The 288,358-nt window shown below is 43.2% G+C and overlaps 1 protein-coding gene and 3 long non-coding RNA genes across 12 annotated transcripts; 1 reads left to right on the top strand and 3 right to left on the bottom strand.

The window, feature by feature from the left end:
• Positions 1–49,290: 49,290 nt before the first annotated feature.
• On the top strand, positions 49,291–54,447 carry LOC143834552 (uncharacterized). The gene is made up of 3 exons (XR_013229816.1): positions 49,291–49,486; positions 53,985–54,052; positions 54,250–54,447. It is a non-coding gene; the product is annotated as an uncharacterized LOC143834552 (long non-coding RNA).
• A 23,239-nt stretch (positions 54,448–77,686) lies between these two features.
• Positions 77,687–84,140, bottom strand: LOC143834551 (uncharacterized). Its single transcript, XR_013229815.1, has 4 exons — positions 84,013–84,140; positions 81,658–81,766; positions 79,153–79,225; positions 77,687–77,815 (listed from the first exon to the last, which is right to left on the bottom strand). It is a non-coding gene; the product is annotated as an uncharacterized LOC143834551 (long non-coding RNA).
• Positions 84,141–122,889: 38,749 nt separating this feature from the next.
• MITF (melanocyte inducing transcription factor) lies at positions 122,890–286,882 on the bottom strand. 9 transcript variants are annotated; one of them, XM_077325152.1, is made up of 11 exons: positions 286,621–286,701; positions 204,202–204,453; positions 178,013–178,259; positions 146,042–146,269; positions 141,827–141,913; positions 139,197–139,292; positions 136,423–136,540; positions 132,420–132,494; positions 131,078–131,153; positions 129,533–129,680; positions 122,890–126,928 (listed from the first exon to the last, which is right to left on the bottom strand). In XM_077325152.1, the coding sequence occupies exons 2-11, from the start codon at positions 204,255–204,257 to the stop codon at positions 126,524–126,526; spliced, it is 1,536 nt and encodes a 511-aa protein (XP_077181267.1). In that variant the 5' UTR covers positions 204,258–204,453; positions 286,621–286,701; the 3' UTR covers positions 122,890–126,523. The 9 variants fall into 9 exon arrangements, with proteins under 9 accessions (XP_077181267.1, XP_077181268.1, XP_077181266.1 ...); XM_077325153.1 differs by having other exon boundaries at positions 178,013–178,256; XM_077325151.1 differs by lacking the exon at positions 204,202–204,453 and having other exon boundaries at positions 132,420–132,476; positions 286,621–286,882.
• LOC143831765 (uncharacterized) lies at positions 261,886–267,356 on the bottom strand. The gene is made up of 3 exons (XR_013228957.1): positions 267,173–267,356; positions 263,549–263,667; positions 261,886–262,427 (listed from the first exon to the last, which is right to left on the bottom strand). It is a non-coding gene; the product is annotated as an uncharacterized LOC143831765 (long non-coding RNA).
• Positions 286,883–288,358: the final 1,476 nt, after the last annotated feature.

Raw genomic sequence — 288,358 nt, 5'->3', positions numbered from 1 at the left:
CTGTACCACTTCAGATGGTGGATGAAGTTCCCATGACTGAGAGCCACATACACATACAATCCCCCCCCCCCAGTTAATTAAAATTTAGCTATAAGAATCTGCTCCAGAGAAGTAAAACTAGCCTCAACCAGGGCCAGTGCTTTTTTAGCTGTGGCCTCAGCCTGCTGGAATCCTCTCCCTGGTGAGATCAGGGCCCTCCAGGACTTTAAAGAGGGGGGCCTGCAAGATGAAGCAGTTCCATCAGACTCTTACAAAATCTCATGAAATCAACAACACCTGCCGCTTAACTAGACAAACTTGTCCTGATCTGAATGGCCCAATCTCTTCAGATCTTGGAAGTTAAGTAAGGTTGGCTAGTGGTTACTACTTGAGAGAACCAAGGTTGCCAGGAAGGCAATGGCAAGCCATCTCTGAACATCTCTGGCCTTGAAAACTCTATGGGGTCATCATAAGACAGTGACTTCACTGCACTTCCACCACCACAAAGCCTTACCTTTCGATCCCAGCTAATACTTCTCACCCCTTCTCAGCTGGAGCTTCCCCGTTTGCTTACCTCCTTAAAGTTCTTGTCACTATTAGCTATATGTCCTCGCAGTCTCTGGAGCCCACTAGGGTTGATAATAGAGGTGCCAGTCCTGAAGTGTCTTCCACACTTGCATCAAATTATCCCAGTCATGATAATAATTTTGATTGATATTTCCCTTGTCTGTCCAGCATGTCACACTAGATCATCTCAGATTTTCCTTGAGATAATCCACTGCCATGAAGATTTGCTGAAATCATTAGCCCGTATTAAGAAACCTTCCATAGTGCTGCTGTTTGGAAACTAATTCCTGAGCCATTGCCTCTCCCCCATACAACAAAGCCTACTCTATTTCAATCAAAATAACCCCTGTCCTTACTGAGCAGAGTTTTTTCCTTATAAAACAAAGCTTAAAGACCTCCTGCTCTCCGCTGGCTGCTATCATAGGCAGCTGCATTAAGCATGTCTATTGGCAGACACTACAAGCTATATAGGCTCGCAAAGACTATTAACTATACAGTTTTTTAAAAACAGAAAAAAGGAAAAGCTAACAATGAAATCTGCCAGACAATTGTGATATAGAACATTTACTGGTGTGGTCCCCCCAATTGAAGTCTACGGACATGACATCCGTAGTCCCTCCCCACGGACTGCGCCTGTTAGATGGGCAGTGGCACCAGAGCACTGAGGCGCATTCAGTGCTCTTGCATCACTGCCGCCAGTCTTCCAAGGCTGCTCCCACCCTCAGGAGAGTGGAGGGGGCTTCTCTGCCCCCACTATGCCTCCCAGGCTGCTCTCGGAGGGAGCAGAACCAGCCGCCGGAGAATGGTGGGGGTGGGGTCAGCCCAGCGCGACCCGCCACCAGGTAAGGAGAAGGGGTGGGGTGGGGGGAGGAGGGAGGGGGCAGGGAACAAGGATTCTCACCCCTTATGCGGATGTTCCACATTAGGGGCAAGAATCCTTGTCAATAGATTTATTTTTTCTGTTTACATATACTGAAACCAGATTACAAGAGAATTTTCTTTCAGAGTTTTGACTGACATCATTGAAAATGTTCATCTGCCTCATGCTACAGGAATTAGATGATCTCACCTGTATGAGCATCTCCCCAGATTGATAGCTATTCATTCCATTGGGGGCCTGCACAAGAAGCCACACCAAGGATTGTTCCCAAGCTTATTTCAGCTAAACATATTTCAAGTGTTTTAAAGGCAACTTTCAATGCACTCTTTTTGTGGCTGACGATGGAGAACAAACGTGCCAGCTCGACCACCTTTCTGACCTGTTTGAAATATATTGACGTGCAGTGTTGACACCTCTCTGCATTGTCAAAACATCATGGGCCCTGCCAACACCTTAGTAACATATTCCAGATCCTCAAAACATTCATCTTACAAAAAGCAACAACATGTCAATGCTGCGTCAACTTCTGGCCATAGTGGCTTTGACGTATTAGTCTGTTTTCCACTGATTGTTATAACATAAGTCAGTTGGTAGATTTATGCTGATATTGCAACAGTGGGAAAACCTGAAGCTCACTGGAATCTTTCTGATGCAAGCAGCTAGGAGTATGTCTTGTGAAGGGTGTTTCCAGGAAAACGAGGAAGCGGTGATCAGAAATCAGCACACATTTTGCTGTGGCCATTCTTCTGGACAGAAGATGCATCCCATCACAATCAGTCCAGTACCTGTTCTTAGTTCTGTGACTTTTTAACAATTCTTTCCTAACTATTATATTAAAATGCACATATCACACACAAGATTGCCACCTCAAGGATGTTCAATCTTCAAATGAAAAATGCCATCCCTTATTTCAATAGAAGAAATACTGCAGGTCAACCGAATAGTGTGGTGTACTGTTGACATGCAATGTGGAGGTTAGTGATTTTCATGAATCTTAACATGATGGACGATAGAGATTCGTGTGGCTTTTCTCTTTCAAAAGAACAGTTCTTTCCAAATAATGGAGTGAGTGGATGGCTAAGGTAACCCTTGAGTAGTAGAGTTTTCTCAGATGAGCCAACCATTCTTCTCAGCAAAGTTTGGCACTTTCCTCTTGCTTAGGAGCTTCCCTCCAATGTCACAGTATTATGTTAAGTGGAATTATGCTCTTATAAGCCCTTTAAGGTCAACTGTTTTAGAAGGGCGTAATGCTTTTGGAGCAATAAGTGGCACTTCCTCAAATGGAAGAGCCACTTAACTTGGCTTCCTAGGATCAACCCTAGCAGAATGTAGGGCTTGCAGAATTACAGCGTATCTCCAGACTACATAAATCATCTCTAGCAGAGAAAATGGCAGTTTTGGAAGATGGACTATAGGACATCACATCTTCTCTGAGTTCTTTCCCTTCTCCAAACTCTACCCTTCCCAGGATGATGATGATGTTATCCGTTCAGTTGTGTCCAACCCTCGGCGATTCTATAGGAAAGTTTTCTCCATTCATCTCTGTCAATGACCACTGTCAACACGTATCCTTTTGCCACTGACCATGCCGAGCATTAATGATTTTTCTAATGAGCCTGATCCCATGATGTGTCCAAAGGAAGTGAGCCTTAGCCGTAATATCTTCCCTTCTAATGACATAGTTGGTTTGCTCCTCTCTAAAACTATCTTGTTGGTAACTTTGGCTGTCCATGGGATTCGCAGCATTCGTCTCCAACACCATAACCATATCCCTCCCCAGGAACCCCAGGAATGCACCAAACTAGAGTTGGCAACCCAAGCAGAGTGGCTTAGCCCACCCCACTGAGTCTTGAGTTGGGGCCACTTCAACGGTCACTGCACGGAGAAGACAAAAAACATATCCATGTGGCACTTGATCTGGTATGCGAAGGTTCAAAAGGATGTCACATATAGTTGGAAAAGATGTGCAATAAAATGCCTTTGAACCCACCAACAGAAAATAATATATTCCCAGAAATAGAAATTAAATTTTCAATCATTATTACTTGGTGCTTTAAATAATATAAAATGCATAAAAGAAACATGCAAAGATTAATAAAGTGATTCAAATGCAACCTCCCTCTCCTCAAACATTCAGAGGACGAAATTCTAAACATAGCTTCAGTTTTTTAACAAAGCTGCCTGGTGGTATGGTAGCAATTTGGTTTTGACTGCAAGTTAGAGTTGCCCTTTGGTGAGAGAGAAAGCTGTACTTCATTGGTAAATAGGGCTTTTCAAAGCAACCATTGGGCATTCTATATATCGCTATCTATCTACCATAAATACGATAACCATGTGTCTAGGGTGGATCCTATATGGGGCAAGCAGAGTTGTGCGAATGGATTTTCCCTCCTCCCTCTCCAACTGAAATCTGTAGCATCCCTTGAAACTGAACCTCATGATGTCAGCAGGTTCTTGGAAACAGCATTGGGAGACAGTGGCATCTGAAACAGGAGAAAGAATCGAACAGCTTCTCTAGAGAAACGGCATGGAAGTTTTCAAAATAATTAAATCACTGAAAATCACTTTTCCCTCTTCAGCTTGCTTGAAATTTGTGTCAGTTTTGTACTTCACGGCAAGAATGCAAAAAGTTGTTATGTGTTCCACAGGGAGCTGCCACCAGGTAGAACAACGTGCGACAAACCCGTAGTAATTGCTAAAACTCATCAAAATCTGCCAAAAGGAAAAGAAGTATTAAAAAGTATACACTACGGCTTGAAACTTAAAACTTTTAATTATGCCACAATATACTGCGTCTAGAGTTGCCAACTCTAGATTGGAAATTTCCTGGAGATTTGGGGGCGAAGCCTTAAGAAGATAGGGCTCAGGGATGGGTGGGAACTGTGGTTGCCAACTCTAGGTTGGAAAATACCTGGAGACTTTGAGGGCAGATCCAGGAGTGGATGGGATTTGGGGTGGGGCGGGTTCTCAGGGGAATATAATGATAGGGAGCCCACCTTCCATAGCAGCAATTTTCTCCAGAAGAACAGATCTCTGTCTCCTGGAGATGAGCTAGAATCCCCAGGTCCCCTCGTAGAACCTCAGTGGAATATAATGCCACAATGTCTTCAGACATTTTCTTCAGAGAGGAACTATACCTGTTGTCAGGAGATCAGTTGTAATTCCAGATCTCCAGGCCCCACCTGGAAGTTGGCAACTCCACTGCATAGAGATCCTGGGCTACGTGTGCTGGAACAAACAGAGAGCATCTCTTAAGGACAGCACTTTATTTACTTCCATATAAGGACATGCTTGTCGGTGTAATGAAAGGACCTTCCGGAGGTAAATGTTCCCGATCTCAGTACCACCTCCACAGGGCTCTGTGAGAGCCAATAAAACCTGGAATTGCTATAAAATAAGCTTGGAGAAATAATCAGACTCTAGGATGGCAGCTGAGCTCTTTTTTTTTTTCCTTCATGGAATGAGCAGCGTATGATTACGGTTAAAAATAAAGTTCGGTTTCCCCTCCCCTTTCCTTCAAATGGATGCAGGTGGGACTGTAAAACCTCTCTCGTATGAGTCAGAGAACCAAGCTTGGCAGAGCTAATGGTGCAACTTTAAAAATAGAGCTGCAATTAAACGAAACAACAACCAGAGAAAAAAGGCTGTTCTTTTTCCAGTAACTAATCCACTGGTTATTGCTTGAAATTAATTAAAAATATTTTACCTGGATCCCTATCATAAATGCACTAAAGGGGGGGGGGCGGGGGAAATCATTTGGCAGAAAGGAATCTGAAACTACTCCAGAACTACCAGAGAGCCTCTTCCCCTGAATTAGGCAGGAATAAAGAGAGTTACTGCAAGAGTTCTTTCAGAGGGGCAGAACTGGTGTGAGGCTTGTGCCAATGGCGGTAGCAAACAAAAAAGAGGAAAATCATAGCTCTGTGTTTTATTTGGAGACTCTCTCTCTCTCTCTCTCTCTCTCTCTCTCTCTCTCTCTCTCTCTCTCTCTCCTCTCCGAGCCTGGGTTTGGTTCCTTGATCCTCCACATGCAGCCAGCTGGGTGACCTCAGAGCTCTTTCAGCCCCATCTACTTCACAGGGTGTCTGTTGTGGGGAGAGGAAAGGGAAGGCGACTGTAAGCCGCTTTGAGCCTCCTTCGGGTAGGGAAAAGCGGCATATAAGAACCAACTCTTCTTCTTCTTCTTCTTTTGATATAGCAGCCCCATCCCTTCGGGTCTCAGGGTAACATACATAGTTCTCCCCTCCTTCATCATTACAAAATTAAATTGACACAATCATTCAGTTTTGGCTGTATGTTTTTAGCTTGCAAGTGTTTTTCTCTTATCCCTCCTCCACAGAGCTCTGGGTTCTCCCTTCTCCATTTTATGTTCACAATAGCCTTGTGAGGTAGGTGAGAGGAACTGATTGGTTTGAGTCAATCCAGAAGCTTGGTAGAAGGAATTGGAAACTTGAATTAACTTCCAAAGTGCTAAAAGTCAGGGAGTATAGAGTTTGGGAGGCACAGAGAGCTCATATTCCTCCAAATGTGCACTGCATATACAGATAGAACTGGAATTGGGGTCATTGTGGGTGAGCAGGGTGTTGTGAATATCTTGTATTCTGCAGGGGGCTGGACTAGATGACCCTGGAGATCCTTTCCAACTCTGTAATTCTAGATAGGCAGGCACAGGAAGCTGAGTTAAGCCTATTGAAATAACCCATATGTAGTCAATTTGTCTAAAGTTTTGGTCCTGTTCATTTTTCTATTATTATTGTAATAATTTAAAATGATAAGGGAGCAATTTGGCTTAGTCGCCATAATTTTTAGGAATGTTTCTGATTGTCAAACACTATAAAGAAGGTACGGTAAATATTGAAACAAAGTCCGATGAGTAAGTTGTGTGGAATGGCCCTTTAAGAGGTTTTTGATAACTACAGTTTAATTAACAAGGCGTTTTGTGAACAGGATGACGGCAGACTGTTCCTAACCTTCACATTCACTAAATTATTTTGATCAAAATCACCTGCCAACATTCAAGTCCTGTTTACATTCCAGTCTGCCATTCTGTCCACAAAGAAACAGCAAGTAGGTTTTGTCCTGGATCCTTTTCCAACAGTTGTGTTGTAACAGATACAACTCACATGAGGCCAATCACTCCCAAAATACATTTGCTCCAGCAGACTTCAGAAAAACTCGGTATTGCCATGCTTCTGACTGATCAATTCAAACACCATGGCATTTATTCTCGTTCTCTGTACATAGGAACTTTGCTTTTTCCTGTTAGATTATTCTATTACGGTCTGGCACTCAGTTTCCTATAACCCATGCCTGGACTGTACCACTTCAAATTTCAACAAGTGGCCCACTAAGATGAAAAATCCATCAACTTAGACATCTAGCTGCCAATAAAAATTCTAGCCTAAAGTTTTCCCTGATGAGCTAGATATATACTTGCAGGAATTATTTTGTAAATGGAGGATGAATCAATCCTGTGAATCCCACCTGCAGTCTGAAGTGGTACCACATGGACACAGATTTAGTACCTCATTGGAAACTATTCCTGTCAATACATATGTCCATGTCTTCACTCTGACTAGGATTTTCTAAAAGCATATGAAGGACTGCATTTCCTGATTTAAAAACACGTTCCAGTCATTGCCCCTGTTCTACAGACTGGAAAGGAGAACATGAAAAACAAACTCTGTCATTATCTCAACTTCCTTTTGCTCATTTTGTTGATTCACAATTAGCTTTCAGGGCTGGGGGGTGAGCTTTTGAGAGCCAAAGGTCCCTTCAACTGATATGTCAGTCAAAATGGAGCGCTGGTGCTGAAAAGCTAATGCCCACAACATCTTTTTGATCTCTAAGATGCCACTGGACTGGAATCCAGCTGTTACACTGCAGACCCACCCAGTTCCTTGCTTAAAATTGATTCACAATGTTTATTCTGGATAACATTTTTATATAAGAACATCCGATATCCAAATCTATTCCAATACACCCAAACTAAAAGTGAACCTGGTTGTCTGTGTTTATGGTGGTCTGCCGTCATGGTATATGAATTTGAGGTCACCTATTTGTACGGTTCTGACCTGCCTGCCTCTTTCTCCTACTACTTCCCCACAACAACACCTAATAAGTACATGGACCTCATTTTCCTTTCAGTATAATAGCCAGGCATTGTGCTGCACCCAGAAATACCCTGTTCACACCACCATTGCTGCCTCATCAACCAATAAACTTCAATTTGACAATGTGGCGCAGAGTGGTAAGGCAGCCATCTGAAAGCTTTGCCCATGAGGCTGGGAGTTCAATCCCAGCAGCCGGCTCAAGGTTGACTCAGCCTTCCATCCTTCCGAGGTTGGTAAAATGAGTACCCAGCTTGCTGGGGGGTAAACGGTCATGATTGGGGAAGGCACTGGCAAACCACCCCATGAGTCTGCCATGAAAACGCTGGAGGGAGTCACCCCAAGGGTCAGACATGACTCGGTGCTTGCACAGGGGATACCTTTACCTTTACCTTTAATCAGCTACCAAAAAGAGTGTTAATAAACGCATTTGGGGTCATGGATGCTGTTTTCTCAAACCCTTTATGAGTTACAGAACATTACTGACTGGGCAACAGATTGCTAGCCTATGGTAAGGAGTAAGCCATATAAGCCATTCAAAAGCCTTCCCACCCTTTCCAGGCAGGCATTTGCCTACATGGGACTTCCTGAATAAGAATTTGTGGGGTATCTTCTCAGATTGGGTTGATAAAGGACTGTTGTTGCTGGGAAGAGACAATTAGGCCTGATCTTTGGACTGGTTAGTCCATGAGGAGTTTGTCAGAATAGGGTAGATTCATCATGATTGGTAGGGTAGACTAGCAAGCCCACTGAGCATCAGCCCATCATGAATGCGAGCAGTGGTGTTGGTTGAAAGGAGATGTCCTTGGTGTTGACCAGTATCAACCAAGCCTTCCTTTTCTTCATGGCATGCTAGGTGAGTGCAAAGAACCCTAGATACTCACTACAAAAACATGTGTAAGTGAGGGCAAACAAAGTCAGCAATAAATTGATGGCAGTGCTTGGAACCACTGGACTGGTGGAATTGCCTGAGTTATTGCAGACCTGAAAGGGCTACCGAGCACAGCCCACTATTCACTAGTTAAATCCCAAATCTTATCCAGAAGCCTGAATAACCTGAGTTCATCAGAGCTTGGGAGCTAACCAGAGTCCGCCATGATTAGTACTTGGATTGGAGACCATCAAGGAAAACCTGGGTGGAACGAGCTCCCAGAAGAGATCAGGACCCTTCCTGAACTCCCACAATTTTGCAGGGCATTTGTCTGAGACCAACCAAACCCAATAACATCCACAGGTCCCCCTCAGACATCCCCTCCATGGCCAGAACCAGTATGACCTCCTTGGGGGCCTTATCTTAGTTGTCATTCCTGTTATATTGTTGTTGATCAAGACCTTTGAAATTGTGAAATTGAAATTTAGAACTAATGTTTGATTATTGTTGACTAGGCTTCAAATCCCGTCCATAAGGATGGGCTTTGAAGGGGCTGGGGCACTCCCCGCCCACCCTCATCTCTGTCAACTCCCCGGCCTTCCCTGCAGGTCTGCTCTGAGGCCTGCAGGGAAGGCTCTGGCAGCTGCCCCGTCCCCACTGACTCCCTCGCTTGCCTGTGGGCCACGACAGAGACGCGCCGGGCCTGCTCCGAGCGCCACATGGAAGCCTCCCCCAGCCCGCTGCCTAAGTGCCAACTCCCCGGGGCTGCGACAAACTCCAAGTAGTTGGGTAATGGGCCCCTCACCCTACTGGCCGGATTTCTCACCCGATTGGTTGTGCCTTCTGATTGGCATGTTAGCGTATCCCAGACTCGGCCCACCCCCCCTAGCAAATTATTTATACCACTCCCCGAGCAGTTTACAGATGTTACTCCTGACTATGTTATATGTTTATGTTGTTCCATGTATCACCCTGCAACGTTATATGTAGACTGTCCTGAGCTGTACGGGAGAGCAGTATAAAAATCTAATAAATAAATAAATATGGGAAAAAAGGCAATGGCTGTTGTGTCTGTAGTTCTGCCAAGGATCAAACCTGAGGTCCGAGGCAGTATTGTAAGTTTGCAGTGTAATCAACCAATGTGTGGCTGGATCCTTTCTGCCAGATCTGATCAGTTTAAAATGAAACTGACCAATAGCATGCACTGGCAGGAAGATCTGTTGTGGGGAGTTTGTATATAAGTTGGGGTTGGTTGTAGGTTTACTTTGGTTCAGGTTTGACTCTTATACCATTATGCTGGGGTGACAATAAAGAGCTGAAATGAACTCCCAGTGCCCTGGCTTCCTAGAATTCCTGAATGTAACAACGATAAACCCCTTCCACACATCTTCTGTCTAGAAAACTCCATGAGGGGGTCACCATGACTCAGTTATGACTTGACAACACTTAATTATTGTTAACCCCCAAATATGGTTGTCCCGTGTCTTTATTTAGGGAGGTGTGTTGTGACAATTTCTAGACATGACCTCTGATGCAGTACTTTTCAGTCGTGGCTACACACTGTGAAACCCTGATGGCTGTTTGTGGGTTTGTGGACTGCCCAGATAGTAAAACGAATGCTTTGACTTTACCTTTTAAGTCCCATGACAAAGGATGTAATTTGTTGCAAAGCATTCCTTTCAATCCCCTTTAATAAGGTGAATGCTACATGGGATTTTATTTACGCTGGTTTACCGCTTGGGGTAATGAGGGGTGAAATAAAAATCTATTGACTGCAGCTCATGAACAATATGAGCGCAGCCATTTTTACTGTCAGATTTACTACAGATGAAAAACTCATTGATTATCACTTTATTGTATATCATTTGCGCTTGTACTTAAGGAGCCCAGATCCTTGCTCAGGACTGCCATAAACAATAACGTTGCTCTGGTGCACCCAGGATATAATGTGGTCCATAATGTTTTGTGTGTTTTCTAAAATACTGCGGAGGTTATGGGGGTAGGGAGGAAAGGGGGAGCCCTGCCCTGGAAAATGAGATGTTTCTTACAGCAAGATTTCAAGGGCAGTTACAAATTGAGAGGCCAGGCGATTTAATAGCAAAGAAAACCAGCCTAGTTTAATCATTGTCATCGTAAGCTTTGTTAGCAATTTATCATAAAATAACTTTAGCTCTAGATGAACAACACTGTCAATTTGAAACTAAAATGAGGGAAGGATTGGGGTGGTGGCTATTTCAGAAGATGAATTCATTTTGGATGTAAAACTGAACTCCCTTTTAAGGCTGTCATTCAAATAAAGCAATTCTGAGATGTTCCAGCAATGGTATCTGATCCAATATATTTTTATTCTGCCTTTCCTCAGACAAGTCATAATGGTTATTCCCACTTTTGTTTTCACAACAACTTTGTGAGGCAGGCACAGTTCTAGAATGTAACTTTCCTAAGATATGAGCTTCTTGGCTAAATGGAAATTTGAACCTTGGTCTCAGGAGCCTTTCTCTATACTTTACTGGCTTTCCATTTGTTTAAAATTTTACATGATCTGTGATGGATGTATATGCATTAAAAGATCATTTCCTTCCCAGTGTGATGAGACATCGTGTAACATGAATATTTTTGAAGGAGGTAACAAGAATGCATAATTTGGGACATTTTTATTTTTAAAATCAAAACTGCAACATATATATAACTCCCAGGGACTCTGACTAGCCCAAGGTCACCCGGCAGGCTTCGTGTGAAGTGGGAATCAAACCTGGTTCTCCAAATGACAGTCCACCACTCTTAAGCACTATCCAGGGGTGGCCAAACTGTGGTTCTCAATATGTCTATGGATTACAGTTCCCATGAGCCCCTACCAGAACATGCTGGCAAAGGTTCATGGGAATTGTAGTCCATGGGCATCTAAAGATCCTCAGTTTGGCCACCTCTGCACTATACCAACTGGACCCTTAAAACGTTCTGTATATAGCTTGCTGCATCTTTCACACAAATATAAAAGAAAATTTTTCCCCTCTTTCCCTTGGTTCAGCTCCTTCTTTGATCTTTAGGAAACTGTTATTCTTTCATCTTCTTTCAAGTTCTGGACCTTCATACTTTGGACAACAGCTCCCAGAATAATTTAAAACATACCCAGATGGTTGCTTTATTAGTCACAAAGCAAACCTGCATGCCATTGGGCAGGAAGAGCAGAGCAGAAGAGCCTCTGTTTCACACGAAGAAAGTACCAGGTTCAATCTCCAGCGTCTCCAGTTTAAAAGACAAGGCAATAGGTGACATGAAAGACTTCAGATTGAGACCACGCAGACCAGCTGAGTAGACAATATTAATGTTGATGAACCAATCGTCTGATTCAATATAAGACTGTTGTGTAGGTGTATATTCACCCATGTACTACTTAGGCTTGGCTTTCATCTCTGCTGGGAATTGAAAATCAGGGGGGCAGGTATCAAGTTTGATGTCACAGCAGGTGGCTGGTAAGCTATGTTCTTTTTGTTGGACATGAGGTTTCAGGTGTGACACAACAATGGCACATTGATCTGAACTGCATCACCAAATGTTATCATGAGATCCAGAAACATTATGGTAGGTACTGTAAGTCATGCAAGACATTATAGACCGACAGAAAGATATATTAATTATCTGCCTTTCCATTCCAACAGCTGGTGCATATTTCAGACAAAGGCAAGCATTTATACATTCCATGCACTGAACTGTCCCATTTAAATGGATAGACTGGATCATGCCCCCTTTGTGCAAAAGCATCAGTTTTTTATTTTCACAATCTGTTACGTTTTTAGACATGCCACTGGATTTTAAGGGGAATTTTTTTTTAAACATTGCTTTTTCATCCAACATGGTCTACCAGAGACTTTGGGAAGGGACAGCACATGAGTTCTACTCAAGGACAGTGCAGGCTTTATAATATCAGGACAATGACTACCACAGTGGCACATAGGCAATGAGATGTGGCTCTTCATATCATATAATGCTTCCTTCCCTCCTTTCTAAAGGAAGAATATTTGTATCTTATTTCATGGATTTCTTAATCCAATGTGGAAAAATATGTTTTTCAGGGATTTGGGTTTGTTTGTTTGTTTGCAAAACGCCCCATCCCCATTTCAGTGCATTCTTTAACTGAAAGGCTACTCATGAGTCTGTCTGTTTCTCCAGTGCTACAAAGCATTATCCACTGATGTTACAGTCCAATCAATGAGCATTATGCACTCTTACCATGGTTTATTACTTCATTGTCAATCCTGACACATTCTCTTGATAACCGTCCCGCAATCTCTGCCCCTACAACCAGAATGTACAATATTTAAATGAGCATATAGAGGATACATGGGTTTCTTTGTGAATGAACACATGCCAACCTCCTCCCCATCCTAACCAAGTTTACAAGCTCCAAAACAACTTTTCTTTTTTTGGGAAAAGTCATTTGTCGGGTCCTCATATAAACACAGCATGGAACTTACTTAGCTTCCCCCCCCCCCCCCAAGCTAGTCCTGTTTACCTCAGTTCATATTTTGCCTTGTTAGGGTGCCCGGTTGTTTCTTTTAAAAAGAGACCTTTCTTTGAATGTGTTCTTTTCTAAGCTCCCGCATTGTATATTCATGATCTCAGAGTCCAAAAATCAATAGCTTCTGTGGCTCCTACTAACTGAAGTGATTCTTCAAACCCAGGAATAAGCACGATATTAGCAGATTCTTAAATGAATTCCACCTCTGGAACATCCAGATTTGGCAGATCAAAGAGCGACACGGCAGGGGTGAAGCCTTGACTCATTCCTAGGGGGTGGATTTCTCTTTCTTTGACTGCTAATTTCTGTTTATCTGAAAGAATGGCTGATGGGCTACAGTAGGAAGCTTATTACCAGTAAATAAAATTAGTCTGTTTCTATTGGAAATGTTTCAGTCCTTGGTAAATAAAGGCATTCTTAACTGTATAACAAATCACTCATCTAATTCCTGATGCAATGGCCATATCTGCATTATTGAGATTTAGATTAGAAGGATTGCCAACCTGCAGATGGGAGCTGGAGAAGCCCTGGAATTACAATAGATCTGCAGACTTCTCCTGGAGAAAACTACTACTTTGTAGAGTGGACTGCATGGCATTATACCCTACTAAGGTCCCTCCCTTCCCTAAATTCCCCTCTCTCATGCTCTACCCTCAAATCTCCAGGTATTTCCAATTTTGGCTATAAAATTACATGCAAAATTTCCATTTTGTATGCCTCTGGAGAAAAGAAATCCGACTCTCCAAAGCTTATGCTGGAATAAAACTTGAGTCTTGAAGGTACTTTTTGATTTCTGTTTTGCACTGCTGTGACAGACTAACACGGCTACCCTTTTGAATTGCTACAGGAATTAGAGCACTGCAAAAGAAATCAGCATGGCACAAATTAGAATGGATATACTTATTTATTTGCCACTTTTGAATCTTACAGAGTGTCCACTGTATCAGATTACTTCTGACAAGTTTTCTCTATCATGCTACAAGATATTGATACGAAATACTGGCATATCTCTTACCTGCAGGTGGTGGCCGTATTCACCTAAACTCTAAGCAACAGAACAAAATTGGAATCCAGTGGCACCTTTAAGACCAACAAAGAATTAAATTGACCCTGGGTGTCCCTTCCAACTCTATGATTCTATGAAATTTTGATTGTCTTAAAGGTGGACTCAAACTTTGTTCTATCTATGGCACAGGTCTTGTGTGGCTTCTTTTAAGTAATATTATTGGTGAATTCAGACTCTGACTGATTGACTCTTTTTGGACCCCTAAACGTCAGTATTCCTGATCACAACCTTTCCTTTCCTTTTCAGAGTTCTTCTGATCAATAGATCTGGGGCAATGACTAGAAGAACTCGAAATTAGTTTCAAAAGGAGCACAGCATTGGGTTGCATCCCGCAATTTGTAAGAAGAAGCACTAGTTCCATTCACCCAAGTCAAAGCACTAGATACAGATCAAGATGGAGCAGCATTTCTGCACAAGCAGAAGTACAAGTCAAAATACAGCAATCGTAATAGTGCAGGTTCTCAGTCCAGTTTTCTTAGTAAGCTGCTGCTTGTGGATGGGTTGCTGCATGTGCATAAATCTTCCACTGAATCCAACCCATTCAGTTGTAATGCCCCCCCCCCCATACCTGCTGCCTGGCTGAACAGGATAATGTCTAAATGAGAAGCAGAGAAGCAAGGTTTTAAGCTACTCATTAAGAATCCACAGAACTAACACAGATGGTGAAAGAGCTCCACATGACTTTCCTCCACAGGCCCCAGAGACACAAGTATAGACAGAAAAGCAGTGTGCAAGCCAGGCTCTCCAGCACTGCAGCTGAACTTACATGCAGAAGCACCCACAATTGCAGTGACATTTTCAGACACCCAAATTGCTAAATTTGCCACTGAAAGACTCAGTTTGAACTTGGGGCTTTACTAAGCATTCCCCTCTGGATCACTTCTGAATGGCTCGCTTGAATAAAACTCTTAAAACCAGATGTATGCTTTTAAGACCATGCATTAATGGGGTTGTTACTTTACACTTTTTTTTTACTGTCTTATGCAGAGCCTTAAAGTTTAATGGTTTTTTTGTATGTAATAGATACGATAGATCCAATTTTTAAAAATACAGTACCCATTTTCTCATTGTAAATCATTCATGTAGATGTACCAGATTTACATCTAATGGAACATATTGTCTAAATATACCCTGCTCACTGATATCAAATCTAATGATAGAGCTATTGGCCACTATGGTGATAGTGTATTTAAATTTCCAGTGATGTGTTATTCTCTCCTTTAATGGGGCCCAAGGCTTTGTTGACATGGTTGGTGATTCTCTTGTATTTCTATGTGGAAACGTGTGGGGCTGCCTATCAATTTGTGGAGCACCAAGCATCATTCAAGACTACCATTTATATGAACCAGTACCTCAAGGAGGGTGGGCTTGGGTGGGGGAAGCTGTCATGAATACATGAATGACAATTGCACATGTAAAACTGGGCATAGAAGCCCTGGATTTTACCATCACCACCTCCACATGATTTCTGCAAGCCAGCTGTTCCATGTAGTCTTGGAGATGGAGACTTCCAAACTCGTGAATGGTGCCTAACTCTGGGCCAATGTGCCAAAGTAGTGTGCTGGCTAGAGGACCGGACTAGGATCAGATGTACTCAGGCTTGGGAGCAAATGAGGTGTAGTAATTAAGAGTGATAGACTCTGTTCTCAAGAACTGGGTTTGATTCCCCACTCTTCCACATGATACCTACAAGGTGACTTTGGGCCAATCCCAGTTCTCTCAGAACTCCCTCAACCCCACCTACCTCACAAGGTGCCCCTTGTGGGGAGGGGAAGGGAATGAAATTATAAGCCACAGGGGAGAGAAAAGCAGGCTATAAAAATGGAAGCTTGCTGGGTGACCTTGGACCAGGGTGGAGAACAATCTGGCAACAACCCACCTGACAGAGCAGGACATATCAGGGAACATACCCTAGCAATAGGGTAGTTTAGGCACAGAGAGGCTCAGAAGGCATGGAGACTAATAAGCAAGTTTGTATGGTGGAGAAATGGCTCTCTGAACAGTGAGGCAACAAGGAAATTGTGGATATGGGGGAAAACCCAATAGCATGCATTTCCTCTAGGGCTGGGTGCTTTGGCGTCCAAAGCAGCCATTCGCACCCGAAAGAGCCAGCGCCATGGCACAGGGAGGGAGGGGAGGCATGGGCGGTGGTGCACACATGCAGGCGCAGGCGCAGTGTGCACCAACTGGCGTGCCAGCACCCTTGCCTCCCTCCCCCCTCCGGGTTGCGGCACTGGCCGCTTCAGTTGCGAACGGCCATTTCAGACACCGAAACGCCCAATCCTAATTTCTACATTGGGCAGCCCCAAATTAGACCCCAGATGAAAAGATGAAATCTGGTTTTCTGGGGCTTCTTTTGTTGTGGGGCAAGTGAGGGGCCAATTTGGGACTGTGCCTGAAGAAGTACCTTTTATTGCGGAAACGGATGAAAAAAGTCAACCATTTAAAAAATGCAAACCTGAATGATACTAATAGTGCGGAAACAGCCTTAGTCTGATCTACCTTGTAGGATTATTACTGTGAGAAGCCAGTAAAATAAAAACCATATTATTAGCCATTTTAGATTTCTACTGGGTAGAAAAGTAGAGAATAAATATATCTATATCTATAACTGCAAGTATGTATTACTGTGCCTCCTTTAATCCCATATGTGCTAGATAGTATATATTCTCAATTGCTGATCATACAAAGACAAGAGGCAAGTCCTCCAGAGGCTGGTGGCAAAATACATTCAGATATTCAATGATTCATATTCATACCTGGGGAAAAACCTGATTTGTTTCCATTGCCTAACTATAGAAGTCAGTCCACATTACGGCAGTGGAGGTTTCTGTTCTCCCGGGCTATAGTACAAAGTCAGTGTCTTGGTTCTGTGATGCATGCACTTTTCTTATATCAGAACCCTTAAGATGCATGTTCAGGGTTGCCACTGCCATTTATCATGTATCTTGTGGTTAAACATATGTAAGCTGAACATAACAGCAAGCAGACACTGATACAGAATCATCTACTGAAAGCATTGCTCTTGAACTGTCTACAGGTCTCAAGATTAAGTGTGAAATCTGACAAGGAGAACACACATTAAGAATACATGCTGACAGAGTGATTTGGGTGATATTTTTCAAAGTAAAGCATCGATTACATTTCCATATCAGGCTGCTTCACAGCATAAAGGAAAACAGAGTTAGGGAGTTGGAAAAACCAGCAGTGTGTGTGTGTGTGTGTGTGTGCTGTACCTGCCCAATTTCTTACCCAACCAGGAAAATACGGTTTGGTTTGTGATTCATGGCATGTCCCATTAGCAAACATACAAAAATTAAAAGTATTTATTTCACAATGCATAAAAAACCAAATATTTGCCCATACAAGAGCCTCATCATTAATTATCTACAATAACACCCAAAAGTGACATATATTAACCCTGACCAGACACATTTCAGCTCAATTGGCCTTCCTCAGTGGTACTTATTCCACTGAGGCTTCTAGCTTTACTGAACTTTTCTGACCATGTGAGAAAGATACTATTGGCTTCTAGCTTTACTGAACTTTTCTGACCATGTGAGAAAGGTACACAATTGATTGGACCATCCCTGTAAGGATACATGTATCTGACCATGGCTAAGAATTTTTAAGAACTAGGTTTTTAGGATCAATATTCTTTCCCTTGGTCATAGATAATAATAATTAGAATAACTTCATCTTGGTCAGATTCAAGTTGGTAGCTGTGTTGGTCTGAAGCATCACAATAAAACAAAACCAGAGTCCAGTGGCACCTTTAATACCAACAAAGATTTATTCAAGGCGTGAGCTTTTGAGTGTAAGCGCTCTTACTTAGACTATGAACTCCCTTCATGACAGTGGGAATATATAGCCAAGATTAATTCTGTTAAATTAGTAAACTGTGTCACACAGTATCCTATGACTGTATCTGGATGTGTGACACAGTTTACTAATTTAACAGAATTGATCTTGGCTATATATTCCCACTGTCATGCAGGGAGTTCATAGTCTGAGGAAGAGTGCTTGCACTTGAAAGCTCACGCCTTGAGTAAATCTTTGTTGGTCTTAAAGGTGCCACTGGACTTTGATGTTGTTTCATCTCGGTCAGTTTATGATGAATGAATGTTGTATCATTATGTCACAAGCCACGTTGCAATGTTATGAGACTGACCACTGCAGAAGATCAATTGGGCCCAAACACATCTGGTCAGGGTCAATTTGTCACTTTAGGTGTTATTGTAAATCATCGATGATAATTGTGGGTATTGTAATGACCCGTATCTGTTTCTTTATCTATTGTGAAATGCATACATGTATTTTTGTATGTTGGTTAATAGGTTAATTTTTTAAACTGACTAAACAGTATTATTTGTCCTGTATATGTTTTCTTAACCTCTCAGCAAGTGAGATCATGACAGAGGGGACAAGTAGGGAAAGTTTAGTAAGTGAAAACTTTCCTGTTTATGTTTTAAGTAAATGAAAACTTTTTATGTTTTCTCAACCTTTTGGCAGGGAACCATGTCTGTTGCCTTGACTTCTTTGGCTTGGATCCCAGCACAAACGAAGGATTTCCCTCATCTAAGTGTACTTTCTCTGTCTTCACCCCCTCCCTGCAGCCCAAAATGACCCCTGAAACACTGCTACGGGGGACCCCCAAAAAACATAAAGGGGCAAGATGCTTCCAATGATTACTGTTCCAACCAATTAATTTGACCTGAAAATTGAACCTGGTGGGTATTTTGTAAAGCCACTGTTTCAGCACTAACGAAGAAGAATTGCCAAGATAAAAACTTGTTTAGCTGTATCAACAATTTAGCGCTTGTTTTTATGAATGAAATGCTGCATTCATTGCCATTGGGCCATTTCCCTGCAAGTCATTATATATGAAAATAGAGAGTTAATGGGGCAAGTTTTATCTTCTATTATCTCTTTTTAAAAGATAAAGGTCTTAAATGTTAAACCCTCAGCCAAATACCTGTCTCTTATTCAAAGGAATTTGCTGCTCCAGCTTGGTTTTATGTTCTTCAGAAGGATTCCAGATTGCTTGTTTCTTTTATAGACTACCTACATAACCGCCTCCTACAGTATTTAAATTCTGTAATTTTCTGCTCCTAATGCTATCTAAATGCACACAGAACGCTTTACATTTATCCATTTAATATCATAGTTACATCTCATTTAAATGTCTCTTTCTCAGCAGCTTATACTAGTAAATGTTTTTAAAACAGAGAAGTATTTAAATTTCATTTGATGCCGCGTTGGGGGGGGTGGGGGTGGGCGGGCGGTTGTTTGAATATTTTTACAGAGGGAAAAATGACTAATGGTCCAGGAAGATGTATTTATACAATCTGTTTATCTACATCACCCAGATATATCAGTGTTTTGAAAACTAAAGTACTCGCATGCCATTGCTTTTTATAGATGTTGCATTTTTAAGGCTTTAACAATATTGTTCATGTGAAACAAATCCTCTCTTTATTGCTAGTGATAAAACAAACATGACATAAAAGATATGCATCATGTACTAAGTATGCATCTTTTCCCCCTGAAACAGTGTATGTCACACACACACATAACAAAGCAAAGAGACAAGCTGGCAGCTCCATTTGCCGAGCGGGAAATAAGGGATGGGGAGAAGCAACAACTTTCACAAAGCTGTCAATTCACACGAGCATCCCTGGAGTTTTGACTTGCAGGCGTGGAGTTGGGCTAAAGATGACGCTCACACCAAACTTCAATTGGCAAACGGGCCACAGCTTTATTTTAAATTTACATTACATAACAGAGTGCTGGCCAGCAAGGGGAGAGGGAGCCTAAACCAAATTTCATGGGTCATCAGACCCATAATACCCACACAGTGCCCTGGGCATCTCGTCCTGTACCCCTGCCAGGCTACAAGATCCCTTGCTGTGGCGGTATGTACCCCAAGTGGGGCTGAAACGCTTTGTCAGGCGTAGATCTCCTTCCGCCTTCTTCCGCCCACTTTTCTTTAGTTATCTAGAACTACCCAGCTGGGTCGGTCCCATTTCCATTGCTGCCTCTCACTGAGGCCTCCCTTTCAAGGGAGTCCAAACATTCCATGATGTTTTCCATTCCTTATTTAGGCTCCATCCCATTGTGCCCCGCTATCTGTGACAATTAGATATGTATAACAAACTCATGCTCTGTAAAACCATTCATCATAATCATGCTCCCCCAAACCTTCCAATGAATGGGTGGCGGGTGGGAGCTGGTCACTGCGCTGACCGAGGGAGAAGAGGCCTTGAGCGAGCACATGGTGCCTTTTATAGCGCCACGCACTCGCTCCTGTACCCCCTCCTTTCTCTGACGTGACATGCCCCAGCCCTCCTACTGTGCTCTAACTAGAATGCCATCTCTCGCCGCCCAGCCATGCTGCCTCTTCAAAGGCAGCCCCAGTAAATCATGGGCTGCTCTTTATAGGGGAGCTATCATCCAAAGACTTGGCTATGGATTCCACTTCCTGTTAGCATGCCACTGGAACTAATTCATGAAGACCAGTACCCGATATCTGCAGATGGTGCCATTTCAGTCTCTAGCAACTCCAGTTTGATTTTCTCAGGTAGGATTGACAGGGGGAAATCCTTTTCCCCCCACCATAGGCCATGAAGAGATATACGGACCACTGGTCCATCTAGCTTTGTATGGTCATTTTATCCTTGCAGGAACCCTGAAGGGTTGTCAAGCTGACCAGTTCAAGAGCACCCAGTGATTTTTGTGATTGAGCAGCAATATGAAGCCAAGTCTCTATGCTCCTAGTTATGACATTCTAACCACTACACCACACTGTTGCTTTATTTGCAGGTCAGAAATAATGCCTGTTAGCTACACATATGCCCGATGGTGAAGGATACAAGAATTATGTGTCAGATCACACATCTCTCACAAGGCATTCATATCCGGCACCTCAGAATTAATGAACGAAGCCCAGGTGTTTGGTGTCCCAAATAGTATTATGAAACTTCTAGATATCCCTTGTCAGTCTTTAAGAGGGGTAAAATGTTGGTTTTGTGCATAACCTTTAACGTAAAATACTGTCTCATGCAGTCAGCCACCAAGAAATATGCATCTTCTTGCATGTGATGCCTACAATTAAGAGAGGAGAGAGGAATGCTTGATTGGAAGATAGGTTTCACCAGCTACCGTACAAGCCAATTTGACTAAAGCAGAGCTAATTAAGGATGTCTCCTGTATATAAAATATATCATCTCCAGATAACAGCATATGGCTAAATTTTTCATCTTATTAAAAGCTTGCATTAAAGGTTTTCCAACATAAATTTTGACCACCGACAGGTGCTATTTTGAAGAGCCTGACAATGGGGATGACTTAGATTAGGTTGACACTTCCAAGAGATGTATCACCTATGGCTGTCTTAAGGGGAAGAAGGATGAGGAATCCATTCTCCGTTATTGCCTAATGCTGATGGGCTGGCATTATCTTCAGCAAGCTGCTCTTCCTTTTGCTCTTCTCTTTCAGGCAATTGTGCACACCACTCTAGGAGCTATTTCCACTTTAGATTTACTGAAGGGGGTTGTAGAATCACCTCTCTGTCTTAAGTAGTTAGGCAGGCTAATGTCAGAAGGCTGAACACAACATCCAGATTCAAGTGTAGAAGTCAGGTGTTAAAACAATTTAACAGAACAACAGTATGGCTCTTTCTCCCTGAGAGTTCACCTGTAACATCTAAGCACTTCATATGCCTCCCCAGGCAGAAATTTGTAAGAAGAGACAACTATGGGGCTTTTAATTTTCATTTGGACTAGCTGAATTTTAAATCCAGATTTTAAATTTGAAACCTATATTATATCACTTACTTTCTATCCAGTAAATCACCCTGAGCCCTTCTGGGGAATGGCAGGGTAGAACTCAAATAATTAATAAATAAAATAAATAAATACTTGTTGCTTCTTGAGTAATTAGAATTGGGATGTGGAACAGCACACACAATTTTCAATTGGATTTCTTTCTATTTTCACTGTGCTTTTATTCATATGCACACGCTATCTTTCCTCCTAAAAACAACCCTTCATGGTGTGCTTACATTACAAAATGTATAACAGCTGTATAAAACAGCAAGGTTAACCTCTACAGTCATTGGGGTACCATGGCTCAATACTTGAGCATCTGCTTTGCATGCAGAAAATCCCAGGTTCAGCCCCCAACAGCTCCCATTAAAAGGCTCAAACAATATGAAAAACCTCGTCTTGGCACTCTGTAGAACTGCTGCCAACCAGAAAACAAACCTGGCCAAAGGTCTGACTCAGCATAAGGGAGTGTCCTGTGCCCAGCACCCAAAAAGCACAAACTAAACAAAAGGAATACTGCTTTATTCATAACACAGTTCACAACCCAACTTGTCCATTGTGCATAGTAATGGGAAAGTTCTCTGAAATAATAATAATCTTGCAGGATCTTCTGAGTCAGCATAGAGTGATGGCTCTCCATCCTCCCTCTGACCCATTATGCACGGGGGTTTTAGCGTGCGTTCGGGGTGGAATGGCGGCGACTAAAATCACCGATAACGCACGGAGACGGCTGCAACCAGCCGCAGATTCGGTGCATGCCGCTGAAAAAGCCGCGTTAGTGGAACGCGGAAGAAAGCGCAGCTTCCCGGGCGACCAGGGCGCAACCGGAGGCGCCGCCGAATTGACCACATGCATAATCGGGGAGGCCGGAGGGTCGGAGGCGGCGCGACCTCTCAAGCGGCTGCCGGAACGAAGGGCGGCGCAGGCCAGGGGGAACCCAAGGGAACACGGACGGAAAGGTGGCTGGAGAGCTCACAGTGGGGGGGGGCGAGGGGATCGCCGCGGCTAAGGACGGCAGAGAGGCCAGCCACCCACCTCCCACCCATTCCCAAACACACACCCCAACCACAAACGAGAACGGAGGTGAGGTCTCTAAGAAAATACAAAAACTTTATAAAACAGTGCGAATGAACAAAGCACAAATATACAATACAAAGCTTAAAGTAGGGGAAACAATTTAAAGGAGAAACCTATGGGGCAGAGGAACCAGGGCAGCAAAGAAGGGGAGAGGCGAACTGGGAGTTTATTGGGGGTAGGTGTGTGTGGGGGGGGGGGGTTGTGTCTGCAACTTACATAGAACTCTGAATCCATTAAAATTTAAAACTGATAGAACTTTAGTCCCCCCTCTATAACACCACCCCGAGACATCACACTGAGGGGCAGTATATAAGCCAAATGAATAAATATGAATAAAAATAAAACATTGTTACTTAATAGTAACAATAGCCACAATATATCCCTCCTTTCCACCCACCAATACAGCATCCCCAAGCACTGTATTGCTCTTATCAGTGCCATTACCCTTGGGATGTCAAGGGGAATTTTAAGAGAAAGGAAAAAACAATTCCGAAGAAGCTGTTATAAGTCAAGAAAAGAACTTAATGCAGCTGCGCTGACATTGTCTGCTTTGAATGAGCCATCACCATGTCAATCAAATGTCTAATATTCAGAAACCTCACAATGTCATGAAAGTGTTGAAGTCAATGAAAGACTTCCTGTTAATATATAGGATTCTTTTTCCAGGTGCCCCGAAGTATTTCACTCTTCTTAGCATCGCAGCTGGACTAACCACACCACTGTCATTGAGGAATAGGGTCATGGTATCCGAAGAGCATTTAGCCTCTTGAAATGACAGACATTCAAAGTAAAATAAAAAAATAGGGTAAGAAGTGTTACAGCTTTCCAACAGAGAATTTGGGAAGGTTCTATTATTCTGGGATTTGACTGACTCAATGATAGTTTTCACAATATCAAGAAGAAACCTGCTATGTACTTCTACCTCAAGAATCTCTGCTTCCTAGAAATCAGCACTTTGTATTGCGAAACAAAAAAAGAAAAACAAAAAATATTTTAGCAGTTCAGCCCTGGGCATTGATGCATTTTTGTATGGCATTACCAATCTGGAAACTCGGTTGTTTAATCACAGACTTTCTTACAACTACTGCAAAGGACTTCACTTCCATGTTTCCCCCAGAAATGATGTTTTATCGTCACCAACAGCACCCCCATTTTCCCAACCTTTGACTCCCCTAAATCTTATTCAGGTTTAAACAATGCAGTTTATTCCCAGGAAAATGTTCTTTGGATTCTACTGTTAAAAAAAATAATCCAATGTTCTATCCTATTTCCTATATTTTTAAAATCATGAACCACTGAAATGCATTCCTAAAACATACAAGATTAAATGTCTGTAACAGTGCAATCATAAGAAGTACATTCTAAGACACAGGCCTAGAAGGATGTGAGTCTGTTTAAGATGCCACTGAAAATGTATCAGATCTTGAACACTGGAGTTGGATTCTGTAATTCCTTGAGAATAATGAAACAAGTTCATGGAAACAATAATTATCACCTTCTCTTGGGAGCCCCCTGCCTCCCCACTCAGTCATATTCTGAACCATGTGGCATGGGGCCTTACTTCAAGAAGGGCACTCAGATGAATTTCATATAATTACTAGCTTCAAAGCCCATTCCTAAGAACGGGCCTTGAAAGGGTCCCCTCCCCTGGCCCTGGCCAGGCAGCTTCAGGTGGCTTTGGGCTGCAACTCGCAGCCAAATCAACTGGGGCAGGCAGGGGCTGGGCAGCTCATTAGCAGGACCGAGCTCCTTAGCAGTCAGCTAGTCAGCTCCTTAGCAGTCCTTAACGAGCAGTCAGCAGGCCAGGAGGCCCTCTCAGCATACCCAGCCTAGCAGGCCAAGAGGCCCTCGTTAGGAGGCTCTCTGCCACAATCCTTTGCCCAGGGTCTCTCCCCTTACCTGCTTCTGGCTCCAGGCACTGAGGCGTGTGAGAGCAAAGAGGCTAGAGTCTAGGGACGGAGGGTGGGAGCTGCAGGGGCAGGGCCAATCATGGCAAAGCTGGCTGCACCCTGATTGGCCCTATTCTAACTTGGACAGCTGGACACGTCCCATCCCCTACACTGTTTCAGAAATATATAGAGGAACAACAATAGATAAGGATATATGTGAACACAGACCTTAAGTTTGAGGAGTTCAGTCCAAAGGAAAGAAAGGGTGGTTGATTTCCTCTTCTTCTAGTATCTCTCTCCCTATTGCACGGTGAGTTCTTACATCGCCACATGTAACATATCTGGAAATGTTGAAACAATTGAAAAAAGAAGGTGTAGGAAGCAACCCAACATTTGGAGGGGGGCTGTATGCAATACTTAACTTCCCTATCAAACCTTAAACTTATTATCCAACTTTAGCGACACAAAATGTATCACTTATAACTAAGCTGTGCATATAAAAGTTGTACTATTTGATATATTTATGGGATTTTAAAATATAAACACCTTAGCTCTCTACAAGCAAAATTCTTAATATTTCCAATACCTGAGACAAAACTGCACACTGCTGCACAGCATGAAGAAGAAGAAGAAGAAGAAGAAGAAGAAGAAGAAGAAGAAGAAGAAGAAGAAGAAGAAGAAGAAGAAGAAGAGTTGGTTCTTATATGCTGCTTTTCTCTATCTGAAGGAATCTCAAAGTGGCTTACAGTCGTCTTCCCTTTCCTCTCCCCACAACAGACACCCTGTGGGGTGGGTGAAGCTGAGAGCCCTGATATTACTGCTCGGTCAGAACAGCTTTATCAGTGCCATGGCGAGCCCAAGGTCACCCAGCTGGCTGCATGTGGGGGAGTGCAGAATCGAATCCAGCATGCCAGATTAGAAGTCCGCACTCCTAACCACTACACCAAACTGACCTTAGCACATGCACTTCTCATAGAGCACTACTGTTAGAGCTCTCTTAGCCCCACCTACATCTCAAGGTGTCTATTGTGAGGAGAAGAAGGGAAAGGTGTTTGTAAGCCACTTTGGGACTCCTTCGGGCAGTGAGAAGCAGGGTATAAAAACTCAGCTCTTCTTCTATACTAAAGGAAATAATCTTTTAAAATCCTTCTTATAAGCAGGAATTCAGAGATATCATTGCTGTTTCAATAGAGAACTAGCTCTTTGTTCTTTACCTGCGACACCTAGTCAATGTTATGTGAACTAACAGATATTCAAGCAGGGGACTTGAGATTTTCTAGTGATCAGTGCTAATGACCTCAAGCATGTTTGCATGGAATCACCCTCATTTTCAGCCCAGTATGGTAAATAGATTTCCAGTGGTGGATGAAACTCAGCATTATATGATTCACTAAATTACCCAGGACTTCCCTGGAACAAAATATATCATTTTTTTCAAGCACGCTCTCATGTAGCGAACAATTAACTAATTAACCTTTGAAGAACAGAATGCACACTGTGAAGAATGTTAAGTACATTGGGCGCAATCCAGCTTTATTAAAAGCAATGGGAGCTTTGCCATTGATTTTAATGAGAAGTGCATTACTCCCTTTGTTTTCAATACAAGGAGGACAATGTTCTTCTCTCAGGCAAGTATAAAATCTGTTCGTTATCCACCTGCCGGTTTAGGTAGCAATCAAAGGCCCACAAGCCTGGCAACCTGTCAAGAAATGTCCACATGTATGTATGTATGTATGTATGTATGTATGTATGTATTTCCCATCTTTGCCTTCTGCCTCAAAGGGGCTCACAAATAAGGATGAGCATGAACTGGATAACGAATGAAAGTTCATCATGCATTTGGGCCAGTTCATGGTTCACAAATTGATGTTTGTTGGCAAACTGAAGATCTGCCCCCCAAATTCCATGAATTTTGGTGCAGTTTGTGAAAAGCAGAAAGGAGGGTTTTACCTTTGCTTTTTGCTCTTCGTGGAAAAACAGCTCAGCTGTTTGGAAACTCTTGTATCTTCTCCCTGTGAAACACTGCAGGGAACAGAAAGCAAGGGTTTCGCAAATAGATGAGTGGTAACCGGTGACTCACCTATTCATGCATCTCCTGTGGATGGATGCCTGCACTCATACTCTTCCAAGGCTTCCCTGCCTATGAGTGCTTTGTGACAGAGCTCCTTAGGAGTCAGTTAGTCAGCTCCTTAGCAGTCCTTAACGAGCAGTCAGCAGGCCAGGAGGCCCTCTCAGGAAGAAGAAGAAGAAGAAGAAGAAGAAGAAATAGAAGAAGAAGAAGAAGAAGAAGAAATAGAAGAAGAAGAAGAAGAAGAAATAGAAGAAGAAGAAGAAGAAATAGAAGAAGAAGAAGAAGAAGAAGAAGAAGAAGAAGAAGAAGAGTTGGTTCTTCTATCCGGCTTTTCTCTACCTGAAGTAGTCTCAAAGCGGCCTTTGCTTTCCTCTCCCCACAACAGCTGAGAGAGCCCTGATATCACTGCTCAGTCAGAACAGCTTTATCAGTGCTGTGGCGAGCCCAAGGTCACCCAGCTGGTTGCATGTGGGGGACCGTGGAATTAAACCCGGCTCACCAGATTAGAAGTCCATGCTCCTAACCACTACACCAAGCTGGCTTTCTCATGACCTATTACTACCCAGCACCATCAGGGAAAGGGTGTGCAGACAGTGTAAGCAGCTGTGATTGTAGGTAGTAGGGCAGCTCATGAATGGGCCAAGAAAGTATACACAGGCAGGTGAGGGCAAGAAGGTTGGCCAAAAGGGAAACCTAGTAGTGGGTATATGGGGTCCCTGGGCACTTTCTGTCCAAGGCCCTCCAAAACTTAGAACTGGCCCTGGTACTATCAATCCCCTCCCTGATCAATAGACTATCTGTGCACCTGATCAATAGACAATCTAATTGATGTTATCCCTGTGTGAGTTTGAGTTGGGATAACAGGTTAAACCATAAAGGAATAGTATTTCCTCTTGTGCCGCAATTGTCCATCATAATATTCACGAATATCTGCAGGAAAAAGTATCAAAGCAACATGCTCTGCCTGCTAAACAGACAATGTGTAACAGATACCCATTTTAAAATTAGCTTGGCAAGCACAATGAAAGCTTAATATAAATGAACAAACTTAAGGAATGCCAAAGGTAATCATCATATTGAGGAAGGAAGGAAAACTCCAGCTTCATCCATTTCAAAGCAGCTTCTATTGAACAAGCATTATGTCAAGTATGTTGGCTGGGTGCTATGCAGTCTTTAAAGGGCAGTTAAATTGCATTTCTCATTGACCTTCAACAACTTTGCCCCTTTCCTGAATTAGAAGATATGTTTCTGCTGATGACATTGTCCTAACTAGAACAGCAGGTGAAAAAGGACAAGTTCTTAAGCACAGCATAGCTGTTAGAGAGCAGGAAGAGCTGGATTTTTGTACCCCGCTTTTCAGTACCCAGGCGGTTCACATGGAACATAAACATAAACAGTACTTGGAACTTTGTTTTGTCATAACATATAAGTGAACTGCAACAATAACAGTTCAAACAGGTCCATGGTCCAGGTGTATGGGTTCTTGGGAGGGAGGTTCAGGGGATGTTACTGATTCTGGTCGACCTCAATCCAATGCCTGATGGAAGAGATCCCTTTTGCAGGCCCTGAGGAACTCCTTTAGATCTGTCAGGGCCCTGATCTCTGGGACCTCGTTCCATCGGGTGGGGGGCAGGACAGAGAAGGCCTCTGGTTGAGGCCAAGCAAGCTTCTTTTGGCCCAGGAATCCTTAGCCGGTTGTTGGTTGCAGAGCGTAGAGCTCTTTGGGGAGCATAAGCAGAGGGCCCAGTAAGACATACTGGGCCCTGACCTTTAAGGTAATTACAAGAATCTTTAGTCTGGTCTAGAATTCAACTGGTAGCCACTGCAGTTGATGGAGGATGAGCCGAATGTGAGACCTCCACGGTGTTTTGGACCAGCTGTAGTTTCTGGATCAAGGTTAAGGGCAGGCCTGTGTGTAGCGAGTTGCAGAAGTCCAATCTAGAGGTGACTATCACATGGATCACTGTGGCTAGGTGTTCCGGGGCCAAGTAGGATGCTAGTAGTTTGGCTTGGTGGAGATGGTAAACTGCCAGCCACACTACCTTTGTGACCTGGGCTTCTAGGACCCCGCCCATGTTCTCTTCTCTACACTATCACACCATTTGACCGCTGGAGGTGCCTAAGGTTGCCAGGAATATCTTATAGAATCATAGAATAATAGAGTTGGAAGGGACCTCATGGGTCATCTAGTCCCATGAGTCATCTAGTATCTGGCAATGGGTCATCTAGTATCTGGCAATAAAGGGTTAATATCTAAAGAGAGATGATTGGATCTTTGCATGACATTGAACTAAATAGCATCACCTGATAACTGCTGTGGGCCAAACAGCTGTCAAAGGAACTGCTAGAGGGACACATATAAAAGCTGACAAACCCAGAGGTGCCAGCTTTCTTCCTCAGCTCACCCTGAATGTGATCATTTTAACTGCCCCATATAATTGTAATTGGTGCCTGTCCTCTGTCTGCCTCAGTTTCAGCAAAGATGATCCCTTTAAACCTTCCATATTTGATGGAATGCCAGGAAGTCACAACTGGAAATGTGTTTCCCATTGAAAATAATGAAAAGCACAATCAAAAATGAATGCATGTCAAAATAAACGAAATGACAACTTAAGACATCCTAGAAAAGAAAGTTAAAGAAAAGAAAACGATTGAACATCTTTACCAGATAAGTATTGCAGATGTCACTGAATAACTGAGGCCAGTACATGGAGCCCACTGTATACATCTTTGAAGCATTATTCCAACATCTTGAATATATGTGCCATCAGAGAACTTGCTGTAGGTCTCACAGATAAAAACATGATAAAATCAAGAAACAGCATAAAAATAATTGAAATTAACCATTAAAAACTCAGCCAGCAAACACCCAGATGAAGCATGAAAATAGCCCCAACCAATTAAGTGAGCAGTCACTGCACACCCATTCTAGAAAGTTGAACCCCTAATTTAAAAGCCTGGGACATAGCACATAAAATACAGTATGGTAAGATTCAGACCAGCTTCAAAGAACATTTCATAAATATTTTTCTTTTCTATTATCTTTTCCGTTTGCGTTTTTTTTTAATCATTAGATTGAGTTTTGGATACAACCAGAGTCACTTTAAGAGTCAGAGATGCTTCACAAGCCAGATATCCTGTTGTTCAAATATCTACCTGATATCCTTAGTTAGTTACTTCACCCATGGTTACTGCTGCCCTCACCAATTCCTAAATTACAAGACTAGTTATTGAAAATAATAAAGGTGATCTATAACCTTGTGAAATTAACTGCATACCAGAAAAACAGAGACACACTCAGATTAGACCTGCTTGGCCAGGGGAATACAAACTAAAATGGAACCAATAAATAGAACTGACTGAATTAATACTGCAATTGTCCTTTGCTGATAAAGGAAGTCTACGTCCATGGTTGTACAGGGAAAGGGATGGTTATGCATTTTATATCTCTTTGTATTTTATGTTTTCTTTCATTGTCCATTTGTTTTATATTTTTTAAAAATAGAATTAGAGATGCTTCTCTGCATTGCTTTCCTTCCCCTTTCCTTTTGCTTGGTATTTCTATGGGGAGAAATTGTTCTGCATGCTCATTGATACTGAGAGAAAATAACCAGAACATCTTAACATGGGCAAATCCGAGTGCTGACTCTGAGGTGATTTTCCCGCCAATTCCGGGCACCGAGATCACTCCCCCTCCTCATCCAAAAATGGACACACAGTGGAGTGTTAGAACAGAGACATATGGAGCTGGGAGCAGAAAGGATGCTAATCACTGAAATGCCACTTGTTCCAGATCTAGTAGCTTCATTGTCACTATATGTCACTCTATAGGTTTTCATCAGGGGAACAAAGTGGCAGGTTATTCATTAACATTCTAGCATAATGGGCCAATTTGCTGTCCATCAAGGTGTGGGCAGCCTAATAATCAATACAATACATTGTGTAATGATAATGAAGGCTAAGGTACAAATGCTATAATATTTTAATGGGATGGTTTAGAGGAAAGTGCTTGTCATGCTGGATGAGCTAAGAGGTATTGGTGGGGGGAGGCTTTTGTGATGGTTCCAGCCTTAGGCATGCTTTTTACCACTAAGGTAAACTTCTTGTTAATTTGTTGTGGGGTCATCCTGTTGGCCAGTGCCTTAAAATACTTCGAGTGTTTTACCTATTTGTCTTGATTAGAATCCTGGCCCATCAGAAGGCCTTGGAGTGAACAACAAAAGAAAAACCACACACACTTAAATCAAGATTCAATGAAGTTCGCTCACCATTTTTTTAATCAACCTGAAGTGATTCATCTGACACTGTTGCCAAGATGCTCCCATTTAGACTGGTTTGTTTGATATTTTTGTATGCCCGTTTCTGCCATGGCATTCAAGGCAGTTCACAAAGTCCACCTATGTTGCAATGCATTTTATTTATTGATTTACGAAATGTTTAAGTCACCTATCCAGAATCCTGTTTGAGACAGCTTACAAGCAAAACCAATGCCACCAAATCATAATAAATTGTCACAATACAGCAAAACAAGCAAAAAAAAAAAAGCCTTCATTGATTTATTGAGGAAAACAATCAAATTCAGGCACTAACATTTAACTTCTCAGAGCAACTTCAAAATAATTTGCCATATGTGGTTGGAATTTCCATTTGGTAAGACAATGTATTGTTGGGTTTACGTAGGAGACAAATAGAAAGTTCTCTGTTGAAACTTAAGCAGGGTTGCCTGAAACTCACCCCCTCCAAGATGGATGTCCTGTGGCTAAGTAGGAAAGGACTGAGCAAGATAGCCAGGAACTGGTCTGGTTTCACTGATTTTAAGAGTTTTAATCCCTATGTTTAGATGAGAGGATATTGTATAGTTTTGCATTGTTTTTTGGAATTATTGTATGATCTTGTTCTGAAACATGTTGGAAACTGCCCCAAGCTAGCAGTCAAGAAACTGAATAATAAAATAAATAAAATAAGTAGTGAGCTGCAAGTCAAAAAAGATGAAGGGAGTTTTAACTCTATCCTTACGGAGCACTTTCAGTGCATGCCTAAATTTTAGCATTTCTTGATTTTTTTTCTACATGGATTTCAAAGTTTCTGGATTTGAAAAACTGTATCAGCCGTTAGAAACATCAGAAACATAAAAATGTCTGTTGAATATCCAAAACTCTGGTTTTCATCTGTAACTGTTATGGCACTGATTGTCTATATAGCATTGTTTTTTGGGACCACAAGAAAAGACAAGAGTGCTATAATAAAAGAATCCCACAATACCCCTAAGCTACAAAATGATGCTATGATCAGGTTATAGGCCTGATTTGGGGGAGGGGGGAATAATATGAAAATTCATATTTCTCTGAAAATTTACAGAATGATGCATGGTTATCATATCTGGTCCCACTGTGCAAATTTAGCTATCTACACAGAGGCCTATTAGATATAGTGATAAATATGACATGAGGATTACAGAACAGAGAATACAGATGCAATCACAGCTTGCTCCCATTTAGTACATGGATGTGACTCCTTTATCATGTATTCATGTTCCCTTGGCTTCCCCTTCTTCCTCAAGCTAGAGAGCCAGCTTGGTGGAGTAGTTAGGAGTGCAGACTTCTAATCTGGCAAATTGGGTTTGATTCCCCACTCCCTCACATGCAACCAGCTGGGTGACCTTGGGCTCACCACAGCACTGATAAAACTGTTCTGACTGAACAGTACACTGTATGCCAATAAAGGTTTTTTTAGTCTGACTGAGCAGTAATATCAGGGCTCTCTCAACCTCACCAGCCTCACAGTTTGTCTATTGTGGGGAAAGGAAACAGGAGGCGACTGTAAGCCATTTTCCTTCTGGTAGAGAAAAGCAGCATAGAAGAACCAACTCTTCTTCTCCTCGTGATTTTCTGATAAAGAATGTGGTTAAGGATTTCTAGTGGACAATATACTTCAGTGTCCTTTGATGTGTAAGTGCAGGTGCCCAAGTGAACTGGAGATCTTCCTTGCTTTCCCTTCCCATCCGTAGGGATTTCCACTTCTGGATAAGTTGACTTTCAGGGATGCAGGACCCATGTAGAATATTAACCGTGCAAGTAAGTTTGCCATATACCCTGCTGGAGCTTCCTGTCCCCCATAGATGTTCAGTGGAATGGTGGTACGGAAATGGGGGGGTGGGCATGACATCACATGACAACATGACATCACATTCAGGTAGAAACTATAAAAGGGCACTGCAACATCAAACTGCCCTCTAAGAATGTTCCCATTCTTTATGGTCTTTACCATAGTGATCAGAGGAAATCCTACAGCATCATGCAACACGGTGATGATGTCTGAATTTCCACGGAAAAACTTGGCCACACGGAAAACAGGAAATGAAAAAACAATCCCATGCAAGGCAGAACTGTATCCAATTTTGGTGCTTTTATTAAGCTCACAGATTCTTGAAGTGGTGAAAAACATTCTTGTTGAAATAGTAACAAAGGTCTTGTAGTAGCAACAAAGGTTACTATGATTTCTTGAAATACTAACCAAGTTCACTCTTGAAGCAATACCTGCATTCCTGGCAGAAGTGACATGATGCCATTTTGCCAGGCTCCACCTCCCATTGCTCCCACTGCTGCTGGTTGTCTTCTAGCTGATTATCTTTGTGCTGAATTATTACACTCAATAAACAGATCATATCATTAGTGGTTTTCTGAAATCAAAATTCAAAAACACTATTTCATATAATCACTAATGCCTTTGCTTACTAGGGGCAATGCCTACTATGGTTTACACACACAGAGAGAGACAGACAGAGAGAGAGAGAGAGACCCATATTTTGTGCTTCGGTCAGATATTGGAAACGTCTTTAAAAATGTTGTTTGTATGCACAACATATCCCCCACATGCAGCCAGCTGGGCAACCTTGGGCTCCCCACAGCACTGATAAAGCTGTTCTGACCGGGCAGTGATATCAGGGCTCTCTCAGTCGCACCGACTTCACAGGGTGTCTGTTGTGGGGAGAGGAAAGGGAAGGCAAATGTAAGCCACTTTGAGACTCCTTCAGATCGAGAAAAGTGGCATATAAGAACCAACTCTTCTCCTTCTCCTCCTCCTCCTCCTCCTCGCTACTCTGCCCCATCTAAGTCTTCAGATGTTTAATGGGCAAATGTGTATGTATGTAGACTTAATGTTGAGCTGCAGTTTCAGCATTTCCTTAATAAATATCAGTAGAACAGAATAGAATTTACAGCATTTATCCAGAACGTAAATACCACTGGTAAATTTTTTGCAGTATGTGCTGCTGATTGTGTCTATTTATGCTATTCCCTGGTCAGTCAAAAGAAAATCCCATGATTCTTCGGGGAGAAACACAACACTTCTTGAATCTAATGAGTTTTAAAAGATACCAGAATGGGGGTGGGGGGATCCGTAGATCCTTTTCTTCAACTGAATGAGCTCTGTCTTGGACTCAGCATGTTTCTTGTCATCTGCCTTCTCTGTCATCCCTTCTCCTGCAGGATCTTTCCACACAATGCTAAGCAGCCCTTCTGCCATTTTTCAGAAGCAGAAACTCATAGGTAAATATAGTACTTAAACCGGACAGGCTGCCTCCTCTCTGGTCTTTTGCTACACGTGTGATTCCCTCACACAGCCGAGCAAACAGTGTGTTGTTTAAAACTGCATGTATCGCAAGTCCGGCTTGATTAACAGCTAATGGGACACCGTCTTTCTTTCTTTTTATTCCCATTGAGGTCTAAGGGAATGGGTTAGGCTCTTTCTGGTCCATAAAATATAGATTGCTACTTTCAAACTGCAGCCATACTGTTAATGGCCATTCCCATTAGTCAGTCATATAATACCATTAGAGCACTACAAAATATTGACGGAACAAATAGTGTGACCATAAGGCTGCTGTTAACACATGCAGCATTATTGACAAACAAATGCACACTAGAAAAGTGGTTCTGTAGCTGTGTTTTTAGCTCCGATGCCAACCCGTTAAAAATTAGGGCAAGCAAAAAAACGTTGTAGCAGGGAGGCAGCATGGTATAGCCCCATCTCATCAGGTCTCAGAAGCTAAGCAGGGTCAGTACATGGAAAGGAGATCTCCAAGAAAGATTCTACAGAGGAAGAGCCTGGGATATCTATCTATCTATCTATCTATCTATCTATCTGTCTGTCTGTCTGTCTGTCTGTCTGTCTGTCTGTCTGTCTGTCTGTCTGACTGTCTGTCTGTCCTTTCTTTCTTTCTTTCTTTCTTTCTTTCTTTCTTTCTTTCGATTGATCGATAGATAGATAGATAGATAGATAGATAGATAGATAGATAGACAGACAGACAGACAGACAGACAGACAGACAGATAGATAGAGATAATTCTGGTTCTCACTTGCCTTGGAAGCCCTTTGCTGTGGTCTCCATAAGTCAACTACAACTTGACAGCACTTCACACACAGACCCAAGAAGCTCTGTTGACTGGTACATTCCTCCTGATTCAAATGCTAATACTTTCCATACACATTTAAGATAGCCAAGACCCACACTCCCAGTCTGACATGTTTGTCTGCATGTGTTTTTCCCCGTCTTTTCTCTTCTTTTCTTTCTCTCCTCCTTGGTGCCGGGCTTAGTGATCCTGTTATTTGTAATGTGCTTTATGTGATTGTTTTTGTCCTGTCTTAAAATAATAATTTAATTTTTAAAAAATAAAGCAAACACCTTGCTGGAATGATTGGTTCTTTCTCCCTAAAAATATCAGAGCTCCATGAACAAAAGAAGAAGGAGCAATCCAGGAGCAGTTGGAGGAGTGCTTCTAAATCTTGCTCCCATATGATCCCCAAGCCCAGAAAACAAATTGGTTTGAGAGTGTGCATACTAAATGGTTAAGTTATCAAATTTGGAAATCATGTCAAACTACTTATGATGGTGATACATTTATTACTGGCACTGGTCAGACCACACCTGGAGTACTGTGTACAGTTCTGGAGGCCTCACTTCAAGAAGGACGTAGATAAAATTGAAAGGGTACAGAGGAGAGCAACGAAGATGATCTGGGGCCAAAGGACCAAGCCCTATGAAGATAGGTTGAGGGACTGGGGAATGTTCAGCCTGGAAAAAAGGAGGTTGAGAGGGGACATGATAGCCCTCTTTAAGTATTTGAAAGGTTGTCACTTAGAGGAGGGCAGGATGCTGTTTCTGTTGGCTGCAGAGGAGAGGACACACAGTAATGGGTTTAAACTTCAAGTACAACGATATAGGCTAGATATCAGGAAAAAAATGTTCACAGTCAGAGTAGTTCAGCAGTGGAATAGGCTGCCTAAGGAGGTAGCCACCTAGGCCACCTAAGGAGGTGGTGATAGCCCTCACTGGCAGTCTTCAAGCAAAGGTTGGATACACACTTTTCTTGGATGCTTTAGGATGCTTAGGGCTGATCCTGCGTTGAGCAGGGGGTTGGACTAGATGGCCTGTATGGCCCCTTCCAACTCTATGATTCTATGATTCTATGTTTAGGAGACTATATAGAGTGACCTGGTTTAATATTATGTAACAAACGTTGGCTCTTGCATTAAAGGACTTACAGACTGCCAGACATGCTAGTCTCCACCACTCCGAAATACAAGGTGTCCCCTAGGCTACAGATCCTTCCTCCAACTCAAGTGATTCTCCTCCCACTGGAAGAGGCACTTAAATTGTAGGAAGTGTCCTTAGCCTTGTGGAGTGCTCTTTAGGCCAGGGGGAAAAAAATGCCATCGGGCTTCTTTCCTTTTGTAGCTTTGGGAACTGTGTTGTTTGCATGTGTTCACTCAAAATTGTTTGCACTTCAAGCAAAGGTTGGACACACACTTTTCTTGGATGCTTTAGGATGCTTTGGGCTGATCCTGCGTTGAGCAGGGGGTTGGACTAGATGGCCTGTATGCCCCTTCCAACTCTATGATTCTATGATTCTATGATATTGTTGCAATGAGGTTACTATTGTGGTAATTACAGAGCCTAAAACCTGAATAGACCAGGAATGGCCACCTTCATCTGCTTGAGACCTGGATCTTCACAGATAGATGTCGCCACTACTAGATGGATGGATGGGTGAGTGGGTAGATGGATGGATAGATGGCTGTGGTACATCTGTCCACACCTGGAAAATGTTTCTGCTCTTGCTCTCCTTGTGAAGGAATCTGACTACAATCCTGGGTTTCTGACTCCCCTTGCTGTATTTATATAATTTGTATCTTTCTCTCCAATGGGAACAGAAAGCCACTTATATTGTATATATCTTATATATCTCCTCTTCTTCACTTTTTTTATCCTCAAAATCTTGTGAAATGCATTAGGCTGAATGTACATGATTGGCCAAAGATCACCCAAAAACTTCCAGGTTAGACTAGGGTTTCAAACCTGTGTCTCCCAGGTCTACTCCAAAACTCTAATCACAATATTACAGCAGGCCACCAGTTGAACATGAAGAAGAAGTTTAGGGAATAGCAGTAGAAATACAGAAGCAGTAGCCTAGAAAATGAAGGTTAAAAAATGGCTGAAGTCCCAAGGAAGGAGGAAAAGGGTAACAAACTGAAAAAGGAAGTCTGAAATGAAAAATGGTTAGATTTGATTCTAAGAGCATCTTAGAGACCTACAATAGTTTCAGGATGTAAGACTTCAAGAGTTAAAGCCCTGAAAGTTTATGCTCTGAAGCTCTGGTTGGTCTCCAAGGTGTTCCTGGACTCAAATCTAATTGTTCTACTGTGGACCAACGTAGCTACCCTCTGAAATGAAAAGAAACAGAGATAGAATGGGCACAGAGGGCTTTTATCCTCTTTGACTATACTTTCTCTCAGGTTCTTTTTCTATGCCACATTATGGGTCTAACAAGGCAGATGCAAGGCAATGTGATATAGTGGATGAGAGTGAGACTAGGATTGGCAAGACTTGGGTTCAAACTTTTACTCAGCCATGAAGTTCACGACAGGACTATTTGATGGTTATTTTCTCTTAGCCTAACTTGGCTCACGGAATTGATGTGAGGCGAAAATGCACATAGGCCACACTACAATCTTCAAAGAGGAAGGGCAGGATTTTAAAAAGAAGACAAATGTGAAGGAGACTCAGGAGTGGATCTTACACTCCACTCAACTAAATGTGGTGCCTTCACGCAGTGCAAGGAACTGGAGGAAGACTCCTTTTACTGGAAGAAGGCTTCACAGCTGAATGGAGTGGTAGGACCCAGCCCATTGTCACCAATTAAAATAACATGTCAAACATTTAGCTTCAGGCCTTCTACATATGTTGATCCTGACACAGAGAAGCTAGGGAAAGTCTGGATGGATGGGTGGGTGGGTGGGTGGATGGATGGATGGATGGATGGATGGATGGATGGATGGATGGATGGATGGATGAATGGATGGATGGATGGATGGATGGATGGGTGGGTGGATGGATGGATGGATGGATGGGTGGGTGGGTGGGTGGGTGGATGGATGGATGGATGGATGGATGGGTGGATGGATGGGTGGGTGGATGGGTGGGTGGATGGGTGGGTGGGTGGAAGGATAGAGAGAGAGAGAGAGGACATCTTCAGTGGCATGACATTCCACCTAGTACGACACCCAATAATTAAATGCAGTTTGATTTTTCCCAACTACCAGCATCATTTCACCCATCTCAGACCAATTTTCTGCTCTGAATCAAGTATATTTCTTTCCCCCAATCTGAGGGCCTGGTTGTTAAGACCTGAGCATTTCATATCACTTAATGATATCATTTAGCTGAGAAGAAAGCTAATTTTGGACAGTAAGTGGATTGACTGACCAATTTGTGTTTTAAGATGATAATTCCCCTTGTGCAACACTTCAGAGCGCTCCGTGCCAAGCCGCTTAACACCTTCTGACACTCTGTGCAGCCGCTCTGCCTTCTGTGATGAGTGTGGCAGAGATGCAGGGAAGAGTTAAAAGTGAAGCTTCTGCCTATTTGAACTGTTTTCTCGGCACGGCGTGTACACAGATACACTTTTGATGTGTTAACTAGAAAATCTGACGGAAGAAGAACAAAGCAGCTGTCACTGAAAGGAAGACACTGATGAAGAACCACACAGCCTTTTATTGAAGAACTGTCAAGATTGATCCTGCAGCACTCAGTTTGTCTGTAGTATTTATCAAAGACCCAGATCAGATGAAGGAAATTAAAAAAAAATCTCTATCCACTGGACAGTTATTAATGGTATCACAGATTGCATTGCATTTCAGATTCCTGGGGAAGGTGTTTTTGTGGGCTAGACTATAGACACAAATGATAAACAAACACCTTTTCATAACTAATCTAATGAACTTGAGGCTACGGTCCTGCAGCGGCTTTTTAATGCAGGATTAACAACACCGGCAACCAATCCCATGTTAATCGTGACACCAGCTAATTCATGCAAATAGCAAGGACTCCTGTGATTGGGATTAACTTGCTCCCCGTTATTCCTGCTTGAACCGATGCCTTTGCTTACATTCTGTCAGTGCTGCTAACCTCATTTTCCTTGACTCCTTGTATGAAAAGGCCCTCTTCCAAGCCAGACCTTGGTGGGTTTAGCTCAGTATAGCCAATTCTCACTGACAGTGGATCTCCAGGGATTTGGACCGAGGGAAGTCCTTCCTAGCCAGAGGCTCTGCATGCAAAGCAGGTGCACTGACACTGAATGCGCTGCCTCTCAGATGAAGCAGGAGGACATCTCAACTTTGGCAATGTTTCTTTTCCTTACAGGGATATAAGGGGAAAGGTGCTCAGATCCTACTAAGCCAGCCATGTTCTAATACAGGAAAATGACTGAATGCTCTTCAGCAAAACAGTGATTCTGTCTAGCCACACTCCATTTAGCTTTCCTCTAGCCCGGGGGGTAGTCAAACTGCGGCCCTCCAGATGTCCATGGACTACAATTCCCATGAGCCCCTGCCAGAAAATGCTGGTGGGGGCTCATGGGAATTGTAGTCCTTGGATATTTGGAGGGCCGCAGTTTGACTACCCCTGCTCTAGCCTAAGCAGATTTCCTTCAACTGAAGTGGCTCTTCCTCTAATTGAACAAATGAGAGGGGTATTATTATAAATGCATGGCAAGAAAAATATCATTATAATTTTGGATCTATGTGAGGAGGGCAGTTTTTATCATGATTATGAATTTTCTGGTAAGATATTGCCAGTTTGGGATACAGTTCTATGAGGTTTTTGGGGTTCTGGAGTTCATTATTTTCAGAGGGGAAAGTCTGGGGCAGCTGTTTATAAAGATAATGGCATCAAATCTGTACTGAACACAGTCCTTCCTGTAATATAAAGACCCCTTCTATTTCAAGCAGATTGAACAAAGCAGTTCAATTTTATAGACCCCTCAAGTAGGGAACTATCTGTACCATTACCCTTCTCACTACTGATTTCTTAAAACCGTAGTGATGCAGAAGCCTGGCAGTAGAGCTTTGCCTGGCCACAGCATTTTTTTAAGCACACAAACCTTGCCCGTATTCATTTCATTTTCCTACTCTTACAGTCACTGACTGGCAATAAGCCATGTTTTCCTTGCCACTCAGAACTCTGCGTTTCCCGCCCTTCCTTGCTGTGGCCTGTTTAGTTGTTTTCACAAAGTGGAAGTGGTTTACATGGCAGAACACCCCCTTCCCTAGTCCATAATCATCAGTCTGCAGTTATGTCCTGGGGGGACATTTTGGATGGGCTAAAGTGGCTGTTTTCCAATCGTGTACTGGACCAACGGGATAAATTCCATGGGCCCCTGAACAGTGGTCAGGAAATGAGTGAAGTAAAACATGCCACTTTTCTGGTGAGCACTCAAAGTTTAAAAGAATGATGTTTTGGATTTCATCATATCAACGCAGTTAGATTTGTATTACTGCATTGCTGTTCCAGGAAATCATTGTACTCATCTGAACCAGCAATTTCTATCTATTCCTTCTGCTCAACAATTTCGTTATGAGCCTCCTTAGTGAATGAAGGATTTGGGGGGGTTAATCCCTTGAAGCAGACTAGTGTCACAGTTTAAATATTTATCTAGCATCCTTAAGAGAGAGAGAGAGAAAAGAATCATGTGAACTGCTGTATCAAGAATCATACTGAACTGCTGTATCAAGCCAAACATAGCTAGGAACCAAGGAAAGGTTCTTCTCCTCACCTTGTATATCCCAGGACATTGCAGTTGCTTTCATTTTTGGCCCTGGATCGCATGATCAACCTGAAGATAGCGTCCAGTTTTGAGATTCCTAGTGTTATTTTCTGAGGCAAGCTTGGACAAGTAGATAGACAAGTGGATCCTTTTATTATTATAAATGCATGGCAACAGCCAGTCAAGTGATATGTTTTGTCATGGCATATGGTTTGGATCAGAATCATATGGGAGCTGCAGATAAAATCTTTGTCCAGAGGCCCATGGTGGCTCTCAGCAGCCCTGCTTAGAACAGCACAGGGATTGTATTTCAGCACTAGAAAATGGTGGATTTACCCTTAAACTTATGGGAAACTTTCCCATTAGACTGTTGGAGGGCAGCTGGAGGCCAAGAGCAACAAGCCCCAGCATGTTGCTACAGGTACTACACAGTGTAGACCTGCAGTAGCAGCAGCAAAGTTGTTTCTCTACCAGAAGGAGTCTCAAAGTGGCTTACTATTGCTCTCCTATTCCTCTCGCCGCAACTGGTGAGGGAGGTGAGGCTGAGAGAGCCCTGATATTACTGCTGGCTCAGAACAGCCTTATCAGTGCTGTAGCAAACTCAAGGTCACCACAAGGAAATGAAGGTCTGAGTGAAGTCGCCTCTGCTGAACTGCCTGCATCACTTGACCCACTTTAATGTCCAAGTCTTTTCCCTGGCTCTAGATCCATTTGGTGCTTGTAGATCTCACTGCCGTGAATGTTATAATCTCACTTCAGTTTTGTTTGGCATGTTGTAGGAGCAGTGAGGAAAGAAGCCAGCCATTCTCTGTAATCTGAACTGGTCTTGATGTCTCTTGTTGATCAACTCCACAAGCTCTTCCACTAGGTTAGTCCCTGAATCCGTGACTTCATCTGCCTTTATAGGAAAGTGAATCCCCCACTTTTTAGCTATTGCTGTTTAATGCATGGCACTGTTTGTAAAGAGTGATGTTTGTTCATCTATTGATGAAACTCTGCAAATCACACTTATTGATGATAGGTTTGTCTTCAAGGTGAACTTTATACAGCAGAAGCAGTGCTGAGAAACAATTATCCCTAATAGCTTGTTTCACCTCTTCTGGAAGAAGCATTATTGGTGTGAATTGGCTTTACACCAAATTAGTGCTGGATATGAGTTAGAAATTCCTGGGGTTAAAATCTTAGCTCACCCATGAACTCATGGTCTTCGGTAAGCAACTGTCAGCCCATAATTGTTTCTGTGGCAGACACTGACAATAATCATTTTCAGACTTCTCATAAATGTTTCTGAATATGATATGTTTCAAAAACTCAGGGAAAGTTCTCAAGTCACAATTCTTAAAAAAATTCCAAACATTTTAACTTACCAGTTTAGAAAACATTATTCAGTGAGACCACAGACCTTTAAAAAAATGATGTGCAATTTCTACTGACTGAGATCCTTTGGCATAAAGTGCATTTTTTCCTACTGAAGGCATTTTCAATACTTGCTTATGTTGCTTTTCTTCTTTCTGTGTTCAGTTTCTACCTTCTTAATATGCTTTTTAAGCAAAATACAAATGGTCATTCAAATGGGCCTATTCAGGTAAAGTTCTCATTCACTGACTCACAACCAGAAATAAGTCATCCCCTCTCTTTCTGTTTCAGAAAACCAATCTGGGAGCTAAATATGAAAAGGCCATCGGCTTTCAAGGGAAGTTTAGTGGGTGCAGGAAGTATTCTTTTCTTTCATGTAAATAAATAGATTACTTTACAGCAGCTTTTAAAATGGAGAAATGAATGGAGACCAGTGCAGGGCTTTTTAATTCAGCTCTGGTCAAAAGCAAACATGGCCAAATGTTCTTTTTCAAATAAGGATTCATACACAGGAGGCAAATTTACATATAAATACTTATTTTAAAGGGGGAAAATGCTATACCTGTATAACATGCAAAATAGAAATAATTGTAATAACCTCCAGGCAAATCTTGTGGTTTTTCTGCAAAGTTCACATTCTACATGCACGGAGAAGAAAGACTGTGGTACAAAACACTGCCAGAAAATGTCCATTTTGTCCAGGTTGGCATAATGATTTTTCTTTATAGACCCAGTCACAATACAAATCACATACTTCCTCATATATTTCATTAATTATTATAATTATTGTGAAAATGAGCTGTTCTGTAATTATGGTAATTAATATGAAAACAAAACAAATTCCCCATATAACCAGCCTATAATTTTAAAAATCCTTAGTTTAACTTTATTCCGTTTTCTTTGGTCATTGCAGTCTCTTCCCATATTGGTTTGACTTTGACAAGACAACCAACACTTTCCTAATAAAAGACAAAGAGAGAGCATGTGACCTCTAAGGGGAGAGGGAGAAAGAGAGAGAGAGAGAGTTCCTAGGCTCTCCTAATGGGCTAAAAGCCGTAGCCACTAGGATTACATACATGTATGAAGTATTCCAGAGCTGAATAATATGGAATGGAATTTTGTCTACCTCTCTCCTCCCAATGCCTGCCCGGCTGTGCCAAATATTCCCTCACAGATGGCACTCTCCTGCTTGTCTGCTGCCCTCTAAATCTTATCTCCCACCCAAGAAAATCTATCCCAGGGTACTCCAACTGTGGCCTGCTTACCCAGATACCTTACTTTCCTTGTGCCACCAAATGCCCTTGCCTTGCTAGTAAGCCTATTCCTTGTTCTACAGTTCTTCCAGCTAAGTGGCTGCAGTGCTGTCCATGTTGCTCTTTTATATCAGTTTCCCCACAGAATGTAATGTTAAATACAGGTGGCTTTCATTGCTATCTGTCTGAAATCTGGCAGCGTGGGTGTCCTCAGGCTAATTCTAAAATTCCCCTGAGGTTTGTCTAGTTTGGATGGAAAACTATGAAGATTCATCTCAGAGGAAGGTGGAGGGGGTCTTCTAATGAAGCAAATGAGAAATAATAGTGAGATAGAACTAGGAAAATTAAATAATTATACTGAAAGAAACAATAGAACAAAACCTGTCAATAATCAAACAGAATTAATAACAAAACCAAATAATAACAAAAATAAAAGAAACAAAAGAAACTCATATAATTAAGCATATGAAATAGGGGTGAAATAGTGTGTTCAGCACTGTCTAAAATAATGTGTGGCATTAAAAAAAACAGAGCACATTTTTAGAAATCAAATTTCAAATAGAAGATTTTGAAGTTTCACATTTTGCTCTTAAGATTTTATTCTGAAGAATACATTAGACCCAAAATCTTGAGTCCTGTTGCTAAGTTTTGAAGCAACACTATCAAAAATGCACTCCAAAATTCAACATTTAATAAACTCTGATCAAGATGTTGAACCATAGAACCATAGACTTGCAGCTTTATCCAGCAAAGCTTAAAGGGCAACAGGGTATACTTTCAATGGATTGTCTGAATGTATCCAAAGTTAACACCCACAGCCATCCTGTGTACTGCATGAAAGTGACAGTACCCATAAGTTATATACATAGGAGTTGCAAGAATCCCAAGATTCTGCTCACAAAATTTCTCATCTACTAATGGAGACTTAGAGGAATTAACATAAGCACGAGGGGCAACCTCAATCCATAATGGCCATTCTGAGTTCTGTCCTGGGATTTGGCAAGGTGCATACACAACCAGTATGGCACCTCCAGGAATGATGCTCAGTATACTTTTGAAGTGTTTCCTTCAAGAGCAGGTCTAAATGTGCTTGTTGCATGTTTCTGAATTGATTGGTAGCCATGCAGGAAGCTGCATTTCACATTTACTTTGCTTTACGATGCATGTATGATTTTCTTCTAAAAGTAACAAGTACCCCCGATTTGGACTAGAGGGACTAGAGTGAAGTGTGTAATTTCAGGATTAACTACGTAATTCACACAAGTTATTAATTAGAATATGAAAATGTATCCAAAGATACAGCAGGTGTGGAGTGGCCAAATTTAACTTACAGAGAAATGTTCTGGTGGGCCAGTGCCCTAGAGCAGGGATCCTCAACCTGTGGTCCTCCAGATGTTCATGGACTACAGTTCCCATGAGCCCCTGCCAGAAAATACAATGGGAATTGTAGTCCATGAACATCTGGCGGACCACAGGTTGACTACCCCTGCCCTAGAGGGCAAGTGGTGATCAAGAACAAGCCTAACCTAACTCCAGCAATTCTTCCAGATCTTCAGAAGTTATGGCACATCAACAATAGTCGATTCAGATGGGTAGCCATGTGGGGCTGAAGCAGAAAAACAAAGTTTGAGTCCAGTGGCAACTTTAAGACCAACAAAGTTTTATTCAAGGTATAAGCTTCCATGGGCATCTAAAGAAGTGTGCATGTACAGAAAAATTTAGAACTCAATTAAAACTTTGTTAGTCTTGAGGTGCCACTGGACTCCAAATTTGAGCAACAATAGTAGTTAATTACTTCTTGTTTTCCTCTCTGCTGCCACTTTTGAGGAGGAGACAAACAATGGGTATGTTCATATCAATGGCTTGTAGTGCTGAGTCAAATGATCCTTGCAGCACTGGCTTGTAGCAGCATAGGAATTACTCAGCTTGGCTTCTTCCAGGTTCACTTTTTCTTCCCAGAGAAGCAGCATAGAAAGTACCAGTCTGGTCTTCCTCCAAATGGTATTGATTTAATCAAAAGTGTAATTAAAGAGCTTATTCATTCCAAACCTTCCATGTAAATAATTTCACATTAACAGTCTTTCTTTCTTTCTTTCTTTCTTTCTTTCTTTCTTTCTTTCTTTCTTTCTTTCTTTCTTTCTTTCTTTTTCATTTGTTCGTTAGTTCGTTTGTTCGTTTGTTCGTTTGTTCGTTCGTTCGTTCGTTTGTTCGTTTGTTCTTAACCACCCACCCACCTAATTCTGCATTGCCTCAAAATCGAGACACTGTTGGCTTAAAAATACAATTTGGGAATTATTATTACTGTGTAGAGGTATTGCAAATATACAAGTTAAACAGCTAGAAAATATTACATCAACGTAATGTTTTTCTTCTGAACTAATGAGGCTTGCTAAAGTAACAAGGCAGATAAGTTAAACAAATTCAACAGCAATTGTATGTTTGGGATCTTTAGGTAAAAATGAAGACAATAAGAAGTAGAAGATTTTCTCTAAGAAATCTGTAAGAGCATGGACACTGGGGTTCAACTTTCCAGGTCCAAACCCATAATTCATTCTTGGCCCAATATACCTCCGGGACCAGAATTATATACTTCCGTGGGCTAAATGGCCCTTGACCTTACTGGGGATTTTGCAAGTAGCAGCTGCCCTGGGGGACTACTGGTAGTCAGGAGCAAACAGCCACAATTTGTGATCCGAGGGGGGCTGGTGGAGCTGTAATAGTTGCTTACATTGGATCTTGGTTGAGCCAAGCAACTCCTGCAGCATCACAGGTCTAAGGGGGGGGGGGCACACATGACTCAGCTTTCTCAAAAGCTTTTTCAAGGGCCTGATCCTATTTGTGTCTTCCATGTGTTTTATTATGTGATGTCCTTAATATTTCAAGCAGTGAGGATCCAGGTAAGGACCAGAGGATCCATTCAGTTTAACAGTTCATCCCCAAGCAACAGGGATCAGAGATCAGAAAATGGCTGCTTTGGAGAGTGGACTCCTTAGCATTATTCTCCATTGAGGTCCCTCTCTGCACCAAATCCCTCCCACTCCTGGCTCCACCCACAAAGTCTTCAGGTATTTCCTAAACCAGATCTGGCAAATCTTTTTCCAGGGCCATATGTAATAGAGCCTCTTGTGGCACAGAGTGGTAAGGCAGCAGAAATGCAGTCTGAAGCTCTGCCCATGAGGCTGGGAGTTCAATTCCAGCAGCCGGCTCAAGTTTGACTCAACCTTCCATCCTTCCGAGGTCGGTAAAATGAGTGCCCAGCTTACTGGGGGGGTAAACGGTAGTGACTGAGGAAAGCACTGGCAAACCACCCCGTGTTGAGTCTGCCATGAAAACGCTAGAGGGCGTCACCCCAAGGGTCAGACATGACCCGGTGCTTACACAGGGGATACCTTTACCTTTACCTTCATGTAATAGAGGCATAACATATCCTTAACCCCCCTCCACCATGCTTGGTTGACTCTGATAAAATGAGATGAATATACCAATTTTGTGCATTTTATTTTATTATTTTTATTATTTATTGATTTACTATGGAATAAAACACAACTAGTGAAGATGTCCTCTACATCCACTCTGGCAGGCCACACCAGAGGAATGGACCTACCACAAATAAAGCTAATCATAACCTCACTGTCAAATGGACAACCTTAGGTAAGGGTACCATCAGGAGAAGGCTATTTGAAGAGCATGACTGAAGTTTGGGAATATAACTGGGAAATGCAATTTAAGATATGTTACACTCTTCCTCTAAGACTCCAGAGAGCCACTGGTGTACCAATGGTCTGACTCAGTATAAGATACGTGTGTTTATGTATGTTTAAGAAGGGAATATTTTGCCCACAAGACTAGCATCTGATGCAGCAGTGGAAGTATTTGTGTTAGAGTGATAAAGGAGTTTGACAAAACATGCTTTTTATATATAATGCGCTGGTGGAAGTTTTGAACAAATGCCTGGAGAAGAAGACATGCTGGATGAGGACCAATGAACTGAAGATCAGTCCAGAGAAGACCAAGTTACTCTTCAACAAAAGTTGAGTCCAATAGCACCTTTAAGACTATATATGTATGTACTTTTATGAATCTTGTTCCATTTTGTCTGAGGAAGTGTGCCTGCACACGAAAGCTCATGTCTTGAATAAATCTTTGTTGGTCTTAAAGGTGCTATTGGACTCAATTTTTGTTGTGCTACTTCAGACCAGCACGGCTACCCACTTGAATCCAAGTTACTGTTGTTTGTCAGTAACAAAGAACAAGAACTGGAGTATCACCATCTCCTGGAGGGGGCAGGTTCATAGTTTTGGGGTGCTGCTAGGACCTGGGCAACAGCTGAAGGGTCAGGTTTCCTCTGTGGCATGCCGCACCTTTTATCATCTTTGGCTGACACACTCGCTATGGCTTTTCCTTGAAAATAGGAAATTTAACCACAGTGATCAAGAAGTGATCACACTCAGGTTAGATTGCTGTAATGACCTGTGATGCATTTAGTGCTACTTTTGAAAACTGTTCAGAAGTCTCACTTGAGCCAAACACCCCTGTGCTGAGAGATCTGCATTGGCTGCCCATCTGTTTCCATGCACAATTTAAGGTGTTGGTTGTTACCTTTAAAGCAGGGGTAGTCAAACTGCGTCCCTCCAGAATGCTGGCAGGGGCTCATGGGAATTGTAGTCCATGGACATCTGGAGATACTTGGATGACTGTCCCCTCCCAGATTGGCCAGCCTGCCACTTAAGATCCTCTCCCAAATCCCTGCTCTTTGTTGCCCCTGCCTTCAGAGGAGAGGGGGGTGGCAACCAGAGATCTAGTTTAATGGTGGGGCTTCACTCTTGAACTGCAATCCCACATAATTACTTTTGTTTAGGTGTCAGGCTAAAATATGCCTTTTTACCTGGGCTTTTGATTAAGGGAGTTATCTATTACACCTTTTTTATCTCCCCTGTCTCCAGGTTCATTTTTTTTTTTTTGACTGCTGAGTGCAGCCTTTCTCAATGTGGGCTTCGTGAAACTGTGGGGTTTCATGAATGTGTGGGAGTTATTGGGCTATTGTTTATTGGGCTATATGACCACATATGGTCATGTCGACTTGCCTCCCCCTCCCAAAATGGCCAATGATAGTCCTGGATAGGGGAGGAGTGCCAGGTGGGCATGTACACAGTTATGCTTCCCAACCGCATTCTGCATGATCACATGACTTCTGGGGGTTCTTGAAGCCTGAAGAATGTTTCAGGGGTTTCTCAACAGTAAAAAAGTTGATAAAGGCTAGCCCAGAGTGTAATAATGGCTGTTTTCATGGCACCGGTTTATTTTTAGTGGCCCTGTTTATGACTTGTCTGCTTCTAATGGCTTTGTTTTGCTGTCTTAATTGTCGGCTGACCCAAGAACCTTATTGGAAAGGCAACATAAAAATGTTGTGAATGAATTCATTGCGTCTTCTGCAAAGTAACACGGCTACTTCTCCATGCTGATCTTAGTTAATCTCTTCTCTGCAGATTTTATACTCCCAGAACAAACTAAAAGAGAAAAGAGGACTTCATCCATTCTAAACACCGGCATGGCTTGGCCTGCATCCCCCACCCCAGCACTGCATAATCACCCCTAGCTTTGCACACCTGCATGGCATACTCACATATATTCATCACAGTGCTAATTTGCATGACTGACAGGAGTCCTGGGTCACCAGCCGTTGTCCAGGATGCCAGTTGAAATCTAGGATGATTGCTCAGCTCTGGTTTTGAATGTGGCCGTTGATGGATGGATGATCTGGGAATACAGCATATATTCTCCTTTATCTCTCAGGCAGGGTTATAACCAAACCCTAGTTTCATGTCAAGTTTATGGATACAGCTTTCAATGTATACAATGGAGCTGACTTCCCCGCCCACCCGAAATCTAATATTATGCTTCTAGATTCAGAATTTACCTAAGTAAATAATTATTTTTAAACTTAAGATTTAGGCAGCATTAGGATTTGATGTTATGCTAATGTTTGACAATTGCTAAATGTGGGTATCAGCCAGCAGTTTTTTTAAAGTTTAATTTAAAGCAATTTGACATGGAAAGGTTATTACTTTAGTTGCCAATAAAAACTGTACTTTTAACATAAGTGTACACTAGACCCTAGGGTATGTGACTATTATCTTTTCTGCAATTATGTGGTGTTCTACATAAATGCTAAAAAAAATGAGAAATATCAAAAAGTACGAACTTAGATGCAATATATATATTAAAAAGTTGAATTGATAAAACTGAAAAATCTGGTTGACAGGAACATAAAGACAGGTTGAGGTTTCCCCCTAGAGGGTATATTTGGAACTCCATCTATTATTTAGGAATTCTGGATTTATGAAGTTAACAAAAACACAAACTCTGGCTAAATGGAGTGGACAGCTTTATGTTTGTGTAACAATGAGACACAGATCACTGGGTTATGTCAACCTGCTGATATCTGTTATAAGGTTCCTTTCTTTCTCCAGTTAGCCTAGTTTAAAGGAACTTTTATCCCTTTCTATCTTAAAATGTCTTTTATCCTTTTTTTGCCTTACAACCATCTTGGATTTGGAAGTCAGGCTCATAAAGATAAATCATATTCTGAACCTTTTCTAGTTCTGCTTATGCATCCTGTCCTTCCTCCAAGGAGCATACAGTGGTATACATTATTCTCCATTTTACCCTCACTACAACCCTGTGAAACAGGTTATGATTGAAGACAGAGACTTCTCCCTAGGTCACTGAGCAAGCTTTTATGGTAGAGTGGGGATTTAAACCTGGGTCTCTTGGATCCTAGTCTGATACTCTAAGCCCAAATGAAACTGCTTGATACTCAATTAGGCCATTGGCCTATCAAGGTCAGTATTGTCTACTCATATTTTCTGGAGCCTCTTTCAGACCAGTTGCCACATGATCCTTTTAGTTGGACGTACCAGAGGTTGAACCTGGGATCTTCTGCACACAGAGCAGGGACTCTAATACAGAGGCTCACTCCAACACCACATTATCTTTCAATTTACTTGCCTGTCTTACTGTCAAAGAAGAGATGGGCAGTCAGAGGTGAACACATTTGACAAGTAAACATATTGCTTCCAACAGCCATTGGCACTTGAAAGCCAAGCCTTGCTCCTTGCTACCAGCTAAGGCAGCTGCTGTACGACTTTGCAACTGTGCATGTTGTGTAGTTTCAGTTGTGCCTTTTGTTCTTCCTTTTGTTCAAGTGCATTAAAAGAAACGGTCTTTCCCCAGGATCAACGGTTGTAGGATCAGTTAATTAACTGGCGGATGATATGACTTCCATAAGGCTACATGAAAACACACACGTGCTAAATAATTATGATAGTGCAGACTTGTGGCCAAATTAACTGTTGTTTTTAACATGTTGAGTCCACGTCACCCAAAATGGTGCTGAGGAGAATTATTTCACATTTTGCTGCTCCAGATGGAACATTCCGTGCCAATGGAAGAGCAAAAATGGGGACATAATTCTCCCGAGTGGTGTTTCAGCATTAGAAAATGGCTGGAGAGGTACAGGAACCCTTCCTCTCAACCCCCCCTCCCCCCGGCAGTATTCCTAGCCCAGACCGGCTCTTCCTTATTTTTAACAGACAGTCCCCACAGCTTTGATGTGGCTGAGGTGAAACAATGTGTCTGGTCTGGCCTTTTGATGAACATCTTAGTAAAACTTAAAAAAAAAAACACAGCATGTAACAATGATAGATCTGTGACCTTTGAATTTCCTTTGAAATGATACTTATAGCTCTGTATTGTTCTATTATATGGACCATAACTCACTAAACAGGCCAAAGCTGCTCATAAACTGCTAAACTGCTCAATCAAAAATCTGTTCCCTGCACATAACCAGCAAGCAGAACACGAGCCAAACCTGTGGACATTTGAGAAATCCCAGCAAGATGCCAAGGAAGAGACCAAGTTCTCCCATTTTCTTCCTATGTGATTGACCATGTCACTGAAGTAGCAGAGACAGGATTACTGAGAACCAAACACCTGTAAGGTGTTTATCTCGAGGATGAGACCCTCAATCATGTACATTGCAGCTATGTTTTAAAAATAATGATAAGAAAAGTTGGTTTTTATACCCCACTTTTTACTACCTGGAGGACTATCAAAGCAGCTTATAATCGCCTTCCCTTCCTCTCCCAACAACAGACACCCTGACCATTTCTGCATTAGGAGACATATCTTGTTTTAGCCTCACTTTGGATGCTGTGAGTCAACTCTAGCATTTCTGCATTTATTGGGCTTTCCTCTCCTTATTTCACAGGCTGGAATTTGCCACATGTTTTCCACATTGAGTCTGAGGGAGGCAGCCTCCCCTCATGTTATGCTCCCTCCCCCTTTTCAAAAAAAAATTATTATTATTATTTTGCAAAATGGTGCCTGCTTGCGCCTTTGTTTTCATTGCGCACCTTAATCCCACCATTCTGTACCCTTGATCCCCCCTTCCCCCCAAATTTCCTGACATGTTTTAACCCTGAGTTATAACATTATAATGATGCTGTATAAGACTGAAAAAATGCTTTTTTAAAACTTAGAAATGGTTTGTAATGTGAATACCCCTTTATTTAAAAAGAAGGGAGATTTTTCAGAATGGAAGGAGAAGGAGGAAGGAAGGGGGAGGGAGGACGGTGACAAGGAAAGGGTGGACATGGGGGGAAAAACAATTACACACATTTCCATATTGGGCAGCACCAAATTAGACCCTGTTAGACCCCACTTGAAAAGATGAAATCCAGTTTTCTGGGGATTCCTTTGTTATGAGGCAAGTGAGGGGCCAATTCAGGACTGTGCCTGAAGAAACAAATTTTAATGCTAAAACAGACAAAAAAGTTGTTGACCCTTAAAAAATGCAAATCTGAACAATATTGCTAGTGCAGAAACGGTCCCTATGTAGTAGGTTGGGTAGAGAAAGCTCTGACAGGACTGCTCTGTGAGAACAACTCTGTCAGGACTGTGATGAGCCCAAGGTCACCCAGCTAGCTTCATGTGGAGGAGTGGGGAATCAAACCCAGTTTACCAGAATATAACTTGTTGCTCTTAAGCACTGTATCAAGCTTCTTATTGATAATTCTTAAACTGATTTTTAACATTATTTTGTCATAATTTTTGAATAAATGTAATATATTATAACAAACCAAAACTGAAAATTTTAACAATAGGGCATAATATTCAGCTTTTGGAATACTTTTTTAAAATTATTCTGGTGCCTGATTTGGGAGAAGACTCACAAGGGGTAATAATAAAGTGATGCAGCAGGTAGAATATTTACCAACTGGTAGATAGCCTAGGCTGGCCTGATCTCTTCATACTTTGGAAACTAAACAGGGTTGACCTTGGCCAGTATTTTGATGAGAGACTACCAAAGATTACCAGGGTCACTGCACAGAGACAGGCAATGGCAAACCACCTCTTGCCTTGAAAACCCCACAGGGTCACCATAAGTTGGCTGCAAATTGATAACAATTTTTAAAGAGTTACCGAGAGGTCATGCTACCAACAAGGATTATTCTGATAGAATTTATACTTTCCAAAGAGTTGTTCAAACCAGTTACTTGTTTGTGGGGAGAGGCTTTGATTTGATTCGGCCTAAATGCAATTGTTTCTGATTGCTTCTATTCTGTTCTTTCTGGTACTATCTGATAAACACAGGAGTAAATGCTTTTTTTCCCATATACTGATATACAAGAAGACAGATTTGCAGATGGGAAAGGATGGTGACAAATACCATATTCAGTCCCAGTTTATCCATGTAGTACATGTAGCATGTACTATGGGCCCCATACTTCCAGGTGCCCTGTGTGTTGCCTCCCCCCCTTCCCCATGGATCAGGGCTGTAGTCTCTCTCCTCCCTCCATCTCCACTGTGGGGGTCCCTCTGCCCCCATCTGGCTGCTCCCACTGCAGTTGTTCTCTACTTGGGCCCTACTCATCTTTAAACTGGCTCCGGTGCTCTGGACCCTGCAAATACTTAAACCATTGCTGACCTTACTTGCTGCCTTCCCAGTGACAGGTAATTCTTCCACTAGCCAGAGAGAGGCGATCGTTTTGCTCACATATGCTGGAAGACAGGCAGCTGGTGTCACAGACAGGGAAACAAGGTGGAAGGGATTCCTCCTCCCCCTTCTGTCAACACTGGTCATGCGATTTAAATATGTGTGGCTGTGTCTAATGCACACAAAGAAAGAGTCAGAGGCAGGCCAGATGAGGCACAAAATTAGTGACGTAGATTGATATCTGCTTTTATTATTCCATTAAAATACCAGCAGAGGGCAATTTGGTACATCAACCCATTCTTTCATGTGTAGGGAGATACAAGCACTGAAAACAGAGGAGTCCATTTTTAAACAAATAAACTTGGAAGGCTAAACTGTCTCAAGTTCCCTGGCCTTATCTTGCTGTGTTCTATTTCTTTCAGCCCATTTCACTGCTGAAGCCAGAGGCAAATATTTCAGCTATGGGAGAAATGCATGAGAGCTAAGCAAGGTAAGGTGTGGTATGGAGCAGAATTTGTTTCCTCTCAGCCTAAGGTCCTCAACACCGGCTTGGGCAATTTCCGTGGACTTCAGGACAATGCCTGACAAAGATGGAATCTGGGGAGGGATCTTTAGGGTCTTCGCATTCAGCCTTGCCCAATTCCATCATCAACACAGCCTCCGTCCTTCATCCTTTTGTCAATCCAGGTCTCATGATCTCCAGCACAGAATTTTTGACCGGCAAAGATGACTCCTCGTTCTCTTTTTATGCCAGCTGAAAATCAAGCTGGATACCACCCTGAAAACTTTGGAACATAAATTTAAAGGATATGTTTATTGTTTTTATGACATATGTGTGATAATAGCATGTCGGCGGAGTCAATGTTTTCAGTATGATTTCATTTAAAAGAGTATTTCAATATGCTGTTTTTATAATGCAGTCTTATACCCCTAAGTAAATTCCCTCTAACAGAAGGAGGACAAGTCTCCAGTCTCATCAAAATGGCTACTGATTTAATCCATTTCTACCCCCCCCCTCCACTTTCTCGCCAGTGGAAACCCAAAGTTGCTCACATCTTTCTCCTCTCCTCCATTTTATCCTCACACACACAAAGCTCTGTGAGGAAAATTAGGCTAAGTGTGTGACTGCCACAAGTTCACCCATGAAGCTTCCATGGCATAAGTAGGGATTCGAACCTGGGTCTCTGAGGTACTAGTCCAACATTCTTAACCAGTACACCACACTGATTTCTGGGGCTTACAATAAAATTAGTGTTTTTGGTATTCAACTATAATTTTTTCTGTGGCTATTAAAAACTAAGATACATGGGTTGAGGTAGCACAGCGCGCAGCAGTTTGCAGCTTGACTTCTTTGGATAAATGCAGAAGTCCAGCATTTAAATTCCATAAGGAGAGAAGAGCTGACTTTCTATACCCCACTTTTCACTACCTGAAGGAGTCCCAAAGCTTTTCCTTTCTGCTGCCGACAGGGGAAGTCCTAACTTCTCTCAGCAGAGATTTGCGTCTTGGATTTATTCCCCCTCCTCTGCTGTCTCCAATCCTCTCCCCCCCCCTTCACGAAAAGAAAAAGGCTCCTGCCACGCTTGCCTCGCTCCCCCACCCCTTCCGAGCTTCCACTTTTCTGTTTCAATTGGGATGATGGTGGAGATAGAGGAAGACCAGAGTTCAAATCGATCTGAATTCAGCAGGATCCACAATGGAATAAACAAAGTAAGTGCAGATTCAGCCCCTGTGAGATGGGTGGGGCTGAGAGAGCTCTAAGATACCTATTACGTGAGAACAGTTCTAAGAGAACCATGACTAACCCAAGGCCATCCAACTGAGAAACCCAATTCTCCAGATTTGAATCTGCTGCTCTTGACCACTACACCATGTTTGCTCTCCAGATATATCAAAGGGTATAATTGTATAGCCTTACTAATTTACAAATGGCTTCTTTTATGCTGCTAAAGCAGTAAAATAAATCCAGGCTTAACAGGAAAGTAATTATTGCAGATATTTTAAGTCCTCCCTCCTCCAGTTTTCCATGTTTTCATAATTTGAAGACATTTTACATCAGTAGCACTGCCTATCATTCTTAAGCACTGTAGACTTAAGTCAGTGGACTCATGGGGTTGGGCAGTGGTCAGTAAATGCTGGCAGGGGCTCATGGAAACTGTAGCCCATGGACATCTGGAGGGCCGCAGTTTGACTACCCCTGGTTTAGAAGAACCCGGAGCTGAATTTGGTCATCTGTGTATTTGTTGATTTTAGATTGGCTGCTTGGTCTTATTGATAGCTTTGTCTGTGGGCTTTTGTGATTTTAATTCTGTTTATATTATACTAGAAATTAAGCTGTAGATAAAATACAGCTGGTGCTAGTGGATTGGGAGGAAGAAGGTAGGAAAGGAAGGTAGAAGAGGGAAGGAGGGATGGGAACAAAAAAGGAGGGTAAGGGGTGGGTGAAGGAATTGATAGAAGGGATAAAGAAAGGAAGGGAGTCAGAAAGAAAGTCAGAAAGGCCTAAAGAGAGCAAGTGAGAGGGAGAGGAAGAAGGAGAGAGAGAGAGGCAGGAAGGAGAGAAACAAAGGAAGGCAGTAAGGAAGGGAAGCAGGAAGAAGGAAGGAAGGAAGGGAGGGAGGGAGGGAGGGAGGGAGGGAGGTGGAATGGGATGGGAGAGGGGAGGAAGGATGGTGGTGCATGAAGGGTCCGCAGTGTGGTTGGGGGGAGTTGCGAGGGGGGCCAGTTGGGAGGGGGGGTAGCAGGGAAAGATCATGGGACAGAGAGGGGTGGGTACGTGGGTGTCTGGGGTGGGGGAAGCAGCCATGGTTTGTGGGGGCGACTCATGGGGTTGGGCGGTGGAAGAGTACAGTGTGTGGGTGGCTGGGTGTGTGGGGTGCGGGAATGTGGGGGAAGAGCAGGGGCGACTCATGGGGGTGGGCAGCGGAAGCGCACGGTGGGTGGGTGGCTCAGTGAGGGGGGAGCGGAGAAGCTGCGGTGGAACGGCAGCGGATCGCGGGGGCGGTTGGGGTACGGCCGGCAGCAGCCCTGCTCCTTTCCCGGCGGTGGAGCATCTTCTCCCAGCCCCCACATCCTCCAGTCTAGGACGGGGCAAGCTTCCACAGTCGAAGGCAATCAGGCTAGCCTGGGCCATCCAAGTCAGAGCTGACATCAGTTTCTGCTCCAATATCTCAGACTTCTTGCAAGGGATGCTAGCTTAAACACATTTTGCTTAGCTTGATCCACGTTATTTAGGGCTCTGGATAGTAACAGATATCCTTGTAAAGCTCATTCATTGTCTAGAACAGTAGTTGGCCAAGAAAAGTACAGGGAGCTATATACTTGTCTGGCATATTTATCAACAGCTCATCCAAAAGCCACTAACAAATACCACTATATCCATCCTTAGGTTGAAAAACTTTCCTTTAACCATGTGGAAATGTTTGAATTACGATTGATTATTAGAGAGCAGCATGAAAACTGTGATCCATGTATACAATGTGATACACAACAGAATTCAAATGTACCCATCATGCCTTGCCCCAGATGTTTTCACTTTTAAGCTGGAAGGTCATTATTTGACACAAAGGATCGATTCAGTCATCGCAGTCTGTTTATTCCATACTCTTTTCACTAGGTCTGAAAAAGAAAATGAGGTTTTCAGTTATTATAATGGCGATTGCAAACGGTGGGTTATGTTTCAAATTAGCTACAGTTTGTTATTTTTCCCTCTCAGGTTGGGGCTCAAACAAGCTGTTCACAAGAGGTCCAACTAGAGTATACAAGTCCCCCTAGAATTAGCTGGAAGAACTCCTGATGAGTTCACTCCTGCTTGTACATTAACCTTGGGATGAAAGGCCAGTTAACAGTCATGTGAGAATCGAACGAAGTTTTCCAAAGCATGACACAATATGATGCAAGTGTATGGGACTCACAGAACGAGGTTATGCGAGCCCAGAAAAATAGTTTTTAAAAAGCTTTCCATTCTTAATGGTTCCACTTGAAGATTTAACTAAGAGAAATTGATTCCAGAGGCCAAACTGTAATTCTTGGAGGAAGGAGAAGTTCAGAGCCCAGCAGAGCTTGGGATGGGACAGTGAAATTATAGTGAGGGGCAGAAAATCTGGCTAAGGTGTAAGAAGGAGCGCTGGAGTAGATGCTTAGAAAATGACCCTGTGTTCCAGGAAGCCACAGCTCAGTTGTCACCATCTTGAACTCAGCACGTGGCTTTATGCACTCTCAGCTTCCTCACCCCTCATTGCTATGTCTGTGTGGGGGAATGAAATTCTATATAGATGTTAAGAATTACTACTGTGAATAACCATTGTCCATCTTGCTCCCACCCTATGTCAGAATTGCCTGGGGGTATAGGGGGTGTTGCCTTACACTGTTCATCCTTCTACCTCAATCCTGAGAACATCTAATTGCTGCCTCTCCAGAAACTGATTCTATAGTTCGATAAGGATAAAATCATAAAAAACAACTGGGAGGAAGGTATTAACAAATGCTTGTTTGGTGTAGTGGTTAGGAGTGCGGACTTCTAATCTGGCATGCTGGGTTCATAGAATCATAGAATCATAGAGTTGGAAGGGGCCATACAGGCCATCTTGAATAAAGCTTTGTTGGTCTTAAAGGTGGCACTGGACTCAAGTTGTGCTCTGCTGTTTTGTGTATGTGTGGCAAGCTCTTTAATTTAGATTCAAGTTGGTAGCCATGTTGGTCTGAAGAAGCAGAACAAATTTTGAGTCCAGTAGCACCTTTAAGACCAACAAAGGTTTATTCAGTAATAATAAATAAATCTTTGTCTTAAAGGTGCTACTGGGCTCAAAACAAGCTCTCTAATGTCCTTTGTGAGACTGTGTGAGAGAGGGTAGCATGTTGGCACTGAAAAAAGTTGGAGCTTGTGTTGATTGGAAACCCCTAGCTGGGGGGAAACTTCAGGTTGTCCATGCTTCCAGCTTCTCTGCCACCACATTGGGCGGCAAAAAGCCGCGACAAGATGGGGGGGGGGGATAATGTGGGAGGGGGTATCCCATCAGGAAGCATGCAAATGTGTGGTTTACTGTCATATGTTTGCAAGCCAGAGGCAGCGCATGTTTTACGCCTCCATGCGGAAATGGTCTGGGACTCTCCCTTCTTCCCTTGTAGGTTCCAGTGTTCATTAAAAGTCACATTTACAGCCTTATAGGTTCCAGTGTTCATTAAAAGTCACATTTACAGCCTTACGTTATACATGGTTATCCAGAAACAAGTTCCAGTGAGCTCAAGAGAGTTTTTCCTAAGTATTTTTGCATAAGATTAAAGCGGCACTCAGCTCTCTCCTCATTTCAGGTTACAGTGACCAGCCCCACAAGTGACTCACAATTGTGTATGAGCTGCAGCCAAATCCCTGCCAAGCCAAACGTAACCTTCACCCCTGCACACCTTCTTCTCTTAACTTGGGGCAACAGAAAATGGTGTGATGTACCGCAAACTAAAACTGGATATGAAGAAACCCAGGACACAAGACATAAAATACTCACATTATTGTTTCATGATGAAGTAGAACTGCTTTTGTGCGGGAATGATGCAATGTGTTTCTGAAACTTTATCCCTTTAGAGAAGTTACTGAAATATTTTCACTTTAAACACTAAGAAAAACCACAGACTGCAAAGTGTGAGAAACAATGGGGGTGAAACTTCCCATCAACCTATTCAAAACAAAATCTTGCTAAAGGGAGAAAAATATATATTTATTTTATTTATTTATTCGATTATATTTGATTATATATCAGTGTAGTTTTAGGATTTCAAGCTTGCTGAACTCCTTTTTAGTTTGTTGTTTATAGCATGGCTGAATTCTATCTTTAAATAAAAAATTCCTGATGCGTCAGATCTTGAGGCAAGGAGAATGATAGCGGTGTGCCACTAAAAACATAGACACGCCCAGTCCTCCTGATTTCATTCAAATGTAGTGCATGCAATATCAATGAAATCCAACCCAAAAAAACAGAATGCAGTTTAGAAAAACCAAAGTAGGAATGCAACAGATCTTCCTTCGGCTTTGTTGTTTCCTACCTTCCTTGACAATAAGGCAATTAAACCAAAATTCCCCTGGCATTTCTGTTTAAGCATTATTTAAAAGCCTGTACATTTGTTTCATGCACTGACTATATACTTCATTTCTTTCCACGGTGGTGATATTATTTACCATAACACCCCATTTGAAATATTTGTCACAAAAAATAATCTTGTCATCTAAATTGGAAGTGACTTAACGCCATTACCTACGGATAGATTTTTGGAATCAGAATTGGACGTGGCAATCATTTTATTCATCAGTAGAGACAGCACGTAATTCTGCAGTGCTTTCCTCCTACATAGCAAATCCATGACTGGCACTTCCAGAGAAACTAAAATCCAGGTCCCCTTTTATTAAAAAAAAAAAAACTGAACTGGAATTTCAAGTTCATGTCAACCATGACTTTCCAAGGAATCAATGTTTCATTCAATGCGATATATTGCTCCAAATGTCTATTTGCCATTTTTCCTGTAATACAATAAGCTAGAAAACTGATGGGATGGGCGGGCGTGGAAGTAATTCCTTAAAATGAGTGTGAACCAGAGAATTCACTACACTGGGAACACATTTGGGTGGGCTCCTATGACTTTAACCATAACCAATTTGCCTCCCTCCTCCCTTACAATATATTTGTATTTTGTGAAATGTAGAATTTTTTTCTCTACCCCCCCTCCTCCATATACATATATTTACATAACTGTGCCTAACAAGAAATTACATTTAACTTCTCAGAAATGACAATAACTAAAACCTGAACGGCCAATTCCACTTCATTAGTGTGGTAGAAATGCATTCCAAATGTTAATAAAAATTCCAACATGCTGATAAATTAGTGCTTCTAAGGAGCATGTGACACCTTGGTTAACATATTCAACCTCAATTATATTTCTCTTCAGCACCCTGTTATCTGGAACCTTTGCTGGCAATCAGAGGTGCTGTTTTTCAGCGGCCAATTTTCTAGATAATGTAGCTTATCAACACTGTGGGTAAACTTGCCAATGAAATCAGGCTGCACTGAACCACACACGCGCTAATTGCATCTCTTTTTTATGCATATTTACAGACTGTCACTTCAAAGAAATCAGTGGCCCATTGAGGCACCCAGTTAGCTGGAAGAATTGCCTCTTGCAAATGAAAATTAGCAAACAAGCTAGTGATAAATATGAAATGAACAAAGTCTCCAAATGCCGTTTTGTTCTCAAACTTCGTCCTCATCCCAATTTATACTTTCAAAGAAATAGGTTTTAGAAACGCAATGAATTCTGGGAATGAGCCCCCCCCCCTCAATTTTGTTTTAAAAAGAAAGTCTGTTTACGGTATTACTTAATGGATGTGATTTAGACATTGCCCTCTGCCGCATTTACATTTTTTTCCCTCTGGCTGGGATAGTATTTAAATTGCAGTCCTCTTTATTCCGGAGACCGAACCTGACAGTAAACAGCCTAGCTTTTCATAAATAATACCGTACAAGGGCAAGGCGGTTGACCTCTGGCAGTATCCTACATTCCGAAGCAATATTATAATCACAATACTATTTCTTCCAAGCAGGTCCTCTCCCCCCAGTCTTCTCGACCCCTTGCTCCAGGAGATGTTTGCGTGGAGACACAAGACAACTTTTGTTTGCAAGCAGAGGGATCATCCCGTCTCTCTTCGTAAAGTCTTTTGTCTCCTGATTTTCTCTTCATTTCTGTACTGATTCTTTTCTTCTTCTGTCGCTCCCAGCCATATAATTTTATTCGTTAATATAAAACGATATTTAAATCGTTTTTCTACTTCAGCACTAAGAATGGAATGACATAGAGTCTTGCTTGTGTCCACTCCCTCACACAGAGAGTGGTATGCAAACATTCATTTCCACATGTGCTATTCTGTTGTTGTTGTTGTTGTTGTTGTTCCTTTTTAAAAAAAAAAAGTCGAGCACAATATTTTATAAAACTTAGCTGAGCAGAAGCGTTTGTAGGCCATTCCCTGTGTTATTAGGCTGTAGTAGAACTTCGAACTACATGCTGAAAAATGAGTTGTGTGACTGTGTGAACACCAACAATCACTAGGAGGGATTACATGTGGCTGAGTCAATAGTCCCACCTCCTGCTTTTAAGGTGTGAAGAGAAACTGTAATCCCCATTTGGGCCTTGATTCATTTTTTGTTACGTTCTGGCTTGTCTGCCTTGCGGCCCATACAGCTCTTTGAGAGCGGGTTTCTAGAAGTCCCTGGTGGAAGGATAAGAAAAACTGAAATGTTGGATCCACAGGCTTTTAAAAGAATTTTGTTTTTTATGTGAGAATTAACGTTTCTCTCAAACCCATCCCTGCCTGTTCAACACAGACTGCAAAAAGGATTTTGTTTTCTGCAAAACACAGCATATGCAACATGTGTAAGCACCTTGGGTGGCTCAGATTGTGGCGTTTGACTGACATTGATGAATGGGCATAGTTAGCACTTTGTTCTCTTGTACGGCCATCTACGGGGGACGGAGTATCTCCCTCTCCGTGGAGAAAGGGAAGCAAATTTATCAGATGCAGTGTCACAGTGGGGAGTACATTACGGTGCACACGGCTGCCTTTTCCTTCAGCAATGCTCTCCTCTGTAGCTCTGCATGTTTTGTAGCATTATAAACAGAGCATAATATGATGCACACACGTTCACGAGATGATTCAAGGTTAGGCTGATTATGTAAATATGGGGGGGGGGAGGAATTGGCATATAGGGGTTTCAAAGTACCAATAGGAGGTGGAAACTGAGAACAAGAATGCAATCAACAAGCTGCTTTTGTTGTGGCACCATTGGTTTCAGGTATATGCTATCTGGACACAGGATCTGGACACATATGCTAATAAAAAATCACATATGCTAAATCAAAAGAGGGGGGCCTTGCTATTTCGCTAGACTTTTCCAACTGTGGATAGTGCAGCCGTTCCAGTATTCCCAGCACTTGTTGTGAATGACCAGTTACACAATTGGCTCAGCTCTACTTATTAGTGCCTTTCGCTGCTGATTTTCTGGTTTATTTACAGCATTTATGTCCTGCCTTTCTGCCCGATGGGCATCCCCCAGGTGGCTAACAAGAATAAAAATCCACCACAACACTGGTTTAAAGAGAGAGGTGAAATACATATTTAAAACAGAGGATGGCAAATTAAAACATGAGGCAGGAAGGAGGGAACACAAAATGCAACCTAAAAGTTTTCATGAGCTAGTGGAAGAAGGTGGAAGAAGGGTTAGAAATATGATAGTAGCAATTTCTGACTGTTTGCAACAGTATTTTATTTTCATGTGTTTTATAAATGAGGTATTGGCCTTTCCCTCGGGAATTTCAATTTGATCTCCGTTAAAATCAGAATAAATATATACATGTGCATATAGAAGAAGAAGAAGAAGAAGAAGAAGAAGAAGAAGAAGAAGAAGAAGAAGAAGAAGAAGAAGGAGGAGGAGGAGGAGGAGGAGGAGGAGGAGGAGGAGGAGGAGGAGGAGTTGTTTTTATAGCCTGCTAGCTTGCTAGCTTTTCACTACCCAAAGGAATCTTAAAGTAGCTTCCAATTGCCTTCCCTTCCTTTTTCCACAACAGACAACCTGTGAGGTACGTGGAGTGGAGAAAGTTCTGACAGAACTGTTGTGTGAGAACAGGACTGTGACTAGCCCAAGCTGACTGCAAGTGGAGGAATGGGGAATCAAACCCAGTTTACCAGATTAGAAGCTAATGCTCTTAACCACAATACCAAGCTGGATCAATATACAATTATCCTACATTATAATTGTAAAAACCATACAACCATTATTTAAATATTTTATACTCTGTTTTATAGAAATTAATTACTTCCTTGTTCCAGTGGTAGAAATTCATCCCAGTAAGGGTGCTACAAGGAAGATGTTCTAAATTAATGCCTGGCAACCTACCTAACTCAGCTTTCAAACTCCCCAGCAGGTTAATAAAATCAGGAGGAGAGTTTGTGGCAAGAATATCTGCTCCCCAAGAGGATGTGAGGAAAGAGAGAAGGGGAGTTCCCTGAAGGAACGTCCAAGTTCTGCCTTTTCACCCAGGAGATGAAGCAAGTCAGAAGGGGGGCCTTCAGAAATCTCCTGAGCACACAGAAATCCTCCCTTCAGCTACTTTGGAACGACAGTAACCAAATTAATGTAGTGTGTGTGTGTGTGTGTGTGTTAAGGCAAGTAAGGAAAACTGATATATTTGGAATTAATTATAATTTTCTCACATTATAGATCATGGAACCACATTAAGCCTGGAAAAGCCTGAAAAGTTCTTGGCATGGTTTCTTTCCTTTTTTTTTTTAAAAAAAGAGCAAAAATAAAAGCACAATGTCAAGAGCTGCAAACACGCTTTCAGATGGTTCTATAAATATGAGACATGTCCCGATACTGCACATCTTCCGAGCGGGGCTTCATGCCCAGATGGGCAATTTAATGATGGAAATGAAGGGGGGTGTGGAGGAAACCCTTTTAGGCAAATTTTAGTTGGCTGTCTACCACTCAGAACAGGAACAAGTGCCGCTGCATGAATTCAGAGCCGCCGGTGGAATGGCGAGGAGGACTTCTTCACACCCAGTGAATTCCTTAACTGGAGTGGGCTAACCCTGGGTTGTTGACACAAGGGCCGAGTGGAGATTCAAGGAGCCTTGAACATTCTTCACTTGATGCCCATCTTGAGAAAGGGGGGGGCGGAAATACTCCCCTTGCAGTTTACTCTACTCAAATTGTAATATATGTGTTTATCCCCCAGTGTGTGGGGAAGGGGGCAGGGGGGGGGGAGAGGATTCCATCTGCGTGCAAGCTGATTTCTTACAGATGAGTTATTAATTTGAATGATTTAAGTACACTTCATTTACTCAGGAAGTGTTTAATCAGTAAAATCCACTTAATTGGGACATCTCCCATGAAACTAGAGATAAGCCCAGAGATATTTAAGAGCAACGGAGGCTGCATAACGGGGATCGTAATGCTGGTTAATTGGGATGCCTTCAAGTGACAGAGTGGTGCTCAGCTCTTCCCTCTGGTGCACTTTTAAGCCCGTTTCATCCACATGGTTGTCCTCCTCTCCAATAATGTAGCCAACCCTGAGAGCTTTTGCAATGCCAGGTGTCCTGTTGTTCTAGATTAGCACTGGATAGAAAGAGATAACTGAGTTCCAAAGTTATGCATTTTTTAAAAATAGGGTAGTCATGGTGGGCAACAGGAATTAGACATTTTGAACGATGGAATTAAAAAGTCTTCCCACAAATTCTTCCCACACACACAGCAATGGCTTTGCTTATAGAACTAGCAGGATATCTTAGTGATTTAACTGTAACCACTATGCACCTTGCCAGAATGTTTCTATCACTGGGGCAAATTAGGCAGCTCAGTTGGCCCTGTAAGGCAGCTAGGGTTGCCCCCTAGTGCCCCCTGGCCACAGGAGGAGAATGAGGGGCTAGGGGAGTCAGATCCAGGCTGGGGAACTCCTGGAGATTTGGCGATGAGCCTGGGGAGGACAGAGACCTCAGTGGAGCACAATGGCATAGAGTCCAAAACATCCATTCTCTCAAGGGGAACTGATTTCTGTTCTCAAGATGAGCTGTAATTTTGGGGGATCTTCAGGTCCTATCTGGAGGCCAGCATCGCTAAAGAGAGCATATAGCAGCTCTTTTCCCTCCTTCCACATCAGGGGAGGCTCTGTAGCCAAGGAAGGAAGACTGGCCAGCTCCTGGTGAGGGCCATTGGCCCTTCTTGATGCTGCTGAAGAACCAGATAGATGGGAAGGAGATGCATTTCTCAGATCAGATAACATTATACCAACAATTCTGCATGGGCAGAAAGACACAGAGATGTCCCTGCATGACCACCAGAGACAAAGTCCCCTGTGTTCCTCTAGAAGTACTCTGTCCCTAGGAAATATGCAAGTGTGTTTGTGTTTCCATTGTACAAATGTGGCAGCAGAGCAGCAGTCCAGGGAAGTGAAGCTGGACCCAGCACAGCAGCCAAGAGGCCTACTATGTTGACTGGCCAGGGAAGCAGTCATCTGGCTGGCTGAAGAAGTTGGCAGCAACAAGAGAGCCAAGGGATGTGGCACAGTATACCAGCTGCCAAGGATGGCCTATACAGCCATGGCACTCAGGCACTCAGCCTAAACCATACCAGCAGGAGGGGCAGGGGGAGGAGCAAGCAATAGAATCGTTCCTAGACTTGCTGTTTGACATAGTCCAGGATTATGGGGCAAGAGAAGTGCTTTGGCCTCGGTCCAGCATTTTCCCAGGACCTATCCTCAATCCAGGAGGGAATTGGTGAACCTGGTGAGGTCTTGCCCCTGGAAGATACTTAAAAAGACAGTTCAGGATGGAGTCAGGGAGGAAGTGCCAGACCCCTCCCATGATGCTTTGGGAGAGGCAGCCAGCATGAGAGGAGAAGTGATCAGGGACCTGAGAGGAAGAGGCATCTGAGACTCATCCATTATTCATCGCACAGCATGTATAGTGTAGTGTTGTGTAGTGTAGTACAGTGTAGTGTAGGCTGGAGATCCCTAAGATTGTCAGGAAGCCAGGCAAAGGATGTTCAGAAGTGTTTTATCATTGCCTGCCTCTACCTTATGACTCCCAGTGTGCCATCCAAATCCTAGCTAAGTTTGACCCTGCTTAGCTTCCACAATTTGGTTTGGATAAGCCAAAAAGTACCTGACTTATCCAACCGAATCACTCATCTCTGCAATTTAAATAGGCCAAATAAGCAGTGGCCGATTCATGCACTGTTGCTTCTAATTTGATCTGGCCATATATGTGTGGATAAAACAGTGGCTACCAAGAAGCCTTACCTTTTGGTACTCTTCTTATCCGAAGGCAACAGCACCCCGAGACTGGAAAGTGGAAATTGCTCATCAGCCCATGTGCTTCTGAACTATACGCCACATAGCATGTGGCGAGGAGCGCCAAGCAGAGGAAAAAACAAATCCAGTGCACAAGACCGTGCACAAGGGGGGAGAGGCATAAGCCCCCTCAAAAAAAAAAAAGATTAAATAAAAGAAATGGTTAAATAAAAGAAAAATGGTTAAATCAAAGCTACTAACTGAATCAATGAAAACCTAACAGCAATGGTACAAGATAGAAAAACAACAACAGAAAAAGTTTAAAAGGGAGAAAGAACTAATTGAGAGGTTTGACAAAGGTTCTGGAATTTATTGTATCCCCCCCCCCCAACTTTTTTTTTTAATCCCGTACACAGGCCTGCCAAGATTCAAAGCTATCCTTCCCTGGCCAAAGGCTTGTAGCACATTGATGTTTTCTATTTGATACAGACTAGTCTTGGTGCAAAGTGATAGATAGACTGGCTGCAGCTTTCCAGGGTCTCTGGCCTGGTCTTTCACATCATCTACTGTCTGGTCCTTTTAATTGGAGATGCCACAGGTTGACCCTAGGACCGTCTGCATGCCAAGCAGAGGCTCTATCACTTATCCAGATCCCACCCCCCTCCCCAATCTATTGCTTTCCAAATCCCAACCTCCCAAGAGGACACAATCCATATGGAAATTTCCCTTTTGAAGCTCTATAGAAATTAAAGGGAGTGGTACTAGAGGGAAACACACATATACGCAAGACACTTTCTGTTATATTTATTCTTTCTAAAAACTCCTACCTTGAAGCCTTCAAAAATTAGGCAAAATGTAATTTGTAATGAATATATTTTTTTAAACAAAATTATATCTAGATATCCAGTAATTGCTACTGCTGAACAGCAACTCAATTATAGCGGTATAATGTAGCTTTTAAAGTGCCTATATATTTGTCTGAGGTAAAAAGGTGGGGGAATTGCAGAGAGGGAGAAAGCATTGTCTATTAAGTGTCAAAAGCCTTTTCTTTCACCACCGAAGAATTGGACAGTAGTAAGGAAATATTTCATCTGGAAAAGAAATGTTAAAAACCACCCTTCAGGCGGTTGGAAAACCTGTTATCAAACGGTAGAATCTTTTCAAAAATCCCAAAGTGTATACAGCAATAGAGATGACTTTGTGATAAGTGATTATAGTTTTGTTATGCTGACAGAATAAAAGAACAAAAGTTCTGCTAATTAACAACTAATCTCCCTACATTTGCTTGGTTTGAGGAATTTATTTGGATCGCCTTATTTGCCCCTCCCTGCTAAATGTGTCGCTTGTTTAATGGGAAATACTATTGATTCTCCTCTAAAAATCCATTCAGTTCTCTAAGGCTAAGCTAACTTTCCAGTCCCAGCCCAGTCCGAAACTCTGTACATCAATAACTTATGTGGGTGAAACATTAGACAAAAAGTTCCACATGTTTATTGATCACCCATGGATGGAGAATTAGTAAATACAAGAGAAGTCAGTCATATATGCAGAGAGAGTTTTGTACAGAGAACAGCCTGAATCAAACAAGCCACAAGACATCAACTGTATATATCTAAGGCATCACACCTAAGTTTCTGAATTTAACATGTTGAGAACTGATATAAGGGATGGTTTCAGATTTCTCATCCATGCTGTTCTAACCAGAGATCTCAATTTCAAATTTGCTTCTCCTTTGCACAAATCAAATCCATACACCTGTATTCAGATGTCGTTTTCTGTTTTGTCACCCTTTTTCTGTCTACATTTCTGCTTCGAGCACTCCTCACTAGGCACCATGATAAGTATATTGCCAGTGTATCCAATATACATGGTCTGTATACCTTTGTGCCTGGAAACTGGGCAACATGCATACATGGCACCAATGAATCTACAAAACCAACTGCAAAAAGGATGGGACCAGAACTGCCAACAGCAATATAAATATTAGGGAACATTTGCTCATTCCTCACTGTGATAAAAATGGCAAATAACCCTCTGAGTGTGTATATATGCATGCAGGTATCTTAAACGCATAGAATCCCTCACTGCGATAAGCGAAAAGATAAAGCAAATACAGAGACAGGCAAGCCCATGTGTTCGTGCAGCTTCAAGACAACGGTGTCCTCATAATGCCTGTCTCTGACTGCAGGATGTGTCGGGTGGGGGTAGCACAGATGTCACATGTCAGTCACACGCCAAAATGATCAGCTTGGTTAATTATAACGTTCACTGTGTTCTGAACATTCCTGCCCCTTTCTGTGTACTTAAATACTTGGGGAGGGGACGCTTTTTATTTTTAGTAACCCACTATTATTATTAACTTTCTCAACATTCTCTCTCTCTCTCTCTCTCTCTCTCTCTCTCTCTGCCATCAAGTGACAGCTGCTGACCCCATGGGGTTTTCAAGACAAGAGACATTTGGAAGTGGTTTGCCATGGCCCATCTGCCCATCACAACCCTGGTATTCCACAGTGGTACCCCAAATATTAGCCAAGGCTTCCAAAATCAGTCTAGCCTTGGCTATCCAGGGCAGGATTTAGGCCATGCGCTATATGCCACAAAGCAGGAAGGGGCTGTTGTGATGTTTTATCATGCCATTTTTAAAAAATATTATTTCCACCCTTTTTTTTTAAACTTCAGGACGAAATACGTGGACCAGGGGTGGCCAAACTTTGGCTCTCCAGATAGAGGATCCATCAGAGGATCCCCTCAAATATTGAGATCTCTAACATCGAGATCATTGTTAGATCTATTGTATTGGTGGCACCCTCTTCTGAATATTATTCTCCCCACCAGGCTGAACTTGGGGGGAAGTCAGGTAACTAAGATCAGAATTGTGACCACCGCCGCTTATATGTTATATGTAACTTGTTGTTGATGTTAATTGGGGTTTTTATGGGGATTTTATTGTGTTTTAACTATTTATGTTGTAAACCGCCCTGAGACCTACTCAGAGAAGGGCGGTCTAAATAATAATAATAATAATAATAATAATAATAATAATAATAATAATAATAATAATAATAATAATAATAGCATTGTTTTTACCCTTATATTCATGTATTTTTCTTGGTTATACCCATAATAATGTAAGAACAACACCTCTTCAGAGCAAACATCTGCGCAATACGGTACTCTGTCACTGACAGAGTGAGCAGATGCCTGTTTTTCCTCCTCACTCTTAAGTTCAGAAATAGAGTGTGACGGAGGCAGGTGCACAGTGAACCCCCATCCCGTACCACCCCCTTTAGCCACTTTTTATTCGTTGATGATTGATTATACAGTTTGTAGACATTTATGATTTGGGGGGGGGAGTTTTTTTTTATTAGAAAAGAATGAGAAATTTAGGACCCCAGTCCAACTGCAAATTGCCTGCAAATGGTTTTTTTGTGTGTGGGAGAGTGGTTTTAATTTAATTAATAACAATCATATAACAAGTCAAGAGAATGCAGGCAAGTAAACTAATTTTTTTGCAAAAGGAACATTTTTAAAGGATCTAGCAGGGGACCTGGCAGCGGCTTTGCTCGGCTGCCTGCCTGAGTTCTCATGTATTTTGTAAAAGGAGCACAATGGAAACGCAAGCACAAAGAGTCTCAAATCGAGAGCATTTTGTTGAACACATGTATAAAATAGAAAACATATCACAATTTTAAACTACTTACTCAGGCATAAGATTGTGGTCCAAGCTTGCAGTTTCCACCCTTTTTCCACTACATAATAAAACTTGATTTATAACATAATGTTTTAAAAACCCTTTTACAGACGAGAATTCTTTTTACAGAGCCCAGCATATTTATTCAATCAGCTTTCTCTACAAATATTTTTCTCCTGTTTTGCCTGGCACACCCCCGTTCGGCACTCTATGTGGGCTGGAAAAGAGGAGAGGAGTCTAATTCCTTGATTAATTACACAACTCACGATCCAAGTTACATACAACTTTGGTAGTTAACCCCCTCACCTTTCAAAAGTAGCACCTGCTAAAGTTTCTAAATATGCCTGTTTATGATAAATTACGGCCTGTTTGCTTAGAAAAGCTAAGTGCTTTTGCATCTTCCCCATTTGAGATTTCAATTTGTTTCCAGAAAACTGAATCTAGGTTTTATTTATTTGCTCAATTCATGCCATGCCTTTTCGACCTAACCAGGTGTATAAGGTAACTTATAGCAGTGGTTCTAATTTATTTACACTCAGCCCTTTGCTATTTATTTATTTTAAGCATTATTATGTTATATAATACCTTCAACTAAATAAGCTTTTGAAAGTCTGAGCTTTAACAGGTCACGCACATGCTTGGAAATCTTCTGTGCATGTTTTTGGGAAGGAAGGCATTTATATTCTGTCTTCCTTCCAATAAAGAGAAGGAGGAGGAGGAGGAGAAGGAGGAGGAGGAGGGTTGGTTCTTATATGCCACTTTACAAAAGTGGCTCACATTCACCTTTCCTCTCCCCACAACAGACACCCTGTGAGGTAGGCGAGGCTGAGAGAGCCCTGATATCACTGCTCAGTCAGAACAGCTTTATCAGTGCTGTGGTGAACCCAAGGTCACCCAGCTAGCTGCATGTGGAGGAGGAGCTCGGTATCAAACCTGGCTCGCCAGATTAAAAGTAAACCAAGACATTCAAAGCAATTTACAATTTAAAATCTGAAAAACAAAGACAGAGGCAAGAGGCTCAGGCCTGGGGTTGCAAACCATCCGGCGGGGCCTGTAGAAGGCTTGCCATTTGCCCTCTGAAGGTAGGAAATCCTCTTTCCCCAGTTCCCATTGTCCACTACAGCCATCAGTCAGAAGGAATCCCAGAAGTGATGTCATACCTCTATAGGAATGAGGTTTTCTCCATTTCCAGCAATTCCTAGCCACGTGTGATGTCATTTCCAGGTTTTCCCTGGAAGTGCTGTAAGTCTATCATCCAAGAGAAGTTATGTCTCTGTCTCCTCAAACTCCTGCAAGTTTCCAGCCACTGGCTGTTAATCGTAACCTCTAGACTACAGAAATCAGTTCCCCTGGAGAAAAGGGCAGCTTCAAAAGGTGGATTCTAGGACATCACATCCCCAGCTGAGTTCCTTCCCCTTCCCAGGCTCTACCCCCAAATCACCATGAGTGTCTCAGCCCTGGTCAGGTCAACTCCCTGTCTGGGTATCGTTCTTGCCTTCCACTCAATCTTTCAATGATTCCTAGCAAGCTGGGGAAGGGCTTCTTCAGCTGATTTTTCTCAGGCTCTTGGTAGTCTCTTCAGTTGTGATGGTGGTGCCTGCCTGGAGGTGCTGTGGGTCTGGAGCATAGCTGGGCCAGTTTACCAAAGCAGACTCCCTGCCAACAGGCTCCATCCCATGCAAACCTGTAGCTGTGACAAATGATTAACCATGAAACATCCACCTCATACACTGACCAAGGTTGTTTTCACAATAGCACAAGGTGGGTGAGGGGGGAGGAGCTGCATTCCGTGGCATCCTGGGCAAAGACGTCTGGGACCTGCACACGTGGTGCCTTTATAGGTGACATAGGTCTCGCCTCGCCCTGATGCCATGCACGCGGCAGGCACGCAGCGTACACTGTGGCAGGCTACTGGGGAGGTCACGTCCCCTTCTGTGGGCATCAACAAGCGGCCAAGGTAAGACTCAGCCACATTTTTTAAAATCCATTCATAAAATCACCCTCCTGAATACTATGTGATGTCATATTCTGTGGGCTATCCTGGCCGCCACAGTCAGGCCACTCCACATGATGGTGGGAGCCACCACAGAGTATACACATGCACAACCATGGACTGGTGGTACCTTCAGAAGGTTTCACTCAGATAACAGAGCATAGCTGGAGATGTGGTCCAGCAGATATGTGGGCCCTGTCTGTCTCAGATTTGGCAACAGGGATCCCTCTCTGGGATAAGGGGCCCAATGCCTGAGAATTGCTTTCTTATTGGGTAGAAAATAGAACGTTATTCCTGGGGGCAGAAATGTGAAAATTATTTCCCAGCGGAAACAAATAAATAGCAGAATAAAGAAAAGTGAAAGGTCTGCACAAATAAAAAGTATTAAAGAAGGAAGTGGCATTAAAACGTCAGCAGGTCTTTCTGCAGGTGCCAACGTGCAAATGGGCAAAATCAGCAACATGCATTTTCTCCACCGTGGGATGGCCTGCCTGAGGAGGTCGGGAAAGTTTCCACTTTCATGAGCTCCTGATAACTATGCAGAACTGAACTATTCAGCAGGGCTTTTCTGCACAGGTAATGAGGCTGCACACAAAACCAAATGGTTTTACCAATTTGCTTGGATAAATTATTGGAACTTGTGGCCTTGACTTCTCTGTACGGTATATTGCAAGTAGGACGCTGTTATGACATTTCTGTCCTTCACATGCCATATGAAGACTTATACTAGGCTTTCTGTTTCTTTCTGGTGGTTTCAGACATCGATGATCCTCAAGCATTGGTTATAAAATACCCCATTCTTGATTATTGGACTGACTCGTTATATGTAATCTGCCTTGCCTCTGGGAGAGGAAGGTGGCCTATAAATAACATACATTTAAAAATGAAACATGTCTGTTGATTCAGTCACACGAAGCCAGGCAATCTTATCTTAACACCATTTCATAGTGTTCACATGGCCACACATGCACGGTGTCGATGCTGTTAGTTGATATCTAGGATCTTTTGAACCAGGGCATAAGATGGGCCTTCAAATAACAGAATTCTCAGCATGCTTATTCAGATCCTGGAAGATGTTAGAGCCATACCGCACCCGATAAAAAAGTGAAATTCTTACCTTTTGTAAACACCATATTTTTGGTGTTTTGTATGATGTTGTGAACATCCAGGATTGCAGCAGCAAACCAGCAACTACATCCTCTATTTTAAAGTGCTTGCAGGGGAATCACATAAACTGGATTACCCCTGACATGTAGCGCGAACGGGAGAAGAGCAGCCAGTAAGCCACTTGCAAAAGTCACGTGCGTTACCAAAGTGGCCGAAGTAGCAAGAACTTCAGCTTCAGTGCCTGCCCTTGAGCCCACTTCCCTCTCTCTTCACCTGGAATGGGGCTTTCTTTCTTTTCTTTTCTTTTCTTTTCAAAAAAAAAACTGCTTGGAGCAACGAATAGGTACGCAATCACCCAGACAGAGTACAAAATAAACTTTTCCCCACCAGTTTGCCAATAAAGCATGCCTCTTCCCCACAAAAAATATAAACAAATCACCCCCCAACATTTTTTAAGCTTCAAGTCTCTGGATTGTAGGAGGGCTTGCAGTAAAAGGAGCCCTCTGTATCTATGCATATGCATTTAAACACATGAGTCTCATTTTTAAAAAAATAGCTCGCATTGCAGTCCCTTAAAAAGAGGGAGAAAGGTGATTGGCCGTCTGTCTTCATTGACAGGTCAAAGAGAGGAGCGTGTCTAGCGCATTCCCCTCTTCCACCATTTTAAGCAGGTGTGTGAAATGGCAGAAAGTGCAAGATGGCAGCAGAGGAGCCAGCAAGTGAGGAATTCCCGGAGGCACTTTTTTTTTTTTTTTAGCATTATGCCATTGCGCTGGAGTAAGGCCTTTTTTTTTTTACTGTGTGGAATTTCCCTTGGTTATCCCACAAGGCATCATATCATTGGAAAGAGGACGACTTGGGAAATGCCAGCCAAGTTAACTCAGCAACTGCAAGTTGTGATCAGTGTTAGAGCAGAAACAAAGTTGCTTTGGGAAAAGTGTGGAACAAAATAAGAAGTACCTTGAAGCCAGGGTGGGGGTGGGAATGTGTATCTTATTCTTATAAGCAGAATATTAAATATTCACTACATATTTCCTGAGATACTGGTCCCTAGAATAACAAAAAAAAAGAGTGAAACAGGAAATGGAGCGCCAAAGAAACAAGTACTAAAGCAATTTTCATTATACACGGGCTGCCTATGCATGCGTTTATAAGGACATCTGGGTTTGCTTGTGTTAAAAGAATAGTCTAGACATCATCAGTAAATATGGAAGCAGTTTAGGAATTAAACAGAAATTCTACAAATTAGAATTAAATTGAGAAGTTCCCCATTTTTAATATGCAACATAAAGCTAGAGTTACATACCAAATTACCTATCCCACCTTTCCCCTAAAGAGCTCACAGCAGTATAGTTTTCGTTCTCACCTCTGTAGCTTCGGGTGAGAGCAAAACCATCCAGATTTACAATTGGTTTCAAAGTTGTATAGAGATTTCATCCCAGGTCATTGTCGTTCAAACCTAGCCTCTTTGTGCACTACAGCAGTGGTCCTCAACCCTCTCCCCTGATGGGTCACAAGGTTCTGATCAGCTTCAAAAGAAGCTACTCAGCACTTGGGGCACTCCTTCATAACACACCAGCTGCAAGGGATGTGATGGCCAGTTCTGGACACTATCCCCATGACAGCCAGCTTGGTTGTAATGTATAGGAACATGGACTTCTAATCTGGCGAGCCAGGTTCAATTCCCTGTTCCCCCACATGCAACCAGCTGGATGACCTTGGACTCACCACAGCACTGATAAAGCTGTTGTGACCCAGCAGTAATCTCAGGACTCTCTCAGCCTCACCCACTTCACAGGGTGTCGTGTGGGGAGAGGAAGGTGATTGTAAGCTGCTTTGAGACTCCTTCCGGTAGAGAAAAGTGGTGTATAAGAACCAACTCCTCTTCTTCTACACCAGATGCAACATAGTGTTTGCTGATCAACCCTACCTATCCTGAATAACTCACCCTATTTCTTCCACACACGGGGGTAGCCCAGCTCAGCCCTTTTCAACCTCTTGACCATGGAAGAGCCCCAGAACCAGGCTGGAAGTGATGTCAGCTGGCCACACTTCTCTGCCAAATCCGAGGAGGAGTGAGAGGGGTAGAGAAAGGTGGCAGCTTGAGGCAGGAATAGGCATCCAGGCTCTGCCCCTTTCCCAGATGTGGTAACTATGTGAAAACACAACCTCAAAATCAATGGAAGTGGAAATGTCCCTGCTTTCGGGGCAATGCTGGGAGTAGCTTGTGGCCAAGTCCGTTAAGGCAGAATATAGGGGATCATTCCTCATCCTTCCTCTCTCCTTCACACAGCTCTTCTTACTGCCATGTTAATGTTGCATTTGGCCTCTATGCTGGCTGGCTAAAGGCCCCATTCCAAACCCTCTTCTAAAGGAGTTTGGTCCAGACAACCACCAAGTTCAGGCAATTCTCCTTAATCTCTATAACTCCAAAAAGCTCTTTTAGTAGAAGTGCAGCATCTTGAGATGACTGCCATCTAAGTGAAAGGACCAGAGCATTGGGACAGCTGCCCTCTCTCAAAGCCTGGTGGAGAGCTGTCTCCCTTCCCCCTGACCAGGGCCAGGGCCTTTTTGGTCCTAGCCCCGACTTGGTGGAAAGAGCTCCTGGGAGAGTTAAGGGCCCTGATGGAGCTGTCACAGTTCTGTGAGGCCTGCAAGATGGACCTCTTCCACCAGGTCTTTGATTGCAGCCAGGCAAGTAAGATCTTGGACCCCTCCTCAGGCCATGCTCAAACATCAGGTGGCTCCTCATACCTCCAAGGCGGGATTTAATCTGGACCGGTGGGGAGGGAGGAGTTTTTGCCACTGCCGGAATTAGTGGAATGTGTGGGCTGTTTGTATGGGAGGGTTTTAATGGGGTTTTACTGAGTTTAATGTTGTTGCCCGCCATGAGTTGCGTGTGGATGTGGCAGGATATAAATGTAAGAATATATATAAAATAAATAAAATATCCCACGCTCGTCATACCACTGGATTCTCGAAAGCAAGTAGAGGTGCTGCTCGGTCCCTCTGATGCTGAATCCAGCCTTGCTTCATACCAAAAGATGGTGTAACGGCCCAAGATGAGAACTCTGATAGGGTTCCACAAGGAGGACATGATCAGCTACAATGAACAAGTTTATTGCAATGCTATTGTTTAAATGTGGGGGATGTTGAAGGAGGGCAATGGCCTTCCTCTCGCACCAAGAACTCAGGAAGGCTAGAGAAGAACCCCACTTTAGGTTGAGCCTTAGTGAAGAACAGGTAGCAGCATGCTGCCAATGTTTACATTCATCCCAAAGGAACTTTCTTTACAGGAAGTGTGCTTCTTTGTGCTTCCAGTGCTAAGCAGCAATACAGTTCCTAAACCATTCATCTCAATGGACTTGATGTAAGTCTGCTTAAGGCTGCAGTGTTAGGAATTCAGGCCAAGGCCAAAGGAATGCTTCTCTTATCCAGCTTGTACAGAATCAACTGGCAGGGATTCAAACTGTTTCACTATCCAGCCGAATGACTAGAGGCAGATACTGTGCTTTTCAGTTCTCTCTCATGACTCTATTTTCTCCCTGGCTTGGGCTCCTCTTCTGAGGCCAGGCCATAGGGTTGCCCACCTCCAGGTGGGGCCTGGAGATCTCTCAATGTCACAGCTGATCTCCAGATGACTGAGTTCAGTCCCCCTAGAGAAAATGGCTTCTTGGTGGTGGTGGTGGGGTGGACTCTAGAACAGCATAGCTCCAGAGGTCCCATCCCTAAACGCTGCCCTTCCCAGATTCTGCCCCGAACCCCAGGAATTTCCCAACCCAGAGCCCTAGGTGCTTCCACAGAAGATCCACACAAGCAAGCCTCCTTCGACCGAACAGAGGATAGTCATTATTCCGCAGGCCATCGCTTACCATTGCTATGACGAAAATAACTTACAAATCTTGAATGTAGCTTCTAAGTCTCACTTGACAAATGAAAGCAATCCAAAGACTATAAATCTTACATTTATTCCTACAGAACATATTTGTTTGCTAAACCAAGAACAGGGATTTTTTTTTAAGTCTTATTTTTAAGCTGTAGAAATTTCTTACACTTGAGGCAATGGGGGCTTCTCTGTAAGTCTAGAACTGTAAGTGAAGCAGCTGGCAAAGGCACTTGAACCAAAAATTAACAGCAACATTATAAATGCATTTTGTTAAGGAAACAGTTAAAGTTACTAAGTAATAAACTGAACAGAATGTCATAGAATGTCAAACTGGTCACAGTAAAAATAAATGTTATTCCCAAGGAAAATAAAAGACTGCATATTTATGTAACATTCAGCAGATGGACATGATATTAATATCGAGCTTTTCAGTTGTACTTTTATAGCTACTGGATTTTTAATTTTTATATTATTATTTTTTTGCCTTACTTGGCAGCCCACAGGCACCATTTGATTTTTGGATTTGGACAATCCTGCAACAGATGTCCAGACCAATAAAACAAATTCCTAAAGGGCTATGCTTAATTTGTGTAATTGATCAATTTTTGTTACATGGGCCTCAGTTCACCAGCATATAACTGCCTTCCAGATTAGCTCAGCAGTTGGGATTTCGCTCCATATGTTGCGACGGTTTATTGGCTCTCGGATGCCGTTGCTGATGCAACAGCAGCGCCACTTGTGGGGACACCTGTTGGCAAAGAAGAGTTAAATACAACAACTGGGAGGACAGCGAAGGCGAGAGAGGCCGGCTGGCAGGCAAGAGCCCGCAGCCAGGCACGCGCCCAAGGTTGGGATGGGGAAGGTCATTGCCAATAACAAGGAAACGTCAGAGAGCCCGGAGCCAAACAGGACTAGATGGCCGAGCCAACTGACCGGAGACATGCCAGCAAAGGTATCAGAACAGCCTGAAGAGGGCCCTGCAGCAGAAGCAGCCATGCCTAACATAGATTGCCAATTCAAGCTTGGGAAATTCCTGGAGATTTAGGGGTGATTCCTGGAGAGGGCAGAGTTTGGGAAGGAGAGGGACATTAGTGGGCCCATGTTCCAAATTGCCATTTCCTCTGAGGGAACTGGTCTCTTTCAATTCCAGGAGAACTCCATGCATACATTAGAACCTGGGGAAGCCAGTTTTTGCACAGCTTGTTGTTGAGGGTGTTCTCTATATCAGGGGTAGTCAACCTGTGGTCCTCCAGATGTCCATGGACTACAATCCCCATGAGCCCCTGCCAACATATGCTGGCAGGGGCTCATGGGAATTGTAGTCCATGGACATCTGGAGGACCACAGGTTGACTACCCCTGCTCTATATTATGCAGAATGTGGTGGTAGAATTTGGGGGTTGTGCCACTTCACGGTGCAGGTGGGTGTCTCGTTTCCATGTGCTTGTGACATTCAGCAAACTAGCTTAGAGAATAAGTGACACTAACCTGGTAAATTTTTTTACGACTTGCAGGGAGTATTTAACACGAAAAACTATACACACACACACACACACCCCACAGACACACATACCATGCCTATTGTCTGAACAGGTACATTTTATAATTTTCCCACCTCATTCTGCATAATGTGTAGGTTGGTTTTCATCCCCTCTGAATGGGTTGTGAGGTAGAAATATCCACCAATCAATGAGAAGTGCTTGAATTCTACTCTAGTATCTGCTATTACCTGACACTGCTGGTAAATCCTTTAAGGTACTCTATAAACAGTGAAAGGGGGGAAAATATGCCTTTCATTCGAGCCATAGAGGTAGATTACATCCAACACCTTTCTTACATAATAAAAATGTGTGAGCCCCAGGGAGTGTCCACCCCTCCTCTTCTATAAAGAATATTAAGTGCCTTAAAATGGAGAGGACAGATGAATGTTGAAAAATGGTATCAATAAAATTTTTGTCGTACATTTTCCCTAATACAAAATGTCAGTGATTTACTTGGGCGCAATACAGGTTTAATTGATTCAAATAGCATTGGTAGTAATTAAAATATGGATTCTGAGGCACAACTGTTAGCTCTCATCACTCACCTATTAAACTTGCCATAGATGCCGTGTTAATTATCTTCCCATATCCTTGATTCAGCATAATGCGGCCTACAGCCTGTGACAGAAATTAAAGGAAAGACCAGTGACCCCTTTTGTGATTCTGCTAATAATGACATGATAATAAATTAGTCCTCACTTTTCAGAAGAGTTTATGTGCTAACTAATTTCCCCCCTCTCTAAAGTGCTTGATATAAAAACTTGATATGTGTGTGATGGGGGGGCGGGGGGAATGGCTCATGCGGGAAAGTTCCAACTAGCATTTTAGCGCAACTCCCAAGTGATTTTTGAAAGCAATTGGCCAATTTAGGGATCCAACTTCAAAATGCTATGTCACAACGGTAGAGAACGGGTTAGGGGAAATGCACAGAATTTAACACTGCCGCCAGTTACTATCCTCATCATCATGAACTTATAAATTTTCTGATCTCTTGCCTGCTCCCCACTTTTATTGACTGGCGACCCAAAGAGACTCATGGTCCAGCTCAAAAGAAGGTGTCCTTTGTAATTTAATCATTTATATTTCTGTCGTGTGGATGCATAAATGGCTGTGCCTGTGCTTTGTTGCACTTTTGCGCACCAAGATCGCACACCTATAGACTATACGGTTACTATCATCTTGCACATGGCCATGTATGTGCACTATGCACTCACCTGAAGGGCCCAGGATATCTGGATCTCATCAGATCTTGGAAGGCAATCCCCAGTTAGTATTTGGATAGGAGGCCACCAAAGGGCTGCCACGCAGAGGGAGCCAATGACAATCCACTTCAGTTTGTCTCTTGCCTTGAAAACCTTTCAGCGTGGCCGTAAGTCAGTTGCAACTTGGTGGCTCTTTCCAACACCGTCCACAACAGAGAAGTCATGGAGAAAAGTTGGTATTTTTACTCTTACTAGCACTTTCTCACATTGCGTTGCAAATTATTCTTAAGTCTTCTGAATCTCGTAAGAGACGGCTGCAATGGGGTTTCTGCCCCTGTGCATACACAGCTCACCCATCGCCTCTCTGGATTATAGACAGTATGTATGGTAAAATTATCGATATACGATAGCTTAAGATAGTGACACCACTGTACACAGCTATAACCTTTTACGTTAATAAACTGGGGGGGGGAGGCAAAAAAACAGGAGAGAGACAGAAAGGAAGGGCAGCATAAAAATTAGAATAAATACTCAAATAATAATAAAGTAAAACAAACTGAAGAAAGTTGAAGATTACTTGCTGTCAAAGTTCCAAAGGGTGTTAAAACTATGCTCTCTTTTACTGGGCATATGGTTGAGGCCAGTGCATCAATAAATGCCCCCCCACCCTTGCAGTTTTATGATGGAGCAGTTGTGTCTTACCTGTTTAGGCACTTTTCAGTAATTTGTACAAGTATGAAGAAGAAGAGTTGGTTCTTCTTTGCTGCTTTTCTCTACCAGAAGGAGTCTCAAATACATGGGGCAGAAAGGCTGGGGTGGCAGTGGCAGAGCAGCAGGGCTAATCCCCGCATACGTCTGATGTCGCCACCGTCCCAGCCCCCTCCTGTCCCTGACCCGAAACAAGGCCTCAATTGGCCTGCGGCAAGGGAACGCAGAGTCTTCCATGTTCCCTCTGTTGCTGTGGCCACCATCAGAGCCTGGGCCAGGGCAGGCCCATGCACACAGGAAGATCAGGGCCTGGAAGGCCTAGCTCCTCCCTGTGCTACAATGGCCAGGGAGGGACCATAAGAGCCCCACCTGGCTCCGCAGCATTGCACAGCTCCATGAGGTCAACTGGGGCTGTGTGTTGTCTTTTGCAGGAAGGTGGGATCACAGTCTCCTGCAATCCCACCTTCAGGTTAAATGAAACCCACCAGCCCACAGCAGAACCAACCCACTGTGGTGGCATTCCCTGGGGGGGGGTCACATTTTGGCACAAAGTTGGTCCGTTGCCAAAATGTGTCACCCACGGGGGTGCAGCAAGCAGCGCGCCAGCTTGCACTGCTTTACTGCATCCCCCGTGCTACCTGGCTTTACAAAACATAAGTTCTAGCCCTTTTTCCTATCCTTTCACCACACTGACTGATGCAACACCTCTCTGTCCTTCTGTAACTGAAGATGCTTCAAGTCTTCCAAGTCCTCTCATCGTCTTGGTAACTGAATTTAATCAAAGTCATATGGCTCAAAATGCATACATGCATTACAATTAGTCAACTGGGACTCTATATCTTAAACCAGGGATAGTCAACCTGTGGTCCTCCAGATGTCAATAGACTCCAATCCCCATGAGCCGCTGCCAGCGTTTGCCCCTGCCAGCGTTTGCTGGCCCCTGCCATGAGCCCCTTCCAGCGTTTGCTGGCAGGGTCTCATGGGAATTGTAGTCCATGAACATCTGGAGGAGCACAGGTTGACTACCCCTGTCTTAAACCTGCCAAAGGTGGCAAATAATAAATGTCAGCACTCTTAAAACAGCCACGGCTATGTTACCCAGGCCCTAACAATTTCAGTGTTATTTTGAGCACTCCAAACCTTCTGGGCTCCGATACTTGTTCAGAAACACAAAAACAAGCCACGTCCATTCACATCAAAAGTTTTCTCCCATTCTTCCACTGTGCTGGTTTCACTTGTCTGTAATTTGCTTAAAAAGAAAAAGAAAAAGAAAAACAACAAAAACTAAACAAAGTCAGTCTTAATAACCCAGGGTTATTACAAACGATATGGTAATTGTAATCAATTGCAAATGCTTAATTTTCAGAGAAGCAAACCATTTTTAAGATTTACTGCCATCCTTACATACAATCAACATTTCCCAGGCTTTGACTCGAGTGGGCAAGAAGCTTTGAAAGCGGCACCATCTACTGGCAAATGGTCTTAACTGCGGCGAGTCTTTGGAAGCTAGTTCTATATTTAGCCTAGAGTTCACCGATTCGGTTTCAGAGCACAGCATGCTGGAGGACTGACTCTCCTGTAGAGCAGAGGCTGCAAATGCAGCTGAGAAGAAGAATCCTCAGAACTACCACCAGAAGGCTCTTGGGTTTATAGGTCTGGAATGGATCAAAGTGTGTAGACAATAGACCAGGGGTAGTCAAACTGCGGCCCTCCAGATGTCCATGGACTACAATTCCCCTGAGTCCCTGCCAGCGTTCAAAGGGCAGTGCAGGTTGTAGTGTAAGGGTGAGGTTAGAGAATTCCCCTTAGCAAGTGCTGTTCTGCTCACACTGAATAAGTTCCATGCACTAATATTTACAGCCATTTTCACAAGAGGGTTGAATCTCTGATGTTCCCTTGTTTCTTGAAAATGTAATAGGAGCCATCACTTTTATGCTTCCTCCACAGTAATATGGAGAGAAGATGCATGCACCCAATACATATTCTCAACCCCGTATGCCTCCTCATAGGAGATGGATGCCGTTGTAGGAACAGTGTGAGCCATATGAACAAAAACTCCATTTTAAGCAGTACCCCCTCCTTTCAAAGGCTTCACATGGTTTCACTTTCCTCTAGGGTTGCCAGCCCCCCCCTCCCCAGCCACTGGCATGACATGGAGTGACAGGGTTACCAGATCTAGATTGTGGAAACTCCCAGAGATTTGGGGGTGGAGTCTAGGAAGGACAGGGACTTCAGTGGGGTGCAATGCCTTAGGGTCTACCCTTATAGCATCCATTTTCTCCAGAGGCATGGATTTCTGTAATCTGGAGCTGGCAGGGGCTCCTGGGAATTGTAGTCCATGGACATCTGGAGGGCCGCAGTTTGACTACCCCGCAGTTTGACTACCCCTGCCCTAGACATCCCTGAAATCCCTACTTGCCACTCATCATGTTATATACTGTTGGCCAAAGCTTATTGAGTGGCCAGTCACTCTTTCTCAGCTGAACCTCTTGACAGGGTTGTGAGAATAAAATACACTGCCCTGAACTTCTAAGATAGAAGTCTGAGATAAAAGTCTCCATGGACAAGGCAGTGGCTAAAACAGAGGCCGATCAGATGGCAAACACAGAGAGTGACTGCAGGTGCGAATGCTATCAAAGCATACTCAGGGTGCCCTGTCACAGAGCTAAGCGATGGTTTTGCATCTAGCAATAAATTTAGGATGGGTTCCATGTGAGCGCTACTTACAGAAAATTGGCATATGAAGGTAATAAAGGGTATTAAATGACATTGGATGCGAAGGGCCGCCAATTCTCGGTGGCTATGCAACCGATGTTCTTTTTGGTAGCCTACATACTAGAAAGAGCACAGTGGCTGTTTAGCTCTTACTTTGTTAGGAAAGTCTTAAATGCCATAGCTGACACATGATTTATTGTATGGAACACCTTCTTTTGCTCGCTGATTGATGTGTATTATATAGAACCTGTTAACAAAAGATTGCTCTCCTCTGTTCCCGTCAGTCATGCCTCATTGTATGTTATTTTTCCTTCAAGTACCCCAGTGAAGAATTCTATATAGGGTAATTTGCTTTCCTGGCTGAATCATCTCTGCTAGGCAACAGGCATCTGGCTACGACTATGTAGATCCTTGTTTACTAACACAGAGTCCTTGCTGTACTTTTCGAGACTCTGCGGAAAGGAGTATTCTCATCCAGAGCATCTTTTCACCTGCAGGTCTGCCTTTTCCCCAGCCTCTCGATTCTGATTTCTGTTGCATTGTTCGGGGGGGCTTGTACAAGTCGTTGCAAAAGTCATGCTTAAATAACAACAACAACAACAATAGTTTTATTTCTAAATTCCGCCCTTCCCTGACTGGCTCAGAGTAGAACGTATCAGGATAAAAAGCGATATCAAACCGTAAATTGCATATACAAGTTAAGTGTTCAAAATCAGAAATTTAAATGGAGGCTTTAAAATCATTAAAAAGTCACCTCCTCTTTACAAAGTAGAGTCTTACCAAGGGGGACTGGTCAGTACTCAGAGGGTTTAGTTCATTGGATGGGAGATCAGGCAGGGAGGCCATTATCTTCTTAGTGTTCATTCCTGGCCCCAGCCACAAGCCTGGCAGAACAGCTCTGTCTTCCAGGCCCTGTGGAAGTCCTGTGGGGCCCTGATCTCACTAGGTAGAGCATCCCACTAGGCCGGAGCCTGTTTTAAAATGGCTCTGGAAACAGTCAAGGCCAGATTTTCCTCTTTGGGTAAAGCTTAAAAACTGAAGTGGCAAAAAATGGGAAATTATAGACAGCACACTATAAGGTAAAGGTAAAGGTAAAGGTATCCCCTGTGCAAGCACCGAGTCATGTCTGACCCTTGGGGTGACGCCCTCCAGTGTTTTCATGGCAGACTCAATACGGGGTGGTTTGCCAGTGCCTTCCCCAGTCATTACCATTTACCCTCCAGCAAGCTAGGTACTCATTTTACCGACCTCGGAAGGATGGAAGGCTGAGTCAACCTTGAGCCGGATGCTGGGATCGAACTCCCAGCCTCATGGGCAGAGCTTTCAGACAGCTGCCTTACCACTCTGCGCCACAAGAGGCTCATAGCACACTATATAAGTGTGTAATATGCCATCGAGTTGCTGCCAACTTATGCTGGGACACCAAAAGGCCCGGCTCTTACATTATGCATGGGGCCAGGCCAGCAGGGCCATGGATGGCAGCCATAGCAACCCGGGAAATGCAGATGAATCCACGTTCCGTTGCCATGGGCTATCCAGGGCCCTGCTCTGGGCCAGGAATGGGATGGTGGCAGCGTTATGTGCAATCAGGGATTAGCCCCCCTGCCCTGCCACCACCCCCTCCCTGGACTATCCGGCCCATGCATAATGGGTCAGGGGGAGGTGCCTCTTGCCCCCCCCCCCACACACACACAAAAGCAATTTGTTCATGTGCAATTTGTAGTGGTGGGTTAGTTTGCAGATTTTGCCACTTCACTGGGAGTATCTGTGCACCCCCCCCCCCAGTGCAGTTTTTGCATGAGTCCTCTCAACAGGATTTTTCCAAGCCAGTTGGGACTTTCTTTTTACTTTTTTTTCCCTGTCCCCTTTTTAAAGGAAGCAGTTCCCTGCAGTTGTCATGTGGCTGCAGGGTACACAAGAATGTACATGGAAATGTGGGGAAAGGTAACATGGTTTGACTCTCAGGGAGTTCCGTATCTGAAAAGTGCTTCCTCTGAGAGGCTATCCTCTGGACCCTATTAGGGAAAAAAGAGCAAAAGGCAGGAGTGGGAAGCTATGCTGTGATGCCACATTCAGTTTGTCCCCAGAAGTGACATCACAACACTCTAGGAATTCATCTGTCTCTATGGTAGAAATCATAATGAGGTGCGAATTCCTAAGCACTGTGATTTCATTTCAAGGGACAAACCAGAAGTGATATCTTAGCATCACATGCCATCACCCCCACCAGCCAAATACTCCTGTTGATTGCCGGCAGAGTTTAAGTATTCAAGAAAGCTGGGCACTACCTGCTTAAAAAATAAAATAGTGTTATTAAGAAGAGAAGAAAAGTTGGTGCGTAAAAAAGAACAGAGACAGTCCTAACTGTCTCACTGACTAGCATTCCGGAGGGAAAGCAGACAGGAAGTATTCCCAAAGGAGCCAATCAGGACACAGGAAGTGATTATTTGAAAATATCAGGGTTCTTGATGTAAATATACCCCATCTGGGGTATTTCGTTTTGTGCTGGTAAATCATGTATACCACACATGTTGTATATTCCAACATGGCTGGCAACTCTTCTCCCAATATAATTGGCCTCACAAAACTCTCACAACAACAACAACAACAACAACAACAACAACAACAACAACAACAACAACAACAACAACAACAACAACAACCTTTATTGGCATAAAGAATAAGACAAATCATAATACAATCAACTCTCCTGACGGATAAAACTGGCACAGCATTGACTGGCTTTTAGTGGCTTCTCTCTGTGGAAGTTGTTAGTTTGTAATGTCATGGTTCTTCTCTGACTTGCAAACCATTATTAGAAGCTAGTCTTACAGTGAAATTATACACCATTCCAGTCCAATAGCTTGGATGTTTATGGGGAGCGTACATGAGTAAAGCTGCCAGTTTCCCATCATACTACACCTTGAGACCAATTGAGGAAGAATTTATGATGTCATGGGGATCCAGTAAGTCTTGAACTGTCAAATGCTGGAGGATTTTAGAGGTAAGGTCTGGAGCGGATGCTATTTGGGGGAACTGTGGCATCATGTCTAGGTGTCAGTCCAGGAATTTCCCCAGTCTCTATGGTCTTTACCATACAAATGTAATCAACATTTCCAGGTGATGTTACATGTGGGTTTTATGATGTCACATAGCAGTATTATTCCATGTACCACTAAATACGTGACACGGAATTGGTGTTATCTGTTGTGTATGTGGATCTGCTGAGGACTGTGCTTGAGGTCCAGTCATCTTAAATCAATCAATGCTAATCTAGCCAATCAATTTAAACCAATCAATATTAATCTGGCCAATTGCATGAATGGGCTGAGAGACCGTGCTTTGTGTATATAAGTTGGGGGTGTCTGAAGGGTTTCTTAGTCTTGCTTTAGGATGTTTTGGGCTCATCCTGCGTTGAGCAGGGGGTTAGTCTAGATGGCCCTTCCAACTCTATGATTCTATGATTCTATGATTCTATGATTGTCACCTGCAACATGTACTCACTGCTAAGATCACTAATAAATAGCTGTTTGTTTGCCCAACAGACTGGCATTCTGCCTATGAAGCCACATATTTTTCATTATCTTAAACAAAATTTGGTGTCGAAAAGTTCCATGAGCAAGTGTACCTCTTAGGTTTTCCCTTCAGTTCCCTGCAGACCCATGTGGACTTGCCATGGGGAGGGTAATAATTAGGAAGGCCTTAAAGGAATGGCTAGGGCTAGTGGCCCTGTTCCTGAGACATACAACTATCTCAAGCTATTGATTGAAGGATAATTATTTCTCTCAGCAGGGAAAACAGTATATTACAGTTCATATCCAATGCATACAGAAGGATTTCAACTTGTGTGGTGTGATTTTCTTTTGGGACTCGGGCCAGCTAACAGCATATACAATGCGTCTGATAATAACATTTCAAAATATAAAAACATTAAAAATCAATCCCCAATAAAATCAATTCACTATTAAGAAAAGTGGAATAGTGATGACAAAGCTGAAGCATGCCACCTGCCTGGTGGATCACAATCACCCAAAGACCACCTGTAAAAAAAGCAGCCTTGCACAGCCCTAGGGAGGTCCCATGCACCTCTTCAGCCAGCTGCTTCCACAGGACAGGGGTCACTACTGAGAAGGCCCTTGCCCTTGTTGACACAAGTAGGAACAATTTATTGGCCAGGGACCATCAAGAAGAAAAAGAAGAAGAAGAAGAAGAAGAAGAAGTTGGTTCTTATATGCTGCTTTTCTCTACCCGAAGGAGGCTCAAAGCAGCTTACAGTCGCCTTCCCTTTTCTCTCCCCACAACAGACACCCTGTGAGGTGGGTGAGGCTGAGAGAGCCCTGATATCACTGCTTGGTCAGAACAGTTTTATCAGTGCCATGGCGAGCCCAAGGTCACCCAGCTGACTGCATGTGGGGGAGTGCAAAATCAAACCCAGCATGCCAGATTAGAAGTCTGCACTCCTAACCACAACACCAAACTGCTGGTCAGAACAGATTTACCAGTGCCTGGTGAGCCCAAGGTCACCCAGCTGGCTGCATGTGGGAGGTGCAGAATCGAACCCAGCATGCCAGATTAGAAGTCCACAGTATTTGGGCAGGAGTGGTTTAAGGATTCACAGGGCCCGTATCACCAGGGCCAGCTTAAGGTTTTGTGGGACCCCAGCAGAGTACAATTGCAATGGGAACAGCTAGATAGGGGGTAGAGGGACCTCCCACAGTGGAAAGGGGTGTTATTCCAAGTGTCCACGTGTGGGAGGGAAGTAAAGAGCTGAAAAGGCAACAGCATTTTCTGAGCCCCTTTCTTCCAAGCGGCTTGTGACCCAGGGACAAGCCCCCGCAGGCCAGTCGACGTCTCTATTGACCCAATAGGGTCTTTAGAGAAGACTTTGGTGATACTTGCAGTTCTCACCAGCATCTAACAGGCAGAAAATAGCCTAGTCCCTCCGCTTGAAATGGGAGTTCACAAAGAGTGAACTAGTCGGACGCCATTGTTGCCTGGAAGTCTCAGTCCTGTACATTCTGTTACACTGTGGCATTATAACAAGAAATCTGAGATAATCAGAACCTATGATGCCATGTAGAGTACACTGATATGCAAAAATTCTCCTTTCAATCTTTGGCATGTCCAGTTAAAGAACGTCAAGTGGCAGGCATTGCACGAGGTCTTTCCTTAGTTGATAGCCAGCCGGAATAGACAATACTAAGCAAAATGGACCAATGGCTTGATTTATTATAAGGTAACTTCATACTAGTACGGTATCTTATTTTATCTAGCTTTTCAAATGTGGCACGTTTCTAAACTTTTTTTAAAAACAGCAATACCTGCAGATCAGAGAAGGACAAGCTATCCATCACAGGTTTATTAAGTTCTCCCTTTGACACGATGGCTTAAATACAGTTCTTCAGTGTGCTTATGGGAGGAGCAAGTAACAAGTCCTAAACAAACATAGTGCTCCTACCGAAATGTGAAAGAGCTGTTTCAACAGTGCCCCTGCCTTTAATTGCCTGGCGCTATCCTGCTCCGTGCTAGTCTCTGAATTAATTACTTGTTTCAGTTTTTTGACATCTAATACATTTTCATCTGCTCTGTTCTCCAGGTAGGCATGTCCTTTGCACAAGAGTGTTCTCCACGTGGAGCAACCCATCCATCCTCAGCCAATGGCTCTCCATGACAAAGCGATAGTAGTCTGCAGGGTGCCTTTGATCAACATCAATAAGCAGTCTATCAAAAAAGTCTTTCCCCATGGCTATGAACTCCTGGAATCAAAAATATTAAAATCATATCAAAGGAAAACATCATAGCGATGTGCTATTTGGCCCTGGGGCCAAAACAAGTCAGGTGCCCTTGCTTTAAAACAAGCACATCTCTTGCTTGCTTGCTTTTTAAAAACCCAGCTGGCTGATAGCTCTGATCAGTACTAAAGGTCTTGACAACTCTCACTTTCTGGATTAAAGTGTGACAAGCTCGCTAAACACCACTGAAGAGGACAGGCGTTGAACGGAGTTATTTTTATGCTGTGCTGATTCCTGGGTACGCTCAGCAGCCTCTGGTATTGAAAGCGTCGGGATTCCATCCTGAGTGCTGAGACCTTCTGGAGAAGGGATCTACCTTTCCTTGGGACACATCTCAGGCTTTTAGTTTTGTGCTATGATGCCTTGCTTGGGATGATATGACTGCCTGACCTCTATAAGAGCGATGGGGTGCACTTGTTGGAGTGGGGCATGGGCATCTGGCTCCATGGGATCTGACATGCTATTTTGAATTGGCTGCAAAATTGAGCGGTGGCGGGAGCCCGAAGAGGTATATCCCTATTCGGGCTCAGTGGCGGAAGTGGAGCATGGGAAGGTTCAATTTTGGGGAGGCCAGGCTTGTGCACTGGCCTCCCCTAGATTTGAGGGCCCCCTTAAGGGGTTGTGTGGATGCAGAACCTGATTGAAGGCTAGCATTTCTGGGGGACAGGAGAACCCAACAGAGGCTAGCACCCAGAGGGGTCACAGGTGCTTCTCCCCTGTTTAAGCCTGCCATTATGTCCGGGTTTTGGGGCCGGATAGCCAAGGCAACCCGTTGAGGGGCAGACTGTGGTGGGCTTCCTTGTGGTAGGGTAACCACAAGATGGCAGGATTCTCTTCCCATGCTTGCCACGCTTAATGTTGAATAAAGGCTGTGGCCAAATATTTTATGCCAAATTATGGTTGTCAGTGTCCTCATTAGGCGGTTAATATCCCCCTGCAAGGCAATAGGATTTATACCTGGAACCTTATGCATGCAGAGTGTGTCCTCTACTCCTGAGGCTTAGCCACTCTGTTGATCCTGGAACCAGTTACCTGGACACATACTAAAATGTAGAAGGAGAGTTGGGTTTCATACCCCACATTTCTCTACCTTAAGAGGTCTCAAAGCAGCTTACAATTGCCTTCCCTTCCTCTGCAAGGTAGGTGGGGCTGAGAGAACTGTGTTCTGAGAGAACTGTGACTGGCCCAAGGTCACCCAGCTGGCTGCATGTGAAAGAGCGGGGAATCAAACCCAGTTTGCCAGACTCCAGATTAAAATCCATGGCTTAACCATTATGCCATGCTGGCCCACCATTGGATATTGCCAAAACAAGAACATCTGAATGACTGCCTGGTTCCTTGCAAAACACAGTGTATTTGAGGGAAATTCTATTAAAATCTATGCTCCATCTTAATATATATTGTTGTTGACCCAAGCAAGATCTGTGTTATATAGATGGGAGAAGTGCATGCCCCTTTAAAAAACATCATTAGAACATTTTACTGTATGTGGTCATATGCTCATGTTGCTTCGAGATGCTATTCTATGGCATTCAGTTTATATTCACTGGCAAAGCTAAATCTCAAGGGAAGCTGGAGAGGGAATGCAATTTCCAGTAATAACAGCTCACAACAGTGAATACTATCCACTTATCCCCACAATTTCCAGCTATTCTGGACTCCTTTCTGAATTAACCTTTCATATCAAAAGGAGCAATTCTGCACACTAGAGACTCCGACACAATTTCATGCATAATTTATTCACTCCGTTCAACATTAAACGGGGAGTCCTTGACTTTGTCAAGGTGGATCCTGTTGGCAGACATCACAAGGCAGCAAAACAGGGGAAATGAGATCTGCGCCTCAACCTCTTCACCCAGCCTGTCGAATAAACGAGAAGCGGGGAGGGGGCAGAGGGGAAGCAGCAGAGTCCCTAACATACGTCCATGGCGAGTGACAATTCCCAGAATCTTGTGCACGTACATTGTTGTCATCATGTTCTCGGACAATCTTTGAAAGGGAAGGATCTAAAATTCATTTCAGCCTAGAGTCTGGAAAAGTCCAAAGCATAAGAAAGCCTTACCCTGTTCCTTAGATGAACAATGTCAATGCCGCAGAACATTACAACTGTGATACACGTGAATTGCGCCGGACACTTGAAATGCATAGCCTAAATGATCAGCCTCGGTATTTTGCCAGTCTTAATTCTTGGACTCCTTCCTCGTATGGTGATTGTCTCAGTGTTAGAGATGAGTACTGAAAGGCACAGAGGAGTGACAGGCAAAGGAAGTGCAAGCTGTACCTGCAACGGCATCTTGTGCCTCTTGTTGTAACAGCAGCCCACATTATTAAAGAGGAACGAGAATCCTACAGCAAGTATGCGGACGTGTTTTGACTTGTGCAAGCAAGCAAATAAAGCCTGTAGGCATAAGGCTACAGGATAACTCAGCTTGGCAGCTGTTCAGAACAGTATCTGCAGAGGGACTTGGAAACTTTAGGAAGAAGTCCAGCCAGTGTGTTCCACCATCTGTTCATTTCCTGACTTATGTACCTGAACCCCCTGCTGTGGAAGAGGCTATAACTTGGGAATTGCAGCCATCTTTCAGTCTGAGTTTGCTCTGTGGCCTTCAGACAAGGGTCAGAGGCTACGTCCTCTGACCGTCAGCAGTGCATCCTAGTGGGAACTGCGGTACTCTGGCTCCAAACGGCTTCTGTACCACTCGGTGTGAATGGTCAGAATACCTGGCTCTTACTGAGCTCAGTCCCTGGATTTTGAACTCAAGGACAGAATCCAGTAAAATGCTGGATAATGAAGGGCGTTGTTGGAATCTTGAAATGTGGGCAGCAAAAGATACCATCCAAATCTATAGAACTGATTCTTTGCTTGCATGAGCAGAGTTTCTACTAACTAAAGAAGGACTCTGTAATATACTTAGATTTCTCTCTCCAACTACAGCCCTCTGCCCCATCACAAACTATTCCCAAGGCTCCTTCAATGCATGAGTTCTTTGTTGTTCTGATGTTGTAGTTTGAATGCTGGAGAAGCCAACTTCTTTTTTTTTTAATCCAGGTTTGGCTGTTCTACCAAACTGTTTATATCATTTTAATGCTATCATTTGATGTATGTATTTAAATTTATATGTCTTATTCTATTTTAAAGAAGGGGAAGAAATGGAGATAGTGACAGATTTTATTTTCCTGGGCTCCAAGATCACTGCAGATGGGGACTGCAGCAAAGAAATTAAAAGACGCTTGCTCCTGGGGAGGAAAGCTATGGCAAATCTAGACAGCATCCTAAAAAGCAGAGACATCACCCTGCCAACAAAAGTGCGTTTAGTCAAGGCTATGGTACTCCCAGTTGCAATGTATGGCTGCGAAAGTTGGACCATAAGGAAGGCCGAGCGTCAAAGAATTGAGGCTTTTGAACTCTGGTGCTGGAGAAGACTCTTGCGAGTCCCTTGGACTGCAAGGCGAACAAACCGGTCAGTCCTAGAGGAGATCAGCCCTGACTGCTCTTTAGAAGGCCAGATCCTGAAGATGAAACTCAAATATTTTGGCCACCTCATGAGAAGGAAGGACTCCCTGGAGAAGAGCCTAATGCTGGGAGCGATCGAGGGCAAAAGAAGAAGGGGACGACAGAGAATGAGGTGGCTGGATGGAGTCACTGAAGCAGTAGGTGCAAACTTAAATGGACTCCGGGGAATGGTAGAGGACAGGAAGGCCTGGAGGATCATTGTCCATGGGGTCGCGATGGGTCGGACACGACTTCGCACATAACAACAACATTGTAAACCACCCTGAATCTCATAAGATAGTGGTTAACAACAACAACAACAATTTACTATCTGTTTAAGCTCATTATGCTTCCATTTTAATGTTTAGTGCTTTTGTATTCTTCAACAAGGGGCAGAAGGCAGTATGGTGTAGCCCAGTTACATCAGAACTTGGAATTTATTCATCATCTAAAGTTTTTTTGTATTCAAGACCATCATGCTGCCCTTCCCGATGAGTTACCAGAAGACTCTCTAGAGGTTGTCACCAAACCAAGTGCTCTGCCTGGGCCAAGCACACACCCCATGCTGCCTACAGACCCTGCCATGGAGGATTGCATTGAGGACTGAGACCAGCCCAATCCTGTAAACCAGTGGTCCCCAACCTTTTTATCACCGGAGACCACTCAACGCTTGACAATTTTACTGAGGCCCGGTGGGGGGGGGGTAGTTTACTCCTCTACTCTCAACCACTGCCCTAACACTCTCTGACTCTGGTCGCTATGGTAATGTTTAAACATCCCTTCAAAATAAGATACAGACACGCCACAACAATGAACATAAGGAACATTTTATTTTTATGGAAATTTTAACTCATGACAACGACAAATCAATGGGAACCCTGAGCTTGTTTCTCTGCAACGAGATAATCCCATCTGGGAGTGATGGGAGACAATGAAACCCGAAGTGTGTTGTAAAGGGCCGGGGAGGGGGGGAGAAGGCATCCTTCGTGGCCCACCTCCAATTAGTCGATGGACCACATGTGGTCCATGGCCTACAGGTTGGGGATCGCTACCGTAAAGGATGACCAGCCTGGTACCAGCCGGGCTTCTACACAGGCCTACCAACCAGCACCCATTAGGGAGAAAAGACCTTGTCCCCAAGAAGAACTCTCCTGGTCAGTAAAGTTAATGTCTTTCTTTCAATGATATAACGTAGGGTTTGCTCAAATTTGGGATCCACCATAAATGCAAGCAAGGTTGTAATCCAAACTTCAGGCTGCTCAAACTCCAGCAAATCGCCAAGAGCTCCATTGCAGTAATTTACTCACAAGGAGCTGGCCTAATGAAGAAAAAGTGGCTAATCTCATAATCTCCCTTTAATCCAGGGAGATACATCAGCTGGAATTTCTGACCCCACAGTGCTTCCCCGGCTGAACCATTTGCCATTTCCCCCCATCAGAAGTCTTTTTTATCTTGATTTTTTTTCTTTTCTTTTAATAGATTTTTATCTTTTTGTCTTAAAATTTATAATGAAAATAATTTTTAAAAGTAAGTTTTTAGTTAAACAATGCATAGGATAAACTATTAAGTGACTCACTCCCCCCTCCATGAATCAATCTTCATCACATTTCTCTCTGGCACTCTGTCACAGCTGCCTCCCAAAGGCTTGGCAGGGTATCTGTCAGTCAATTAGGCAGATGGTACACCAGCCAGATAGTCAAGTTCTCAACTGAATCCCACCCTAGATCAACACATTCAATAACCAGGTTCATTGGTACAGGGTGCCCTATAGGAGAAAGCTTCCTGGGCCAGTATGGCTACCCTCCTGCCTGACCCATGGTCTTTGACGGATGTAGGACCAAGAAACCTAGTAGGACCAGTACTTTTAGGGTGACTGTCTCACCCTCCCTCACCCAGGTCTCATTCATGCCATAAAGTCCACCCTCCAAAGCAGCCATTTTCTCCAGGGGAACTGATCTTGTTTGTCTGGAGGTCAAGTATAAAAGCGGAAGATGCCCAGAGGTGGAAGAGGTGGGCACTTGCCTGGCTATGCCCACCTGACTTAGGCCACAGTGAGGTCCCTTGCCCCTCTGCCTCTCCTTGTCCCCACCATCACCTCTGGCCAACTCTGATATCTCCTCTGCTGTCACCCATCTGCTGCAACAGCAGGTTTCTGAGAGTTGCCTCACCACCATCACTGTTACCACAGGCTGTTTGCAAAAAACAAGGCCCTGATGTGGCCTGCACAGGCTGTGGCAGTGTGAAAACCATCAGAGACCTGCCAGTACAACAGGTGGGCAGCAGCAGAGGAGGCGGCAGCATGCACTGTAAAGTGGTGCATGAGGAGCTAAAGGGCACTTTCCCTCAGCAGGGACGATTGGAGCAGGCAGGCATTGGCAGAGTAGACATCAGTGGCTGGCCTCCTGGCCTGAGGTGACAGCAGGTGGAGGGGCAAGGAGATCCATAGTGCAGCCATTCCCCTGAGGCCCCCCCATTCATGAGAGTGAGTTCCCTCCCACACACCCCTACTTCTGCAGTCCACTTCTGTTGCACAGCTCACTGTGCATATGGCTAAGGATGTTAGCAGAAACATAACAAAGCTTGAAAGTTTGTCAGTTTTGTTGTTTTTTTTTAAAACAGCATCCTGGGGATGCAGCATACTATGTATTTGTGTGTCAGGTGAAGATTCCGTACTGTATTGCAAACATTTTTGGCATAAATATTTGAAATGTTAAACAGGAATTCTATAGCAAGTAAACAGAAAGTCAAATATAAAGTATGTGTATTATGCTTGGCGTTTCAAGGTCTTCTCCTGGTCCCTCTTCCTCGTGCATTCTGGGAGTTCCTGAACTGTGTATGTGAGTCCAAGGAACAAGCAGCATTCTCCGTCTTGCTAGAAACCAGCTACAAAGAGTGTGGGCTTGTTCTGGTCTCACCCTGCTTTAGGGCCCAGAGCACTTCTGAAAACATCTTTTCCTTTTGATCCCTTTTGAAAACCCAGATCGCTTATCCTTTTGCACTCGCTTCACATTGTGCGCGGCAGTCAGACATCGGCGGCCGCATTCTCCTTTAAAAGTTCCGTTTTCATGTTTCAGCCGCCATCCCGGGCCTGTCTTTAATCTTCACACGGCATGTACTTTGCTTGCCTCTAGATATTTTTATTCACAGTCAGTTCCACAGAACGAGCACTAGAGAGCAACAGCAATTCAATTAATTTCACACTCTCTGCAGGGAGCCAAAGGAGTTTAAACCTGGCACGTCGCAGGTGATCTGTAACCGTCTTTTCTCGGTGTATTTGCCAAAACCATTTACATCGATATGTATATATTTATTTCCTGTCAGCCTCATGGTGAGGTGACAAAAGAAGTCAAAAAGCTTACAGGAACGAAGGAATAAAAGTAACGTGTCTACAAGTGTTGCCTACTGTTCAGCCTACAGAGAGATTTCCATACACTCAAAAGGATGCTTGTAAAAACTAAAGCTGGCCATTTAGAACAGGTTTATTGATCTTTGCAGGCCGAAGATATGAACTGCTTTACCAACAGCTCTATTTGAGTCCAGTAGAACCTTGGAAACCAGCAAGCGTTTCAGATTATGGTAGTCAAATCTCCCTTGGTCAAGCAAGAGTAAGGGTCGGGAGGAGGGGGGAGGGGTCGCCTGTTGCCACCTGCTGCAGCAGTGGTGGTGGCAGCGGCACGTCCCGCCTTGCAGGGCCAGATATCTGGTCACCTTAGTGTAGTTTTGCAGCTGGATTTTCCAGTGCGGAACAGGAAAATCTACTTCTAAAGTGCATTATCTGATATGTGCGGACTTTCAGACTTTTCATCTTTCTTAGTTTCTGAGACAGACTGATGGTAGCACTGAGGACTGGAATCATGACATTATTTTGGATTTGCCCTTAAAGTAAATTATGCCTTAGGCAGCTACGTAATTTAAGAGATGTATCATCATTTCTGTCCTTTGAACAATGTAACTCATCTTCTAAGCACTTTGTTCCATTGATAGATTACGGGAAGGACAGCAACATCTGGGATGCACAAGCCTAGCATTTTAGAGTAATTACTTTACACAGGAGCAAAGGTGTTGTTTGTTGAAATATTCCAAAGTGGGCCAGTATTCACTCCTGACAGCTGACCCTGTATAATATCCCAGATGTTAGATAAAAAGGATACTTCTAACCCACCTTTCATTAATTTAAAATCTTTTCTGCCAATAACATTAAGCAAAGAAGACTTAGAGGCCATCTATGGGCATGGAGGAAAAACAATGAATCATCCAAAACTCAAGAGCTCAACTGGATTGATTTCCCCAAGCTACACCACTGGCAACAAGCAATATCAGATGCCTATGATTGTGAAAATAACCTAAGTAGGTGGGCTTGACCACCAAATGTCCTTATGCAAGTACCGCAGTCACCTCGTGCCACCACCATCAAAACGTTAGCACCCTTCCTCTCGTGACGCATTCATGCAAAACTGGAAGTTCATGAAGTGGGGGCGGGGATGACGACACAGACCCTGGAGAAGAGAAGTACGTTTCAGACCACCAAGGAAACGTCTTCTCATGTACCGGATGCATGAATTCTGCTCTGCAGGTTGCAGGTTGCCTATGGGGGGGGGGGGGGAGTCATGTTGAGCTATTGCAGCCTTGTGACATGACATGACACACAGACATTGGCATATTTACAGTGAAATCTGGAACAGAGTTATGCCTTCTGAGATGCCTGACTTCAATAGACCTAGAAAGGTGTAACTTCTCTTTGGCTCAAGTGGGTGGCCATGTTGGTCTGAAGCAGCACAACAAAACAAAATCAGAATTCAGTGGCACCTTTAAGACCAACAAAGATTTATTCAAGGTGTGAGCTTTTGAGTGCTGAAGAAGAGTGCTTGCACTCAAAAGCTCACGCCCTGAATAAATCTTTGTTGGTCTTCAAGGTGCTACTGGACTCTGATTTTTTGTTGTTCTCTTTGGCTCGATTTTCCTATCACCGCTGAATGGATTTCCAGAAAAACAGAAAAACAGGCGTCACACTTCCCCTGTGTCTGTTTGCAGCCAACTAAAGAGGGAAAGCCATGAATTATGAACAGTTTACATGTAACCTTAGCTGGCTACCTCTCTACCTCTCTGTGAAGTCAATATCCTTTAAATAGGGTTGCCAGCAGGCCAGGATAAAGGTATCCTGTTCCTTTAATAAAGGCTTACCAAATGGAAATGGCAGTTGCAGCTTTTCAGGACATGGAGGTAGAGTGCATCATAGGGTTGCCAACCTCCAGATGGTGGCTAGAGAACTCTAGCTATTACAACTAATCTCCATGAGACAGAGACCAGTTCACCTGGAAAAAATGGCTGCTTTAGAAGTTGGTCTTCTGTGGTATAATATCCGCCGGCCAGGAGAAGGCTCGAGAGAGCCTCGGGGGGCGGGTAGGCCTGGCTGCCTTCTCTTGGCTGCTCTGCCGGCCGGGAGAAGGTTCGAGAGAGCCTCGAGGGCCGGGTGGACCTGGCCGCCTTCTCCTGGCCGCTCCGCCGGCCGGGAGAAGGCTCGAGAGAGCCTCGGGGGGCGGGTAGGCCTGGCCGCCTTCTCCTGGCTGCTCTGCCAGCCGGGAGAAGGTTCGAGAGAGCCTCGAGGGCCGGTTGGGCCTGGCCGCCTTCTCCTGGCCGCTCCGCCGGCCGGGAGAAGGCTCGCGAAAGCCTCGGGGGGCGGGTAGGCCTGGCCGCCTTCTCCTGGCTGCTCTGCCGGCCGGGAGAAGGTTCGAGAGAGCCTCGAGGGCCGGGTGGGCATGGCCGCCTTCTCCTGGCCGCTCCGCCGGCCGGGAGAAGGCTCGAGAGAGCCTTGGGTGGGGGGTGGCCCCGCTCCCACGCAATCTAGCGCCCATTTCATTCCTGAGTGAAATGGGCTTTAGATCTAGTCTTTAAATAGGACAGGGTCCTATTAAATAAAAGAGTAAGGCCACCTGGGGAGGAGTTAGGGCGGGCCCTGTCCAGGATAAAAACTCAGAGGGCCCAATCAGGAGCTGCGAAGCGGCTCCTGATTGGGCTCTCCGAGTGTCCATCCAGGGCCAAGCAGCCAATGGGGAGGCACGCAAAGTGCCTTCCTATTGGCCCCTCACCAGGACAGACCAAAATTCCATTCACCCAGCCCAGTTTGGCTGCCAGTCTGCTCCTGAGCACCGCAGGGAGAGGAGGTCAGTAGGGCTGCCACGGGGGATGAGATCAGAGGCTGCGCCAGCCCTTTTCACCCCAAGGCTGTCCTAACTGCCATGTCCATATGTAAATTGCCTCAGAACCCTGACAGAGCTGGCAGGAGGCTGCAGAGTGCTCCCCCTCCCCCCCTTCAGGCCTGCTGCGAAGGAGCCTCTGACAGGTCCTGACTGAGGGAAGGAGGCCTTTCCAAAAGCAACGCAGGGGAGCCTGAGGGCCTTCCTTTTGAGGGGGGGACTTTCCCCTTATGCCAAACAGTTGCCTGACAGGGAGGCTACAGAAAAGCCCCTTCTCACTTAAAATACTGCTCGGGCCGGGGGTTAGACACAGCCAAGCCATGTGTCTTTCTTCTTTGCAACTCTCTGCAGATTTGAGGCCACAGCACAGCGTTATTCTGCAGAGGAAGCTGGCTCTTTTGTCTCCTGTTTCATCTGCACAACAACCCTGTGCAGTAGGCCTCAAGTCTTTCAATTCAACAACAACCTGTGTGGGAAGCTTTAAATGTTTCTTCTCTACCACAACCCTCTCCAAAGTAACCCTTTCTGCCTGGGGAGCTGATCTTTATACTCTGCAGGTGAGCTGTAATTCCAGGAGCTCTCCAGGCCACACCTGTAGGTTGGCTACCCCTGGGTTGGAAATATTCCTGGAGGTTTGGAGGTGGGACTTCAAAATCGTACAATGCCTCAGAGTCCAGCCTTCAAATGACCCATTTTTGCCTGCAGTTGGGAGGGAGTGGTGCAGGAGTGTCCCTCCTGGCCCATGGGTTATGGCCAGCCCTTACCAGCAACTGTTTGTATTCTGGGGCGCAGACAGGCAGACCAGCATCAGTCCTGTGAGTCTGGAAAGTGCAGGAAGATCTAAATAAATATTTACAGCCTGAAACTAAATAAAGAACAAGTAAATGTCTGGAGACACATCGTAACTGAAATAGTAACTGGCAAATAACCTTGGCCTGGCAAATAAAAAAACAGTATTAAAAACCTTACTAAGGTCAAGACTGCTGTGCACAGACAGTCTTCCTCTTAGGGTTGCCAGCTTCCCTGTGAGGCTCGCTACCCCAGCTCCCTCATGGGGGGTCTGCTATGGGGAGAGAAGGGGAAGACGATTGGAAAATGCTTTGAGACACCTGAGCCCTTTTGGGTCACTGCGGCCCATTCCCAGTTCTCTCAGATCTCTCACAACCCTACATACCTCACAGGTTGACTATTGTGGAGAGACAAATGGAAAAGGTGTTTGTAAACCGCTTTGAGACTCCTTTGGGTAGTAAGCAATAGGGTACAAAAATCCGTTCTTCTAAGGAGCAACCATGAAAGAAGCATGTGGGCACATAACATTTTACCAACAGTGAAAATATGGGAGACAGAAGGAACAGGGTGGACACCTGTGTACTGTGACTACCCTATGTATATTAGGGCAGAGGGGCATTTCGGTTTCTGTGGCCTAATTCACACAAGAAGGGAAATGATGCAGGACTGGGGGGAATTGGTTGCCATGTAATCTTCCCCTAAAAAGAGTCTCCAGTCTGATTTTCCCTTCACATATCTGAAGACATGGCTCTGGAAAGCTTATCTGTAACCACTATGCCACAATTCCCAAAGGTCAGTCCTCTCCCACACTCAACGAACATTCCACACCACAGGTTCTTGACACCCATATCTCCACACCCATGGCCTCATTTGCCACCATGCCACCACAACCTCCCACACAACACACATGACAACCCCATGCCCTTACAGACTGGACAACTCCTCCCCTTCCTTTTCCCACTGCCAAGCTCTAGCGCCCGTTGTATTCTTGGAGACAACGGGCTTTGCCCCTAGTCTTCAATAATACAAGAAAGAATTCATAACCCATAACAGATACACTATTTAATTCCAGACTGGGGGGAGCAGACATTCTGAGTCACCTTTTAGCTGCCCCTCAACAGGGCTCCAGCAACTTTAATCAGGTAATGTACGGCTATTATTACCCAAGTGGTATAAGTCAAACAACTTTCAACGGTTACTTCAGCAGCCGAACGAACACGCAGTTTTCCTGTAACCCTCAGAGTGGAACAGTTCACACGTCATTAATTCCTAAGGAAAGAACTGACTTCTCTCCCGCCTCACACACAGAAAGCAGAACATATGCTGACAAATGGGGACTATTTAGCAACTGAGGTATTACTGCTAGAGCCATGAAAGGAATGATGGGAGTACCAGTCAGGCTACTGAATTAATGATACCTAAAATTAACTTAATTAATTAGTTTGGTTACTGGAGTCATTTAGTTAGCAGATTAATTAATGTTCATAAGGAATTTATTTGAAGACTGCAGCTCTGGTTTGCCTAGAGGACTTAGAATTACTGGATGAAATCCCATGGTGGTGCCTGCATATGTTAATAACCTTTAATTCAGAGAGAATACCGACTGAAGCTTCTTCCAGTATGGTGTAGTGGTTAAGAGTGGCAGCCTTTTGTCTGGAGAATGGGGGCTGATTCTCCACTCCTCCGCATACTGGATGGCCCTGAGCCTGTTCTTTCAGAGCTCTCAGCCCCATCTACCTTACAGGGTGTCTGTTGTAGAGAGAGGAAAGGAAGGCAATTGTAAGCCGCTTTGAGACTACTTCAGGTAATGAAACTTCTCTTCCTATAACAGTATATGGCTGCAATTTTAAGCTTCTACAATGCCATGACCTGGGAAACCCAAGCTAGCCTGATCTTGTCAGATCCTGCTAACTAAGCAGGTCAGCCCTAGTTAGTACCTGGATGGGAGATCACCAAGGAAACCCAGGGTTGCTAAGCAGAGACAATGACAAACCACCCCTGAATGTCTCTTGTCTTGAAAGGAAGCAAGCAAGCAAGCAAGCAAGCAACCAAGGAAGGAAGGAAGGAAGGAAGGAAGGAAGGAAGGAAGGAAGGAAGGAAGGAAGAAAGAAAGAAAGAAAGAAAGAAAGAAAGAAAGAAAGAAAGAAAGAAAGAAAGAAAGAAAGAAAGAAAGAAAGAAAGAAAGAAAGAAAGAAAGAAAGAAAGAAAGAAAGAAAGAAAGAAAGAAAGAAAGAAAGAAAGAAATTTACTTAAACAAATTCCTATCTGGGTGAAACTGATTTCACAGCTGAGCCTGAGCTTCTGCCTCCATCACAGGGATAGGCCGTCAAAGTCTGAAGCAAAGATGCCTCATTCATTGATAGTGTTATTATATCTGAATGGAACAAGTCATAGGAGTTGGTAATATTTATAAATCTTAAACTATATCTGGTATGCTGGGACCTGGTTGTCTGGTTCAAAATGTAAGAAGATCAGACATGAAGGAAGAGGAGATTCTCTTCTCCGAATGTGGAGGAATGACTGCTGAAGTGACAGGAATACTTTCCAGTCAGCAGAGTCACGCACAGGCATTGCCTTGCCTTGGGCTGACAGATCTGTCTTTCCAAAATATTGCAGGCACCAGTGCACCACTGTGGCTTTGGGAAGGTTGGGATGCAATTTAATCATGGCTCCTTTTTGCTATTCTTTTCTTACTGGTTGTCTTTATGCATGGGAGCAAACCATGAGCAGGGGAATATGTGGGATGTTTTCATATTCTGTAAGTTTTAAATTTGAATCTGTGGGCTGCCAGAGTTATGGGAAAGGTGAGATGTAAAAACTGTAATAAACAAATATACATGTTGTTTAACCTGTCACACAGAGAAGCAATGCTGCAAACTAGGGAACAGATAGAAATGGAAAACATTGCTCCTGGGGTATGGAATCAGAGGCTAACATTTTGCTGGTACATGAATCAAATCAGACAGCTTTTCATCTTTGGTCTCATCTGCATTTCACATTTCCCAATTTGTAATCAGCAACACTGACTTTGCAGCATAGTCAAGATAGTAGAGATGCTACTGAAGTTCAGCAGCCCCAGTGTTAGAATCATAGAATCATAGAATCATAGAATCATAGAGTTGGAAGGGGCCATACAGGCCATCTAGTCCAACCCCCTGCTCAACGCAGGATTAGCCCTAAGCATCCTAAAGCATCCAAGAAAAGTGTGTATCCAACCTTTGCTTGAAGACTGCCAGTGAGGGGGAGCTCACCACCTCCTTAGGCAGCCTATTCCACTGCTGAACTACTCTGACTGAGAAAAACTTTTTCCTGATATCTAGCCTATATCGTTGTACTTGAAGTTTAAACCCATTACTGCGTGTCCTTTCCTCTGCAGCCAGCAGAAACAGCATCCTGCCCTCCTCCAAGTGACAACCTTTCAAATACTTAAAGAGGGCTATCATGTCCCCTCTCAACCTCCTTTTCTCCAGGCTGAACATTCCCAAGTCCCTCAACCTATCTTCATAGGGCTTGGTCCCTTGGCCCCAGATCATCTTCGTCGCTCTCCTCTGTACCCTTTCAATTTTATTGATGTCCTTCTTGAAGTGAGGCCTCCAGAACTGCACACAGTACTCCAGGTGTGGTCTGACCAGTGCCGTATACAATGGGACTATGACATCTTGTGATTTTGATGTGATGCCTCTGTTGATACAGCCCAAAATGGCATTTGCCTTTTTTACCGCTGCATCACACTGCCTGCTCATGTTTAGTTTACAATCCACAAGTACCCCAAGGTCTCGTTCACACACAGTGCTACCTAGAAGCGTATCCCCCATCCAGTAGGCATGCTTTTCATTTTTCTGACCCAGATGCAGAACTTTACACTTATCTTTATTAAATTGCATCTTGTTCTCATTTGCCCATTTTTCCATTGTGTTCAGATCTCGTTGAACTCTGTCTCTATCTTCCGGAGTATTTGCCAGTCCTCCCAATTTGGTGTCATCTGCAAACTTGATGAGTAGTCCCTCCACCCCCTCATCTAGATCATTAATAAATATGTTAAAAAGTACCGGGCCGAGCACCGAACCCTGAGGTACCCCGCTACTCACCTCTCTCCTGTCTGATGAAACACCATTGACAACAACTCTTTGAGTGCGGTTCTCTAACCAATTCCCTATCCACCTAACGATCTGAAAATCCAGATTGCAGTCCTTCACCTTATCCATCAGAACATCATAGGGAACCTTGTCAAAAGCTTTACTAAAATCCAAGTAAATGACATCAACCAAATTTCCCCGATCCAGCAAACCTGTTACTTGGTCAAAAAAGGAAACTAGGTTGGTCTGGCAGGACCTGTTGGAGACAAATCCATGCTGACTTCCTTGGATCACCAAATTGTCCTCCAGATGTTTGCAGATCGCTCCCATTAATATCTGCTCCATTATCTGTTGCAACATTCTGTCTGTTCCACTTCTCCATTGTGGAACTCAACCCCTGAATGGTTATTTTCCCTCCATCTTCTATCACCTTGGGCCCATTTTCCCCATGAAATTGACAAAAGTTGTCAATGCAACTTTTATCAATTGCATGTAATTTATTTATATCCTGTTTCTCCTCAAATAGTTTACCGCCTTTGCCTCTCCTCCAGTTTATCCTCACAACAACCCTGTGAGGTTGGTTAGGCTTAAAGTGCGTGACTGGCCCAAAGTCACCCAGCAAGCTTCCGTGCACTAGCGGGGAATCAAACCAGGATCTACCAAATATGTTAGACTATTGGGGACTCAAACTGAGCTCTCCCAGATATGTGAGACTAGTGGAGAATCAAACCATGATCTCCCGAGTCCCCGACTGGAACAACACCTTGGACACATGGCAGCCCGGGGGTGGAATGATGGAGCTGATCATATCATTGACTGAAAATAAAATAAATAATTGGTGCAGTGAAATTGAGTAGCGCAAACAAATTGCTTGTAGTTACAACATGTGTATGACGGGGAGGGGGCGGGGCTAGAGGGATGGGCATCAGCTCCATGCCATGACCAGCCTGCATGGAAGAAAGCATGGCTGGGGCACAGTGGATGCAATGATAGTAAGCAGGAACCACCCGTGAGGGGCAAAAAGTTTCTAACAGGGCTTCAAAAGAGTTGATGGAAATGGCTGCCATGGAGCTCCAGTGAGTCTTGCAGCCACCAAGGTCTGGGAACCAGGGGAAATGGTCCAGGTAGAGATCCCAAGCCAAGATCCCTCTCGCAGCCTCCTTTATTGTGTCCCAGCTAGAGGTCTTTCAGAAGACTTGACCGCTGACCGTCTCCTCCAGCATAACTTGTCAGAAAAAGACATTCTGTGCCAAATGACTCCTAAGTACAGGAGCAGTGACTCCCGACATTCTGGACAGCTACATACCAAATAGACTTTGCTGGTGATGAGTGCAAAGCATTGCTGCATTTAAATCAGCCAGACAGAGATCATGGCATGAGTCCCAATTCGTTCTGAACCCTCCCTTTTAAAGTGCCTATGACAATAAAATGGGGAAGGCACTGGCAAACCACCCCGTATTGAGTCTGCCATGAAAACGCTAGAGGGCGTCACCCCAAGGGTCAGACATGACTCGGTGCTTGCACACGGGATGCCTTTACCTTCACCTTTTTATGACAATAAAAACAAGCAACAAAAGAAATGAGGAAATGTCCCTTTTCATTGTGTTTTTATTTTTTGCTTGAGAACATTTGTGGCAAGAGCTCCTTCCCTAGCACCCATTTTGTTAGTTGTTAAGGTGCTCCTGGACTCTTGCTCCATCCTGCTGCTACAGTCAGACGGACCCAGCTTTGACTTTCAAATGCGTTATCCTGAAATTCTTGCTAATCTCTAAGAATCTCCTAGACTCAAATCTACTACTGCAAACCAACATGACTACTCTCTGAAATTACATTTTGTCCTTTTTTTTTTGCTGGTAGTTGTGTTAAATTGTATTGTGGGCGTATGTCAGGCTTTCTCAATCAGGGTTTTGTGAAATTCTGGGGTAGCTCGATGGCTCTGGAAGGGTTTCCACGGTGGGTGAGAGTTAATTTTTAATATATTTTAAAAATGTGTTAAACATTTATTGGGTGACATGACCAAATATGGCCGTGTTGACCCACAAGCCCCTTCCCAAAATGGCCAATGGTGAACCTGGAAGGGGTGGGAAGGGGAGGGGTCCCAGGTGACTGGGTGGGCACAGCTATGCTTCCCAACCATATTCTGCACGATCAAACCACTTCTTGAAACCTGAAGAATACTTCAGGGGTTTCTCAACAGTAAAAAAAAGTTGGGAAAGGCTGGTGTATGTTGCCTGGTTTTAATATGCCATTTCTACATATACAAATCAAAATATTTTATGAATGCATTAATAAAGTTGGAAAAGGTATACATGAGTGAGGAGTGCAATTACGTTGGTCAGGCAGCCTTCTCCTGGTGGTACCCACATCTGGGATTGTCTGTCTGACAACAGTCAGGTCGGGGGCTTTCGTGGTGGGAGGTCTGTTCCCCTGCAAGGGCCTGCCAGGGATTGCAGCTGCTGTCTGCCTCACCTGCTGCATTCAAGGAGGCACACAAGACTCTTCTGTTCCAGAGGGCATTTGGTGGAGAGTGAACTGTGTTTGGCGTGTTTTCAGACTTGTTTGTGTTGGTTTTTGCCTTTATGTATTAACTTTGTGCTTGTTTTAACTTGCTACTAGATACTTATGTTTGTATCCCTGCCTCTCTTGTCGTTCTGCTTGCTTCCTTGCATTTGGGGAGATAAGGCAGGGCATAAATATGCCAAATTAATGCATGAGATGGCATGAATGAAGAACCACAGGATCAGTTCACACAACAAGGAGTAGAGGGATCAAAGAGGACTGAATCTATCTGCCAAATGATTCTTAATGTCTCCGGTCAGACTGCTCTCACCCTACAGTTTTACAAGGCAACTCAAAAGAGAACTTTAAATGACAAGTCCAACAAGAGCTGTTACATTTTTATATTAGGAATCAGAACAGCCTGCTATCAAATTCAGGGAGACTAACACCGTTTATGCACTGGAGGTTTCATGCTGAGCTGCAGGCTGGAATTTGAGTTGTGGCAGGTAGCTCTACCTCTTCCTGCACCCACACGGAGGAGCATTTGGCCCAGTGCACCTCATCCACCCCCGGTTTGTGTTCCTGCACGGGAGCTGGGGCAGTGAAGTTCCCAGTGCATAAACGGTCAAGGAGAAGTCACTTCATAAACTTGAGGAAGTGGTTTGTCCTCTGTCATTGGATTGATGTGACTCAGACGTTATTGTATGGGCTGAGTATTTTGTGGTCTCTACAAATGCTTAAGAATGGGAGAGAGAAGTAAACCAATGTGTTTCCTTTCAACTCAGGGAGTTATGCATCAAGATGATTCATTTAAAGAGGCCCCGGCCCTGATTGTTTACAATGTCTTCCTGTCAATAAATTATCGCACTGATGCAAGAAGTTCCATAAACAAGCCACACCTTTCAGGATTATAACATCCACTTTATTTATTTGAAATAATATAGGAATAAAAGTAAAGAAGGGAACACACATTCCAATACCGGGCAGCATACATTTTTTATTCATTTTACTTTTTATTAACTTCATTTATACTCTACCTCTCTCCCCAGTGGGAACCAACATGATGGAATAAGCCAGATCTGCACTGTGAATGATTCAAAGAATATCCTGCAGGGGGCAGTGGAGGAGAAGTATATTTTGCATAGTTAGCATAGGAATTTCCTGATATTTTTCATATAATCTTCTCCAGTGTTCTGATTGGCCCATTTGGAGATTTCCTGCTTCTTTGAGCATCCTTCCTCCCGGCTTGCCTCCAAAAGAGCCTGAATGGACATAGAACAACCATTAGGTGGTTAGCTAGGAGTCTCTCTCCTCTTTCTTTACACAGTTGTTTATCTTCTTAATAAAACTATTTGATTGTAGCTTGGTGCTCTGCACTGGTTTGTGTGTTTAAACTCTGCCAATATAAAAGCAGTATACATTGTTGTCATCACCTCCAATTTGTCTATACCACTCTGTGTGGTCAGTTCCCCTGAGAATGACTAACCTAAGGATGACCCAGTGAGCTTCCATGGCAGAGTGGAGATTCAGACCAATTACACCCTACTATACCACACCATTGATAATCCATGTAAACACACACATGCCCCTTTAAATATGAATCACTCATGTTACCAGTACAGCACAGGTCTGAGGGTGTTTGTTCCTGGAAAACTCTTGTGATATTTTAGGAAGGTATCATCATTTTCTGTATTTTTTATGCCATACATTTATACAAAGTACCCAGAAAAACATCCGTTTTCCACTGCTGCATATCATTGTAGAGAATTACATCTTACAGACTTCTAGAAGGAGAGTTCTATTTAGTTGGTTACAGCAAAATAAAACAGGAATCCAGTGACAAATTAAAGACTAACACAATTAATTCCAGCATATGCTTTTATGAGCTTGCTTTAGCAGAAGCTTGAAGGTTACATCCTTACCAGTTATTTTAGGGTTGCGAGCAACAAAGAAATGAGTGTGTGGAACTGAAATAGAGAGGACAGATTGAAACATGACAAATCAAAGGAATAATCCAGAGAGGGTGAGGACTACTCTCCACTAGAGAAGATGGGAAGGTTAAAATAACCACATCTATGGATAGTTAAATATAGAGGCAGCACCAAATTTTTTCGAGGTAAGCCCCCCCCTGGAAATCTTCCAGAAGCACTGCAAAATCTGCTTGTATGTTTAAATTAAATTAATTAATTTAATTAATTTAGGAGTTTAAATTAAATTAATCACCCTGCCAACAAAAGTGTGTGTAGTCAAGGCTATGGTCTTTCCAGTTGCATTGTATGGCTGTGAAAGTTGGACCATAAGAAAGGCCGAGCATCAAAGAATTGAGGCTTTTGAACTCTGGTGCTGGAGAAGACTCTTGCGAGTCCCTTGGACTGCAAGGCGAACAAACCGGTCAGTCCTAGAGGAGATCAGCCCTGACTGCTCCTTAGAAGGCCAGATCCTGAAGATGAAACTGAAATACTTTGGCCACCTCATGAGAAGGTAGGACTCCCTGGAGAAGAGCCTAATGCTGGGAGCGATCGAGGGCAAAAGAAGAAGGGGACGACAGAGAATGAGGTGGCTGGATGGAGTCACTGATGCAGCCAGTGCGAACTTAAATGGACTCCGGGGAATGGTAGAGGACAGGAAGGCCTGGAGGATCATTGTCCATGGGGTCACGATGGGTCGGACACAACTTCGCACTTAACAACAATAACAAATGAAATGAAATTTTATCCTTACATGTCTCAGAAATCTAAATTTAATATACACAAGTTAAAACGATCATATGATAATTTTATGTTTTAAACCTTTAAACGCCACTTATTTTCAGTTAAAATCTATATCCTGAGGATGTTCCATGTTAAAATGATTTTCTTTTCTGATGTATGGTTTCCGGAACAATTTTTCAGGTCAGTAGGGAGGCCAGAAACTATTGTTCTTATTCCCTGGACTCAACCACAGACCCTCTGGAACTGTTTAAGGTCCTGGAGGGCCTTGATCTCCTCAGGAAGAGCATGCCACCAGGCCGAGTCCAAGGCTGAAAATGCCCTGGCCCTGGTTAAGGCCGGGTTTCTTTTACTATTATTATTTGCAGCCAGGGATCCTAAGTAGAGTTTGACTGCTAGATCTTAAAGCTCTCTGGGGGACAAGTGGGGTGAGATAGTCCCATAGATTATATGGGTCAAAGACCAGTGAGGGTTTTGAACATAAGCGTCAAGATCTTGAACCTGATTCAGTCCCCAAATAACTTCTTCAGTGGTCATTGTAGAGTTCACTAGGCAATCACAACAGTATTGCTGGTCTTCAGGAGGAAAAGAAGAGAAACTCTTATATTCCATTCTTTTGCTAGAAGTTATCCTCCCGGTTTCACAGAACAGCTATTCTATAATGGCTAGAAACATGAGAACCAACCCTATGAAGAAAAATAATATACTCATGGAATAAATGTTAGCGATTCATGTATCTGACAGTACATGCACTAAAGAAATTGAATATATAACATTCATGCCCCAGAGCAATGAAGTCTAGAAGACATTCCACCAGCATATGTTTTATTGCAAATCTCTTTAGGCAATAATGTTTTATCCGCAACCTTTTCTTCCCCAAAAGACCTCTTTCCCCAATATTAAATATTTCTTGCAAAACGTACAATGTGATTTGCTTCTAAGAATAAGAGTACTGTCAGGTAAGAACTTAAAAGCAGAAGGAATCTGGTATTATTTGGGCATAATCTTTAAAGGCTTCAGAGGCACTTGGGGCATTCTGCATACCACTGGAACTGCAGAAAAGCCAATGCAAATTTGCATTACCACCCCCCCCACACACACACACACATTCAATTGGTGCTGCTGTTTTAATTGTATGTAACCACTAGACCTACAACTAGGATCCAAGGGAAAGGTGGAAGGAAGCGGGGGTGCATAGCCTCTTCCCTTGAGCTGGTGTTCTTCTGGCAGGTGAAAATTATTATTCTTTATCTGATTTTTATACTGCCCTCCCAGCAAGCAGGCTCAGGTCCTGAGAATACAGAAGGGATTTCCTACAACATATAGGAATTCTGAAGCAGAGTAACAGGGAACAAAGTATTCCATGACCAAGAAAGAAAAATAATGATAGCTGCATCTGAGACTCTTCTTTCAGCCTCATCCGAGAAGGAGCAGGCAGGAACTAGGTATAAGGCTTTTCCAGCTGTGGAGTAACTACATCTATGGAATGCTCTCTTGCAAGAGATCCAAAGCCCCTTTGCTATTGCCATTTTTATATACCACTGGAACATAAGAAGAGCCATGCTAGATCAGACCAAAGGTCCATCTAGTCCAACGCTCTGTTCACATGATGGCCTCTAGGAAGCTGCAGTTCAAGGAGGATAGTGACAAGTTGGATTGTGTTCAGAGAAGGATGACTAGGATGGTTGAGGGTTGGAATCCATGTGTTATGAGGAGAGATTGGAGAAGAGGAGGGGTGATATGATGGCTGTGCTTAATTACATAAAAGGTAGACCTGTTGAAGAGGGGGCCAACTTTTTTGCTGCAGCTATAGAGACAAGCGCTAGGAGCAATGGGTTGAAATTATGGAAGAGGAAGTTCTACTTAAACCCATTTTCTTACGGTGAGAGCTGTTTGTAGATGGAATATGCTGCCTTGGAGGGTGGTGGAGTCTCTTTCATTGGAAGTTTTTAGGAAGAGATTGAATGAGTACCTATCAGGAGTATATTATTTTTAATTCATGACTGGACTGGATGGACTTTTGTGGACTAGCTCTGTGTGATTCTGATTCATGAGGAGGAATCCTCCTGCCCGTGCCCCCCAGCAATTGATATGAAGAGGCAGGAGGGAGTAGATCTCCATCATAAATAATAGCCCTTTTTGGCCCAGGCATAATGAGTTCCCTGATGGGCTAAGGGCCTTGTCAGAACTGACTCAGTTCTGCAGGGCTTGCAAGACAGAAGTGTTCTGCCAGGCTTTTGGTTGAGGCCAGGCTGACAGAAGATCTTGTCCCTCCTCTACTTTCCCCTACTAGCAACAATAGAGTAGGGGCTTTGTTTGTTATGGTGTTAGGGGGGGTTTTATATATTTTACTAGCAAGAAAGCCCACTGCAACCAGGAATGAAATGGGCGGTAGGACCCAGGGCACACTGGGAGGTGCAGATCTCTCTCTGTCTCTCTCCCTCTCACTGCATGTCTCTCCATGTGCCTTGCAGCAGGAGGTGGAGCAGGTAATTAGGGCTCGTTCTTAGGAGGGAAGCAGGGCTGGTCAGCAGCTTGGGGCAGCTCTCTGTCTCTGTCTCTCTCTGCCTCCGTTGCAGCAGGAGTGATAGGAGGACATGAGGGCTCATGTTCGGTCTGGCAGGGCTCCGTGTGGGAATCACTGCTATAGAGGAATCATGGATAAGGATTGTATGTTTTATCTGCTATTAGACAGCAGGCCACCAGCAGAGTGGCAACCTACAAGTATAATAAATAAATGACTAGTAGCCATTGACAGTCCCATTCTCCAGGAATCTGTCTACTCCTCTTTTAAATCCCACCAAAAATAATGTTCTAGTTTCCTTCCACAACTCATGTTAAATTGTACTTCTCATTCTGCAGTCCATAGTTATTTACTACTGCCTGAGGTTGTATCGATTTTTGATGGCTTTATTTTTCACAGAATCACAGAATCATAGAGTTGGAAGGGGCCATACAGGCCATCTAGTCCAACCCCCTGCTCAACACAGGATCAGCCCAAAGCATCCTAAAGCATCCAAGAAAAGTGTGTATCCAACCTTTGCTTGAAGACTGCCAGTGATCATTTAGTCCAATGTTAAGTCTGAAAAATGGGAATGCAGGTATTTCAGTCGGGGGAAAAAAAACGTATTGTTGCCTTGGGTGAGGTGGATCTTTGTGGACAAAACCATCTCAGCAGCAATTAGATCCTTGCCACCTTCTTTTAAGCTTCCTTCACCACTGAGCAGATGACCTCTCAATCTCTTAGACCTTTCTACTTTTAGCTTTATTTAATTAAATGAAACAGAGCTGTCCACTTAACGTCTTTTCAATTTTTTATTAGCTTTTAAGCCTGTGTTTAATTTTACTCTAGGTGTAATGATTGTAATTATAATAATTATTATAACAGTTATCATCATAATCCTCTAAGGATTTCCCTGCTGGAAATGTTTCCCATTTAAACTGAAGAGCAAGGGCTCACCTCTGTCCTGTTTTCCAGCTTTTGCAATCTCAGGCCACTTCAGGATACCAGATGCTATAATGCAGAACAACCCACAGGAAATTAACGTGAAACCTGTCAGTATCACACAGCTCTATGTGATAAGCACCTAGGGTTTCCATGCCCCCCTAAGTATGTGCTTTAAAATTCCTTGTTATTTGTGCATGCAGCACAAAGTCTACTTGTTTGTGATCAGCCATGGGACTATGTAAATATAGGTGCCCAAATATCTGGTGGCATATCTCACACTCAAAACGATGCCTGATTCTGTCCCAAAGGAAATTCATGGAAATTTCTTCTGAGCAGGGCTTGCTTGTTTGTTTCCTAGTCAATGAAGCAGCCTGATTTATTGTGTATTATTTATTAATTAGCTTTCTCAACTGCCACTCCCAGCAATCTGGCTTACAAAGACTTGGAGATAAGAAGTCTAAGACATCTAGAGCCAGGAAGTGTTGATATTGTCTTTGTGTTGACAGCCCTGGCATCATTCCACACAAGGAGCAAAGGACACAGACATTTCCTGCTGTGAAGTTCTGGACCTTCACTCGAGACAGAAGTCACAGCATCCATCAAAGCCTCAAGCTGTGTCCCTATCCTTGCCATATTGACAGAGACATGGGAAAGATGTTTACAGAAAGTGCTATGGGGTTAACTGGAAAACACTGTGATTTATACTGAAAGGCAGAAGAACTTTAAAGCTTCAGAAACTTCAGAACTTTAAAGCTTCATGTTGTTGGGAGAGGACAGGGAAGGCAATTGTAAGCCACTGTGAGACTCCTTCTGGTAGAGAAAAGTGGCATATAAGAACCAACTCTTCTTCATCATGTTCACTTGGGCTGTATTCAGGGATCATGGAAAACTGGTTTCTTTACAATGTGCTTTGTGTGAAACCTCTGTTTGCCCATATATCATGCAAAATATAGGCTGACTTCAGAGTTGTGTAATTCATTTAGGGAGAGCTGGCTAAGGTTTTGGGCACAGATGTGTGTACTCACACAATTCTTTTCTGAATAAAACAACCAGCAGTTAAGGGATATCATCATCATCATCATCATCATCATCATCATCATCATCATCATCATCATCAATTTATTGTTGAATTTCTAGCCTGCTACTCTCTGGAGACGCATGGTGAGTTATAGTATATAGAACCGCATAAACGGCCAATAACCATCATACCCCCTAAAAAACCCAGTAAAACAAGATTGGTGGCATAAATCCCCCCTCCAGCTGATAGCAGTATACCCCGGGGTGGGATGCACAAGAGGTTAGTGCGTAGCCTGAGGAGGGGCCTTGTTCTTGTACACTACCTCTCAGCCATCAGGCCCCTCATATAACAAGCAACAACTGTACTGTACTTGTATGCAAGAAAGAAATTCAACCCATAAGACAAATCAATTAAGTCACCAAATAATCAATTACTCTGTGTTACATATGGCAGAAATCTGCCTTACAGTATGGCATACTGTCTCCAGCAACCAGTAGCACCTCCCTCAATAGTCTAGCCTTGTGTCCAAGTGAGGCACTGTTAAAAGTCTGCCAATACCCTGCTGGGCCAGACTCCATCTTCTTCTCAGACACAGGTTCAACATGATAGTTGCAGCCTGAGACATGCATCACTCTTCTCTCCCCCCCCCCCACCACTGTATTGCTGATGAAGTGACTGGCAGAACAGTGTTTGCCTAGAGGCTCCTAGGCAATCTCCTTTGTCTAACACCCATGATTCACTCCTGGCCAATCTGCCAGGGGAAATCACCTCCTCCACTTCAATAGATAGGTCCATTGTCATTAGACCCATTAAAGACCCATTAACGCCCATCCCCCAGACCTGGATAGGCCATTTTCCAACATCCTACCCCCTGGAAAATTCCATCATGTGCTCACGATGTCCCTATCGCATCCCCATCATGAGCTCAGCATGACCCCGTTTCCCCAAAACCTATTAAAACAGTGGCTTCACAAAGCCACCTCGTGTCTTCTGATTCGGATCCATTCCTGCATGCTGGTCATGTTGCTGCTTTCTCTGTTTCCCTGCTCCTCGAGACTGGTAATTTTCCACCCTATTATTCCCTATCCACCTGACTGCTAGTGTGCTAGATGTATTTTTGCCTATTTTGTTATTTTCCTTCTAATAAAGATTGCTACTATTTTTACTATAACTGTTTGTGTCTGCCTTGAGTTCTTACGGGTGTAAACATTGGCAAATTATCCATTTCGCTATGTTACCACCTCTCACTACGTTACCACCTCTCACTAAGCAAATTCCCCACTGCTGAATAGACACATGTCACAGGATACATGCATAAGTGTGCTTCTGGTAACATCTGAGTGCCAGGAAAGCTCTTTCAAGGAAGAATTCTGTTCCCAGTTATAAGTCACAGTGATAGGTCAGATAAAGAAATGATTCTTTTTTTTCCAGGCTTGAAAACTAGAGCAGCACAAGTGGGGCACTGGCCCAAATGGGATAAAATGGGAATAGTCCTAGAAGGGGAGGGGGCAACAAATCTGCGTTGGAAGTAGGACTGCCAACTCTAAGTTGTGAAATACTGGGATATTTTTGGGGGGGGGGTACCTGGGGAAGGGGGGGGTTTGAGGAAGGAAGGGCTCTCTGCAGGGTCTAATGCCATCCAGTCCACCTTCCAAAGCAGCCATTTTCACCAGGGGGACTGAGTTCAATTTTAATTCTGGGAGATATCCAGCTACCACCTGGAAGTTCCAGCAACAAAAAAACAGTACTGAGAGTAGAAATTCAGGCACGGTAGTCAAAGGTGGAATATATCCACAATAATCAACAATACGGAAATGAAGTCCCATGAAAAGCAAAATATAAATCCCCATTTGGCTCTCTGGCTCTGCATTTGAAGTGTAGCACCAAAGTGCTGCACTCAAATCACATTTGGCTCCGTAGCTTGACAGACATCCCAGGGAATTCAGTCTGTTTCCAATCTCTTTTCCAGTTAGGCACAGGAGAGCCAAACAGGCATCATGCTGATTCTGCTGGACCCAACCCTTGCACAAGAGTGATATTACAGCGTGCTCACCAGTTGTATCCTAATCCATCAGGGATGGATAAGCATAGAGCAACCATCCCTCTGTTTGATCTCAAATGGTAGTGAGCAACGCTTGAAGCCATCTCAAGCAGGTCGGGAGAAGGGGGAAACACCTGTTCTAATATGCTAAATAACCAATAGCTAAAGCTTCTCAGATTTGGAGGGGGGGAATATTATGATGGCCACTGAGTCTGGAGGAATCATACGCCTTGATACCACTGCCTGGTTAAGTAGACCTTGATGAGATCCATGAGGAACCTCTCCATGCCTTCAGCCTATTTTTCATTCAGATTTTTAAGCAGCCATGGTTCTTATACAATAGATGTTTTTTTTTTCTCCTGGAACGTTGCCCAAAGTCTTGGAATCACTCCCTCCTGAGCAGTTCCAGTGGGACTGCAGCCATTGTGCCTGGCTTGTACTGACAACGCTCTTGGGTAAGCACAAAGAAAGAGAGAAGTCTTAACGCTTGCAGAGAACTGCAGGATAATACGCTCGCGTGGCTGCCACCCAATTTACAGCAACGTGCTTATCATGGTAATTGGGGTTCTGTTTAATTGCCTCGTCTTAATAAATTCAGGCCAATTATTTCCTCCCATTATTATATGGACACCAGAATTATTATACAACTTTCTAAATGCAATTGCATGGGCAACGTCAAGTAATTACTTTAAAGGTGACCTGACTGACGATCAAAAGCACTGAAAGAGCAGATGTAATTCTCATTCCCAAACCAAATTTAGGTTACAGTCGATGCACACGTAACTTGTTTTAGGTCATGTTTTAGATTTGGCTTGCTGTATATTGTCTTTTTTTTTGTGAACGGCCGCAAGCCAGGTTGCTGGGAGCGGCGGTACACAAGTCCAATTAATAAATAAAACTAAATAAATAAACTTGGAAGTGAGACTGTCAATTTGTCTGATAGCTGAGCAGGGAAGGTGGGCAGAGTAGGGGGGGGCTGTATACCAGTTTGATCTGTGTCCTGTTCACTGGCTGCAAACAAGATTCTGATTTTTCAGTGATCAGTCCACGGGGTCATTGATCCATTTATTGCTACGGAACAGGTTGCTTCAGTGCATTCCTTTTGTAATCATACAGCACCACTGGCTCTTCGACCATGCATGCTCTCGTAATAGGAAAAACCCTTGGCTTTTAAAAGGTGCTGTGTTTCCAGTCCCATTCTGGGGTTGATGTACAGTGCACTGGAATAGGGTGCTTCAACGTTTCTCAACAGCCCCCATGTCCACAGGCGCGATGCCCAAATCAATACAACAATAGTTTCAGGTGGGTAGCTATGTTGGTCTGAAGCAGCAGTCTGGTGGGAGCTTCTGGTGTTCTGCAGGGCCTGCAAAAGGGAGCTCTTCCAACAGGTCTATGGTTGAGGCCAGCGTGACGGGAAAGAGCTGTATAACCCCCCTCCAGGATAGTGTGTTTATGGCGGCTATGGTTTCATCCACCCCCTCTTCCCACCTCCCCATGAGTTAGTATTGGGAGAAGAGATAGGTTCTTGTATCTTTCCCGCTGTTCTGCTCTTTTATATTATGTTCATCGGATTGTGATGTTTTTTTATGTCTGGGGTTTTAATGGGGTTTTTAATGGGGTTTTAAAAGGAGCCTCTTTTGAGGAGCCTCTTGTGGCGCAGAGTGGTAAAGCAGCAGACATGCTGTCTGAAAGCTCTGCCAATGAGGCTGGGAGTTCAATCCCAGCAGCCGGCTCAAGGTTGACTCAGCCTTCCATCCTTTCGAGGTCAGTAAAATGAGTACCCAGCTTGCTGGGGGGTAAACAGTAATGACTGGGGAAGGCACTGGCAAACCACCCCATAGTGAGTCTGCCATGAAAACGCTAGAGGGTGTCACTCCAAGGGTCAGACATGACTCAGTGCTTGCACAGGGGATACCTTTACCTTTTAATGTGGTTTTATTCAGACTGTTGTAACCCGACATGAGCCACTGGGAATGACGGGCAATAAATCAAAGTGTAGTAGTAGTAGTAGTAGTAGTAGTAGTAGTAGTAGTAGTAGTAGTAGTAGTAGTAGTAGTAGTAGTAGTAGTAGTAGTAGTAGTAGTAGTAGTAATTTGCTGGCAGGGGCTCATGGATATGCGTTTGCTGGTGTTTGCTGGCAGGGGCTCATTTGCATTTGCTGGCAGGGGCTCATGGGAATTGTAATCCATGAACATCTGGAGGACCACAGGTTGACTATCCCTGGCCTAAAGGACTGGTGGGAGTATAAATGTTCAAAAATAAAGAGGAAAAAAGAAGAGCTGATTTTTGTACCCCGCTTTTTACTACCCCAAAGAGTCTAAAAGTGGCTTACAATCATCCTCCCTTTCTCTCCCTACAACAGACACAGATGAGGCTGAGAGAGCTCTGAGAGAAACTGTGACTGGCCCAGGTCACCCAACTGGCTGCTTGTTGGGGAATCAAACTCAGTTATACAGATTAGAGGCCACCACTCTTAACCACTACAACCAAGTAAGCTCTTTGTTCAGTGGAGCCATAGGATAGGGGCAGGATTCACCCAAATGACCTTCTTCTGTGCACTTCTGCACTTCTGTGGAGGGACTGTAGTCGGAGAAGCCTCGCTGGGTGAATGAAGGCTCGCCGGTTCATTGCTTTCTGCTCACTCCGAGAAAAAAAAATGGTGATTGCTTTGCCAGAAGTTCGGAGGAGAGAGCCAGGGGGAGGGACTTGGCTGGAACCGCAACAATGGGAATGCACAGGTCTTTTCGCTACTGTTGCAGATTGTTTGCAAGAGTGTAGCGCTTTTCGGAGGGTGAATCCACTTTTCTGGATTTCCCTTTAAGCGCTACAACAAATCGTTTTTTGCGGGACTGTTTCAGGAGTATGGCAGATTGTGTGCGACGTCATGCATAACTGCAAATTAGTAGCGTTTACAATTTGGAAGCCTTTTGCAACATTGAAGTCGTGCGGAATGGACCTAAAGATCCAAGGACACTAAGGCCTGAATCAAAGCTCAACTTATTGATGTCTTGATAGTGCCTATATTTAAGATGACCAGATTTCGAGATTGTACGCCCAACAAGTCACAGAATTCTTGGGAGACAATCCTAGGCCCACCTTACCCTCAATGCAGAAATTCATACAGAACACTGTAGCAATACCATCATTCCGGATTGGCAGAGTCCTATGGCTACATGAATAAATTAGTGTAGCAGCAACATTATAAGCACCACATGGGGGAGACGGAGGAGTTATGCACTTCTTAATGCAAATGCAATTGCATCTGATGTTTCCTTAGTGCATGGGTGTCTCTGATTTGAGCGCCTTCCTATAGTTTGCACTTAAACCAAGCAGGAAATGACCACTTCATTTCAAAAAATACGGCAGTCCTCGGAAGCGCTCATATCCTCTGATGCGGCCATTCCATGCCGAATGTTCAGCTTCTACCTGTCTTGAGCAGAGACTACCGGTGATGAAAATTACATGCTACATCCAGACAAAAGTGCTTACAAATTGGAGTATTAAATCAGCGATCCACATTAGAGCAACATGAATTTCCTTGGTCTTCATCGGATTAGAACAGATCGTATGGAACTAATCTAATGTGGTGTGCGGATGTCACATTAGTTCTGCATTTGTCATAGAGATTATGCAAAGCCGAAAACATAATAGAAGTAACAAACCTGGCATTCGCGTCCAAATCCATTTCCTTTTCAAGCTTCGAGGAAGAATGCTGCAAATTTCAGCCACGGATGTGCTCAGTCATCAGCCTTGCCACATTCAAAGAGGTTGGTCAGTTGGGAGCCAATCAGCCTATCTGCTGGGTCCATGCCGAACATCCCTAAAACCTGCCAAGCAGGTTTGCACCAGGCTATTGCAGATTGCACATGTTCAAAGTCACTGTCCAGCCAAACCAATAGGCAACATTTACACTCAATAGGGGATGCACTGAAAGGTAGGATTTCATTAAAATACAGAGGGGGTGGGGGAGGGGATCCTGGATGCCTCCTTGTCTATGGAGGCCTAGGTTACCTACATTGCAAATCAAAAATTCAATTGAAACATGCCGCTTAAGCAAATTGCTGTTCTTGTTTATTGTTGTCTGGCTAGTTTTACTGTCTTTTTTTCATCTGTTGCTGTCATTCTGGTTTACTGTAAGTTTCCTAGAACTGTTTATAGCTTGGGCAGGACATGTTTTGGAAAGACAATCAAGCATGATCAAAAATAAGCAGCATCGTACCATTAAGGCAGTCAGCATGATCAACAGAACCACCTGGCTCAAGCTCCATTGATTAGGCATCAGAGGGCCTTGGGATGAGATCACCTCTATGATTGCCATCAAAGTTTCTTGAGCAACTTTACGCAGCTGTGCATAAAGTCATTGCAGGTCATTGCAGCTAATACCTCTTTTACCCAAACTTCTTGACTAGGAGTATCTAACTACATTTTGATTTGGACATCAGTGAAGCACAACTTCCCCATGATCCTGGTCAGGTCATTAAAGTGACCAACTGGTAAAGCATGCGATCTCTTGTCTTTGCCACTTAGAGGAGGGCAGGATGCTGTTCCCGTGGGCCGCAGAGGAAAGGACGTGCAGTAATGGGGTTAAACTACAAGTACAACATGAAATGTCTTAAATCCGTTTATATTTTCCTTTTGTATTGTAATGGCCTATGGCTACATGCAATAAAATCTGACTTGACTACAAGTACAATGGTATAGGCTAGATATCAGGAAAAAAAATTTCACAGTCAGAGCAGTTCAGCAGTGGAATAGGCTGCCTAAGGAGGTGGTGATCTCCCCCTCACTGGCAGTCTTCAAGCAAAGGTTGGATACACACTTTTCTTGGATGCTTTAGGATGCTTAGGGCTGATCCTGCATTGAGCCAGGGGTTGGACTCGATGGCCTGTATGGCCCCTTCCAACTCTATGATTCTATGATTCTTTTTATGTGCATGTGTGAAACGGCATCTTTTGGGGACCTTACCCAATCTAAATTAAGCAACTGTAGTTTTAGCTCAGGCCCACAAGGTGGCATAAAAGAATCTACATCAGAACATAGCAGCTGTCTTGGGTGTCTAGGAAGGCTTAGTACCTTTTTTGTGCAGTCTACAGTAATGCAAAGGGGATATGTTTCTATACACGCAGTGCAGCCTCGTGGATTCGGTCATCTCAGTGCACCCGAGCCATGCTTTTGGCAGCCTTGGTGACAATGGAGAGCTGTACATAGAGAGTGGGGCACTTTCACACATGCTGAGTAATGCACTTTCAATGCACTTTCGTGATCATTTGCAAGGGGATGTTTCATTTAGTTTAGCTGATTAGATTTTTAGACTGCCTTCCCAGTGAGCTGGCAGTTATAAAATACACCATTGCAACAGATACAATTGCATTTAAAATCAATTTAAATAAACAGTGACAGGTTAAAACAAGGGAAAAGAGCAACAATACTAACTGTAAAATGTTGTGGGTGTTGAAGTCACCTAGAAATTCAGGATGATTTGGGAGTGGATCAATACATAAATAGATGGACAGATAAGTGAATAGATGAGTGGGGGGCATAAATAGGTAGGGAGATAGAGGTTGCCATTTCGCACAGCAAAAGCCCATCACAAAGTGCAATGAAAGGGGATTGAAAGTGCATTGTTCGGATCCCTTTGTGCAGCTTTCCATTGTCATCAAGTTGCCAAGAGTTTACACAGCGTTCGGAATGATTGCGCTTCTTAACTAGCTGGTTTTTAGCATGCTGAGGTGGCCTGTTCTCAAGGTGATGTTGAATACATAGTGCTCTGAAACTTGCAGCTTGGTAGAAGAAAGAAAGAGGTTCTGGTCCCATCTAGTGCAAAAAATGTAGTTAGATGTAGTTAGAAGTACATGTAGTTAGAAGCTAGTTAGACGCACATTTTGTTAGAAGCTGAAGCACAGTTCTTTAATTTTTGAAAAAAAATTGGACATACAGAGCAGGAGTCTATGACTTTTTAAAAGGTGAATTGGAACTGATATTTGTTTTTTTAATATATTGTTCATTATCTCCCCTCTTCTTCCCTCTCTTTACTTGCTCTACTGTAGTCTTGTAGGATAGGGTTGGTGGTCAGGACAAGTCAATAGGTCAGCATCAATGGGGCAGGATCTCTCTTTCTCCCACCTGCCCTCGTGTCTCTGAATGTGAGGTGCATGTGAGATGCAGAACTCACTGGACAAAGTATTTGGAGCAACTTCCTTTAATTAAGTAAAATGATTTTGTGGCAGGGGGGGGGATTACATTTCCCAGGGTATCTTGGGAAATCTGATATTCCAGGAATGGAAGATTTTCCTCACTTACCTTGAATCTTCCTTCTTGGTGATCTACAGGCCAGGCAGTCTCCACTAGTGGGTAAAAACTCCTCTGACTGGCAGGGAGGGTTGTCAAAGCGTGCAATTCCAGTAAAGGGAGGGGCTTCTCTCACTGGCTCAAGTCTTGTACAAAAGCCATAAGGAAAAACTCCCTGCTCAACACTTCAGACTACAGAAGTCTCCCCAAAACCAAGAATTCTCCTCAGAAAAGTATACTGGTGGGAGCACAATTAGGGGACCTTGACTTTTCAGAAGGCTAACTCCAAAATGGGGCTGAATCAACAAATAAATAACCTTTGGGTGGGAATAGACTGTCCTGACCCAAGAAGGAAACATCTTCCTTTCTACAGTGGTCCAGGGTGGGGCAGTATTCACTAAGGTAAAGGTAAAGGTATCCCCTGTGCAAGCACCGAGTCATGTCTGACCCTTGGGGTGACGCCCTCTAGCGTTTTCATGGCAGACTCAATACGGGGTGGTTTGCCAGTGCCTTCCCCAGTCATGACCGTTTACTCCCCAGCAGCAAGCTGGGTACTCACTAGTGGGACACAAAAAAGCAGTGTGTCCCTGGGAGGGAAGATATTACAGCCCCTAGGTGGCAGTGGGCCACTGCTTAACCCCTCTACCAAAAGCAGACTCAGCCGAGGCTAATTATCAATACCATAACGCTGGTGGAGGGACGCATTGGATCTCTAGAAGGCCACCTTACAAAAGGACTCTAAAGGAGGAAGGGCAATAAATGGATGAAAAGCTGCCCTCCCTTTTAGAGTGAGTTGTCACACCTGGACCGTTTATGCACTGGGAACTTCAGTGCCCCAGCTCCCATGCAGGAGCACAAATTGGAGGCGGATGAGATGCCCCAGGCCAAGTGTTCCCCCACGTGGGTGCAGGAAGAGGTGGGGCAACCTGCTATGACTGAAACTCCAGCCTGCAGCCTGGCATGAAACCTCCAGTGCATAAACGGTCCTGCAGGAGACTCCAAACTTACTGCCATGTAAGCCTCTGATCTGTTAATACAGCCTGTCAAAACCCCTATATCCTAAGGAAGCCTTCCTGAGAGACAGAAAGTCACATTTATGCAAGGACGTAGCCCTATCAGCATAATAAACTCAAAGCCATCTTCACACCCAAATGGTGCCCTCTTTTGCCTGAGGGTATTTGAGATTTGGTCAAAGGAAAGAATAACCCACTCTTCTGCCCTAAGCACAGTGGAATTAGCTTTTGAAACAAAAGCTGGGTTTGGTAGTAACAAGACCCGATCAGAGGGAAACACATACAATTCAGGCAGTCGTCGTGTGAAAAAACAAAACAAAAGCTTTAATCCATCTATTAGGAACAGTTCAAATTATTTACGTGGTTAACATTAATATTGATCCATCGTTTACAGTGCTATGGACCAGACACAAAATTATTGCTGTGGCCAACAGCGGGCGAAAGATCAACAACAGCATGGCACTGAGCGTCCAGAACAGGAGGCAGCAATTCAATCTCCCCCGCCCCAAGATACAGAGACCTTTGATACCATCGATTTTCCATATTTTTTCACCAGTGCATTCCATGTCCAAAAGATACGGTAAGTGCATTCTCTTGTGCTTTGCTGTTTTTCCTCATATCCTTTTCCTAAAGGCTTTATAGGCATCAGAGTTAATATTGCTTTATATAGCTATCTATCTATTTCAAAGTATTAAGGAAGAAATCTGTGGCACTAACATATCCTGCATGGTTTTGGCAAAAGTTGCTGGGTACTCCTTGGACTTGGTCAGCCGTCTCTTGACTCTCCCCATGTTTTTAGCATTCTGGGGTATTGTGTGTTGGTCATCTGAAGGTGCGTCCGAGCAACAGCATTTCCCTGGCTCTTACGTTCCTGATGCCTCTCCCATGTAAATGCATTCTCCAGTAAGGCCTACCCATTCCAACTGCATATAATAAATAAATACTTTCATCCCAAGCCTGCAGTTTCCCCTTCTTATATGGCACCACAAGAATTCTGCATAGGCGATATGCAAACTCCACAAGTAAAATGCGCAGACCCTGGTACAAAGGAACCCAAACCCAAAACAGGGAAGCTCTCTCCCCTAAAACAAAGTGCAATGGATAGTGGCATGGTGTGTCAAGGAAACTTTATATACTAAACCAAACAACAGGGAAAGCATGCAATCCCAGGTGATAGGAGCCATATTATTGACTATCTAAAAGAAACCTAAATCCACAGTGCATTCCTAAGCAGAGGAACACCATTCTTCTAAAGACTATTGACTATACAAGACTCAGAAGGGCGTAATGCTGCTTAGTGTTGAACTGTTAGTGGGTCACCTAAGCATGTGTGTTGGGTAGGACTCAATGCTGTGGTATTGGTATATTCTCAAATGAGGGATCAGTTTAATTGTATTCAGCCTAATCTACAAAATGTGGCAGGACTGAACAGCATACAGGAGTTTTTTCCTGGCCAAACTGCTTGATGAGATTAATTTTGGTCTCATAATCGGAGCTATGTCTGTGCTGGAATTCTGAAAGCAAACATGGAGAAATCAGCAGCCAATTATTTAAGCGTTCCTTTCTTGTGGGAGATCTCACTTGGAGGACCCAGGCTAGCCTGATCTTTTCATATCTCGGAATCTACGCAATTTCGACCGTGGTTAGTCCTTGAATGGGAAACCACCAAAAAAGTCCAGGGTTGCTATGCAGAGGCAGGCCATGGGAAGCCACCTCTGAAGATATCTTGCCTGGAAAACCTTATGGGGTTGCTGTAAGTTGGCTGTGAGATGACAGCACTTTCCACCACCACCTTAGGGAGGGGCAGTGGCTCAGTGGTAAAGCGCCTGGTCTCAACTGCAATCCCCAACAACTTTGGTTAAAAAGGATTGGGCGGTCTGCTGTGATCCTGCCTACTTCCACAAGTAGACAATTTTGATTTATCAATCGACTTAAATAGATCAAAAGTCTGATTCAGTTTCAGGCAGCTTCATGCACTCATGTGATTCAGTTTTATGCCGAAATCCTTGGGGGGGGGGGGAGGGAGGACGACTACTCCCAGTATCCGTGCTGGACAAGGACAGAAAGGTGCAGAATGAAATGTTTAGTGAGGTCAAGACTATTTCATAAAAAGGCAATGATATAACTTTGAGACTTGACTGTTACATCCAATCCTGCCATACTGACGACTGTCTGCTGCCCATTGCCCAGGTTTCCTAAGCACATCAGCATAGTTGGGATAGAAAGAGAGCCAAAGACTTCACTTGAAGAGCATGACAGGGGCAGGGTGGACAATCACAGGCTCTTCCTTTATGACACAAACACTATGCCATACCCAACTGCTACAGTCCTCTCCTCCTCTCCCCCAACCCCAGGCTTACACTCCAGTCAGTGCTAATTCATGAAGACTGCAGCAATATTTAAGGCACTTCATTCTGAACAAGATATGCTTCCCTATCACTTGCAAGTCGATCGGTGGCAGCTAGGAAGGAAGCCAGTCACGTCCTGAACGGGCAAGACCATAAGCCACTGTATCAAATATTTAGGCATGAGAATAATACAAGGAGCACTACTGTTATTGCATAGGACTACGCTGGAGAAGATAACATACACAACATGCTCTTATGACAATACTTGTTGCAAGTTAAAATCTTTACAACCTTGGGATCAAGTAACAGTTACCTGCAAATACAGTCAACATTTTTTCAACTTTGATGCTGAAAATAGTCTTAAAAGAGCCATAAGGAAGAGATAGTAACCATGTTTCCAAGCATATTACTATTTGTCCTGTACTGCTAAAAATAAATACGTACAATCCAGGGATTCTTCCCCCCCCTCCCCCTCCTTTATACAAAGCTTTCCTTGTTAACATGACTAACTTCATACTATTGCTTTTAAGATCTGTCTGTCGTAACATTTCTTCTGTGTGAGGCAGTAATATACAAAATCACCACAATGCCACTCTTGAAAAGACAAGAACCTATACAAAATCTTACTCTGGAGTGTGTACAAATGAATGCAATCCCCACCCCCCACCCCGAAAAATACCGTCCACCACAAGTGGAGGGTTAAAATGTCAAAAAGTACAGTCTTCTTACAAATAAAATACAAATGTACTCTTAATGAAAAATAAAACTGGAAAAAATGCATGCAAATCAGATAACTGTACAATGCAATTAATCTTTTTAAAAAAAAAACACAACTGTTTATGCTCAGTAGATGGAGAATGCTGAGTTTTGGTTAAGAGTCTTGAATTGGTAGCACATAAATATATGATTTATTGTCATAATTAAGTAATTAAAAAATGAACCATGATTTAGAATGAAGTTGTCACACAGGATAGCGTTTCCCTCTCAGTAACTTAAATTATACTATAAATTAATCTTTTTTTTCTGGGTTTCTCCTTCATTTCCAGCTTGTACCTTAATTAAGGCCATTGTGAGTTCATTACTTATATGAGTGAAGATTTTGTACCATATATATTCTATTTAATACTTTGGGATAGATGGAATTGGGTTAGCAGGTACTGTATATATAAACAGAGGCACTATTAAATAAACACAAAAATAATTTACAAAGCTCACTCTCTCTTTTTGGTTTCCTTACATTCTTCTACATTTCATTTCCAAGTCAATAGGTTTCATTACATAGGTACTGGAGAGGCCACCTTTCGTGGATCAGGGCTTTGTTGCTTTGTATTTGTATCACACTATTGCTTTCAAGTAGAAATGGACTGCTTTGTGAGTCTGGTTCATAGATGCAGGACGCTATTTTGGAAGCATTGGTGCTTTAAAATAGAATAATATACAAGTCTCTTGCAAACATTACAAAAGTCACATACACTGGGCTATCTGAAAATTATATTGAAAGAAAGTTATTAAGAAAACAGATGAAAGTACTTAATCTACCGATCAAGCCATGAGATTCACCAAAGGCTTCCCTAATGATCTCCACTAACAAGTATGGTCAGTGTCCTCCATGCTCACGCTGCTCCTTCGGCTACTCGCTTTTGAAGCCCCAGGAGATACTGACGAGAGAAGCGGGTCAGTAACCCCGACAGGAGAGAGGGTATCGTCCATCAGGATGTCTTCCAGTTTGGATCCTACTTTTGTCGGGACAGTGTAAGTGCCAGCAGCAGCCTCGGTGGCATTGGCCAGGCTATCGTTGAAACGGATAGTGCCGTCGATAAGGTCAAGAGTGGTTGTGCAAGACAGGTCTGGGTGATGTTGTAAAACCTCTTGGCTGCAGTTGTCAAGGACAGGCTCCTGTTTGATAATCCTGTTCACCATCTCCGGTGAGCAAAGGCCTGTAGACGGAATGATGGAAAGTCCATGTGCTCGAGCCTGCATCTCAAGTTCCTATTGTGAAGACACGCGTGATATGAGAAACACATAAAAAGGAAGACATGAAAGACATTCAATAACTTCTCACCTTCCGGCAGCATATATAAAGGTAAGCCTGGGAAGGTGAAACAAGCAAATATAAAACAAATGGTTTTAGTGGAGTGGCCACTGGACTTCTCCGAATGTGGAATTTCAGGTCTGTTTAAGCAACAATTTGAGGAAATGCTGTGGGAAGTGCAAATGACTCCCAGAAAACACCAATACATATGGAAAGCCAGGCATACATTTCTTTTCTTAACAGTAGAAATGAATGTTTTATGTTATTTTAAAAGAATATTTATTCTTTACTGAAATCCTGAAAAGTCACAACATGAGAATGTTTCCTGTGGAGATCCTACACATTACTTTGTTGGTCTCTTCCTCCATAACAATTTAATAGATGTATTCTGGCTTACTATCCTCATGCTCCCATGTTCCAGAAACTTTTCCAGTAAAGAAAAGTGTCTGACGGCTGTTTTTTGGAAGTGAGACGGTAGAATGACACGAGAAGATAACCTTTGGACACAAGGCCTTTCTGACCCTTTTGTAAGTCTTCACATTTTCTAGTTTCACTCTTTTGGGGGGTATCATGACAAAGGACAGTAATTTGCAATTCTCATTTGAAATGGGGTGTTGGAGGAGAGTTTTATGGATACTTTGGGCTACCCAAACCACAAATAAGTGGGTTCTAGAACAAATCAAGCCTGAACTCTCCCTAGAAGCTAAAATGACTAAACAGAACTGATCATCCTCTTGTCACATTTTGAGAAGACAATAATAAGACAACAATGCTAGGAAAAGCTGAAGACAGCAGGAAAAGAGGAAGACCCAATATGAGATGGGTTGATTCAGTCAAGGAAGCCACGGTCCTCAGTTTGAAGACCTGAGGAAGTTTGTTAACAATAGGACATTTTGGAGGTGCAGAACACCAAACTCTAATCTGGAGAACTGGGTTTGATTCTCCCCTCCTCCCCATGATGCCTGTGGGGTGACCTTGGGAGAGTCCTCACAGTCCTCTCAGAACTCATTCAGCCCCACCTACCTCATAAGGTGCCTGTTATGGGGGAGGGGAAGGGAACGTGATTGCAAACTACTTTGAAACGCCTTAAGGTAGAAAAAGCAGACATAAAATCTATTCTTCATGAATGCATAGGGTCACCATACGTTGGAAAGAACTTGAGGGCATTTCATGCACACAAATAGAGACACTCACACAGAGGAACATGTGTGACCAAAGCTCCAGCTGAATAGAAGCTTTGCTTATTTGACTTAGTAAATTAAGTACTATTGTATTAATCTGGTCCAAGCTTAAACCAATATGCATGTGTAAGTCCTTTTTCCTGTCTAATAAAGGGGGGGGGGAACAGAGCTTCACTTAATATTCTCTCTCTCTCAAAAGAGAGATGAACCAAAAGGATGCTCAGATTATCCCTTTGAAAATTACCCATTTGGGCAATGTTTTAAATCCCTGATACTGGGATACTGAAAATCACTGTTACCTAGTTCAAAACATGAATTTGTACAGCTCATGACACTCTTAATTTATAGTGAGTTAGATCCAGTCAGCCCATTCAAATGACCAGTAAAATGCTTGGGGACTGTAAGATTCAACTGGACAGAAGTCAGTCAGGATGGGAACTGCAATGAGGAGAGAAGTTGGGCTCAATAAAGAAGCAAAGCTGGAAACAGCAGACTCCCTGAAATGGGCATTCTTCCCTTGAAGGTTTTTGCGTAGCGTGGAATGCAAAATGTGTTCGACTGAAATCTGAAATCCTGTACATAAAGCAGAGCTCAGACAGAACTAAGCAAATATTCTCAAGGATTAACACGCACTTAACAGAGACTTGGAAAGAATTTTTTTTCTACTTAATATAAGCATGAGATGTCAAGAAACTGACAGTGGAACAAAGCAAAGATATTGGCAATCCTTGCAGCATCTTAGAAGTCGGTATAGCAAGCTCCAGGACTGCACAGTGTCCCCCAAATTTTGGAAAGCCCCACAGTTGTGCCCCATTCTCACTAGGGTCTAGAACAGGTTGCCAAATTGTGGTTCTCCAGATGGCCTTGCTGGTAGGGGCTCATGGGTATTGTAGTCCATGGAAATCTGGAGAGCCACAGGTTGGCCACGTCTGCTCTACACCCTTGTGAGATACCTCTTGCAGGTCATTTCCTTAGCTCCGTCTCAGCCTTGCTTTGGGTCTTGGTCTTAGACTAACGCTGCAAATTGATTGAAGATTTAAGATTGAAATATATTTGATGTACTTGCAGAACTTTTTCCTAATTCAAGTCAATTTAGAACTCCTGAGGGATAGGAAGAGAGATTTACTGCTTGACCGTTTCCCTAGGACTCTCAAAAATCCAATTCCAAATCAAGTTGAGGTAGAGTCTTGCTATTACTACAAATGTCTCCCTGGGTATCCATCTCGATCATCCATTCCGACGAGGACTGCACTCATTTCTACACACGCCAGTCAAGAGGGCTACAGAATCATCTTGATTGTCCAACTGTTTTTTAGACAGATTACTTTTCTGTAGAAAACACCATGCAGTTTCGCTGTATACACACTTCAATCAACAAACCTGTATTCTGAGCAAAAGGTGCCTGTTGGCATGTTCCAGTTTCTTTTGTCTGTTTTCTAGTTCTTTTGTACGCTGCTGTTCTCTTTGGAGCTTACGGATATAGTCCACGGAGGCCTTTAAAATAGTTCCCTTATTCCAGCGCATGTCCCTGTAAGAGCAACATAAATCATTATCTTTATTTTTTAAAAAATACTGGGGGAAGAAATGCTCTTTATATACTAAAAATATATTTTTTATTTTGTTTCTGGATACAATTTTTAAAAAGAGTAGCTTCATTACACTAGGGGGAGCAGCTAGTTAACATTTCCTGGTGGTTTACAGAAGAAATCCTGTCTCTTACCACTTGTGGCACTATTATCTAAATATAGAAAACAACCAAACTGTTGAGTTCTGCTGAGCGATGCTCAGTTTCCCCTGCCCTTTTCTGGAAACTACGCCCCTGTAACCAATACTCATCTCCAACGCTATCTGCTCGCTTATTTTTTTAAAAAGGGAAGGAGGGATCGCCCTTAAATATTCTAGTTCATTGTATTCACCTGCCCAGCTTTAGAATTATACCTAAACCTTGATGGTTTCATATCGTCTTTGCCAATATAAACAGATTTACAATAAAAGACCAGAAAACACTCTTTGACTATTGATATGTTAAGAGTGGCAATGACAACTCATTTAAGAGGAAGGTCAGTTTCTTTTGGCAGTGATAAAATGTTCTGGGTTCGCCCCAGTGTGAGTTCTATAAGGCTTGTAACAGCAGAATAGCTTGTTATTAATTAGTTAAGGGTGGAGTTGACATGGCGGCCATGTCTCTTGCTATCCCTCCCCCTCTCCATAATCAATCATTTTTTATTATTACAGTCATTGATCAGCAGGAATCTTTCAATGCATTTTTAATTTTAAAAGAAATTCCATCTAAACATCCGGAAGAAGTTCTTGACAGAGCGGTTTATCAGTGGAACAGGTGGTGGGTTCTCCATCTTTGGAAATTATTAAACAGAGGCTGGATAGCCATCTGACAGAGAGGCTAATTCTGTGAAGGTAAAGGGGTGGCAGGTTACAGTAGATGAGAGATTGGGATGTGAATGTCCTGCATAGTGCAGGGGGTTGGACTAGATGACCCATGAGGTACCTTCCAACTCTATTATTCTATGATTCTATGATCACATTATTATATAAATTGGCCCATGCTTTTCTGCTAGTAAATAAATAAAAAGTCAGCAATATTATGGATCTTCATTTTGCTTTTTCCTTGCACCCACGAGACATGCGTATCTAGACCATGGAGCCCACAGATCTTTTCTGCTGATGGAATGGATTTCCAGATAAGAGAGACCTGCAATAGAATTCATTCACTATGTTGTACAATGGGACCAAATATTCTGCTATGGGGGAAAAATGGAGTCAAAGTAATTGGCTTAAATTTATTCTATCCTACATCGTATACCACAAGAATATTCCAAAGCTTACGCTCAGCAGGAAGAATACCGAGTCATTTCAAAAATAAATGTATCCACATAATAATTCATTCTTTGATGTGATAGTACTTACGGGTCATTCGATTTGGGTATCAAAGTGCCCAGTTCTTTTATACGATCATTAATATTGAATCGCCTTCTTCGTTCAACTTTTAAGAAATCAATACAAATTAGCAATCAGGAAACATAAATGTCATACAGTTTTTACAAATACAAAAGTCCTGTTATGACTAGTTAATTTCCCCCCATAGCTATACATATTCGCTCGTCCACAGAAGCCACAATGTTTGGCAGAGCCACAGAAACAAAATTAACAAGGGGATGGAGGGAGAACCCTGTTACTATTGTGCCTCTTTAAACGGCAATATTTATTTTAGCCTGGGGTGGGATCTGGGGTCTCGTGGGATTATAAATCATCTCCAGATTAGAGGGATCAGTTCCCCATGAGAAAATGGCTGCTCTGTGGATCCCATAGCATTATACTCCAATGAGGTCCCTCTTTGTCCAAAATCCCTCCCACTCCTGGCTCTACCCCCAAAAGTATACAGGTATTTCCCAACCCAGAGCTGGCAACCCTATTTTATGATGCAAAATTACTCAACAAGTGGAACCACACCATCCATCTGCAAATTGCACTCCTCACTGGAAGCCAGTAGCAAGTACTGCTTATCAGATAATCCTCATCCCGCCCACACACCCCGGGTCAAAAAATAGGAAGGATACTAAAAGTTCCTTTAGATCTAGAATTAACAAAAAAAATTGTGTGTTTGCTATGACTAGCGTTTAATTCACAACACCAAATAGATATGATCTACTTGAGTTTTGCCAAAGTACCCAACATGTACCAAACCACAACCCCCATTTATGGATCCACATTGTTAAATGAAGCATTTTAAAAAATAGCTATACCAAATTCAGCTTTGGAAGATCTGTGAGTGGGACAAATGCCCTGATTTTCATGACATATACTGAATGTGGTTTAGGTTTATTTTGTGGGGATTTTAATCCCACCAGTCTTTCAGAATCCAACGATAACAAGAATGGAAAGAAATTTCAGTGAAGTAACATTAGACATAAATCAAAAAAAGGGAAGCGTGATCTAAAGGCTATCCTTCAAAAAGGATCATACTTTGTTTGTTTAAGAGGGCAGTGTAGTGCCCAGTTTTTGAGGCCCACATTTGAAAATTCGCCCCCCCCCAAGCCTTTGTCGACTAAAACGTACCTAGAATACAAACCAATTAATGTTCACCTACTCAAGCAGAGCTGAACAGACATAGGAGACTACAGCTGTTCCTTCTGGCACACCCCCTGATCTCAAGGATGATTGTGAGGTAAAACTGTATCTACCGTGTCAAACCTCTGGCTGTTGTCAAGTCTCCGTTAACTTTAATCAGAAGTAGAAACACAAAACTTACTCAAATTGTGGTTATCTTTCTTTTGTCTCTCTTTGGCCAGTGCTCTTGCCTCAGACTCTGTGGGAAATACACATGCTGAGCATGTTAACGAAGTAGTTAGAATTATGGAAGTGTAAGAAAGGCAATTAATCAGCAACCTAAAAACATTGAACAATCTCCGGTTCATGGTATTTATTTATTCGACTTCTACACCAACCTATCCAGCAAGCCGGCTCAGGGTGGTGTAGAAGTCAAACAGGCAAATAAATAAATATTAATAAGTACAATAAATATTTCAACATACACGTTTGATGAAAAGTTTCTCCTAATATTGCTCTCTGTGTTTGTATGTGCGTGCTTCTGTAAAGATGCCAGGTGGAACTGGAGGATCCCTTAACATCACAGATCATTTCCAGATTACAGAGATCAGTTTCCCTGGAGAAAATGGATGCTTTGTGGGGTACTCTACTGACATCCCTGTCCTCCCTAGGTTCAACCCCCAAATCCCCAGGAGAGTCCTGACCTAGAGATAGCAACCCTAAGCCCCACCAGTGAGGGGGGAACCAAGCAACCCTATGCTTCAGGCTAGGATGTAAATTGTATTTACTATATTATCATCTATATTATCTATAGATTATCTATAGATATATTATCATCAGATTTGAAGCCTAAACTTTCAAGAAGCTAAAGTTGCTATGCTGCAAGCATTGTCCCTGTTACCCAGAATAGTTCCTTTAAAGATCAATTTCAACTTTCAATTTAAACTCTTAATACCACGCCACGTCTGAATGGAAATGAAGGACAACATGTTTTAATAGAAGGCCAGTCACGTCAGAAAGAATTCCATCAAGATTTCCCAATTCATACAACTAACAACATCCTATTAATACAGAAATATAATGGAATAAAGGGGACACCTGGCACCCATGTGGCTTCTATACTGTTTTTGAAAGCTTACAATTTTCAGGGTGCTTCCAGAGGTCGACCTCCCTAGCAATGGACAACTGCAAATTCCAAACAAAAACAGCTAGATTCCAGTCCAGGAGCACCTTAGAGACCAACAAGATGGGGGGGGGGGGGGGGGTGGCATGAGCTTTCAAGACTCAAAGCTCCTTTTGTGTGATAAGTTGTTTACTTGACTCTAAAGTAGGTGTTCTGCTGCAGAAGAACGTGGTTTCCCTCTGAAACAAAGTACAATGGGAAGTATCTTTTAGGAAAAGTAACGTTTATTGTGGGCCATCTGAGACACTGCTCTTGGGACCATCAGACTAGCAGGAGTCATCGCAGGGAATGGCTGCAATCGGTTCCCTGGCATTTTGAATGGATCACCCACAGAGGTACTTCCATCAGAACAACTCTACGATGGCAATTTAACTATTGGTTAAATGAATGAAAACTGATATTGTTTCGATGAATCGCTGTATGGTTTTATTGAAACTTGTTCGAAACCGACCTGAGTCAGCCATGCCAAAAGGGAAGGCCGAGAAATCCCCAAATAAATAAAAATAAATAAATCCTAAGAAGATCTTCTTGGGTGAAAACCCCACTAAATACATACGTACTTACTTCTGAATGGACCTGCTCAGGCTTGCTTCCTAAAACTGCACCACAGCTATAGAAAATTACTCTGATCTCCAGGACTGTCATTCCAGACCTTGGGGCCTTACAGTGTGAGTGCTTAACTGATTAATTGAGAAGTAAACCCTATTTTATTTAATGATGCTTGGCTCATTCTACTTTCAGGCAACGTTTGGACTATTCCCTTTGTTTTTGCGATCCGTTCCTTGTTTTATTTGCACTTTTGCAATGGAGGGAGTAGTTCCCTTGTCTTTAGCTGCTATGACTGCTTTCCAGTGGCAAATTTGCTAGGAGACTGAGACTCTTTGCCACACGAATGAACTAATCCCTAGATCTGCTCATCAGATTTGCTACCTTTGATTATGGCAAATTCACCTGGAGAACTCATTCATGGTGAAGATCACAGTAGCCGTAAAACAGTTCAATGCATCGGGTGAAATCAACGCTGGCTCATGAAAGCTTACGGTGGAATACATTTTGTTCATCTCTAAGGTACTACTGGTTCTTATTTTATTTTGCTGACACAGATTAAAAAGAATAGCCACCTGGAATTATATAGAATTTATATACCACTCGGCATAATCTGGCACAGAATTACTTCTTCTCTTCTTCTTTGTACACCAGACATTGCCCTTTCCAACAATTAAAGGTAAAGGTAACGGTATCTCCTGTGCAAGCACCGAGTCATGTCTGACCCTTGGGGTGACGCCCTCCAGCGTTTTCATGGCAGACTCAAAACGGGGTGGTTTGCCAGTGCCTTCCCCAGTCATTACCGTTTACCCCTCAGCAAGCAGGGTACTCATTTTACCGACCTCGGAAGGATGGAAGGCTGAGTCAACCTTGAGCCGGCTGCTGGGATCGAACTCCCAGCCTCATGGACAGACAGCTTCAGACAGCATTTCTGCTGCTTACCACTCTGCGCCACAAGAGGCTCTTACAATTCCAACAATTACTGTAGTCTAACTATGCACCTGGGCTTGCCAACTCAGGAAGAGCCCAGAAAGCTCCTTGAATTACGACTGATCTCTAAACTACAAATACCAGTTCCACTGCAAATAACTGCAGCTTCAGTAGGACCGTTTATGCACTGGAGGTTTCATGCCGGGCTGCAGGCTGTAGTTTTAGTTGTGGCAGGTTGCCCCACCTCTTCCTGCGCCCACATGGGGAAGCATCTGGCCCGGTGCACCTCATCGGCCCCCGATTTGTGTTCCTGCATGGAAGCTGGGGCAGTGAAGTTCCCAGTGCATAAACGGCCTAGGTGAACTTTACGGAATTCTATCCCTGCTGAGCTTCCTCTACTACCCACTGTACAAAGACTGACGTGGGTAGCCATGTTAGTTTGAAGCAGCAGAACAAAGTGCGAATCCAATGGTACCTTGAAGACCAACAAAGTTTTATTCAAGGTATAAGCTTTCATGTACATGTGCACCTTGTCAGATATACCGATTGAGAATGTCCTCAGCCATTAAATGTAGGCAGATAAGATGGGAGGTTTTAATTGCCAGGAAGGACTATCTAGAGTCAAGATACATAAGAAACTGGGTGATAATAGCTGAGACTGGATTAAAGCAGTCATCAAGATCTGTGAATGGCTGTAAATAAGCATACAATTGTTGCATGTGTTTGTTAACTCTAGTATTTGTATGCGTAATTACAGCCATTCACAGATCTTGATAACTGCCTTAACCTAATCTCAGCTATTATCACTCAGTTTCTTATGCATCTTGACTTTAACTAGCCCTTCCTGGCTACTGAAAACTTCTACCTTCTCTCTACCTATATGTAAAAGTTGAGGATACTCTGTTTCATGCACATGAAAGCTTGTACCAGTCTTTCTCAACCAGGGCCCTGGAAGGGTTTCCGGAATGGATGCGAGTTAACTAATTTTTAATATATTTTTAAAATTTGTTAGACATTGATTGGGTGATATGACCCTATATGGTCATGTCAACTCACCCACCCATCCCAAAATGGCCAATGATAGACCTGGAGGGGGTGGGAAGTAGAGGGGCTCTTGGTGGGCAGGTATACAGCTCTGCTTCCCAACCATATTCTGCATGATCATGCTACTTCTGGGGTTTCTCAAAGCCTGAAGAATATTTCAGGGGTTTCTCAATGGTAAAAAAAAAATGAGAAAATTGAGAAAGGCTGGTTTATACTCTGAATAAAACTTTGTTGATCTTAAAGGTACTGGACTCAAACCTTGTTCCACCCTACATAGGTACTACACCTCAAATCTCCAGAAATTTACCAAGTCAAGCTGGCAACCATATTCTAAACATACACAAATATATTGTGCAGCATCCACATGCATCATTCTACAAGCACATATGGCCATTGTTTAAGACATATCAGGGTAAGTATGCAACGTGGAAGGGGAGTGTGTGGCTGTTTTCAAGCACAGTCTAGCACCTAAAAACAGTATTCTTTCAAATACTGTTCTTACCTGTAAGTTCCCTTTTTATATTAGGAAGGTTAGCAGGACAAGAATTGCTGATGTTCAGTCCTGGAGGAGGCATGCTTTGATTGCCATAGAGGTCTACTAGATTACCAGAGACAGGTAGCTGGGAAAATATAAAAGAGGAAATGAATTATTGCCTTCATTCCAACCAGAATTCCTTGGTACAGGAAGCCAAAGTACCAACCACTAACATATTTATATCACTTTAGTCTTGCAAATGCAGTTCTATCTAAAAGAACGTACATTATTCATAGATATGAGTTATAGGGAGTTGAGTAGCACACACACAAACACAAATACTTTCTTCATTAGGACCAATGTATTACATTATTATGTAATAATACATGTATTACATGTTTTACAATGGTTCATTAGGACCAAGTATTACAATGTTGTAAGTTTCTGAGGTCCTTAGACTTCATCATTAAATTGGCTATTTAAAGAGATAGCAAAATCAAATAGGAGAAAGGAGTGGACAATAGTGGAAAATCCCCATCTGGAGTACAGGATGTCCTATGGCGACCAGGCCTCCTAGTTCTGGTGATCAAAGATTTACTGCCTTAGCATAAAGAGGTTCACTTTAGTAATCTTCACAAACAGCCATTGCATTGGCCTCTTCCCCATAAATCTCTCTCAGCTCATTTTATACCTGATTCTTTACAAACATCCATCCATTCAGTCCATCTAATTTAAGAGTTTAGTGTGATTCTGCTTTCTTTATTTGGTCCTAAATTAATACACACTTGTTACTGTTGGATTATTTGGGCATAAGGAGCCTAGAACAAATGTGCATTTATTATATAAACCACCCAGGGCTTCAGGGGAGGGCAGTTTATAAATATAACAAATACATAAACAAATAATAAATAAATTGTTCCTGTTGCTGTTGTAGTTTTAGGATTTATATGAATTTTTGTAAAGGAAAAAATAGCCTGTGTTCCGATATCTTTGAATATATCATGAGCAAAATGATGCCTCTCATGGAAACAACCTTTCGCAATTCCCTGCAAATACTTGAGTACCAATTGGGCACAGCTATCACTGGAGCAAACAGAGCCTAAATTCTTGCAACAGAACAACAGAATCATTGTTTGCTCTAAAGAATTATTTATAGGCTGCAGGTCAATTACTTCGTCTGCTGGATTTTTTAAAATATACCTTTATTAGAAGCTTGAGATCTCAGTGCTGCAAATTTTAACAATGAGCATGAAAAAAATATTTTATAGAAATGCAGGCATTGCTCTTCCAAAGTTTCATTTAACTGATGTCCATGCAGCTGATGTCCATCTGGGTTTTATTTTTAAAGGTGATCGCAATAATGCCTCTTGGATGCTGATCTCAAGTAGATAAACTTACTGAGTCTTAGTATTATTCTGCAGCATTGTCCTATCTTCTCTAATGATCGTGCATGGGGCCAGTCTCCTCAACAGGGCATCATAACAAGGATAAAGTTAAGAGAAACTCTCTTAATTCCCTTTTTACCCAATTTCCCCCTTCAGTCCCACAGTCCCTGTTCTTGTCTATTTAGGAATCTGGAGTTTGTTTTGAATTGAATTAGAAACTTGAAGAAAAGAGGAGCAGGAAGGGGAGTTCTGCAAAGTTTCAGAATTTTGCATATGTTCAGAGGGAGGCAATGTCTTCTCAAACCTTCCGGTTCTCCTGCTAGAGTACCACCCTGTGGCTTGTGATATCACAAAACCTGCAAGGGCTGAAGTTACAAAGGGGCTTGGAGAGCACCACCATGTGATGTAACAGAAAATTACAAACATAAATCAAAGAGAAATTTCTTTTTAAAAAGAGAGTAAGAAAAACCAATTACTATATCTAAAAAAATTGAAAAAGTGAAATTCCTCCCCCCATAGCAATGCTAGCAAGGATACTAGGCCTGCATTTTTCAGAGGTGAGAAAGGAGGAAACTTGGCATTGCCCAGCAGTTACAAGAGGTACTCCACTACTTTTACTCCTGAAGTCATTGGGGAATACATTCTGTTCAGCAGCCCAAACATATTTAATATATTTCCCTCTGTGTCTCTAGAATCCAGGCTACCTTAATAATGAGGCAAGAAAAGTGTGTAGGGTGTCAGAAAGGCCAAGAGCATAGACACTCAGGAGGTGGTGAGCCCGGGGGGAGGGGAAAGAAATCGGCACTCTGAGTACCCACAGACCAATGACAAGAAGAAAATCAAATTATGTTAGACCAGAAACCTACAACCATTATATACAATCATTTATTTCTCTTAAGCTAAGTTTAATCAATATTTCTGCATGGGGAAAATTCTTCATGGTGGTAGAGCTACTGTGAGACAATAGCTGGGGTATCCCATTCTGGAGGCCTGGGTTCACATCCAAACTAAACCATGCAGCTTGACCCCTGGCTGTGAGCAGTCCCTGTCACTTGGTCTGCCTTGATCACCAGGTTGCTGGGAGGAGCCAATTATGGTGAGACCATGCGAGCCCCCCAAACTCCACAGATGAAGAGAGGGATGACACTGTAACCCACCAAACAAGAATGTATTTTGGAATGCTATACATACAGTTCATTGTATACTCTTTCAGGGAGTGGGAATGGAAGTGAAAGGATCACCCAGCAGGCTGCTGCTATGGTAATATTTATTTTAGAGACTCAACCAGTAAAACTTATCATTTTAAATAAATGCTGGTACCAGGGGTAGGGTATTCTGAAAATCAGATACTTAGTCAACAAGAAAACAAACCAGCTCCTTCCCATCCAAAAAACCCTCAGTGTAAAATGTATGCACCGTATTTGCCATTTGTAGAGCAGGATCCATTAAACCAAAGATTTCTTCATTGTAACTGGATTCCAAACTGATTATGTCATCAATTACATCATCCATCTGTAAAAGCAAGTAAAACATGGATGAAACAAATTAGATCAAACTGTGCTATTAGTCCTTTTCGGGTGTTACATTTGGGGTTATCCAACTGTGTGTACCAGGTCCATGACATCCTTGATAGGAGCAGTCACCATTTTGAATATTGCATCACATGCATTCAAAGCTGAAAATAAGTATGGTGCTCTTTTTAATTTGAATAGTATTCTTAGAACAGAAATACACCTCGTGCACTATTCAGACAAAATGGTGACGCAAAAGGACTACAGATACCAGGTGATCACGGTATGTATGGTTGAATACTCAGAAGAAGAAGAAGAAGAAGAAGAAGAAGAAGAAGAAGAGTTGGTTCTTATATGCCGCTTTTCCCTACCCGAAGGAGGCTCAAAGCGGCTTACAGTTGCCTTCCCATTCCTCTCCCCACAACAGACACCCTGTGGGGTGGGTGAGGCTGAGAGAGCCCTGATATCACTGCTCGGTCAGAACAGTTTTATCAGCGCCGTGGCGAGCCCAAGGTCACCCAGCTGGATGCATGTGGGGGAGCGCAGAATCGAACCTGGCATGCCAGATTAGAAGTCCGCACTCCTAACCACTACACCAAACTGGCTCTCAAACATAATGCATGAAAAAAAGACTATAAATCAACACACATGTAGAAAACACAATGTGCCCAGACCTTTAGCCATTCCCCTTGCAGTTTAGTGGCACTGAGTACCACATAACTCAGGGAGACAGATGCAGTAAGAGCAATGGCAACTACAGCATTAAGTTCTGCATCAAGAGTACGTGTATTGTTCTACACTGTGATGTGATAGAGAGTGCCCCTGTGCTAGGAATAAGTACAATCCATGTCTTTATCTCTCCCACACCAATGTCCACTCCCAAGCCCTCAGAGCTATGTGTATTAGTCCGCCCACACACCTAGTTCTTCAGTCTATTTGTTTCCCGCTCCTCCACATGCTGCCAGTTGGGTGGCCTTGAGCTCATCACAGTGCTAGAAGCTGTTCCCTCAGAGCAGTCTTTTCAGAGCTCTCTCAGCCTCACCACCCTCATGGGGTGTCTGTTGTAGGGAGAGGAAGGGAAGGTGATTGTACGCCGCTTTGAAACTCCTTCGGGCTGTGAAAAGTGGGGTATAAAAACCAACTCTTCTTCATCTAATAGAAGCATGGGAGGAATTCTACACCTTAACAGAGAATTAAAAGAACCTTCAGGGGTGTAGATGCCAGATATTAGTATCCAAGTTCTTCACATTTGAGGAGCAGAAACAGGGCACTGGAATCAGGCACTGCAATTCCCTGTGATAGGGAGACTGAAATAATGTGTATTCTCACCACAAATGCCCCAAGTTGGTATCTTCTTCTAGCTTATAGATTTAATCCAGGAACCTTGATCAGCAAGTCTATGAATAGGATGGACATTGCTAACCAAGAGTGATTAAATCCCTCTCAAAACTTCCACTTCCATGATTTAGGGGAGAAGGGCATGATAGTTAAGACTGCAACACAGATATACCCTCACTGGAAGCCCAAAGGCTTGAACGTTAGACCGTTTATGCACTGGAGGTTTCATGCTGGGCTGCAGGCTGGAGTTTTAGTCGTGGCAGGTTGCCCCACATCTTCCTGCACCCACATGGGGGAGCATTTGGCCTGGTGCACCTCATCCACCCCCGATCTGTGCTCCTGACAGGGGGGTGGGGCAGTGAAGTTCTCAGTGCATAAACGGTCTTACTGAAGACCGGGGAAGAGGCACTTTCCAATCAATGGGATTTAATCAGAGGGAAACACAGCCTGACATTTTTTGAGATCTGGCACTTTAGGTTGGTGCATGGCACTAACTTTATAAACATAGGAAAAACTGTTATCCACAACACATTAAAATGAAAGGATATAATCATTACAATGAAAGGACATAAACCTATTCAGATGTCTTTTGTTCAAGTTGGTCATAACTCAATCACCTGAATCCAGGAGCTTCACTTAAGAGAGCTCCAGCGTGCATGTGGAGCAGGAGATCCTATCTATTCAGTGTACATTCCCATCATACAATAGAAGAGATGTCTCCACTTCCAAATATTCAGTTCATATGCGGAAATGCTAGCAAATCTGCAGTTTGTGCATTTAAAGCATAGTCTAATACATTTGACAATTCCTACTTTCCTCAGACATCACAGTTTCTCTGTTTTTCACCTTGTTGCCTGTCATTTCACCAGCAATGTTTTCATGCCTATTTCCCATGCTCTCTGATAAGAAAGATGGCAGATTTTAAATCTCAATTGCAATGATAGAGTGCAGCTGTATGCCTTACACAGGTGTAACGCTGCCTAGGAATGCATTGTTGAATCCTAAACCTAAAACCCATACTCTTGAAGATCTGTGAACAGATTGTATAGACCTTAGAACCTAATGTCCTGAGAATATTCCAGAAAGTCCTGAGAATATTCCAGAAATACGCATGATATATATATATACACTTACAAATGAGATTCTGTATTATCTCTGGCTAAAATCAGGAAATTCTACTTTTACAAGAGGAATTACCTGCATGCACGATGCTCGAGAATGCGTATTCAGTGCCTGGCATTCCGTCTCTACCCTGTTGTTTTGCTCTTCAAATTTATAGAATCCCTGTCAAAACAAAAATTAAATTAAAAAAAGAAGAACTAGAGAAAGCAAGAGAAGTAGTTAAGAGGGCACACTTAGAATTAGCCATTGCCATGCACGCACTGAGCTAGCATAACTTTGACTTTCCAACCCAGGAAGATAATTAAATACACAATCAATCAATTCATTAAATATGTAATTAAACACAAAAAAGTGGCAGTGGGAACCATTTTACTGTTCATGGATGATGTCTACAGAATTCATTGCTGGATAACGAGGAACTCTGCATTACCACTGGTGATTTAGAGTAGTTTTACCATTAGTTTTTAAGCCTTACACTTTAATTTTAAAATGTTAAGCATCTTTTCCTTTATTCTGTTTTTAGAAAACGTTTGTATTTCTCTATTGCACTTTATATATTGCCAAATATCTCATCTGGCCGCAGTGTTGAATTAAATAAACTTAAATCATGGCTGGATGAAGCAAAATAAAATCCTGATCTTTTCCAGAATTTGTATCAGACTGAGCACATTTTATCAATTGTTGCAGGAGGCAAAGGGATTATTTTCTCTCCATTTTTGAAACGGGCTATGAATGCACACGGACACAAACACATTGCATATGAAGGACACAATTTTTTTGTGCTGCTCTCCTTTATAATTCAGGTGAACAGGGATTCTGTTTGGTCCCGATCAGTATTCATATGTGTTACAAACTATTCTGCAGGACAATAAATAACTAAGCTTTGCATCCGGTATGGTATTTTTTTAATGACATATGTTTGTGAGTACACCATACTTGACTCAAAGAATGTTTCAAATTTGGCAGGCCCTCTTCTTCAAGCCGTGGGTTCATGCTTCACCTATCTTTTATACAGCAGCAGTTTTCTAAGCCAAACGCAGTACAGTACTAACTAGCTATCAGTGGACTGATTTGCATAGTCCTTACATTGCCTAATGTTACTACCCAAACCATTGATTTCATGTTCTGCGCTCATCTTAAATCCATTTTGCTCAGTTTCTTATCATGCATACTGCTTTCTTATGTTCAAACAAGCCAAGGGTATACATCCTTAACACGCCCGCGGCGCCATGGGCGCCGCGGACTAAATAAAGCACTAAGCGCTTTGTGGGAGGAGTTGGCCTGGCCAATTACCGGCCGATTCCCGCCCTTCCGACAAGGAAGCAACTGTGAGGCGCAAAGCGCCTCTCACTGCATCAGGCTGACGGCCCAGGGAGCCCCCGGCAGTCAAATGGAGCGCGGCTGCCGGGGGCTCCCTGCCCGGCGGCCTGACGCGGCAAGAGGCGCAAAGCCTGACGCGGCGGGAGACACGAGGCCTCTCGCCGCGTCAGGCCGACGGCCAAGGGAGCCTCCGGCAGCCGTGCTCTGCCTGACTGCCGGGGGCTCCCTAACCTAGCGCACGCTGTATTAGTTGCAGCAGGCTTGATTACTAGTTGCTTTAATAGTAACAACCCCCCACCCCCAAACCCATCAACTAATTGTTGCTCAGTCTCACAATGTAACCAAAAATTCTACATAATGCACAAGGGCATAATTAAGTAACTGAGTTGTCTTTAGTACTGGCCATCAGCATAATAGATGGCGGCAACAGACTATTTAAAATGTATATATTTTTAATTCAAACCAATGGCTGTGGAAATGGGATTGCACACTAAAATGTAGTTTAAGCGTGCATGCCAGTCTCCAATTTTCTCTAACACAGAGAATGCCACTTTTTTTAACCACTTCTGGTCCAGAGTCAAGAATCACCGATGCTCTGAATGTTATGCCATCTATTAGTCTATGATGGCATAACGACACAGCAATAGGCACCTTGGACCCAAGTGGCTTCCATAGGCATTAAGCCACCTACATCCCAGACTGCAATCAAAACAATGCAGCAAACTATTGTACTGAGTTTCTGTGCACAACTGTGAGTACGATACTATATCACTTTCAAAGTATCCTGCTTTTAAACCAACAAACTTTAAACAAACTGTTAATGCATAAGTACTGGCACAAGAGAAAACACACATAGCAACAGATAAAGTTTTAACTATATGCTCAGGGGAGCTGAACTTTCTGGGAAGGATTCAAGTGGGCAGCTGTGTTGGTCTGAAGTAGCACCACAAAAATTGTCCACTGGCACCTTTAATATCAACAAAGATTTATTCAAGGCGTGAGCTTTTGTGTGCTTTTGTGAGATCTTGAGGTTTTTTGTGGATAGAGGCCATGAAAGAAACACATAGGGATTATTCAGCAATGGATTGAGAATGAACTGTCTAGTAATGTAACATCAGCTATGCAACCACATCTGGAATGCTATCTATAGTTCTGGTCTCTGAAAGAACAGCCTAGAACCAGAAAACAGTGCCAATAGAGGCAACTAATATGGCCAACAGACTAAAAAGCTTTTCCTATGAGTTTATAAGATTACTCATGGTTTGGAGCAGGGGGGAGAGAGAGAGAGAGAGAGAGAGAGAGAGAGAGAGAGAGAGAGATGGTGTTCATTTTTCCACTTCTCATAACTTTAAAACTCAAGATTATCCAATGAAGCTGATTGGCACTACATCAAAGACAATAAATGCACTTCTTCATGCCATGCTTAATTATCTCATGGATTTGCTGCCACATGAAGTGGTGATAGCCACAAGTTTATATGGTTTTGAAAGAGGATTAGACAAATCCATGGAAGATAAGTCTAACAGGCTCCGTCAGCCAAAAGAGCTAAATAAAACATCCAGGTTCAGAGGCAGTATACCTCTGAACAGTATTTGTTACAGGCCAACAAGGGAAGACCTGTTTCCTTCGTTATCATCTTCATCATCATCATCATCATTTTACCCAGTGCTATCAGTCAAGCCGTCTCACAGAGGTTACATAAAATAATGTCCCACAAATACATAATACCCTTAAAAAGGTAAAGGTATCCCCTGTGCAAGCACCGAGTCATGTCTGACCCTTGGGGTGATACCCTTAATCCCCCATTAAAACAATATCTGGGTGGCAAACTATCCCCTCCCTCTCAACCGACAATTTCCCCTCCCTATGCCTTAAGGGACAACTTATGGATGCCAACTCCATTGCAGTCTAGTGGGGCCCATCCAATTTCCCACGCCCTGACCTTACTCAAAGACCTAGCAGAAGAACTCCATCTTACAGGCCCTGCAGAATACAGAAAATTATTGCAGGGCCCTTAGCTCTTCTGGGAGCTCATTCTACCAGGTCGAGGCCAGGACAGAAAAAGCCCTGGCCCTGGTCGAGGCCACGCGAACTTCCTGGGGCCTGGGAACAATCGGTAAGTTGGAACCCGCAAAGCGTAACACTCTGCGGGGGGGGGGGGGCATAAGGCAGCAGGTGGTCTGTCAGATATGTGGGTCCCAGACTGCGTAAGGCCTTAAAGCTCAAAACCTTGAACCTGATCCTTGTCACACCTGGCAACTAGTGCAGCTGCCTCAGCACCGGCTGGATATGAGCCCTCCAAGATGTACCTGTGAGGACTCTAGTGGCTGCATTCTGTACCAGCTGCAATTTCTGGGTCAGCGATAAGGGTAGGCCAGCGTAGAGAGAATTACAGAAGTCAATTCTGGAGGTCAATTCATGCCCTCCTTGGGAGCATCCCTGAGACATATGTTTGGTCACAGTTGAAAAGAAGATGTTAGTATTGCCCAACTGACTGGTGATCTATGTCCAGCAGGACTATTCTTTAGAGTCCACATTATGCTTCTCAGTATGGCAACTGCAAAACGCCGCATTGTGGTGAGAAAATCAATGCTACATAACTCTACACTGAGTCATAATAATATTAGCCTGGGAAGTCACAGTAAAGAAACAAGAAGGGCTTTGTACTCTAAAACATCAGTAGCCTACTCCCCCACATAGCACAGTCCTAAAAAAAGGACTAAATAATCTTACTAAAAGTGTGTACAGATGTCAAAAAACCCAACATTGCAATCTTATATTAACACAGATGGTTTCCCTCATTCATTAATTTAACACCCCCATCCTCCCCAATCTATATAATAAGCTATAAGTTTGTAAATGCAAGAGTCAATGCCATGAATGAACCTGACTGGAGACCTATTTGCACATTTGGACAATGACATGGTGCTATGGCCAACACACAACACAGAACATCCCCTTCAATCTTACCTCTTTTTCACAGTTGGAGTTAAGAGTAAGCATGGCCATGGGGCTATTTGGTGCACTGCTTCCTGTGCCTGGCGGCATAACATGATCCCCAGGCTGGTTTGGGCATGGTAAACTCAGAGCCTGGTTGGCGTGCTTGTTAGCCAACGTGGTAGAGAGGTACTGCTTGACTTGTTGGCGTTGGGCTTGTTGGATGTGGTACTTGGTAGGGTTTTCCAGGTGAGTCTGCACCTGCAAGACATAAAATAGCCACAAGCTATTAGGCTTCCTTCATTCCATACTTTTTGGGGCATATGATTCAGTCAAATGAATGCAACTGGTCAAGTTTGCCATTCTGAAAGTTCAGACAAAAGGTAACAGGCTTTTCGAAAAGCAGCAGTACTTATATTCTGAATGTTACAAATGATTTTTTAAAACAGGACATAAATTATGAAATGATGTATGTATTCGATTTATATACCATTCATTCCTACAAGCGGGGTTGGAGTGGTTTACAATAAATACAGATGAAATAAATACCTCTCCCCCCTTCAACGCCTAGATACCCTCTGCTGTGTTAATTGGATTGGGAGGATCTAAAATGGAGGGGGCAAAGAGAAGGAGGGAGGCCCATATCATTACCAGACAGCTATGACTTGAGCCATAAACCTGGAGGAAGCAAGCTGTTTTACATGCCCTGTGGAATTTTGGTAGCTCCATCAGAGACCAGATTCTGACTGGCAACTCACTTCACTACATCAAAGTCAGGGCCGAAAAAGCCCTGGCTCTGGTAAAGGTCAGAAGAATGGCCTTTGAAACTGGAAGTACCAACAAGTTGGTTTTCACAGAATGCAACGCTCTCTGGGGAGCGATTTTGGAGAGGCAATTCCTCATGTACACAGAGCCTAGATTGCATAGGGCCTTGAAGGTCAAGATGCCTGCCACACCACACTCATGACCTGTGCTTCCAGAGATAAGGAGGCATGAAAGGTCACCCCCAAACTCTTGATGGTACACAAGGTTGTTAATTGCACTCCGTCAAGTCAGGGGAGATATACTTCCTCTGCTGGCCTTCCCCCCCCCCCCCCCAGCCACAGGACCTCCGTCTTTTAGGGGCTAAGTTTCAGGAGGCTCTGTCAGAGCCATCCTGCTACAGCCGCCACACATCTGGCCAAAGAATCTGAAGAATTATGAAAATTCATAGCCAAAAGCTTAATGAAGAAACGATTTCCTCATTAAAAAGAAAAAGCTTGCAGAAAACGAAAAAGATTATGGATGCAAGAAATATTTAAGATTATTAACCAATTTCATGATGATCTAAAACCAAAAATACAAGTCTAAGAAATCCTAAAATGTATACCATCACATCCAGCACTTAATAATATATTGGTGCTTAGCCGCTACAAGTTCACCTATGAAACGGGATCGGTTTCATTTACCCCAATAGCTTTGCCTTCACACGTATAAGAAAGCGCAGCAGTAACTTACAACAGATTGTTCCATTCTTTAATAACTAAACTACACTTAAGTAGCTTCTTTTTTATTAGGTGCTGCTAAGGAAGAAAGACTATGTCTTAGCAAAAACTATACATAGTTCTCCAGGCATAGCCCTACTAAACTAGGGGTTTGCGGGATTTGTAATGATGCACAATATCACAGCCGTACAATACAAAGAACAATTTTTAAAAAATGAAATAGAAATCCTGCACTACGTGGGAAGTGAGGGCAAGAGGACTCACCTGGTAATGATTATATTCAAGCATTTCCAGCATGGCATTTATATATTCCAAGTAATGGCAGAGAATCACTTTGGCAGCTGTTTATCCTCTGCTGTTCCAGTTCAAAGGCTCATGCATAGAAGCACCATAAACAAGCTATCCCCAAAATGGCACAAGAAACCTGGGTATAACGGCCCTGGTTTCTAATACGCTAAACTAATTAGTTATGGATGCAGAGAAACTAACAGAAGGCGCTTTTTGGGGGAAGCAATGCAACTTTAGCCTGAAAATTTGGGTATTAATTTTTTTTTTCCACGGCTTTGACGTCATGCTTTTTCTTCATAAACATAAAAGGGCTTTTGAAAGTGATGGGTTATCAAAGTCAGATTGATGGTTTGCTTAAGGCCAATTCACTATTCAGCTTTCGTTCCAGTCGTACGAGCAGACAATGGGATTTTTCTTCATCGGTACGATTGCTCGCTTTATGTCGACCGCTCATGTAACGTTGCAGGAACAAAAATGAGAAGCAAGTTTGTTCACCATACACGCTCCCTCCTGGAGAATGCCACAACCTCCTGATAAGATGGGGCTGCTCCTTTCTGAACTTCAGGATCCTCACAATGGCTTGTTGTGTTCAAAACATGGCCGAGCACTGGAAGCTGCACAGAACAGTAATTGTTTGCTACGTAAACAGTTTCACCTTACAATTAAGGAAGACTGGGCCATTTGCCATAGCTATCGTTTGCCTTTGGCCCTATATAGATTTTGTCCTACCCAAATAAAGGAGGCCCAACATGTGAGATGGAATTTCTATTATTGTAACACGGTTCTCAGAAGGTTTGGACACTAGTCCATGAATCATCTCTCCATTGACCAAACCTCAATGAGGCCAGCTCTGGTTTGGGGGAGCTTGGTCTGTTTAGCCTGGAGAGGAGACGACTGAGAGGGGATTTGGTAACCATCTTCAAGTATTTAAAAGGCTGCCATATTGAGGGTGGAGCAGAGTTGTTCTCTCTTGCCCCCGAGGTAAGGACCAGAACCAATGGGATGAAATTAATTCAAAAGAAATTCCATCTCAACATCCGGAAGAAATTCCTGACAGTTAGAGCAGTTTCTCATTGGAACACGCTTCCTCAGGAGGTGGTGGGTTCTCCATCTTTGGAAATTTTTAAACAGAGGCTGGATAGCCATCTGACAGAGAGGCTGATTCTGTGAAGGCTTAAAGGGGTGACAGGTCACAGTGGAGGAGCTATAGGGTTGTGAGTGTCCTGCATAGTGCAGGGGATTGGACTACATGACCCAGGAGGTACCTTCTAACTCTATTATTCTATTATTCTATGAGACATTTCTGGAGATTGGGGGAGGGGCAAAGCTTGGGGAGGGTGGGCTTTGTGTAGAGGAGAGACCACAGCAAGGAGTCTCTAATATGGAGACCTTGGCCTAGTCAGCACACAATAGATAATGCACTTTCAATTAACTTTTGAAGTAGATTTTTTCTTGTTCCGCACAGGAAAATCCAGCTGCCAAAGCACATTGAAAGTATCCTGTGTATGCAGACTAGGCCCTGGATTAGATTTCCCATTCCTCAACATGCAGCCAACTGGGTGACCTAGAGCCAGTCACAGTTCTCAGCTAGGGCTGTTCTCAGACCCACCTACCTCGCAGGGTGTCTGTTGCAGGGAAGGGAAAGGAAGGTGATTTTAAGTTGTTCTGAGACCCCTTCATACAGTGAAAAGCAGGGTATAAAAATTTTTCTTCCAAATCTCCAGTCCTAGCCATGAGTTAACAACTAAACTAAATCTTATTTGTCTTGGTGTAGTGGTTAGTACTGTGAGCTTCTAATCTGGCGAGCCGGGTTCGATTCTGCGCTTCTCCACATGCAGCCAGCTGGGTGACCTTGGGCTCACCACAGCACTGATAAAGCTGTTCTGACCGAGGAGTGATATCAGTGTTCTCTCAGCCTCACCTCCCTCACAGGGTGTCTATTGTGGGGAGAGGAAAGGGAAGGCGACTGTAAGCCGCTTTGAGGAGACTCCTCCTCCTCCTCCCGCTCCCCCTCCATCTGAGATCTAATGAGATCAGTCGAGCCTGGGCTATCCAGGTCAGGGCTAATGGGGGTAAAGTAGCTGCAAATTTATGATGACATGACCAACTTTGCATCAATGAGATAATTGTCCCTCCTGTAGTATAGTTGTCCCACTTTTTAAAAAAATATTACCCATAGACTGAACCTGGGACGATATGCATGCAAAGCAGATACTCTGCCAGTCAGCCATGGCCCCTCCCGAACTAGGGCCAACCCTGCTTAGCTCTCAAACTCCAACAAGTGTGGGAGGAACTGGGCCATTTGGACTGCTTTAATGAGAAAGGTATATAAATAGCATAAAGAACTAAAGAAGCCAGCCAAAAAAAAAATTATGATCCAAATTAAAGCAAAAACTCTGAAAAAAACAAGAGGTTTTTGTTTTGGTTTGAACCTGGAAGATAAAACTAAAAAAAAAGGCTATGTGCCTGGTGAACAGATATAGAGAAGGAATTCCACATACAAGAACTCTGAAGCAAGGAGCTCTAATTTTGATGACTACACCCCTGAAAGTGGCCCATGCAGGAAAGGCCCCCTGATGAAAATCTGAGCTGGTAGAAATCTCTTATGGGAGTAATACTGTCCTGCAAGTAGATCAGCCCTTTGAACTGGGCTCATAATAGCCAGCACTTTGAACTGGGCTTGAAGTCAATAGGTAACCAGCGTGGATCTTTCCGTACTGGCAAAATACACTCTTGGCAAAAATGAGACAGCAACTGTTGGTGTATTCTGCACTAGCTAAAGCAGTCTTCAGAACAGCATCACATAAACTTCATTGTAGTAGTTCAACTTGGCCGTGATCAGAGCATGGATAATGGAGGGCAGATTATATCAGTCACGGAATGTTGCCTTAAGTGGATTCAAAACTGAGCAAAGGCATGGCATGACGCAGAGCAGACCTGCAGCTCCACCTGTAAACATGGATTTAAGTTACAGACTTGTTCATTCAGGGGGAGTCCATCTTGTCCTGAACTGGATGCTAAACAACAGTGTAATTAATCAGACACAAAAGAAAAATGCAACACTGTGTTAGGCAAAATCCAAATTTATTTCATTAGGAGTTGTAACAAGAACATAGCGACCACACCATTATCCTTATCCATGGGTTCTCTTAATATTTGGGAAACTGGCCTAGGGTGGAGCGTGTCCGGCCCACAGCGAGTGTCCAGACTCAAATCCAGCCCAATCAGGGCTGCCCTCCGTGGCCGTCTGCTCGCCGCTCAGCCACCCTGCCTGCGGATGCACTTGACTCCCGGGGCCACCGTTTGTACTACGCTCCACCCAGGCAGCAAAGCACAGCAGCTGGCAGCGGCAGCAAGGAGGGGCCCCGTGTAGCAGCACTGCCAAGGAGGCACCCGTGACACCAGGGACGAGCCGCCTGCAGCAGCGAGTGCTGCCACGCACCCCCACCAGCTATGAGGAGAGGGCAGTACTGAGCCACCTAGCACAGCCATGAGGTACTGCCACCACCTGACGGTTGCCGCCGCCACCACCACTGCACAGCAGCTATCAGGAGCCACCGCCCACGTTCAGCCCTGCGAGGGGCTGCTGTCACCCCCAACAATGAGGATGCGGAAGACCCGCCAGCTCCAAGGCCAATGCACCCCTGCCCTACCACCACTGTGGGATGCACGAGGGGCCAGGAGGCCTCTCTGTGCCTGCGAAGGCCTGCCTCTCTCCCCCCCTTTCTCACGCAAGTGCCTGCTGCATTTTAGCCTGCAGCAGGCTTTAAGACTAGTATATTTATAAAGAAAAGATGTTAAAGCTGTCCCCAAACTGTACATAACATGATTTCAAATGGACAATTGTCTTCTCACTGCTTCTATCGCATAACACTTGGGTGCTGACATTATTGATAAAGCATGGCATCCAAAATGTAAAAGTTCAAAGACAGACTTCTAGATAAAAGCTGTTTCAATAGTCTTCAGTTTGCCAAATTTCTTCTTCTTCAAAGTATTTCAAACTTTGTTATCAACCATAAATCTAACAACATGGGCACAAAGCTGTGAACAATTGGCACTATACTGATGAAATTATTTTTACCTTGGAGGGATTCAAGCCTTGAACTGTATAACAGGAATAATCCTTCTTATCTTATCTGAACTGAATGCCACCGTAATTCCCAATATCCAGCAGCATCTCAGTCTCATTTGGAGTAAGCTGCAATTAACAAGTCCTCATTTTACTTATTAACACATACAGATAAGGTTTGGAGCATACAGTGACTATCATGACTTAGTCAAAAAGGAAAATTCGGAGTTGGGTTTCATAACTATGCCAATGACAGCTTCCTCCAGAATCCTTGCAAACCTTTCCCAGTCTACATGTTAAACCAGGAAAAGCCATATTAATATGATAAACTGATAGGCTTTTGCACTAAAATTCATGCCTCGTATATTCATATCTGGGGTCTTTGCAAAGCACTTTGACAAAAGTACATTAAACATAAGGGGAAGTGCCCCCTTTTTAAAAAACATAAATGAGTAAGGATACTAGCATGCCATTCAAGCCCTGGAGCTTGAATCGTCTTAGTAAGGACCTTTGTGTTGAAATAATTCTTTGCACCTCTTTAATGTTAAAAAACTTTTCTGGCATTGGAAACAGTGCCTTATTTATAACTAAGCCCTGTGTCTTCAAACCAACATGTGACGCCCTGCCTATACATTGTACAAAAAAATTGGATGACCCCATTTAAGAAAATGAAGATAAAGTTTATATATATAACAGAGGAGTTTTAAAATGGAGAAAAGAATCTTGCCATTAAGGCCTGATCAAGTTGAAGTCAGTCACTGAGTGGCCGCACGCATCAGCAGAAGAACATACCAGACATCAAGTGAGACAGTTGTTTTTCAAAGAGGAGGAAGTTTATAAAAATGAACTTTTGTTCCTAGAGTATTGCCCTAGGAACTTGGGGTTTATAATTATAATCAAAATCAAATACTTTTTTAGCCTTTGCTTTCTTTTCAATAGAACTTTTGTTTCCGAATGTCATGGGATATCAAGGAAAAGGTTAAAAAACTATCGTTTTTAACAATGAATGATGCCAAACAACAAGCCACACCAACAGGAAAGTGCTCCAAGAAATAGCCTTTAAGGTTATTTCTCTTGAAAAACAGTTCATCATCAGGAAGATAGAAAAGTTTGTCCGGAAACAGGAAACCAGGTTTGAGCCGCATTAAAGCACATATTCATGCCATTCCTACAGATGTCTAATAGATTTAAGTCCCATTTTCTCCATTGGAATTACTTCTAAATAAATGTATAAGGGACGGCAGTCTTGTTTTGCAAAAGTGTGAATAAAAGAAGTGATCAAGGGAGAAATGGTTCCGCCAAGGGTGACAGGGCCCGTAGAATTTTATTTCCTAATCCACATGCATGAACACAAGGAACATACAACATTAGGAGTTTCTCTTTCATCACCATCTTAGTGGGGCATAATAGGTGCATATGGGGAGAAGCTTGTTTAAAATTAGCAAAATGGGAAGAGGAAATTATGTGATGTCATATCCCTGCAGCAGCTGGAATAAATTATCTGACTTCAATTGAAACATGGGCACAAAATATTTGTAAATTTACCTACTAATAACATCAATCAGAGAGCCAGTTTGGTGTAGTGGTTAGGAGTGTGGACTTCTAATCTTGCAAGCCAGGTTCGATTCTGTGCTCCCCCACATGCAACCAGCTGGGTGACCTTGGGCTCGCCACAGCACTGATAAAACTGCTCTGACCGAGCAGTAATATCAGGGCTCTTTCAGCTTCACCCACCTCACAGGGTGTCTGTTGTGGGAAGAGGAATGGGAAGGCGACTGTAAGTCGCTTTGAGCCTCCTTTGGGTAGAGAAAAGCAGCATATAAGAACCAACTCTTCTTCTTCTTCAATCAATTTAAAGCAACCTTTCTCAACATTTTTTTTTTGTAACCCCTGAAACATTCTTCAGGCTTGAAGAAACCCCAGAAGTGGCATGATCATGTAGAATTTGGTTGGGAAGTACACATCCACCTGGGGACCCTCCCCTTCCCACCTCCTCCAGACCCAACTTGGGCCATTAACAAATAATATATTACAAATGAATTAACTCTCACCCATTTGGGAAACCCTTCCAGGATCTTCAAGAAACCCAGGGGTTCACAAAACCCTGCTTGAGAAAGTCTCATTTAAGGAATGCATGCAGACGGTATCAGGTTCTGTCCATGGTATCTTTAGTTAAAAGAATCTAGTAGTAGGTGGTGTGGAGAAGACATCTGAGATTATGGAGAACACCTACTTGGCAGAATACCCTGAAGGATCAATGTTCTGACTCTGTGTTAGTGTAATAAACAGTAATCCCATCAGCCATCTAGAAACACCCAATTTTAATGCTAAAGTTTCCCACCATTTTGAAAAGAAGGAACATTTCAGTACTGTCCTATAGAGCTTTCCCTTTTCACTTGTTTTCCTAAAACAATTGTGGATGACAGATTCCAGGTGGGACCTGGAGATCCCCCAGAATTGCAGCTCGGCTCCATACTACAGAGGTCAGTTCCAGATGCTTTGGACGGTGGACTCTATTGCATTATACCCCCTTGAAGACTAGGCTTCACCCAACAATCTTCAATAGTTCCCTGACCTGGAGCCAGCAACCCTCCTCTCTCTATTCCCCACTGGCAACCATTAAAACAATGCTGCTCCAAGCAAGCCAAGGACAAAGCTTTTTTTTTTTTTTTCTAGCTCACACCCCAAAATACTCCTTAATACAACTCTCATGATCTGAAAGGATCTGCAGAAGCTGTATAAGAACATGCAATAAATAACTAAAGATGACCATATTTTGCATAGTCATGCAGGATGGCCAGCATAAATGCTACATTAAGATAAAATAATGTACCATTTAGGATCACATAGATGATTGTGGCTGAAACATTTCATGTGAATTTAAATAACGATGAGGAACATATTCAAAAGCCATCATTATTGCTCTCTCTCTCTCTCTCTCTCTCTTTTTTTTTTTGCTGGCAGTGGTCATAACACAAAAGACCACTTGTTTTTTAAAAGTATGTCCATGTCTTCACGGTACATGCTTTTGCAATGAACGTTAAGTGCCACAGGAACAATTTGAGAAAGAATGGGAGATTTTGTTAATTCAAAACAGTTTTGCGCCACTTAAATGCCTTTGGCTATTAGACGTCACAGTGAATAATAAAAATAAAGCAAGGCAGAATCTATACTTCGTCGCCTACAGCTTGTAATAGCTTTTATGTCAACATCGATATGGAGAAGATTGAATAAGCAGCAACACAAAAAACAGTTTAACGGATTTCTTTTTTCATGCTATTAACATAATCATTAGAGATTGTCTTTCACCCCCAGAAATCACTATGTGTCTTATAGTGAAGATGCAGGTTGCCTTTCTACTGAATTGCTTGAGGTTTTTTGTTTTCTATTCTTATCTTCTCGAATGAGCTGTGATGCTCTTTAATGTGCATACTGAGCACACTGAATTATAATAAAAGAGTTCTGGATACATCGCTGAACTTGATAAAGCATTAGGTAGAGGATCATCTCAGTCACCTTCATGGAAATTCTGCTGATCCATTTTGATTGCAATATTATATAACAGCCTCAGATAAAAATTTGGATCATGGAAATACAGTAAATAAATGGGGAAAAATGACATGCATAAATTAAAAACAGAATCCACCCTTTGAGAATACCACCACATTGTACTGATACAGCATCTCAAAAGTTTCATTTAAGAACAGATTGTCTATGCAAGAGATTTTATACAAAAGCAATTCACATAAAATACTTTACTTTTTACTGGATGGCAAAATTGTAATGATCAGAAAAATGTCTTTTATAGGTGCAGAACTATAACTTCATAGTTTATCGTTCCGAAATACTCCAGTTTGGGAAGCAAGTATATTGTCATGCTTTACTGGTACGTAGTTAATTCATAGTAGCAGGTGCTAGGTGAAAAAAGGCAAGGCTGACAAAAGAAGATTAGAAGTAAAGCAAGCAAAACAAACAGCAGATAAATAGAAGTGTAAAATAAAATAAAACCTGGATTAGAATCATAGAATCATAGAGTTGGAAGGGGCCATACAGGCCATCTAGTCCAACCCCCTGCTCAACGCAGGATCAGCCCAAAGCATCCTAAAGCATCCAAGAAAAGTGTGTATCCAACCTTTGTTTGAAGACTGCCAATGAGGGGGAGCTCACCACCTCCTTAGGCAGCCTATTCCACTGCTGAACTACTCTGACGGTGAAATTTCCCCCCCTGATATCTAGCCTATATCGTTGTAGTTTATTAAAAACAAATAGATATACCTGAAGCAGTACAAAAATCCAATACTGACATACTGCTGCCCAGATTTAATTTACGTTCCAGCACACAGGCTGAGGGTAACATAAATTTAAAATAAAGTTAGGATGGAAAATGAATTAACCTCATTTTGAGATCTGTAGTTCACTTGGTGACACTTAGTACCCAGAAATGTTGTGTAGTAGAATGAACAATTCACAGACTTATTTATCTCCTTTATACCCAACTTTCTCCCCATTAGTGGTCCAACAATTTTTGTTCTCCTCTCCTCCATTTTATCTTCATAACAACCCTGGGAGACAGCTTAGGCTGAGTGTGTGTGACTAGGCCAGAGGTCACCCAGCAGAGATTCAAACCTGAGCCTCCCAGATCTTAGTCCAACCACTACAGCACAATGATTCTTCTCCGAATACTGAATATCATTTAATGGTTAGCACTTGTTTTTCTTTTACTTATGTTGCTGGGGGCTATGTCTTTAATGTACAGCACAGATTTCTGATTTGTTTTCATTCATTCGTTACCTTTATTAGTATAGCATTACAGCGTATAAAAGAGAAAGATCAAGCAACTCAATATATGTATATATGTATATATAAACAACAACAAAACAATTGCAATAGGATACACTTAAAAAAGCTTTGATCAAACTTGTAAAACTTCCACCAAACTTTTTGCAACCATAGACGTAATTTCAGGTGAATAGTTGCTTGAGACCGACAACTTTACCCCGCCATGAGCCAGTTCTGGGAGAGGCGGGAAATAGATCTGAATAACAACAACAACAACTGAATGAATGAATGAATGAATGAATGAATGAATGAATGAATGAATGAATGAACTTTCCCCTTTCGAATACAATAGTGGGATAAGAAATTCTTCACAAGGGACCTCATGGAGCTGGCAATCAAGAAATGACGTGTTATATTGAATCTGGTGAAATTGCAGAACATAAACATAACTGAAATGGAAATCTTCTGATATCTCCCAGCTAACACCTTAGAGGGGACAACGTTCATCTTAGCCATCATGAAAGTTCTACGCTGATAAGGTTATCAAGGTTATAGAAATAGTGAGCCATCTTTCCATGATGGATTTGTAAACCAAATTTGATAGAGCACACATGAGGCTGAACAGGAAAAAATGAAAATTCACGATCTAATAGTTTTTGTTTTAAAACACAAAGTATGGCTGACTCGTAAGAGCCTCTTGTGGCGCAGAGTGGTAAGGCAGCTGCCTGAAAGCTTTGCCCATGAGGTTGGGAGTTCGATCCCAGCAGCCAGCTCAAGGTTGACTCAGCCTTCCATCCTTCCGAGGTCGGTAAAATGAGTACCCAGCTTGCTGCTGGGGGGTAAACAGTAATGACTGGGGAAGGCACTGGCAAACCCGTATTGAGTCTGCCATGAAAACGCTAGAGGGCGTCACCCCAAGGGTCAGACATGACTCGGTGCTTGCACAGGGGATACCTTTACCTTACCTTTATGGCTGACTCATTTGGGAGTAGAAAAAAAATCTACTCTCTCTGAAAATCCAATTTGGGCTATTTGGGACTCGATAACAGAGAACCAACTGGCAAAATGGATTTTATAAATTATAAAAGTTATGATCCAGGCCTTAGTTTCCAAGAGATGAAGGCCCAAGTTTTATGCAAAATAAGACACACGTTTTGGGGCACTCAAGACTTGTCAAAAGAAGTTTGCCTGGACTTTTTCAACATTATTTTATTTTATTAAATGCTTTTATCCAAATAGGTACGCCATATAATATTTGTGACAAGATTTTAGCATTAAATATTTTTACTGCAGCAGGTACACACTGATTGCCTTTAAGGAAATAAAACTGTTTAATTTGGGCAGCAGAATATTTGGCCAAATTTATTGCTTGAATTTGATGAGTTGACCAATTAAGATGATAAGTAATACCCAAATATTTGATAATGTTGTAAAAATTTAAATATTTAATATTTTTTAAAAGGATCGGGACACTGCTCTCAAATATATTCCTGTGCAGCAGGGAGGACCTCTGAGACTACAACTGAGATACAATTGAACTAAGAACACAACTGAACTAAAGAGAGAGAGATGATACTCTTTTAGGCCCATCTTTCATTTTTGTATTGCAAGAGTTTAAAAAAAAGGAATGATGAATTTTTCATAGGCCAGTTTTATGCATTTCAGAAAGGCATTATTTTGAGATGGACTATGCTTCAAAGTTCTTGTGAGGAAAAATAGAGGAGGGGAGAATCAGCCAGGTATAAGTATCTAAATAAACACTCAGACAAAAAAGCACCCAGTAGAGCATGGGTAGTCAACCTGTGGTCCTCCAGATGTTCGTAGACTACAATTCCCATGAGCCCCTGCCAGCATTTGCTGGCAGGGGTTCATGGGAATTGTAGCCCATGAACATCTGGAGGATCACAGGTTGACTACCCCTGCAGTAGAGCATAGCAAATGGTCTTTGCTAGGGTTGCCTGGTCCCCCCAAGTCACTGGCAAGAGGGGGTAGGGTTGCCAGCTCCAAGTTGGAAAACTTTTGGAAATGTGTGGGTGGAGACTGGGGAGGACAAAGACATCAGCCATAGAATGTTCCCTCCAAAGCATCAATTTTCTCCAGGGAAACTGACCTTTATAGTCTGGAGATGAGTTGTAATTCTCGAGTATCCCCAGATTTCAACTGGAGGCTGGCATTCTTAGTTTGCTCTCTGGAAAAACAACCACCTCAAAAGCTATCTAAATTCTCATTAGAGCTTGACATTTGTTGCCGTCACCATCATTCAAGGTTAGTAGCATCTTCTGCCCTAGGAAACAGATTCAGCTCTTCGTTTCACAGCTTGCTCAACTGAGCAGGGTAATTTTCTACCACTAACTGACTTTTCTGTGCTGCACATATCATAAGCCAAAATTTTAAAATAATATGTACACTGGTGATGTACCAAGATGACTTCTACCATAATGAAGGCTTTATGGGAAATATATGTTTAGTATCCAAGTAAACTCAGTAATTCCTCATGAAAGGGCTGGGAAAAGTGATAATTTGAGGTGTCTGTATATTATAGCACTCACATAATTAGCATTCTTAATCCAGCTCTTCTACCTTGGAAGGTTGCTGTGAGCAAAAAATAGAGGGTAAGAAAAAAACACGCTTAAAGAGGAGCTTGAAGGAAGGCTGAGATAACTTTGATAAATTCAGATGAGTAGCTGTGTTGGTTTTGAACTAGCAGAACAAAGTTGGAGTCATAAAAACATAGAGTTGGAAGGGACTTCCATGGTCATCTAGTTCAATCCCCTGCAGGAAATTCATCTCTACTTGCCCACCCACAGTGACCCCAAAATGTCCAGATTATGCCCCCCCCCCAAAAAAAAAATCCCTGGCCAGTCTGGCCGGGACAAAAATTGCCTCCTGACCCCAAAGTGCTGACTGGCATTTTCCTGGACATGCAAAGAAAGGGCCACAAGAGCCAAGCATGGACACAATCCCTTCTGCCCAGCCGCTTAAAGGTAAAGGTATCCCCTGTGCAAGCACTGAGTCATGTCTGACCCTTGGGGTGACGCCCTCTAGCATTTTCATGGCAGACTCAATACGGGGTGGTTTGCCAGTGCCTTCCCCAGTCATTACCGTTTACCCTCCAGCAAGCTGGGTTCTCATTTTACCAACCTTGGAAGGATGAAAGGCTGAGTCAACCTTGAGCTGGCTGCTGGGATCGAACTCCCAGCCTCATGGACAGACAGCTTCAGATAGCATGTCGCTGCCTTACCACTCTGCACCACAAGAGGGTCTTGCCCAGCTGCTTACAATCTGCCTAAGTTCACAGAATCAGCATTTCTGTGAGGTGGCTTTCTAGCCTCTGCTTTAAAATTTCCAAGAAAGGAGAACCCACTGCCTCCTGAGGAAGCCTGTTCCACTGAGGAACTGCTCTGTCAGTTTTGAAATTTAAGTCATATTTATACTAACGGAATTTCAAAGGCAGAGCAGTACAGATGGATATATGAATGGCTGCAGTCTCATCTAAAATAGCGCCTTGTTTTACCCGTGAGTAGCAAATTTAAACTGGAACAATCCACAATCACATTTGAGTGGCCAAACCAGCTTCAAGGTGTTGTTGTTATGAAATCAAACCCACAGAGTACTGCATGTATGTTATCAAGCACTGAAAGTGATTTTTATTTTAATTAAGCAAATTATATGGCAACTGCTTGCCATTTAAAGAAAAAGATGACAATGTTTGATTTTCAGGATTAAATAATTAAAAGTAATTATTATTGTTTATCTGTCCAGCCAAAAGGTGGTTTCAGATATTATGGCTTTCCCGTGAAGTGCTAACAAGAAACAGAAAGGTGTCCCATGTTTATCTATAGCTTTCTGGTCAGTGACACTGAGCAAGATCAACCGTTTTGCCCATTTTTGAGCCTGCCTGTTTGCAGCCTGCCTGTCTGTGCACCCCCACATGCAACCAGCTGGGTGACCTTGGGCTCGCCAGAGCAGTGATAAGGCTTTTCTGACCGGGTAGTGATATCAGGGCTCTCTCAGCCTCACCCACCCCACAGGGTGTCTGTTGTGGGGAGAGGAATGGGAAGGCAACTGTAAGCTGCTTTGAGCCTCCTTCGGATAGGGAAAAGTGGCATATAAGAGCCAACTCTTCTTCTTCTTCTTCTTCTTCTTCTTCTTCTTCTTCTTCTTCTTCTTCTTCTTCTTCTTCTTCTTCTTCTTCTTCTTCTTCAGCAACCCAAGGAATCCATGCTAGTGAATGACTGCAGCAAAAATAATGGCTCCGAAAAGCATGCCTTAATTACATCATAAACTAATTGTTCTTCCTAGTTGAGCACAGCACAGCACAGATGTTATTGTACTTTGGTTGGCCAACTGGGCCAGTTTATCTCTGTGGCCCCTTCCTTAAGCAACATTCTGACAATCAAATCCTAAACAGAGTTGTATACTCCTAAATCAATTTACTTCAACATATCATGCTGCAAGCAGACTGGATTTAAAGTTCCAGCTTTGAAGTTGAGAGATGGGATTTTACATTTTTTGCACTTTGATTCCGTGTGAGTTGGAGAATGTGACAACTACAGTGGTTACTCCTAATAAACAACATCCTGGACAACATTCTATGAGGACTTATGCATATTTAAAATGCCTAGTGGAGCTATACAGGAGACAGGAAAAGAATAAAAGATTCCAAACAGGAAATTAGCGTATTCTTTAAAAATAAAATAATCTGGTCTATAAAGCACATCTCCCTCACGGCTGGAAGGGAACTTAAAGAATGGTTGAATTCTTCTCAAAGTCCAACAAACACCCGGTTTGAAACAGTCCACACCTGCTTACAGAGGCAGCCTTGTGAATTTACTGCACAACTTCCATGTGAAGTTTTTCTACTTCTTTGGAAAGTGGAGCACCCAAAATCTTTTTATAAAAGATATCAGTGAGCCATTGCTTTTATCACCAGAAAACAGCAGCAGCAGATGAACTAGATAAGATTACAAACATTGAGTACATTGCCCCGAGGCTGAAGAAGGGGAAAAAATCTCGTTGAAATGTTGGTTTGTTTAAAACACACATAATCCTTCCTTGCTGATGTCAATGTATTCCTTTTTCAAGCCACGGCACAGATTTTGAACAAGTCAGTAACAAAAAGTTTGCTGTAAGTAGGGATGGGCACAAACCGCGTGACACGCCAAAACTCGTGCCGAATTCTGGCTGGATCAGGGCCCGAGAGGCAATGTTCGGTGAGCACGTGGTCTTTGATGAAATCTCCAAGCTTGTGGGCACAGCTCGAGGTGGCTCAAAAAACGAAACCCACCCAGAAGCTCTGGCATGAAAGTGCTAGGCAAGAGTATGTGTGAGGGGGAGGGGGTGATTTCCAGCCTCGGTAACACAAATGGGGACCCTTCAAATAAAGACTCACTGCTGTCTGCCAACAACAGAGTTCTCATTCTTTGCAATGGGACTCAGCTCTATAGAAGTGTAGGACATGCATGTGTTCCTTTTGTTGGCGTTGTTGTTTTGTACAGAGCTTTGATGTGATGGGCATGTTGAGGGTATGCTTAGCTAGCTTACTCAGCCAGGGAGCTTTGCCTTGCCCTAGGTTCCTCTGTGTTGGGATTGGCTTTTTGTCTTCTGTTTGTTTGCTTAAAAGCATGGAAAAATCAGGACTGGATTCCTCTTTCACAGTTTTGTTTAAGCAGAATTTTCCAGTTGTCAGCTTCCTTGGTGGTTTTCTTTCCATTTTCTATTCATTTCATGAATGAATATACTCCGCCTCCACTGTAGATTGTGCTAAAATTAGGGATTGCTCTTTTGATTTTTTTTTTTTTTATTTTGTTGGTGGGAGAGGCCCTGCAAAGCTGTCAGCTTTCACTCCTAACACTGTCAAGGGGATTGACCACTGGTCAGATGTGGACTCCCCAATACAAGATGATTATGGGAGGATAGCAGGGCACACATGGCCAGCCAGGTCAACCTTTCCTGGGAATTTAATGTTGTCCATTCCATTCAGAGCCACCCCTTCCGGTTGTTAATTGTTTTGTCCAACATGGTGGCAGAATGGTTCATGTTTGGGTGCTTGTTTTATTGGGTGGGCACTGGCCTTTCTCTGAGTTGCCTATTGCTCACTTCAGTTTGTGATGGCTTTTCTCCCTCTCCAAAAGGGACTCCCTTTATTCCGCATGCCCTGGCCAACCCTTCCCTCCTCCACACATACCACAGGCACATGCAGCCTTCACCCATCTCACATTGCTGAGAAGGTATTGCTTACCAGGTGCAGGGCTTCTGTCATGAGTTGGGTAAGTCATGAGGCAGTTTCTGCCAATGTTGGTGGAGGCAAATCCAGAATCAGCTACACTCACCCCACTGTCGAGATGATAACCTTTTCCATGGGTGGGTGCAATGTTTAGGGTGAGGCGGGTTTTCTTCATCCTTGCTGCCATCCGTGAGTTGCAGGCACGGCAGGAGAGTTGGCCCTGCTGAGTAATCATGTTGTCCTTATGGTGACAGAGGGTAGGGCTGAGGAGACACAGCCACCCACTGTGCACAGGGGGTCCTGGGTCACAGGCATGGCAGCAGGGGTTGGCAAATGTGCGGATGGTTCCTGAACCTCAGGCAAAGCAGAAGGCTCTGTAATCACACATTGTCTGTCCACAGAGGGAGAGTGGCTTAAGGGGGATGCAGCCACCCAAAACTGTGAAGGCGGCTCCCGAGCCCCAAGCAGAGTGGGAGAGTTGGCCCTGCCGTATTCTACACTACAGACACCTACTATTTCGCACTGAGTCCAATGGAGGCAGCCTCCCAGCAAGAGTGGGAGCAATTTTGGACTATGCCAGAAGAAGCAAATTTTAGTGTGGAAATGGACAAAAAGTTGACCCTTTACCAAATGGCACATCTAATTTCCCCAACACAAACATTCCATGACACTCACTCACTTCCTCGAAAAATCTGTGATAACATCTAATGGCCAGTCTCTTCCTGTGTGGGTCAAGTCAAAACAACACTGGGCCAAATGGTCAGGGCAACACATCTTTTCCATTGCTGTTTTTTGACACTTCTAAAGAGGCCCCACTGGATAAAAATGGCAACAGCTCTTCAGAGAGCTAAACTCATTCGCGCGGGGCCTTACTTCCACTGGGAGGGATCCAGTGTCTGCATTGTTCCTCTGATTGTATGTAACTCTGGAATGATTTTTTTTAAAGGAAAATCCTTTCCTTCTATCAGCTATCTGGTCTCAGTGTGGTTACTGGCACTCTGTAATCAGTGGAACCCATGGAGGTTTGAGGGGGGGAGCCCCCAACACTTCCGTACACCTACCAACTAGCAACTCTCTGATCCTAAGTGTATCTCTTTGGAAATAAGCCCCGTTTCCTTACATGAAGCTTATTTCCGAAAAAATATAAGAAGGATTAAGAGCTTAGGTTATTTTGAAAAATGGTTCCTTTACATCTAGCCCTTTGCTATGCCATTATTTTAACTTCTGCCCACATTCCAAATTTAGTTCATGGCATTCCCCCCCCCCCTGCTCAACATCTTACTAGCTCTTACATAATCAGCTTTCACAGCTTATTTCTTCCAAAATGTTTTCCCCCCGCCCACCCCCAGTTTAAATAGTAAATGGTTTCAGACACAAGTTAGACAGGCAAAACAGTCAGCGGCTTTGGGGGGCTTTAAGCGACTAGCAGACAAAATCCAGACAAATATTTCTGCACCTTTATTTATTTATTGTTATCTGTCCAAGCTCTCAAGGCAACTATAAAAGCGATCAAAGTGTAGAATAGGCAAACACAACCATTCTGAAAGAGCCCTTGTATACTCAGTGAGGATCAGGCACGACTAGGAAGGCATCAAATGAACACTGTAAGAATTTTAGCCCTGGTGCCATCTACTGATGGCTTCAGGAAATGCTATTGCCAGCATGGTGTAGAGGTTAAGAGTGGCAGACTCTAATATGGAGAACACGATTTGATTCCCCACTCCTCTCCATGAAGCCTGCTGGGTGACAGTTTGCTCAGAACTCTCTCAGCCCCACCCACCTCACAAGGTGCCTGTTGTGAGGAGGAGAAGGGAAGGCCACTTAGAGGCTCTTTAAGGTAGGGCAGCTGTCCCCAACCCCCGGTCCGGGGACTGGTATCGGTCCGTATATCAATAAGCGATGCTTCTTTGGCTGAAATCCCTCCACAAGCAATTGTCTGTAAAGTTTCCAAGCACAATACAGTCCCCTGTTTGACACTGCCCGTAATTTCAGCCAGAAATAGCACTGGGGGGGGGGGGGATTTTTTTTTTTTTTACTTTAAGAGCATGTCAATGATTAAGCGCCAGCTCCCAAGCCAGTGAAAAAGGTTTTTCTGATACATCAAATGAACAAATATGCATTGTTACTGGGTTTTTGGGTTTTTTAAAAAAGTTTTTAAAGGGAAGCACGAACACAACAGTTAATTGGCTGTTCTGTTTGATTGACGGCCAGGGGCGGGAGGAAGTGCAGAAAATTATCGCCTCCTTTGTTGCGATTTTGGTGAGACTGGAAACTTGTGCATTACAAGAGCAGCACTAGTGGGGGAGCCTTTTTTTCTGATAGAACCGGCTGTGTGCGTTACCAAGACCTGCTGCTTTTGCTTGCAGCGCTTTTCAATAGCGCTCAGGTTTAGCGACATTGCCCTTTGTGCATAATGGCCCATGTATTGAACCTACGATGCTTTCTCGAGCCATAGTTAGGCTTTAACAGTTGAACTGAGCAACTGTTTTTTCAAGGTGATGACACATGGAACTACCACATGGGAATTCCCTTGAATTGCAGCTCATCTCCAGACTATAGAGATCAGTTCTGGAGAAAATGGATGGACTCTATGACATTGTAGCCCACTGAGACCTCAGTCCTCCCCAGGCTCCCCCCCCTCCCAAGTCTCCAGGAGTTTTCCAACTTGTATCTGCAATCAGAGGCGAGAGGCAGGGGGAATCTATTTACTTAGAAAAAACTTCCATTAAAATAAGCACAGATTCATTTAAATAAGCATTCTGCTGCAAACATTTGCAATAAGTCATTTCTCCTTCATACCTCAGCTTCCTGAATAAGCAGTTGCATCTCCTCTGGCTTGTTGGATCTTTCTGGCCTCTTAGGATCCTTTTCCAAATCATCTGTTGACTCACTATCTTCTGCCTCCTCCGTGTCCCCCAATTTGTGCCCCACAGGTATCCCCCCCCCTCTGGTCCGACTAGCAGCACAGAATGGTAGATGTATTTTCGCTGGACTATGGGCTGTCTAAATTTGGTTCCCCTGTGGGATTAGTTAGGTTTGAACGTGTTCTTAACAAAGATACAGCAGCAGTAATTTGGGGGGCCTGGGCAGGTGTCTAAAAGCAGCTATAACACGCTATCCACTCATAAACCCTTATTCCACAAAGGGCTAAACTAAAGAGGAGAGGCAAACCATGACTTCAGTATTCTGTTAAATTCCATCAAGCCACAATTAAATTAACACAAAATGACAGAACATCAGTGAGTGAACTGCTAGGATTTTACTCTTCTGAGCCCATTCAGCATGTGGAAGAGAAACATACAGAGAGAGCCAGCTAATTATCTAAGAGAACCGTTAGGGAGAAATTGGATTTGAATCCTCAGATATCGGGGCTGGGGTAGGGGGCAACCGGTCAAACAGTTGGCTTCCACATACACCATGGCAACTTTCCTTAAAAAGAGAAACTATGCTGTCGAAATTATCAACAAGCAGGATTTATTATGAAATGAACCCAAAATAGAAGAGGTGGGGATAATTACAAGCATTCCTTGTTGAATTACCTAGTGGTGTGTGGTAAATCTCTGTGTTCTTCTCTTGATCCCCCCCCCCTTTGCCCAATCAAACCCCTTATTTATTTCTCAGGAGGTTAAAGGACACAGGGCTAATTAAGAGACCTACTGAATGACAGACAGAATCATTCAAGGTAAAGGCCAGGATTTTACACATTTTCTGCATCTCTGCCTGGTACAACTTAATCTATTTTGGGGTTGGGGGCTTTTTTTTTTTTTTTAACACGCAACCACCGTGGTGAGAGGGGGAGCTAATCTTGTCCCAGCCAGGCAGGCTGAAATTGCCATGCAGAGCTTGGGTAAAATGTTACATATTTTCAATTTAGCCAATAAGAAATTCCTTAAGTCTCTCCTGAATGGCAAGAATGTCTCCGGCTTGTCACATTTAATCCAGTCATTCCACAGGTTAATCTTCAACAAATCATGCCCCCCCCCCTCACCCCCAAAATCTGGCTATTTTAACACAGATAAGATTTTTTTCAAGAGAAGTGCAGGTGGATGATATCAAGTGATACTTGTGTCAAAATATAAAACAGACAGACCACGGTGTATTATTATTATTGTACAATGGGAAGAAGGGGACAATGCTCTAAGATTGCTCTATACAAGCCACAGGTGATCAATATACAGTTAAGGTCTAAATGGAGTCGTTTCTAATGACACCAATAGGTTTTTAAGGCGGTGTGGGAATCAAGTGAGCAGGATAAAACAAACAAACAAAACCACCATTTCTTTGTTTCCTTTCTATTTTGATCTACAAAGCCAGGTTTCAGAATCACTTTTTTTTTTTTAAGGGAGTAGCAGACATCCACACTGCAATCCTGAAAATATTCACTGGGAAATTCAGTTTAACAAAGCCAATAACCAGTTTCATGGGATTATTCTGTGGATAAAAAGGAGGCCAGGAGAAAAATGTTGTAAGCTGCTTCAGATCCCCATGGGCAGGGAAAGTGGCATATAAATATATAAATATATAAATGAGAGTGTATGTGAAGAATGTATGCACAGAAGTGGTGGTGCAACATTGACTTCACCCTCGACTATAAGATGGCTGCCTAATTCTTGTTTGCTTTAGCATTCAATCACTGACTCACGTAAGAATGTATTTATTTATTTATTGTACTTGTTTTTCACCCTCTCTCTTCAGACTCAGGGCAGAGTATACAACATAATAAAACCCACCAATGGCCTCGATTGCATATAACATCTACATTGAATACAGCCAATTTACCACCATATATTCCGCTCAAGACCTCTGTCCCCTCCACCACTGCCAAGTTTGGTAATGGCTCCTATCTCTGAGGGATAATATTATAGGAAAGGATTTTAATATGATTTAATAGTTTAATATTTTTAATAACAAATTGTTTATACTAAATCGGATTATGTTTTCTTACTCGTTGCATTCCATAGGTTGTAAATTGCCCTGAGCCCCTGGAAAAAGTGGTATAAAAATTTAATAAATAACTAAATAAAATGTATTAATATATATATCTAAAACAAATTGCTAATTGCCTAGTATTGTTGAATACCTTGAAGGAGAGAGAAGGGAAAGCTATAAGTGCTTTAACTCACTATAGCTGCTATAACTGCTTCAACTGCTATAACTGCTGTAACTCCCCTCGAGCCTCCAGGGAGAGGCGAGTAATAAATAATAATAATAATAATAATAATAATAATAATAATAATAATAATAATTTCTACCAGCCCAAGATGGTGTGTAATTGGGGGCTTTGACAGGAAGGCCAGCATGATTTGATTGTATTTTAGGCCTCAACCAAAGGTCTGGTGGGACAGCTCTGCAGGCCTTTTCAAGGTCCTGCAGGGCTCCGGTCTCACTTGGGATAACTGGCATTGTCTGTAGGACCGTTTATGTACTGGGAACTTCACAGCCCCAGATCCCGTGCAGGAGCACAAGTCGTGGGCGGATGAGGCGCACTGAGCCAAATGCTCCTCCGGGTGGGTGCAGGAATAGGTGGGGCAACCTGCCACAACTAAAACTCCAGCCTGCAGCCCGGCATGAAACCTCCAGTGCATAAACGGTCTAAGAGAGGCACAGTCTTTGACCCTGCTCATGGTGGTTCCCTCTACTTGCCTATGGCAGGAATTACAAAATTAGTCTTGCAAAATCTCACAGACTCAAAGATTTATTGAAGCATCACCTTTTTATGGGCTCTGTCAGTGAAGAATGAAAGAGAATAAAACATTAAGAGATAAAAGGCCATGATATGCAAGAGGTACATCTGCAAATCAAAATGCTTCAGAACAGCTCTGAACAGCTGCAACTCATGATAGCTTATTTTAAGCCATTTAATACAACAGTGGCTAACAAAGGCATCTGTTACGAACTGCTACACTGTACCTGCCTATTCTTTTTAATGTATTTAAAATACTTCAAATCAAATTTTATAACAGCAATAATAACAGCCATAACAGAAAACTATAAAACAGGAAACTTAGAGTAAAAATTAATGGTTAAATTTAAAATACTTATAAGTTTATGTTTTTCCTCACAAGATCCAGGCTCACTCTCTTCTATTTCTCGGCCTTTTAACCTCATTTCCCTTAACCTCCTTTCCCTCTGTATATATATTCCACTGACTGATGTTTCACTTTAAACGTCTAGTGAAAAAGTTTCTAAATTCATGGCTCAGGACATTTATTGACCTCCAAAGTAGCACAAGACGATGCTTTTATCCCCTGTGACAGATTGTACTTGAATGTATGCAAACTATAAACTGTAGAGAGCCAGCTTGGTGTAGTGATTAGGAGTACGGACTTCTAATCTGGTGAGCCGGGTTCGATTCCCTGCTCCGCCACATGCAGCCAGCTGGGTGAACTTGGGCTTGCCTCAGCACTGATGAAGCTGTTCTGACCGAGCACTAATATCAGGGCTCTCTCAGCCTCACCCACCTCACAGGGTGTCTGTTGTGGGGAAAGGAAAGGCAACTGTAAGCCGCTTTGAGACTCCTTCAGGTAAAGAAAAGTAGCATATAAGAACCAACTCTTCTTCTAACCTACCTAGATTTAAGCAATATCCATTTTATATTAATGGGAGGGGGGCAGAGGTCCTATATATCTCCCCATTGGTTAGACACAACCTCTGTATGCCCCAATGCAACCATTTACTCTATCAAAATTAATAGAATGGTACACACAAGTTCATCATGGTTTCCTCACAGACATGAATGGATTTCTCAGTTCTGACCCAAAATACTCCCTCTCTCTCTTACTGAATAAACTCAAGTTTATTTGAAAGACATTATGCTGGTGTTCCATTCATGTGAAGAGAGAGGCCACCAGCCATTCATATTAAAAACACACCTGATTAGTCTGATCAATATATTGTGCATATCAAGCAACCCATGCATTTTCCACATGGGCATAGCTTCCATTCGCCTGAAAGAACACCCATGAAAATCAAAATATGGGATCAACACAAAATACATGGCTGGTGGGCCTCCTCTTCTGCATGAATGGAATGCCAGGATAATTTCTGCAGAGGGTTTGCTTGGATTAAAATGGGCTTTAGCACTCCAGGGTGATCCCATTCAACCTGACAACCCACTGGTTTCTGTCTACCTGGCTTCCAGGTCAGACTGAGGAGTCTGCAACAAACAGTCATTGGCTGTGCATGATGGACATGTTCTCTGCTTGCTTCTTTGCAGGATCTTCCCTCAGTCTTTAAGGCTTTACCCTTCTACTCTGGAATCATATCAAGTTTGAGAGCTAACAACTGACAGATTGTTCCTCTTTCCAACCTCAAGATTGTTAAAATTGTTTTCCATGCCCCTTCCAAAAAGGCAGACAAAAATGTCTGAGTGATACAAGGATTTATCTCTCAACTTTGGTTCTCTTTTAAAGAGAAAGTTAAAATTATCACACCTTAAAACACTGGCACAGGAATCGTATAATCCATTCATTGGCAAAGGGGAATACTGTGCCTTAATTTGTTTGAAGTGCATTATTAGCATTCCCATTCTTGGAACAGAACTCTGTTTTTCTTGGTATAGAATTTGGGCTGGCGAACAGTACTACACAGCCCTGCTTATACATGCCTTCAAGTATGTGAAGTGGTAATACTTAAGTATTTGAAAAGTCCTGAAGAGAAAGTAATAAAGAGAAACACAAAATTCTCAGTACTAGAATAAATCAGTATGAAGAGGCTCAAGTTAGAACTCTGCCTTTTGTACCAATGAAAATGTCCCTTGAGAAAGGTCAGAAATGCTCACCTGGTATGTGTCTTGAAAACTATGGTACAACAGCAAGCAAAGTATTTGTGATTCTCAAATCCTAAAACCCTTGTCTTAAAATATGCCTGAATATCATACAGCAACAATAACACATGTAACCTTTTTCTGGGATGAACTACCTCCAATACTAATATTTTGATCAGCAGTCTTACAAGCTAGAGGAGTACAGCAGTTCTCAGCATGGGTTTTAAACCAGTCCTCTTCTAGTCCTAGTCTCCTTTCCGCACCAGAGGCTTTGCGCCGGTCTGTAGGTTACAGTTTGAACCGGGACAAGCTGCTTCGCCTCTTCCTGCTTCTGATTGGGGGAGCATTTGGCCCAGCGCACCTCGTCCACCCTGGATTTGTGCTCCCGCACGGGAGATAGGGCAGCAAAATTCACTTCAAGAAGGACATCAATAAAATTGAAAGGGTACAGAGGAGAGCGACGAAGATGATCTGGGGCCAAGGGACCAAGCCCTATGAAGATAGGTTGAGGGACTTGGGAATGTTCAGCCTGGAGAAAAGGAGGTTGAGAGGGGACATGATAGCCCTCTTTAAGTATTTGAAAGGTTGCCACTTGGAGGAGGGCAGGATGCTGTTTCTGCTGGCTGCAGAGGAAAGGACACGCAGTAATGGGTTTAAACTTCAAGTACAACGATATAGGCTAGATATCAGGAAAAAGTTTTTCTCAGTCAGAGTCGTTCAGCAGTGGAATAGGCTGCCTAAGGAGGTGGTGAGCTCCCCCTCACTGGAAGTCTTCAAGCAAAGGTTGGATACACACTTTTCTTGGATGTTTTAGGATGCTTAGGGTTAGCCCTAAGCATCCTAAAACATCCAAGAAAAGTGTGTATCCTGCGTTGAGCAGGGGGTTGGACTAGATGGCCTGTATGGCCCCTTCCAACTCTATGATTCTATGATTCTATGATTCTATAAAATTCCTAGTGCAAAAACAGCTGAAGTGGTGCTTTACTCTGTAAGCATTAATTGGCCTACAGATGCATGCCTTTCACCACATAGTCCTACGCTCAGGACTGAGGTTATCTCTAGGAGTTCTGCTTTCTACTACCCTATATGAAACACAGTGCATCACTACAGGAAAAGGGGCCTTCTTAGTACCGGTTCCCTAGCAAGGGGAGTCCTAATTCTATCAATTCACTGTATGTTCAAAGTAGTCCTTTAGCTTGTAAGATGATGCTGTTTGATAATGATGTTTTTACTGGTACTTGTGATATTTTTATTGTGCTCAGAACTGAAGGCTTACTTTTCAACTTGCCATCTTTCAAGCATCTTTCAAGGTTTTTAGTTGGGTGTTTTACATATTGCTATTTTAAATTTCTCACTTATAATTGTACACTTGTGTTGTCTTAGTTTACTGGAACCTGTCCTGGGAATGATTCAATAGATACTTCCATTATAGGTCATCAGGTTTGAAATTGTTCAAAAACAGAAATCTTGAGACTCCATGATCCTGATGGAATGGGACCTTACACTCAAGGGTAGACTGATTTTGCTTAGCAGAAGGTTAGTCTAAGGTATAGTATTCAAATAAAATTGAGCACTTATGTAGCCTATATCTATTGCTAGATTCCTCATCATCCTTTGATACACTGTTGGAGATAATTCAAACCATGAGAAGGAAGAAGAAAAGGGTTGGTCATTACAATGCACTGAGTCTGCCTTGAAGAAGAAGAGTTGGTTCTTATATGCTGCTTTTCTTTACCAGAAGGAGTCTCAAAGCGGCTTACAGTCACCGTCCCTTCCTCTTCCCACAACAGGCACCCTGTGAGGTAGGTGGGGCTGACAGGACTGCTCTGTGAGAACAGCACTATCAGGGCTGTGATGAGCCCAAAGTCACCCAGCTGGCTACATGTGGAGGAACGGGGAATTAAACTCATCTCGCCAGATTAGAATCCACTACTCTTAATCACTACACCAAGTCTATCAGTTTCTATCGTATTCCTTATGGTCAAATTCTGCCTTCCTCTCCACTCAAGTCCTGAAACGCTTTTCTTTCTCCAAATGTTAAGTCAGATCCGTTCCTGAAAGCTAGGCCATTAGAAAAGATAATGAGTAGAGCTTGGAAGGTTTAGAAAAGAACAGTCCACTTGAATTAGATATGAGAGGTATGTATATCTATAAAACTATATTATAGAAATAATATTTTAAACATTAAGGTTACTAAATCCGCCACTATTGAAAAAGACCTGAAGAATGCGAACTTCAAATTATCAAGCTAATCAAATTTGTGTTTTCCATCTAGAATAAGGAACCAGTGCAAAACAACTGGAAAAAAATGTTCTTGGCATAGCACTGCTAGTTGTACAATAGCGCTCTCTATAAATACTCTGGCTGGCATAGTAGACCCTTATTAACATACCTTTCCATAATCCTTGCATGTCTTTTTAAAAAGGAGGGGAAAAAAACAGAATCCACATACTCAGATTCTTGGCATGATATAACCATCTCTGTAACTGGGATAAAATCAAGGTTTTCCTAATGAAGTTGATAAATTATTTGCTTCTTCGTGAGAGTTAAGTCAAATCACAAATCCCCTTCTTTATCTCCTGTCTATCAAAAGACAGATACAGTATTGTATAGTGCTGAACTAGAATCTCAGAGACCCAAGTTTGAATTCTGGTATGAGACAGAGCCACAGGTGCTAAAAGGGCATGCTACCCGATCCTGACTCTTTTGTGTACTCTGTCCATAATGAAATGAACTTGCAACAAGCCGCAATTCAGTTTCAACCATCACCCTCTAGAGTAGCTTTTCTCAACTTTTTTACTGTTGAGAAACCCCTGGAACGTTCTTCAGGCTTCAAGAAACCCCAGAAGTGGCACGATCAGGCAGAATATGATTGGGAAGCATAACCGTGGACACACCCACCTAGGGCTCCTCCCCTTCCCACTCCCTCCAGACCCTTCATTGGCCATGTGGGGGGGGGGGTTGATATGACCATATATAGTCATATCACCTGATAAATATTTAACAAATTTATATATATATATATATATATATATATATTATATTATATTATATTATATTATATTATATTATATTATATTATATTATATTATATTATATTATATTATATTATATTATATTATATATATTAACTCCCACCCAATCAAGAAACCCTTCCAGGGCCATCAAAAGACTCCAGGGTTTCACATAACCCTGGCTGAGAAAGTCTGCCCTAGAGCAGGGGTAGTCAACCTGTGGTCCTCCAGATGTTCATGGACTACAAATGCTGGCAGGGGCTCATGGGAATTGTAGTCCATGGACATCTGGAGGTCCACAGGTTGACTAACCCTGCTATAGAGGACTGATCAGTCTCATAATTTCTAACTTTTAATCGATCAAGACCCTTGGGTCATCTTGCTCAGGGTCTTCAGCTGGGTCCATTGGCTGGAACAGTGGGGCTGGGTGTAATTCGGTTTAGACTTTAATTAAGCCGCCATCTTTTGTTGTTGTTTTATATATTGTTATACGGGGTTTTATGGGGGGGGGGTTAGATTGCAATTTTAAATGTTGTTGTAAACCGCCATGAGGCGACCAGTCGTGAGTGGCAGTACATAAATGAATATATAAATAAATAAAAATAATTTGCAGATTTACAAAACATTTTAATGTTAAAGCACACCAAGTTGTGCATGTTGGTTCCTGGACACTTGTGAGATTCCTACTTCTCTCAAGAGCTTGGCCCCCATTTCTGATTAGCTGCTGTGGGACAACCAACGTCATGCCCAAAACCTCATGAGAGGAAATAACCTTGCAAGAGTTCAGAAAACCTTCAACTCTTTGGTGGAGTGGTGGCATTAATGAGGTGTGGGGGCCAGCAACAGTGACTACCGTTGCCACTGACTCAGGCCAATGAGACATTATCCCTCTTGTGCCTGATCTTTGTCTAGAGACTATTATGAGCTCTGTACATAATGGTCTCACATCATACATTACAAAAAAGAGAACTCATTGTTTGGAAATAAATACCTTCTGAACCATCCCACAGACTGAGAAACTATAGTTATGGAATACTGCAATACATGGACTGCAAAAAAAAAAATCCAAGGTGATTCTAGTTGTGCTATTATTTCATTCCATATTTTGGGAATCGGCTTCCTACACTTCCAGATAATATGGCCACAAGTCTCATATGAAACAGGATTATTATAAAACAGACATAAGCTTTGTGCTACAGTAGTAAAGTGTAACAGAATATTCCCCTTGTTTCCTTGTGTACCAACATATTGCTGTGTGCTTCAGGACATTTGAAGGTCCAAAACTTTCATTTAACTCTGAACACACACAGAAGGATACGTTGTTGCTATTAGCCATTCAATTGTGTCTGACTCTTAGCGATCTCATGGGACAGTTGTTGCCACAATCATCCTGCATATGTAGCTACCTTATATTGAATCAGAACTTTGGCATATCAACATCTGTTATCACCGACTCCACTAGAAGTAGCTCCTTACATAGAAGTCTTTGACATCAAGTACTACCTGATCTTCTTCAACTGGGGATGCCAGAGGCTGAAACTGGCAAAGCAAACGCTCTACCACTGAACCACAGCCCCAGCTGGAGACTATTGTCTCTGTCTGACTCTACTCTGACTGAAGTGGAGAGGGATCCTACATTTCTCTCATTGCTACTGCTGCAGCTGTGTGACAAAGCACTTGCTTCAACCAGTGTCAGTTACACTAAGTCAACTCAGGGAATGCCATTAAAGCATGGTCGGACACAGCAAGCATGAGAGTTCTATATTCTTATGCAGCGCCAGCTTTGTAAGCAAACTAGCATCTGGACTCTTGTCTCAGCCCTCCAGGATTTGCTTTCTAACATGCATTGAAAACTGATGAGAGATTGTTTTTACCCCTTATAGCAGGGGTAGTCAAACTGCGGCCCTGCAGATGTCCATGGACTACAATTCCCATGAGCCCCTGCCAGCATTTGCTGGCAGGGGCTCATAGGAATTGTAGTCCATGGACATCTGCAGGGCCACAGTTTGACTACCCCTGCCTTATAGGAACCCAACTGAAAGCCAATAGCCATATAGGATGGCTTATGCAAATGGAAAAATAGAAACATAACTACCAAACTTTTCACCGTTGCCTGGTTCATCACCTTCAAAGAACAAATAAAGCAGACAATTTTTAAAAAGCTGTTTCCTTTGGAACACTTCTCCCCCTTATACTCTGCAACAACACCTTCGCAATCATGAGCTCTGTAAGATATCAGCATCAATGAACCAACCTGACAATGCACGATACAGACAACCTCTGAGAGAAGAAACTACACAGAAAACAACATTCAGCTGGTCAGGCAGCAGAACAGAACGTGCTATCAAGCACCTGCACTGTCATTTACCTGAGAATAGATGAATATTTTGTTGAGAAAACAGTAAGACTGGGTCTGCTTTCCCCATTTTCAGGTCTCAAACCATGGCTGGAAATAAGGGGCACGCAAACAAAGCAACAGAAAATGCTATTCACCCAGCCTGCAACCGAAAACAAGGGAAACGGCAGACCAGTCCCTCTATGTTCCTGGTATTCATTTCTGCTAGGATTTCACTGGTCTGACTTTTGGCCACACTTTTTTTGAAACTAGGGTTGTAAGCCTCCATGTGGTTGATGGAGATCTCCCACCATTGCAATGGATCTGCCAGTGCCAGAGATAAGTCTACTGAGAAAATGGCTGCTTTGAAGGGTGGACTCCAGGGCATTATACCCTAATGAGGTCCCTCCATTCCCCAAACCCAGCCCTTTTCATGCTCCAAGTATTGCCCAATCCAGCGGTGGCAACCCTCCTTGAAACAGAGTCACAGATACAGTTAAAGGTGCTAAACACAAGTGAGAACACAGCTAAACACAAATTCACCTAACAGGGAGGAGGAAACACCCATACGAACTACATTTGCTTTAAACAAAATGTACATTCCAGAAGTTGCACAGACTTGGGTTTTTCATGACTTTGTGTTTTTGTTTTTGTTTTTTGTAAGGAGCTTCAGGCAGGTTCCCTGGAGAGACAGCACAGGATTTTCCAGATAAAACCATTCAGAAGGCAAAGTGTAGAAATTTGTCTGTGTTCAAAAGTATCGGTGGGTAGGTGACAATATCTGTCTGGAAAGGTGCTGAGAGAAGAACATGACTATTACTGAAGCCGTCACGCTCAGGTTCTGCTTATGTGGAGGTGCCAGCCAGTGACAAACTGTGCTATATAAGGACGGAGGGAAGAACTTGAGCTGGTTGGACAAGCATCAGATTGGGTTGTTACTATGTTTTAATGCTCCTTATTATGGGGGTGGTTTAATGGACAAAGTTTTTTTTAAGTGCAGAGCACCCCCTATAGGCCCTCTACAAAGCTTTTCGTTTGAATCCCATGTTGTTTTCTCCCTACCTCTCTGGTCAGCAAATGAACTCATGGCTTTCCTACATGAATGGCCACTAGGTCATTCCAATTCACTTCTATCTGCTTCACCTGGAATGAAGGTAGACAAATTCCTCTCCCAGCTCCCCCAAACATCCTTTGCCAAAGGAAAGTTGAATATTGTGAGAGAATTGTTATCATTAACGTATTGCCACCAACATTAATACATAGATGAAGGGCAGATGAAGGGTACTACTAGCCTCCAAAATCAACAAAAAAATTAAATGTATACTTTGCAGGTGCAAGAGGATAAAACTCACTACAAATTGCAATTTCCCACAAACTCTGAGTTACATCCTTTGTTTTCAGCTCTTGGATTAATTAATAAAATCAACCGGGCTGTTCCGCTGTAACAGGTCTTACTCAGCTTCAGTGAAGCAAAGAGGTCTGTATTTCCCTCAACTAAGGATACGGTTCTCTCCAATAATTAGGAAGCTAGACTTGCAAGGGACACAAAAGCTACAAAAAGAAAAGAAGTCATTTGTGCAAAAAGGGATTACAAATGGCAAAGAGCACAAAACCGTCATCCAAATTAAGGCTTTCTGAAACAATCCTTTGTATAGAACCTTTGCTGAGTTTTTGAACAATCCCATTCCCCATTTCTAAAAAAGACAGATCCATTTGTGTCCACAAAATCAGAAAACGACAATTCTGGAGAGAATTTGGCAACTATGTCTGAAATATACACGTGGTTTTCAAAATGTGAGCGTGTTTCATATATCTGGTCTTCAAAGGAACATTTCTTTCTATAAGGGCATCCTTGACCCAGGTAGGTGACCTTACCTGGAAAAAAAGAAACTCGAAGATGCAAGGTTGGCAAAATGGACATCTACAGAAGCGACTAAACTTAAACCGTGGTGACATGAAACTTTTTTTTTTTAAACTTGTACTCAGAAAAAAAAGCTAAGCTCCCCCAAAGAATTCAGGCGTACATGTTGGAAAGCTGACGTACCTTAAGGACTTCCATCGGGACCTGAGTTGCAGGAGGAAGGCTAGTTGGGAGGCTGACGTTGATGGCTGGGGTCTGACTAACGGCCACTCTCTGTTGCATGAACTGGGCTGCCTGCTGCTTCTGTTGCTGCTCTCGGCGTTCTTGCTCTTGCATCTGCTCACGCATGAGCTGCTGCCGTAGCAAAATCCGTGAGGTCATACTGGAGGAGCTTAGCGGAGGCTTGGATGCTCCAGGGTGCTCAGAACTGCTGCAGGAAACACCAGAGGAGACAGAAAGCGCTATCACTCATCGATTTCATGGCACTTTTGAAGAGTTTCACAAAAACAAGGGTGCACACAACAGGAAACTCCTTTACAAAGAGATGTGGGGACAAAGGCATGGACGGACTGTCGTGCAAAATGGGCCTCTGCAGCCAAATTAAATTTGTGATGCTCCCCAAATTTGGTATTCAGGAGGCAAGTTAAATAGTATTAGTGTTACAAATAATAATATTCAGGCAATCTGAATATTACTTTTGGAATCTATTATATTATTATTGTTCTATATTCTAGAAGACTATAGGGAATGTGTTTATTTCCCCCCTCCCTTTAATCCATGACGTTTTCTCCAGATTGTTTGCCTCAACAGTTATTACTTCTTCATCCACTCTTTCTCTAAGGCCCTCAGAGAAGTATGGTTCTCAATTTTATCTTAATAACAGTACTGTGAGGTGGGTTCAGTTGAGATACAGAGGGACAGCATGAGTGGGCCCATGATCTTCCAATGGCCTTAATGGCACAAGAGCATTTGAACCTGAAGATCCATAGTCTGGAGCTCTCACTACACTGGCTCTTTGACAAGGATATTCATAATTTTATTTGATTTTCCAAAGTTATCGAGTTCTTGCTCTTTGACTCACTTCACACATTTCTTTGACATACAACTATTAACAAGAAGTTACACAATTCCTGAAAGATAATTTGGTGGGTTAGTTCAATGGTTTTCACAAAGGAAAAAAATATTAGGCAATATTCCTTTCAGGATATCCCATAGTGAACAATTTTTAGACTTCTGTGAAAGGGCCATCTATGAAAGAGCAAATTCTAGCCACAGGGGCAAATGGGATTTCTAGAGAATGGCCAATATCAAACAGCATATTTTTCTCTTCAGATTTTCTCCAAACTCCTCTACCAATATGAGAACAATATGAGCAGTAACCATCTCTGTGAAGCAAACACATTAGTTTACTCTGCCGCTGAACTGCAGGACAGCATGGACATGCTCCATCATGATATAGGGATGCCAGCTTCCAGGTGGGACCTGGGGATTCCCTGCAATTACAGCTCACCTCCAGATACTTTAGAGCAGGGGTAGTCAAACTGCGGCCCTCCAGATGTCCATGGACTACAATTCCCATGAGCCCCTGCCAGAGAATGCTGGCAGGGACTCATGGGAATTGTAGTCCATGAACATCTGGAGGGCCGCAGTTTGACTACCCCTGCTTTAGAGAGTAGACTTTGGCATTGTATCCCACTGAGAGTACAATACTGAATGCCGTGGTTTGGAAATATAAGTGAAGCTCTACTCATGATTTGGATCTCCCTCCCTCTGTGTTACCCAGAAGGCTGCAGCATGGAATGTGGTATACTTCCCTTATGGAAGCAGACATGCCTTTACTTGCTCAAAGGCTCCTCTGGATCCTGCCCAGCATCTCAAAGCAATAAATTGGACGGACAATGCAAAGCTAAGCAGAATTACACAACCATCTAAGTTCCATTAGCTTCAGAAGGGTGCCATAACTACATCTCAGAATGCCCAGTAGCAGTACTGTGTGACTTTTCTGCACGGAAATAAAAAGGTGAACTAGTCTTGTTATATTTGCTACGCTAAACTAGATGAAAATTCAAACTACCGTTTTAAAAATATCATGACCTAATGTTTCCTCAATAGGCATTCAGTTTTCTCAATCATGACAGTCAGATTAAGGATTTCTGTAGCAACCCCCCCCCCTCCACAGCCCCATCCCTGGCAGATCCCCAATAATGAAAACACATCAAGCTTTTAGGGAAGAAGGGAATGGGGAAGGGGGGCTCACATTCAACAGAGAAATTGATTCCTGTTTGGGAAATTGAGTAAATACGAATAGACTGCGAGACTTTCTCACCAGAGGCCATGCCCCAAGACCGCAATGTCTCCAAAAGCTCTCAGGACTTGCACCTTAGTCAAATCTGAAATAATTGTTTCATTCTTTATTTCAATAATCCACATCTCGAAAGGTGAGTATTTTAAGGGGGGAGAAAGCATTTAAAAAAAAAAAACAACCACTAGCTTTTTTCTCCACACATTTTTCTTTTTCCAAAAGAGTGAGAGGTAGGGGTAGAGAATGATGTCTTGCTATTTCAGGCCTGTCAGGTTGAAACATTCTCAGGGAGACTGATCCTTTTGATAAAACAAGAGAAAACCTTTGTGGTGAAACTAATGCAGCTGTGGAATAATCGCACTAATTAGCTGCCCAAGAGAAGTCACTGACTGGGATACTTGGAGAGAAAAGGGAAGACTTGCAATTAACAATGAAGTATTCTCGCATCCTACAACCCATCCTGGTTTTTCAACGCAAAAGAAAAGTCTGTACCTTAATAGAATAGCTACCGATTGTCATCACAAAAGGCGATTGGAGCAACATGTGTTTATTATGATCAACAAAACTTATCCACCGTCTTAGTTGGTTGATGATGTGTTTTTTGGTCCCACAGAAATGCAAGACAACAGCCAGTCCTCAAAAACTGTAACTACTTTCAGAAATATGGGGGGAAAGCTTAGAAACCTTCTTCAAGCCTTTTCTATTCCTTAGTTATTTGTCCCCACAAATTTTATACAGGCTTTTAATAAACTCCAAAGTGGGCAACTCTCTTGTCCTTAGTTATGTTGAAATGTTGGGTAACATTTTGAAAAAGCTGAGGATTGAAAAACACAGGCATCTCAGAGTAATATGCCTTCTCCTCTTGAAAGATTCTGTAAATCGATTTCTCATCTCACGATCAGCTTCAATACAAGGCAAGAATGACAATTCAAGTTTCCAGGCATCAATAACACCCACCATTCGAGAAAATGGTTGCTTTTGAAGGTAAAGTATGCCACTGAAGTCCTTCTCTCCTCCAAACCTCATTCTCCTCATGCTTCACCTGCAAAATCTCCATGTATTTCCCAACTCAGAGCTGGCAACCCTACAAATAAAGCTGGAAGCTAAGGGGTTCTTGCAGTATTTATATCACTCATCCTTCCTATGTATTTACCCATAGCCTCTCACTGGGCACCAGACCTTTCCCTAAGAAACTACACGTCCTTTGCTTTGTTTTTAAACCACAATGCTACAGGTGGTTTTCTAGGATAGTCATTGTAGGCTCTCTCTCAAGTGTGTCTGTGGGAGCAGAGCTGGTCCTGATGAACCACTTCATTGGTTCTTACAAGAGAGGTATTCATTCGAAAACTGGGAAGGAAGATAACATACTATTTTAGAGGAATGCACAGCATTGCATGTAGGACAAACATTCTCCATTGCTAGGGAGGCATTCCAGTAAGCAAAATGCTTTTTCAGGGGGCAGTTAAAGGTCATCTCCATGACCTCAGCGGCATAGTGGCCTCTCAAGCGAGTCTCTGCTTTACTTGCATGCTTGAAAATTCTGAGCTCTAAATCAGGGGTAGTCAACCTGTGGTCCTCCAGATGTCCATGGACTACAATTCCCATGAACCCCTGACAGCGTTTGCTGGCAGGGGCTCATGGGAATTGTAGTCCATGAACATCTGGAGGACCACAGGTTGACTACCCCTGCTCTAAATGACAGCTTTTGAGTCATTTATTGCAAGTGTGTACTTGTCATCTTTTTGGACAGCTGATTTTACTTTTTACATTTTGCCCTGCTCTTTTTACATGCAGGTTTTCTCCTTTCATCCTCACATGAACCCTGTGAAATAGTTCTAGGGTTGCCAGCCTCTAGTGACCTAACCATGTGTTTCCATAATTCCATAGGTACAGCCAAAAGCGATGTCACTACGTTGCATGGCATATTTGGGTTTACCCAAAATTCTATGGAAAAAATTCTTTTTTCCTCAATAATTTTGGGTTTGAGTCTATAGGACCTCCCAAAAATATGGAATTCCCCCCCCCGCCGCCCAAAAAACACGCACCCAGATTTCAGTACCCGTAGAGTATCTGGCTCTGAGATTTTCAGAAATCCCAATTTTTTTCTAGTCCAATATACCCAATCAAAAACACCGAGGGAGGAAAAGCAGCAGCAAAGCCATTAAAAACAGCTGAGAGTCAGCTCAGCTGGGGTACCTTTGGGTGGTCCCTTTAAACTAAGCTTCTCAAAAGAGCTGGCCAAAAAACCAATCCTGCAGGGAGAACTCCTGAGTGGGTTCTGTTGGGCAGTCTGGTCTAAACTGGGCTGGATCAGGTGAGCTCCACAGGATCAGCTGGATCTCAGATGGGCAGTATAGCTTATAGCAGACCGAAAGTGTCTTTGACAAGCAGCTAGATCACAACAGCATAAATTAACAGATCATTTGGATTAGGCATAAATGAATGAGATAACCCCAAACAGAAGAGTGTGCATGAAAACGTGAGTACAATAGTATCTGAGTCTTTGTACAATATACAGTTATGTCTTCCACGTAGTGCAGTGGTTAGAGTCCTGTATTTAAAAGTCACTGAGTAACCTGGGCTAGTTGTTTCCTATTAGTCTAACAAGGCTGTCAGATGACTGGTGCCAGTAGGGGAACTCCTGCTGGTATTCCACATCACTCCCTTCCCAAAAAACATATAAGACACATGCTGATGCTCAATGGAATGATGCGGGGGAAAACAGGAGGGAAGAAATGGCATGGCCATGACTTCATGTCTGGCTAGGAAACCTGAAGTAATGTTGTCAAGTTGTGCAACAGTCTAAGCATTTCTCCAGTCTCTATGGTTTTTACTAGGGGTATGCATTTGGGTTTACCCAAACCAAAAATATACCTGGAAAAAAACCTTATCAGTATTCTTCGAATATATTCATGGCTTATAGTCTCTGTTTAATAAACATTATAAAAAGTAATGAAATAAAAATAATCATTGCATGTTGCTGGTGGACCTGTTATTGAGTGCTGAAGTCTTAGGCACACTTTATGTTTTCAGTTTTTTTCTGAAAAAGCAAATGATTTCAGCCAAACACCGGGAAAGGATGGAAGGAAATTATACTGGATTCCCTACATGGTGGTGTTGGAGCAGGCATGGTACAGAGTGCTAGTACAAGATAGTGACAAGACATGGGCCGTGGGGAGGATTGGAGACTGAATTTGGTGGTGGGTTCCAGACAGATATGGGTAGGTTGTGGGGGGACTCATTGGAGGGTGGGCTTCTTGGTGGCGTGGGATCATGAAGTTCCGGCCTTTCCATGGGCATGTGGGGGAAGATGAAGATGGCTGACCACTGCACTGTAGATGTAAAAACAGATAGCCATCAGTATTTGAACCAGAGCTTGTCATGACTATGAATGCATGGCCTTGAACGCAGCAACAGATAATGATCCACATTGCAACTTGGCCCAACAGGGGCATCACATCAAAATCACAAGATGTCATAGTCCCATTGTATACGGCACTGGTCAGACCACACCTGGAGTACTGTGTGCAGTTCTGGAGGCCTCACTTCAAGAAGGACGTCGATAAAATTGAAAGGGTACAGAGGAGAGCGACGAAGATGATCTGGGGCCAAGGGACCAAGCCCTATGAAGATAGGTTGAGGGATTTGGGAATGTTCAGCCTGGAGAAAAGGAGGTTGAGAGGGGACATGATAGCCCTCTTTAAGTATTTGAAAGGTTGTCACTTGGAGGAGGGCAGGATGCTGTTTCTGTTGGCTGCAGAGGAGAGGACACACAGTAATGGGTTTAAACTTCAAGTACAATGATATAGGCTAGATATCAGGAAAAAAAATTTCACAGTCAGAGTAGTTCAGCAGTGGAATAGGCTGCCTAAGGAGGTGGTGAGCTCCCCCTCACTGGCAGTCTTCAAGCAAAGGTTGGATACACACTTTTCTTGGATGCTTTAGGATGCTTAGGGCTGATCCTGCGTTGAGCAGGGGGTTGGACTAGATGGCCTGGGTGGCCCCTTCCAACTCTATGATTCTATGATTCTATGATTCTATGATTCTATATTATGGAAGAGTGAAAAGGTGTTGTAGCTGGTCATCTAGGCATCACTGGCAAGGGAAAGACCATGCTATGGGATCAGAACACACCACGCACTGGAATAGATCCTGACACAGCAACGGGGGGAGGATGGCATCTGTCACCACAGGGGTTAGCACAGTGTGGCAGCATTTGAACTAGGGAGAGTACGGCATGGGATCCATCACTTGTTGAGCTGTTCTGAAAATATGGCATTCTGAGTAAAAGGTTTTCTGGAAATACACTCTCATGAGGGACAACAAACTTCTGCTGGACTGGGGGTGGGAGAGGCAGAGCTTCACACACTCAACGCACATGAGCCGAAGGAAGAAACTCCACCCACAAATGCACACAGAGGGGGTAAGACCCATATGTGGTCATGTGGGGGTCATTGGAGGCATGGCCATATGAGCCCGGTTCGCAAGCCATGAATTACCCAATTTCATGGGTTCACGGAAACCTGTGGGTTGGGTCGTGCCCATCTCTAGTGCAGACATCAAGACATTCTCAGAGGCTGCTACACAGGTTTGATGTTCCCTTTGGAGAATTACTAGGGCCCAAGCGTCTTTCAGAAGAATTATGAAATCTTGTTATTTAGTTCTGTGCTTTGCGGTGCAGTGCTGATGCAGTCTCTCAAGATTGAGATTTTATCTCGTTTAATCTCCCTATCCAGTGTCTTCATGGCACCTCAGGCCAGGTTTAAAAAAAACTGCTTAATTAAACAAAAAGTAAACATCTTACGCTAGACATGTGGCTTCATAACAGAGAACATAAGCATTCCAGGTATTTTGTATGTATCTAGAAGACATAATTTAACCCAGCCTTTCTCAACTTTTTTACTATTGAGACACACCTAAAATATTCTTAGACTCTAGGAAATCCCAGAAGTGGCACAATTGTGCAGAATATGGTTGGGAAGCATAGCTGTGTACACGCCCACCCAGGGCTCCTCCCCTTCCCACCCCCTCCAGGCCCATCATTGGCCATTTCGGGAGGAGGGGTGGTCATATCACCCAATGAATGTTTACCAAATTAAAAATATATATACACAAAATTAATTAACTCCCACCCATTCAGAAACCCCCTTCCAGGGCTGCCAAAAAAATCCGGCTTTCACAAAACCCAGGTTGACAAAGCCTATTTTAACAGAAGATGTATTTTAATGTAACATGTGTGTTTTGATACTCTTTTATTTTTATTCACAACAAAACAGAGCTTAGGCCTGGCTGGATGGGGCAGCATGGGGAAGAGATGATTAAGCAGATTATAAAAAGTTCTTATCAGCTTTTTTCTAAGAGAAAAGCCAAAACCAGGTTTACTTTGGTCAGAATTGGAGATAATCACAATGTGGCTTTGATTCCTGCACATAACATACAGTATTCTGTAACTACTCACACTCAAGTGCCTTCATTAGGTGAGAAGAATTCCATCAGCTTGAAAAAACATTATGTTCCTGCTCCATTTCCCAAGTTGCTGCCAACATTCCCTCCAGCCCTTCTCCAACCACCCACAAAAAAAAAATTAATTTTAGGTTAAAACATTCCTGGTTCAACCCTTGCCTTCTTTGGCAAGTAAGACAGAGCTCTATAAATTATGGCTGTGCACTCTAATCCAAACTGCACACGCACACAGCACAACCCTGGCCAAAAATTAGAGTCTTGAACTTTGAAAGTCTTACAGCAATGATAGGAATGCCATCTGCACTAGGCAGAGATCCTTTTGCCAGAATTCACAAGCAGCAACAGCCCTAAGACGGTTCCTTAGGAAACCTGGTAGAGATCTTTAATTGTGCCTGTTGTGGCCATCAAGTTCTGAGATCCAAATAGGAAAATAGAGAACTGTCTGACCCAGACATTAAGCCCTTGCTGCAATCACATTTGTCCACAGCACCCACTACTGGTTAAAGAGACAAGCCTCCCAAATTATAAACAGGAAACACTGCACTATAGGAGTGAATACATGGATTAATTTCATTAAAAAATATCTATAATCTGAGCTTCCCATATTCCAACAACATTCTGGTTTATAGAACCACCCCAACAAAACTGGCACAATTTTGTTTTTTCCTAAGCAAACCTGAAAAGACTCTATATTTTTTTTACACAGGCTCTTCCTTATACATCCCTAACGTTACTTGTTATTCGGAGTTAGCATTGAATAGCCCTAATGTACATCTGCCTTCAGCTTCTACGGATTTCAAAGGCTGCAAATTCTTGGGATCAAGGTTTCCTCTGCACCTTTTGGGCTACATCAATCATGGTTTACTCATGTTCCTGCGCATATTCCTGCTCTCAACCCATGATGTCATTTCTCTGAACTTGACTCCCTAGTAGACTGGCCTGCAGTACCAATCCCTGCACACAGGGTTGGATGGAGGAGGGGGATTTAAGGGCTTGTTTCCCCCCCCACACACACACACACATTTTGAAGGAATAGGGTTCTGAGCATGGGTGGCACATGTATTGCTCACCAAAGCAGTTGACAATTGCCTTCCCTTCCTCTCCCCTCAACAGGCACCCTGTGAGGTAGCTGGGGCTGAGAGAGCTCTAAAAGAATGGCTCCACAAGAACAGCTCTAACAGAGCTGTGACTAACCCAAGGTCACCCAGCTGGCTGCATGTTAAGGAGTGGGGAATCAAACCTGGCTCTCCAGATTAGAGGCCACTGCTCTTAACCATTATAGCAAGCTGGCTATGATATTTTCCTGAGGGATCTGCAGTGTGGCCTTTTGGAAGCAAGAGTAGCCCAAGCAGAGGACCAAGCAGTGATGGGATAAATGGGTTGAAAAGAACACAGTAAAGTCGAAGTGAACCATCAGTTCCTGGGTGAAGCGGCAATCCCCAGACCAAGCGCCTGAGGCCTCATTGCCTTCATCAAGTTGGGACAGGAACCAGGAGTAACACTCAACCCATAAATGCCATGGCTGGAAGAAAAGTAACATCTCCTCCCAAGCACTATGAATGCTCGGCAAAGAGGAACTCAAGCATGGACACTTGATGGCTTACTGCTTAGAGCCAGGGTTTGTATGTACAAACCAGGATGCACACGCAGAAGAGGTGTGGCAATTTCATATCTCACCAAACACCCACACTGAGGCTTCGTAGGGCATGGGATTTGCCCATGGGCATTTCAGATCTTTTGGCCAATATAAAGTAAATAAAAACTGGCTATTCAATTACCCCAGCTCTCTTTCTATGTCTGCCTGTAAACCATAGCAGCCCACATTCTGGCACCATTGGCACGATTAAAGAAAAGAGGTGCAAGTGTTTTGATTCGTCAGCATGCTTGAAGTTTTTAGCATTTGTGCAGCAGATACCTTCAAAACCACTGTTAAAAGCAAACAACTCTAAATTATACTTCAAACACGTCCCTTTAAAACATCCAACCTAAACAAAAAAAAAGCTTGGCATTTAATTTTTGCATTTCATGTTCAAAGCCATTCCAAACACTGTTCTGAATCTCGCTCCAAATGCTAAGGGCTACGATTTATTCTTTTGTGGCTGCTTTTAAAAAATCTATTTGGCTTAATCCACTATAGAGGTATCTATTGTTACCTCTGCTGTACCAAAGAATTACACACATTCGGAATGTGGAGGGATGAAAAGATTATTCTGAAATGTGCCCTTTTGCAATATCCGGCCAATTGAGAACTAATCTTTCCTCTCCTACTTCAGTTCCCTAAATGACTGCTGGTGTTTTGTCAAATAAGCAACAGAAGGAGGAGGGCTTCTGGCTGAACAACAAGAAGAGGCATTTGGGAAAGATGTTCTTTAATCACTCAGATCACATCATTGGGGATTCATGCTGAAATATTGCTCCTCAATTTCATGGAAATAGCTAAAGAAAAAGAATCTGCTGTACAACTAAGACAGACCAGAACAGTGAAAATAGGGAAAGCACTCTCAGTAACCAAGTAATCTTCACCCTAGCTCCAAAAAAACAGCCTATGAAATGTGGCATTATTTTCCCAGAAATATTTGGCCATTATGGTTTTCCTTAAAATGGGAAAACATTTTTTAAAGAGAGATTTCAATTACTAAGCAAAGGCCCTGTGATTCCTTTTAACTAACAGAAATGGCAGATTGTCCCTTATCAAAATTAGGCAACAAGCAGGATTCCAACCAAGAGCAACCTCTTCAGTTTCTGAAGTCTTCAGTTTCGGGGGGGGGGGGGGGGAGAGAGATTATGAAGCAGGCTAAAGAATCTTCTGACAAAGGTTACTGCCTAAGAGGTAAGGAAACCTATATTTCAAACCTTAAATTTAAGACAAAACAACATAAGAAGCTGAAATGTTCACAATGGAGCTCCCCAGGCTTTTAAAATGTGAACTGCAGCTGCAGGGTACTTAGAACTGGACTGGAACCATGGGGCAAAAAACAAAATAAAAAGATGTTTCACTCATGTACACACACGGTGTTGCACATACAGGTAAGTGCTCTTCATCAAGGTGTCTTCTGTACAGGCATAAATTGGGACTGTGCTTCCACAGGCTTACCACTAGAGGCTCTCCTACAGCTTCTCTGGTATTTTTAACACTCCAAGGGGAGTACCTACAGTGACCTCAAGGATGTTTCAGCAGTGACAACGTTTTTTTGAGATAGCGCCCCTTTAACTGCACAGAATTTCTTCCATTTCACATAAATTCGAGTTCTTCAGCCGCAGATTTGGAGGAAACGTTTCCATCGCACAGCTTTTTGGAGGGAATTCACAGTAATCCAGTGTCTGTGGTCAGCATTCAAAGTGGCTTCTCTCTTCTTTCTACACCCTCAACATGTTTTTGTGGACCTGGAAGCCCACCTCCTGTTTCGCTCCCCCTGCACCCTGTCGCCACCCCAGGGCTGCCTCTCTCTGGGTCCCACCCCCTCCTGGGAAGGGAGGAAAGAAGGACTCGGGCAGTGTCAGTTTCCTCGATTGTCCACCCTGCGACACAGAAGGAAGAGACATATTTAGATGGTGAGCCCTGACTGCCCCCTTGCTTGCTCCCTTCCTTCCTCTGTCTGGAAGCTGTGCGTGGCCCGGTGCAGAGGAAATAAGCCACCCCCCATCCATGCTCCTGGAAGGCAGCCAAAGCTATGTGGCACTGACCAGGTTAACAGAAAAAAAAAGGAAAGGAAGGGCTTGCCTGCCCTGTGCCTCTGGAAGAAAACACGGGAGCATATGGCTTTGAACTCAATGAGAATGGCATGAAAAGAAAGCAAATCCTTGATATTTACATCATGGGCACATGGCCAGGCGACCTCCAGGGGCCAATACGAAAGAGACAGAGAGAAAGAGAAAATGGACCAGTGCAGAAATGGCCCAGGAAAAGAGTTCCATGTTAAATCTGAGCCTAGACCAGAAGGTAGTCAAGCCTTCAAAGCCTGATCTCAGAATCTGAGAGCCCCATTACTGGGTGAGGAGAAACTCCAGGAAGATATTAAACTGGTGAACCTACAGTATCACAGTTCTGTGAAAGGGTGCTTCAGTTCTGGAGATGCTTTTGCAAATGCATCTCCTATTCATGAGCTCTAGGAGAATAAAAATAATAAGAAGTGGAGGAATATATTATTGTTATTGTTATTGTTATTTTGATTTATTACGCGCCACTCCCTAACAGTTTGTGGCAGGTTGCATACAGATGCATAAATGCCCCATAAAAACCCCAGTTAAAACCCAGATATAAAATCACAGTCATAATCCAGTCAAAAACAAGATATGGCATAAAAAACTAATCTTAATAGCCCCAAAAAACAACTTATAATGGAGTCAGAGGGAGGAGGGTGCAGATAACGCTGCCACAGTGCTGGGAAGGATGGTTCTGATGGTCAACTAGCTGCTGGGACCACCAATGCACCTTGGGACCACCAAGGCACTCTATTTCCCATTCTGAGAATGAATGATCCTGGAAGGCATGTGGAGAAGGTGTTTCTGGTGGGAAGATTCCCCTCCATTCCATAACAACTGAAGCTGATTTGGCTGGAACCAAAGAGTTCATTGATTTCAGGAGCATCTTGGACTAGAACAATGGGGTTGACTGCTCTACCAGGGCAGACTTTGTCATTGCTGGGCTATTAGTGCACAAGAGTGATTTCTCTCATAAGTTTGCCTTCAATTGGACTGTTGGGGTAAACTGGAGGCAGATCTTGCATTTGGCTGTATTATGGGGCTTCACCCAAGCAGAAAAGGCAGAGAAGGATTTCATCTGAATGGCTCATTTTTGTACCACACTGAGTATATTTTAAACAAAACTTTCTGAGACATTTCCCAAAGAAGGGAGAGAGCCCATGAGCAAGGAAACTTAGAGGCAACTCATGATATCCAGAGATGAAGGGAACACATCCTCACAACATGGTGGTAAAGAAAGGACTAAGAGAAAGGGAAAACTCCCCCCTGTGGAGCACATGACCACTAGGCAGGAAAATGGCCACTAATGAGCTCTGCAAGGGAAAGGCTCTTTTTGCAGTGTTAAAAATATCAGAATAGGTGTAAGAGAGCCTCTGAAGGCTGGCCTGTGCCAGTGTGGGACTGCACAGATGACTGAAGATGAATACATAGAAGCAGGAGAGGTAGGCAAAGAGAGAGTGCCGGTGTCCTCTCTACGTGCTAGGATGAATAGCTAAAGGTGAGATGTTGGTTTCAGTGAAACAAAGCAAAACCTGTACAGGTAAAGGTATCCCCTGTGCAAGCACCGGGTTGTGTCTGACCCTTGGGGTGATGCCCTCTAACGTTTTCATGGCAGACTCAATACGGGGTGTTTTGCCAGTGCCTTCCCCAGTCATTACCGTTTACCCCCCAGCAAGCTGGGTACTCATTTTACCGACCTCAGAAGGATGGAAGGCTGAGTCAACCTTGAGCCGGCTGCTGGGATCGAACTCCCAACCTCATGGACAGACAGATTCAGACGCATTTCTGCCGCTTACCACTCTGCGCCACAAGAGGCTCTACCTGTACAGATAGAAAAGTTCAACTCTTTCCGTCATATTCCGAGTTCCTAAATGGGAACCAGCAGGGCTGAAATGTTCCCTTTAAAATACTGGAAAGATACAACCCTGCATCTTGACCCATTTGGTCCCACCCTGATATGTATTTGGTTGTAATACAGATTGGCCTAGGAAGAGAGTTCCATGTTAAATCTGAGCCTAGACCAGAAGGTAATCAGCCTTCAAAGCCTGATCTCAGAATCTGAGAGCCCCATTACTGGATGATCAAGAGAAAGCAATGTATGGTCACCAAATCCTACTGGAAATTATTGGGACTGAAACACAGTGCTATTAGACGGGATGAATATGAGGTTAGTTTCCATATTAGCATAATACCACCACTGGTAGAAAGGGACCCATAAAGGACTGGGACAGGCAAACCACATATTACATGGAGTCCCATCATTATTTTCCTTCAGTTTTTGACAAATTTGTTGTTTCTCTCCTATCCCCAAATAAGAGTTGACAAGTCATCCCTAGCCACTGACAGGGGGTTGGGAAACTCCTGGAGGTTATGGGGAATGCCTGGGGAGGACAAGAGACAATGCCATAGAGTCCACTTTCCATCATTGATTTTCTTGAGGTGGGCTGATCTCTGTAGCTTGGTGATGAGCTGTGATTCCAAGGAATCCCTAAAGGCTGCTATCTGGACTCCCAGAATCATCAAGCTGAATTTGTACCAAACTGCTAGCTTAAGATTTTCTCTTCTGTGCAATGTCGCCACCTTCCTGGCCCCCTTCTAACCCTGGACCGAATCAGGGCCTCAGATGGCCTGCAGCAACGGAATGCAGATTCTTCCACGTTCCATGTCTTGCTGCGGTGACCAGCAGAGGTCCAGCTGGGGCAGGCCTGTGCATAAGAAAAGAGCAGGGCCTTTGAGGCCAGGCTCCTCCCCCATACTTACAGTGCCCCTGCAGGGACACAAAATGCCACATTCAGCTTCATGGTGCTACAGAGCCATTTGGGGAGTTTCTATATCTCCATCCTGTGGTGGGATCCCCGTATCCCAGATGCCCCTGCTGCCACCATGAGGCACGGCAAACCTTTCCTGCCCCAGAGTTGTGTGTGCGCATGCACAACTCCAGAGCAGATCATGTGAACCAGGGGATTTTCCTTCCCATGCATACACAAGATGTGGCAGGGCATGCTGCCCTGTTGCTAGGAATTGGCAGCGGCCCGGTACAGCTGCCGCCATGTATAATCAGTCTATATGTTTTGGTACTCAATCAGATGGAGTACAAAGCCATCTTTGACTCATTCACAGAACATTCTTTAAAACCCTACAGGATTTTACCTTTCAACATATGCAGATATATAATTCCATGGATATTTCTCTTTCTTTTTCTGAAGCACACTCCTGTTCCATCTGAAGCCATACCACCAGCTGCAATTCTTAGCTTCCTTATTATGCTGTAGACCCATTGAGGGAAGTCCAGTCCTTTCCAAATTAATATGTCATGGCTTGCAGGCAATTCTGATTGATCAAATACATCAGTTTGCTTGCTTGCTTGCTCTGAAATGAAAACATAACCTCTTTCACTTGTAATTAGGTGTACCTCCAGGTGGTGGCTTGAAATCTCCCACGATTACAACTGATTTTTAGGCAACAGAGATCTATTCACCTGGAGAAAACGGCCATCTTGGAGGGTGGATTCTATGGCATTATACCTCACTGAAGTCCCTCCCCTCCCTCCTCAAGCTCCACCCCCAAAATCTCTGGGTGGCAACCCTATATTTGCATCTTTCCCTCATTCATGCAGTGAGCCTCCCCGCCTATTTTTTTTACATTATGTCTCCTGCCTTGCAGCTCTTCAACAGTGAGACGAATAGCTCTGATCTACGAGTAAATATATGTGTCAACACCCTTGTACAAGATTGGATAAACCACAGGCTTACCCTATTAACATCACAGCAAAGAATGCAGATTCCAGCTCCAGAAAGGCAATTTAATTAAGCCAGTGATACCACATATAACAATCACACACCTTTTTGTATATACGAGTGTGTCTCTTAACACTTTACACTTCATTCCATAACTTAAATTGATTCCAGAGTGTTCTGGGACTTAATTTAGCCGCTTACCACTCTGTCTTTATGAGCTGGCATGATTTAAACTACTAACACACATACACAAACTTTGGCAATCAACTTAATCCTTTTCTGCCATGGGAGAACAATAAAGCTGGTAAAATTATTTTCATATGGCAATCAATCAAGATATTCAAAAGCACACACAACTGATATAGATAGACCAATATAGGTTCCAGGAACAGAGAGAGTAAAATGTAGCGACCATTAAAAGACAGTCCCAACTCATTAATCCAAATGCCCAAGAATGCCTCAATGGTTATTAAAAAAAAATTTAGAATATTTGTATCCCTCCTTTCTCTCCCAAAGGGCTCAAAATGGTTCATAAAAGACCACCCATACCCAATTGTATACAATAAGAAGATCCAGATAACACACCATTTAATCAATCCTTTTAAAAACACGAGGAAATGACCCTCAAATCTATGTTATTCACTGCAGTCCTCCAACCACCTCTTTGATAACCACAGCAGTCTTACAACATAAGCAGCTGAGACGAGGTATCTGCAGCCAATATGCACATAATGTTATACCTTTACTGGTCACTACTTGGAGACCAAGCAAGAAAGCTATATACTAGTTGGGGGTTGGGTTCCTGTCACAAACCAAGTAGGTACACACAGGCAAGCAGAAATTTGAATTGGCTACTCATTTTTGTGGATTTATTGGTCAGGTTGCCAAAATAATAGAATGGGTAACCTTGCAGCGAGTATGGCTACAAAGAGTGTGTTCATCACTGAATCTAACATTAAAGTGGCTGGTCCCCATACAAATCATGGAAACATCTAAACTTTTTGCAGTGTGGGTGTTTGGTGGAACATGAAATTACCACACCCCTTATCTGTGTGCATCCTAGTTTGTATATACAAGGCCCCCCTGGCTCTAAGCACTAAGCCATCAAGTGTCCATGCTTGAGTTCCTCTTTGCTGAGCATTCGTAGTGCTGGGAGGAGATGTGCCATTTCCTTTAATTCCAACCATGACTTTTTGCCCTGTTCTGACCATGTTGTTGTTATGTGCGAAGTCGTGTCCGACCCATCGCGACCCCATGGACAGTGATCCTCCAGGCCTTCCTGTCCTCTACCATTCCCCGGAGTCCATTTAAGTTTGCACCTACTGCTTCAGTGACTCCATCCAGCCACCTCATTCTCTGTCGTTCCCTTCTTCTTTTGCCCTTGATCGCTCCCAGCATTAGGCTCTTCTCCAGGGAGTCCTTCCTTCTCATGAGGTGGCCAAAGTATTTGAGTTTCATCTTCAGGATCTGGCCTTCTAAAGAGCAGTCAGGGTTGATCTCCCCTAGGACTGACCGGTTTGTTCGCCTTGCAGTCCAAGGGACTCGCAAGAGTCTTCTCCAGCACCAGAGTTCAAAAGCCTCAATTCTTTGACGCTCGGCCTTCCTTATGGTCCAACTTTCGCAGCCATACATTGCAACTGGGAATACCATAGCCTTGACTAAACACACTTTTGTTGGCAGGGTGATGTTTCTGCTTTTGAGGATGCTGTCTAGATTTGCCATAGCTTTCCTCCCCAGGAGCAAGCGTCTTTTAATTTCTTTGCTGCAGTCCCCATCTGCAGTGATCTTGGAGCCCAGGAAAATAAAATCTGTCACTATCTCCATTTCTTCCCCATCTATTTGCCAGGAATTGAGAGGGCCGGATGCCATGATCTTCGTTTTCTTGATGTTGAGTTTCAAGCCAACCTTTGCACTCTCCTCCTTCACCCGCATCAACAGGCTCTTTAGTTCCTCTTCACTTTCTGCCATTAGAGTGGTATCATCTGCATATCTGAGGTTGTTGATATTTCTCCCTGCAATCTTGATCCCAATTTGTGACTCCTCTAATCCCGCATTTCTCATGATGTGCTCTGCATACAAGTTAAATAGGCAAGGTGACAGTATACAGCCTTGCCGAACTCCTTTCTCAATTTTGAACCAGTCAGTGATTCCATGTTCAGTTCTCACTGTTGCTTCTTGACCTGCATATAAATTTCTCAAGAGACAAATAAGATGCTCTGGTATTCCCATCTCTTTAAGAACTTGCCACAATTTGTTGTGCTCCACACAATCAAAGGCTTTAGCATAGTCAATGAAGCAGAAGTAGACGTTCTTCTGGTACTCCCTAGCTTTCTCCATGATCCAGCGTATGTTGGCAATTTGATCTCTAGTTCTTCTGCCTCTTCGAAATCCTGCCTGTACTTCTGGAAGTTCTCGGTCCACATATTGCTGGAGCCTAGCTTGTAGGATTTTGAGCATAACTTTGCTAGCATGAGAAATTAGTGCAATGGTGCGGTAGTTTGAACATTCTTTGGCATTGCCGTTCTTTGGGATTGGAATGTAAACTGACCTTTTCCAATCCTGTGGCCATTGTTGAGTTTTCCAAATTTGCTGGCATATTGAGTGTAGCACTTTTACTGCATCGTCCTTTAAGATTTTGAATAGTTCAACCGGAATGCTGTCACCACCACTAGCTTTATTGTTGCTCAGACTTCCTAAGGCCCATTTGACTTCACATTCCAGGATGTCTGGCTCCAGGTCAGTAACTACCCCACAGTGGTCATCAGGGATGTTAAGCTCGACCTTGTATAGTTGTTCTGTATAATTTTGCCACCTTTGTTTAATCTCTTCTGCTTCTGTGAGGTCCCTACCATTTTGGTCCCTTATCATACCCAACTTTGCATGAAACGTTCTCTTCATATCTCCAATTTTCTTGAAAAGATCTCTGGTCCTCCCCATTCTATTGTTTTCTTCTATTTGTTTGCACTGTTCATTTAAGAAGGCATTCTTATCTCTTCTAGCTTTTCTCTGGAACTCTGCATTCAATTGGGTGTATCTTTCTCTTTCTCCCTTGCCTTTCACTTCCCTTCTCTCCTTAGCTATTTGTAAAGCTTCCTCAGACAGCCATTTTGATTTCTTGCATTTCTTTTTCTTTGGGATGGTTTTAGTTGCTACCACTTGTACAATGTTGCGAACCTCCGTCCATAGTTCTTCAGGCACTCTGTCTATCAGATCTAATTCCTTAAATCTATTTGTCACCTCTACTGTGTATTCGTCGGGGATATGATTTAGTTCATACCTGAGTGGCCTAGTGCTTTTCCCTACTTTCTTCAATTTAAGCCTAAATTTTGCAAAAAGAAGCTCATGATCTGAACCACAATCAGCTCCTGGTCTTGTTTTTATTGACTGTATAGAACTTTTCCATCTTTGGCTGCAGAGCACATAGTCAATCTGATTTCTGTGTTGACCGTCTGGTGATGTCCATGTGTAGAGTCGTCTCTTGGGTTGTTGGAAAAGAGTGTTTGCTATGACCATTGTATTCTCTTGACAAAATTCTACCAGCCTGTGCCCTGCTTCATTTTGTACTCCAAGGCCAAACTTGCCTGTTATCCCGGTTATCTTTTGGCTTCCTACTTTAGCATTCCAATCCCCCATGATGATAAGCACATCATTTTTTGGCGTTGCTTCTAGAAGGTGTTGTAGGGCTTCATAGAACTGATCAACTTCATCCTCTTCAGCAGCAGTGGTTGGGGCATAGACCGGGATCACTGTGATGTTGAATGGTTTGCCTTGGATTCGAACTGAGATCATTCTGTCATTTTGGGGATTGTATCCCAAGACTGCTTTTCCTACTCTCTTATTGATTATGAAGGCTACTCAATTTCTTCTGCGAGATTCTTGTCCACAGTAGTATACCTGATGGTCATCTGAATTAAATTCACCCATTCCTGTCCATTTTAGTTCACTGATTCCTAAAATGTCGATGTTCAGTCTTGTCATTTCTTGTTTGACCACGTCCAGCTTGCCTTGATTCATGGATCTGACGTTCCAGGTTCCTATGGAATAAAAATCTTTACAGCATCGGACTGTCTTTTCGCCACCAGTTACTTCCACAACTGAGCGTCCTTTCGGCTTTGGCCCAGTCGCTTCATTCATTCTGGCGCTACTCGTACTAGGCGTCTGCTCATTCCCAGTAGCATATTGGACACCTTCCGACCTGAGGGGCTCATCTTCCGGCGTCATATCGTTATGCCTATTGGAACTGTCCATAGAGTTTTCATTGCAAAGATACTGGAGTGGTTTGCCATTTCCTTCTCCAGTGGATCACCTTTTGTCAGAGCTCTCAGCTATGACCTATCCGTCTTGGGTGACCCTGCACGGTATAGCTCATAGCTTCACTGAGCTACGCAAGCCCCCTTGCCACAACAAGGCAGCGATCCTTGAAGGGGGTTCTGACCATAAGGACCAGATTACCTCTATCATGGTTAGGCTTAAGCATGATAACATGAAACAGTTTACATTGCTCCCTTCAGAATTTACATTTACCAGAGAGTTTATGTTTGAAACCTTCTTTACAATTCTGAAAGGTGCATCCCAGGCTACTTCCAGCTTGTGCTTTCTCCAGGGTTTCAACACAACACATTGTCCCAGGTTTTCTGTTTCTGCTGGGCTCTTTGCATGTTGTCTGCTGCAGCCACTTTCAGCATTTCCAGGTTTTTCTGTAGCTCCTATAGGCAACTGTATCTGTTTTCAATGTTCTCTTGTCCTGTCCACAATTCTGTATGTCCGTAGGCCCTCTTGCCACATGCATAGTGACTCAAAGGGGCTCAAACCAGAGCTCTCCTGCAGCACTTCATAATAACCAAATAGTAGATGTTGAAGTCACTGATCCCAGTCATTAGGATGTGTTACTGTGTAGGTAGAACATGGTTCAAGGTTCCATGGAACTTTTTAGAACATTTACTTTTGGGTGGCAAGCTGTGGTGGTGGCAAAGTGCCTGATTCCATAAACTTTCAACAATTCCTTCACTCGGAGCATGAAAGTGATTCCCAAATCCATGACCATCCCTTTTGGAAAACCTAGCTTGATGAAAGCTATCAGTAGGGCTTCCACTACTGCTTTCACTTCTACGTCCCTCATAGGTATAGTTTTTGGGAAGTTTGTTGCATAGTCCGCTATGGTAAAAATAAATGTATTTCCCCACGAAGTTACTCTGGCTATGGACCTACAGTGTTCCCTCCAATTTTAGAAAACGCTTCTGAGACAAGTGGTATAGCTTGTAAGACTCCTTTTGTTTGTCTTGCGCCTTATCCACTAGGTCAGTGGTCCCCAACCACCGGGCTGCGGTTCCCTCTCCCCCCCCCCAATAGTAAGAAACTTCCCAGGCCACAAGCAAATCGGCTGCCAAAGCAGCCCGGCAAGCTTCTTTTTGTGGGAGGGGGGAGAGGGAAGCAGGGCCACCGGTTGCGGACCACTGCACCAGGTGACATGTTTCACAAGCCTTGCAAAATGCCCTGATGTCTTTCCCCACACTGGGCCAACGGAATCTTGCTTGCAGCCTCTCTCTACTTTTGTTGCTCCCTAGATGTCCTGACAAAAGTATCTCAAGGGCCTGCTTTAGGTGTTGCATTCTGCGTCTCTTGGGTGCCACAAGCTATTTGTGCTTTTCCAAAATAGCAGCACATTTACACATTTAAACCTCATAGACACTCTATAGCAGGGGTAGTCAAACTTCGGCCCTCCAGATGTCCATGGACTACAATTCCCAGGAGCCCCTGCCAGCAAATGCTGGCAAATGCTGGCAGGGGTCCTGGGAATTGTAGTCCATGGACATCTGGAGGGCCGCAGTTTGACTGCCCCTGCTCTATAGCATCACTTCCTGAGAATCCAGCCTTTTCCCCACAAATCTGCAAAGTTTCATCTTGCCTGTGCTCATTAAGTAATTCTGCTGCATGGTCTCCCTGAAACAAGCTGCATGTATGTATCACTTTGGCTCAGTTAGGCTAGGTGGCTACAACTGGTATCCATAGCAACCACTTGACTCTCAGGCCTAGTCTGCTGCCCTAAAGCCTGACTCCACATCATACTCTTGATCACCAGTTTAACTACCTTAGTTTGTGCAGTCACATCTTTCCCCAATAAAATTTGAGTGCCCAGTGCTCCAAATTCTCCCATGATACATTTTCCCTGGAATCCTTTATATTTAATTGGGAGTTCTACTTTCACTATAAACTCTGGGCCTATGATCCCCTAGAGTGGTCCCCAACCTTTTTATCATTAGGGACCGGTCAACGCTTGCCAATTTTACTGAGGCCCGGGGGGGGGGGTAGTCTTTTCCCGAGGGATGTTGCCACTGCCACCTGAGCCCCTGCTCCACTTGCTTTCCTGCCAGCACCCCTGACTTCCCACCGCCCGCTGGGAGGCACTGGCAGCAGCAGCTTCACAGTGCCATGTCGAGGGGGAGCCCCAGCCATGGTGGCCACCAAAGAGCACCAAAGGTGAGCCGGCGGCAGAGTGGCAGGGCAGCCCCCAAGGCAGCAGCCAGGGAGGAGGACAAGGAGAAGCTGTGGCCCGGTACTGCATGATCCACAGACTGGTCTGGTCCCCGGACGGGGGTTTGGGGACCACTGCCCTAGACCATCAGGACCTGAAGACTTATTGATTTTTAATTTTCCCAATAGGTCTAGGAACTTCATCTCTCATTATTTCAATTTACCTCTGTTCTTCCTGAAAATAGGAGCTGTGGCATGGGTACATGCCCCATGCTTTTCACAGTGAATACAGAAGCAAAAATAGCACTGAGCCAAAAAACTCATGGGCTTAAAAGTTTCTAGCTTGTGTGAAGCATTAGCAACACAGTAACACAATCATTAATGTTGCATGCCCTTATATTTGCTGTGCAAAAACAAGCTAAAACTGTTTCAATGAGACAGCAGCCACATGAATGATTAGATAGAAATGCATTATAGGAATGGGTGATTCGGTTAGGATAAGCCGAAAAGTACCAAATCAATGCCGATCCGGGAACTTTTCAGCTGTATCTGAGCCAAATTGCCCATCCTTGTACTTTAAACCAGATGAATCAGTGGTATTTGAATCACAATTTGGCAATTCAGATGCAATTTGGCAATTTGGACGCTCCATTATTGTCTATGCAGCCATTAAAGTCAATGGGAAATGTTGCCTTTTTATCTATTCCTTGGTTTGGGAGGAGTGGAGGTTTGAGTAGAGGTGCCAAATTTGCAGCATAGCTGATGGAGCCTCTCCTCAAAAGGACACCCAGGTTTCCAAAAGACTGGATTGGTGGGTCGAATTCTATAGGCACCCAAAGAAGGTGTCCCCATCCAATCTCCATTGTGATTCTTTAGTCTTGTCCTTTTTCCCACCATAGGAAACAATTAAAGTTGGATGGAGGCACCCTCTTTGGGTTCCTGTAGAATTGGACCCCCTGGTCCAATCTTTTTGAAACCATGGGGTTCTTTTGAGGAGAGGCTTCAGCAGCTATATTGCAAAGTTGGTGCCTCTACCTCAAACTCCCATGACCAGACCACAGAATACACAAAAGGCAAAATTTCCCTTTGACTTTAATGGTGCCATAGGTTATAATGGTACCAAATCTATTTGGCTGAACCTGAAAAATCCAAATCTGAACCGCTATACCAGCGGTTGAGTGATTTGGATTCAACCAAATCAATCCATGCCGAATCTGAAAAGTGCTGATTTTTCCCCTGTGAACATCCCTGTTAAGGACAACAGCAAATTTACATTGTGCATCTATCATAAAGTAGAGTCACCAAAAATTCAAGCTGCATATGGATTTTCCACAAGAGATTTGTAAATAGGAAATAGAAGTACAGTCACATATCTCTGACAGAAAAGTTCCATCTGTAGATTCACTATCCTGGCACAATGCTTTCTCACATATTCTACAATGGATATCGCCCCAAATATCCAACTTTACTCTGAATTTCCTCTCTGAAGAATTCTGCAGTGAATTGTGTTACCATTTAAAACATAGAGTATTTATTCAATGGTAGGTTCCAAATATTTATTTTGCCCCTAACGTGCAGTTGTGTCTTACTCCTGAACTATTGTAATTTATGCTGAGTGGTCCTTCAAGTCTATTTAGAAGCTGCAGTTAGTTGAAAACCTGGCAGCCTAATTTATTGCCAATGTTAGCTACTGGGAGTATACAGTACAGCAGTGGTCCCCAACTACGGGCCAGGCTGCGGCTCCCTCCCCCCCACACACAATGAGAAACTTCCCAGGCCACCAGCAAATCGGCCGCCAGCAAATCGGCCGCCAAAGCTTCTTTTTGCGGGAGGGGGAGAGAGGGAAGTGTGGCTGCCGGCGCAAACGCACATGCGCGGTAGTTTTGCGCTTGCGCAGCAGTTTCACGCGTGCGCGCATGCACGAAAGTGCCGTGCATGCACGTTTGCGGCCGCACATGGCACAAATGTGCATGCACGGATCTGCTGCACATGCGTGTTTGCGCTTGGGCAGCCGTGCATGCGCAACACCCGGATCACCCTCCCCCCCCCACCGGTCCGCAGCCTAAAAAAGATTGCGGACCACTGCAGTACAGGACATGTATGAGCTCTACTACTTACGGTTGTAACCAATATAAACCTATGGCATTTGCCCAGGATACTTGAAAAAATGTCTCTTCACCTCCTCATTTAAGATTTGTCAGTTTTTGGTTACCCACCTTCTATTAAAAAGTGGCTATTGCAGGGCAAAACCCTTTGTGGCATTCACTAGTCTTTGGAAATAAGTACCTGTTGTGATTTGCTAGAGATAGGCCATTTCTGATACTTCTGAACACTTGTTTATTGATCCATGCCTTTAGTAAGGAGGGTAGTTTGCATTTTCTGACAGTGGTTTAATTGGGTACGTAAACTAACCAATTATTTCCATCTTACTTTAGGGTGTTTTGCTGAAAGGCCAATATGAATTTTTTTTTCAAATCTTTCTGCATACCGACATAGATTCACAGAACAACCCCTTCTGTGAGTGGAAAGCTACCTTCATATCTAGCCTCATTCTTTGAATCCCGGTCCCTGGGGTTTCCATAGGTGTTCCCAAACTTTTAGCATGAATTGCTATTAATTTTTATCCATGCTGTTTCATAACAGAAAAATAGTGTCAAATAGCTATTGATCCAAGGCACATAACTGTGACACTATGACACTAAGAGTTCCCCAGCAATGTTTCAACAACTTCGGTTGTGGTTTTGTTCCTTGAACACTTCTCATTCTTTGCATGCTGTCTGTATGACTAATTAACATTCACACACTCCTTAATTTAAAAAAAAAATCTGTAGCCTGAAGAGTTGTACCCCATTTGGTATTTTTCCATTTTTTCCCCGCCCTTCTCGTCTTTAAAACACACCTTCACAACCTGCTGAACAATAATGCTTTTCCTAAACTAATGAGAGCCTCTCTCATGACCCAAGAACATTTGCTAAATAATTATTAAGCTCTGGAGGTGCTTTTTGCTTGAGTTGCTATTCAATAAAATGCTGCAAGTTGATCTGCTTGAATGCTTGTTCACTTGTGGAGGGATCTGCCGCTCTCAGTCAGCTGGAAATCTTTTACCAAGCTCTCAACCAGAGATTCAACAGGGAACTTTAAAAATATCTCATTCAGAGTTGGAAAAAAGAATGTTTTTTATATATTCTGCTTTTTATTATCCAAAAGAGTCTCAAAGTGGCTTACAAACAACTTTTCCTTCTTCTCCACACAACAGACAGCCTGTGAGGTAGGTGGGGGTGGGGGTGAGAGAGCTCTGCTCTGTGAGAACAGCCCTAGGAGAACTATGACTAGCCCAAAGTCACCCAGGTGGCTGCATTTTGAGGAGTAGGGAATCAAACCCAGTTCTCCAGATTAGAGACCATCACTCTTAACCACTAAACCGCACTGGCTCCAGACTCCTAGCAGACAAACTAACATAGACTTGGAAGTCACTCTCCTAATCATCCAACAGCAATGGCTGTATTTTTTGCCCTGCTTGTTTCCCTGACATTATGGTTGCCAACCTCCAGGCAGGGCCTCGCAATCTCCTGGAATTATGACTGATCTTCAGAAGACTGAGATTTGTTCAGCTGGAGAAAATGGCTACTTTGGAGGGTAGATTATATAGCATTATACCCTGCTGAGGTTCCTCCCCTCCCCAGACCCCCATCCCCCCTAAAATCTCTAGGTATTTCCCAGCCAGGAGTTGGCAATCCTAAGAAGCTACTTGCCATGGAGGACAGGCTGAAGCTTTCGACACCTTCCTTGGCTCAAGGAACATATGCATATGCACTCAACCCTTCCAACCAGGCCTAAAAGTCTAGCATTTCTTTGGCTCAAACAAAAGATGAGATTGCCTGTTTTGTTAACGTTATTTATGATCACAAATTTACTCCTATCCTTTAATAGGAGGCAGCACTCATTTTTACAAAAATTAACAACATAATCGCTAAATGATGCCTCAGGTCAGACTAAAGGTAAAGGTAAAGGTATCCCCTGTGCAAGCACCAAGTCATGTCTGACCCTTGGGGTGATGCCCTCTAGCATTTTCATGGCAGACTCAATACGGGGTGGCCTTGCCAGTGCCTTCCCCAGTCATTACCGTTCCCCCCCCCCCAGCAAGCTGGGTACTCATTTTACCGACCTCGGAAGGATGGAAGGCTGAGTCAACCTTGAGCCGGCTGCTGGGATCAAAACTCCCAGCCTCATGGTCAGAGCTTCAGACGGCATGTTGGCTGCCTTACCACCTTGCGCCACAAGAGGCTCTCAGATCGGACTACAGGTATATTATTCTGCATTTTGCCTCAGCCACAAAACACAAGTCCTTAAGAGAACTCAATAAAAATCACCAAAAGAACTACAAAGCCTAAACAAGGATCGTGTCACTCTCAAACCCACAACACGTCCCAAGCCAGTGCATTTTTTGTCACACTCCTAAATTCTTGTCATTGTAACAACAGAAAAGCCTCTAAGAAAAAGATAGGCCATCTATCTCTTTTTCCACATTTAGGTTCCTCTCTTTATCTTAGCCCAGCAGGCATAGCCGCTATGCCTCTTAGATAGCAATGAAGCTAAAAGCAGCACAGTCTGTATAAACTCGATAGAAAAGATGCTTCAGTTTTTAAAAAATCACTGAACAAGGTGCCCTCCCTCCCCTCCAAGGAAGTGCCACTTACAGACAGAGGCTTTCAAAGGAGCAAGGCATGAACATCGGGATTCTGAGAGCTTCCATCTTGCCCTTTCCGGTTTTAAGGTGCTCTGCAAAGCCCTTGGAGAAGAGTCAAAGTCAAACCAAGTCCTGGCACTGGATGTGTCACTAGGGGTGGCTCTTGATAAGGGCCTTGGCAACTCCAATCCAGACGGAGCTCGATGCTTCAGTGGTGCCTCAGTGTCTCTGCATTAGCAGACCTGTTTAATCCAGCACCTACCTGAATGTGGGGAAGAAAGCAGGACATTGAGGTGGGGGTGGGGTTTGTGGAGGACTGAAGAGATGAGAAGGCAGCTGATAGAATGTTAATAAGGCTTGGGGCTTTTTAAGTGTCTCAACTATTATGCTTTATTGTGCTCTCCGTAGCTAGGGCAAATCATTTTTGTTATCAGATTCTAAAGAATGGCACAGGAAGAAGGTGGGGGTGGGAGATCAGTATGAGTTAGTTTTATATATTTGATTCCTGGTGTTTCAGTCCAGAAGTCACACTTCACGATTCAGTTCTCCTTTGGACAAACTGAAACTTTAATTTTGCACCACTTTCTATTTCTGTTTGCTTGATTTACCCAGTAAAACATGACAGTTTCCCAGTTTCATATACATAGCCTATATAAACCTATAGAAACGGTGCATCCAGTATATAGATAAATACCACATTAAATTGCCTATAAAAACGACACACGCATAATACATACAAAGCTACAAAACTAGCACATACCAAAACCACATACCAAGATGGCATGAAATACTGAATATCCATTTGCTTGCTATCTAAGAAAGATTTGTGTGCATTCGACGATCTTAAGCTACAGCCCGTTTTCTTCAGGAGATAAATGTATACACTTGTATAGATTGACTGGCACGTGAAAATCATGTAAGCACTGATTTTGACACGCACACATTTTTATGATTGCATAGCCAGAGTAATACCGTTGCAGTTTTCACACACAATGAAACACCCTGTTTTGTAAGGTACTAGGTTTTGGTATTACAACTACCACTAATAGGGTTTAAATGAAAGCACTTTCAAATTATGGTTACCCGTGTCACAATGTGGCTAGGTTAAGTATTAACATGCCTTACCCACTATTTTGATGGATGCTTTCTCCATTTGATGGATTCTCCTCCAGTTTTTCCAAGTAAACACCGATGTGAATTCTCATAATGCTATATCAGTAGTATGGATTAATGATTCTGGAGCATTCCTCTAATCATTAACATGAATTTGAACCACAAATCCACTCTTGGAAAGCTTTTTTAAAAAATTAGAATAGGGAAGCCTATACTTTAACCCCTCCCTGACCACTTCATGTGGACCGGCCCCGTTAAGGGAAACATGTGTGTTTTTAATTCACGGAAGGAAACCAAGACAAAACTTACTGATATGGCCAGGACTTCTTTGTAGATCACAACTTCAAATTACCTTGTAAGGATATTTTCCCCCCAAAGGACATTGGACATGACCTTCCCAAATTACTACTACACACTGATAAAGCACAAAGAGAGAAGGTATTAGTCAGAAAGTGAAACACACCAGTAGTATTAAAATGATTGGTGTGATATGGTGCTACCCCTGGTGTTCCAAAGAGCCCTTCCCCCTTTGCTTTCTTTACCTAGGTAGGTAACTGAAGAACTATTGCTTCCACATTTATAACCAATGATTATTTTTCTTCTATTACATATATTTAAATTCTTATCTATGAAAAACAACAGGCTATTTACTTAGGACTTGTTCAATGAGTCTTTACCATTGCAGTAAAACTGCTGAAAATTATATCCATAAAAACTGGCTAAAATTTCACTCAAGATAATATACATGCACAGCAGGGTAACTTGGCCAAGCCTCAAAAAAACTCAATGTAAAATGGTCAGTATAGACATTTTCATAAGCTTCCTTTATGTCGAAGCTAGTGCATGAGACAGACAGTACAGTCTGCCATTTCATGCCAACATAAATGAAATGTTTAAATCCCTCCCTTTTCCCCTTAAAACAGGGAGCTATTATTTCAGGAAAAAAAATTCTTTTTGAAAAGGTATTTACATACAAGAGGTAGGAAGTGTCAAAACTGTATTTATTTTTATTGGCATTCCATAAAAGTGAAAGAGCACTGAAATTAAGATTCCAGGCACAAAAAAGATTAATATTGAGGGGTTTTTTTTTTAAAGCATGGCTGCACTGTTCCACCATGGTGCAGCTATACCAGCACACAACTGAGCAAAAAAAAAATCAGGGGGGACAACCGCCTATAATAATTTTATTATTTATAATGCATGGCTGCACTGTTCCACCATGGTGCAGCTATACCATCACACAACTGAGCAAAAAAAAATCAGGGGGGACAACCGCCTATAATAATTTTAAAATTCTTCAAATAGGAATGAGACCAAAAATGATCTACTTGTTATGGTTCTCAATCATCAAAATGCTAGTGAGCAAGAGCTGGTTTGAGGATGTTCAATGAGAATGTGACAATCTGTTTGTGCTATCAGTTACTGCTTCCATTGGCCGGGAAGGCTCACTGGACGCCAGATAAAGGAACAAGAATTATTATTATTATTATTATTATTATTATTATTATTATTATTATTATTATTATTATTATTATTATTATTATTATTAGATTTATTTCCCGCCTCTCCCGATAGGCTCGAGGCGGGTCACAACAACTAATCCCATTAAAATTCCCATTAAAACATCACTCTACTAACATGAGCATTAATGCGCTTTTGTACAACATGTATAAATTTGACAGCAGATTCCCAGTATGAAGCTGGCTTTTTTCCCTCCTTTTTGGCACATGTAAAAATATCACAGCTACATGACTATAACATTATTTGTTGTAGTGGTTAAAAGTGGCAGCTTCTAATTTGGCAAGCCCTGCTTCTCCACATGCAGGCAGCTGTATGACCTTGGGATTGTCACAGTCCTGATAATACTGTTCTCACAGAGTAGTCCTGCCATGGCTCTCTCAGCCCCACCTTCCTCACAGGGTGTCTGTTGAGGGGGGAGGAAGGGACGGTGATGGTGTAAGCCGCTTTGAGGGAAGGGATGGTGTAAGCCGCTTTGAAACTCCTCTGGGTAGTGAAAAGCGGGGCATAAAAACCAACTCTTCTTCTTCTTGTGAAAGTACCTGCAGGGCTTACCTTATTCATATCATAACTCTTATGATGCATCGTTTAGGCATCTATGCTTACATTACACAGGATTCCAACAGCTGCGTCAGAACAAGGACGACAATGCCCTCTAGGCCTGAACAGCAGCTTTTTACAAAAATCTTCCCCCGTCCCCATGAGAAGGAACTGACATTTCATCCAAAGCAGTAGTGGGTTGCAAAGTAAATGTTGCTACATTCACACTGCTGATCAATGCTAAGAAAGGTTAATAAATATTATTTGCAGCGTTTTGGGTTTTTTTTTTTTTTTTTTTGCAAAAGATACTATGAATCTCAAAAATGCTTTCTACCCATCTTGCCAATGGGACAGAACGTAACAATCTGCAGAGACTGTTTTTGATTTGTTTTTGACTTCGAGAGGCATAGTTGAAACAATTTGCATACAGCAGTAATGAAAAGCCCTTTTGTGGCTAGCACACTGGAGAAATTGTTCCTCCTTATATAAAGATTGCTCCTGTCGCTTTGCCAGAGTCATGGTGATTTTGCGTTGCTTGCTACGTAAATCCCCAAGAAGAAGAGTTTTAACTTGTGCACCTGACCTTTAGAGAAAGAAGGTCATTGCAGAAGCACCATCACATCTAGCTAATGGGTGCTTTCGTGCTATCCGTGCTACTTACTAGTAAACAGTTTTGCATATGAAACAAATATTTTTATGAAAGGGGAGAAACAAGGTCTTTAAAAAGAAGTGAAACACCATCCCAAGACCCAGCATATTGGGTCTTTATGAGGAAAATTCTAAGAGCAATTATTTTGGGATAAAGATCAAATGACCCTATTATACTCTTTCAAACCATCTCTGACTGACCCCTCTCAAACTGAGAAATTGTATGCTTCTCACATGATTAAGTGGAAGAGTTTCCTTGTCAGCTGTGGACTCCATCAGGGACATCAATCTGGTGGACATTGAGCCCCAAGCTTGATTGTCTCAGAGGTGCCCGCTGCAAATGTGGAAACCTTCCACGTTCCCATTCAGAACGTCCTGATGGGCAGTACGACAGTACCAGGGATACTGAGAAGTTAGATGTGAGCAAGTTTGTCAGGACTCATGGACTATTTGGGGGTCTTGCACGGTCCGAAGCAAATCCTGAAATCACCGGAACTGATTGCAAAAAAAAAAAATTACTATTTTAATTAATGGGTGGGCCAAGCATTTTCATTCAAAAAAGGTAGGCACTACAGCAGGGAAAGGGGCAACCAAAATAGTATGTGGTCACATGCATACACAGTTGTCTGCTTCCTGTGACTGGGATGCATTTGAGCTGCATTTGAGCTGCTCACCCACAACTTCTTCCTGTGAACAGGACACAGGTTTTGGGGGTGGGAGGGGTGGAATTGAACATCCTTGCATGTTGTTTGTCCAATAAAGGCTTCAACCAGAAACAGTAAGCACACAGATAAGATAAACACATGCACTAGCCCTCTCTTGAACAGATAGCTCAGCTCTGAGGATAAGGGTCTAGATCCTTCCAGATATGCATAGTCTAGAGGATGCTTGTCCTACATTCCCACTGACAGATGTTCTAGAAGACATGATAGTGCTTGCGTACTTCAGCACACATTCACAGCATATACGGGGACACACCAATACATGCAGAGTGGAAAAGAATACACTGGCCTGCCGCTTGCTTGCAACCAGGCCTGTAGCCAGAAATTTCTTGGTGGGACGGGGATTTCTTTTGTTAAGGGGGCAGGGGAGGCACCAATCTTTAGAGAAAAGGCCGGAAAGGGGAAAGTCGTACAAGGTAGGGAGGTTGGATGGCTGGTTGCAGGAGAGATGAACAGTAGAAACTGAGTGGAAGGCTTTCAAAGTAGCAAAGTAACCCACAGCCCTGCACAAGGGGGACTCCACTGGGAAGAAGAGACATCGTCCAGTCAGCCAGTGTGCTGCAGCAGAGAAGAAGACTCCCTACATGGAAGGGGACATGTATCTAGGCTCCTCCTACAGCAAGAGAAAAGCTGATTGGTGAGGAAGGGCATGTTTGGGGTGGGGCACAGCCCCCCCCCCCATGGCCACAGGCCAGCTTGCAACAGAGAGAGTGGCCCTACCACACGACAATACACATTTACCCAAATGGAGACACATATATGCTGGGCCTACATAGGCTATGCCCCTCTGCTCAGTAATGTCCGAGACTCTACATCACTGATTACAAGCACAGAAAACATATTATTCCTGATGGGTGGAATAAGCTTTCATGGGCCAAAACGTATTTTTATTCCTCCGTCCCCATCTGCCCTCTGGCAATGGAAAAACTGGACAAATCCAAATGTAGAATCTAAACACAGATTAGCTATAGTTTTGAGGGTTAAAAAGAAATTGATTTTTAATGTGACACAGAGGCTTTTTATCTTCATCTCCCAATTCAAATTTGGAAAGAAAAGATACATTGTGTAATTCTTGATTGCCTCCCCCAGCCTTTTTTCATCTGCTAAAGCAAATGTGGATGCCAAAATTCACTTCATCAAACGCTGGACAAATACATCCATTAGGCTAATGCAAGTATATGAACAGGAAATTATAACTGATCTCCAGATTATATTATCAGTTTCCCTTGAGAAAAAAGAACCTTCAGAGAATGGACTCCGGGGTGTTACATCTCTTCCTTCCCTGCTCTCTCCAGATACTGTCCCCAAATCTTCAAGAATTTCCCCAGACAGATTTGGCAATCCTAATTTAGGAAATGGTTACAAAGAAAGGAAATCTTAAATCAAATCCACTCAATAATCAATCCAGCCAGAGTGAGTGAGGACCACTCCCAATTATTGATCGACTACAATACAGAATTATCTAGCTCAAGATGAAATAACTTGTGCTTGTATAATAAATATGAACTTCAAAGGGGTTCCCATTATTAGAAAGGCACAGCATCTTTTCTTTAAGACAAGATTTCTTAACATCATAGTGGATTGTTGGCTGGAAATCCACCGTATTAGCCCACTGAAAGTGATTCACCACTCTTGCAAGAGAGACAGAAAAAAAATTACCTCCAATGTCACTCGTCGTTCCTGTTTCATTTTATAAATAACTTGAATGTCCGTTTTTTTGCAAGAACATTACTAATGACACTACATATAAATAGTATTTTGGCTGATTTTGCCTTTTCTTTCAGCTCACTACACTCAAAGATACACCTGTGATTTTTGCCTTTTGGGAGAGAATGAATGAATGAACGAATGAACGAATGAACGAATGAACGAATGAACGAATGAACGAATGAACGAACGAACCAATGGGAGACAGGACAGTCTTTATCTATTACCAATTCAGGTGACAACTGACTACGGAAAGTTTCAGAATCTACTGAAAAGTCTGAAGATGTGGATGGTCTAGTTTGTTTAGCTCAAAAACATAATGGTTTTTACGGCTATTCTCTATTTGATTATTATTTTAAAACCACAGTCTTACATATTTTAACCTTGATTTTGAAAAACATTTCTACCTGGGCGTCTAAAAGAACAGACAAACAGAACATTTGCATTTTTATGATGTATACATTGCCCAACACTGTATTTGATGAGTTATAGCTCTCATTTTTATGTCACCCCACCAGCTTTCATCTCTACATTTGCCTGTTTCCCTAAGTGATACGTCAGCTGAATTAGGTTACTTGGCTAAAAGTTAGAATTCATTCACACAAGGGGACACTTTACATTCCACAATCACCTCTCTCATTGCAGTACAGATTGAGTCATGTGATTTAACTATTTCTATAACATCCAGGATGGGCTAGTGTCAAATTCAAATCCCCGCTCATGCCATGGAAGCTGGTTGGGCGACCTTGGGCCAGTTACACTCTCTCAGCCTTACCTGCCTCACAGGGTTGTTGAGAGGATAAACTGGAAGAGAATGATGGAAGCCACTTTGGGTCCCCCTTGGGGAGAAAGGCATGGTATAGAATAACTAAATACACAAAATACTGATACCTGCTTTTTCTCCCCAAACGAACCCAAAGCAGCTTAGAAGAGGTTTTTTATAAAATTAAATGAATGACTCAGCAAACAAAACAAATGATATCATAGGCCTTTCCTCAAATCAGTGGCTAGATCATTCCAAGGCACAGGCTAAAAGCCCTTCAGCTCTTGCCATTCATGGCTTATGGCCACACATGTGCTTTATACCTGCTGCAGGAAGTGAAAGGCAAATGCTCAGCTGGCAAAGGCCCCAGCAGGACACTTCACATGCAATGAAACTCATTATACTGGACTTATAACTGTTTCTGAAGTGCCACTTGACTCCTGCTTTATTCTGCCTCTAAAGGCTACCACTCTAAAGAGCCTCTTGTGGCGCAGAGTGGTAAGGCAGCAGTCTGAAAGCTTTGCCCATGAGGCTGGGAGTTCAATCCCAGCAGCCGGCTCAAGGTTGACTCAGCCTTCCATCCTTCCGAGGTTGGTAAAATGAGTACCCAGCTTGCTGGGGGGTAAATGGTGACTGGGGAAGGCACTGGCAAACCACCCCATATTGAGTCTGCCATGAAAACGCTGGAGGGCGTCACCCCAAGGGTCAGACATGACTCGGTGCTTGCACAGGGGATACCTTTACCTTTACCTTTAAAGGCTACCACAGACGGCAAAAGTCACAACAAGGAAATACTACACCTCATAAAGCCCGATCTATCACTGGTAGGCAAAATCATTAAACTCTGGCTTGCTTACTTTGGCCATATCATGCGATCGAACCCATTGAAGAAAGTAATTATGCTAGGAAAAGTGGACAAAAGAAACCAGGCCGGCAAAGAACGCAGTGGTTAGATATGATCAAAATGTACATCGGCCAGAACATTACCCAACTAAAAGAAGCGGTGCAAGATCGGAAACCGTGGCTGCAGTTGTACCACAGGACTGCCAAGCGTCAGACTCGACTGAATGGCTAACATCATCATCAAAGGCTACCATGCATCCCATAGGGAATTAACGTCTGTTGGGGATCTATGGTTAGATCTGCTGATGTAGCCACATCCACTTCTGGCCTCAGGGAATGAATCATCATGAATAAGTAGGGTCTGGTCCAAAATACACATTAAATTCCATACTAGGGAATCCAGGAATACACATTCAGGAATACACATCCAGGAATACAACTGGTGCTAGATTAGGGGGGTGGAGTGGAAGAACTCAGTAGACGGCCTCCCCCTCCCCCAGAACCTGGAAAGGCTGGAGGCAGCTGTTAGGGAACTCACTGGCAGGGGCAGCTCTCATGCAGCGGGGATCTGCAGCCTCCGAGCCTCAGAGGGCAGTGGAAGGCGGAGGGGGTGGTCAGGGGTGGGGGGAAGGAAGGTGATTGGCTGGCTGCTGGACAGACAGGCAAGCTGGTTGTAGGAGGAGGAACTCAGGGGCAGGACAGCAGTGATAAACACTGTGTTAAGCGCTGATGGTACTTAAGGCAAGAGACACGCTCTTCCTCCAAGGCCTTATCAGAAATATATAGTGAAACAGGTGTGCCCTTACCTGGAGAGCCCAGTCTAGCCCAATCTCAGAAGATCTCAGAAACTAAGGAGGGCTGGCCCTAGTTAGTATTTGGAAGGGAGACCTCCAATGAATACTAGGGTTATGACATGGAGGCAGGGAAGGGCAAACCACATCTAAATGCCTCTTGCATTGAAAATCCTAAGGGATTGCCATAAATCAGTTGTGAATGTTTGGCCAAAAAGAAGGCATAAGTATGGCAACTGTAATCTTTTTTTTAAAATATGAGAATCTGAACTGGGTCAGATAGCAAATGTACAAAAAATGAACATATATTTAACTCAATGAGATCATTTACACCTGCATGCAAGGAAGTATAAAATGTTTCATAGGTGATATCTCACACCAGAGCAGTAAACAAATTTATAGTCCAGAACATTTTGCTTGTCAGCAGTGCAGATGCCACGGTGAAATACCATTGGTGGGAATGGTCACGCATCAATAAATCAGTGTCAAGATCTTACACGTTCCATTATTATAGGTTAAGTAATACAGCGTGAAGTGGGATAGAACTCCCACAGTTCCGCAGGGCCTGCAAAAGGGAGCTCGTCCACCAGACATTTGCCAGAGACTGACCACAGGTCCCTCTCAGATATCCCCTCCGTGGCCTGAACCAGTCTGACCTCTCTAGGGGTTTTAACTAAGTTTCTGTTCTTGTAATGTTGTTGTTGTTGGGATCACTGAAGTTGTATTGTTTAGAACCACTGTTGGATTGGTATTGTTGTATTTGACTATGTTGTATGTTGATTCGTTCCATGTATCCCCCTGTGATGTTGTATGTAAACCGCCCTGAGCCATATGGAAATCAAATAAATAAATACATAAATAAATTTTGTTCAACTGTCTGGGCTGACTTACCACATCTAGTGCATACTGGGTGTGGTTAAGACTATCACTGATCAGCACTAAGCTATCCTCACGCTTCACCAGTAACTGAGTTGATGGCGGAGATTCTCATACCTGGACCCACATTTCTTGAAGCAATAACAAAATTGTTATGGTCACATCCACTGGAACAGAGTGGGAACTTATAACTCCTAACCATCACTTCAGCTGGACATCAGAAGAGTTCCAGATGCAGCTTAGAGCAATTCACTACAAAATGTTGTGCACAGTATCAAATAAGGGGGGGGGGAGAAGTGAACAACTGAGGATGGCATTATTATATTACATAAATATATTGTCATGTCCCATGCCAACTTCTCCAGCTCCCTCCTGGAGCTTGGACGATCAATGGTGTTTGTGCCTGAGTCTAACTGAATTTTCCCCAGGGAAGTTCTCATCTGAATCTGCTGTTTGCTTAAACAGTTATCTGTAAGTGGTATATGCTCCTGAGGTACTTCCTGTGCCATATGGCCCCCAACACTTGTTCTGTCAACTGACTGTTGGTATTTGGCCTTTGGAGGATATCCTGTTTGATGTGCTAATTGCCCTCATTGGAACTGCTTACAAATTGTAAATTTTGCCCTAAGGCAAGATTGCCTGTTTGTTTGTTTGCCTATGAATCTTCAAGGATTAGGACTAAGAGACCTTGGAATCTCCAGGTTTCCCCTGGAGATCTCTTGGACTAGACATAATAGCTAAACCTTCAAAATGTCTTTTCCTTCTCATGGCTCCTGTCATTATGTTGTTAACCTTTTTATTGGGATTGGAATCCTTTGCTATAGTCTTGTATTAATCCTGGGAATACCAACTGCTCGTTTGCTTTGAAACTAAGATAAGGTCTTTGCCATTGTTATGTCTCATGGGCCATTGTTTTACAAAGTGTGAGAATGCTTTGATGCCAGATTGCTCTGGCCATACTTGCCTGCATAAGTGGCAAGAAGACCTCTTGCCATGCCATACTCTTGATGTAACTCTGACATGTTCTCTGGTCAATTGACCCTGCTCCTAGGTGGGGCTTACCAAGGTATAAAAAATAGTGTAACAGATTTGTTCTTTGTCTTCAGCATAACTCCTGCTCACATTCAACCTGCCTAGCTCTCCTATGGATATGTAAAGGTAAAAGTATCCCCTGTGCAAGCACCGAGTCATGTCTGACCCTTGGGGTGATGCCCTCTAGCGTTTTCATGGCAGACTCAATAGGGGGTGGTTTGCCAGTGCCTTCCCCAGTCATTACTGTTTACCCCCCAGCAAGCTGGGTACTCATTTTACCGACCTCGGAAGGATGGAAGGCTGAGTCAACCTTGAGCCTGCTGCTGGGATCGAACTCCCAGCCTCATGGTCAGAGCTTGAGACAGCATGTCGGCTGCCTTACCACCCTGCACCACAAGAGGCTCTATGGATTTGTAATAAACGCTTAAATTTGGATACCTGGATCTCCTTGACTTGTTTTTCTAATCTATCCTGATGCGCTAGTCATGGGACACAACATATATACATATTACCATCCTCTGGAATATCTTAATTCTCCTTTCCAAAGGGAAAAGAATCCAGAGATTGATGGCCACTTGAGAGTACCACAGTGCTATGTGCTCCCATGAGCACAAACATTGCCCATCTTTTGCATCTATGATGATTGCTTACACATGCCCACTACACTAACTCTGAACTTTGCCTTGTACAGCTCAGGAAGGGTACGTCCAAACTGTTACTTATTCATTGAGGACATTAAAAAAACTGTTTAAAAATCATTGTGCTTGTTCTCAAAAATATCTCTATGGATCTGTGTTTGTGCTGGTCTGAATTCAGTGCTCATTTCCCACTGGTGAAAGGGCATGTCTTTCAACAGGACATGTCTTTATTCTGGGTGATTCACCCTTTCAAGGCAGACCTTCCATGTCCCATCCATCACAGTTTCTGGGGAGTAGGAGGACATAGGGCAGGATGCTGAATATAACTCTTATTACCATTTATATCACTTTATCCCAGATGATCTGAATCAAATAGGTAGTCACTTCCCCACTATAGCTTGTCCCAAAGAATTTCTGTCAGTTGAGTCCCATGATCATGCCTTTCTCTAATGAACCAAATCAGCACTGATAGATCAACTACCACTTCTACCAGTTGCAAAGTAAACAAAAGGGAATCAAAATATAGGTAATACTACACAGTTTGTTTACGCAATGCATGATGCTGACATCCATCATTACTTCAGAAGACCGCTCCAAGCTAAATGACACATTTCAAAATATACACGGGCGCCCGCTATTGATTCAGTATTTGATGAACATTTGGGTGTTTCTGTTAGTCTTGAGGGTGTCATGCTTGGACAAGTATCAACTGAAACTCAAATATCTAGAAGCTCTGGATGTTTTACTGCTTGTCAAAGAACCTAGTGAATAGACAGATGGTAATTTCCATTTAAATCAAACTTGAGAAAGTCTTAAATTTTTCTTGGGAGATCATCTATACAGAGAAAAATCAATAGTGAATATCCCACCCCACTTATCTTATGGAACGTATCAGCAATACCACTTGCAAATGTTTTTCCACATTAGTTTATGCCAGCTGGATAATTAGCCACTGGTCTACAGTGGAAAGCAAAATGGCAAACTGTTCTGTCCTTCTCCAGCTCCCTCTCAAAGATATCTACAGCCTCAGTTATTCTTTTATTTAGGGTTGCCTGGCAACTGGAAGGGTGGCTCTGAAGGTGGGAACAGCATCACAGCAGCGCATGTTCAAAAAAAAAATTCAGCATTGTGTAACAGGAAATTTTTACAGGAAGTGACAAAGTGTAGCTCTAGGAATCACTGCAGTCCCCCACTGGGTAAATTTGCAAAGTCACTGAGTGAAGAAAGTGGATATGAAGCTCTCAAAGGAAGAGACCATCGAGGACCACCTTCCCAACTGTTTTTTAGCATCCCATATTGACCTTCACTCAGAATGGTCTTATAACGGAGCAGGGAATTCTAGGGCTACCCTTTGTCATTTCCAATAAGTACATGAGATGGCAATTAAAAAAAAATTCCCTCATGGGTTTACCCTGAAAGCGACATAACAGCATAGAAGACAACATGCAATATCACGCAGACCAAATACAATGACTCTTGTTGGCAGAACTAAGTATACATTTGACAGGATTCTATTTTATGGTGTATAGCAGCAGTGGATAAACGAGTGTCCATATTCACACGGTCAGTATTTTAAAATCTATACCAGGTCTGCCAGATGGCTCCTTATTTGTCTGGATCAGGCCTTGGTACATTGATCCATATACTGTTCATCTCCAGATTGCACTACTGCAAGTTGCTCTATGTAAACAGCCCTTGAAAACACTTCCAAAACTGCAAATGGTTCAGAATGCAGGTTGCGGGACCGCAGCATCGTGGGTCAGCTACTACTCCAATTCTGTGGCATCTGCACTGGCTACCAATTCAATCTTCTGATCCAGTTCGCGGTGTTGGTGTTCACTTTTAAAGCCCTTAATGGTCTCACACCTATGGGACCACCTCTCCATTACAACCCCCAGTGCTCCCTCCAGTCATCATCTAGGAGCTTCTTGCAGGTGCATGGCCCAAGAACTGCACTCAGATAACACCTGTGCCCTTCCAACTTGTTCAGTTTCCTCAGGGCACAAAAAGGTGAATTGTTTAGGTTGGCCTTTGGAGGGTAACCACATGTTTGGGCTGTTTTAATAGTGGCATGGTAATAGCCATGCGTTTTAACGTTTCAATGTTAAGACTTTATTTTCATGATTTGTTTGCATGTTGTTTTTATTTTATTGGCTTTAATGTTGTAAGTGTTCATGAGACTCTTTGGGTGAGCAGCAACGAAAAAGTCAAATAAATAAATACTTTTATTTCTGTATTTCTACCCTGATTTTCTCCCAAAAGGGGACTCTCAGCGACTTACAATGTTTATCTTCCTGAATTTTATCTTCACAACACACCCATGAGGTCAGTTATGTTGGGAGAACATGACTGGCCCAAACATAAGCACTTTAAGCACTTCCATGGCAGGGTAGGAAATCAAACTTGGGTCTCCCAAAACCTAGTCCAACACTCTAAACTAGTACATAATGCTGGTTTGCATGGGCATTGTGCACTTTCAGTCATGCACCACACATGAGGAAAAATATGAAAGCAACCAGCTCTTTGTATGCTATCCTTTTGGCTACCTTGACAATGGAATACTCCCACAGTTTACTATTTATATCTATTTATATAGATAAATGGCAAGATGCACTTTTTAAAAAATAGGGATTATTTATGTGGCATGTAAGGCATGACTCCAGGTCAACAAGGCCCCGAGTTCAACCAAGGACCTAGACCACCACAATTCTTAGCAGCTGTTCCTCCAAAGCAAGGAAAACTTAATACATACATTGAGCAAGCAGATTAACATGTCATCAGAACATCTCTTAGCTGTGAATTAACATTCAGATGTTTAGGAATCTTTCTTCAAGAGTTCTCATTTGTATTTGACATCCTGTTCAAACAGGTACCGCTGCCAAAGTTAACTCTGGCAAAGTTAGCATAATGAAATTTAAAACGTATGCCTCAGAGAAAAATAATCACGTTAAAATTCTGCAGGGTACACTCCTGTTTCTAGGGTGGAGATTTGTTTGTTCTGTTTGTGCCAGGCTGTGCCATATAAAACAATTATCAGGATTACGGCTGCCAGGCCCCCTCTGGCCACTCAAAGAGGGATGGTGAGGAGGTAGGGTTGCCAGCTCCAGGTTGGGAAACTCCTGAAGAAGTGGGGGATGGTGCCTAGGGAGAACAGACACTTCAGTGGGGAACAGTGCTACAGAGTCTACCCTCCAAGGCATCCCTTTTCTCCATAGGAACTGATATCTGTAATCTGGAGATGAGCTGCAATGCCAGGGGATCCCCAATTCCCACCTGGAGGCTGGCATCATTCCCTAAAATAGCTCAACCCAGTCCTAAATTTTACAAGATAAAAATAATATAATATAATTTCCCCAACAAGGAAAACAAACTAAATGAACAATCACAGCATAGGTCTAAACTAATCTACCGTACTTCCATTTTTGAAAATCAGAACACTAATAGCATGTCTCCAAGATCTGGGAATCAGGCCAGAGGAACAACTGATAAAGACTAGTTCCAAAACCTTGGCCCAGCAGCAAAGGTTTGCGTTAAATAATTCATTAGGGATCAAGTCAGGCCCAGGAGCCTTGCCTGATCTAAGAGCCAGGATGGAAAGCTCGACTTTGTCATTAGAAATGTCCGGCCAAGAGGGAACCGTATCAAGAAAAACAGCAGAGAAACATGCAGTGATCACATCATCTGAAAATAGCACTTGAAAATGATTTTCCCAGACATGTGGAGTAATGCAGGAGGGAATTTTAAATTGTGGATTAATGGCAGAGTTAACAATAAACCAAAATGCTATGTTGTCCTTATTAACTGCAGTTATACGTCAACTCCATTCTCCAGCAGAGCCTTCTATTTGTTTACTTTAATAAAATCTTTGTAGATCTTTATTTCTTTTACATTCTCAATGCATCTGCCTTTTAAGAAATCTGCATTCTCTGTTAAACCATGTTTTCAGTTTGCCTCCATGCTCTGAAACAGAAGGATATCCTTGACATATAGAGACTTGAATGATTTAAAAATCCTAGACTGGTTGGCCAAATTTATATCGGACAAACTGTCAGGGGGGGATGAGTCCCTAATAGCACAAGCAGATGACAAAGGCTTTTCAAATTCTGAGAAAGCTCTAAACATGGTATACCTAAATGCTAAGAGCACATGGGGTCCAAACAGAAATGAAAGGGATGATAACAGCCACACGCACAATCACCAACTTCCAATGGACTGAGATAGCAATGATGTTTGAGCAGAACAATAATAACATAAGTGAAATCACTGATCCTATTACTTCCCGGAAGGCCACATAGTGGAGTAAGATGCCTCCACAAGGAAAATTTTGCTAATTCTAAACACACAGTATTGATCACATGATCTTTTGACCTCCTGTTACACCAGGCCTGAATAAGAAGGCTCCAAAATCAAGTCCTAAAATTCTATCATAAAGAACTTGGGTTGGTTCTTATCCTTGCTTTAAAGTTGCCTGTCATAATCATAGGAATGAAAGGCAATATTCGTTTCATGACTTGCACTGCTGGGCATTTGTTTTATGGCTGCATCCCATTCAAGGTCTGCAACACGATGTATTCAAGGAGCCAGCGTGGTTTAGAAGAAGAGAAGAGTTGATTTTGATATGCCGCTTTTCTCTACCCGAAAGCAGCTTACAATTGCCTTCCCTTTCTTCTCCCCACAACAGACACCCCATGAGGTGGGTGAGGCTGAGAGAGCCCTGATATTACTGTTCGGTCACAACAGCTTTATCAGTGCTGTGGTGAGCCCAAGGTCACCCAGCTGGCTGCATGTGGAGGAATCAAACCCGGCTCTCCAGACTAGAAGTCTGCACTCCTAACCACTACACCAAGCTGGCTCTCTTACTGCACCTAGTGGCTAAATGCAGTGGTTTCTAATCTGTTGAGCCAGGTTCGATTCCCCACTCCTTCACATGTAGCCAGCTGGGTGACCTTGGGTTCCACACAGCCCTGATAGTGCTATTCTGTGTATCCTGTCAGGACTCTCAGCCTCACCTACCTCACAGGCTGTCTGTTCTGGGAGACAACAGGAACACATTTGTAAGCTGCTTTGAGACTCCTTTGGGCAGTGATAAGTGGGGTCTGAAAACTAACTCTTATCTTCTTCTTCTACGTTGTATGGCAACAGGGAGGTTATCCCTCAAGATACTAATATCCTGGGATGTATTCTTTGCTAGATGGGGATCCTCCCGCTATCCTGAGAGAGTGCTGGTTCTCATTCCCATCTTGTTGCTTAGTTGAAGCTTCTAAACTGGTCCTATTATGTCAAGAGAGTGACCGATTCCGCACAAGGAATTTGCCCCCAGGACAGCCTCTCATTGCTCTCAGGTTTTAGTGCTGCTCCTACATGACATCAGTAACAATCTGGAGCTCTCAAGTGGCTGGTGCAGAACTTCTTGCCAGTAACCAGAACCTCAAATCTTATTCAGAAATATGTCCTGTTGATACCAGATGAAACTTACTTCTAAGTAATAATGCTGCAAACTGAGATGTTAGCCATTAAAGGGGACTTAAAATCTAGCCAAGGTTTCTTAGCCACTCAATTATACATGAGCAAAGACAGCATAACCATTTTAATGACACCTGCAATTTAACGATAACCGCTTGAAATTTAAAGTACATATGCCTTTTACTCTTAATTGCAAAATTAAACAGCTGCAGCACAAAAGAGAGTTGGATCAGCAAGCCACATTTTAACCACTGAAACAGCAAAAATTCAGAGACTTTTGCATTAGCTATGGGAGCCTGAAAAGTTTATAACACTTATTTGGTTTACACCCCTTTGCTTTGGCTTGATCACAACTGCAAGATAAGCCTTCTGTTACTGATGACACAGTATTAATTTTGAATGCATCTCCTCTAGTTATGCTATGCTAATTATTTTGCGTGGGAAGCATACAGGTACATTTTCTGCATCTAGAACATAAGTAAGTAAACTCAAATCTGTACACTCCCATTCAATGGCTGGAGTATTGACTTTTCAGCCAAAAATAACAGGTAACTTCTTTCCACTAAGAATTCATCCTATTCAAGGGGGTCAAAATGGATCATGGCAATCATAGTTTCCAGGCCGGAATCATTCACATTCCAAGTTAAATAGAAAAACAGACAGTTGCTGAATCTCCACAGAGTGGTTGCACGTACAGATGCTGTAAATTTCAGCACAAGCATGTTCAACAGTCAAATTTAACATGTGATCAAATGTGAGGTGATCTCCCAGACTGTTTGGTTCATTCAAAGTAACCTACACAGCCAAATGAAGGAGGAGGAGGAGGAGGAGGAGGAGGAGTTGGTTCTTATATGCCACTTTTCTCTACCAGAAGTCTCAAAGCGGCTTACAACTGCCTTCCCTTTCCTCTCCCCACAACCCTATCAGGTAGGTGAGGCTGAGAGAGCCCTGATATTACTGCTCAGTCAGAATAGCTTTATCAGTGCTGTGGCGAGCCTGAGGTCAGCCAGCTGGCTGCACGTGGGGGAGGAACAGGGAATCAAACCTGGTTCGCCAGATTGGAGGCCACTCCTCTTAACCACTACCCCAAGCAAGGCATTGTGAATTAAAACAAATGGTAACTATTAGTGTCACAGTTGAATACAGTTGTTATTCATGACTAATTTACGTGACTTGTGAAGCAGTTAATTGTCTATTTAAATAATTGCTTGCTGAACGGAGCAGTTATGAAAAAAAGGATGGGCGTAGTAGAACTCCACAGAGCTATATGATAATGCGCATGCACAAAAAAACATGGTTAGGTAGGGACACAGTGAAGCAACTTGCTGAACAGCCCGGAACAGATGAACTGTCACACAGTATATGAGCTGACTGGTAGGCATTTCAGCAACGCTAGTGAGACTCTTGCTCTCAGGAAATGCAGATAAACATCAAATACGTGTCAGAATACACATCCAGCAAGACTTTTTCTACTCTGGTGTTTTCATTGCAATACACATTCTATAAAAATTCTTGTCCTTACATTCCCAGCTAGCCCAGATAACCATTTCTATATTCATCCATCACCGCAAGCAGCCAGTGCAAAGGTTTGAACATCCAGGATCCCAAATATTTTACAACAGAAAGTACAACTGATAGAACGAGACATAAAGAGGGTGCTGTCTCTATTAGCAGAACTACAATATCCAGGTAACAATCAAAACCACTGGGTTACTGAGTCCCTAATGTTTACCAATATTATACCAGTGATGCACTGTAAAGAATTAAAATACAAATTCTCCAATTGTTATTGTTATTATATTTACATTTATTTCTTGCCTCTCCCTGGAAGATCGAGGCGAGTTACAGCACATAAAAACCATACAATAAAACCCATAAAACAACAATACATACAATTAGTGAAACAATAAAGCAAGCTACGGCAAAAAAAAGCTCAAGCCGTATCTATATCACCCCTCGATAACCCATCCTAAGGTGGGGGGGGGGAGACAGAGGGCACAAGTTGGTCTGTGCTACAGCTGCTGTAAGGGGAGCCAGAACGTCCTTGCGGCCCAGGCTCATCCAACAACCTGGCAGAAGAGCTCTGTTTTGCAGGCCCCGCGGAACGGGAGCTCATTCCACCAGGCCAGAGCCAGGACTGAAAAGGCCCTGGCCCTGGTTAAAGCCAGGCACGCTTCTCTGGGGCCAGGAACAACCAGTAAACTCATACCCGCAGAGCGTAAAGCCCTGTCGGGGGCAGAGAGCAACAGGCAGTCCCTCTGCTAAGAACAGGGCCTTCCAGGTTAATGGTTTTCAAACAACGTTTTTTTATTGCAAAAGGCCAATTCTTATTTTATAGATGATGGATGTGAGAAGATAGAAGAGATGGATAGACAAAAGGTAGACAGAATGTAGATAGAAGTGTGGAAGTATGCATGCACATCAGAGCTCACACCTTGAATAAAACTTTGCTGGTCTTAACAATGCCACTGGGAGATAGACAGATATTGAGGGAAGAGACAAAATCATCTTCTTATACTCTGTTTTTTAAATGGCACGTGAGTAACTTCTGAAAGTTCAAAATTCACATAATGCTCTATTTAATTTTAGAGGAGCAAAGGACAGGTGGAATCAGGTATAGGATGTATGAACAGATAGCAAAACAAAGTATTCAAATAGACACCAGATACTAGCCGAGGCACCTAATTTTACCACAATATCAACAATAACAGGGGTGGGACCCTCGAGTTTAAGCCTAAGGGGGCTTTTTCAGCATTTTAAAAAATGTGCTGAAAAAGTAAGCTTATACTCGAGTATATAAGTATTTTGTTTCTGTTGTTCAACAAGGTCTTTCAAACTTTGAGGAGAAAAGTTTTCTTTTCCGTTTCTGTTTAAACACGTACAGGTTTCTAAGTTTCACCAACATATAAAGTTCAAAAGGCAGGAACATACAATCAAACCCCTCAAATCCTTCTCTATACACAAACCAGGGATCATTCCTATTTTCTAGAACCTGTTTCCCTTTCTTAACTGGGCAGGCATCACTTCTTTTTACTAGAACCTATTTTCATTTTTTGCTTGACTGAAGATCCTCCTTGATTCACTCACACTATTAGCCTGCTTCCCAGACCACGTTCGCCCAACTTCATTCCTTAACTGAGTCTCTCAACAGAATTCCATTCAAACAGCCTGTTCCTCAAAGGTTCTCAGACTCTGTCAGGCAGTCATTTCGACAGGTGCAGGTTCACGAGTGTATAGAACGGATTCTATGCAATCTAGAGACTTAAAAGTTGCAGAGGACCTCCCCCAGATGCTCCTCTAGATGCCCCTTCCCATATTGTTGCTTTGAAGTTTGGTAAACATTTAGATTGAATGGAGGTAGTCTGCCTGGAAATATATCTGCTCACTTTCGTTTATTAGCCTGTTCGTGCCCATCCCTAGCAAGGAGAGGCAGCCAAGTGGAAAGGGGGAGGGGATACACAAGGGCAATATAAACCAAAAAGACAAGTGGAGTAAAACTGGTCACAACTTTGTCCATTGCAACAGATAGAGGATTGTCTGTTCCAGAGGCACTTCAGTGCCACATGCACGACGTACCTAGACAACACTGTTCTATTTTATTAATCAACAAAGAAATAAGTGTATCAGAAACCTGGCTCCTATTCCCATCTTAAAATGAGACATAGATTTGCTAAGGGACTTTGTGTCTAATTTATAAGTAAGATCCAACTCAATTGCTACCGAAACATTCAGGCTCAGTTGCTAACAAAATTTTTATTAAACCAAACCAAAACAAAAAACAAGAGTCCTGAATCCACGGGCCCCATTCTGGTGGCACCTTCTTTCAGGGGAAAACAATCAGAACGGAACCTTTGAACCCAACCTTCATCAGTTAATTGGACTTCCTGACACAGTCAACTATGTGGCAAATCCAGATCACCATTCTGACACTTAAAATATGCAGCTTCAGTACAAGAACGGCATCTCTTTCCCATGTGTTCATCATAAACAATGCAATCAATCCCATGCCTAACATGTTTCCTCCAATTTAATGGAGGGAAGAGCCAGCAAAACAAGACACACAGGGATATCAACAAAGAGCAGGTTTAAAAGCATTCCGTGCGCAACCTTCCTTAACTTACCGGCAGACTCCATGCTTTATAATTTGACCCAGGAAGCAAGCCTGCACTTTCAACTTGCTGTTCTATGCCTGCGATGGCCCAATTCCAGCTCTGCACGGAAAGGTCTTACTAAGCACTGGCTTCCAGAAACCGTCTGCTCTTACTCCTACCATCCACCTCTTAACCTCTGCTATTGTATTAGAGAACTTCTGCAAAATGATGAGTAATGCATGGCACTTTACCAAAAAAAAAAAAAAAAAAAAAAAAAGCCTCCCCAAAATCAGTAGCAGTGATCATTCTGAGCATTTCTTCTATGGGTTTTCATTTGTCTGCCTGTTTGCAATGGGAATCGCCAATGGCTAGAATCCAATAAGTAGGAGAGAAGAAAAGAACGACTCCCTGAAACCCGGAAACAAATAAAGCTGCATTCCGCCCAATTCTGTTTGTTTTTTTTAGTCACACCAAAATTTTAACATTTCAGAAGCAAAGCCAACACGATGCAAAAAAGCTCTTGATCATAGAATCATAGAGTTGGAAGGGGCCATACAGGCCATGTAGTCCAACCCCCTGCTCAACGCAGGATCAGCCCTAAGCTCTCGATGTTGTATGCTGTCTGCTGTGTTTGTGGATCCAGCACTCAGCCCTTCCCTTGAAAGCAGCAATGCTTATGAGCTCCCATTACCTCAACACATCCTATGAAGGTTGTGTCACTGAACAAGTAAGGGACACATCAGCCAAAGTTAAGCATTTTCGATATCACAGATTTTGACTGGGGCACCTAGATAAGTGCTTGGATTTCTTTTCCAGAAATAGGCCTGAAAAATTATAAACTTTGAATTGTATGCTAGCCTTATTTTAATTTTTTTTAAAGCACACTGGACCTTATTTTAAAACCCCTATGCAGAAGTATCATTTAGCGTTGCAAATTTCCAGGTGGTAGATGGAAAATTCCTAGGATTTACAGCTGATCTCCAGACAACAGATTTACAGCTGAACCCATGGAGAAAATGGACACCTTAGAAGCATTATACCCCATTGAATTCCCTCCCCTCCCCAAATCCCCAACCTCCAGGTATTTCCCCAGAGCTGGCACTCCAGCATTACTCTATTTATTGAAATTTAGATTGACATTTCTTGTTTACACGTTTTGGCACAGACACCCTTTTGTCTTAAATAATTTTGGCAGAACTTTTCAGTAGTCCCCTTATCAATAGTCCCCTTATCCTCTGCACAAGACCCACAAATAGCCCTTGTGCCCAAGAATTTGTTCAGGGTTGCCAGCTGTGGGTTGAGACATGTGCAGATTTTGGGGGTGGAGAGGTCGGAGTTTGAGGAGGCAAGGGACTTCTGCATAATACAAGACCATAGAATTCATTCTCCAAAGCTGCCATTTTCTCCAGGAAAATGTAGTCAGGAGATCAACAGCAATAGCAGGAACATCTTCAGACCCTAACTGGAGACTGGCAACTCCAGTTTGTTTCAAGGCCAGTCTAGGGGAGAGGCCCTGCCTACATACACATTACATTTGCCCTTCCCTTGGTTTGAGCAAAACCTACACAAAGGATGTGAATGCATGAAAAATGACGACAGTGCTCGACTGCTGATAGGAAAGGCGGATTGACTCCCTGATCATTATGGCATTGTATGTGTGCAAAGTTAGGGATAAGGATGTAAAAATGCATTGCAGCCAAATGACCAAAGCTCTCTTCACACAACAGCAGGGAATGATTCATGTCTTCTAACAAACCTTTCCATAAAGGCATTCTGGTCAGCCATTTACTGTAATTTGCAACGCAGCGATACATACATATGCTTACAATTGTGTAATGCAGATGTTTGTCCAGGGGGTTCATGCAGCTGCCTCCTCTCTGGGAAGGAACTTTCAACCTTCTGTTATTAGCATGTGCTTAAAACAATACTTAGTCAGTGCTGGAACACATTGGTTGGGTTCAGAGTCACGGAATAAATAAACCCGTCTGTTTTTCTGAGTCCGACTCTCAGAATCACACAGCCAGAATACATCCATAGTGTCCTAACACTGACTGTTTACGCACTGGGAACTTCACTGCCCCAGCTCCCATGCAGGAGCAGAAATTAGGGGTGGATGAGGTGCACCGGGCCAGGAAAATGAGGTGCACCGGGCCAAATGCTCCACCATGTGGGTGCAGGAAGAAGTCGGGCAACCTGCTACAACTAAAACTTCAGCCTGCAGGCTGGCTTGAAACTTCCAGTGCATAAACGGTCATTAAATAGCAGAGTTGTACGATAGATAGCACAGCTTCAAACACATGATGCATTCTTAGTGGCTCCCTTTTTGCAACATAATTAAGGATATGCCTTGTCTTGCTCTTCAATGCCATTTATACACATTTTAGGCTCCAATCTGAAAAATATCCATTTCTAAATGAGCACAATTCTGTTATGCAGAAACAGTTAGAAACCGCCTACTGTGACAGCTGTTCTGGCATCTTGCTATCTGATTTCATTTTCCGGAGCAACAAGAAGAACATCATCAGCTATGAGACTGTTACATCACCCAACCAGATCAATTAAAACCATCTTCCTCCTATAGGGGACCTCCCTGTTGAGTTACCCAGAGCTACCTATTTCCAATGAGTGCAACATCACGGGGCCTCTGGGGTTTTTTGTGAAAGGGTTTTTTGTGAAAGCCATTTTGGTTTCTGAGGCAGTGGTTCGCAACCTTACCAGTGACCCCTTAGAAACAGAGAGTGAACTTTGGACAGTCTAACATATCTGGAAGGTACCTTCACAGCTTGCCTGAGGGAGGGGGGAAAGTGGAAGCTGGTCTGGAAGACATCCTCACACACACACACCAGGTGCTTGAAGATGGAACAAGACTGAAGAGCCTTAAAACGTAAATCATGCTATAAGAGCCAGCTTGGCGTAGTGGTTGGGAGTGCGGACTTCTAATCTGGCAAGCCACGTTTGATTCCGTGCTCCCCCCCCCCCACATGCAGCCAGCTGGGTAACCCTGGGCTCACCATGACACCAATAAAGCTGTTCTGACCGGGCAGTAATATTTATTTATTTATTATATTTATATACCGCCCTCCCCGGAGGCTCAGGGCGGTTTACATAAGAACAAAGAACAATACATAAAACTGTCTATAAAAATCAGGGCTCTCTCAGTCTCACCTACTTCACAGGGTGCCTGTTGTGGGGAAAGGAAAGGGAAGGGGATTGTAAGCCGCTTTGAGACTCCTTCGGGTAGAGAAAAGTGGCATATAAGTACCAACTCAAATGATAGTAGCAATCAATTGAATATATGGTTGGGAGATAGCAGCTGGTGCTGCTATCAAAAGATTAAACCAGCATGTTCAGTGAAGGATAAATGACATTCTCACTTTAAAAAGAACGCACATTTAGCTTTGCATCCAAAAACCTCGTTCCACATTCGTATCTCCCTTGCTATATCTGGGCAAGAGAAGAGCACAATTAATTGCATTGATTTATTCCACTCTCTACAAAGAGAAACAGCAACTCATACAGAAAGTCCCTTCTCTTTTGCAAGTGGAGTGCAAAAATCATTTTAAATGCATGTCATTGTAGCTTAAGCAATTTGACCACTTATCAAGCTGCAGAGCTTTCAAGCATTCAAAAATCCCCTTTGTCCTTCCAGCACGACCAAGTATAGAGATGTCTGCTCTCCCTTTAAAGCCAAAGCTGGTATCCAATTTGAACATTTGGGGTGAATCATTTGACACAGGCAAGTATCTCAATCAAGACAAAATCTGCTATTGGAACAAGTATTCCAAGACATCCACAAGGCCAACTAGATAAAATTTTCCATCAGCAGAATTGAACTTTCCAACCTCCTGGCTCCCACTGCAGGATACTGATCTCATGTGACTCCCCCTCCCAATCTATGGGTAGAATGGCAGTGAGAAGGGCCAGTTTAGTCTGCATTTACCCTCCAGAGCTCTATTCTGCTGGTGTCCAAACCAGGGATTCTCAACCAGCGTGTCATGGCACACCAGTGTGCTGCAAGAGCTCCCAAGGTGCACCATGGCATGGAGAAGATTTTTTTAAATGTAAAATGACATTTCCCCCCTTATAGGAGCAAGTCAACCCACCCACAAAGACAGATCTGGAGGAGATGGGAAATGGATGGATATTAGCCATTCAAACGTTTGCCAAGAGACTCCTCTCAGTTTGAGTCGACCTGTGTTAGTGGCAGTTCAATGAGTGAGGTGAATGTTGTTTTAGCTCGGGGCGGTGAGGGGGATGGAAGAGAGGCCAGGCACTAGCCTGCAGAAGGCCCCTGGCAAACTCTGGAGCCTGGGGGTGGCAGAGGGGCCTGGCAACCCCCGGGGCTTGGGGGCAGCAGAAGTAAACACAGAAAATCACACTCAAAAATGAAATTAACTTCTCATTTCATAATCATTGTATTTTATTAGTGAACTGATGCCATGCACACTATAAACAAATGAGAGCTTTTTAAAAGAGTTTTTAAAAAGAGTTTAGCATTCACGGGGGAGGGGGAGAGTTCTTCCATCTACTTCTTTCTCTACTATGTAGGATCTTGATTACAGATCAGTTTGTAGTTCTTTGAGGTCTCCAAGCCTCACATGGAAGCTGACAGCCTTAGCAATACTGATCAATTGTGTCCAGGTGATGTCACTTCTGGTGGGTGGGGCATGGCAAGGAAGTATGTCCATCTGACATCACTTCTGGTGTGTTTCAGAGCCTGGAAAGTTTTTTAGGCATGCCTCCATGGTCAAAAGGTGGGAAAAGACTGGTCTGAACTGAAATAAATAGTGTGGGTTAGGCACTTTGAAAAAAGATAAGTGTATTTATTACAATTATTTCTCAGCAAACCCTCCGGAGAAGATCTCCTGGAAATAAGATGGTAAACTCTGTTTTAGAGCCATTATGAAATTGTTAGTCTATATGCATTGAACATGCAGAACATGACATTAAATAAAATGATAATGATACCCAAAGGTAGAAAGCAACATGTTACAGAAATTATAAAATGATGGCATATATGAAAAAGGACTAGTGTAAAGATGTGATTTCCCATAAGAAATATAAATTAGATTCTCAGTATTTCAGGCCACCTCCTTTATGATGGAAGTTTAGTATTTTGCTGTTTTTAAAAGCAGTTGCACTACAATGTATCTAATGCTGATTCATTACCTACTCAGTTTATTAGTCATGCTGTCGTTACAGGACAAATGTGGAAACAGTTTGCTTCTAAAAATAGGAGCAGTTCACAGTATAAGTACAACCAAATTAAACACAGCTCAAATTAACAGACAAGAAAGAGTGTTCTGCACACGAACAACATCAGAAATGTCCCACGACCACTACTAACAGTGTAATCCTAAACTGTTATAATTTATACCCTTCTAAATCTATTGAAGTCAATGGGCTTGGAAGGGTATAAACTTGCTTAGGACTGCAGCGCTTTAACTTACATTCTAGCTTACTTAATTGAGAGATTGCTGACATTCCTTTAAAATGAAACAGGAGCCATGGATGGGCCAGCACTGAATTTGAATGGCAGGCAAAGGCAGATTTAACTCCACTTGACAGAACTTCTCCCATGCTATTAGTTGCAGGGAGAACGTAATCAGTACAGGTTTTTGGGAGACATTTCTATCAAGGGACCATGAGGTTTAAGTTGCTTCTCATAGACGGTTTATGCACTGGGAACTTCAGTGCCCCAGCTCCCGTGCAGGAGCACAAATTGGGGGCAGATCAGGTGCACTGGGCCAAATGCTCCCCCATGTGGATGCAGGAAGAGGTGGGGCAACCTGCCATGGCTAAAACTCCAGCCTGCAGCCCAACATGAAACCTCCAGTGCATAAACTGTCATAATGAGGATCTTTAGGCTCCTCACAGGTACGCTTTATTCCTGAACATGCTGAGAGAGCCAATTGCAGATCTACATAACACAAAGCCATGCCTGACAGCTGACCAACACATCACACCTACATATCAAAGCTAAAAGCAGCCAACCTGCCATGGTTTGGTAATCATGAAACACTGGGCTATTTCCTATTTTGCAGAGACAGGAAGTTCAAGTAGGTGAACTATCAACATTCCAGTAGATAATTAATGTTGCTCATCTTGCAGAGGCTCAGGTTTTGGAAGTTGGCACTACAGTGGGGGGGGGGGGGGGGTTCAGATACTGCTACCTTCATATAAAAGACATAAATCCACAATTTGTTTTTCAAGAAAGATACTTAGACAATTATGAACACTGAAGTGAAGCAAGGCTGATTTATGTGCCTTTTCACTTCAAATCCTTGGGCAGGATCCGTCTCCAATCACAATTTCAAGCTACTCCACAAAAATGGGAACTAACAAAGATGATTAAAATAAATGCTCAGATTCTGAAAAGGCCCAGAGCAAGAAAAGAGACAGAGGGAAGAGGGACAAATGGCATCACTAAGATCTGATGCTTATATGAAGCTCAGTGACCCTCCCACTTGGCGCATTATACAACCTGGCAAGGTGCTTTACAGATTTTCAAAATAAAGTCTCCAAAGTTCTAGATCTGCACAATCATGAGCTCATAACAAGGCAATAAATGTTTATTTCCTGTTTCTCAGGCTGTCTTGAACTCAGTTGTTCTCTCCTTTCAGTTCACAAGGCTGATTTTCACAATACTGGTTGTCGTAAAATGGGATTTAATAGCCAGGCAGATGCTTCTGTAGAATATTGGGAGGCATTCCCCAGTTATAACTTTTTTGACAGTAGCTGCCCCATGTAAATATTGTACATGAACAGCATGAATACGTCACCTACCAAAAGATGAAACAAAAAGTTTTATATGGTTAGCTTAAGAAATAAGGAAAACTGAGGAACAGTACAAATTTATGTAGAATACAAGACTTAGGGATGCTAGTCTTCAGGTGGGACCTGGAGATCCTCCGAAATTACAGGTCCTCTCCAGGCTAAAGGGTGCAGTTCCTCCTGCTTTGGAATTGGCCCCCAGTGAGGTGCCCAGGCTCCATCCCCAGTTCTCCAGGAGTTTCCCAACCTGAAGCTGACAACCCTACCTCCCCACTGAGGTCCCTCCCCATCCCAAATCCCACCCACTCCTGGTTCAACCGTCAAAGTCTCCAGGTACTTCCCAACCCAGACCTGGCAACCCGGACAACCAAAAACCATAGCAAAAGCAGACATGATTTCCCTCTGAGGAAGGTGAAGAAAAACAAACCCATTAAAGGACTATGGTAATTTCTCATAACAAGTGAATGCAAAAATATATGTATCCCATCAAGTATGAAGATTAACGGCCTTCAGACTTCCACTTCATCATATACACTTTTGTTCTTGTTATCCGTTCAGTCGCGTCCGACCCTCGGCGACTTTATAGGAAAGCTTTCGTCACGTGCCTCTGTCAATGACTGCTTCTTTTAGTTGGTTCATGGTTCTTGGTCCATGAGTGGCACTGACAATCTCCAGGTGGAGCCTATACATCCCCAGCTATCAGAGATCAGTTCCCCTGGGGGAAAAAGCCAGGTATCTAGGGCAGGAGTACCCAACCTGTGGAGCTCCAGATGTTCATGGACTACAATTTCCATGAGCCCCTGCCAGCGTTTGCTGGCAGGGGCTCATGGGAATTGTAGTCCATGAACATCTGGAGGACCACAGGTTGACTACCCCTGATCTAGGGCATCATGGGTTCCTGAAGTCCCTCCTCTCCCCAAACCCTGCCCTCTACAGATTCTATCCCCAAAACATCCAGAAATTTTCCAACCGGGGGTCAGCAACCCTATTAACGAGGGAAATAGGTATCATCCATAGGATTTCAAATTTCATATATATCTATAAACTAAACAGTCTGCTCACCTATAAAAAGGTGATTAAAAAGGGAGAGGTCTATTTCATAGGAGTGTTTCCAAGGATACATGAAAAGCATTGCCCCAGCAAATAAACTGAAGCATTTAATATGTTAAAAAAACACCAACCATTGTTGGAAAAGAAAAAGTTTTAAAGGCGGAAGATTTGTAGATACATATCAGGTTCTGGGACAGTGTCTATCTAAAGGCAAATAATATCAGTGGATATTTAAAAAGTAGAAATGCCCCAAAGGGGGGAAATTCCACTGATGAGGAAGCATGAAAGAAAGAGAGAGAAACTCTGAGACTGCAGGAAGAGTGTGTGAATGGGGTGGGGGGAGGACGTAAAGTTCAAACTAGAAGAATTCTGCAACGCAGGTGAGCAATACTTGATTGTAACGGTTTTAAACGGTCATTTACTTTGTCACAGTTGCCATATATCAGAATGTGATCCATAAAAATGACAAGGGCTTGTGGAAATAAATTGAATAAGAAGTTCCCACCAGAACTCAGTGGCCTCGAAATTACAGTTGCTTGCATCAGGACATACATCTGAAGCAGCCCTATAATTTCACATAATCAGGGAAGAACTAGACCAAAGGAAACAGTGTGGGCAGCAAATTACAAATCTGCAATGGGAGAACGGAATCCGTAACAATCTCCCTGCCCTGCTTTGCAAATGGAGAAGCTGTTCCACTCCATCACACTCATGCACTAAGCTTGTAGCATAAGATGGCTAAATAGCTGTTCTTAATTTTTGGATTATACAAGAAAGACAATACACACTTTGCAATCCATGGGGCACTGTCTCAGACACAAAGTCATGTAACCCCACCCCACCCACCCCTTTTGGAAGCCAATCTATGGATAGGGACATTTAGGAATGGTTTAAGGATTCCCAGGGCACGTAGCACCAGAACCAGTTTAAGGATTTGTGGAGTCCTAGCAACGTACAATTGCGAAGGGAACATCCAGACCGGGGAGAGGGGACCCACACAGTGGAAAGGTGTTATTCTGAGTGTCTCTAAAGAGGGCAAAGGAAGGCAGAGAAAGGCTACAGCCCTGACTCATGGGGCGGAAGGCACCACACGGGGCCCCTGGAAGTGCAGGTCCCATAGCATGTGCTACATGGATAAAACGGCCCTGCGGAAACCCTCATCTTGTATGACGGGTTCCTGATCTCTTTTTTGGAGAAAGTAATATTTGAAGGAGGTGTGATGGGGGCCAATGGAACATCTTTGCCAAATCCACATCTTCGCATATCTCAGGGAGATACTCAGGGCCTTTTTGCACGGGGATCTTTGTTGCAAATTGTTTGCGGAATGAAAAATCGCCATTTAAAATAGTGGAATTCGTCGTTATGCATACCTGCCTTTGTAGTGGAATCAGTTGCGTTTTTTAGCTTCCGGTCTCGGCAGAAATCGCTAGAAAGGAAGCGCTATTGCCAAGCTCGTCCCGCCCCTGGCCATCAAGCAGCCAATGGGCAGCTGTTAGCATGCTCCCAAACAGCCCCTTTCCCTTTAAGGAAGGTTTAAAAAAAAAAAAAAAAACAGACCCATTGTAACGAATCTGGGTAGATTCGTTGCAACGGAGAGACCCATCCAGCTGCCTGGGGTGTTTGAGCTGTCGTTTGATCGTATGATCGTTAACACGCTGCCTCAGAGTGAAAAAAAAAAATCCCCCCTCCCCCCCCTCACGGGCGCGATTTTCAGCCGAAACAGTGTGAAAAATAAAGGGAAAATACATCAGCAAACGGGCTTCTGCGGGCTTCTTGTGCTTAGTGACTGTAAACAGCTCTGAGGAGGGACTGCAGCCTGGGAAGCCTCACTGGCTAAATGGAGGCTCGCCGGTGCGTTGATCTCCACTCGCTCGGGGGAAAAAAAATGGCGATCGCTTTGCCGGAAGTTTGGAGGACAGGCTCAGGAGGAGGGACTTTGAAGAAACCGCAACAATGGGAACGCACAGGTCTTTTTCGCTACTGTTGCAGATTGGTTGCAGGAGTGTATCGCTTTCCGGAGGGTGAATCCACTTTTTGGGATTCCCCTAAAAGCGCTACAACGAAGCACTTTTTGCTGATTGGTTTCAGGAGTGTTGCAGATTGTCTACGACGTCGTGCGTTAAGGCAAATTAGTAGCGTTTTCAATTAGCAACCATTGTGCTATTTTGAAGCCGTGCAAAAAGCCCCTCATTTTCACTTTGCAATATGAACCGTTGCTACATTAAGATGGAGGTTTAAACAACCACTGCGGCTTTCACAAAATAGCACATTAAAAAATAGGCCAATGTAAGGCATAATAGGAAACTTTGGCATATTGGAGCAGTAGCACTAGATTGTGGAATACTGCAGGAGATTATGCAGGTTTTCTTAGCGGAAATAAAAGGGGCTTGTAGCAGTATTCATTTTGCACAAAATTTACATTTTCAGGATGCAGAGCTGTAGGAACCTTTTGTTGTTGTTAGGTGCGAAGTCATGTCCGACCCATCGCGACCCCATGGACAATGATCCTCCAGGCCTTCCTGTTTTCTACCATTCCCCGGAGTCCATTTAAATTCGCACCAACTGCTTCAGTGACTCCATCCAGCCACCTCATTCTCTATCATCCCCTTCTTCTTTTGCCCTAATTCGCTCCCAGCATCAGGCTCTTCTCCAGGGAGTCCTTCCTTCTCATGAGGTGGCCAAAGTATTTGAGTTTCATCTTCAGGATCTGGCCTTCTAAGGAGCAGTCAGGGCTGATCTCCTCTAGGACTGACCTGTTTGTTTGCCTTGCAGTCCAAGGGACTCACAAGAGTCTTCTCCAGCACCAGAGTTCAAAAGCCTCAATTCTTTGACGCTTGGCCCTCCTTATGGTCCAACTTTCACAGCCATACATTGCAACTGGGAAGACCATAGCCTTGACTAGACTCACTTTTGTTGGCAGGGTGATGTCTCCGCTTTTTAGGATGCTGTCTAGATTTGCCATAGCTTTCCTCACTAGGAGCAAGCGTCTTTTAATTTCTTTGCTGCAGTCCCCATCTGCAGTGATCTTGGAGCCCAGGAAAATAAAATATATCACTACCTCCATTTCTTCCCCATCTATTTCTTCCCCATCTATTTGCCAGGAAGGAACCTTTTAATAGCCACCTAAAGTACAAAGACGGTCTTCATGATAAAGATGTGGTCATAGTGTTTGATGTGACATTCCTTAAAAACCACCATGAAAATGGATGAAATTGAGAATCCCATTAGGAAGCCAAGAATTAGTAAAGGAGCTTCTTTCCAATCAGATACTGTGTTCTTCTGTTCTACACATTACTCAAAAGAACTGCTCAGCTACAAATGGCTCATCTAGTTTAGGAAGTACAGCTAGATCTGAGTCCAGTAGCACCATAGAGACCAACAAGTTCACAATCCCTCTTCTGTTCTCCATCCAGCACATCTGATATTCATAAGTACACCACCTTGGGACCTAGGAAGCTACTGGAGAATGTGGTGGAAAGTGCCATCAAGTCACAGCTGACTTATGACAACTCCATAGGGTTTCAAGGCAAGAGACATTCAGAGGTGGTTTACCATTGCCTGCCTCTCCATCATGACCCTGGTATCCCTTGAAGGTTTCCCATCCAGAAGCTAGCTTGAGATTGGGCTATCTAGGTCAGGGCAATGCTGGAGAATTCCTTTGCAAAAACAACAGCAAACCACCCGTGATGCAAAGTGAAGAAAATGTGCCTCTTCCATGAGGCAAGCTCATTCTCAGTGACATCTCCCTTGTAAAGATGAAATGGGAGGAAAACAGATGCCTCTTGAAATCAGTGGACATAAACAGTTCTTCATAGGATTGCACTGATGGATTCCATCTATTCTGAAACAAGATGCAAGTCTCTTTGGAGGGCCGTAAAATCTGCAGAAAAGCACCCTTCCCTATCAAAAGCAAGCAAGAGAACTGGCAGGAAAAGGTGGCAGCAGAATGAGATCAGAGAAAGGATGAGAGCCAGGAGCACAGATCTGAACTTGTTCGGCAACAGCTGGAAAGCAGCATTTGTAGATAACTATAAGGTCAGCAGGAACTAATGAGGGAAGAAAGCAATGAATGCAAGTTGGCTAAATGGAACAAAACATTGAGGAAATGCTCTTCAGAAGCAAAAGCAAGGGAGTGACCATTTCCCAAGTCTGCAGCTATGAAAATTGCTTATTCCAGCCATGCGACATAAATAACAGGACTCGACAACAAGATCTACGCACTTTAGTGACCTGTGTCAACCGACAGAGATGCCCACGGTAATGAAGGGGGTTCCCCTCTTTTGTTCAGAACCCATGAGAACAAGAAATTGTGCGGCAGAAATTCTACAAAACACAAAACATTTAGGGGAAGGTTATTAAGAAAGCGGGCGGTCAGAACTAATCTGATGTCTCTGCCTGCTTGCAATGACGAAGATGCGCAGGATGCCAGATCAACACTGACATGCAAGCACACTCTTACCAGTCTAATTTTAGCCTCCCTTTCCAAAAGCTCCATATAAAATTTAGCAATCCGATTTTAACGGAGGCTTCTGAGTTTGGGAATACTGTGCTCGTTGTTCAGTGCATCAGCAAAGCAAAATATTTTATGCTGAGAACAAACCATACCTACAATTATTTCCACATAATGCTTTGCTGTTATTTACCACTGAGACTCAAGGCAAATAAGTAAAATACGTATTATTCTTTCCTACCCACCTCATCTCCACGAAGCAGGTAGGTAGGAAGGAGCAAGTAGCCACCAGCTCTGCTGCCACCGGATTCCACAGCCACCTGGCTCACATGATAGGGGTGGCTCCTTTTCTGTACTGGGTCCATACGTGGTAGCCCAGGATGCCTGGCTAGCAGGTGGCCTAAGGCATCCAAAATTCTTGGGTTGGCCCTGCTTGTGGATGGATGAAATGGTATTAGACACTATGGACAGTGATCTCCTTAAATTATGACTATGAGAAGGAAGAGAATGCCAATCCAAAAAGTTTGCTTAAAACTGGATATTGCCTATTGAATACTGGAACACATCATGCTAATTCTGTGACATTGCACGAATACTCTTCTTTGATAAACCCTGAATACAACTAAAATTAAAAGAGGAACCTTTATGGATTGAGCACCATCAAGGTCAGCATCCGGACCCGTACAAATCATTCAAACATGCAGCAAAGGAATGCAAGAGACCTCCCCTACTCTTGTCATCAGAAGCTGATATACTATATAGACTGCTTCTAAACCTAGAGGTTGCATTTTGTTGTCATTGCTCTTGATAGAATGCTTCTCCAGTAATTCCTCTGTTCTAAATGGGGAGTACAATGTATATTGGTTATTCTGAGCCTCCACTTCCGCAGATAACTGTTCAACTTCTACTGTCCTGTTTCAACAAGCAATAGATAACAGTGTTTGTACACTGCGGACAAGCACAGACAGAGAATCATAGAATCATAATGTTGGAAGACACCTCATGGGTCATCTAGTCCAACCTCCTGCACTATGCAGGATACTCACAACCCTATCACTCATCCACTGTAACCTGCCGTGAACCTTCACAGAATCAGCCTCTCGGTCAGATGACTATCCAGCCTCTGTTTAAAGATTTCCAAATATGGAGAACCTACCACCTTCCGAGGAAGCCTGTTCCACTGAGAAACGGCTCTAACTGTCAGGAATTTCTTCCGGATGTTTAGATGGAATTTCTTTTGAATTAATTTCAACCCACTGATTATGGCCTGTCCCTCCGGGACGAGAACAACTCTGCTCCATCCTCTATGTCAGGGGTAGTCAACCTGTGGTCCTCCAGATGTTCATGGACTACAATTCCCATGAGCCCCTGCCAGCAAATGCTGGCAGGGGCTTATGGGAACTGTAGTTCGTGAACATCTGGAGGACCACAGGTTGACTACCCCTGCTCTATGTGACACCCTTTTAAATACTTGAAGATGGCTATCAGATCCCTTCTCAGTCGTCTCCTCTCCAGGCTAAACAGACCAAGCTCCCCAAACCTTTCTTCATACGTCTTGGTCTCCAAACCCCATCTTTGTTGCCCTCCTCTAGACACGCTCCAGTTTGTCTACATCCCTCTTCAAATGTGGTGCCCAAAACTGAACACAGTACTCCAAATGAGGCCGAACCAGAGCAGAGCAAAGAACAGAACATCTAAGTGGGTTCTATATCAAAATGATGCTTCCATACACTTTTCAACTAGTATAGTTATTTAGAACATTCTCGTGTCACCTTTCCACCCAAATAGGACCCCCAAAGTGACAAACTTCAAAGCAACATTATACTGAATCAGACCCTTAGTCCATCCCAGCCAGTACTTTCTACTCTGATGGGCAGTAGCTCTCCAGGGTCTTGGGGCCAAGTATTTCACATCACCACCTGCCAGATCATCCAACTGGAGATGCCAGAGACTGAACCAGACACTTTTTGCTTGCCAAGTAGATGCTCTACCTTCACCCTTTAAGATCAAGAATGATTTATAACAATATAATAAACACATACAGCCACATAAACCATAGAAGGGGACCAATAATAATTATCTGTGGTATGCCAAACAAAATAAACAATTCTTCACCCTGCTGGCAGAAGACAATGACAAAGAGAGAGACAGGTCTCTGTTTAGACCCCCATTCTAGAGCCTCAACGTAAGAAATGCTGTGTTCATTTGTTATTGTTGATCTGAGCCAGGATTCTGCAGCTCTTCCTGCAGGCAGCTCAGCATTTTAAAGTAAACAGAAGCTCACTAACCAATGTATCTGTCTATCACACATACTGAATTCCAATGAGATTCAAGATTCACCACCTAAGCAAGTCATTTGAGGACAACACAGGAGGCGTGTGTTGCTTTTCTGTGCATGCACAGGGGAGAAGGGAAGTCCACAACAGCTGCCTGACCAATGAACTGAGTACGAAGGATCTTATGTGCAAATTAAGCCAGGTTTAAAGCTACAGCAGTATAAATCACAAAAAGGTGATGTGGTATAAGAAAATATGACCATGCAAATCTGCTCTAAGCCAACAGTCGAGTATATCTTCCACCTGGCAGTGTCTTGTAACACAGGAGCAGCTGCCACATATACTTTGACCGCAGATCGCTCAAATTTCTCTGAAAATAATCCTATTATGGAGTAATTATGTTGCCAATTGAAAGGATTTATGCATGCACACATTGGGGCTTCTGATGGGGGGGGTTGCTCCTAAAAGAAACTCTTCTGGGCAGCGATCCTCCTCCTCTTCTTGGAAGAATTCTACTTTGGCCTAAATTGGCCTAAACTGGGAGTATCACTTCACTGCCCAAATTTCCACAGCCAAATATCTGCCCAGTTCTCCAGACACAGTGTAAACTAGCTTTCAGGCAAAATTCAGTTCCCTAACCAAAGTTTCTCCTCAAAGTAGATGGTCAGCTAAGGCACAGTCAGGTTCTATCAGACTCCTCTCTGAATCAGACTCTAACTCAGTTCCCACCAGTACAGAGCTACTATATCAATTACCTCTCAGCTGTTGCTGACCAGGGTGCTTGGAGCTGCCTGTCATTCAAGTTCTCTCTTAAACCGTTTATGCACTGGAGGTTTCATGACTGGAGGTTTCATGACGGGCTGCAGGCTGAAGTTTTAGTCATGGGAGGTTGCCCCACCTCTTCCTGTATCCACATGGGGAAGCATTTGCACAGGAGCTGGGGCAGTGAAGTTCCCAGTGCATAAACGGTCTTAGTGAGGAATTTTAACCCTTCATTCACTGTTACATCAGCACTTGGAACCTTACTATCATAGTGCTGCCCATCACAGCCAAAAAGCCTTAAAGTACCTACAAAACCAATTATGTATCTCTCTTCTTCAGGATTTACAAGTAAGGCCAGATACGGTTTTGTTTAAACTTCTTCCAAATAGGTTTATCGCAATAAGCAGCAAAAGTAAACTCATAATGTATTGAAGTACCTGGAGACAAAATGCTAAAATAACAAAAAAGGCATTCATTTATAGTTACCAGCTCCAGGTTGGGAAATTCCTGGAGATTTGGGAGGGGGGGGGGGGGACCTGAGGAGAGAGATTTGGGAAGGAAGGGGAAGGGGGAAGGGGGAAGGGGAGGGGGAGGGGCACAATTCTATACAGTTAAACCTCCAAAGCAGCCATTTTCTCTAGGGGATCTGTTGTAAACACATGAAGCAGCCTTCTATTGGCCCATCAAAGGCAGAACTAGCAGCTCAAACTGCCAGCAAGTCTGCAGGATGTCAAGCAGAGATGTCTCACATCACCTTTGACCTGTTCCTTAATGGAGATGCCAGGGATTGAACTTGGGACCTTCTGCAAGCCAAGCAGATACTCTACCACTGAGCCACAGTCCTCTCCCAAGTAGAATTCTGGAAGACCTCCAGTTGGAGAAACAGCTACTAGGGAGGGGAGTAAGTAGACTGTGTGGCCTTATACCCTGCTGAAGTTCTCTACCTGAAATCCCACCCTCTCTAGGCTCCAACCCTAAAATCTCCAAATATTTCCCAATTCAGAGGTGGCAACGCTTCTGGGAATTGGGAGGACAGAATCTCATGTGGCACCCTTTATTGATCTGCTACTGACTGGAGCAAGTATAAAGCCTATGATCTTGCCTAAGAAGAATAAAGGAGTTGGTTTTTATACCCTGCTTTTCACTGGCTGAAAGAATCTCTCTCCATACAATGGACACCCTGTGAGGTAGGTGGGACTAAAGGTAAAGGTAAAGGTATCCCCTGTGCAAGCACCGGGTCATGTCTGACCCTTGGGGTGACGCCTCTAGCGTTTTCATGGCAGACTCAATACGGGGTGGTTTGCCAGTGCCTTCCCCAGTCATGACCGTTTACCCCCCAGCAAGCTGGGTACTCATTTTACCGACCTCGGAAGGATGGAAGGCTGAGTCAACCTTGAGCCGGCTGCTGGGATCGAACTCCCAACCTCATGGGCAGACAGCTCCAGACAGCATATCGCTGCCTTACCACTCTACGCCACAAGAGCACTAACAGAGCTGCTCTGTGAGAACAACTCTAACAGGAATGTGACTAGCTCAAGGTCACCCAGCTGGCTGCATGTGGAGGAGTGGGGAATCAAACCCAGCTGCCCAGATCAGAAGCCACCACTCTTAACCCCTACACCAAGCCTAAGGATCTTGTGCCTTTTATCACACAGAAGAGGAGTATAGCTTAAGTATGTCTTAGACTTCACATGGACAGCAGAAAACTGGATAAATATAACTAACAAGTTAGGTTGCAAGAAAACAGTGGTATATTTTCATTATTTAAACTGAATAAAAGATTTTATTGACACAAAGCAATAGACACTCAAACAATAATGCACTGGGTACTGGTTTCATAATTTGGTGTACTTTAAAAAAAACATCTTTAAAAAAACTTAAGACCATATAGCCTTTTGTTCTCACTTTCCTATCTATAAAGCGAGATGAAATAAGTCTACTCAGAATCTTTTTGTTAACCTAAAACGTGTGAAAGAAGAACATACACTTGCAAACTATGGCAGCTTGTGACAACCAAAAATCTGACCTAATCATTTCCAAAGAGCAGGGGTAGTCAAACTGTGGCCCTCCAGATGTCCATGGACTACAATTCCCATGAGCCCCTGGGAATTGCAGTCCATGGACATCTGGAGGACCACAGTCTGACTACCCCTGCCAAAGGGCATTAAAACCGGGCAACCCAACTGAATGAGGGTTAATGTACAAAACTATTTTATACCATATTAGAGCATGAGTCTATCTAGCATGACAGGATTGCCTACTGTGATTGGAAGCAGCTCTTAAACATATTGGGCAGAAAAAGGTCTTTGCCGACACCTGATATCTGAGATTCTTTGAACTGGAAATGCCAGGCATTGAACCCAGGATCCTCTGTATGCAACATACGTGCTTTCCCACTGAGCCGTGCTCCTCCCTAAACATTAATTTCTTCTACAGTTTCAACACAACTTTTCACACAGTTTGGGGAAAGAAAAAAAAACTACAATCTTTACAATTAAATATTTAAGCGGTGCTTAGTTCTCCAAGAATTCTGATTACGTCTAAAGATGTTGTTATTGTTGTTGTTGTTGTTATGTGCGAAGTCGTGTCCGACCCATCGCAGTCCCATGGACAATGATCCTCCAGGCCTTCCTGTCCTCTACCGTTCCCCAGAGTCCATTTAAGTTCGCGATACAGCCTCCCAAACACAAGCCATGTATTAAGTTGTAAGCAGGAAAGTAGCATCCAGAATTCAAATGACCAAAATGTCTCCAAGGCACAGAGCACAGACACACACACACACACAAAGACAAATCATTCAAGCATATAGAACTGAAATGCTAAGGGAGCAACAGGCACCTCAACATGTGTCCTTATAAAACCCAAATGCACAAAGGCAGAGACCATGACAGGGGATTTAAGCCACTTTGAAGATATGACATGGCTTTGTAGGAATCAGCAATCATTTAATTTTTTTAAAAAGAAGAGCTGCATGGAAAATCAAGTACACAACTGCAATTCATAACACCCCATCCCATCTTTGCTTGCTTGGTTCCACACTGCTTTTCATGATCAGGAACTGTTATACAGCTGCATCACAGTATTTCAAAGTATAAATAATTAGATTCTGAGTGACATTTCAAAGATTAATGAGAATAAGCTTAACAAATACTTTAGGAAATGGTCTTCCAAAATTAGTTTCACCCACTCTTGGGGGGGGGAAGGGTTTATAGTCAGGAGGGGAAAAAATAAGTGTTCCATTTGTGACACATCTATCTAAAAACCACATCCATCTAAAACTGTTTTTTTTGTTGCTGCACTTGTTATCAAAGACGTCAGAATGGTAAAGCCAGACTGAAAGTTAATCTTTGTCTGTTTGTTAAAGGAACTTTACCAACCAATTTCAATTTGTTTCGCTCTCATTAGTCCATTGCCCACTGATTTCCACAAGGGACTCAAAGAATGTTGCGTTGTAAAGAAGGGAATCTGGGGCAGAGAAAGTTCTCTAAGTGCCCAAAATGCCAAATGAATGAAAACGAAGACAGTTAATTCTCCCTCCCTTTGCTGAATATCTACTGTAAAAATACACAGAGTTCAATTTTCACATTTAAAAAAAAATGAAAGTCTACCCGTTTCCACAATTATTTATTATATTTCTATACCGCCCTCCCCGAAGGCTCAGAGTGATTTACATAAACAGGAATGATACAGATAACTCAATTCATAATAATAATACAGTGATAACAATAAACATTATAGAATGATAGAACCCTGGAGAGAACATTAAATCAACGCATACTGGTGGCCCAGTGGATTGAGCAGATCTGCAGTGACTGCTGTAGGAAGGAGGTTCGGGGGGGGGGCAGGCAATGGGAAGTGGTGACCTCAGCCAAATGCCTGGTGGAGTAGCTCCCTTTTGCAGGCCCTGAAGAACTGTTCAAGTTCTGTCAGGGCCCTGGGAGCTTGTTCCACCAGGATGGGGGCCAGGATGGAGAAAGCTCTGGCCCTGGTTGAGGTCAAGTGGGCTTCCTTGAGGCCATTAATTCCCTCCATCACAAACTGCTTGGAACTGATGTCTTCCCCACCCCCCAGACAGTCATTTTACCCTAACTTTCAAGAGGCATTCTGTCACAGACACCTTTATCCTGATGGTTTATATTTTCATAAGCAATTATGGATTTAGTTTCTAGAAAATGCTGCACCCTTGGCTGTTCATATACTAGGACAGGGCTAGAAGTGCATAGGTGTTTGTATCTACACATAGGTACAAATCTTAACAGTTTTGCCCATGCAAAAACCAAAACATTTACCAAGTATTTAAAGGAAGGTGACAGGGCACCAGAGGTTTAAGTCAACCCTAAATGCACTATGACTCTCTCTCCTGCCATAGGATTTGATCTCATGCCAGCTTGATGCTTATCTCTAACTTGACCCTCCTGGCCCTCTTACCTGGGTGAGATTCACATCTGGTTTTAACCTTTGCATTGGCATAACTATTTGGCTTGATCCTTTAGCCAAAGAAGAGGTAATCCACTTGCTAGACACACGAAGACTGGCCTTTGCGGAAATACTTCAATCTGTCATTGCCTGTGCAAAGAATGCTCATGTTGCAGCACAAGATTGGCCTCCAGAGGCCTATGCACTTAACTGGACAGAGAAGTCAACTGAACTTCCTGGCGCATACTCTGAGGCTGGTTCAGACACTTACCCGGCTGGCAGTTCTCCCCAATATGAAATAGTGAAATAGGCACATGGCAATCTGCACCTCAGTCCATGCTATGAGTAGTCAATACAGATACCAACATGTTTGTCCCATGATTCCTTTGCTTAGTGTTATGTTTGGAGGGGCAGGGAAGCAGGATACAGGTTTCATAGGCAAAGCCAAGGCATGTCTTCAGAAGTTCTACTGAAATGTAAGCCATCTGGCCCAATCTTGAGCCTCCCTGCATGTTCTCCTTATATGCAAAATGCCATTGGAACAAGCCTTCTTATAGAAGGCTTCTCTTTCATCAGCAAGGCAGGTTCACCTCAGCACCACTGATGACAACCTTGCTCACAGTCAAATTACCTCCCATCAGGTCTCTCCCTTTTCTTTGAAGCGGTAACTCACCACTGGTTCTCAGCAACGACATCCCTTTTCTTAATTACCCCTAAGCTGGGCGAGTCTCCAGAACAGTAAACTTAGATACAAAGATCAATTTGAGAATTCTGGTTTAGAGAGATGCTAAGCAAGAGCCTCTTGTGGTGCAGAGTGGTAAGGCAGCCGTCTGAAAGCTTTGCCCATGAGGCTGGGCGTTCAATCTCAGCAGCCGGCTCAAGGTTGACTCAGCCTTCCATCCTTCCGAGGTCGGTAAAATGAGTACCCAGCTTGCTGGGGGGTGAACGGTAATGACTGGGGAAGGCACTGGCAAACCACCCCGTATTGAGTCTGCCATGAAAACGCTAGAGGGTGTCACCCCAAGGGTCAGACATGACTCGGTGCTTGCACAGGGGATACCTTTAACTTTACTAAGCAACTTCCAAAAACATTTCACCAAAACTCATAAACACTGACCCTACTTCCCGCATTATGTAAGTGCAGTCAAATCACAACTGACTTAACCAAAAAGCAAAGGTGATTTGCCATTGTTTTCTTCTGCAAATTCCTCTTTGGTTGTCTCTCATCCAAATACCATCACTGCTTAGCTCCCAAGATCAGGCTGTACCATAACATTCTACATCCCCCCTGCAATATTCCCCCATCCCAATTCTGTTCAAGGTAAAAATAATTGTCTAGAGGTCAGTGCACTTCTAGGCTACTACACAAGAACTGGACTCTTGTTTCAGGCTGTCTCCTCACATTATGGTCCCCTGCTTATGGCTAAAACCACTGAGAAATTATTTGACCACTAGGCTATCCAGCTTAGGGCTCTAGAACCTCCCCCTGGCCTTCAGTGAATCACTTGGAATTTTATCACACCTTTACCTTCAGCTCATCAACTACCACCATTTAGATGCTGATCCCAACTATCACCCCAAAGATTACTATATATTGAACCCAAATTCCTGAAGAAGCAACTTAAAGAAGTGGTCATTCTGGTGTAGTGCTCATTAGCAATTCAGAAATCAAAACAGCTGTCCTGCTTTGGAGGAGAGAGATCACTTATCTCTGGGAGGTAAGAAAATTTTAACTCCACATAATTTAGTAGTGTCAAATCTGGATTGCTATACTGCCCAACAGGATTAGTCAGAACTAAAGACTTAATTCATATTTTCCAGTGTACTGTGGATTTTATTAGGTAGGATTTCCATTACCAGCTTTCTTTAAAAGCTCTGTCTGGGAGACGGATATACTTCCCCTTCAAATGGCAAACTATATTTGCCCCCACTACTCAAATGCATTGAGTAATAGTCTAGAACACCCTTGATGATACAGAGTTTCGAACAAGGGAATTTCCTAATGCCTATCACATACTGAGAAACAAAATTACACGCCCATTTCACAACAGAAGTAAGGCTTCACAATCTCTCTGGGAGTTCTTAAGTGTAATTATGAATGGAACCCTTTGCTAAAAAGACTAAATACTTTCTCAGTGAAGCATTTTCTCCTGTCAAGCCTAAGGACATCAGCATATGTTAGAAAAGGCAATTGTAAGAATTTCTTACAGACTATATTATTTAAAGTATTATGGAATAGGGGGTTCATATTTAAAGAAGAGGAGGCCTGCTTTCCCTATGCATTGCAACATTTACACTGTGAAGTAACCAGCTGAAGAATGTGAGAGATTTGGACATGTCTAATTTTGGAGGAGGGGGAGAGAATAGCACATGCGCTATTAAATACAGCTTCCTCTTAGCTGTCATCCCCATAATTTTAAAAAGGCATATTGCTGTAGGAAACAAAATAGATGTTTGACATTTTTGAGTTGAGGCTTACTACTTTGCTATCTCTGCGTGTCTTACGACTGTACAACCAAGTGTCTATCAATTTTCACATACCCTCATGAAAACTGCCCATTTGTTTTTGCTTTTGTTTCATTGCACATGTAAAATAGATATGTCTGAATGATTACTGCAATGCAGTACTCCAGCCCCATTGTACCCACATGTTCAACTAAACCTCCTGCCTGGTGGAACAAGCTCCCCAAAGAGATCAGGGCCCTGATGGAGCTTACTAAGTTCCACAGGGCCTGCAAGATGGAGCTCTTCCGCTGGGCCTTTGGTTGAGGCCAGCCAGAGAATATACTAGAACAACAAAATCAGGCCTCTTTTCTCTCCCCCCACAACCACCACCACTTAATTGTAACACTGACAAGCCAGAATATGCCATGATCAGAGCTGAGTAGTGGCAATTGCCACAACTTTTAAACATTTTTATATTATTATGGTTTTAATTGCATTGCTATTTTTATTGTTTTATTATTATGTACTGATGACTGTGAAAACTGGATTTTTTGTTTGCCTCCCCGAGACCACAACCCCAAGAGGGAGCAGTGTATAAATCAAACAAATACATAAATTAAATAATTTGATTTTATTAGAATTATTATTTTCTCACTGTATTGTATGTTCCTGGCAGGGGCAGGATAATAATCTAATGAAACAAAAGAAAAAGCCCTTTTACACTGGGGTAAATACCACAGAGTACTTGTCACTTGGACCGTTTATGCACTGGAGGTTTCATGCTGGGCTGCAGGCTGGAGTTTTAGTCGTGGCAGGTTGACCCACCTCTTCCTGCACCCAAATGGGGGAGCATTTGGCCTGGTGCACCTCATCCGCCCCCAATTTGTACTCCTGCATGACAGCTGGGGCAGATGAAGTTCCCAGTGCATAAACGGTCTTTGTGAGTAATACTGAACATGCCCAAGTTCACATGTATGTGTGTGTCAATGCAGCTCTGTCTCACCAACTATGAAACAGAGTTCTAGAAAGGCTTTTAAAAGGTTGATAAAATCATGGCGTGAACCCTTGCCCTGAATGGACACTTACAAATTATGGCTGCTGAAAGGCTCACTGTGGTCCTTGAAAGAAGATGTGATTATGAGAGTAAAATATATTTATTTGGCATACAGCATGTCTAAAATGACAGAACAAAATTAATTTAATTGGAATATGATGCACTAACCTGAAAAATATACTTGAAGGGTTTTAGGGCTGCAGGTCCCATGTACTTTATATAATCCCATACACATAAACAATCACTTCATGATCCCGTTGATGAACAGATTTGGATCTATTCCGTGCATAGATTAGTTCAGTAAATATATGAGCATGCTGTCATTAACTTAACAGGTTTGAACACTAAAAGCAACTATATCTCTGTTTCTCTATCATTGTTATTTTAAAACGCATGACAGTATAGATTTCATATTATTACATTCCTAATTGCTGAACAAAATGGTACAGTTTTAAGTAGGCCTACCATTCTGAGTGAGGCTGGAGAAAAAAATGGCGTGCTGAGACATTACTCCCTGTATTACCATAGAGTTTCCAGAAATTCCTAGAGCTACTCAACATGGCTACCAGGTTTTCCAGTGCCATGCACCTTTCCAAGTCCCTGCTCCTCGAGCTCCCACTGGCTGCCATTGATGCTTGAGGGGCATGGATACGGCATGGCATGCCAACCCTAGGTATATATGATCAAATTCAAGGAAAACAAAATTTAATCACCAAGAATTTTACACAGCATAGAAGTCTGTACACCAGAACTACCAATAAGAGAAGGGAATAAAAATTAAGGTTAAATGAAACTAGTGAGCAGTGACTCACAAAAGCTCATACTCAGACACAACTTTTGTTAGTCTTTAAGGTGCTACTGGATGGGCTGTTTCCTACTGCTATAGATCAGCTTTCTCAACTTTTTTACCATTGAGAAACCCCAGAAATATTCTTCAGGCTTAGAGAAGCCCCAGAAGTGGTGCAATCATGCAGAATATGGTTGGGAAGCATAGCTGTGTACACGCCCACCTGGGGCACCTTCCCTTCCCACCCCCTCCAGGCCCATCACTGGCTATTTTGCGAGGGGGGGTCAGGTCAAATGACCGTATATGGTCTAATCACCCGATAAATGTTTAACAAATTAAAAAAATATATTAATGCATTCCCACCCGTTCAGGAAACCCTTCCAGGGCCATCAAGAAACCCCAGGGTTTTACAAAACCCTGGTTGAGAAAGCCTGCTACAGACAGGCTAACATGGCTACCCAATGTGATCTATCTGAGATCAACTTGAAACAAAACTATCAGATTAGTTAGCATCAGCAAAAGAGGAACGGTTTAGGCTGAAAAGCAAGGACTGCAGTTCCTAATGAGGCCAGTGAGTGTAGCTGTTTAACAGGACAGAAGATAAAGAGGTGGAAAGTCCATTTTATAAAAAGCAAATTCTTAAAACAGAGCAGTGAAATTTTTTACAGTTCTTGCCCTGGACCAACTACCATGCATCTACGAGGGATCTTGTGTCTGCTCATATTTACCAACACAAGAAACTGTGTGAAAGAACAGAGCAAGGAGAATTACTGTGCACAGAGAAGCTGAATGGCATTTTAATTCCAGATAGGAATGTCTACAAAAAGAGATAAAGCGAAATCCAGACTTCAGTTTTGCCTACAGCTGTAAGTGTTGAAAGTAAGAAGCAAGCAGCAAAGTGGAAGGTGCACGGCTAAATGTATTTTTACCAACAATATTGGGTACTTGTTGAGCACCAAAAGCCCCTCAAAGCACCAACTGAACATACATTTTACAGTACCATGGAAAGATCCTGTTCCACCATCTTGACTTTAATTCTATAACACGGAGGAAGTTTAACTAGTCTTATGTATCCTTGAAAGATATATGGTATGCATCAAACATACCACTAGAAATGCCTAGAGATGTTTAACAAAAGCCTACTCATTCAAAAGCAACGTTCTAAAAAATGTGGCTCAGCCCTTATATAGCCTGTTTACAGTTGCCATCTCAAGGGTTAGGAAATGCCTGATTGCTTTGTGGGTGGAACCTGAAGACAGTGGCATATGGGGCAGGAAGGAACCTCAGTGGAGTATAATCCCATAGAATCTATGGTCAAAACTACCAATTCCCAAAGGAATTGACCTCTGTCATCTGGAGATCAGTTGTAATTGCAGGAGTTATCTAGGCCAGCAGTCCCCAACCTTTCTGAGGTCAGGGACCGCCTCCGGGGGTGAGGGGAGAGCGCACACGCGTGGAAGCTGCGCGCAAATGCACATGTGCATTTGCCGCGCATGCGCGGTTTCACCACCAGGGGGTGCAAACGCCCATGCACAGCAACTGAGCGCATGCGCGTTTGCATCGCTGGCATGCCGGCGGCCGCACCTGCCTCTTCCCTTCCTTCTCGCTGTGGTGGGGGGCAGGTGTGGCTGCCAGCGGCCCGGTACTGCGGACCGTGGGGTTGATGACCTCTGATCTAGGCCACACCTGAAGGTTGGCAAGCCTACCCATTTGACAAATTATAGCCCCTCCAATTAACCCTCCATATGAAGTTTGCTTATCCAGCTTCACCATCCTCAGCCATCTAAAGATCTTCCTAGAGCACCTGAGTGTGATGCCATCTCTCCCACTTCCTTCAGTTTGATCCTCAACTCCTACCTTTTCCATGAATATCTGTTCCACTGGCAGAAATACCATCAGTGGAGTCTCTCTGTGAGCCAACAGAAATAATCACACTAGAAAACTGGCCTTTGTCCTAACACTGAAGTCCATGTTCCTGAATACAGTTCCAGCTAAACCTCAAACACTCTAGAGCTGCAAAATCCAGGTGGGTTCAGCCTAGTTGATCTCCTATTGGAGCTTTCCCATCTGAGATGATTTCCATCAGACCTTCATAGGTCAGGTGCAGCATTCTGAATGGTGCCCAGAAACAAACTAGTAGCACTATAAAGTACTGGAAACTATCTTTGCTGCATTCTTGGTGATCACATCACGAACTAAGTTCTCCACTCCTTCATTGGTGCCAAGAGCTTAGGTCAACAGCTTACAGAACAAGGGTCAGAGGAGAATCACAATGGCACCAGCAGCACCTTGCAGCTCATATAAATATCTGAAAAACCCAAACAAAGAAAAGGTATCTCTTCCACCTGCTAAACAGCTGCTGGCAAAATGTTAGTTTATATCATTTGCGACTGATGAGATTTATCTTCTATTTTTAACTCTGGGAGACCACGCATCATGGTGTCAGTGTCAAACCACAACACCAGTCACTCCAGCGCTGTGCCCAAGAGCTATCAGTGCAAAGTCATGCATGATCTGCAGAAAGAGACAACATTTTCTGTTTCCTGTTCTTGCCAGTCCTCATGGCAACAAGTCAGAAATACCCTCCAATAGCCCAGGACACATGTCAACATTTCATCCCCAGAACAAATGTTTGGCATAACAGTGATTTCACAAGCCTCCGGAATGACTACACAAATCTGGCAGCATCAAGAATATTTCCCTTGATTTCAAAACTCAGCACTGGAGCCACGAGAGAGAGAGAGAGAGAGAGAGAGAGAGAGAGAGAGAGAGAGAGAGAGAGAGAGAGATCTGAAACTTTAACAGGCCTAAATTTAGAGCACAGTTTGGATCACAACTCTATTTTCTCCTTTTCTGACACTGCACAAATGAAAACGATGGCAGCCAAGCAACCATGAGTTCAGAAGTAGCACAGCCTGTTGGATACAGAAGTGGAGAATAGTTTTGTTTGTTTAATTTTACAGGGATCCCATCTGGGAGTCAGTTAAAAAATCTTCCTGACTCAGTCCATCACATGTCGGGGCAGTGTGGGTGGGGATGGGAGACTGCCAGTGAGGACAGGGCAAAGAAGGGATTACAGATGAAAGGTATGGAGAGTGAATACACTTTCCTGCTCATACTTTGGATGCCAGTCTACCGTTAGGGCTGTCTTCCTTTCCACTGGCCTTTGCAATTCTGTTGAGCGCACAAAATGGTTTGAATGCCACTTTCCCCCTTGCATGGTTCTTCTCTCTGTCTTATCCTCACAACAAGGCTGTGCTGAGCATGTAGGACTGATCTAAGATCACCCAGGCAACTTCCAGGCACAGTAGGAATACGGCCTTCAGCCTTCCATATCCTAGCTCAACATTCTAACCATAACACAAGAGTAGAGGAGTCAAACTCATTTGTTACGAGGGCCATATACGACAAATGCAATAACATCCAATAACAATAGTATTGTTATGCAAAAATATCCAACATACCCTGCCCTGGAGGGGGGACAGCTGCAGGGATACAGCCAATCTTGTCTTATCCTCTTTTATCTTTATTGTTTTGTTATGGGATGGGGTTTTATCATGTTTTATGGGGGGTGTTGTATTGTACCCCACCACGAGTCCCCGGAGAGTGGCAGGCTAAAAATGTAAGAGAGAGATTTGAGATAGATGGATGGATCGAAGATGGATAGATCGATAGATAGAGCAATCGATGGACAGACTGATAATGTCACTTTTTCAGGTTGGTCCAGGCCTTATGCGCCATAAAATGTAACATCAGGTATTTGAGCTATTAGCTCTATAAAGGTGATTTAAGATGCCAAATGACAATAGCAGGAATAACTGGATTAGGTGTGATATGTAGAAGAGTAGTAGGTGTGGTGATATCAGCACTGGTAATGAGACAGGTCTCAATTGAGTTCAAGAGCTTAAAAAAGCTATTTGAATAAGGAGCGGGCACGATATTTGAACCTTTCTATATCGCTCTGACCTCTATTCAGCTAAGGTTAGAGTCACTGAGTTAAGAGCAGAAATGCTTTGTTTTGCTGGCATGTTGGAGAAAACTGGGGGGCTGGTCTGAACATCTTGAATAAGACAATTTAAAATTATGCTTATGGAGAGTATATTGTTCAGCAGTACTGTGAATTATATTTCCCACTTCTTTGATATCCAACAGGTTAGAATTGGATTCATTTTATAAAGAGCCTACAATAACGCATACTTATCATAGATGCTTTAAACTGATCCTGCACTGAGCAGGGAATTGGACTAGATGGCCCGTATGGCCCCTTCCGACTCTATGACTTTATGAACGCTATTAACAACCTTATCTGGTCCGGAGCTACAGGCTTGGAGGTCACCAATACGCAGATGAGACCCAGCCGTATCTCCTGATGGATGGTCAGCCAATATACACGCCCAGATTCATTGGCCAGATGTTTTGAAGCAGTGGTGCAGTGGCTCAAGGGTAGCTGCTAGAAGTTGAACTCCTCAAAGATGGAGGTCCTATGGCTGGGGAGGAAAGGGCAAGAAAAGGAAGCACACCTTCCATTCCTAGATGAACTGTAATAGACAATTACAGATACAGCAAGGAATTTGGGTGTAGTTTTTAATGCCTCGTCAATGGAGGCTCAAGTCACAAGAGTGGCAAAGCTGGTTTTCTTCCATCTTTACCCACCAAGCTACTAGTGCCTGATCTACCCCCTGAGCACGTGGCCAGAGTGATTCATACAATGGTCAGCTCTAGATTGGATTACTCTACACAGGCCTATGCTTGATCCTAATGTGGAAATTATAACTAGTCCAAAATGCCTTTTTTCCTTTGTGTATGGCCTCCAGAACTTAATACCGTTTGTGATTTCCTATAGAGGTCTCCCCCCCATCCTTCCCCCCCCCCACACACACACATACATACATGATTCAGTAGTGGTCATTTCATATGTTCAACATGTTTAAGTAAGAAAATCCCAGGTGGTCCTCACACACAACCAAAAAGAGGATAAAATGACAAAGCTGTAAAGGCTATATGCAGAATAATACTGCAATTCTTAGAAACCGTCAACTTTCTCCCTCCACCAAAAATAGATTCCTAAGAGAGACATTATCCTGAATCAAAGTGGTTGGCATAGGGAAAGGGAAAGAAAAAGGGCAATGAGGGAACATGAACATTTTGATGATCTGTCCCTGAGGTGAAGGCAGGTCATGAAATGCCTGGGCATCTGGACGTTCCTGGAGCACCATGAATGAAACAAGATAGGCATGGCCCTGCAAGGAAAGGCAGAACAAGGTTCAATCTCTCTCATTCACCTCTCCAGTGCTGCAATTGTTAAACTGCTGTTTTGCCCAGTGCTGTCCTGGCTCCAAGCTCACTGATCAAAGTTCTTAAATGCAAAGTCAGTGCAAGATGAAACCAATATTATTGCAGGCTTTCCTTTCCTACTTAATTATCAAGGGGAAAGGGGAAAAGCAACAACCCTTAATATGCTTTTCTGGAGGGGTGTTTAGCACCATATTGAATCATAATTTGGTGACAATTTCTTCCACTGCACGCCTTCCCCCTCTCCGACAAGTCAAACATCACTGCAAAATCCATTAACTTTATTTCTGAAGTCAACATAGTTTCCCATTTTGTAAGGAATTAATGAGGCTGCTGCTCAATCCCAGAAAGGAGTTAGAAAGATGAAGCATATTCTAGAGCCAGATTGATTTAATGTAACTTGCACAATGCAGCCAACACATTAATATAGTCACACAGTCCTTCCGAACATGGGACAATTTTAAGGCAATAGGGCAGGGGTAGTCAACCTGTGGTCCTCCAGATGTCCATGGACTACAATTCCCATGAGCCCCTACCAGCATTTGCTGGCAGGGGCTCGTGGGAATTGTAGTCCATGAACATCTGGAGGACCACAGGTTGACTACCCCTGCAAGAGAGGATGTTTGACAAGCACTTCCAAAATGGATACAAGTGACAGATCCTACTTGGATAGGGAGACCTTTCTACAATCTCATCTCATCATAAAATGATATGAAACCAGCCAGTCAAGTTGCACAGGGATCACGTCTCAGCAAACAAATACATCCCAAAAGATGCAGATACCCCGGGTGGTGGGCAGTTTCCTACGCACAATGATGTGTCCCTAACTCTGAATAGATGTCCTTATTCTTACTCTGGCTTCAGAATGAAGAAGGTTAAAACAGGACAACCCACTCAAAATGCTAAAAAAAAAAGGCATAAGAATTGTGTGAGAACTTTTAAAGAAAAATGGGAATAAAATAATAATTTCTCATTGAAGTAAAAAAAAAGTGCAAGTTAGAATCTGCAGCTAAAAATACCTGGAACTCAAAACTTCAACAAGTAATCATAAATCTCCCCCTGGATAGAAAAACCCTTATTAAGTGACAATGTTGGCATGTGACCCCACCCCCAGTTGAATACCAAAACAAACAGTCATAATTGTTGCAAATGTAATGACTAATGTCATTCTCCAGAGGGGTCAACATGCCCATCCAACTTCGCAAGCAGGGGTTCTGTTTACCCCAGGCAAGCAGAGAACTATAGGGTGTCCATCACCTCAAGATACCTTACTTTAAACCGGCTATTAAGGGTCATCCCAACAGTGTAAATCCAGGCAGGGTGGATTTCAGAGAGACTCCGTATCAGTTTCCAAATCCTTGGAAAGACTTTTGCAAGGGCTGCTTCTATTGCTCCTTGAATTTATGGCAGGAGAACAGAATGTGAAACAGGTTGGCAAAGGCCTGCCAACACATTCGAGCTATTTGCTATGATTCATTAGCCCAGCTTCCAGGCGCTCCTCCTTCCAAGTCCAAATATAAGAAACTATTTAAAGGCCAATTTAGAAAGGCACAGAAGTGCGGAGATTTGATTAGTGCAACATAAAGCAGGTCACAAAACTGAGGGAGACGCAATGGAAACTGCTTTCTTCTTCAAGACTGCCCAGAGCCAAAAAAAAAGCATCCCGGATCAACAAGTTCCACCAAGTAATGTAGTAGTTTATCTGCTCTAGGTTGTTTCTTGTCACTAATATTACTATTACTACTGCTACTACTAGTAGTAGCTACTACTACTACTGATACTACTAGTAGTAGTAGTAGTAGTAATTGAACTCATTTTAGTGAAACAAACAAAAAGGCAAAGGGTAAACAAAGGACAGAAAAGAAATCAGATCTCGAAAATGCAAAGAAGGTACCCAAAGGGAAAGGTGGTAGCCAGGACAGGACAGGAGCAGGACAAAGGAACCACATTATGGTCCCATGGTTTTAACATGAACCAGTGATTCTTTGGGAATTCTTTTCCCCACACAAAGGTTATTATAATTCAATTTTCTGCATCCTCTTTTGATAGAGTTGCCAGCTCTGGGTTGGGAAACACCTGTCAATGCAGTGACATGTGCACGCTGCTGGAAGTTTCTCCTTCACTTTTGAGCTCTCCACACCATACCCTGTTGCACGTAATCTGTCTCATCACCCAACATCTTTCATGTTTTAATTGACATGCTTATCAGCCTAGACGCCCCCACCTTCTAGTTGATGCACACTAATAGAAAAGGGCAGGCTAATGACTACAGCAGTTTTCTGAGTGAGAGCAAAGCTGTATTAAAAGCCTAAAGCAATGTAAAGGTTGAGAACCCAACAGCATGAAAGGCAAGCACGGCCAAGTTAACATCCATCTGCTAGCTGAGGGGATGCCTAGAGTGCAGGCTCCCTTATTACATTGCATGGTATACTTAACATCAGGAAAGAGATGTCATCCTTTCCTTTTGCTATCCAGCAGCAGCAAAACCAAAGAAAAAGGATGGAAAGCCTTTCCAAAATTATTAGTTAAATTTACTGGCTGCCCCTCTCTGGCAGCAGGCTTGGGGTGCTTACAACAGTAAAAACATACACAAATAAATACAAAAACATTTATAAATTGCAATTTAAAATTTAATTAACTATACCCTACAGCCTTTCCCAAACTTTTTACTATTGAGAAACCCCTGAAACATTCTTCAGGCTTTAAGAAACCCCAGAAATGGCACAATCGTGCAGAATATGGAAGAAGAAGAAGAAGAAGAAGAAGAGTTGGTTCTCATATGCCGCTTTTCCCTACCAGAAGGAGGCTCAAAGTGGCTTACAGTCGCCTTCCCTTTCCTCTCCCCACAACAGACACCCTGTGAGGTGGGTGAGGCTGAGAGAGCCCTGATATCACTGCTCGGTCAGAACAGTTTTATCAGTGCCGTGGTGAGCCCAAGGTCACCCAGCTGGCTGCATGTGGGGGAGCGCGGAATCGAACCCGGCACGCCAGATTAGAAGTCCGCACTCCTAACCACTACGCCAAACTGGCTATGGTTGGGAAGCATAGCTGTGGACACTCCTGCCTCGGGTTCCTCCCCTTCCTATCCCCTCCAGGCACATCATTGGCCATTTTGGAAGGAGGGAGTGGGTCAAAATGACGATACATGATCATATCATCCGATAAATGGTTAACAAATCTTAAAAATATATTCAAAATTAATTAACTCCCACCCATTCAGGAAACCCATCCAGGGCTGTCAAGAAACTCCAAGGTTTCACAAAACCCTGGTTGAGAAAGCCTGCCCTCCTGAGTCCACAGACTTTCACTTCATGGGTCAGAGTAAGCACTGAGACTAATTTCTTAGCTAAATTTCAGGAGGAGGGGAAGATGGATACAAATGAGGGGAGGCTTTCTGATGTCACATTGTGAGTGTTATTGGACTCAACCATATCCCTGGTGGGAGAGTGCCGCCTTGCAGGTCCTACAGAACTTTGACAGCTCCGAAAGGGCCTGCATCTCAGCTGGCAACTCATTCCACCAGCCCAGAAAGCTGGCTCTGGTCAAGGCCAATCGCACCTCTTTGGGGCCAGGGACTACCACCAAGTTGGAATTCATAGAGTGCAATGCTCTTTGGGAGATGTACTCAGAACACTGAATTTGTAGCCTTCCAGTAAGGATAACCATTTGTTGGATTTTACTCAGATTTTATAAAGGTAAAGGTATCCCCTGTGCAAGCACCGAGTCATGTCTGACCCTTGGGGTGACGCCCGCTAGCGTTTTCATGGCAGACTCAATACAGGGTGGTTTGCCAGTGCCTTCCCCAGCAAACTGGGCACTCATTTTACTGACCTCGGAAGGATGGAAGGCTGAGTCAACCTTGAGCTGGCTGCTGGGATCAAACTCCCAGCCTCATGGGCAGAGATTTCAGACTGCACTTCTGCTGCCTTACCACTCTGTGCCACAAGAGGTTCTTTTTTTATAATTGTTTATCATTCAGGCTATATCAGGAAGTATGAAGGCACCGTCATGCCCATTTGAAGAGTAATGATCCGTCTTCCAGCAATCAAGCCAATGAAGGGATGCTGCTGTCAAAAGAAAACCCTTATGAATGAAGAGCCACTTTTGTTTGTTCCTAAACGGCCTGGACTCGGGTAGAATCGATCTTCTCTGCATGAACTCTACATGAATCACTTGGAATTTTCTTCTCTGGAAGTACCTTTCCTCTGCTGTGTGTGCTACCAGTTTCTGACACACTATTAACTGGATTGTTCATAAGATTTTTCTGAGGGAGGGTGCTCTCTATGGACACTCTTGCCTCGCAGACAGAAAAGGTTAAATTCTTAAGCTTTCTGTTCTTTCCCATTTACAGCCGAGACCGAAAGTATAGAGTTGATTCTTCTGGCACTCGGAATAGGATGATCACAACATGCCAGGCTTTAGACACAGACTCTTTAAGTGCCTATTGCCACCAGGCTAAAGAGCATTCTGTTTTACTGTTTATGCAACAGACTTCAAGACATAGTATTGTGCAGATATTGTGCATGGCGACAGGAATGGGGATATACCAAAACAAAATACGGTTGATTCTTGTTCTCTGGCCTTCCAAGACTAAAGGAATGCTGTGGGGTCTGATGCCTTGGGCCTCAGCCCCCCTTCCTAGGGTACCTGAAGCTGATGCTACAGATGGCTCAAGTTCCTCTCTTGACACCCTGGCTCACCTGTACAGCAGCTGGGAGATTAGCCCACATGCATGCAATCCTGCCAAACGTGCCTTGGAGATGTTACCAGCTTCCTCTTTGTACAGAGCACAATCTCCACTTGGCAACACAGATTCCAGGCGTTTGTTTTCACAGTACAGACAAAACCCACTGGAAAGTAAGAAGCAGCTACCACCACCCGCCTCGTGTTTTGGGCAGAATGCATTAGGAGAGCACACACGTGATTCACAGGAACAATGGCATCGCTGCACCTTTTTGTTGTGCTTTGCATGCTCCAGCTGGGTCACATGACCCAAAAGCATAACATTCTGGACAGGCCAGCAAAATTCTCGACAGGATGAAGCACCAAGTTGCAGTAAGTCAGTCTTGTAGGATTAGCAGACTGCCTATTCTCAGATTTGCCCAGGATAATTTATGATCTATGTGAAGAAATGCGTATCTTCTGTGAAGGTTTGAATTGAGTGTTTTAACAGGGTGTTTTCCCCCTCTGGGCAAAGGTCATGCAGGGAGAAGGAAGTTAGTTGGTGGCTTTCCAGGCTCATCTTGGCTGCAATTTAAAAAATGCTAATATGTTCAGCTAAAGACAAAAGGATGGTCAAGCTTCTACCCTTCCTCCAGCCAGGGAACAGATAAGTGGGGGACTTTAGACTAGGCTGTCTCCAGGAATAATGTCCAGGAAGTGTCTCTTTGACCCTGCCTGACTGGGTCAGGGGGTGGAGCAACAGATATAATTAAAAACTCCTTGAAGCAAGTAGCAGAACTCTTTATTGTGGAATCCATTAGGTTCACAGAGATCTCTTAACTGGGCTCCAAGGCAGTCAGCCATTGACCATGTGCTTGCCTGGACAGCTCTTAGTAACAGAACTTCTGTAGAGGTTTGCAACTTCTTAATCTAAAGAGCCTGTTCTATTTTTTAACATTTGGTAAGCCATATATAGAAAAGGATGACAGAGGATTTGAGTTTCACCCCTTTCTTTTACACTCCCTTCCACAATCTGGTGCCATGTGCTAAAAGTATGCTTTCGAGAATTTTCTTTTTAATAAATACTTTATAACTTTGGCTGCTGGCAGTGGATCTTTCTACCACACGGACTTCCACTGCCTTGGGTACACAGTGGTAAAAGGGCTGGCAGTTGGCAGCACTATTTTTCCAAGGGCACAGAAAGCAGTAAACTGTCCCTGTTGTGACCAGCCGCTGGGCACTGGCCGGGGAGAGAGACGAGAGAGAGGTCTCTAGGTGTTGGAAGAAACCTTGGAGTGGGCAGGGTGGAATAGGGCTGCAGGTCGGAGAATCCTCAGCCCCAATCTCCAGCCTGCCTTTCTATCAGAGGCTGAACAAAACTATTAACAATGCAACAATGCAACAGAAATAAGATTACAAAATTAGAAAATAAGGCAAACCATCATGGGTAGTCAACCTGTGGTCCTCCAGATGTTCATGGACTACAATTCCCATGAGCAAATGCTGGCAGGGGCTCATGGGAATTGTAGTCCACGGACATCTGGAGGACCACAGGTTGACTACCCCTGCATAAATCATACAGGAAGTGGAATTGCAGATAGACTCAAGACACCTTTATTGGCATAACGAATTACAGATACAGAAGGCAACATGGCAAAAGCAAGCTGAAGTAAACAGTAATAGCTGCAGTAGACTACAGTCCCCTCCCATGATAAAGGCACCCTCATGAACTTTTCCATTCTACTCGAGTTCCAATCCCTTCGTTTCAGCACAATGACTGCTGTGCTATTATCCCTCCCCTCCTTCCCCACCGGCCCGACAGTTGCACAAAGCCCACTACTGTTTTGGCTGACCAGATAATAACCTACCCATACCAAGACTGCTCCTGCAACCATCTGTTAGCAGGGGCTCAAGAACTCTCTAGGACAGTGTAGGATTACAAACAAATAAACAAACCCAGGAGAGCCATTCATTCCTAAATTCCCTGGTAAACAGCCATCTATAGCCTCTTGCAGCTTTCTGTGGAATATGGGCAGTTATACTGGATCTTGTGTTGGACAGGGCCTCCATTACTCCTCCCCCCCCCCACCCCCGGTCACAGATTCACGTCCTCCGTCTTTTGGGAAGCAGGTAGGGCAACGGGTGCCAGACAGTGAGGGGCCCCTCCTGGCAGTTTTCATCAGCTGTAAGGCAGACCCCTCCCAACACTGTAATCCCTACAGATGTCACTAACTGATGTGGCCACTCTGCTGCGACTGCAGAGGTGATGGGAGGGCAATTGAGTAGTAGGGAGGGGAGTCCAGCTGCCCTCTACTATACTGCCAGCAAAAAAGAAGCAGGGCAGTCAGGGATGGTGCAGGTTCATAGCTAGACGATAACGTCCACAATAGCCGGCAATCAGGGGAGTGGGGGGATACAGATGGAGGGAAAGTGAATGTCCTGGTGAGACCTGTTGTCCATGTGTGAGAGACAGTATATCCAGGCATAATAAACTTGATTTCCCAGCCTAAAGAGTGCGAGCCACAGGAGAGCAACCAGCAAGCCACACACTAAGGAAATGTGTGGATCCAAAGTAGCGCTATCTCCGCCTCCAATTCCTGCCCTCACACCCACCTCCCTTTCCTGGGGATGCAGTTTTGTTTTTTAAAGCAAACTGCATGGAGCAACGATTAGGCGTTGAATTATGCAGGCAAAGCAAAAAATTACTATACATCCATGATTAATATGGGCAGTTATAGTAACTCTCCTTCGCTTCTATGTTATAGTAGGGTAACCCCTAGATAAAGGATGAGAGAGTTCGAAGACCTAGGCTTATGTTCCCATTTTACTTGAGACCTCATATTCAGAGGAAAAATTCACATCTGGCCAAATTCCACCCCTACCTAAAAAGGTTTCTGTTGGGAACACCAGGCATACTGATTCCCTTCAGCTTTCTCTATCTCCATGAAATTTTCAAAATCTAAAACAATTCGAGCCTCGTTTAATATGTGATTGTAATAGGATGAATATAAAACATAGCCAGAATCTAAATGATTCACTTGAAATACTGAACAGGTAAAACATATTGTTTTATTCAATTTATATACCACCTATCTGCCCTCATTAGGGCCACCAAGCGAGGTAACAATTTGAAATCACAAATTTAAAAAATACCTGGTAAAAGCCATTAAAACCAAACCTACATCAGACATCAATAAAACAATTAGAACCAGCTTAAAATACATACATAATGCAATGAAATACACATACAATGAAACATTTAAAAACAGGACAAAAAGGAGGGATCACTGAGGAAACATCAGACAAAACACACACAAAAATCTTCACCCACTGGTACAAAATGGCAGCAGAAAGAGGCAGTTCCAGAGTTTGGCGTCATAACTAAAAAGGTCTTCTCACAGGTTGCCACCCACCAGATTTCAAAAGACAAAGACACCTGAAGCAGGGCCTTCGAAGATGACAGTAGCAGTCAAGCAAGTTGGTAAGAGAGTAGGCAGTTCCTCAGGTATCCTGGTCCCAAGCCCTATAGTGTTTTAAAGATCAACACCAGCATTGAACACACTTTTTCCCCCCATGTCAGCCAAAAGCCAAGGAACTACTTTACATCTTGCCTAACCAACAAATGCTAAGGGGAAGACTGGGAAAGGCAATATTTTAGTGGGACAACAGGCATTTAATTTGTTTTCAGATAAATTTTAAGTTGCTGGTATGAGGTGGGCCCAGAGTGAATATTTGTCTGACAACCCTATGGTGGTAACTCATAACTTTACAAGTGATTCCTAGATTAAGTTTGTCTCCAACTCCTAAAGGAATATAACAAGATAAAGACGTTAAAATGTTGATTAAAAGCCACTGCTCTTCATGACAATGGAGAACTCTCATAAGGAATAGTGTCTAGATAAGCGATACACAGAAGGCCAAAGGCTATGCTTATACACTGCTCAAGTAATTTCAACGGCGCTATAAAACTGGCACCGAACAACAAGCTAGCACTTGCTCATCAAAGAGCCGAAATATTCTCATCAACACCTCTGCATCGTTACACACACTTAAACCAGTAAGTTAAGGTTATTTAAGTAGCACTGGAGCTGTGATTATAAAAGCATATGTTTGTTCTTCTCAAGACACCTCCAGGTCTAACTGGGCGAGCTTATCCTGGAGATACATCTGCTAGGTGGGGAAACAATCCGGAGTAAATTCCACTCTGTAGCTGAATGCAGCACTACGCTATCCTAGTGGATTACACTGGCACAGCATTACTGTCGGGCCAACATAAACTTGGTGCAGGTGCCAGGCTAGCACAGACTGCCGGGGGGTGGCCTTGAGCAAGCCAGCCAAATGTTTCCCAGTGTAAATTGGGAACTGCAATAATAATCTAGTGAGGTAGGTTATGAGAATTAATAAAACAAGTAATGTAAAAAATAAAATGACTTCTTAGAATAGAAAGTAGGTGACAGCAGTTTGACTATCCCTTAGAACAGGGGTAGTCAACCTGTGGTCCTCCAGATGTTCATGGACTACAATTTCCATGAGCCCCTGCCAGCATTTGCTGGCAGGGGCTCATGGAAATTGCAGTCCATGAACATCTGGAGGACCATAAGGTTGACTACCCCTGCCTTAGAAAACTTGGAGCAAGGCACTTACACATGAAAAACCTACGATCAAATCAGCCCCTGCCATTCACTGGTGCCCATGGATGCAATGGCGACTCCTCTGCGAAGGTCCTTCCTCTCAGAGGCGACTCCTATCCAAAGCTCCACCTACTGCTCAGAGACAAAGTAGGTCTGTTAGGTTAGCACACAATCAGATTGTAGAATTTGAGCTGACTGGGGCCAATGGTAGAAGTTTGAGGACTCTACACATCTACATCTTGCAGATGAATCCAGAGAGTGCCATGAGAAGGACCCCTATAAGATACATCACCTACAAACTAGCCATGCCAAAGTTTCAGGGAAAATAAACACAGTACTGCTATAGAAGAAGAGTTGGTTTTTATACCCCGCTTTTCACTTCCTGAAGGAGACAAAGCAGCTTACAATTGCCTTCCCTTTCTCTCCCCACAACAGACACCCAGTGAGGTAGGTGGGGTTGAGGGAGCTCTGACAAAACTGCTCTGTAAGAACAGCTCAAGGTCACCCAGACAAAGTTATATAAACACACAATTCTGAGGAAGCCTTCTGTTCTCAATTCAGTCCTGGCCTATAGCCTCTTTCTAAGACAATTCCATTTGAATTTCATGACTAGCCACAGGTGTACTTAATAGTAACCTACATTCCCAGTCCTGCTGTGAGCAGTTGTAGGCTAGAGTGCAAATTATGACTAAAATCTCAATAGCATCCTGAAGCAGCATGTTTAGCAGAAGACATTTGCCAGTCAGATAAAATATTCAACTTGATGCTTCATTCAGTGAGCACCATATGTGCACCTTTTTGTTTTTTGAAGTAAAAATTGGTAAATACCATATAACTGTAGCTATCAATGATGTGTCCAGACTAGGGCCTATTCTTCAGACAATAGATAATGCACTTTCAATGCACTTTAGATGTAGATTTTCCTGTTCCGCACAGGAAAATCCAGCTGCCAAAGCAAATTGAAAGTGCATCATCCTATGAGTGCGGAATGGGCCCTGGATGGCCCAGGCTAGCCCAAATTCAGTAACTTTCAGAAGCAGCATTGGTCCTCATCGGTATTTGGATGGGAGATGACCAAGGAATACCGGGGTTGCTATGCAAAGGCAGGCAATGTCTGAACGCCTCTTGCCTTGAAAACCCCACAGTTTCATCAGAAGTGACCTGGGACTTGACGGCAAAAAAAAAAAAAAAAAAAGTGAAGTACAAGGTCTCTTGAAAGGGATCAATCATTTTGTGCCAGTTTAAAATCAGAATGGATACTGGGTTTAAGACGCCTTGGCATCCAATTCCCACCTCAAAGTGCACTCTGCCCAGCCAAATATGTTCATGCACCTTTTTCCATTACCAGCTGGACTAATCCATTTTCATGTAGCCAAGTTTCTAGGCTTAGAGGAACACAATTAGCTGAAGTAGAATGAAATCTGTTGGCTCTTCAAATGAAAGTTATTCCCACTCCTTACACTGCCCTACAGACTCCCCCCCCCCTTTTTTATCACCACCAAGATTTTCATCTTCTCTTCCCAATAAGTTGGGGGGGGGTCCTATTCATTCCAAAGAAAAGCCTCTGAAAAGTGCAAGATGTTCCTACCTATCCAGAACACAGTTTCAGGTCTTTTGGGCTTACACAAGACAGCCATACGTTTTGGGAGGAAACGCTGCGATGAAGTTAAATAGAACAGAACAAAAAAACATGACCTATTAGCTAAAAATGGAATAATTAAAATAACCCTCACATTTCTCATTCTACAGAAAACTCAGAGCAAGCATCGTGCAGAGCATGGTGTTTCCGAAAAATGCAAAACCCAAAAGTGTAACTGCTGAGTTCACTGGATTTTTGTTCTCACAGAAATGGCAAAGCAATCAATGCATTTGGGCTGCCACGCAGGTTACTGACCCATTAGCTGAACACATGGAGAGCCAAAGTTGTAGGCAGTCACTGCTATGCCAAATGGTCAAAAAACCCTTCTTAGATCACCAGCTACTTTCCAGTCTGTTGACAGCCGGTGATAGACATACTTCCACCTATCCCATATCACCCTCCCCACACAAGAATTAGCTTTCTTTTGTACAAAGCTGACTTATGCATCTTGAGTTGGGAGCCTTGTTGATACAAACTGGTGTGTGTGTATATATGTGTGTATACACACACACACACACACACAAACACACACACACACACACACACACACACACACACACACACACACACACATATATATATATATATATATATATATATATATATATATATATATATATATATATACACACACACACATAAATAAATTACAAATCTGTCTTTGCAGGCTAGAAACTCTGTGCCTTGAACAGATAAAAGGTAAAGGTATCTCCTGTTCAAGCACCGGGTCATGTCTGACCCTTGGGGCCCTCTAGCGTTTTCATGGCAGACTCAATACGGGGTGGTTTGCCAGTGCCTTCCCCAGTCATTACCATTTACATGTTCACAAATGGCACTTTTGTGTGTTATAGAAAATGAGGTAGACTTCAGGAGTAATCCTAAACACGTCTACTCAGAAATACCTCCCATTTCATTCACTGGATCTTACTCTCCAGCGACTGTTCCTAAGGATTTAAGAAGTTTAATTCTATGCAGTTGTCAAAGACACAGATCCTCTGCCAAGGTAAACCCAATATGTCTTATATATGAAGGATCCCCGCAGGCAAAACCTATCTTTTAATGCATCTTCACATTCATTTAGTGTGCAATTTAGAGCTTTCCTTTCTAGATTGTACAGATTGCCACTAGGGGTGCCAACAGGCCTAGAGATGCATGCCCTGTCACTTGAAGAGAGGCTTAAATGAGTAGCAAGGAACTTTTGAAGCACTTCATGGCATGGAGGTGAGAACTGGTCCGTATCATATCATTAAGCCACTTTAAAACGACAGTAGAAAAGAGCAAGAGTCCATTAACATCTTAAACCAACAGAATTTGTGGCAGGGGTTGAGCTTTTGCAAGTTGCTGCTCACTTCTCCAAATACTTCAAGTATCTGACTCGCAAAAGCTCATACCCTGCCTCAAATTGTGTTAGTCTTTAAGATACTGCTGGGCCCTTATTCTTTTTCTATTATTACAGATGGACTAACAAGGCTAAACATCGTGATCTATTAAAACAACAGTCCATGTTTTGCTCTAGCCAGCTGACAGTCCTTTTAGTCCCGCCACTGAAGGCTTTCTTGAAGTTAACTCTTTTAAATACGGCCCTGATCTCAAAATCTATTAAGCTTCAGGTTGGTCAGGGGGTACTTTTAATTCCATTATCACGGCAACAAGTAGTTAAAGTGCTTGAGCACTTGATTGAAGTTTACAATTCAATTGTTGTCATAACTTGCACAACAGTGAGGAATCAAACGGGAAGTCATTACCGAGTTTCAGCACAATCCTCTGAGATGACGAATGCTCTTGACAGCTACATGCTCAGAATAAAGTTTCATGCATTAATTATACGGCTATTTTTAGCCACAGAGAATGAGGGCCCCTCTGTAGCCTCCTCAGCATCCACGTCCCCTTCCAGGGGTTTCTTGAAGCCCAGCAAAAGCTATTCCCCACCTGTTCCAGGATACCAAACATCTCCATAGTATTTCAGAAAGTTAAGGCATGCCTCAACCAATTACTCACAAGCAATACCTCTGTGCTCTTCATCTTCTATCCTTCCCTGCTGGCTCCTCAAGGAGATATGAATCAGTCTACTGGAGAACCCCTTTTTATTTAGGGAGTGTAATTGCGGGTGTGGCTAAGACAATCAAGCAACTCCGCTTTGTATTTTTGGCTCTCGGAGCTATAGGCAACACTTTATCACACTCCCACATTCACGCCTGTAAATATCTCAGCGTACTTCACCTCCCTGACGCAGGCAGCAGGAGACTAGAACGGCTCATGGCACAGAAACAGGTTACTCTAGGATGCCACGGTGCATTTGGTCTCGTTCGATTCTGCACTTTTTAAATTTCATTTTCCTATTCTGAGCTCTGTGCCCTTCCCCCAGTTAACCCTTTCAAATAACTCTTTCTCTTTAAAGGTACTTGCACAATAATTTGACAAATGAAAATAAGGCATCTTGCAAGAGTCAGTTTGGATACTAACGAATTTACATTGGGGAACAGTACAATTAGTACCCATCCAGCACTCTGAAGCAGTTGCTCAATTGCTTATCAACTAAGATAGTATCCGTTAAAGTTGCTATCTTTGTTGAACAATGTTCTGTAGAAATATCCTAGTTGATATGTTATATGTTATGTTATTATCGTTGTATTTGTTGTGATGTTCCATGTTATTATTTCTTGATGTTTTATGTAAACTGCCCAGAGCCATATGGAAGGGTGGAATAAAAATCTAAATTAATAAATAAGCAAACAAGCTTAAGGCACGACATACCATAATGCAAAAAGTGGGCGACGAAGGTAGAAGCCAATGCAATAAAAGCATTACAAAAGCATTCAATCAAGCAGCATAATAATAACACACTAGTGACCAGGATTTAAAAATTGCCTTGCACAGCAGGCAGAACAGTTGGATCTGTTCTTATGCTCTCACGAGAAATTACAGACAAAGGCAGAAATTATGCGATTTGCTAGAATTTGAAGAGAAGAGACTGTGATAATCTAGAGGTCTATTGATCCATATTTTATCACATTGTATAATGAATATAGGTTCCAAAATTACTATGCATAAGGTTCCAAAATTACTATGCATACTATGCATATACTATGTTTTTCCCTTTTCTGTGTCTATTTTATTTTTAAATGAAATGTATTATTTTTAAAAAGAAAGACAACACCTAGAATCTACAGGCAATGGCATCACAAGTGGAAAATTGCTCCTCTGGGAAGGAGCAATACTTACTATTTTCAAGAAGAAGAGTTAATTCTTATATGCTGCTTTTCTCTACCTGAAGGATTCTCAAAGCGGCTTACAGTTGCCTTCCCTTTCCTCTCCCCACAACAGACACCCTGTGAGGGAGGTGAGGCTGAGAGAGCCCTGATATCACTGCTCGGTCAGAACAGCTTTATCAGTGCTGTGGCGAGCCCAAGGTCACCCAGCTGGCTGCATGTGGGGGAGGAGTTGGGAATCAAACCCGGCTCACCAGATCAAAAGTCCACGCTCCTACCCACTACGCCAAGCTGGCTGTATTACTTCTATTACTGATCGCAAGACTTTGAGGGAAAGACTATAAACTCCAAAAAGCTAACTGTAAAGGCTAGAAATCAGCATGGCTCTCCACATCATGTGACACGTGCAGAAGTCTTAAAACATTACAACTGCTTTTTAGGAGTTTATGCTTCTAGCCTTCTTGGCTGTGGAGAAGCTTAAATGGAGTGGCCACTAATCATCATCGAAGGGCTCTCATAATATTAGAAACATGGTGGTGTTGCTGCTGTTTGAGAGAAGATAGAAGAGGAAAGGAGGATGGAGTAAGCCACTGGGCCCCAATATCTTTCCCCATCTCCTTTTCTTACCAAACAAATTATGTTCCAAAGTTAATTATATAATGTGGTCCTATGTAATATTTTTGTTGCTGATAGTCCATCTCTTCAAAGCTATACAACATCCACAGATATCATATGTAGTCTGTGATGTTCCTAGGTAGTAAATGGGAAGAAAAGTACCACTATTCAATGAAACATCACCCAGGTCCCACCAAACCTCAACTCACAAGCCCTAAGATCTGCGACTCTGGAGACGTAGCAATCCTATCTCAATCAGTATTAGATCCCCCCCCCCAAAAAAAGTGACAACTTTCCAACAGAAGAGACGCCAATGACAGATAATACTTTTTAAAAGCATCATACTGAACAGAAGTGCAATTCTGCAGGATGGAAATGCCAATGCCAATAGGCCCAAGAACATATCATCTCAAAATCAGTTTCTAAAAAGAAAGCAAAAAAAAATCTGTAATGAGATGACATTTTCCAAAACTGGAAAACAGGGAAGCGCCCTGCTCAGAATGAATAATTAAGGCAATTTTTCCTCTATAATGCATCAGCTTTAGCTGTCATCACCAAGCCACAACAACTAGCTTATGGAGACCCTGCAGGGGTGCCAAACTGTGGCTCACCAGATGCCCATGGACTACAATTCCCATGAGCCCCTACCAGCAGGAGTCCATGGACATCTGGGGAGCCCCAGTTTGACCACCCCTGGGTTTTCAAGGCAAGAGACATTCAGAGGCGGTTTCCCATAGCCTTCCTCTGCATAGCAGTCCAGGTGTTCCTTAGTGGTCTCCCATCCAAATACAGACCAGGGCTGACTCTGTCTAGCTTCTGAGATTTGACTAGATCAGGCTAGCCTTGGCTATCCAGGACAGGGCTTATAACAATAGCCCAAAAAAGTAGTTGTGACACCTGAAGGGAACTACAGTACAGTTTATTGTGTTATTTCTGACCTCTCTTGAAAGGAAGCCTAAATAATCAGCAAGTCAAACAGCTGTTTGGGCTCTCTTTTTATATAATATAATATTTTCCTTGCATTCAAGTCAACGCTTCTCACTCCCATTAATCTGAAGTTCCAGCATCAGGCTTGCCACTTGGTTTTTCCCCCTAGCTACCTGATCTGCCATATTAAATCAATTTCATTCTGTCCTGTATTTCCATGGCTTGTTGAACCTGATTTCTCCTTCAATTTTATGGCAGATGAAAGAACAATCAAAGAAAGTAAAAGCTCATAAAGATAAACAAGGGAAACTTATGCAGACTCCAGCATTCTCACTTCCTGATTGGCATTCTACCACCTGATTTCCAGTTCAAATTACTTTACAGTTCAGTTCTCATAAGGCTTCCTCTCTTGATCCCAGCATGCAATGAGTGCCTACATCTCTTTATCCTTTTTTCCCTACTATTCACTAGTAGGCTTCCTGTTGTGCCTTTCATTATTGGACCTGGATGTCTCCATTCCATTGGCAGCTTCCCCTCAAACAGTAAAATCACAACTACAATACCAATGCAGTTGTTCCCCTTTTTGATAGAACAAAAAGTGGCATCTTTAAGAACAACCAAGTATTATTCCAAGTATAAGCTTTTGTATGCACACACTCTTGTATGCACTGTCGCAGAAGAAAACTATCCTCTTTTTGATACTCAGAGTTCGTTTAACCTTGTTGGAAACTTCAGTAACACCACAATGTGTTTGACATCTCTAATGCCTCAGTCTAGAAATATTCTAATGATGCTTATCTACCCTTCCTTCTGGAAATTCTTTGGACCTGCTAATTACTTGCCTGTAGAATAGTATTTTATTGAATGCCAATTTGGGAAAAGGCATAAAACCTGGTATTCTGGGTTATTCAGGTACCCAATACCATTTTGATATTTGGATTCTAGGGAAGATTCTGAAATTTTTCAGGTTCATTATTCTCTATGAGGCATTTGCTGTTTCCACACAAAATACACCAAAATTGTTGTGATCCTAATCCTGTCTGTCCCCAAGTTTCAACTAGCTTAAATCACAGAGTCCAATTCTACAAGCCCCTGAAAATGTGTCCCCAGACACCCAACTTCTCTCCATTGTTTCTTAAGGGGAAAGAATGCCATGCTTTCTTCCAGACAAAGAGGGGAATATACAAACACACAATGGTAAACAGCCACTGGCCAAAACCCTCTCAATGCAAACTGAACCAGAAGCCCAGTAGAAACAATGTCAAATGAGACAATCCTAGCAGAACCATGGGCCAATGTGGCAAGCCCAACATAACCAATTTCAAGGTAGAGAATTCAAGGCAAACCAACCTGAGAAACTGATAACAAGACCTGACAACAAGGCAATGGCATGGATACACAGAACAATTGAAGGAAAACAGTCCTGAGAGCCTTAAAATGCTGGTCACTAATATTTCTGTATATTCCCAGATGCTTCAAGAATTCATCAGGACTCATTTATCAGTATACCAAAAATCTCAAATATCATCTAGTTATGTAAGCATATCTTTAAAATACTGATACGGTATTTTTCTGATCTATATTCAAACTAAAAATAACTAAATTAATATCCTTATTTGACAGCACTTCTTGAAATGTGGAGTTCTGTCTGTGCATGATCACACATGATCTTGATGGCTTAATGCACACTTGAACCCAGTCCTAATCTAGCCATTCACCACACTGGCTCTCACAGGAATCTCTTCTACCACAGTATGCATATTGAACTGGATCCCATCATATAATAGTAGAAGGGAAGCTTTACTATTCCATTTAGAAAACTTAAATGCTATCCCTGGTGGCATATAGCTGTGTAAATTTGTTTTCACAAGAGCTACCACAAGATCAAGGGGAAATTTTTCATTTCTGACCAAAAGGCTTGGATGTTGTCATTACAGTCCAAGCTGCAGGAGCTACCTGATAAGATTGGAGGGCATTATGGGGAATAGAGTTGCTAAAATATGCCTTGCACAAGTTGAAATGCCAGATGGGATACATTCAAGTTGTCTTAGCACATGGACTACATGCAATGGCTTGGCATCTCCACTTGTGCAAGAGGTCTTGCATGAGCAGAAATTTTCCATGGGATCAAACTCATTCTGTCTGGACTTCTCTCCCCAATCACAGGCTAACACAGAAAAGCATAGTATCCCACCCAAGCAAGAGTCAGAGGCCCAATATAGAACTAAACCACATATTTTCTTAGTTTGCCGAATGGAAACAAAGGCTAAAATATATAGGATCCTTCTCTGGGATTAAACCCCATGGAATAACATAGGATTTGCTTAGATTGGTCTCAAAATCTGCCCAGTGCTTTGATTTAAACACAGTTGGAAACTATCAGCATCAGCCACATATTCTATGTTCTGAACATTGAGATGGGCAGTCCAACTCAGGAAAACATCCTCGCCCAAGTTAAACCCTCAGGCAGAACTCATCACATATCTAATAAGGTAGGCAGCAGCCTACTCTTAAGCTTCAACTGAAAAAGAATTAGCCTCCAACTCAACCAGATCAGTTTACAGCCGAGCTCTGCACAGACACATTCAGCCTATTCACAGGCTGAAAGTTTGTCCCCTCTAACCAACAGCTAGAAAATACTATGTTTGCAAAGTTCAGTTACGAAGGAGCCGTTTTAAAATTTATGCCCCGGTTACAACATGATTTGGGGAGGATGAAAAAACCAACTGTCAACACCTACTCCTTTCTCCCAATCCACCCAGGCAAGAGACATGCGTTCAAATATTTCCGTACCCAACGTACTTCCAAAAGAGGATCCGATGCTGCAGACTTATGCATGAGTATGCCAAGCAGGCAAGATTCTCCCATGCTTTGGAAATGCATTCTCCCTTCTGCATACAGGGTCAAGACACAGAGATACCAAACTGACAAGCGCAATTCACTGTGTAGGCCTTTCCTTCCAAAGAAAGCAACAAGTCCCAATGCAAGGGCTGGGTATACAATTTATACTCACCAACCAGCTTGGTGGGGTCTACCTTTTGTCCATATTGGTTGTATAGTTCTGTCAGAGGAGACTACGCCCATTCTTTGATTATTAGTATAGCCATACAAAGTGCCTAATTGTCCGTGCAGCCCAGTTTTACTGCTGCATTACTTGGCTGGCAGAAAGTAGCTGTGAACTTTATCAAAACAGGATTTGTAATAAAAAGTATTACAAATCCGAGGCAACTTTTGACACCGTGTGTGTGGGGGGGGGGGTTCCTCCTTTGAGCTCCAGGATATTGACTTCATAGTCTGAACTACCAGCATACTCCCACTCGCACCCCCAGGGGCTTTTTAATCATCGGTTTTAGCACATTATGTAATATTCTGGAAAACGACAATGGAAACCAACATACTCTTTGTTCTTTATTGTACGCCTAGATATTATTGGAAAAAATGAATTTATACGCATAGTGAACCGTCACACGATTATAATTAAAGGGAGCACGTGCATTGCATGCTAGTCCCATTACGAACAGCATTAAATGAAGCAATCATCTCCACAAGCCTCTCCGTTGACTCACCCTGGAGGTGGGAATTGACATGTGGCAGCCGTACACTTCTTTCCCTCAACATCGCAGAATGAATCTAGGGGCCATGTGGGCCAGAGGATCTAAGAAGCATTTTTTGGAAGCAATTTGTGCCTTCGGAGGGATTTAAAAAACCACTGGATACAAAATGGAATTCCAATGGATATGTCAGAAGTAAATACTCTAAGGATGCCAGGCGTTATTACAAGGCAGTAACCCAACAACTTAAGCAATTAAACTGATTAGGGATAATTAAACATTAAACAGTGGCTGATGATTGAATGTCTTTGGTATTCACCGGCAGAAATGAGTCTACTATGAACTCCTACACTTTGTTCTTAATATACCATGCCTCTCTTATCCTGTCCACTGTAAGAGGTCAGTGCTTCAGTCTCAGTTGCTGTTGTCTATGAAAAACAGTCAGCAGTTTTTCTTCAGTGTAACCAGGAACTATAGTAAATGAGGGGTGGAATACACAATCCCAGATTTTCTTTTTTCTTTTAAAGCAGTGGTTCTCAACCTTCCTAATGCCGTGACCCTTTAATACAGTTCCTCATGTTGTGGTGACCCCCCAACCATAAAATTATGCAAGTGTTCTTTCCCAGAAATTAAACCGAAACTGAACAATGGCATGAAGATCCATTGTTCATGATTGTATATAAATTGGTAGGCGCCTTCAGGAGGAGTGGCAACAGTGGTTCCCACCAAGCTGCTGCCCTGCTGCAATGCCTGTGAAAGGGTTGTTCAACCTCCAAAGGGGTCCCAACCCCGAGGTTGAGAACCACTGTTTTAAAGGTTAAGTGCTGGAGCAACTTATGGTGCTTTCCAGTGAGGCATTCTGACCAAAATACTCCCCAAGCACTGATAATGGGTATGCCTCATTTCAACGAGACTGGAGAAGAAACATTCCTTGGGGGACCCAACAGCTACCAACCAGTCCAAGCACTTAATCCCATGGATTCCACTGGAAACCATGATAATCACAAATCACACAAGAACAAAATCACAGTTAGGTCTCTGGCTAAGATTATTTTTAAAGACCCTAGATTAGAGTGGCCAGAATTTCTACTCTTGTTTCCAGAGAATCTGGAAACACTGCATAGCTTGTATCTCTCCTCAGCTAGACATTCAGCCAGCTGGAGTTTGCATACGTAAGCATGTTCTCAAAGAACAATGTTCTTCCAGTTTATTCTCTCTATACTCCTACACTGCAAACACAGAAAAGTCTGAATGGAAGTTGTAAACGATTGAAGTATTATTAAAATTAACCTTTAAATAATCTCTGGCATTTTTGAGTAGAAGACCTCTTGATTTGCTTATTCAGTTTTTATGACAGCTGCAGAATCAAAACAGTTACCTTGGACCTAAGGTGTCACCAAATCTAAGGAAAGGAGCAATGTTTCTCAGCTTGTTGGCAGAGAAGCCCCAACACTAGCAGGGCTGAAGTCGTTTGCCATGGAGATTCTATATCTTGCATCACAGCCCAGCGAAGCAAGAAAGAAAGGGGAGATGCAGCAGAAATAACCATGTTCATTTAACACAACCATTCATATAAATAGCTTGTCAGGAGGCACAACCTACCTCATAACTGTCCTCACACACACAGGCTTGATAATCAGTTTGATATGGACAACCCTATGTGCGCCCATGTAAAGTATCATCAAGTTGCAGCCAATTTATGACAGCCCTATAGGACTTTTAAGGCAAGATACATCAGAGGTGGTTTGTCATTGACTTCCTTTGCGTAATGACCCCGGAAATCCTGGCACTCTCCCATTCAAATCCTAACCCAGACTGATCACACAGAAAAACTCAAAACAGACATGAGGGGGATTATCACAATAGCTTTGGGTTAAGTAAGAATCAGGAACCAAGCAGGCTGTTGGATGCTCATTAATATGGCACAAACCCATCACCAGAAAGATAAGTAGGGACAGACACAAACTTGGAAAAAGCAGTTTGGTTCATGGCATTTCCAGTTTGCAAACCATGAACTATCATGAACTTTTAGCTGCCAAATGAACCGGTTTGGTTCATGACGTGGTAGAACAACCCCCCACCATGTTAGAGACACCAAACTTGCCAGGGACCTCCATCTGACCCCTTTATCTGTCCTCCAAGTTTAGGGAGGATTTATTTTATAGGGTCTATGTTACATTCTCCCAAATGCGATGTTCCCAAGAAAGTACTTTTGGGGGAAATAACAGGCACAGATTCAGGAGTGTACAGAACAGACTTGAGACATCAAGTTCACAAGCGACCTCCCACTGCTGCTTCTCCACATGTCCACAAAGTTATGTGCAAGTTGGAGTTAAGGGGTCCAAGTTATACCCCCCCCCCAAAAAAAATAGATGTCCCCAGGAAAGTGCATGTGTGGAAATTATCTGGTGCAGGTTCAAAATTGCAACCTACATATATCAAATGCCTATTTGTCTTTCCAAGATTGAAGACATCTGCTCCCCCTGTTGCTTTGAAGTTTTGCAAACATTATGATTGAGTGGAGACAGTATGGAAATGTATTCATTCATGAACCACCAGGAATAGCTTAAAAGTTCATGAAAAGTTTGTGCCGGTTGACCTACCATGAATGTAGTTCGTAAACCACAAACTGCCCAAAATTTGTCACAAACTTTAGTTCATGAGCCAGTTCATGCCCATCTGTAAAGATGAAACCCTTCCATTTTGAAGTGTTCCACACTCTACTCTTACATATCTACAAATCCCTTTTGCCCATGCACAACCAGCATGACTCTGAAGAGTCATAAGGGAAGCATCCACTGATATTTTTTACTAGTTGATGCAGCTAGTTTATGCATTCTAAAAGATGCTCATGTAATTGTTGAATTTTGAGAGGGAATTCACAGAAGGTGCATTTTTTCTAAACACGTTGGTGGGAATATAACTTTTCCATATTCCTTCTTTCAATGTTGTGGCACTCATATGAGTAGCCTACTCGTGTGAACAGTTATGTTTTGGTAGGTAAGCCAGAAGTAGTTACAACTGTATCAGCGACACACAAATAAGATCTTTTTGAAGGTATAGTGAAAAAGCCAACTGTATTTTACTTTAGTCAAAACTGCCTAGCAAATCCCATTCCATACCTAGCCACAGTGTGGAATACAGAAGAGTAATGCCTTCTTTTTAACATATTTATTGATGATCTAGATGAGGGGGTGGAAGAACTACTCATCAAGTTTGCAGACGACACCAAATTGGGAGGACTGGCAAATACTCCGGAAGATAGAGACAGAGTTCAATGAGATCTGAACACAATGGAAAAATGGGCAAATGAGAACAAGATGCAATTTAATAAAGATAAGTGTAAAGTTCTGCATCTGGGTCAGAAAAATGAAAAGCATGCCTACTGGATGGGGGATACACTTCTAGGTAACACTGTGTGTGAACGAGACCTTGGGGTACTTGTGGATTGTAAATTAAACATGAGCAGGCAGTGTGATGCAGCGGTAAAAAAGGCAAATGCCATTTTGGGCTGTATCAACAGGGGCATCACATCAAAATCACAAGATGTCATAGTCCCATTGTATACGGCACTGGTCAGACCACACTTGGAGTACTGTGTGCAGTTCTGGAGGCCTCACTTCAAGAAGGACGTAGATAAAATTGAAAGGGTACAGAGGAGAGCGACGAAGATGATCTGGGGCCAAGGGACCAAGCCCTATGAAGATAGGTTGAGGGACTTGGGAATGTTCAGCCTGGAGAAAAGGAGGTTGAGAGGAGACATGATAGCCCTCTTTAAGTATTTGAAAAGTTGTCGTTTGGAGGAGGGCGGATGCTGTTCCCATTGGCTGCAGAGGAAAGGACACGCAGTAATGGGTTTAAACTACAAGTACAACGATATAGGCTAGATATTAGGGGAAAAAATTTCACAGTCAGAGTAGTTCAGCAGTGGAATAGGCTGCCTAAGGAGGTGGTGAGCTCCCCCTCACTGGCAGTCTTCAAGCAAAGGTTGGATACACACTTTTCTTGGATGCTTAGGGCTGATCCTGCTTTGAGCAGGGGGTTGGACTAGATGGCCTGTATGGACCCTTCCAACTCTATGATTCTATGATTCTATGATTCTCTTGGCTATGCATCCTTGAGTTTACAGTCAAGGCCATCCTGGCCCAAGCACTGAACCATCATATGCTCCAAAGTGGTGTGCCATTTCCTTTCCCTCTAGCCTTGAGGTCTGTTTGTTGAGGATTCCTCACTGAGTTACTTTCCCAGCTCTATGAAAGGACTGAAGCGTCAAACTTCTGGTCTGAGAATTAGTCCCTTTACTTTATGAAGTGATGCCTCCAGGCGCTCATCTAATATGTAGTGTTGTGACAGACTGTACTTTTAAAAGCTTAGAAGTGCTGTACAAACAGATAAGTGACTGTGAAGAGCTAATTCTTCACAGAAACAGAGAGCTTTGAGTGACAGGCTGCTCCAAGCAATCTGATTTGTTAGTATCAGTTGAGCAGAGAGAAACTTTACCACTGAATGCAATTTGGGCTTGACGGAGAGCAGTTTAACTCAGACAAGAGAACTGGGGAAAGTTGGCAAGGATGAGCGGGTAGTTAAATCGAGACTTCCATTCCGGACAAGGAAAGGGGATAGATTTTCTAGAGAGCAAAGAAGATTTCCTTCCTAGTCCAAATTAACAAAATATTTCAACATAGAGGGGGAATGTCATGTGATATCAGGGGTATAATTTCCATGGTAACTCGATATAGATAACTCTGAGGTAAAATTAGCACATGCATAGACTTTAGTTCTTATGTTTCAGGCTAACAAGAGTTTCTTAAGCTTTTCACAGCTACTTAAATTTCTATGTTGAGAGGCTTTTGTTCCAAAGTTTTCCCCCAAACACTTCAGTATACTTTCTTTGAATATTCTTTAACTCTTTTGATTTCTAGAAGGCTGGGAGACTCTTCTCTCGGGTATACCTATATTTATGGCTTGCATGCACATGGAATGACAAACTAGGGATTGTCGTTATGGGAAGAACCTTGGGATGGCATTCTCACTCTCAGCCACAGTTTTATCCCAAGCACAATTTCTAATTCACATGCATGGGGGTGGGTGTCTGAGCACAAGGCCTGTTTGTGTAGCAAAATAAAACAAAAGCCCAGTGGCACCTTCCTTAACAACTAATAACATGTCAGCAAAAGCTTTTGTGAGCCAGAGATCACCTCTTCAGGTGAAGCTTGGTACTGTGTCTAGAGTAAGCTACACTGTCAGGCTAATGTGCTAAAAGTTCTCCTTTAAACCATCCTCCTGATGGTGAAAAGTCTTGTCAAGTGGCAGCTATCTTACGGAGACTCTATAGGTTTCTCAAGGCATGTGACATTTAGAGGTGGTTTGCCATTGGCTGCCTTTGAGGAGCAAACCCTGAACTTCCTTGGTGGTCTCCTATTCAAGTATTAACCAAGGCTAACCCTGCTTGGCTTCCGAGACCTGATGAAGTCTGTATACCATGAGCCACCCAGGTAAGAACAACAATCCTCTTTCTATCTATGACATTTAAGTACAAGGATGTGCTTTCGTTATAAGGTGGCTGATGTTTTTCCGTGAAAGATAGCCTTTCCTGAAATTTCACTTCTGTTCCCCTAAGACTCAGCTTGTTAGCTCTGTTCCTCAATATAAGCACATGTGACCTGTTCTAAATAAAGGATATTTTCCACTTCTTGCACAACTGGAACAGATATAAACAGTAGCCTGAACAAACGGCAGTGCAGAACTACCCAAGAGTTTGCAACGTTCGAAGATCCTTTATTGGGGGTGGGGGGAAATCACATTGATTTGAAAAACACTATGTCACCTACAGCAAGATTACCCAATATATCGAAAGCAAATCCAATCCCATTAAGCTGGTCTTAATTATCAGCATGGCGAAGAGCTTCAAAAACAGATCAGTGTTACTGCTAATATCTGCTGCAAAACCAGCTTCGTTTATCTAACTTCATAGATCTAACCTCAGCCAAAGAGCCTTCCAGAATATGAACTGTTTCCAACATTACTTTTTAAGGGCAGAGACTGTAATAATTATAACCATATACACCAAGGTTAAAAAAAAGGCCAGCCTATCAGCAAGTCTCCTTAGCCACTGGCTACACTTGAGTGATGTAATGAAATCTTTACAAGCATTCTAACTGCTGTGGTAAAACTGTCAGCAACCCTATCACTGATAAAGAGCACTGTTGCTTCTGGGAAGGCAGAAAGGTGGAGTTTAGATTAGGCAAGGTCTCAAATATATAAAACAAAGATTGCTGCAAACAGTCTTTGGAGAACCAATAACAAGCACGGTGGTTTCAACACCTCACTCGGACTATGCCATTGGACAATTGCAGGTCAGCTGGTGCTCTTGAATAAAGCACCATTCTCCAGAAGCTATACCAGTGTTCACTTTTTTGCCATCTGTTTCTGGCTATAGACAGACAGAAGGCTCCCACTCACACCCCACCCCTAATTGCTCTTCTACAATGAGGACTTCTTGATTACTGAGAAAGCTGGCATGTTTAAGAGCAAAACGAATGAGGAATGGATGCAGAGACCGGTCAATGCTTGACAATTTTACTGAGGCCCGGGGGGTGGTAGTCTTTTGCCGAGGGACGTCGCCGCCGCTGCCTGAGCCATGTGCTTTCCCGACAGCGCCCCTGAGTTCCCGCCGCCCACTGGGGGTGCTGCCAGCAGCAGCTGCACAGTGCCACTCCGAGGGGGAGCCCCAGCCATGGTGGCCGCTGGAGAGCACCAAAGGTGTGCCAGTGGCAGAGTGGCAGGGCAGCCCCTGAGGCAGCAGCCGGGGAGGGGGATGAGGAGGAACCACGGCCCGGTACCGACCGATCTACGGATCAGGACCGGTCTAGTGACCGGGGGTTGGGGACCACTGCAGTCCATCACTCAGGAGAACAACTGGGTTACTGGTTGGAAGCCAGGATGGGAGGCTGGGCATATGTATAACGTATTTGTCTCCCGTGGGACTAATGGAGATGAAATAAATGTGTTCCAGGATGACTGTCAAGTCAATCAGAGACCATGATAGCGATGCTGTGGTATACTGGGAGACATCCCAATGACCACGATGAGTCTATTACATGCCTTCTCAGAGCTTAGATAGGCTTCCCATGTTATCCTCAGGAGATTTTCAACATAGGACTACTGCCGCTAGATTCAATACAGAGCAATCTCTTGCTTCATAATTACGGCATGCAGTTTCTTAACAGGACATGACTTCTGCTTTCCAAAGTTTTAGAAAACCTTCCCTGATGCTATCAGCATCTGGTGGCTCCTTCTTCCAGACTCAGCTTTATCTGGCTGCTGGTGAGATGGGGGAGGGGGGAAGGTTTAGGGAACTCCTGGAAATTTGGGGTTGGAACCTAGTGAGGATAAGAACCTCAGTGAGGTACATTGTCATAGAATAAGATGACGAGATTTTAACATTGGTAAAGCGGGACACCATTGACCGGGGGGGGGGGGGGGTTCTTGATTAAAAATTTGGTCCATATGGAGCAACAAAAAGCTTCATAGAACGCATAGAAGGCAAAAATAGTATTGTAATATCTATTTTTTAATTTCAACTTAAGTACAATTTGCCAGATGTCCCTCCAAAAGTGGGACAATCTGGTTGCTTTATCATAGAATCACTGTGCAAAATATCAATTTTCTCTGAGGGAAATTAACTCTGTAGTCTGGAAATGCTGTAATTCCAGGGGATCCCCAGGTCCTACCTGGACACTGGCATCTCTACGGGACGCCATATGACGATCTCAAAACTATGCCAGTAATAGATGTGACAGAATTTGGAATAAACCAGCATAGCCCCACTGCTAGAAATAAACAGATGTCACAGAGGTGGGCAATAGAAACAAGAAAAAGAAAACTGTGAGAGATGCAGTAATGCAGTGGTAATAAAACTGAAATGGGGAGTTACTGGAGGCCCATCTTATCCAGCCACAGTGCTACTTTATCAACAATTCTCACTTATGAACATGCTTTGTCTGGTTACTAAGTTGTTACTACATAGGGTTGGTTTTTATGCCACTTGGTAACTGTATTAGAACTGGAGAGATTTTATAAGTATCAGTTTGCTCGCAGACTTTTTTTTAAAGACAATGACATGGCATTAAAAGGAATTTTCTGTGTTTGGTGGTTTTGTATTAATGTTAAATTCTTCTATGGGTATTTGTAAATTTACTACTCATAATCGGGTTCCTACCATTGTGTTATTCCATCTCTCACAGTTTTCTTTTTCTCTTTCTTTTGCTTTCTCTTTCTCATTCGTACAGTACCGCTGCTGGCATCATTCCATTGGCACAGACCTCAGAATTGGCTGGCCCTGAGCTATGGCACAGGGCTGAGTATCCCACCCTTCCTCAGAACACAGTCCAAGCCCAAAGAGAGACTGCAGAAATTAAAATTCTCCACTCTTCCCGCACCTCCTCCCACATAGCATAGTCAAGCATAAGGTTCTGGCTATACTCCGCTGCTTTTGTGCCAACAACAGCAGAGGCCGCACAGGCTACCCACTCCCATCTCCATGGGTAAAATCACCTTACTTCATCTTACACCAGTATTTATTACTCTACTCGTTCTGTGTGAAGTGCGAGGTTCTCTCACTGAAAGCCAGAGTAGGCCGATTTCTGCACAGTCAGCCATGAAACCAAAGACTCATTCCAAGGCTGCTTTCGTACACGGATGGATAATGCATTCTCAGTGCACTCGACCAGGGCAAGGGCTTTTTTGGTCCAGGCCCCAACTTGGTGGAATGAGCTCCTGGAAGAGTTGAGGGCCCTGCAGGAGATCTTTGCATTCAGCAGGGCCTGCCAGACGAAGTTCTTCTGCCATGTCAGGGCACAAGTGGTCAGATGGGCCCCTCCAAGTTAGATCATCATATGGTAGTGGACCAACAGCACCCATAGATTATTGCCATGATGCACAGAGAGGGAGTTAGCTGAACGGGATGGAGGGGGGAATAGGTTTTTGCTGCCAGGATATATTTTAATGGGGGATTAGCGTAATTTATGTATTTTACATGGGGTTGTATTATTGTGTAACCCGCCATGAGATGGCTTTGCTGAAAGCAGTGGGCAATAAATATAATAACCAAGTGCCAGCTTGGTGTAGTGGTTAGGAGTGCGGACTTCTAATCTGGCAAGCCGGGTTTGATTCCCCGCTCCCCAGCATGCAGCCAGCTGCTTGACCTTGGGCTCAGCACAGCACTAATAAAACTGTTCTGACAGAGCAGTAACATCAGGGCTCTCTCAGCCTCACCCACTTCACAGGGTGTCTGTTGTGGAGAGAGGAAAGGGAAGGTGACTGTAAGCCACTTTGAGACTCCTTCGGGTAGAGATAAGTGGCATATAAGAACCAACTCTTCTTCTTCTTCTAAATAATAATATTGTAATGGTTTGTGATTGGATTTTCCTGTGTTAAACAGCTGTTAACAACTGCTATTGTGCATTGAGGATGCATTCCCCAACAGTGTGTGAACGAAGCCTTAGCCTAGCCTACCTCACAGGACAGCTTGGAGGATAAAGAAGAATAGAGGGGAATCGGATATGCCACTCCAAACTCCTTGGAGAAAAGGCAGGGCTCACGTGTGTTGTTATGCTAATGGCCTGCTCTCTGCAGCAGGCATCACAGAAGAAGGGTTGTGAGAGAACCTTAATGCCTCCACTTCCTTCTTCTCTTTCTTCATGACTTTCTCTCCTGGTTCCTCATATATTAATTTAATCCTCACGAGATTCAGAGACTGAGCATTTCACCATCTGGTCACTCTCCAACTTTGCTATTAGGCCCTGCCTAATGAAAATGTACTAAGACCCTATTCCTGAAAGACCACAGACCTTCTATAGGAGCACGGGTTCTCTCCACAATTTCTGAGGACAAGAGTCGAGATGACATCCGTCCGATGAAGTCAATCCTTGCATTGATTTTGATGCGTACAAAGTTTTCAACACAATTTAAGAAAACTGCTTCTAAGTGTGTCCTCAAAATAATGAGTTGTTACAAATTGTTTATATATTGCTTGCATATACAAATGTTGGAAACCGCCCTGAGCCAGCTATTCTGGAAGGGCAGTGAACAAACGGCACAGATGTCAATCAATAAATAAAAAATAAGACAGAGTCACTTGTCCTGCCTTCACATCAGATAGAGATTGCTGGCAAGAAGAAAAATGCCCCCAAAGAATTACTATTATTTTTTTTTAAACACTGTACCATAACCTTTGTTAATTCATGTATGCAATACACAGAGGGTTCAAATCACTTCTTGGCTCTTGATACAGGAAAAGAAAAAAGCTTACCAGGCTGAAGGTCATTACAATTGCAGGGCCAACAGAAAAAGACTTGGGGCAGTCAACCTGGCTGCTCCATCAATTCTATGAAGTCTCAGCCTTTGCCCTAGTGGCACAGTTAGATTTTCCATACTTTAAGGTCAGGCACATTATTTGCTCTCTGCTCTTCCTGCCCCTTCCTCACAGACAAAGCAAAGAAATATAGACCAAATTATGAAATGATGTGATTGTACACCCAAGTCTTCCCTTCCCTCTCTGGCTGGCATCCACAAGATTTCAGTAAGTGCTCTTTGATATTATGAGGGCTTCCACTGAACCAGACCAGTGGGGTCCTTCTAGTCAGGATTCTGTTATATACAGTCACCCCTGGAATGTCAGGCAAGCAGACAAGGAAAGAAGACACAGAGGTCAAGGCCTTCTCCAGATGTTAATAACTTAGCATTGGTATTCAGAGATTTACTGCTTCTGTATATGGAGGTTCCTTTTAGTGATCAAGGCTAGTTAAAGAAACAATGCTTCACATGTACAGCGGTAAGTGCGTTTATTTTCAGGTATATTACCAAACTGGAAAATAATGCACACACAGAGATATAAGCTTCCTGCTAACTAAGCAGTCATGCAGAATATCCGAACAAGCAGAAGAAAGTAGCTTTACACCATAACCCTGAATGTGGACTCACAATTAGAAAAGTAAAATGGCCAGGTACCCATCTCTATCTCATTCTCATCCCAGCCTTGCTTTAAGGAGCTAAGGGTCATATACAAATTTATTCCCTCCTCTTATTCTCACAACAACCCTGTAAAGTAGGCTAGATTGTGAGAAAGTGATTTCAACAAAGGTCCACCATCAGGCTTCTTGGCCAGGGATTCTGTTTTTTTTGGGGGGGGGAGCATCATCTGGGCAAAGAACTGGGGCCACTGTGGGTGGGCAGGTAGTTGTGAATTTCCTACATTCCGCAGGGGGTTGGACTAGATGACCCTGGATGTCCCTTCCAACTCTATGATTCTATAACTCCATGGTCCTAGGACAAGACTCAAGACCAGGCTTTCTCAAACAGGGTTTCATGGAACCCTGGGGTTCCTTGAAAGCCCTGGTTTTCCCGGATGGGTGGGAATTAATTTTTTATATATTTTTTTTAATTTGTTAAACATTTATCTGTGACATGACCATATATGGTCATACCAACCCACACACACCCCCTCCCAAAATGGCCAATGATGGGCCTGGAGGGGGTGGGAAGGGGAGGGGTCCCAGGTGGGTGTGTGCACAGCTATGCTTCTCAACCATAAATGCACGATTCTCCCACTTCTGGGGTTTCTCAAAGCCTGAAGAATGTTTCAGGCGTTCCTCAACAGTAAAAAAAAAGTCTACTCTAACCATTCTGCCCTTTTAGGTGTTGAGTACTTGAAAAAAGAATTTCTGCCAGAGGCCATATCTAAGGATGCTTTCAAGCTACAATCTAGTAAGCTGTGTCAACAATGAAAGTGCACAGTATATCTATATGCATTCGCAGAACACAAGTAAAGCTTTGGTGTCCTTTGCTGAGCTTTTCAACCCCGTCTCTCTAGCTTGCTGCTCTAATATAGCACAGGCTAGCCCATCTGAACCCTTTGAGATCCCTGCTGGCCCGATGTATATATTCATCCCTACAACCACTCTACGGGGAGGCACCGAACAATCGCACATGACAGCAACCTTGTGAGCCAAAAGACGACCAGCCTGCCCAGCACGTTCCCCCAACAAAACGATGAACAGTTCTCTCGCTCTCTGTTTCATACCCATATAACTATTAGTGGAAGTCTGTAACCCCCCCCCCCCCCCCCGCCAAGGCCAAATAATGCCTCTGGTGAGAATAGCCAACAATGCCCTTTACATAATACCAGCCACCAGGCCTTGGCCCCTCCTCCCTCGCCCAAACAAGCTAAACAAAACTGCTATTATGGCAGGGGCCACTCACTAAATGGCGGCCTTTATCACTTCGACTGCAAAGGAGGTTTCTTTTCAATACATATATATTTAAAGTGGTGGGTAGCGTTTTTTTTTTTTTACACAAACATCCTGATTCAGCAGTACACCGCGTAAACAGCCAGCGCATGGCCCGCTGTGTCCGTCGTCCCCCCCCCTCTTCTGTAACATTCCCCTCTTCTCTCTCCCACTCCTTTTCAAAGGGCCACTCCGGCTGGTCAAATAGAGAATCCACTTTTGCAGGGAAAGCCACAAGTCTACCAGCTGCTGACGCGCCGCTTTGCCAGGCACGCTTCTGGCACCTCACGCCCAAGTCTGCCAAGCCTCCTCTGCTCTGGCAGAAGGCATGGCCGTGCCAGCACAAGCAATGAGGCACAGGAAAGCCCCCCCTTCCCCGTCCCCCGGGTGTCAGGGCCAAAACAGCCAAGGTGACAATCTGGGGACAGTTTCCACTGGGCAGTAAAGGACTCGACATCCTCGCCCCCCCCCCCCCAGAACCTGAAAAAGAGAAAGTGGGGGGGAGGGGCTCCTTCAGCACCGGGAACACCTTGGACGGGGGGGGGGAGGCTAAAATGGGAGGGGGAGTAAAGGGACAGAATTGGAAAGTGATGAAATTAATGGGAAGAGGGAGTGGTGGTGGGGGGGGGGGGGTTGGACACCCACGGAGGGAGAGGGAATGAGAGGGGCAGAGGAAGGGCAAGGATGGGAGAGGGAGGAAAGTTGCCCCTGGAGACGGCGCGCAGGCAGAAAGGGGAAAGCCTGGGAAAGGGCTGCAGGTGCTCCACGCGGGTCCCCTGCACACCGGCGGGGCGGGAGGCGGGGCGGGCTTGGTGCCCGGGACGCCAAGGACGGCGCGCTGCGGGGCTGGCCCTCACCTGTTCTTCAAGGGCTGGCTTTTCAGCTCATAGTAGGTCTTGGGCTCCTCGTGAAACTCTTCGCCCACCTCGAAGTCCGGCACGATTCCCGATTCCGCCTGCATGTCCCTCTCGCCGTCCCCCGCGGCCGCCGGGCACCAGACGGAAAGGGGAGGAGGGAAACCCAAACACCGGCGCCCCGCCCCAGCGCAGCCTGCCCGGCGCCCAGCGCTTCTGCCGCCACCGAAGCCCTCGCCGGACTGTGCGGAGCCTCTCGCCAGCTCCCCGGCGCCCGCCCCCTCGCGCACACCCTCCCCGCCGAGCTTCCTGGGATATGGAGTCCGACGGCAACCGGGGCCGCGGGCAAACTTGGCAGCCGCCGCACTACGACTCCCGCGGAGCCACGCGCCCGTGATGCAAGGAGTGGGCGGGGCGCTAAGAGGCAGCGGCGTGTGTCCTGTCAATGTCAGCCGGAGCCCCTTGCCAAGGGTATATCAGGGGATCCTGAACGCCGTGGCTGAAACCAGGGCTGTTGGGGGATCAGCTTCTATGGACATGCAGTATTTTGACAAATTTAGCAGCGCGCAGGGACACGCCCCTTTTTGTTGTTGTTGTTGTTGTGAATTAATTGGTAATAATCACACATTCAGTCACTGACCAAGATTTGAATTCCTCACTCCGTGCATAAACATTTTAGCCACCCCCTCAGTAGTGGTCAGCATTTCCTAGGTAGTCATTTACCATAATTCACATGGAATGGCTTAGTTGGTGTTGGTCATCCTGATGACAGATTAGAAGAATTTTACTAGTTCTCTGTTCCCCTCTGTTTCTGGTCATGCTCAAAGAGTAGCCAGGGGTGCCTTCATTATAAGAATAGAACCTATGGTCTAATTTTGAAGCACTTAGGAATAATTGAAATGAAAGATGCATACAAGAATTGACAAGATGTTTCATGGAAGTAAGGAGAGCTACTGAAGAAAGTGGCTGAACACGAGTGTAAATCAGGACCTGATTCTAGCTCCTTGAATTTTCGTTGCCTTGTAATAAAGAAGATTTATTTATATGTCCAGACATCTTTGTCAGTTCTTACTTTCGGTTTGTTGACTCTGGTGACTAACGGGTCTTCATTTTTCATCCTTCAGTTGGGGCCTGGAATTATACCTATCCAAACAAGAGAGATCAGTTCTCATGCAGGAAATGGCACCATCAAAGGGAACCACATACCCGCTGAACCCCCTCCCACCTCAACCTCCACAGTCTCCGCTCCCGAATCTCCTGAATTACCCAAGGCAGAGCTGGCAACCCTAGGTTAATCCATGGCTGTCAAGGACATGGGGCAACTTGTCAAGAATCCTGTTTTCCTCAGTGACCAACCAGATGACCAACCTGGAAAGCCTACAGGATGGGGAACAGAGGCCTCTCCCTATTATTGTTGCCTCTCAATCATAGAATCATAGAGTTGGAAGGGGCCACACAGGCCATCTAGTCCAACCCCCTGCTCAACGCAGGATTAGCCCTAAGCATCCTAAAGCATCCAAGAAAAGTGTGTATCCAACCTTTGCTTGAAGACTGCCAGTGAGGGGGAGCTCACCACCTCCTTAGGCAGCCTATTCCACTGCTGAACTACTCTGACTGTGAAATTTTTTTCCTGATATCTAACCTATATCGTTGTACTTGAAGTTTAAACCCATTACTGCGTGTCCTCTCCTCTGCAGCCAATCAATCAATAGACATTAAAAAAAAAAACATTAAGGGATCT

The sequence above is a fragment of the Paroedura picta genome, chromosome 3, assembly GCF_049243985.1.
Source record: "Paroedura picta isolate Pp20150507F chromosome 3, Ppicta_v3.0, whole genome shotgun sequence".
In the NCBI taxonomy this organism is placed as follows: domain Eukaryota; kingdom Metazoa; phylum Chordata; class Lepidosauria; order Squamata; family Gekkonidae; genus Paroedura; species Paroedura picta.
This window is presented reverse-complemented; position numbering and strand designations above follow the sequence as displayed.

Excerpts from the sequence above, each read along its gene's own strand:
- MITF (XM_077325149.1), bottom strand. The coding sequence starts at position 286,724 with ATGCAGGCGGAATCGGGAATCGTGCCGGACTTCGAGGTGGGCGAAGAG. Across the intron at positions 178,260-286,620 it reads AGCCAGCCCTTGAAGAACAG|CAGTTCTGAGCACCCTGGAG; the intron begins GTGAGGGCCAGC and ends TGTTTCCTGCAG. Across the intron at positions 146,270-178,012 it reads TCCCGATGGAAGTCCTTAAG|GTGCAGACTCACCTGGAAAA; the intron begins GTACGTCAGCTT and ends TATGTCTTGCAG.